General features: G+C 45.3%; 5 protein-coding genes and 2 pseudogenes across 17 annotated transcripts in view; 4 read left to right on the forward strand and 3 right to left on the reverse strand.

Annotated features, from left to right (window-relative positions):
* Positions 1-661: 661 nt before the first annotated feature.
* Positions 662-155485, forward strand: LOC103015020 (chromatin remodeling regulator CECR2). Of its 2 annotated transcripts, XM_057557241.1 has the most exons (18): positions 662-792; positions 89859-89953; positions 103213-103396; positions 104458-104597; positions 105227-105331; positions 107931-107980; positions 108808-108977; positions 123217-123370; positions 135799-135928; positions 136377-136414; positions 136501-136592; positions 136810-136936; positions 137543-137919; positions 138383-138511; positions 138642-139458; positions 148739-150041; positions 151180-151291; positions 151913-155485. In XM_057557241.1, the coding sequence occupies exons 1-18, from the start codon at positions 667-669 to the stop codon at positions 151916-151918; spliced, it is 4155 nt and encodes a 1384-aa protein (XP_057413224.1). In that variant the 5' UTR covers positions 662-666; the 3' UTR covers positions 151919-155485. The 2 variants fall into 2 exon arrangements, with proteins under 2 accessions (XP_057413224.1, XP_057413223.1); XM_057557240.1 differs by lacking the exons at positions 151180-151291; positions 151913-155485 and adding an exon at positions 150922-151151.
* Positions 155486-161491: 6006 nt separating this feature from the next.
* Positions 161492-172299, forward strand: SLC25A18 (solute carrier family 25 member 18). The gene is given in 10 exon segments (XM_057557572.1): positions 161492-161589; positions 163284-163371; positions 163867-163997; positions 164775-165024; positions 165784-165913; positions 168196-168338; positions 170114-170489; positions 171048-171186; positions 171972-172049; positions 172185-172299. Coding segments are annotated over 10 exon segments (1548 nt in total).
* Positions 172300-173156: 857 nt separating this feature from the next.
* Positions 173157-192797, reverse strand: ATP6V1E1 (ATPase H+ transporting V1 subunit E1). The gene is made up of 9 exons (XM_007178636.2): positions 192640-192797; positions 187094-187159; positions 185193-185302; positions 184725-184791; positions 178628-178717; positions 177992-178060; positions 176723-176817; positions 174658-174745; positions 173157-173720 (listed from the first exon to the last, which is right to left on the reverse strand). The coding sequence occupies exons 1-9, from the start codon at positions 192670-192672 to the stop codon at positions 173658-173660; spliced, it is 681 nt and encodes a 226-aa protein (XP_007178698.1). The 5' UTR covers positions 192673-192797; the 3' UTR covers positions 173157-173657.
* A 6658-nt stretch (positions 192798-199455) lies between these two features.
* Positions 199456-268976, forward strand: BCL2L13 (BCL2 like 13). 6 transcript variants are annotated; one of them, XM_057556369.1, is made up of 7 exons: positions 199461-199637; positions 210353-210523; positions 238685-238792; positions 240867-241023; positions 244746-244815; positions 251301-251444; positions 266884-268976. In XM_057556369.1, exons 2-7 carry the CDS (start codon positions 210403-210405, stop codon positions 267628-267630), a joined length of 1347 nt encoding a protein of 448 aa, XP_057412352.1. In that variant the 5' UTR covers positions 199461-199637; positions 210353-210402; the 3' UTR covers positions 267631-268976. The 6 variants fall into 6 exon arrangements, 5 of the variants coding, with proteins under 5 accessions (XP_057412356.1, XP_057412353.1, XP_057412352.1 ...); XM_057556373.1 differs by lacking the exons at positions 251301-251444; positions 266884-268976 and adding an exon at positions 244952-245088 and having other exon boundaries at positions 199456-199637; XR_009009694.1 differs by lacking the exon at positions 244746-244815 and having other exon boundaries at positions 199457-199637; positions 266884-267023.
* LOC130709198 (AP-1 complex subunit sigma-2-like) lies at positions 256984-258760 on the reverse strand (annotated as a pseudogene).
* Positions 268977-272439: 3463 nt separating the features above from the next.
* The window catches only part of BID (BH3 interacting domain death agonist), a 22473-nt gene continuing 8070 nt past the window's right edge, over positions 272440-286842 (reverse strand). For 5 of the 7 annotated variants that reach the window (XR_009009695.1, XR_009009696.1, XR_009009697.1 and 2 more), the window contains 5 exons: positions 282749-282810; positions 279201-279402; positions 276850-276989; positions 275944-276156; positions 272440-275035 (listed from right to left, as the gene is read on the reverse strand). Coding sequence is in view for 4 of the 7 variants with exons in the window: in XM_057556375.1 (XP_057412358.1) it covers positions 275024-275035; positions 275944-276156; positions 276850-276989; positions 279201-279402; positions 282749-282760 (579 nt within the window). In the remaining 3 variants the exon portion in view is untranslated. The remainder of the gene's footprint in view (positions 275036-275943; positions 276157-276849; positions 276990-279200; positions 279403-282748; positions 282811-286842) is intronic. The other 2 variants (XM_057556377.1, XM_057556374.1) reach the window with 1 other exon arrangement.
* LOC103013351 (cytochrome b-c1 complex subunit 10-like) lies at positions 273899-274062 on the forward strand (annotated as a pseudogene).

The following is a 286842-nucleotide window of genomic DNA, read 5'->3' on the forward strand; positions in this document are numbered from 1 at the left end:
CGCCCTAAGGTCCCCGCGTGGATCCCCGAGCGGCCGAGCCGGGGCCGGGACGGGAGCGCGGGAGCCCAGTGCCCCCCGGGCCGGCAGGACGCGCCCGCAGCGCCCCGCGCGCCCCCGGGCGTCGCACGTGCGCCTTCAGGCGTGGTCTCAGCCGGCCGGGCGGGCGGGGGCGAGGGGCAGGCGGCCCGTGGGCTCTGCCCGGGTGCGGGGTCCGCCCCCTTGTCCTCCCACCTTCCCCTTTCCCCCTCGCCCTTCCCCCTTCCCCCTCAACCGCCGCCCCAGCCCCACGTGCGCGCAGCCCCACGAGGCGCCTCCAGCCCGCCAGCTTCCGAGGGGCGCGACCCCCAGCCACGTGGGGGCGGGGCCCGGCGGGGGCGGGGGGCGGTGCTCGCCCGCGGCCCCTCCTCCCGGCCCTCGGGCGCCCCTCCCCCGCCCGTGCGCGGCCCGCGGGCGGCGGGCGGGGGCGGGGGCGGGGTTGTTGTTGTGCCGAAGCCCCGCCCCCGCCCGCCCCCGGCCCATCTGTTCCCCGCGGGCCGCGGCGACATTGTGCGGGCTGGGCGGCCGGGCCGCCGCGCGATGGGCCCGGGGCAGCCGCCTCGGTAGCTCGGCCGGAGCGGCGCCGGGAGCGGGCGGGCGGCGGGCGCGGAGGCGGCGGCGCGGCCGGAGATGCGCCCCGAGGAGGGCGGCGCGGCCGGGCTGGGCGAGCTGCGCTCGTGGTGGGAAGTGCCGGCCATCGCGCACTTCTGCTCGCTCTTCCGCACGGCGTTCCGCCTGCCGGACTTCGAGATTGAGGTGCGCGGGCCGGGCCGGGGTCGGGGGTCGGAACCCGGGTGGGCTTCGGGGCGGCGGGGGCGCGCGGGGACCTCTGAGGGGCTGAGTCTGAGGGGCTGAGTGGGGGACTGAGGGCGGGGAGCGCCCCAGGGCGGCCCGGGAGGGCGGGGGTCGGGGTCCGGGCTGAGGGGACCGGGCGGCGGGGAAAGTTGGGCCGTTACTCCCGGCGGCGTCCCTGCGAGCGCGGCGCGGGGCCGGGCGGCCGGGGGAGCGGACGGCGGGCTTTGTGGGGCCGGGCAGCGGGCGGGCGCCCCTGGCCGGCGCCCCGACCCCTCCCCCGGCCGCCTGGGGTCGAGCGCGCGCGGCCGGCCGGTGCCGCGGCCCCGGACAAAGGTGCGGCACCGGCGCGGCCGGGCGGGCGAGCGGGGCGGTGGGTCCGCCGCTCGAGGGAGGCGCGCCCGGCGGCGGAGGGTGCGCGCGGGCGGGCGGCAACAATGCGGCGGCCTCCGGGTGCGGGGGGCCCGGCGCCGCACGCCGTTTTCAAAGTTGGGACGTGACTCGGACGAGCACGGCTTTTTCTAAAAACGTGAGCGGGACGATGGCTCCCGCCGACTGAGGAGGAGAAACGACAGATTAGGGAATGCCGAGCGTCAGGACTTGTGCCCCAGCCGTCCCGAGGACCCCGTGTTTCCTTTTAGTTGGTGAAAATCCTCAGCACTTTAATTCTGCTGCTCAAAATGGTGGCTGCGGTGGGAGGTGTTGTGGTGACAATGCCGTGGTGGTGCCGCTAAACTTGCCCCTGCCCCATTTTCTCCCTGAAACGTAATAGGACTGAGGTGCTGCTGAATTACGGGTTTAGAGTTTAAGAACCCAGTCTAAAAATACTGTGGAAAAATTTCATCTTGCAAAAATCCATGTATTCCGATTTTGCTGACGGAAAAATAGAAGTAATCTTGCCCGAAGTTGTTACAGAAGTCGAGTAATCTATAAATAACGTTTTATGTTCTAAGTAATGAACCTGTGGTTTCTAAGTATTAGCAGCTTGAATTCCTAAAGGCAGTGTAACCTGATCTGAGAGGTCCAATCTGTGTGTATAACAGAAATGAAAAATCGTTGTTACAGGTGAATAATCAGGGCCACTTGAGATGCTTGTGTTCTCTTCGGAGCCCAGTATTTCTTGGAAGTGACACTTTTTTGGTGGTGGTTGTAGTTAAAATGTGTGCTATTTGAAGTGTATACAACACGAATGAATATTTGGAATCCAACGTGTACGTATTTTGGTAATTATCCGTATCTGTTTATAATTTGGAGATGTTGTTCCCTAGATGGATACCTAAGGATAGTGACTTTTACCTCTGCAGTCCTTGTGTAATCCTTTTCACATGTGTTTTGATGAATGCAAAGTTTAATAACAAAGTTTTCAGTAATTGTCAGAAATTAAAAATTTTAAAGTAATTTTTAGGCTTCTAGCAAATTTGACTCCGTTGAGTGCAGAACTCACTGAGAACATGATCAATTTTGATTCTCTAAGTATAAGTAAATAAATTTATTTTTATTTTGCTTAAGTGATTTTTTTTTTAATCTAATAGTCTGTCCTGCAAGTTTGAAAAACAATCCCTTGGTTAGAGTTTATGATGCACTGGAAGAGCCTTTTTAAAAACAAACAAACAAGAAACAATACTACTCAGTTGGACAGCTGCAAAGGCCCTATAAAATCTTAATTTACTGCAACTTTAAAAGATAGAAATGATGAATAATACCAAGTGGTAGAAGCTGGGTATCAGCTTTTTTAGGAAACCACTTTTCAGCTGTGGGAAAGAACTCATCTTACCCTTGACCACCAAGCTAAACCCATGGATTTATAGAAAATTTAGGAAGCAGAATCTTCAAGGACTTGGCTTCTATTTATCTAAAGCAAGGCAATCTCTTAGATAGCTGAAGGGCTGGGAGCATTCATGCTGCAATTCTGCAAGAGGTCAAGACCTCCCACTTAGAGAACTGGTCCCCAAAGCATGGATATTTTTATTTTTGCATGTAAGAAAACCTTTTTACTCTGTTAATTAGCCTTGAATGTACAGGATTTCTTTAGAAGAGTCAATATACCAGATTCTTGTTTTTTGGGATATGTTTAGGGACTTGTATGTTGCTGCCCCCCAAATACGGGTCCTGTAATCACCAGACCAAAAATCTGCGAATGTGTAGATACGCTTTAAGTTCAAAATTTCTGATTTTAAAAACAATGCATAATCATTATATAAGACTTGAGAATCATTATAGGTAAGAGAATTAAATCACCCTTAATCCTGCCACTCAGAGATAAAAGCTGTTAACTGTTAACATTGTATCCCACCACTCAGGGATAAAAGCTGTTAGCTGTTAACGTATTTAGAAATTCCCAAACATGCTCACACATGTATTTGTGCCCTGGATTAAATGGTGTTTTAATTTTTCAGATGAGGAGATTGAGGTGTAGCTGGACAACAGTAGATGAAGGATACTGAATTCAGTAGTTGGTATTATGAAAAGTCTCTAACTAGCTGCTTAACCGGATGGATTACCAAAGAAGCTCATGGCATACCTTCTTTGCCTCAGAGGATTATCAAATTCAGAACCACTTCATTTATATCAAGTGTTCTAGAATTGTTTTAACATTCTAGTGGGTTAGGCTGGTTACGTTTTGTCCTGATTCGAGAATGAAGAATGGTGAATTGATCTCCCGAAAGATTTAGTACTGGGACTTCCCTGGTGGTGTAGTGGTTAAGAATCCGCCTGCCAATGCAGGGGACATGGGTTCGAGCCCTGGGCCGGGGAGATCCCACATGCCGCGGAGCGACTAAGCCCGTGCGCCACAACTACTGAGCCTGCGTTCCTGAGCCTGTGAGCCACAACTACTGAGCCTGCGTGCCGCAACTACTGAAGGCCACGTGCCTAGAGCCCGTGCTCCACGGCAAGAGAAGCCACTGCAATGAGAAGCCTGCACACCGCAACAAAGAGTAGCCCCCGCTCGCCACAACCAGAGAAAGCCCACGCGCAGCAACGAAGACCCAATGCAGCCAAAAATAAATAAATAAGTAAATTTGTGAGGGGGGAAAAAAAAGATTTAGTACTAATTTTTTTTCCGCTAGCTAAGTGATCTTTATACAGTGAATAGCGTGTCTTACTTAACCAGAGTAAGGTAAGGGACGATAAACCATCTTCAGTAATCTGGTCTGGAGTTAATCAGGGTGGGTGTAGGGTTGCAGGGGGAAATCCCATCATAAACATTTTGGGCATATTTTCTCTAGAGAAGAAACCATGGGGCCTCCAGGTGGTTATTTGAAAATGGTCATGTAGAATTGTCTGGTTCATATAGTAGCGGCATGATGAAAATAATCTGATGGTCCTGTCTACTTTTTTTTCTTGAGCTTCCTGCTTTGAGTACAGAATCCTTTGCCTTCCTGGTTGTGGTTGTATGTGGGTTAAGTCCCTCACCTCATCAGCATGATGATCTGGGGGCAGTGTCTTTAATTCAGATTCCTGTTGGTGTTTCCTTGGATCCAGCCTCTTGAATCAAGAGCTCTAGGCATGAATTATTAAACATGAAAGTAAGTGATAAAACTTGCTGAGAGTAACTTATTAGTACATGAGGCCTATCAGTGGTCTCTGAGCCTGGGGCCTAAGGATGGGTTATAGGAGATTTTGTGTTGGTGTACATATGTGTACTTTGTCACTTTCATCAAACTTTGAAAGAGATCCCAACCATACAAAGGCTAAAAGGCCTTAAACTAGATGAAAGATTTAAGTTGGCCTTGAATAGGGGAACCAGAAGGCTAGTTTCACAACACAAGATGCCCTGGACCAGGAGTTAGGAAACTTGAATTCTTATTACTAGCTTTGCCCCTACCTACCTCTGTGACCTTCTGCAGGTCAAATAGCCTAATAATGAAAAAGGACACTTGTATAGTACTTTGTACATTTTCCAAATGTTATTTTATTCATAGCCATCCTTAACCATCACTGGGAGGTGGGAATTATCCTAATTTTGCAGATGAGGAAATTGGAAGGTTAGAGAGGCTAAGTTTCTTGCACAGGCTCTCACCTGGATCTCAGGTTCTTTGGTACCAAGTTCTTTGCTACTGCTGCTACATCGCACTGCTTCTACTTTAATTTTCACCATCTATAAAATGAAGGGCTAGACATAGAAGTAATGGCCAAGATTCCACAGTGCAAATGTACAGTTCTTTGGTTCTTAATAACGTGGGGTACAGAAGATCCTTTTTAAAACTTCTGCTGGGGCTTCCCTGCTGGCGCAGTGGTTAAGAATCCACCTGCCAATGCAGGGGACACGGGTTCGAGCCCTGGTCCGGGAAGATCCCACATGCTGCGGAGCAACTAAGCCCGTGTGTCACAGCTACTGAGCCTGTGCTCTAGAGTCCCCGAGCCACAACTATTGAAGCCCGCGTGCCTAGAGCCCCTGCTCGGCAACAAGATAAGCCACCGCAATGAGAAGCCTGCACACCGCAATGAAGAGTAGCCCCAGCTCTCTGCAACTAGAGGAAGCCCGCGCACAGGAAGGAAGACCCAACACAGCCAAAAATAAATAAATAAAATAATTAAGAGAAAAACCAAAACTTCTGCTGAATACAGAGGGTCAAGTTCATGATTTCATTTGTTTCTTTCAGCAAATAATTATTGAGCATCCATTATGTGCTAGATGCAGTGTATTAGGTGCTGGAGGTACAGATGTGAACATAACAAAAAAATACCTGCCCTCTTCAGTGGAAGGAGACAGATAATAATAAACAAATTGGCATAGAGAGAGCCAAGTTGAGGGGGTAGGTTGTTGGAATTTAAAATAGGGTGATTAGGTGTGGGTGGCCTCATTGAGAAGGATGGCATTTGAGCAGGACTGAAGGAAATAGGGGATTTAAGATTATTTAAAAACTAGTAGTTTGTGGGACTTCCCTGGCGGTCCAGTGGTTAAGACTCCACGCTTCCACTGCAGGGGTGCAGGTTCGATCCCTGGTCAGGGAACTAAGATCCCGCATGCCGCTTGGCGCTGCCAAAAAAGAAGAAGAAAAATTAGTAGTTTGTCAGAGTAACCTATTGAATGGAAAATACCAGATGATAAATGTCTTCTAAGGCTCAGGGTGTGCTCCTTCTCTGAGGAGGGAAGGCCAAGAACAGGATGGGAATTCCAGAGGGGCAGATCTTGAAACCCACAAAAGGGGACTCTTCCGTGAGAGTGTCACTCAACCCAAAGTGAACACTGGATCCTTTTCTGCTTAGACCAGTGTCTTGAAGAGGAAGTCCTCTAATTCATCTTCACTTACCTGCACGTGAAGCTTCAAAACTTCAAACTGGGAGCTTCTCCAGTTGTAGAAAGGGTAATAACCTCTCATCTCTGAAGGACAGCCCATGTTAGCACCTGGCTTGCTCTACCACGGAAGTTCAGTTTGGTCTTGCTTAATTTTCTGGAACACAGAGGGGAAGCCTAAAATACGACCTGGCAGCATGGCAGCATTTGGTACAACTGCCTATCTGCCCTTTGATCAGGAGAGGCCGACTGCTGGATTCTCGTGGTGTGTTGGGCTGGGGGTAAGAATGAGGAGCTCTGGCAGAGTGCTGGAAAACCGCCAGTGTGCATGGTGGTTTAGGTAAAAGGTGGGTGTGGACAGAGCCCAGGGGGACAGAGGGCACAGCTTCTGACTAGATGGTCTTAGATCTAGTTGATGGGATTGAAAATACTTTCAAAAGGGATCAAGCAGAGAGAGCCAAAAACCTGGACTGTGGGCCACCTCTGTCATTAACTGAAGCTGTGATCTTAGGCAAATCACTTGGTTTCAGATGCCCCAATCTATAAAAAGGCAATTGTGGACTAGGTGATTCCTAGGTTTTTCCTCTGTCCAACGTGCTATGATTCCCTTTGGAGGTTTCTCAGCATGCAGGGCACAGGTAACTGATCCAGAAAGCCACCGACCTTCCTGGTTAGGACCAAAGTTATGAGCTGTGTTGGGGTCCGTGTCTTACAAATTAATTTTGTACCAAAGCTGCGAATCCATACTTGATGTGTTTGTGGATTATATGAATTTGTTTCTCTGTGGAGATCTTGTCTGCATATACGTTACTTTGAGGGTAGCTTAATTGATGTTTTCACTGTCTTCGAGGTCCTCAAACTAAGATTTTGTATTTCGAGATTATGAGGAACTCTGGAGGATGAAGGTCTTGAATTGTGTTCTTTTCTGTTCGCTTCCGTTTGTTCACTTAAATTGAACAGCATTCACACTTAGAACTTTGAATGGAGACTGGTTGAAGGTTCTGGCCTGGGGCTCGCCTCTCATTTGACAGTGAAAGTTTCCAGATACCTGTTCTCCCCTTCCCCGTATTTTCCTGTTTCATTGGACTCTTTCTTGCATCCTTTCATCATGTCTTCTCTGTAGGAGCCTCTGACAAATACTAGTTTATACCGGAAAACTCGGGAAGGTTTTTTCTCGTAGTTCTTAGATCGAGACAGGAGTAGTTGGATGGTGGTACCAAGCTCAGGATTCTCCCAACCTCGCACTATGACATTCGGGGCCGGACTACAGCCGCGTGAGTGGCGGGGCCGCGTGCAGCCAAGGACGTGGCGCCTCCCAGAGTCCGCCCTCCTCGGTCACACGAAGAACCCCGGGCCCTGAGGCGGGCGGGGGCCCCTCCCCACAGGGAGTCCGAGCCTGTGTGCGACCCTGTGATGTTTTTGTGTGTAGGGTTGAAGGGAGTTAGTTGTGCTTGGTGTGCCGTCATCAGCAACTGCACGTCAGAAATCTGGGAAACAGATGCTTTGTTAATTCTTGGAGTCGTTTAGGGGAAGAGGATAGGTTGGGGGGGGAGGTGCTGCGGAGAGGGCGCTGCGACTCCTGAGGGACGAAGGGGGGACCTCCCTCGGGCCTCCCGGGACCGGAGACGGCAGGGGGAGGGGGGCTAGCGTGTGTGCGTGCGCGCGCCCCCGCCTGCCGGGACGCAGCCCCTCAGGCTGTAAGAGGTGTGTAACTGTTCCGCGGGGCGCGCGCCTTCCCGTGGGGTCTCCGCTCGTGCGGCACCGCGCGCGCGCGCGTCGTGGGTGCATACGCGGCTTCGTTTTGGTCGGGAGCGAAGGTTGCGTGGTGGCGGCCCGAGCCGTGTGCGGGACACGCTGCGGGCTCGCGGGCGCCCAGGAGTCCCCGCGGCCGGCGGTGTGGGGTCTGGCCCCTCCGCCCCCTCGCCCGGCAGTGACTCGGTGACGCAGCTTATCCACACTCCCGTGGAAAACGGGGTGCGGCTTATGTAGAAACATACGAAAGGTTTCGTGCCCTGATCTCGCGTGGACTGGAAGACGGGCGTTTGGCTGGTCCAGGCACATGGTCGTGTTCTGGTACGTCTCACACTGTCATGGTCACTTCAACTTTGGCCCCCGGCCCAGCCGCTACGGCTTTCCGCGGGTGGCTTGGCTGCATGAGTGCGGCCCCTGGACTGAACGTGTGGATGGTGTCACCACAGACTGTGCCTCCTTCTGTGCCCCCCTGACCCCCCACGTAAGTGAAAACAGAGGCAGTGATGGAGCCGCGGTTACTCTAAACTCTTCACGTTTTTAATGCTGAACCTTCAAATCAACTCCCGTTAATAATTGCCGAGAATGGAGTGAGTTCTTACAGCTGAGAGTGCTGTGATTGGTCGGCTGGAGGGGAGAGTGTTTTCTCCAGGCCAGGTGCTTTTCATGAACACCCCTCCCTGAGTCGTCATTGTTTCAGCAACAGTGCGCTGAGGACAGTGATTTGCTTGACAGAAAATGTGTTAAATTAGCAGACCTATTTCTTTAGCAGATCTTTTCTCACCCCCATTCCCATTGTGTTTCTTCTGTTTCCCTGGAAGGTTGTGTTTGCAGAGTCTTTTAGGTGTGGGAGACAATTTTTATAATCGGTGTCCTGGAGTTCTTTGCTTAGGGGACACGGTTATATAGGGGAAAGGTGACTTAGAGCAATTTCACTTGTGCCATAATTAAGGGATTTAATTTTTTTTTCACTCTTAGGCTGGTATTGATTTGGGTTAGTATCCCACACATTGTTAGAACATTCCCCTCCCAACCCCCAACATCCAGTAAGGGAGGCTGGGTGCCTGCTTTAACAACATAATGGAAAATGTGTCTCTCAGAAACAATGTCGAGGATACCTGTGTCCTTATACCACTAGAGTTTCATCACTTTTGGTGATGGAGCCCTCTTCATTATCTATAACTCTACTTGGATTTCTGTACTATGGAAGTCTTCAAAGTGATAGTGGAATTACAAACAAAAGGAGAATCTAAAATCCCAGTCTCCTTTCTGTCATTGTGATCTTTATTAACATTAACGGCCCCAGAATAATTGCAGAGGTATGGGACCAGGTGGCTCTTCTGCTGCTGCCCTGGGGAATTAGAGTATGTTGTGAGGGAGGAAAGGGTGAATGGCTGGGCGGCAGCGATGGCTGCAGGAGCTCAGAGGCCACAGGGCTCATGAGTGACGCGCTTCTTGCGGAAGGCAGGGCTGGGAGGGGGGTCACAGTGAGTAAGCGCGGTGCGATCAGAGTTCTCTCATTTGGAGGGCTAGTGAAAAATGAGGTTGAGAGACAGGAGGTGGGACGCTGCAGCAAGCCTGGAATGCCAGGTCCACTCGTGTTAATCTTTTTTATTCAGGCAGTGAAGTTTTAGACAAGAATGACAACAAAGTTTTAGACTTAAGAATATCTTGGGTACTAAATGTTTTAGATTAAGTCTGGTATTGGTAACTGGGCCTAACTCTAGGAGTGGAGTGGTTGTGAAATGCTGCAGGTGGCGGTAACAGGAAAGGACCTTCGTCACTGGCTTTGAATAGTGGGACTAGGTGACTGACAGTGTTGGGTGCATAAAGAGGGTGGTATCTGGTAAGGATGTTTTTGGCTGCAAGTAATGGAATGCCGTACTCACAGTGACTTAAAAAACACTGTGGACTGTCCTATAACACGTGGTCTGGAGGATCCTGGCAGGTATGCTGCTCAGTGACAGTGTCCTTAAGCGCTCAGGCAGTGGTCTGCGAGGGGTTACAGGATGGTTTGCATAGCTCCAAGGTCTGCATTGCTGAGTGATGCAGGGAAGTACAGGAAAATTACAATTGAAAATCAATTGTGGGCTTCCCTGGTGGCGCAGTGGTTGAGAGTCTGCCTGCTAATGCAGGGGACACGGGTTCGAGCCCTGGTCTGGGAAGATCCCACATGCCACGGAGCAGCTGGGCCCGTGAGCCACAATTGCTGAGCCTGCGCGTCTGGAGCCTGTGCCCCGCGACGGGAGGGGCCGCGATAGAGAAAGGCCCGCGCACCGCGATGAAGAGCGGTCCCCGCACCGCGATGAAGAGTGGCCCCCGCTTGCCGCAACTGGAGAAAGCCCTCGCACGAACCGAAGACCCAACACAGCCAAAAATAAATAAATAAATAAATAAATAAATAAGAAAAATCCTTTAAAAAAAAAAAAAAAAAAGAAAATCAATTGTACGTTGAGTTGGCAATTTGAAGAGGCTGGAGATGACTTCAGAGAAGGCTGTTGGGAAGAGGAAGAGGGAAAGGCTAAAACTACATTCTCCTGGAATGAGAGAGGAAAAGAGCTCTATAGGAGGCTTAAGAGAATGGTGGAAAAGAATGAACTTTTTTAAAAAAATTTATTTTATTTTATTTATTTTGGCTGTGTTGGGTCTTCGTTGTCGCACGCGGGCTTTTCTCTGGTTGCGGTGAGCGGTGGCTACTCTTCATTGTGGTGTGCAAGCTTCTCATTGCGGTGGCTTCTGTTGTTGCAGAGCATGGGCTCTAGGCGCGCGGGCTTCAGTAGTTGTGGCTCACGGGCACAGTAGTTGTGGCTCACGGGCACAGTGGTTGTGGCTCGCGGGCTCAAGAGCGCAGGCTCAGTAGTTGTGCCGCACGGGCTTAGTTGGTCCGTGGCCTGTGTGATCTTCCCAGAACAGGGCTCGAACCCGTGTCTCCTGCGTTGGCAGGCAGATTCTTAACCACTGCGCCACCAGGGAAGCCCAAGAATGAAATTTTTAGAAAAACGTTTTCACAAGTAATATGTAATATTATAAAAAGAAACCCCAGTTCCTCCTATGTTAATGTTTTAGCACTGTACTGAAGAGGTCAATTGTAGGACAACCTATCTCCTGCTTTTTAAAGAAGAGTCAGCTTGTTTCCAAATTCTCCCCCCGTCTTATATTAGCAGTCCTCTTCACTCTTCTATCCCCTTCTGATTGTTGGGAGTGGGGTGGTAGTGACCCCACCCCTAGGATTGCCAGTTGCTCCTTGTTTTAGCTTCCTATATAGGAAAATGAAAATGAAAATCTGGGCCCAAAAGTGTACCCCTTTTATCATTAGAATTTTAGATTTACTTTTGCCTATCTATTGATTGTTTTGGAATTCTTCAGTTTTTAGTTTCTCTCTGTTAAGTATTTAATGATTTGTAAGACTACTACTTAATGGGACTCTGATTCTCCCGTAATGGGAATTTATGTACAAATAAGATAGTCAGGTATCAATGTGATACGTTGTTTCTAATCACAGTTCCCCACGCCTGGGGAAGTGACAGCTCAACAGAAAGGAGTAGTTCTTCTGTTTATTTGTTTGTCTTATCTGCCACCTAGCTCTACAAAAATTTTTGGAGGTTATCTGGCTGCTCTACCTGCCCTTTGCCCCTTTTCCCTCCTCCCGGCTGAAGTAAGTCTATATCCTGGCTGGTAATCTGACACATCTTGCAAGAAAAGATGAACTGGATCAATCAAATTCCCATTCTTGGGATTGTAACCTAGGAAATACGAGGGTTATCAAGTTAGTGTGGAAAAGCAGTTAAAAGGTCACAGTGAGAAGCCACGATGCAAACCAAATTCTTGCATGTGAAGGAGCAGAAACTCGAGAGAGACCCAGCATTAGGGGAATTAATAGGAAGGCTCCAGCCCCAGCTCATTGGTGTCCATCCTGCAGGAACCCCCAAGCATCTGAGGGACTCTGTACTCCTTGCCCCCTCACTTTTCTCCATGTGCACGTATTAAATATTTTATAAACGTAGGCTCATACTTTTACATAGACTTCTGAATCCTGTTTTATTCAGTTAACAATATTACATGACACAGAATGCCCTTTCATAGCACACGTTATGACTTTAATAGCTGTGGAGCACTCATGCTCTGATTTATTTAACCAATCCTCAGTGGAGCATTGAGGTTATTTTTAGTTGTTTACTGTCGTAACAGCCATGAACAGAAAGAGTTTTTTCTGCCCAAGATAGGATTAGTGTTTTTGTTCATTAGACTTCTCCTATTACCCTCTATATTTGAAGTCTTAAGTCTTGAATTTTCTTCATAGTCAATTTTTATCTTGCATTTCATAACAAAAGCTAACATGAATTTGGTGCCCACTGTGGGTACTCCAGGCACTGCTTGGTGTTTCTCATGCATCCACCTATCCTTTTTTAAAACTGAGATACAATTGACACATCTAAGTGGACAACATTACTTTCAGGTGAACAGTATAATGATTCCATATTTGCATATGTTAAGAACTGATCACCACAGCAAGTCTAGTTAACATCCCACACTGCACATAGCTACAAATTTCTTTTCTTGTGATGAGAACTTTTTAAGATCTACCCTCAGCAACTTTTGCATGTACAGTACAATGTTATTAACCATAGTCACCATGCTGTACATTACATCCCCAGGACTTACTTATTTTATAAATGGAGGTTTGTGCCTGTTTACCCCCTTTACCCATTACACCCACCCCTGCTTCTGGGAACCACCAGGCTGTTCCCTGACAGTAAGTTGCAGACATGATACCCCTTACTCCTAAACATTTCTGTGTTTTTATGCCTTAAAAACACAGACATTTTCTTACATAACCATAGTGCAATTATCAAAATCAGGGAATTAATACTGAATAAAATTTCTAGATAATAGTATATCATATTGTCAACTGACACAAAAATATTAATGTATAATTTATATATTTTTATGATTTTAAATACAGTATTATTTTAGAAATTATTTTGCTGGCTAGGGTTTTCAATCTAGGATCATGTATTGCATTTAACTATTGGGTCTCTTTCAGCTCCGTTAGCCTAGAGTGGTTTTTCAGTTTTTGTCTTTCATAACCTTGACCTTTTGGAATTGGGACTGTCCCTCAATTTGGGTTTGTTGTATGCACTCTCATGATGAGATTCAGGTCCTGTGTTTTGGCAGGTGTACTAAAGAAGTGGTGTGTCCTTAGGGCATCATATCAGGAGTCACGTGATGTCACTTGGTCCCATGGTGATGGTTATTATTAACTTTCATTGCTTGGTTTGAGGTGGTGTCTGCCAGCTCTCTCCTCGGTGAAGTTACTGTTTTTCCCTTATAATTAATACATACCTGGTGGGGAGAGGCTATGTAAACATCCTGTTTCTCATCAAAATTTCACCCATTTTAATCCTTGCATGGTTCTTTGCCTGAGTCAATCAGTACATCGTAGTTGCCAAATAGTTATTTTCAAATTACATCATTCTTTTTACATTTATAAGTTGGCATTCATAGTTTTCATTCACAGATTTTAAGTGTTTGATTCAAAACTGTTTCTGGAATCTGATAAGAGTATAATTTTATAAATTTCTTGGAAATTTCATCTAAGTGGATAAGCATTTGATATAGTAATTTTCACAAAGTGAAATAATTTTTTAAAGCTTCAGATCTTATTTTTTCTTTATTCTTTGAGAAGTTTCAAACGTACAGTGAAGTTTGAAGACAAATATAGGTGAGCCCTGCATACCTTTACTTTAGATTCACCGGTTGGTAACATTTTACCACATTAGCTTTATGTTTTCTTTTCTTTTTAATTTTGATTTATTTACTTATTTTTAATTAATTAATTTATTTTTGGCTGTGTTGGGGCTTCGTTGCTGCGCGCGGGCTTTTTCTAGTTGTGGCGAGCCAGGGCTACTCTTCGTTGCAGCGCGCGGGCTTCTCATTGCGGTGGCTTCTCTTGTTGCGGAGCACGGGCTCTAGGCGCGCGGGCTTCAGTAGTTGTGGCCCATGGGCTCTAGAGCGCAGGCTCAATAGTTGTGGCGCACGGGCTTAGTTGCTCCACAGCATGTGGGATCTTCCCGGACCAGGGCTCGAACCCGTGTCCCCTGCATTGGCAGGCAGATTCTTAACCACTGCGCCACCAGGGAAGTCCCTTCTTTTTTGTTGAACCATTAGACAGTAAGTTGTCAATGTGATGTTACTTCCCTCCCCCACAAAATACTTTGCCATGTGCTTCATAAAAATAGGGATTCTCTCCCACTTGACCACATCAGCATGTTCACATTTAAGAAGATAAACAATAATTCTGTAATAATATCCATATCCAGACATCCTCACTTGTCCCCACAGTGACTTTTAGAGATGTTGTCCCTCACCTCTATCCCAGATCACACATTTGTTTGGTTGTTAGGGGGATAGTTTATTTTTTAAAAATTATTTATTTATTCATTCATTCATTCATTCATTCAGTTTTGGCTGCATTGGGTCTTGGTTGCTGTGCGCGGTTTTTCTCTAGTTGGGGCGAGCGGGCTTCTCATTGCAGTGGCTTCTCTTGTTGCTGAGCACGGGCTCTAGGCGCATGGGCTTCAGTAGTTGTGGCACGCAGCCTCAGTAGTTGTGGCTCACGGGCTCTAGAGCGCAGGCTCAGTAGCTGTGGCCCATGGGCTTAGTTGCTCTGTGGCATGTGGGATCTTCCCAGACCAGGGTTCGAACCCATGTCCCCTGCATTGGCAGGCGGATTCTTAACCACTGCACCACCAGGGAAGTCCCAGAGGGATAGTTTTTAAGTAGGTTGAAGCCAACCCATTTATCCTAGTAATGAAAAATTGGTAAAATGATTTAAATTTCAAGCTGCAAGTATATTAGGTGAAATAATAAGGAAAAAAGAGAGTTCACTGGAATAATACTGGCTCCTGTCCAGGCTGTGCTTAAGGTGTGGGCAAGCTACCTCACTGAGCCTCAGCTTCTTCGTTGGCAAGTTTCTGGCTTATTCCATAGGGTTATGCTGAGATTCAAATGAGCTGAGGCATAGGAGGGCCTGGCGCACACAGATTTCTACACCTGGTAACTATTATTAAGTTTTTTTTCTCCTTTTAGGTGTTTTTTGTTTTTTTTTTTTTGCGAGACATGTGGGATCTTCTCCTACCAGGGCTCAAACTGTGCCCCCCTGCAGTGGAAGCGTGGAGTCTTAACCACTGGATCACTAGGAAGTCCTCATTTTAAATTTTGAATTATGATAATGTTTTAACAATCATTTGGAAGAAAGGAATTAAATAATAAAGATATGTTTGTGAGATTACTCATTTACTTATTTTGAAGTCAAAAGGCAATAAAATTGTAGAAAGAAAATCAGTCACATGCTTACATGGATTAAAGTGATTGCTGAGTACAGGTTTTTAATAGTTTTATAGAGACATAATTCATATTCCATACAATTCACCCACTTAAAGAGTATAATTTTGGTTTTAGTGTATTCATAGATGGGTACAGCCATTACCACAGTCAATTTTAGAACATTTTCAGTACCTCAAAAAGAACCCATACTCTTTGCTGTTACCACCTCTATTTCCCATCTCCCTCCCCAGCCACGGGCAACCACTAATTTACTTTGTTTCTATAGATACCCTCTTCTGAGTTTTCATAATGAATGGGATCATACAGTATGTGGTCTTCTGTGACTGGCTTTTTTCACTCAGCATCATTTTTTCAAGGCTCATCCATGTTGTAGATCAGTACTTCATTCCTTTTCATAGCTGAATAATAACATCCCATTGTATGGATATATTGTACTATATTTACCTGTTGGTGGATATTTAGGTTGTTTCCACCTTTGGCTTTATGAACAGTGCTGCTATGAACATTGGTGTACTTTTTTGTGTGTGGACACGTTTTCAGTTCTCTTGGGTATATACCCAGGAGTGGAGTTGCTGGGTCATATGGTAACTGTGTTTGATCATTTGAGAAACTGCCTGTTTACCAAAGAGGCTGTACCATTTTCTGTTCCTACCAGCAGTATATGAGGGTTCCAGTTTCTCCACATTCTTGTTATCTGACTCCTTGAGTCTAGCCATCGGGTTAGTGTGAAGTAGTATCTCGATGTGGTCTTGATGTGCATTTCCCTGATGACTAATGATGTTGAGAGTCTTTTCATTTGCTTATTGGCCATTTATGTATCTTTCTTGGAGAAATATATATTCAGATTCTTTGCCCTTCTTAAAATTGGGCTGTCTGCATATTATGGAGTTATTAGAGTTCTTTATATATCCTACATATAAGTTCCTTATCAGATACATGATTTGCAAATATTTTCTCCCATTCTATGGGTCGTCTTTACTTTCTTGATGGTGTCCTTTGAAGAACAAAGTTTGTTTTTTTTTTCCCCCCATAATTTTTTCAATTTTTCTTTTTGGTGCACCACGTGGCTTGCAGGATCTTGGTTCCCCAACCAGGGGTTGAACCCAGGCCATAGCAGTGAAAGAGCCGAGTCCTAACCACTGGACCGCCAGGGAATTCCCTGAAGAACAAAAGCTTTAAATTGATCTATTTTTTCTTTTGTTGCTCATGCTTTTGGTGTCATATCTAAGAATCCTTTGCTAAATCCAAGATCATGAAGATTATACCCCATGTTTCCTTCTGAGAGTTTTATAATATGTAGTATAGTTTTATAGTATTTTGGTCTTTGATCCACTTTGCATTAATTTTTGCTTATGACGTGAGGTAAGGGTTGAACTTCATTCTGTCTCAGGTGGCTGTCCAGCTGCCCCAGCACCATTTGTTGAAAAGACTGTTCTTTCCCCATCAAAGTGTCTTGGCACCCTTGTCAAACATCAGTTGACCATGGATATATATATAGGTTTATTTCTAGACCCTGAATTCTGTTTCACTGATCTATATGTCTGTCCTTGTGTGAGTACTAACACTGTCTTGATTAATGATGCTTTGTAGTGAGTGCTGAAATTCAGGAGTGTGGGTCCTCCTCTGTTCTTTTTCAGGATTGTTATGGCTACACCAGGTCCCTTTAGAATCGGTTTGTCAATTTCTGCGAAGATAGCAGCTGGGATTCTGATACGGATTTGGTTGAATCTGTTGATCAGTGTAGGGGGTATTGCCATTTTAACAATAAGTCTTCTAATCCATGAACATGGGGTGTTTTCCCATTTTTAATTTCTTTGAACAATGTTTTATAATTTTCTGAGTGTAACTTTTTGTGCTTCTTTTTTTAAATGTATTCTGAAATATTTTTGATGCTATTTGTGAGTGGAATTGTTTTCCTTTTCAGATTGTTCATTAACATTTTGTTTTAAAATCAATTTTATTAACTGTAATTTAAATACAGTAAAGTTGCACCTTTTTAAAATGTGTTGAGTTTTGACCAATGCATGCACCCTAGTAACAACCACTACTCCAATCAAGATATAGAACATTTGGGGAGGGGGGGCTTCCCTGGTGGCGCAGTGGTTAAGAATCTTCCTGCCAATGCAGGGGACACGGGTTCAAGCCCTGGTCCGGGAAGATCCCACATGCCGCGGAGCAACTAAGCCTGTACGTCACAACTACTGAGCCTGCGCTCTAGAGCCCTCGAGCCACAACTACTGAGCCCGTGTGCCTGGAGCCTGTGCTCTGCAGCAAGAGAAGCCACCACAATGAGAAGCCCGTGCACCGCAACAAAGAGTAGCCCCAGCTCGCAGCAACTAGAGAAAGCCCGCATGCAGCAACGAAGACCCAACGCAGCCAAAAATAAATAAATCTATTAAAAAAAAAAAACCTTTTGGGGGAGTTCTCTGGTGGTCCAGTGGTTAGGACTCTGTGCTTTCACTGCCGAGGGCGTGCATTCGGGTTCCATCCCTGGTCAGGGAATAAGATCCCACAAGCTGTGCAGCGCGGCCAAAAAAAAAAAAAGGAACATTTCTGTCCCCGCCAAATTTTCTTTGTGTCCCTTGGCAGTTGACTCCCACTTTGGTCTCAGACAATCACTGATCTGCTTTCTGTGACTATAGATTAGTTGGCCATTTCTAGAATTTCACATAAATAATCTTACGGTCTGTGTTCCTTTGTATCTGGCTTCTTTCAGTCAACATGGTTTTAAGATGCATCCATATAGTTGTGTGTCTCAGTGGTTAATTTTTTAACTGCTAAATAGGATTCCATTGTATGGCTGTACTGCAGTTTTTCCAATTTCCTGTTCTCCTATTGATGGACATTTGGGTTGTTTCCAGGTTTGGCAACTATGAATATAAGTGCCGAGTATATTCACATATACATATATCACAAGTCTTTGTGTGGATATTTGTTCTCAATTCTCTTGAGTAAATACCTAGCTGTGAATTGCTGGGTCGTATGTAAGTGTATATTTAACTTTATAAGAACCTGCCAAATTGTTTTCCAAACAAATTTCCTTTTAAACTATTTTAATTGATGTATAATTTATATATATGAACACCCCCATGTTTGGTGTACATTTCTGTGGCTTTTTACAGTTGTATAACAACTACCCCAATCAAGGTATAGCACAGCGTCATCCCGCAAGAAATTTTCCTTATGCCACTGGTAATTGACCATGTTCTCTAGCCCTAGGCAGTCATTTACGCTGTCGTATAAGTGGAATCGTACAGTATGTAGCCCTTTGAGTTTGGTGTCTTTTACTTGGCAGAGTGCTTTTGAGGCTAGTCCCTGTTGTGGCATGTGTCAGCGCTTCGTTCCTTTCATTGCCCAATAATATTCCAGTGTTGGGGCAAACCAGTTTGTTTATCCATTCACCAGTAGAAGAACGTTTGAGCTGTTTCTAGTTCAGGCGATCACACATAAAGTTGCCTAAGCATTCACACACAGCTGTTAGCCTGAATACCTAGGAGTAGGATTGTTGAGTCCTGGTAAATGGGCGGTTCACTTTGGAGAACAGTTGGGCAGTTTCTGGTGTTCCCCCCAGCAGTGTGTGAGCCTCTCAGTTCCTCTGCATCCAGTGTTGGTTACCGTCAGTGTTGTTTTGAAAGCTGTTCTAATAGGTGTGTACTGCTATCTCATTGTGTTTTGAATTTACATTTATCTCCTAACTAATTGTACTTAGTGTTTTTCCATGAGCTTATTTGCCATCCATATACTTTGGAGAAGTATCTTTTAAAATCTTTTGCCCGTTTGAAAAATTGGGTTGTTTTCTTAATATTGAGTTTTGAGAGTTCTTCATTTATTTGCAATAGAAGTTCTTTATAAGATACACACTGGGAAAATATTTTCTCCTATTCTAGGGCTTGTCTTTTTTAACAGTGTGTCTCGCTCTCTCTCTTTTTTTTTTTTTTTTTGGCCGCACCTTGTGGCTTGTGGGATCTCAGTTCCCTGACCAGGGATTAAACCTGGGCCACAGCTGTGAAGGCCCGGAATCCTAACCACTAGGCCACCAGGGAATCTCTCAACAGTGTCTCTTGAATGGCAGAACATTTTAACTTTGAGAAGTCCAACTTATCCAGTTTTTCTTTTTTGGGTCATGCTTTTGGCATCATATTTAAGAAATCGTAGCCTAACCTAAGATCACCAAGAATTTCTTCTGTGTTTTCTTCTAGAGGTTTTATAGTTGATTTTCACATGTTTTGTTGATAGTGTATGAGAAGTATTTTTATTGCTCTTCATTTAATTTCTAAGAAGTAAGTGATATTTTTCTATTTGCATGGAACTGTTTTGTCTGGGACAGTCTAGAGGACTAATCCTTAGAAGTAAAGTTCTGATTTCTTTTTCCAGCTTAATTCTGGAGCATAGAGAATCATTCTGTGTTGGAAAAGACAAATCTTCCTTCTAGGTTGTTGAAAGGGGATTTTCCTCAGAAGTTGGCTGCAGAGGTGCTGCAGAAGCATTGGCACTGTGTGTGTTAGCTTTTCCTCTGAAGGAAGGAATTTGATGATGACAATAAAGAGATTATTGAAATAGTTGGTACAAGATAATTTACAAAGCAGAAACAATCAGTTTGCTTATTTTACAGTCGATTCCTCAAGTACTTAATGATTAATGGGATAAAAAGTTGTGAATGTGCACTCATATGCAGATTAGTACAAGTAAAACTGGAGAAATCGGAAAAAGATCAGTGGATGGTATTGATGTCACTACCCTACCCTGGTGGTAATGCTATAGTTGTGGAGAATGTTAGTGCTGGAGGAAAGTGAGCAAAGTGCACAAGTTTCTCTGTATTATTTCTTAGAACTGCATATGAATCTGTTAATTATGAAAATGTCAGTTAAGAAAGTAAGACTGGGTTCAAGGTCTCAGAGCCAGAAGGTACTTTGGTGGTCATGCCTCAAGTGAGTGATGCACACCCAAAAATGTGGACTAAGTAGCTCGCCCAAGGTTACTTGGCTAGTTAATGGCAGCACTGGCTAGTTAATGGCAGCACTAGTTCTTCTGAATGACTGTCCACGTGAGCAGTTACACAGAACCAGGACATGAAAGAGAAGCAGGAACTAGAAGCAGAGGTCTTGCAGCCTTGGAGAGTTCGAGGTTTGGAGCCTGTACTTCATTGTGTGGCTGTGCTTTTTTTTGTTTGTTTTTTTAATATTATTTATTTGGCTGTGCTGGGTGTTCGTTGTGGCGTGCAGGATCTAGTTCCCTGACCAGGGATCGAACCCAGGCTCCCTGCATTGGGAGCAAGGAGTCTTAGCCACTGGACCACCAGGGAAGTCCCTGGCTGTGGTGTTTTCAGTGTGTAGATTAAACACTTCATCTGAAGCTGTTAAGATTAGAATGTTCTTGAATTACATCAAAAAGTCTGTTCAGTGGAGAAGAGGAATCAGTAAGTCCATTATTTTGATGTTGTGTAGACAGATCACTTGATTATGTGAATTTATTTTTTAATTTTTAATTTTGAAAGATTTCAGACCTACAGAAAATTTGAAAGAATGGTACAGTTAACACCCAAATAGTGTTCATTTAGATTCAACAGTTAACATTTTCCACATTTGTTTCTCTTTTCTCTTTCCCTCTCTCTCTCTATGTGTATATACACACTGTATATAAACACAAAATATTCACTTTTTTGTCATGCATACGTCATGACATTTCAGTCTTAAATACTTAAGCATACGTTGCCTAAGAATAGTATAAAAATAAGAATGTTCTATACAACCACAATACTATTAATAGTTCTAAGGAAAATTAAAAACTGTTTCATAATATTACTTAATAATATTGCATAACATTATCTAATCTAATATTCAGACCCTTACCCTGCCCCCATCACAAAAATATCCTTCATCGTTGGTTTGGTTTTGGTCAAGGTTTCATGCTTTGCACCTGGATATGATTTAATTTCTTTTCATCTAGAGTAGTCCCTTGACTTTTTGCTTTTCGTACCCATTGAAGAGTCTCGGTCAGTTGTCTTATAGAATATTCTGTGTTTTGGATTTTTCTGTTAACTCAAGATTAGATTCAAGTTAAACATTTTTGTTGAGACTACTTCATATGTGTTGTGGGGTACATACTGTTTCACATCAGAAGCTGCATAGTTTCAAGTTGTTTACTGTTAGTGATACTTATTTTGATCACTTGGGTAAGGAAATTTATCTTTTTGATTGAGAAGAAGAGAAACCTACTAACATCACTTAATCAAGTTACCCTTGAGAGGATAGCTCTGTACCCTGACAGGTACCAGAAAGTGAGGCAAAAGATGTAGTCACTGCCCACAAAATTGAAGAGCTAGTTGGAGATATTATAGAGATAGATGTTCAAACAGACTGTTGTAGTACAATAAGATGTTTGTTAAAATGGAAGTGTGCGCAATGTAGCAGAAGCTAGTAGCTTAAAAAAAAAAAACAAACTAATAGCTGAGCCTGTCGAGGGGAATTGGGAAGGTTTCACAGCTTCCCCAGAGCCTGGAAGGCTGGCTGCAGAGTCAGCAGGGGGGTAGGTAGAGAGAGAGGGTCATTTGGCAGGGGTGACAGCCTGTGTGGGAGCATGAAGAGAGACAGTGCGCCGGAGAGGGAAGGGAATGTGGGTATTGTAGGACCATCTTTGCAAGGTGGATGGGGGTGCAGGAGGTGAGGCTAGGTTAGTGCTGAGGCGATGGTTAGATAGGAAGATTATTTGGTTTTATCCTGAAGGTTGGGGTTTTCAAACTTTTAAAGCCGTGAATCACTTCGTTAAAAGGAAATCTTATGCAGGAACTCAATATATAAAACATAAAAATGGAGCACTGTTTGAAAATTGCCGTAGGTGATGAACTATTATAGTTTGAGCAGGGGAGAATGATGTGATTTAGTGTTTAGAGCAGGTCTGGCATGTACAATCTGTGTGCAGTAAATATTTGTTGGTTAAATGGAGAGTAAAAAGTTCAGTTCTCTCTCAGTATAGAATGAGCAGATCGGAACCAGAAAGACAAATTACCAGGCTGTGGCAGTGGCCTAGGTGAGAGCTGACGGGACCTGAACTGCAGATCGAATGAGGCTGCGTATGAGGGTTGGAGATGGTTGGACAGTGGCTGAGTATCTAGCACAGTGGTCCCAGTCCCACCCACGGTGCCACGTCATCCCTAGGGAGTGTTCCGGGAATTTGTGGAGGCATTTTTAGTCCCAGAGATCTGAAGGCAGTACTGGCATTTTGTGGATGGGGGCGGCGTGCTAGATGTCATACAGGGCTCAGGACATCCCCACAATGAGGACTTCACCCCCAGCTTAAGAGCTTTCACGTAGGTGAAGAAAAAAATTGGAATCTAAATCCAAACTTCCGTTTTATATGTAAACACAAGATAATTTTTGCAGTGTTTTAACATATCAAAATTTTTAGGAATGCGACCGTTCTTTTTTTTTTTTTTTTTAAGTATTTATTGATTTTGGCTGCGCTGGATCTTCGTTGCGTCATGCGGTATCCTTTTTTTTAGTTGCGGCATATGGACTCTTAGCTACGGCATGCAGGATCTTGTTCCCTGACCAGGGATGAACCCGGGCCCCCTGCATTGGGAGCACGGAGTCTTACCCACTGGACCACCAGGGAAGTCCTGGAATGCGGCTGTTCTGAACCAAGAGAAGCTTATAGTGTTTTGTTTGGAACATTGCTGAGAGTTTTTCACCATTTCGGGACATCCTATATCATATTTTACTCATCATCGGTCATAGTTGAATTGCTTACACTACAGCCGTGTGTCGGTCTGCGTTCTTACCTTTGGGTTCTGTTTTAACAAGTGACTGACTATTGTGTCTTGTAGTGAATCCATGCTTAAGCATTTACATTTTGAAATGTATTTTATGACACATTTCATTTTGTGTCTCTTCTTGACTACAGTTGAGGTAGTATATCAATTATGTTATATATGACCAGTGATGAGTAAGATACAATATAGGATGTTCTGAAATGGTGAAAAACTCTCAGCAATGTTCCAAACAAAACAGTATAACCTTCTCTTGGTTCAGAACAGTCACATTCCTAAAAATGATGGATGTAGGAAGGCTTTATTATCTATGAGTTTTACATCAGGATAATGTGGGGCATGTCAGAACTGTGCTATGAGGAGGGGAGTGCAGGGTCTGACAGGGGAAGCATCTCCTGTCTTCTGTGAGTTCTAGGATTCTGGCTTGGGGACTGCCTGCATGTCGTTACTCTTAATTGAGATGAGGATTGGGTCTGGGGTGAAGGTAGTAAGCGTGGGGCACGCAGAGGTTGGGCTTACATGCGACCTTGAAGGAGAGATGTGTGGTAGAAATTGTGAACGGGGATTTGGAGATCAGGAGGAAAATAACAGTTAACGTTTATGGAGAGTGAGGTGGTTAAGAAACAGGTTGTGGAACCAGCTTGGGTTTGCTTCCTGTTGCCATGCTCTGTACCTGTGTGACATTGCACATTGACATTGACTGCTCTCACACCCAGTTTTCTCATCTTCAAAAATGGGAATAATAGTACCTACTCATTGAATTCATGTGGGAATTAAGTGCCTTAAAACAAGTCAAATACCTGAATAGTGCCAACTTAAAAGTTGTACTCAAATTAGCTATTATTATTCACCAAAAATTCAGTAAGTGCCAAGAATTATAAATTAACATGAATTATGTCATCTGGTCCTTACAAAACAATATTTTTATGAGGAGACTGAGGCTTAGGGAGATTTACTGTAGATTTGGGAGTCATAAATTGTACAGTAAGTAATAAGCCTGAATTGGATAGGATCGAATCAAATGCTGTGAGGCCTTTCTCTTCCATTTGTGATACTCAGACCGGCAGCAGCAGCACCGCTCGGAAGCTTGTCAGACATGCAGCATCTGAGGCCTCACCCTCTGTTTACTGTGTCAGACTCTGAATTTAGATAAAGTTGCCAGGTGGTTCCTGTGCCCCTTAAAGCATGAGAAGCTTTGGGCTCAGAGATGTGAGCTGGTCTAACCCAGCAGGGGTAGAAAACGAGGACGCCTTGTTAGGTGGTGTAGTAGAAGGCTCAGGCGGTGGACCACCAGGTTGGGCCCTGTCCCTCGCTCCAAGTTTTAGCTTTGGGACTTTGGCAGGTCTCTTTCATTCTCTGGACCTCAGTTTTTTCATCTTTAGGTGAGGCAAGTTGTCTTTCAGCTCTAACATTTTATGGTTCTATGTTCTGGGTCTTCTACTGGGAAGATACTTCTGCAGAATGCTTAGGGTTTGGATGGTGCGAGAGGTAAGTGGTGATCTGGGTAGGAGGGTCAGCAGAAGTACACTGAGGCATGAGTATACCATGAATGGAAATGGTGGATTTTACTAAAGTAAATATATTTTAGTATAATTTCATCCTTTCTGAATTTTGTCCAGAAATCTTAAGATTCAAGAGATACGTTCTTTAAGCATGTCTTTAAATTTAATGCTGGCATGCTGATGCTCATGTGGTAATTACTTTTTCGTTATTCAGCTTACTGTAATTCTCAAGTTAACATATTATATTTGGATATATTTTATATTAAGTTCTAAAACAGTATTATTCTTTAAAAAAAAATCTAGAAGTCAGATTTGGCTTCCACATTTGTCTGCGCTTTCTCATTTTCCTTTAAACTTCCTAAGGGCACTGACAGTGTCCACTGCTTCTTTGTACCTACAGGGATGATGTCTAGAATAAACACATTTTAGTGTGCTTAGGTATTAGATAACGTTTTATTTATTTCTAAATGTAGGCGAGCCACTTTTTTTTTTTAAATTTATTTTTGGCTGTGTTGGGTCTTTGTTGCTGTGTGCGGACTTTCTCTAGTTGCAGTGAGCGGGGGCTACTCTTTGTTGTGAAGCACGGGCTCTAGGCATATGAGCTTCAGTAGTTGCAGCACCTGGGCTCAGTAGTTGCAGCACGCGGGCCCTAGAGCGTGTGGGTTTCAGTAGTTGCGGAGTGTGGGCTCAGTATTTGCGGTGTGCAGGCTCTAGAGCGCAGGCTCAGTAGTTGTGGCGCATGGGCTTAGCTGCTCTGCGGCATGTGGGGTGTTCCTGGACCAGGGCTCGAACCTGTGTCCCCTGCATTGGCAGGTGGATTCTTCACCACTGTGCCACCAGGGAAGTGCCAGATGATGTTTTGTTTGTGTTTGATTTACACATTTTTCCTCAAAATGTATTAACTTCTTTGAAGTTGAAAAATCTAGATCTTTTCCCCTTGAATGTAGTTGCAGTGTAATCTTTAGGATTGCCCTCAATTTTTATGCCAAACTCAGGTTGAGTGACTGAGGAAAAGGGGTTTGTATTATAGAAAGCAGAGAAAGGTATGTGGGAAGTGGAGAGCTCAGTGACAGGCAGCCACGGAGATGCGCTGGAGTAGGTGGAAGCGGGTGTTTTTGGTGGATGGGGAGGTGGAAGGTAACTGAATGGTGCTATTCAGTTAAGGTTAAGGTAGCCAGAGACCACCACCTCCCAACGCTTCTTCTTTCCTATCCCCTAGGAGGCCCTTTGGAATGTCCTACTTCTTGCAGGTCACTTCATTTTGAAATCCTTGTTTTAAAGAGGGGCTGCGTTCTGACTCCTGTGCTGGCTGCCATCTGCTTTTCTCCCAGGTTTAGGAGCGTAAGGCAAGCCAGCAAGCCGGGGAACGCTAGAGAGAGGGGAGAGGTTGTTCTGAAGGGGGATGGAGGTTGGTTGTTCTCCAAGTAGCTGGCTGCATATCTGGGTAATTGTAATCTCATCTGTCTTTGTAGAGGTGGTTGGCAGGACCCCAGGAGAGCCTTGTCCTTGCAGGATAGACTTATAGAACAAGTGTGACTATGATTCAGAACCCTCCTCTACTCCAAAGAAAAAATATTCTGGGGGAAGGGAGGGGTAGATGGCGGAAATTGGCAGCTGAAGAGGTTTTTTTTTTTTTTTTTTTAAATTAATTAATTAATTAATTTTTATTTTTGGCTGTGTTGGGTCTTCGTTTCTGTGCGAGGGCTTTCTCTAGTTGCGGCAAGCGGGGGCCACTCCTCATCGCGGTGCGCGGGCCTCTCACCATCGCGGCCTCTCTTGTTGCGGAGCACAGGCTCCAGACGCGCAGGCTCAGTAGTTGTGGCTCACGGGCTTCATTGCTCCGTGGCATGTGGGATCTTCCCAGACCAGGGCTCGAACCCGCGTCCCCTGCATCAGCAGGCAGACTCTCAACCACTGCGCCACCAGGGAAGCCCAGCTGAAGAGGTTTTGATGGTGGATTAGTCTGTTTCTCCATAGCACTGCTTGATATTGGAGGACCAGAAGAATATTTTATCAATTTAATTAATTTTGAAAAACAGCTCTTTTGATGTGTAATTGACGCACAATAAACTGCGTATGTGTAGAGCTTGATAAGTTTGGATGTATGTATAGACTTGTATGTCATCACCAGGTGTCCATGGCCCCCAGGAGTTTCCTGTGCCCCTTTGTGATCCTTACCTCCTCCCGTCCTTCCCCACCCTCCTTTCCCAGGTAGCACCAGATCTGCTTTCTGTCACCTACATTAGTTTGCATTTTCCCAGAATTTGGTAGAAATGCCATCACACAGTATGTACTCTTTGGGAGAGGGGGAGATGTGCTTAGTCAACTCAGCATAATTAGCTTGAGATTCATCCATGTTGTGGCATATGAAGTAGTTCATGTCTTTTTTTTTTTAATTTTATTTATTTATTTATTTATTTATTTATGGCTGTGTTGGGTCTTCGTTTTTGTGCGAGGGCTTTCTCTAGTTGCGGCAAGTGGGGGCCACTCTTCATCGCAGTGTGCGGGCCTCTCACTGTCGCGGCCTCTCTTGTTGCGGAGCACAGGCTCCAGACGCGCAGGCTCAGTAATTGTGGCTCACGGGCCCAGTCGCTCCGCGGCATGTGGGATCTTCCCAGACCAGGGCTCGAACCCGTGTCCCCTGCATTGGCAGGCAGATTCTCAACCACTGCGCCACCAGGGAAGCCCCAGTTCATGTCTTTTTATTACCGAGTACTTTTCCCCTTTATGGGTTTACCGTGATTTGTTATCTAGTTCACCTGTTAACGAACATTTGTGTACCATTCCTTAGACGTAAATTTTCACTTCTCTTGGGTGAATACCTAGAAGTAGAATGGCTGGATAATATGGTAGGTGAACACTTAACTGAAAAAATATATATATATATTTATTTATTTTTAAAGAATTTATTTATTTATTTTATTTTTGGCTGCGTTGGGTCCTTGTTGCTGCACGTGGGCTTTCTAGTTGCGGTGAGCAGGGGCTACTCTTCGTTGCGGTGCACGGGCTTCTCATTGTGGTGGCTTCTCTTGTTGCAGAGCATGGGCTCTAGGCGTGCGGGCTTAGTTCCGAGGCATGTGGGATCTTCCCGCGCCGGGGATCGAACCTGTGTCCCCTGCATTGGCAGGCGGATTCTTACCCACTGCACCACCCGGGAAGTCCCTAGAATCATTTTAGATTTACACAGAAGTTATTGTGACAGTACAGAGAGTTCATGTGTATCAGGGTCAGCAAACTTTTCCTGTAAAGGGCCGGGTAGTAAATATTTTAAGCTTTGTGGACAGGTGGTCTTTCTTGGAACTGCTCAGTTCTGCCAGTGTAAGGCAGAAGTAGCCATAGGCGGATTATGAGTAAATGACTGCGCATGGCTGTGTTCTAGTGAAACCTTTTCCTGGGGGGCGTGCCACGCAGCTTGCGGGATCTTAGGTCCACCACCAGGGATTGGACCAGGGATTGAACTCGGGCCCTGGCAGTGAAAGCGCTGAGTCCTAACCACTGGACCACCAGGGAACTCCCCCAGTAAAACTTTATAAAAGCAGATGGCAGGTTGGATTTGGCCCGTGGGCGTTAGTTTGCTGACTCCTGCTGAATACCCTTTACCCAGCTTTCCTAATATTTAATCTTACACAACCATGGTACACTTGTCAAAACTAAGATATTAACTTTGGTACAGTACTGCTAACTAAACTCAGACGTTATTCGGTTTCTGCAGTTTCCCCCGTGTGTCTTTGTTTCAGGTTTCAATCCTGCATGCCACATTACACTTAGTTATCCTGTCTCCTCAGTCTGTTACTGTCAGCTGGAGACTCCGGATACTCATCTTATTCTGTGAGTTTTGTTGCTCAAATTGTTCTAGCCTTGGCCTTTGGGAGTTCTTTCAGGTTAGCCTGTGTCTTTTAGATATGTCCTCATTTTTTCTGTTTTGAATACTTTTATTTTTGGCCGCACGGCATGCATGATCTTAGTTCCCTGACCAGGTATTGAACCTGAGCTCCCTGCAGTGGAAGTGCCGAGTCTTAACCAATGGACCACCAGGGAAGTCCCTTGAATACTTTCTGACCGAATAGTATTCCATTGCATGGATGTACTCCTCCTTTTTGTTGATCCTTTCGTGAGATGGTAGACATTTGGATTGTTTCCACTGTTTGGCTGGTATGAATAATAGCTTTGTGTATTTGCTCATGGGTGTTTGTGTGGACATGTATTTTCTTTTCTTTTGGGTGGATATCCAGGAGTGGGATTGGAGTTGTGTTTAACTTTTTAATAAACTGCCAAATTTACTTACCAAAGTGACTGCACCAGTTCCAGTTTCTCCCATCATTGTTAGTACTCATTATTGTCTGTACATTATGACATTCTAGTGGATGTGGAGTGGTACTTCTTTGTGGTTTTGATTTGTATCTCCCTAATGCTAATGATGATCAGTACCTTTTCATGTGTTTATTAGTGATTCACATATCTTTGATGAAATTTCCATTAGGATCTTTTGCTCATTTTAAAAATTAGTTTGTCTATTTTCTTTTTTTAAAAAATAAATTATTTATTTATTTTTGGCTGTGTTGGGTCTTTGTTGCTGTGTGTGGGCTTTCTCTAGTTGTGGCGAGCAGGGGCTACTCTTCGTTGCGGTGCGCAGACTTCTCATTGCGGTGGCTTCTCTTGTTGCTGAGCATGGGCTCTAGGTGTGCGGGCTTCAGTAGTTGTGGCATGTGGGCTCAGTAGCTATGGCTTGTGGGCTCTAGAGCTCAGGCTCAGTAGTTGTGGTGCACGGGCTTTGTTGCTCTGCGGCATGTGGGATCTTCCCGGACCAGGGATTGAACCTGTGTCCCCTGCATTGGCAGGCGGATTCTTTACCATTGCTCCACCAGGGAAATCCCAGTTTGTCTATTTTTTTAAAAAATTATTTATTTATTTATTTATGGCTGTTTTGGGTCTTCGTTTCTGCGCGAGGACTTTCTCTAGTTGCGGCAAACGGGGGCCACTCTTCATTGCAGTGTGCGGGCCTCTCACTATTGCGGCCTCTCTTGTTGCAGAGCACAGGCTCCAGTCGCGCAGGCTCAGTCATTGTGGCTCATGGGCCTAGTTGCTCCGCGGCATGTGGGATCTTCCCAGACCAGGGCTCGAACCCGTGTCCCCTGCATTGGCAGGCAGATTCTCAACCACTGTGCCACCAGAGAAGCCCCCAGTTAGTCTATTAAGTGTATGTATTCTGGATACAAGTCCTTTATCAGAAAATGTTATTTTACATATATTTTCTCTCAGTCTGTGGGTTGTCTTTTCTGAAGTTTAAAATTTTGATGAATTCTAATTTATCAATTTATTCTTTCATGGCTGTGCTTTTATTATCATCATATCTAAGACATTTTTTCCTTGCCTGGGGTCACAAAGCTTTTCTCTTATGTTTTCTTTTTTTTTTTGACCGTACCTCACGGCGTTCGGAACCTCCCTGACCAGGGAGTGAACCTGTGCCCCCTGCCGTGGAAGCGTGGAGTCTTAACCACTGGACCGCCAGGGAAGCCCCTCTTACGATTTCTTTAAGAAGTTTTATTGTTTTAGATTTTATATTTAGGCCTATGATCCATTTTGAATTGGTTTTTGCGTATGGTGTGAGGCATTAATCAAATTTGTTGTTTAGTTTTGAGTATGTTCTAGCACCATTTGTTGAAAAGGCTGTCCTTTATTCACTGAATTGCCTTTGTCCTTTTGTCAAGAATCAGTTGCCTGTATATGTGTGGGCTCACTTCTGGACTGTTTATTCTATTTCATTATTGAATTTGTCTGTTTTTAGGCTGATACCACAGTGTCTTGATTACTGTAGTTTTGTAGTAAGTCTTAAGATTAAAAAATGTTAGTAATGTTCACTCTGTTGTTCATTTTCTGTTGTTTTGGCTATTTTATGTCCTTTCCATTTCCATATGAATTAAAAATTTTTTTCATTTATTTATTTGGCTGTGTCGTGTCTTTTGTTGTGGCCTCGGGCTTCTCTCTAGTTGTGGCTCTCAGGCTCCAGAGCGCATGGCCTCAGTAGCTGCGGTGCATGGGCTTAGTTGTCTCGTGGCATGTGGGATCGACCAGGGATCAAACCTGCGTCCCCTGTATTGGAAGGTGGATTCTTAATCACTGGACCACCAGCGAAGTCCCTCCATATGAATTTTAGAATTACTGAGAATTTGATTGGGATTGTGTTGAATATATAGATCATTCTGTGGAAAATTGACCTTTTAATAGTATTTAGTATTCTCTCTCTGTTCAGATTGTTTTAGTTTCTCAGAGGAGAATTTTATATTTTTCAGTTGAGGTCCTACCTTTTGTTAGATTTTTCCTGAAGCATTTTATACTTTTTTTATTCTGTTGTACATTTTTAAAAATTCCAATTGTTCTTTGCTAGTTTACAGAAATGACCTTGAGTTTTTTATATTGAGCTTATATCTAATTGTCCTAACCTCACTTGTTTTAGCAGTTTTTTTGTAGATTCCATTGGATTTTCAACATAGATGATAATGTTATCAGCAAATAAGACAGTTTTGCTTCTTTCCCATCTGGGTACCTCTTATTTTTCTTGCCGTATTGCTCTGTCTAGAACTTCCCATAAAGCATCAGGTAGAAGCAGCCAGAGCAGACATCCTTATCTTGTTCTTCATCTGAGGGAAAGCATTCTGACTTTGACTCTTTTCCTTTTGATTTCTTCCTGAACCTATGCGTTATTTAGAAGTATGTTAATTTAGTTTCAGATACTTGGGAATTTTTCAGAGAGCTTTCTATTATTGATTTTTTTTTAACATCTTTATTGGAGTATAGTTGCTTTACAATATTGGTTAGTTTCTGCTGTATAACGAAGTGAATCAGCTATATGCATACATATATCCCCATATCCCCTCCTTCTTGCGTCTCCCTCCCACCCTCCCTATCCCACCCCTCTAGGTGGTCACAAAGCACCGAGCTGATCTCCCTGTGCTGTGCAGCTGCTTCCCACTAGCTATCTGTTTTACATTTGGTAGTGTATATATGTCAGTGCCACTCTCTCACTTTGTCCCAGCTTACCCTTCCCCCTCCCTGTGTCCTCAAGTCCATTCTGTACATCTGCGTCTTTATTCCTGTCCTGCCCCTAGGTTCATGAGAACCTTTTTTTTTTTTAGATTCCGTATATATGTGTTAGCTTATGGTATTTGTTTTTTTCTTTCTGACTTACTTCACTCTGTATGACAGACTCTAAGTCCATCCACCTCACTACAAATAACTCAATTTCGTTTCTTTTTATGTCTGAGTAATATTCCATTGTATATATGTGCCACGTCTTCTTTATCCATTCATCTGTCGATGGACATTTAGGTTGCTTCCATGTCCTGGCTATTGTAAGTAGTGCTGCAATTAACATTGTGGTACATGACTCTTTTTGAATTGCAGTTTTCTCCAGGTGTATGCCCAGTAGTAGGATTGCTGGGTCATATGATAGTTCTGTTTTTAGTTTTTTAAGGAACCTCAATACTCTTCTCCCTAGTGGCTGTATTAATTTACATTCCCACCAACAGTGCAAGAGGGTTCCCTTTTCTCCACACCCTCTCCAGCATTTATTGTTTGTAGATTTTTTGATGATGGCCATTCTGACTGGTGTGAGGTGATACCTCATTGTAGTTTTGATTTGCATTTCTTTTTTTTTTTTTTTTTAATTTTATTTATTTATTTATGGCTGTGTTGGGTCTTCGTTTCTGTGCGAGGGCTTTCTCCAGTTGTGGCAAGTGGGGGCCACTCTTCATCGCGGTGCGCGGGCCTCTCACTATCGCGGCCTCTCCTGTTGCGGAGCACAGGCTCCAGACGCGCAGGCTCAGCAGCTGTGGCTCACGGGCTTAAGTTGCTCCGCGGCATGTGGGATCTTCCCAGACCGGGGCTCGAACCCGTGTCCCCTGCATTGGCAGGCAGATTCTCAAACACGGCGCCATCAGGGAAGCCCCTCATTTGCATTTCTTGAATGATCAGTGATGTTGAGCATCCTTTCATGTGTTTGTTGGCAATCTGTATATCTTTGGAGAAATGTCTATTTAGGTCTTCTGTCCATTTTTAGATTGGAGTGTTTGGTTTTTTGATATCGAGCTGCATGAGCTGCTTGTATATTTTGGAGATTAATCCTTTGTTGCTTCGTTTGCAAATATTTTCTCCTATTCTGGGGGTTGTCTTTTCGTCTTGCTTATGGTTTCCTTTGGTGTGCAAAAGCTTTTACGTTTCATTAGGTCCCATTTATTTATTTTTGTTTTTATTTCCATTTCTCTAGGAGGTGGGTCAAAAAGGATCTTGCTCTGATTTATGTCATAGAGTGTTCTGCCTGTGTTTTCCTCTAAGAGTTTTATAGTGTCTGGCCTTACATTTAGGTCTTTAATCCATTTTGAGTTTATTTTTGTATATGGTGTTAGGAAGTGGTCTAATTTCATTCTTTAAAATGTAGCTGTCCAGTTTTCCCAGCACCACTTATTGAAGAGGCTGTCTTTTCTCCATTGTATACTCTTGTCTCCTTTATCAAAGATAAGGTGACCATATGTGCGTGGGTTTATCTCTGGGCTTTCTGTCCTGTTCCATTGATCTATAATTCTGTTTTTGTGCCAGTACCATACTGTCTTGATTACTGTAGCTTTGTACTATACTGTGAAGTCTGGGAGCCCGATTCCTCCAGCTCTGTTTTTCTTTCTCAAGATTGCTTTGGCTATTCAGGGGCTTTTGTGTTTCCATACAGATTGTAATTTTTGGTTCTCATTCTGTGAAAAATGGCATTGGTAGTTTGATAGGGATTGCATTGAATATGTAGACTGCTTTGTGTAGTATAGTCATTTTCACAATGTTGATTCTTCCAATCCAAGAATATCTCTCCAACTGTTTGTATCGTCTTTAATTGCTTTCATCATTGTCTTATAGTTTTCTGCATACAGGTCTTTTGGCTCCTTAGGTAGGTTTATTCCTAGGTATTTTATTCTTTTTGTTGCAGTGGTAAATGGGAGTGTTTCCTTAATTTCTTTTTCAGGTTTTTCATCATTAGTGTATAGGAATGCAAGAGATTTCTGTGCATTATTTTTGTGTCCTGCTACTGTACCAGATTCATTGATTAGCTCTAGTAGTTTTTTGTTAGCATCTTTAGGGTTCTCTATGTATAGTATCATGTCATCTGCAAACAGTGACAGTTTTACTTCTTCTTTTCCGATTTGGATTCCTTTTATTTTTCTTCTCTGATTGCTGTGGCTAAAACTTCCAAATCTATTATTGATTTTTAACTTAATTCCATTTTGGTCAGATGAGTTACTTTATATGACTTGCATCCTTTAAAATTTATTGAGACTTGTTTTGTGGCCCAGAATGTGGTCTCTCTTGCTAACTATTCTGTGTGTACTTGAAAAGAATATGTAGTCTGTTATTGTTGTCTGGAGTGTTCTGTGAATGGCAATTCAGGAATTTTGTATCTTTTAACACAAAAAGGGTGAGATAAGAAATGGATTCATTTCTCTTTCCCCAAATTCATAGTGAGAATCCTTGGAAATCCTGCCATCTCTTTCTACTAGCTGAGGAGCAGTCTCCTGATTGGAATGACAGCTCTGAACTGGAGGACATTATTTCATTAGTGCACTAAGCAGCCACAGAGATTACCTGATTGGCTACTGAATAATTAAATGAAATTGCTTGTAATTCTTTGAGCATACACAGAACTAATTAAATTAACCCTTTATTGCCCAGTATGCCTGGGGTATTCTTTAATGAATACAGAAGAGCCTAAAATCCTTGAAAACTCTGAGGTAAAGATGTTTCAGTAAATTTCAAGAGAAGACCTTATTTAAGAGGCATATTAAATAAAAATAAAGATAAAACAAAAAATAATACAGATTCGGAAACTATAGTTCTCTGACAACTTGAATATTCCTTTATTAACTGATTTTGGAGTCTTAATGGAAAAGCTTCTATACCAACACTTCTTTTATATAGCCAGTTTTACTCTTCGAGGAGATTTCACTGTAAAAGCATTTCCCTGGTTATTTCATCATATCCTTGCATCAGCCTGTGAGACACAGTCAGGTTAGTGAAAGAGAAGGCTGCACTGGATTATAAATCACAGGGGGTGAACAAAATATGGACTAGAATCTCAGAATTGGAAGAGTTCTCGGATAAGGTGATAGACATCTGGTGGTTGAGGACATTAAGATGCAGAAAAGTCAGTGGTTGTCCCGTAGCCATTCTCAACAGGGGGTGACGTGCCCCTCCCAGGACTTTGGCAGTGTCTTGAGACCTTTTTGATTGCCACAAGTTGGGACATGGGGGCTACTTAGTATCCAGTGGGTAGAAGCCAGGGAAATTGCCAAATATCCTACAGCCCCCAGAACAGAACAGTCCTCTGGCTCAAAATGTCAATACTGCTGAGCTTAAGAAAGGTCTGCATTCAGTTGATCTTGAGTTTTGATTAGAACCTGGATCTCCAAAACTGCTTCCAGTGACTTACATAGTCTCATCATTAGCTGGTATTATGTTTCATTCTTTTCAACTTCATTTTTAAAAATCGAGGTAAAATTCACATGAACATAAAGTTAACCATTAACCATTTTAAAGTGTACAATTCAGTGACATTTAGTAAGTTCAGTATGTTGTGCAACTGCCATCTCTGTGTAGTTCCAGGACATTTCCATCACCCCAGGAGGAGACCCCACACCCTTTAGAGGACACTCCATCCCCTGCCCCAACTCTGGCAACCACTAGTCGTCTTCTGTCTCTGTAGATTTTATTTTATTTTTTTTAATTTAATTTTTACGGCTCTGTGGAGTCTAAATTCTCTTTATGTGGTGCTTTGGAAAGAACACTGGACAAGAAGTCAGGAGAGTGGACGTGACATCTGGGGTCCCTGTTCTTTTCTTACTGTTAGTGATGGGGGCAAATTGTTCACCCGACTTAAGCCCCCGTTTCCCCTTTATTTATGTTGCTGCCGGCCCAGTAGCCAGAATAGTTTTCTGCTTTAAAAACGAGATCTTTAAAATCTGAAATTCTAGCCCACAGTCTTTTTGCTCAGAATTTTTGTTGGATGTCTGTAACGGAATTTAAATTCTACACTGATTTCTTTCTTACCCAGGGTGCTTCTGAGCCACCTTCCCAGGTGAACTAAATATCCTTGCATTGATGTGCTCAGAATTAGAGACTGAAGTGCTTAGGGAAGTAAATTCATCCCATTACTAAACATAAATGTATTTGGGGTCACCTAATTTAGCACCTAACTTGTATTGCTTTGTAACTAAAAAAAAACTACAAATCCAAACAAAGTACATTCCTATATTCTCATTCCTGCTTAAAACTCTCCGATGGCTACTTCTTGCATTTAGAATAAATCCTGAATTCCTTAGCATTGTATAGTAGGTCCCCCCAGTCTTTCTGCTCTCACAGCCTGGCCGGTGCCATCCTCTCCCTAGCTCTTGTTGTGGCCACAAGAGCCTTTTTGTCTCATAAAGGCTCCCAGCTCCTTAAGGCCTCTGCACCAGCTGTTGCCTCTATCTGGAAGGCACAGGGGAACACGCCTTGTACTAGTTTTCAAATCTCAGCTCAAATGTCATCTTGGTGCAGCCTTCGCTGATTATTCTATCTATGGCTTGTTTTAAAAATTTAAAGTGAGTACTGTAGAGAGAATAATACAGTGAATTCCCATTACGTGTACCGTTGCTCATGGTCACCCAGTTTAAAGTAGCCCTGCCTCTCTTCCTGTCATTCTCTGTCATACTACTCTTTTCAGTTTTCTTTTTCTTTTTCTGTTTACCCCCCAGAAGTTTCTTCGAGCAGGCACCTTCGTCCAGCCTATTGACTCTTGAGCCCCTAGTGCCTGGAACATGTCCCTGTGTCTGTGTACATAGTAGGTGCTCAGTAAATATTTCCTGAATCAATGAATGAAATGAAATAAACTTCCGCATATCAGGGACTGTGTTTAATGCATATTTGTCTTCTTAACTGTGCCTGATATAGAGCTGCTGCACACGCAGTCACCACTCTAGTAACTCTCTTGCAGGACTTCTTTTTATTTTTTTATTTTTTATTTATTTTTTATTTTATTTTTTGCAGGACTTCTTTAATGGAAAGAAGGAGAGTATACTTTGCTTCCATTTGCTTTCAGATCACTCTGCTTGTATAATAAAATTGGAGATTTTTTCCTCTTGCCAGATTCACTTGGTTTTTAATCTCAGTTGTTGTCTGCTCATAGGTAATTTGTAACACATTCTAGAAGCCCACATTTATCTTGCCTTTTCCTGATTGGTTGTTTCTAGAACTGTGGAAGGTAAGATCATCAAGGTTTAACTCCCAGTTTTACAGATGAGGACTTTGCCCAGAGTCATATGGTAAGGTAGTGGGTTCGTTTGGGATTGGAAACGAGACCCAAGGCTAGCAGTTAACAATACTGAATCATTTTCTTATTGTTTCGTATTTATGAGTTCTGTTTTATTAGTTGGACTCTTAATTTCTTTGTAATCAGGGGCCATGTATTGTACTCTTGAGTACCTTCCATAACTTTATTTTTATTGGAGTGTATTTGCCTTACAACATTGTGTTAGTTTCTTCTGTACAACAAAGTGAATCAGCTACACGTATACATATATCCCCTCCCTCTTGAGCCTCGCGACCCCCCACCCCCCCACCCAACACAGCTTTTAACACCAAGCACAGAGTAATGTTTTTGGACTAGGAGAATAATGTAAGGGCATTGCTTTATTTGAGAATTAATTTAATTTAGTATTACATTTCTCCCTGCCTTATGGGAAGAGACACCAGAGGGCAGATCTTGCTTACTTGTGCAATGGGTACGTACACGAATTGGGAATGGGGCAGATGAGACCGGGAGGGTTAACAGAAGGCCGCAGATGGAGGCTTCGCTGTTGGCGTGAGTCCATCGCTTCCTGCTTCCAGTCCAGTGTGGAAGACCATCTGGGCTTCCCCTGAGTACAAGAATGTGATGTAATGGACGTGGGATGTAAAAGCTGCGTTTTGCTGAAAGTAATTGTCAGGTTAGGTAGATTTGGAAATGTTCAATACAGAGACGGGACACATAGAGCTGAAGACTTGGACTAGGTAGTTCCTAATCTATGACATCTCTTTCCACTTATCCAGTAAAATCCAGAACATTGGTTACCTTGGTTCCAATTTTAATTTTTTGTCAAAAGAAAACTTAAGTAAATGTCAGAATTAACAGTACCTTTTCTCACAAAGTTGATTGTAAAAACTTTAGAAGATTGAGATAGGCAAAAAAAAATAAAATGATTATTTATAATTAGTTATTTTGAGCCTTTGTAGGTCTATTTATATACATGCAGACATATACTTTTAAAAAAATTTTTAATAAATTTTATTTATTTATTTACGGCTGCGTTGGGTCTTCATTGCTATGCGCAGGCTTTCTCTAGTTGTCGCGAGCGGGGGCTCCTCTTCTTTGTGGTACACGGGCTTCTCATTGCGGTGGCTTCTCTTCTTGCTGAGCACGGGCTCTAGGTGCGTGGGCTTCAGTAGTTGTGGCGCATGGGCTCAGTAGTTGTGGTGCGCGGGCTCTAGAGCGCAGGCTCAGTCGTTGTGGCACACGGGGCTTAGTTGCTCCGCGGCATGTGGGATCCCACCGGACCAGGGCTCGAACCCGTGTCCCCTGCATTGGCAGGCAGATTCTTAACCACTGCACCACCAGGGAAGTCCCCCCCAACCCCTGACACCACCCCAATGCAGGGGTCTCAGGTTCAATCCCTGGTCCGGTGGGATCCCACATGCCGCGGAGCAACTAAGCCCCGTGTGCCACAATGACTGAGCCTGCGCTCTAGAGCCCGCTCGCCACAACTACTGAAGCCCGTGCGCCTAGAGCCCGTGCTCCGCAACAAGAGAAGCCACCACAATGAGAAGGCCGTGCACCGCAACGAAGAGTAGCCCCCACTCGCCACAACCAGAGAAAGCCCGCGCGTAGCAACGGAGACCCAACGCAGCCAAAAATAAATAAACAATAAATAAACTTATTTAAAAATTCAAAGTAAAAAATAAAATATGTGGTGTCATAACATTATATGATATAGTTTTATTTCTTTTTAAAAGTAATATATAATGAACAGTTTCTGTGTTAATATGCAGATCTGTATTGTTGTTACAATCAGACGTGACTATGCTATCATTTATTTACCCACTTCCTCTGTTGTTGGACATCTGGGTTTTCCCCAATCTTAACTTACAGTGACAGTGCTAAGATGGCATCTTTGTATATGTGTGTACATGACTCTTTCCTTAGGTTAGTGGAATTTCTCTACTCATGGTTATGTACCAATTTTTTTTAAGTGTTTTTGATTGTCATGGCTGATATTCTAGAAGCTTGCCTCATTTCTCCTGCCTGTCGCATGAGTGATGAGCCATAGCTGTGGCTGCAGTTTCGGTGTTCTTATTTATTATAACGAGAAACAATTGGGGAAGGGTAATTTCTGTGTATTCAGTCTGGTTCCCCAAAGTAAGGCAATAGGAATTGTCACCATTGAGTCTTAATGGTGCAACCAAAGCCAGTTAATAAATTCATGCTGTTATTTTCTTAGAGCTACACTTCATTTTCTGTTTCTGGCTTTTCTTTCCATTTTAATTCCCTGCCCTGCTCCTGTACCCTGCAGCTACTTCTGTGTGTGCCTAAAGCAGGCCTGGGTTTTGGCTTAGCTCCCATTCTTAGGGCTGAAGAAGCCTTTGGCTCCCAGTACAGAATTGTGTATCACTTGCTAATTTTCACATTGGGGGAGGGATATGAGGACTGTTTCAAATCCCTATGGTCTTCAGCAGAGGTAACTGATGGAAGATGCTGCCGTGGGGTCAGCTAAAAGTTGGAGAACCTTTTTTTCCAGAGGCTCTGCTGAAGGCAAATGAGGACTTCTGAGGTTTGGAAGATTGTGTCTGGAAGTCCCTCTGTATCCCTCAAAGCTCTTTGAAGTAATTGGAGAAGCTTACAGGTGACTTAAGTCTCCATTAGTGGGGTATTGTGTCTCTGTGGGGATGGGTGGGGCCAGAGCCATCCAGAGCCGCCTCATGGTCTGTTTGTTTGTGCATCTGCACTCTGTCCCTCGAGAGGGGTGTTCTCTTTTGGCTGATAGGCTGCAGTCAGACTTCTGATTGCCCGTTGCAGCAGTTTTCTTCGGGAAACGCCCAACACCCCACTGTAAAGCTGCTCCGAGGTGGCGAGGGTCTGACCTCAGCCCCACTGCCTTGTGTGGGGTGCACAGACCTTCCCTTGACCTTGTTGGGGGCACCTTCTGCAGAGCCTGTAGGTAGCTGTGAGGCTAGTTTTGGATGAAGGGCATCTGTGATGATTGTGGACCCTCGTATAAAGGGGTCAGAATCAGAAAATTATTCTTGTGGGGAGAACAATGAAGGGAAGCCTATAGTTCTGACCTTGGAAGCTGGAGTGTGGAGAAACACAGGAATGAGTTGTGTACTCGCAGGGTCTGACTTCTTGCTTTGTAAGGTTTCTCTTTTCCAGACACTTACTCTTCAAGACCTAGAGTCACACTTGGAGGCCATAGTGTCTGTTTGTGCTTAGACTTTGCTTTTAACTGTTCGTAAGTGGATCCTTAATGCACTGGTCTGTCTTGGCGATGGTTGCCCCATGTGGTCACACTCACTAGTCCGACCGTGGTTTGGCTCGCTCCTCCCCCAGGACTGTCCGGATCCGCGTGTCTGAGCAGCAGGAAAGTGGAATGGTTGGTCTCAGAGGACCATCTCCGTTGCAGGACCTTAGGTCCAGTTTTCCATTTGGCATTTTGGACCTTCCCTCCTCTCCATTCTGTAAGCTAGATGTGCAGTTTAAAACTAGTCCAAGTTTCACATGCATTTGGAGGACGGAGTCTAAAATCACTCTAGGTCTCTAGAAGACAGAGGTTCTCGATGATGACCAAGTTTTGAATTGTATTGCAAGTACTTTGTTGTTGATTATGAATTACCTTAGTTGGCAAAGGATACGCATAAGCGATTAATTTGAGCAGATGTAATCTTTTCGCTCACTCTCTAGGATGGGGGAAAACTTGTTGCGGTGAGGAGTTGAGTGGATCACAGCTAGTAGGGGCCGGAGTCTGTCCATCATTCAGCTTAGCCCTTCTTGGTGATCTGTCCTGTTGGAGCATGCATACGTGTTTAAGGAGTCTGTTTGTAACCAGTGATTAATTCCGGAAGTGGGGTTTTAAAAGTGAGAGTTGCCTATACACGATGTTAAAATACTTTTTATTAAATTGTCTCTTATTTAGATGGTGGAAAAGTGTAAGCTGGTGACTCGGTTCACTTAGAAGCTATTTGTACCTTTCAGGCCTAGCAGTGGGCACCTAAGTGTTTGAATAAATGAATCAGTAGATGAAATGATTTTCTTCTTGCTATTGAACTGTACCTGTTGACAGGCACTTGGCTTTTAGTACAAGTCACGGACTTCAGTATCACTTTTCTTGCCTTCTTAGAAGGTCCAGCATTCTGCCCTGCCTTTTTGGCCCAGTGTTTTCATTCATTATGCTGCTGCTTATTAGGTGAACTGATTTCCTGCTATAGATTTCAAATAAATAATTTTATAACTGATAGAGTAATTCAGATGTAAATTGGGACATGACTGGCACTTTGGGTATAATTCATTGGAGCACAGGCAGTATGACATGGCCCATAGTTTCCTTCATATTTTATATTGTTCCTCTAGAGAGATACCCATAGATGGACAACATTTTCTGGGTGATTCCAGGTTAGTACTTTACAGTGTCCAATTCCAGTAAATCCTAGGTTCTCCAGTTATTTCATGGTGTTGTAAAACTCAAGGCACTCAAGATAAAATTTTAATTTACCTATAGAAATAATTCCCTATAAAAGGATACAAGGTACAAAACTAAGGTACTGTACAGTGTCTGAAATCACCCCCTTTGCTATAAACTAGAAAGAAGGGAAAGTGAAATGTTTGTACATTATAATAGAAGAGAAAGGTCATCTCATCTTCTCACATGTGCTAGTGTACAATAGCATTACCTCTTAGTATCATGTGTGAGCTCTCTGGGGCTGCAGTTGAAAGGAGATAATTTAGTGGCCAAATACATCTGAACTCTTGGAAACAATGTGACCTATAATATAATACATCAAAGTATAGTAAAAATCTGAAAATCTAGCATGTATTCCAGAAAATCCTGATGGTATAGCATCTGTGTACTAACCACTAGGCATACAAGGAGATTTTTATTGTAATATGTTTTGTTGTGGATAGGTAGAGTGCATTTATTAGAACTGTTTGGCTTGCTAGTGACATTAACAAATAGTGATACATCCTAGGTGAATGGGAGAGTATATTTTACCATTCTTGATATAGTTGCCATTTTATGTAATGCAGTTTGGAAGTCAAATGCTATATTCAGTTGTGATTATCTCAAAGTCTTTTGACTTTTTATTTCATATATAATTTATGATGGCTTCAAGCCAGTAGCAGATGTGTAGTGATAGTGGGGTGGGGTAACCTTAGTGATATACCACCAGAAAACAGCACTAATAAAGTGAATTGAATAAGGTAAAAACAGAAATGTGACCATTCAGGATTTCAATATAGGTTATCTACATCGACTGGTATAAATTTTTTTTATTTAAATTTTTTTTATTGAAGTATAGTTGATTTACAGTGTTGTTTTTCTCCTGTACAGTAGAGTGATTCAGTTATACATATGTATACATTCCTTTTTAAATATTCTTTTCCATTGTGATTTATCATAGGATATTTAATATAGTTCTCTGTGCTATACATAGGACCTTGTTGTGTATGGTATTAGTTTTTATACATAAGGGTAACGTTTATTTACTTTAAATAGGAAAAGAAACTTGCACTTTATTCTGATTTGTTAGATTGTTCTCCCTTCAGAGTCCACAGCCCTTTAATACGTAGCACAGTTTCTACACTAATCCACTCAACAAATCCTCTTTTACAAGCCAGCCGTTTCTGCAGTACTGAAGAATTCTATTTATATTTGTGGGTATTTCTTAATGTAAGATTATTTAATCGACTATGTTTTCAATAAAATTGTACCTGCATATGTTGTATTACAGTTCATTTAAGTTACCATACCTCCTACCATTGAAATGCCCACCACACAGAGCAGAAGACGAGAAGGTGTCGACTAGCCTCCCGCAGTCAGAAAATCTGAGTCCAGGCCACAGTGGATTAGCAGTTATTCTGCCTTTTGCTTTTGGCTTGCCTTATTGGTGGAGGGGAAAGACGCCTGGTAGCACATCTTCCCGAGATGATGGTTGTGTTTACAAATGAGTCCGAATTTGGAGTTTAAAAATGTGGACTTCAGCAATTTCATTTTATCTGTATACTGCAAATAATTTGAAGCTTTTAATCTATCCATCAATCATCCATCCATCCATCCATCTATCTGTAGCATCCAACTGAGAACAAACTTTCTTCTTCCATTTAAATTTCATTCACTGGAGATTTGAGGCTTCATTACTGCTTCCTGAGGCCCAGTATACTGATGATTTCTGGGAAGAAACTTTTTAGGATTCTTTTAATATTTCCAGGTCTTTCGCGTTCTGCATTGGGAAGGTTGAGATGGTGAAATTATGAAGCCAGCAGTTAGTGCTGAGGGAGTCGAGTGCCCTGTTTACTGAAATACCTTTGAACTCGGTCCCCTTAATAGTGATGAATTTCATGTAAAATGTTTGGACTTAAGGCAGGTAAGGTATGTGTAGAGTCCAAAGTAAGTTAGAGACACAAAGAAAGGAGTAGTGATTTTTATCTTTATTAAAGTGCTTCAAAGTGATTACTAATACTGAATTTAGAATTCCTTAATTTTGTGAGTGAAGAAGATGGAATATATACCCTTTTAATTGTTTTCTTTTTCTAGACCTTTATTGTTCCTTACTGATTTTTGTGTTGGTTTCCTTGGCTGTCAAATATTGATCAATTCCTTCCCCTCATTAATGCTCTGAATGGTAGAGTGGGTGAGGCAAAAGAGGATGTTAGTTAAGGGCTTGGGCTCTAAACTGTCTGGATTCAGATCTCAGTCATGCTGTGAATGGACCGAGACTGTTTATCTAATTACTTTTCCAGTTTGGACCATTAGATTGTTAAAGTGCTTTGCCTTTTTTTAAAAAAGTAATAAATTACCAATGGATATCAAATGTGCACATTTATGATTATTTCCATATGATAAGTTCCTGAGAGGGCTAGTCTTTTTTAACGTCTCTCCATATAATGTCACATTGAAGTGTTCAGATGTATTCTTTCACAACAGAGGAACTTCTTTTAAGAATTTAAAATTGCTTCATCACACAGCTAGCGGTTTGGTAAGTGTCTTGCCCATGCTGATTCTTGAGGAAGAGACTTAATTTCTTTCTTTTTTTTAAAAAATAAATTTATTTATTTATTTATTGATGGCTGGCTGGCTGGCTGGCTGGCTGTGTTGGGTCTTAGTTGCTGTGCGCAGGCTTTCTCTAGTTGCGGTGAGTGAAGGCTACTCTTCGTTGGGGTGCGCGGGCTTCTCATTGCGGTGGCTTCTCTTGTTGCGGAGCACAGGCTCTAGGTGTGTGGGCTTCAGTAGTTGTGGCACGTGGGTTCAGTAGTTGTGGCGCACAGGCTTAGTTGCTCCACGACATGTGGGATCTTCCCGGACCAGGGCTCGAACCCGTGTCCCTTGCATTGGCAGGCGGATTCTTAACCACTGTGCCACCAGGGTAGCCCCGAGACTTAATTTCTGATGGACTTTCTTACATAAATTCAACAAGTTTCTGTTGTGTGAATTTTAGTAGAGGATAAATTTAAATATTGGCCAGCAGCAGCCTTTGGCTACCATTATGTTTTCTTTGAGGGTCACCTCTTGGAAATTCACTTTCACTTTATAAAATGGGAAATTTTGTGTACTGTACTTGCTTCTTCGAGAAGCAATAATTACTTTTAGTTCTATGGAAGGAAAATTTTTTATAGCAGCTTAATAAGTTGTAGTTAGTGAAGGTATCATTGATGAATTCGCTGGTCAAGTTTTGCAAAAAGTGAGGAAAAAAGTGTTAAGGAATCAAAGTGTTTTGCTACAATCTGTGCTTAGGGTGAAAGGTAAAATTGTGGCTTCCTGGAATTTCCTTGGAAGCAGAGCTTCTGGGTAGCCAAGATTACTATATATTGCAGAGTTTACCACTATTTACAAATTTGTGGCCTAAATTTATTTGAGAAGAAATCTAGATAGAATGTATTTAACTTCCCAATCTTTAAAAAAAATTCACCAACTTTATTTTTAAGTGTACAGTTGAGTTTCAGCAACTATATACACCTGTGTAACCACCACCCCAAACAAAATACCAATGATTTCATTCCCCTAAAAGTTCCTCATCCCCCTTCAAGTGATGTCTCCCCGCCAGAAACACACACACACCCAGTCCCATGCAGTCGCTGGGGTGAGCTCTATCACTACAGATGAGATTTGCCTGTCTTGGAGAGTAAATAGAATCACGTGTATTCTTTCATATCCTCGCCAGCCTAATACAGTGTATGGGACATACTTTTATCTGGTCCCAGGAACTGTGCATCCTTACACCTGCCCTGCACTGCAGCACGGTGATTAATTTCATCTCTCCTGAGCAGTGTATGCCTCTGCCCTAACTTTAGTAGTTCCACACTTAGGTTCGGGGGTGGGGCTCTTGTACTAGCTTTTTAAAGGAACTAGCTTTTTAAAGGATTGTTTCTGGCTCTTCACTTTGTGTCAGACCACTAGCTACTGGGCCACTGCTACATTTTTTGCCATTTTATCTGCACTATATCTTTCATAGGTCAGGCCTATTAAACTGGTCAGACTTCCCAGGAGGGTGTTGTATGATAAATGCACATGATCTGTGCTAACATTTGTTTAGCAAAATGGTGAACGTGAACATGGATTTCTGAACCCGGATTCTGCTGGTGCGGTCCTACCTTTCTGCACCCTGTCCATGACCCTCTCCCCATGGGTCCTTTGGCCATCATTCCATCTGTCACTCTTCTTTTGCCCCCAGTTCTCCAAGAGGTTCTGTGAGCCCATCTATCCTCCATCAGTTCATCACACTCAGTTATTTCTAACCCTCTCCCCTCTCGGCCCCCAGCACACACCCAGTGCTCCTGTCTCTCAGGCTGTGATTGATTTCCTTTCCTCTCCTGCCAGCTCCCTCTCTAGGCTGGGCCGCCCAGCAGATTTTAATGCTGGGGAAAGAGGAGTTCCGCCTTCAGCTCCAGTTGCACTGTGTGCAGCGAGGAGGACGAGAGCAAAGCTTTATTGTCCCTGTGGGTCGTGGCTGCAGTGTCTCTGCTGGTTTTTAAAAGACGACCCTGAAGACAGTTACTCTGCCTGTGTAAGTCATAATAGTTACAGACGATCACTGCCACCGTTTATATTTCATTATTATTTAGCAGAATTATGGTAACATGCATCATTAAATGTATGCCAGATTAACTGTTAGTTTGTTCAGCCAACACAGTAACCTCTGTTTGTGAATGCTGTGTTTCCTAGTTTGTTACTTAGAGAACCCTGGTGAACATGACAGTATTGATGATCTTTGAATATTGATCATAACCCTCATCATTTATATACGTTTTACTAGCTTTCTGAAGGTTGTTATCTGTTTTTGCTGAAGCTGGGGTAAAAGAAACAGAAATGTGAGTGACTGTTTAATGTGTCAATTATACATATACATACATACATATATATATATTCTTTTTCCTCTTCTTTTCCATTATGGATTATTACAGGACATTGAATATGGTTCCCTGTGCTCTACAGTAGGACCTTGTTGTTTATCCATTCTTTGTATAATAGTTTGTATCTGCTAATCCCAAACTTCTAATCCATCCCTCCTCCACCCCTCCCCTCCCACTTGGTAACCACAAGTCTGTTCTCTATATCTGTGAGTCTGTTTCTGTTTTGTAGATAAGTTCATTTGTGTCATATTTTAGATTCCACATATAAGTGATATCATATGGTATTTGTCTTTCTCTTTCTGACTTATTCACTTAGTATGATAATCTCTAGGTCCATCCATGTTGCTGCAAATAATGCCAGGCTCTTAATACACTTTATTTCATAGAGTTCTTAAAACTACTCTGATTTAGGGAGCACTGTTATTTCTTTCATGGATCAGGAAACTGAAGCTTTGATTACTGAGTTGAACTGTTGTCTTCTGGTCTTGAGGATATTTGGTTTTGGCTATTTCAAGTGAAGACAGTGATAGCCACGTTGTAGGGTTGTTGGAAGGATTACACTTAGTATATATGTTAAGCATCAAGCATAGTGCCTGACTGTGAGATTATTATATAGACATGTTTCCTGTTCTCAGTGAATTAATGGTCTGGAGCATCTTCCAAAACCTCCTAGCCTTTGCTCGAATTTGTTCATTTCTAAAGGTAGTCTATTCCATCTTAAGCCACAGCATAAAGTGATTTGTATATAGATTCTGAATAACTGCCATCAGTACTTTGCGTTTATACACTACTGTTCAACCGGAATTCAATAAATTAAAATATGAGCATTAAAAAATCATATTTCCATTTTGAATGGTATCATTGGAGCATTACTTTAAAATGAAGAACAGCCATAACCACAACCACAACCAAAAAACCCAGACTACACTTCCTGGTGTTTTTTCAAAGACTTTTTTTCTTTCCAGTAACAGTTCATTGAGATATTCACAAACCACACAGTTCACCCATTTAAAGTATGCAATTCAACGGTTTTAGTATGTCCACAGAGCTGTGCAACCATTACCACAATCAATTTTAGAACATTTTTCATTACCCCTAAAAGAAATTTCAAACTTTTTGGCAGTTACCCTCTACTCCTCTCTCCCACTCCATCATCTGGAAACTTCTGATCTACTTTCTGTCTCTGGATTTGCCAGTTCTGGACATTTCTGATAAATGGAATAATACAAAATATGGCGTTTTGTGACTGGCTTCTTTTACTTATCATAATGTTTTTAAGGTTCATCCATTTTGTACAGGTATTAGTACTTCATCCGTTTATTGCTAAGGAGTGTTCTCTTTTATGGATACACCACATTTTGTTCATCCATTCATCAGTTGATGGACATTTGAGTTGTTTTCACTTTGGACTGTTATGAATAATGCTGCTGTGAACATTCATAATATAAGTTTTTGTGTGGATATAGGTGTTCATTTCTCTTGAAGAACTGCCAGACTTTTCCAAAATGGCTGCACCATTTTACATTCCCACCAGCAGTGTATGAGGGTTCCATTCTCTCCATACCCTCACCAGCACTTGCTTTTATCTGTCTTTTTTTTTTAAATTAATTTATTTATTTGTTTATTTATGGCTGTGTTGGGTCTTCGTTTCTGTGCGAGGGCTTTCTCCAGTTGTGGCAAGTGGGGGCCACTCTTCATCGCGGTGCGCGGGCCTCTCACTATCGCGGCCTCTCTTGTTGCGGAGCACAGGCTCCAGACGCGCAGGCTCAGTAATTGTGGCTCACGGGCCCAGCTGCTCCGCGGCATGTGGAATCTTCCGGGACCAGGGCTCCAACCCGTGTGCCCTGCGTCGGCAGGCGGATTCTCAACCACTGCGCCACCAGGGAAGCCCTATCTGTCTTTTTGATTATAGCTTTCATAAACTTTTTACATATCGGCTTGGATGACCGTGAGATGCTTTAGCGCGGTCTGTAAATGTGGTGCATTCTGCATGGTGTTTTCCCTGGTACTTCTGTGCTACTCTGACTTTGGGGTGGAGAGCGTAATATATCATTGGAAAACTGGAGGGTTAAGTCTTTTTTTTTTTTTTTTTTTAATATATTTATTTATTTTTTTATTTTTGGCTGTGTTGGGTCTTCGTTGCTGTGCAAGGGCTTTCTCTAGTTGCGGCGAGCGGGGGCTACTCTTGGTTGCCCTGCGCAGGCTTCTCATTGTGGTGGCTTCTCTTGTTGAGGAGCACAGGTTCTAGGCGTGCAGGCTTCAGTAGTTGTGGCTCATGGGCTCTAGAGCAGAGGCTCAATAGTTGTGGTGCACAGGCTTAGTTGCTCCACAGCATGTGGGATCTTCCTGAGCCAGGGCTCGAACCAGTGTTCCCTGCATTGGCAGGCGGATTCTTAACCACTGTGCCACCAGGGAAGTCCCTGGAAGTTTAATTCTTTGAACTGATAGATTGTTATCGCTGGTTAAAGTCAATATGTATGTGAAGACCTAGTATTGCTATTGCTAAAGTCTTTAGGAATACTTTTATGTGTTTGTTTCAATAACAGTTGATGGATTTTATAGGAATGCTGTTAGTATAATGCCCAGGGTTTGGGGAAAGTTGATGTGGAGAACTGATGAAGAAGGTATTTAAAACTTAGTAACACATATCAACACAAATCATGTCTTGATTTGGTCAGAGAAGTTAAAATTAAGTGTTAAACATTAGACTGACATTCTCCCCATCATTTCATCGTTGTTGTTAATATTCACACACTGTTGAGTGCATTCTAAAGGAGATGATGTTTTCCCAAAGGGGGTGAAAATTGGTTCTTTTCCGTGTGGGGTGACCTGAAGAGGAGAGAGACTAGCATCATCCGGGCCTTATGTTAACCTTGGAAAAGAACACGAACTGGGTGGGCCTTGTCCACGTGCAGGCTAGGTCCACTCACTGAAGTTGAAACTACTAGGAGCAGGACCCTCCAGCTTAACCCACTTAAATGGTTATTTTCTCATGGCTGTCGGGTCCCCTTAGACTATACAGTGTCTCTCTAACCATGAATTAGTATATCAGATGTTCTGAAATACATGGTAATAAATTAGATTTGGGGCCATTGAATATGAATTATCAGTAATCCCTTAAGGATGCTGGGCGTTAGCAAAGATAAATCCCCTAATTTCACTTTCTTGGAATACAAGTTGCTGTTACTTTTAATTATGCTTAATTACAGTCAAAGCTGAATTCGATAAACTTTAGATAAAGTTTATATTCACTAACAATATGCATAATTTCACATTGCCTGTTTCTAGTTCATCACAGCATATTGGAGCGACTTGAAAAGACTCGAGTCAATTAAGAATTCTTTACGTGCTGCCTGTTTGTTCCTACCTTTGAGTTGTATTTTAGTCAACTTGCTTGATGGTCTTTCATCAGATGCTTAGGCTATGTCCCTTTTGAATAATTAATGTCCCTTTTGAATTAGTTAATTACTCTTTGGGTAGCTGATTTTGAAAAACCTATATTTGTTCCACTACTAATTCCGACAGCTCTTTTCTCAGATGGAGATCGCTTGTATGCCTGCTTCTCAGTGTTGACTGAGTTTTCCCCACACAGGGCAGTCCTATGGGACCGACACCAGTCCTCGGGCAGGAGGAGATTGTATAAATGGTTGTGCCACACTCTAGAGGAGGGGAAGGAGGAGGATTTTAGTGTTGGACCCCAGATGTGAGCTCCTCCTGGTTTTGTTTTAGGGTAATTAATGTTTCCTTGGATTGAGCTGAGCTTTGGACTCTGTGTTCTGGTTTTCCATTCAGATCGGCAGCCTTTAGGCACGGGCTGGGTGGGGGTGGAGTCTGTATTTTAGGTCGTCCCCAAATGAATGAAGTAACCTGAGAGCAGTGCTGTTTTTAAGCTTGGCCTTGAGGCTGGAAAATGGGCCACGGAAGATGGAAACTTTGCCCCTTGAGGGGTCTCTTGCTGTACTCCGAGGACTTCAGTTCCTGGCCATCTCAAACTGCTTCGGGTTCTCTGGTGTGATAAGGTGGTCTTGCTTCTCTCTGCCACTCTGCCTCTCTTCCGGCTCCCCTTCCCCCTTCCCCCCTTGGCCTTCTAAATGAGGTACGTCCCCCTCTGCTCCCAGACGTCTCCATGTCCCGGTCCCCTGACAGAGCCATCATTTATCAAGTTGTTTCACGCATTGTCGGGAGGGGGGCCCTGGGGACTCGAGTTTGTTTCTCCCTTTGTTGGAGCTCCACAGGATCGGCCAGCTTAGTCTCCAGCCAACTGCTGAGCGTTGCTGGCCTCCAGGAGCAAATGTTAAAGGGGCCGCCTTTCATCTGTGTGCTGCTGCTTCAACCTTTTATTTTAAATTCCAGCTTCTTGGAACTGTAATCACCCTGTACACACACACATACATTTTCTGGATACATATGTCATCATGAGAGGTTTCTTTCATTATGTTCTTTCCCCCCACCCCAGTCATTGAGAACCTGGAAATAGATTTTTCTGCTTTCTTTCTCTTTGTTATTTCTTGTCCATTTTCTGTTCTTCCTTCTTTCACGATCTCACCTTTTTCTGAGTGGTAGGTTATTATGGATAGATTTAGTAAGGGAGTTCCTGCGTTTACCAGATACAGTGTTTTTAGATATGTTTTAAGTATTCCAGGTGTCCTTTTTCCTGCTGTCACACTGTTCACTATCAGCTTTTTATCTAGATAGTATAAGGATAAAAAAGATTTTAAAGTTTGTCAAACTTTAAAGTACAAGGAGAGTAGTATTGCGTGTTACTAGGGGTTTTGCATGTTTTCCAAAGTGTCTAAAGAAGTAGAAGGAAAACTGTGCTTAGACTCAAGGACGTAGTGTGCATGTTAACCTGTCTTCATTGACCATGACACTGAAAGATAGATGTTGTTTACTGTAATTCCATAGTTTAAAAGGACAATGTTTATTTTGTGGGGTAAGGGAAATGAGACTGTAATGTTACAAGGGTTATGGGAATTTTTTTCTGTGATCCTGGAACATTTTCCCCCCAATATTTTACTAAGAAAACTTTCACACGAACACAAAGGTTGAAAGGATTGTACATTATATTTGGGGCTTAAAAACAGTTTTTGTGTTTTTTCTTTTTTTTTACCAAGTTGAGTGAAACACATAGTAGTCTCACAATGCATTGTAAAGTTACGCTTGGAAACAAGATAACCTGGGGAAAAAAGTACCCCAGGTGACACGTGTCACATACGGTTTGAATTCTAACGTGAGCCTGCTGTCTTGCATTTATTGTAGGCAAGCCGAGCCCAAAACCTAAAGCTGTATGTGTTGCTGATCATCAAGTTTAGTGGGGAAAGTGTTCCCCCTTCTCAGCAGATCCTTTGGTTTGAAAATGCTTAGACACCTTGATCAGACTTGTTAACTGAAAAATAATTTATAAGCAGTAAATTGTCTTGAGTGCTATGAGTTGGTGCCTGTATATAAAGAGTCTTTAAAACAATTTAATGATTTTTAACATCAAAGTGACCCCCAAATGTTTTTCACATATGGGATGTCCTTATTATTGGGCTACTTTTCAGCTGTAAAACTGTAGTGGGTTGGTTCTCATTGATTTTCACAGTAAAACTTAATAAAATCATACATTGCTAATAAAAAGGATTTTCCTTTTATAACAGTACTATTCAAATATCACTAATACTTGGCTACATTTCTAATTAAGAATGTGAGAGCAAGGGGACCTTGCATTAATTCTGAAAGTTTAATATGTACTGTTTGCCAGATACTGTTTTACACAGTATGTCAGTGAATAAAACAAATAAAAATTCTCTTGGAGCTTAAATTCTTCTGGAGGTGGACAGGGAAGGAGATGTACCAGGCACCCCATTTTCTTGACATTCCACAGCAAGCACTGGTGACTTTTTTTCTGTAAAGGTCCAGACACTGTCTGTTGCAATTACGTGACCTAGCTATGTAATATTTGGGAGAGGCTGTGTTTTAATAAAACTTTATTTATAGTAACAAGTGGCAGACCATAGTTTGCTGACACCTGTTCTAAGGTGTAAAGGACAAATGTTAGACCATAAAAGTTTTAAAAAATTTATATAACAAAAGATACCATTAAGTCAATGGACAAACAAGAAATTTAAAAGTAAAATATTGGCAAAAGAGATGACAAAGAGTCAATATCCCATTGGAACAATGGGCAAAGAATAAGAAGAAGTAAGTCACAGAAGAACAGATTTAAATGGCCAACAAATATCTGAAAAGATGCTCTTCTGACTGGCAGAAATTAGAAGGTCAGCAATATCTGTTATTGGAAGAGAAAAGGGTACTTTTAAATATTGCTGTTGGAAAATGGGATTCTGCCTTTTTGAGAAATAATCTGACATCTTACTAAAATTAAAACCACACACACTCTCTCTCTCTCTCTCTCCCTCTCTCTCTCCCTCTCTCTCTCTCTCTCTCTCTCTCTCTCTCTCTCTCTCTCTCTCTCTCTCTCTGTCCCAAAGATGTTACTCCTTGGATTTGGGGGTTGGAGAAGTAGTGATAATTCATTGTGGTTTTATTTTATTTTTTTCCAGTTTTTTAAATTGTGGTAAAACACACATAACATAAAAATGTACCATTCTAACCATTTTTAAAGTGTACAGCTCATTGGTATTAAATACATTCATAATGTGCAACCGTCACCACCATCCATCTCTAGAACTCTTTTCATCTTATAAAATTGAAACTCTATACCTGTTAAACAGTAAGTCCCCATTCCCCCTCCCCAGGCCCCTGGCAACCACCATTCTACTTTCTGTCTCTCTGATTTTTACTGCTCTAAGTACCTCACATAAGTGGAATCCTTTTGTGACTGGCTTATTTCACTGAGCATAATGTCCTCAAGGTTCATCCATGTTGTAGACTGTGTCATAATTTCCTCCTCCTTTAAGGCTGAATAATATTCCACTGTATGTATAGACCACTTTTTGTTTTTTGCCCATGCTTTACGGCATGTAGGATCTTAGTTCCCCCACCAGGGCTGGAACCCGTGCCCTCTGCAGTGGAAGCGCAGAGTCTTAACCACTGGACCGCCAGGGAAGTCCCTAAACCACATTTTTTTTTTTTTTTTTGGTGGGGGTGCTGCGTTGGGTCTTCGTTGCTGCGCGCGGGCTTTCTCTAGTTGTGGCGAGCAGGGGCTACTCTTTTGTTGCGGTGCGCAGGCTTCTCATCGCGGTGGCTTCTTGTTGCGGAGCACGGGCTCTAGGTGCGTGGGCTTCAGTAGTTGTGGCACGCGGGCTCAGTAATTGCCGCATGAGGGCCCTAGAGTGCGCAGGCTTCAGTAGTTGTGGCATGTGGGCTCAGTAGTTGTGCATGGGCTCAGTAGTTGTGGCGCGTGGGCTTAGTTGCTCTGCGGCATGTGGGATCTTCCTGGACCAAGGCTTGAACCCGTATCCCCTGCATTGGCAGGCGGATTCTTAACCACTGTGCCACTAGTGAAGTCGCCACATTTTTTTTATCAGTCCATCCATCAATGGAGACGTGATTTGCTTCCACATTTTGGCTTTGGTGAACGAGGCTGTTGTTAACTGGGGTGTTCAAATATCTCTTTGAGACCCTGCTTTCAATTCTTTGGGGTATAGACCCAGATGTGGAAGTACTGGATCATATGGGAATTCTATTTTTAATTTTTTGAGGACCCACCACACTGTTTTCTATGGTGGACATTCCATTTTATATTCTCATCAGTAGTGTACAAAGGGTTCCAATTTCTCTACATCCTTGCCAGCACTTACTTTCTTTTTTTTTTTTCTTCCAGTAGTAGCCATCCTAATGGATGTGAGGTGATATCCCATTGTAGTTTTGATTTGCACTTCCCTGATTAGTGTCATGTGCTTATTGGCCATTTGTGTATCTTCTTCAGAGAAATGTCTGTTCAAGTTCTTTGCCCATCTTTTAATTGTTGGTTTTTAGTTGTTGAGTTTTAGGAATTCTCCATATAGTCGATATTAATCCTTTAGCGGATATATGATTTACAAATATTTTCTCCCATTTTATGAGTTGCATTTTTACTCTGTTGGTATCTTTTTTTTTTTAATTTTTTATTTATTATTTATTTATTATGTTTATTTTTGGCTGTGTCGGGTCTTCGTTTCTGTGCGAGGGCTTTCTCCAGTTGCGGCGAGTGGGGGCCACTCTTCATCGCGGTGCGCGGGCCTCTCACTGTCGCGGCCTCTCTTGTTGCGGAGCAGAGGCTCCAGACGCTCAGGCTCAGCAGTTGTGGCTCACGGGCCCAGTTGCTCCGTGGCATGTGGGATCTTCCCAGACCAGGGCTCGAACCCGTGTCCCCTGCATTGGCAGGCAGATTCTCAACCACTGCGCCACCAGGGAAGCTCCCTGTTGGTATCTTTTGATGTGCAAAATTTTAAAAATTTCAAGAAGTCTTTCTTTTGTTGCCTGTGATATCCAAAAAATCACTGCCAAATCCAATGTCATGAAGATTTTGCTCTGTGTTCTCTTCCAAGAGTTTTATAGATTTAGGTCTTACATTTAGGTTTTTGATCCGTTTTGAGTTAATTTTTGTATATGGTGTTAGGTGAAGGTCTAACTTCTTTTTTTTTCAACGTGGATATCCAGTTTCCCCACCACCAGTTGTTGAAAAGACTGTCCTTTCCCCCATTGAATGGCTTTGGCATCCTTGTCAGAAATCATTTGACCGTATATGCAAACATTTATTTCTGGGCTCTCTATTCCGTTGGCCTGTATGTCCTTCTTTTTGCCAGTACCACACTGTTTTGATTACTGTAGCTGTGCAGTAAGTTTTGTAATGTGGAAGCCTGGGTCCTCCAGTTTTCTTCCTCTTCATGATCGTTTTGGCTGTTTGTTGCCCCTTGAGAGTCCATATGAATTTTATGACGGATTCTTCTATTTCTACAAAAGACGTCTTTGGGGTTTTGATAGGGATTACATTGAATCTATGGTAGTATTGACATCTTAACAATATTAAGTCTTAATTAGTGAACATAGGATGTGTTTCCATTTATTTATGTCGTCTTTAATTTTTTTCACAATGTTTTATAGTTTTTATTGTACACATCTCTCACCTTCTTGGTTAACTCTTAAGGATATCTTTTTTTTTTAATTTTTTATTATTATTATTATTTATTTTATTTTATTTATTTATGGCTGTGTTGGGTCTTCATTTCTGTGCGAGGGCTTTCTCTAGTTGTGGCAAGCGGGGACCACTCTTCATCGCCGTGTGCGGGTCCCTCACTATCGCGGCCTCTCGTTGCGGAGCACAGGTTCCAGACGCACAGGCTCAGCAATTGTGGCTCACGGGCCCAGCTGCTCCGTGGCATGTGGGATCTTCCCAGACCAGGGCTCGAACCCGTGTCCCCTGCATTGGCAGGCAGATTCTCAACCACTGCGCCACCAGGGAAGCCCTTCTTGGTTAACTCTTAAGTATTTTACTTTTTGTTCCTCATGTAAATGGAATTATTTTTGTAATTAAAAAAATTTATTCACGTATATAGAAATGCAGCTGAGTTTTGTGTGTTGAGTTTGTATCATGTTACTTTTCTGAATTCATTTGTTCTAACCATTTTTCAATGTTATCTTTAGGGTTTTCTACATATGGGATCATATCTGTAAACAGAGATAATTTTGCTACTTCTTTCCAATTTGGATGCTGTTTGTTTCTTTTTCTTGTCTAATTGCTCTAGTTAGAATGTCCAGTATGTGTTGAATAGAAATAGTTAAAGTGGGCATCCTTGCCGTGTTCCTGATCTTAGAGCAAACCCTTTCAGTCTTTTAGCACTGCTGGGATTTTAGCCCGTAATGGAAAACAACTGCAAGGCCATATGAACAAGAAAGTTCATTGTGACATGGTTCTAAGCAGCAAAAAATGGAAAACAAAATGAAAGTCCATCAGTAGTAGAGTGGATGAATTCAGTATATTACCTTATATCATGGAATACTAGGTAGACTTTAAAAGAATGAATTGGAGCTATACCCCTGGACTTGGAGGGATTTGTACACGATAATGAGAAAAGCAGTGTGCAGAGAAGTATGGGTAATAATAGTCAATTAAGAAAAAGCCGACCCTCATATGTTTTTGTGTATATCTGCATTCATATTTGCATGAATCATGTATGTGATTTTATGTGCATTGAGAGAAACAAGAAATGATATATATTTAATTGTGAACATGAAATGTTACTGTTGTAGAGGATAAAGAAGGGAGGAAAAAAGATTGCATTTATGAAACATCCAGAATGAATAGTATGATTGCTTTTTGAATTTACATAAATTGTGTGTTTGTGTATGTATATATGTGTACATATAGTCATTTACAACATTTCTTTAAAAGGAAAAACAAACACCATCACTCCGGCTTTGAAACTCTAGTGATTTGTCAAAGGGCTTTCTAGCACCTGAACTTGATGTCCTCAGATACACTTGCCTTTATGTACATCTCTGATTACTTGTCCTATTTGCCCTGTTGACTGAGAAATTGAACTCTTTTTTTTCTCGCCGTTTTTATGACACAAAACTTCAAGGAAAAGACTGAAAATGCCTTAGAGAAATAAAGACTCTGTAGGTCACACATCTAGTAACTGATGGAACCGACATTTGAGTTGAATCCAGGTCCGTCCTGTGTTTCCCACTGTTCACCACTCCATCTGCTTGTTGACTCCTCAGGCCTCTGTTGATTATTGATCTCATACCTGATCCACTACAGAATGTGGCCTTCCTTGGGGACAAATGGAAGGGAATGGTACATAGAAAAGAGTTGTAAGAAAAAATTTTTATTGCATTTGTCCCTCAAAAGATTTATTAGGAATGAATTCCTCCCACCCCCTCATCCCCCCCACCGCCCCTGCCAAGTCTGGGACTGAGAAGCCAAGACTGGCTGTAGCTTCTATTATTCCTTAAACTTTAATTCCCAGGGCTAGATTTAGCCAGGTACGTTTTTATGCACTTCTAGCTAGTCTTCCTTGGCCCGTCTGCTGTGTTTGCATCTTGGATAAGCTGTGGAAAAACAGAGGTGCTCAGCATTACGTGTGTACAGTCATAAGAGGCTCAGCCTGTGTTGTCTGGCACATTTTATTTAGTAAACTAATGTCCAAGAAGTTAGTGCCATGTATCTCTGGATGATGATGTTTCTAATTCTGTAGTTATTCAGAGGATTGTCAGGTCTAATAACACAGGGAGATGGTGTGTGTTGAGGCAGCAGTACCGGCTGTTGTTGGGGTCTGGGGTGCTGTTGGATGAGTTAGACCTTTCTTGCTGGCAGAAGAACCGGGAACATGGTGGAAGGCTGGGGGTGTGCTTAGATGATCATCTTAATACATGAGACACCTAGTTTTATTCTAGTTTATGAAATGACTTTTGTGCTGCAGTATGGTTTTTTAAAACCAGTTACCCCTATTCATATAGAATAATGCATCATTTAAAAAAGAGTTGCCTGGGGTGCTTCACCAAGGGTTTAATAGTTTCCGTGTGTCTTACTCCATGGGACCATTCCCCCCCCCCCCCGCCCCCCCTTTTGGAAAGAGTGTATGTTGTTCTTTTTGAGGATCTTGCCAGAGGATGACTTAGATAGATGCCTCAGTCCTGGACCTATGAATGGATTAGTCTTAACAAATATTTGTTTCTAAGTTGAAGAAGTTTATATGGAAACAAGATTGGAATAGATGGTAAATAATTGTTTGGTTAAAGAGCTTTATGAAAGAAACTTTACAGAGGTGTGCTTGACATATTATGTATAACTCATCTTAAGAATCGTATGGAATATATCAAGTATAAAATAAAAGTTCTAAAAGGAGACCACACCCGGCCATCTGTTGTGACCAAGCATGTTAGTTTGTCTCTCAAAAAGAAAAGAAAAATTTAGGTCTAAACCTGTTTATTTGCAGAAGGGGCGTGGCAGGCATATTGTCGTCAATTTGAGTGAACACCTACATAGAATCAAACTGTTCTCTCTTTAGAATTATACAAATTAGGGAACCTAATTGAATCCAGAAGAAGATATAAGGCAAGAAGGGCAATAAGAAGAGAACTCCAAAATAGAACACATTATACTTGGAGAAGAGTTCTGTGTAAGATTTCAGCGTTTGGTCCCCCTCTAACACTCCTTACTTTGATGTTCACGTGAACTACGATGAGGGGAGTTTGTTGAAGAGCAGATCCCTGGGCCCCGCCTGAGATACTCTGATCCAGTAGGAGCTGTGTCAATTTGCATTTTTAATAAGCGCCCATGTGAGATGGTTCAGGTCCGTAGACCATACGTGGAGATATATTTCTCTAAAACATTGCTTAAATTAACGTCTTTGTGTTTTCTTAAGAGCAGTCTAAAAAGGGTGATGAGTTTGATGATGTGGTCTCAGACTGTAACCCAGAGAGGCAGAAGTGACTTGACAAAGTCATAGAACTTGTTAATCACTGCAGTGCTGGTGCTAAAACCCAACTTTCTTTCTTTTTTTCTTTTTTAAAATAACTTATTTGTTTATTTATTGTTGGCTGCGTTGGGTCTTCGTTGCTGCGCACAGGCTTTCTCTAGCTGCAGCGAGCGGGGGCTACTCTTCGTTGCAGTGCTTGGGCTTCTCATTGTGGTGGCCTGTCTTGTTGCAGAACACGGGCTCTAGGCTCACAGACTCAGTAGTGTGGCTCATGAGCTCAGTAGTTGTGGCGCATGGACTTAGTTGCTCCCCGGCATGTAGGATCTTCCCGGACCAGGGATCAAACCCGTGTCCCCTGCATTGGCAGGCGGATTCTTAACCACTGTGCCACCAGCAAAGTCCTTTTTTTTTTTTTTTTTCTTAAACTTGGAGGGAAAACCCTTTTCTCACTTTAAAGAACCTTTTTTTCCATTCTTTAATTGGACTTCATTTAATTGTTGTCCAGTCTTGCTTAGTGGTACATATTCCTTTGTCTACATCTCTCAGCTTCTCTTCTTGAGCCTGTTTTCTGAAACCAAATCTCTGACCCAAGCATTCTACAGATCCTTATATTTGCAATACATTAGAACAACAAAGCGGGTAGAAAGTTGTATGATTAAGTTAGACTGGCGTGCTTTTAGGTTAGTTTTACATGTTTAATTTTGCCACTTGGTAGTGTTCCACGGGGTGATTTCCCTATTAAAATTCTGCTTGGCTGTAACTTGTTAGTAATTGTAATCGTATTTGAAATGGTTTTATTATCTTTGAAATTAATCTTGGAAGATTCAGAAAGGAAGAAAAGGCAGAGTCCCTTTAAGCAATAAGAATCCTATACAGACTCCCTGAGAGCCCAGGCGGATGGTGGAAAGGCCCCAGCAGGGAAGGAGAAGGTCATGTTCAGTCCCAGGTGTTAACTCATTTCTAATTTTGACTCAGAAGAAGAGAGAAACTGTCATAGGGAAGAGACTCTTCAGCAGCTGCATTTCTCGGCTAAACAGCGTAAAGTCTCAGAAGGGAGACGTGAAGGCCTGCTGGCAGCAGAGCCTCCCCGGCAGTTCTGTTCTCCTTAGAGACTCTGATGGCTCCCCTCTCCTCCCAGTCTCCTTTCTGGTTTAGCCTGCGTTCTGCCAACCCTGGAGGCACTGGGGTGTGTAATCCTTAAGTAGCAGGCCCTGAGTGGGCCGACAGGCTGAGTTCAGGAGCTAAGGTATGAAAGTTGATAGAGGCACAAAGATTCAGGCTAGGAAAACATTTTGAAATGTGGGGCAAAGGAGAACAAAAATGATGCAGCCATACCTTAAAAAAGTAGAATGCACTGACTGAAAGCAAGTTATTTGGATAGTTCATCTGCTTTTCCTTAGATCGCCTCAGAGGTTGGTTAAACCCTCTAGGCTTCAGGGTGCTCTCCTAGGTACTTGCACATGTAAGTACACATACCCACGCTTTGCGGGGACTCATACAGGACCCACGGGGCACCCCATGGAACCGAGTCTCTCTTTTCTCGTCACTCTCTCCTCCAGGCCCTGGCGGTGGTCTCTTTTCAGTCTGCTTCCATAGTTGCTTGCAGACAGTGAAGTTGTCGCTGGCTGATACAGGTAGTATCCTCAGCTGGCGTCTTAAGTGCCAGGTGATACATGAATAAGCAACTCTTTCGGGCTGTCAGGCTGGTGAGAAGTACCTCAAAATAGCTCTGAACTACCACTCTCACTATCATAAGGTTTCCCATAGCAGAAGTTATATAAAATGAGAAATAGTAAAAGTGTCCTCTAAACCCTGCCTAGAACTGAAAGAGTTTAACCAAAAAGAGATGTTTTCCTTTTACATAAAATCAAAGGGTTGGTAAAAATTTCCAGTAAGAGAGCACTTGAATTTACTGTATTAATTATGTCAGATAGAAGCAGTACCTTCCTAGGAAGATGATGCAGACAGTACCAATAGCTCCTTAAAAAGAATATTCAACAAAAAACCGCCAAGCATTCTTACTTAAGATGAAAAAGAATATATCATGATTTCTTATTGAAAAAGTGATTTGATCTTTAATTTCTCAAATAGGTTAAATTTTATTTTTCTCTTCCTAGTTTAATGTTCTTAAATGCTTTTGAATTCTCCATATTAACAATTTGGATTTGCACAGGGAGCTATAATCAATATCCTATGATTAAAGCATAAAGCAAAGAATATTAAAAAATGAATGTATATATGTATAACTGAATCACTTTGCTGTACAGCAGAAATTAACTCAACATTGTAAATCAACTATGCTTCAATTAAAAAAAACTTGGGTCTGTTAGACTATTTGTATACCTAATAGTAAGTTATGTCTTAAATGTCATATGTAAAAATTTTACATTAGTGCCAGAGTCATAGTAGACACATTTCAAGTGTTTAGTAACTATATGTGGCTAGTGGCTGCTGTATTGGGCAGTGCAACTAGAGAACAGGCACAGATCCATCGTCAGAGAAAGCTCTGTCTGAATACTTTGAGAACTTTCTGGGTAACTTTAAACTTTTAGTGTTTTAATTTTAGGGAATGAATTTATACTATCCTTATTTTCCCCAGGGAAAATACAAATATATGTTCAAAGACTAGGAGATGAGTAGGCTGTGCAAAACATCTGTATTTTGATTGAAACTTGCTTTTCACATCAAATCAGCCATAATGATTTATGCATTTGCCTTATGTAATCAGGTCAAAAGACAAGAAAGTGAGATATTTCTGTGATTCTAAAAAGCGTGTTAGAATGACTACTGTTGGCAAATACAGTAACGCTCCCCTCTCCCCAGTCTGGGGGAACACGTTCCAAGACCCCCAGTGGATGCCTGAAATTGCAGGTAGTCCCGAACCCTATATATATATATGTATGTATATATACACACACACACACACACACACACACACACACACACACACACACACACACTTTTTTTTTCCTAGACATACATACCTATGATAAAGTTTTTTATTTTATATTGGGGTATAGTTAACAATGTCATGTTAGTTTCAGGTGTACAGCAGTGATTCAGTTACACATATACATGTATCCGTTCTTTTTCAAATTCTTTTCCCATTTAGGTTATTACAGAGTATAGAGCAGAGTTCCCTGTGCTGTGCAGTAGGTCCTTGTTGGTTATCTGTTTTAAATATTGCAGTGTGTACATGTCAATCCCATTCTATCCCTCCCCCCATCCTTCCTCCCTGATAACCGTAAATTCATTCTCTAAGTCTGTAAGTCTGTTTCTGTTTCGTAAATAAGTTCGTTTGTATCATTTAATAAAATTTAAATAAAATTTAAATTAGGCACAGTAAGAGATTAACAACAACAACAATAAAACAGAAGTTATAACAATATACTGTAATAAAAGTTATGTGACTGAGTCTCTCTCCCTCAAAATGTCTTATTGTACAACTTCAGTGCCTTTTCCATCATAACTGCGCAGTTATCGTTCACTGTGGCTGTAACTTGCAGTTTGAGACGTGACAGCAAAATCAGCATAAATTTCTTTTTCTTTCATCCCAGTTTCACTGATAGAAGATTTCTTCTTACTCTAGATCTTTGCAACCTTGGCATACGATTTTTTTTCTTTCCTTAGTGAGAACTTTCACCTTTTCAATTAAAAGAAGCACTTTATGGCTTCTCTTTAGCAAATCCAAATTGCTGGCATCACTCCCTTTGCACTTTGAGGACAGTATTAAGTGAAATAAAGGTCGCTTGAACACAAGCATTGTGGTAACCACAGTCCATCTGATACGGGAGGCTACTGAGTGACTAATGGGCAGGGATACACTGGACAAAGGGATGATTCATGTCCTGATCGGGACAGAGCGGGGCGGAGTGAGATTTCATCATGCTACTCAGAATGGTGCACAGTTTAAGACTTAAGAATTACTTATTTCTGGAATTTTCCATTTAATATTTTCAGATGTTAATTAACCACAGGTAAGTAAAACCATGGAGAACGGAACTGCAGATAAGGGGAGACTGCTGTAATTAAACTTCTTTGTGTTCTAGTATGAAAAATCAAGTTAGATTATTTATATAGCAAGTCAGTGTAATGTCCAGCTTTGTCCCTTTACAATTCTTACATCGTTAAGTTAGATTTTTGTAAGTGTAGTTAATGTAATTTCCTGTGTATGATGCATTGAAGGAAGGTAGTATAAGGGAAGGTAACTTTGTTGTTATATGATAGTTGGTTTCTCCCTTTACTAGATGTGTGACCTTTGGTTTTTCCCTGATGAATCTCCATTTTTGCATCTGTAAGATATGGTTAATTAGATTACTGCCTCATAGTATTGCTGAGGATTAAATGAAATAGAGTATATAAAGCTCTAAAACACTGCCTTGTACACAGTAGGTTTTTGGTAAGAGACAGCTCACATTGTTAACAGTGTGTGTGTTTATACTTTGGGGACTAAATAGGTCTACTCTTGATTCTCTGCCCCATCCACTGCTGTCCTCCTTTCTCCTGCATGAGTCAGCTGTCTTTTCTAGGGCTGTTGACCCCTAATGCTCAATCAATTGCTGTTCATTTTGAACTCTAGCACTTTGCTTCCTTCTGTCCTGGCTTCCCAGATGCCCCTCTCCTAACACCACTCTCAGTCCTTAGTTTCAGGTTCCTCTTCTTTCACCCACCATTTAAATGTTAGAATTCTCTTTTCTGCCCAGAGTGGTAAAATCTCTAAATAGTAGCAAAAGACCATGGCCTGAATACCGTATAAACTCTATCTCCTGCGCCCTATGCTCCTTAAAGATGCCCTCACCTGTTTGTTCCTCAGGCATGGCAGACTGAACATGTTTAACAGTGAACCCATTTTCCCTAACCCCTAGCCTACTGCTCCACCTGTCTCCTCTGTTTTGGTAACTGGCACCACCATTTCTAGTTAAGAAAGAATTTTCGTAGTTTTCCCTAGTTCTTCCATTTGTCATAGTTCCATACGTTTAACTAGTAATCAGTTCTTCTTAACATTTTTTGATCTGTTCCTTGTTCAGTACTTAAGCGTCTCTTGCCTGGACGATTACAGTGGTCTGATAAGTCCCCTGCCTGCGGTGGCTATTACCCCAATCTAGACCCACACTGCTGTCAGTGGTACCACGTTTCAGTTACTTACATACATAGCTGCATTCCAACAGACAACGTTCTTTGAAAACAAGGATCGTGTCTCAGCCAACACTGCATCTTAAACATCAAACAAGGTAAATGAACATGAATAAACTGATGGTACCCTCACATGCCTGGGCTTGTGTGAGAAACATCATTCTGCATTTAAGGAATAAGACCAGTAGGAAACAGGATTCTTTGAACTCGCTCTCTTAGTGGTCTGAATTTCCTATTGTTGTTTTCTTACATCAATTTGAGTAGTCTTAAGTTTTAAATGTATATGCAAGCAATTTAGATTCTTTGTAGGAAAAGAATGGTGTAAATTTTTTATTTAAAAATCAATTTTATAGTGAGGTGGCTGGACCTAGAGTCTGTCATACGGAGTGAAGTAAGTCAGAAAGAGAAAAACAAATACTGTGTGCTAACACATATATATGGAATCTTAAAAAAAAAAAACAAGGTTCTGAAGAACCTAGGGGCAGGACAGTAATAAAGACGCAGACGTAGAGAATGGACTTGAGTACACGGGGAGGGGGAAGGGTAAGCTGGGACGAAGTGAGAGAATGGCATGGACATATATACACTACCAAATGTAAAATAGATAGCTAGTGGGAAGCAGCCACATAGCACAGGGAGATCAGCTCGGTGCTTTGTGACCACCTAGAGGGGTGGGATAGGGAGGGTGGGAGGGAGACACAAGAGGGAGGAGATATGGGGATATATGTATATGTATAGCTGATTCACTTTGTTATAAAGCAGAAACTAACACACCATTTGTAAAGCAATTATATTCCAATAAAGATGTTAAAAAAAGAATGAAACTATCCAACTTAATTCTAGTAATCAAGTTAATACATAGGAGATTCATTGATTATTGTCTTTTCCTACATTGTATTAATGGTTTTTGTAAAACTCAGCCACATAAAATGCAGAATTGCTTCAAAATTACAGGCTACACGCCTAATTGAATCAACATAAAATATCAATAAAAGACAGACTCTTGGAAACAATAAAAAAATCAATTTTAAATTATTTTATTTTATTTTATTCAACATAATACTGAAAGTCCTAGCCAGATCACTTAGACAAGAAGGAGAAATAAGGGCATCCAAATTGGAAAAGAAGAAGTAAAATTGTTTCTGTACGCAGATGACATGATATTATATATAGAAAACCCTAAAGACTCCACCAAAAAACTGTTGGAGAACTAATGAACAAATTCAGTAAAGTTCCAGGATACAAAATCAGTATACAAAAATCAGGGCTTCCCTGGTGGCGCAGTGGTTGAGAATCTGCCTGCTAATGCAGGGGACACGGGTTCGAGCCCTGGTCTGGGAAGATCCCACATGCCACGGAGCAGCTGGGCCCGTGAGCCACAACTGCTGAGCCTGCGCGTCTGGAGCCTGTGTCCCGCAACGGGAGGGGCCGCGATAGTGAAAGGCCCGCGCACCGCGATGAAGAGCGGTCCCTGCACCGCGATGAAGAGTGGCCCCCACTTGCTGTAACTAGAGAAAGCCCTCGCATGAACTGAAGACCCAACACAGCCAAAAATAAAGAAATAAATAAAGTAGCTATAAAAAAAAAAAATCAAGAAAGGTGGCCTAAGATGATAGTTTAACATTGGATCATGGATTATTAAAAAAAAAAAAAAAAAATCAGTTGTATTTTGGGCTTCCCTGGTGGCGCAGAGGTTAAGAGTCCACCTGCCAACGCAGGGGACTCAGGTGTGAGCCCTGGTCTGGGAAGGTCCCACATGCTGTGGAGCACCTAAGCCCGTGCACCACAACTACTGAGCCTGTGCACCACGACTACTGAAGCCTGCGCACCTAGAGCCCATGCTGTGCAACAAGAGAAGACACTGCAGTGAGAAGCTTGCGCACCGCAACGAAGAGTAGCCCCCCACTCACCACAACGAGAGAAAGCCTGCACGCAGCAATGGAAACCCAACGCAACCAAAAATAAAATAAATAAACTAAATTTTTTAAAAATCTGAAAAAAAAAAGAAATCACTTGTATTTCTACACACTGACAACAAACTGATTAGAAAGAAAAAATTAAGAAAACAGTTTCATTTACAGTAGCAACAAAAAGAATACAGTACTTAGCCATAGATTTAACCAAGGAGGTGAAAGATCTATGCACTGAAAACTATAAGACATTGATGAAAGAAATTGAAGAAACAAATAAATGAAAAGATACTCTGTGCTCATGAATTGAAGAATAAATATTGGTAAAATGTTCATACTATCCAAAGTACTATATAGGTTCAATGCAATCCCTATCAGAATTCCAATGGTATTTTTCACAGAAATAGAATAAACAATTCTAAAAATTTTATGGAACCACAAAAGATCTATGAAAGATTGCCAAAGCAGTCTTGAGAAAGAAGAGGAAAGCTGGAGGCATCACACTTCCTGATTTCAAACTATCTTACAAAGCTACAGGAATCAAAACAGTATGGTATTGACATAAAAACACACAGAACAGTGGAACAGAATAGAGAGTCCAGAAATAAACCCACACATATATGCTCACTTAATTTATGACAAAGGAGCCAAGAATATACAATGGTAAAAGAACAGTCTCTTCAGTAGATGGTGTTGGCATACCAGTACAGCCACATACAAAAGAATGAAACTGGACCACTGTCTTACACCATACACAAAAATCAAATCAAAATGGATTAAAGACTTGACCATAGACTGTAAAACTCCTAGAAGAAAACAAGGGATATGTTTCTTGAAACTGTAAAACTCCTAGAAGAAAACAAGGGGTGTGCTCCTTGACATCAGTCTTGCAAATGCTCTTTTGGATTTGACACCAAGAGCAGAGGCAACGAAAGCAAAAATAAACAAGTGGGACTACATCAAACTAAAAATCCTCTGCTCAGCAAAGGAAACCCATCAACAAAATGAGAAGGCAACCTATGGAATGTGAGAAAATATTTGCACACCACATATCCAATATGGGGTTGATAACCAAAATATATAAGGAACTCGTACAACTCAATAGCAAAACCTGAAACAACCCAATTAAAAAATGGGCAAAGGATCTGAATAGTTTTCCAAAGACATACAAATGACCATTTTCGTGGTACATGAAGGTACTCAACATCACTAATCATCAGGAAAATGCAAATCAAAACCACAATTAGGTGTCATCTCACACCTGTCAGAATGGCTGTTAACAAAAAGACAAATGATAAGTGTTGGTGAGGATGTGGAGAAGAGAGAACCTTGTGCACTGTTGTTGGGAATGTAAACTGATACACTATGGAAAAGAGTTTGGAGGTTCCTCAAGAAATTAAAAATAGAACTCTACCATATGATCTAGAGGAAACGAAATCATTATCTTGAAGAGACATTTGTCCTCCTATGTTTATTGCAGCATTGTTCATAATAGCTAAGGTATGGAAACAACCTAAGTGTCAGTCATTGGATGAATGGATCAAGAAGATGTGGTTCGTATATACATTCAGTTGAATATTATTCAGCCTTTAAAAAGAAGGAAGTCTTGCCGTTTGCAGCAACGTGGATGAAAACAGGGCATTATGCTGAGTGAAATAAGCCAGACACAGAAGGACGAATGTTGTATGATCTCACTTATATGTGGAATCTTAAAAAAATAATAATGATAAAGTAGAACTCCTAGAAACTGAGAGTTGAAAAATGGTTGCTAAAGGTAGGGGAAATGGGGAGAGGTTGGTAAAAGGTTTAAACTTTCAATTGTAAGACGAGTAAGATCTGGGGATGGTGACTATAGTTGATATCACTGTATTGTATAATTGAGATTTTTTAGAGAGTAGAACTTAAATGTTCTGCCCCCATAAGAGGGTACGTAAATATGTGGGGTGACAGGTGTGTTAATGAGTCAATGGCAGGAATTCTTTCACAATGTCTGTGTATCTAATGATCACATTGCACACTTTAAATATCTTACATTTTTGGTCAGTTATACCTCTAAAGCTGAAAATATTAGTTTTTAATGGAAAAAAAGTGATACATTAGCTTAATTTCTTAACATTGAAACAGTACAGGACTTCCCTGGTGGCACAGTGGTTAAGAATCCGCCTGCCAATGCAGGAGACACAGGTTCAAGCCCGGGTCCAGGAAGATCCCACATGCCGTGGAGCAACTAAGCCCGTGTGCCACAACTACTGAGCCCGCACTCTAGAGCCCACGAGCAACAACTACTGAAGCCCGTGAGCCTACAGCCCGTGCTCCACAACAAGAGAAGCCACGGCAATGAGAAGCCCGTGCACCGCAATGAAGTGTAGCCCCCGGTCGCCGCAACCAGAGAAAGCCCACGCGCAGCAACAGAGACCCAACACAGCTGGAGGGAGGGAGGGAGGAAGGGAGGGAGGAAGAGAAAAGAAAAGGGGAAAAGAAAGAAATTTATTTAAAAAAAAAAAAGAGTAGAAAAGCCTGTGCAATGAAAAGATCTCCTCATTAGCTTCTGGTCATATGTATCTTTCCAAAAACAGTTTGTGCATATCTAACTATCCCCTGTGTGTATACATTTCCCTCTCCCTAGTAAGTTACTGCGTTAGTTTGATTTCCCCAACCTCTAATTGAATTTTATCCACTATGAAAAAGGTCATTTTCTACTGAAGTTTTGCCTACACCAAAATCCTCAGAGTCGTCTTAGGCTCCTGCTTCTCCTTTGCCCTCCACACTTTCTACCTACCAGCAGTTCTGTTGGTTTGACTCTGAGCATGGATCTCGAAACTCTCCCCTTCTGTTCGTCCCTTGTCCTGCTACTACTCTAGTCCAACCACCATCATCTCATGTCTGGAGTTCCTTTCTAACCCATCTCTAATCCACATACCACCAGCAGCTAGAGTAATAAACACATTCAGACCCTGTCATTTTCCTGCTTAAGAGCTTCCTGTTCATTGTCAAAGAAGGTAGATTCTTCTTGTCTCAGTTTACAAGGCACACTTCGTCCCATATTGCACTTCAGGTGCTGCTCCGCTCCTGCCTTGCAGAACCCCCTTCAGCTCCTCAGAGCTTTTCAGCTGTGGTTTTATTTGCCTGGAAACCTCTAGCTCGTGCCTTCTGTATGGCTGGCTGTTTCACACCCTTTAGGTCTCAGATTAAACGTTGTCTCAGCTAGACTTCTGTTCCGGTTATCCTCCTGCTACCCAGATTATTTCCAGTAAACACTGTATTAGGGATACAGCAGTGAAGGAAGTGCCTTCCCTTCAGGAGTGTGACATCGTGGCGCTCGGAGCCTGTCTTTGAGTAGCTCTGGAAGAAGGAGAGTTGGTGCAAATGTCTGGAAATGATGGAGGATTTTGGTTTGAGGACACGAGCACCGGGACTCTGAGGCCAAGTGCAGCCTTGGCGTGTAGGGGACTAGTGTGAGCCCAGCGGGCTGGGGGGAGTCAAGGGGGAAGAGTAGGAGGGGAGGCCTGAGATTGTGGGAAGGCAGGTCATCTAGGCCTTCTAAGCCATGACCTGAGTTTGAATTTTATTGATTGTGATGGCAGTCTTGGCATAGGGGGTCTTTTTTAAAGATCTCAGGCCTAAGAGGGAGAGGGGAAAGAAAACTGGGTGGTGAGGGTAGGTAGCAAGAATTGGTTAATGGTAGACATGGCAGGTTTCGTGGTTGGATTGGATGTGGGGTGTGAGAGAGGGGTTGAGGGTGAGAGTAAAGATTTTGTCCTGAGCATCTGAAGGAATGGAGGTAAAGTAACCTTTACTGAGATGGGGAGGAACACTTGTGGGGTGGGTGCTGTCTGTATTCAGGTTTTGGAAATGCTAAGTTTGAGATGTTTATTATACATTGGTTACTGTATAGGAAGTTGAATATAGGGTGTGGAGTTCTAGGCTGGAAAGATAATTTTAGGAGCCTTCAGAGTATAGGGACTTCTGAAAGCCACGAGAAAGGATGAGAGGTCACTTGGGGGTGAGGGTGGGGAGGAGTGAGATAGAAGAAAAGAGATGACTCATCATGTCTTGTAAATTTTTTAAAAACTTAATTGTGATTATCTGTGTTCCCCACTAGCAGTAAGGGTTATGAAAGCAGAGAAGTCTTTCCATACATCATGTCAATTCCCTGTTTATGAAATAGAGTAGACACACAAATGTTTATTGACTGAATAAATGTAGAAATTTTCTTCCCTCCACCTCCATACAATACATTGTAGTACATTGTATGGATATACCATAATTTTGCCCCAACTGGTTCATATTTAGTTCTTTCCATGCCAGTCATAAAAATATGTGTGAGCATATTTATAGAAGTGGTGTGCATTTGAAAATTTAATAAATTTTACCAACTTACCTTTGAAAGAGTTTGTACCATTTATGAGACTGTTTGTTCCTTAAAATTTGGCCAATGCTATTTTACCAACATTGTCATTTAGAGTAGTTAATTGTTGCTTGCCAAATGGACGCATCAACCCTACATTCTTCTTTCTGTGTAAAGGATATGGAGATGACTGACATAAGAATGATAGTTTGATTTTAGAGACATTTTCTTGATATGAATCTAAATTTCGATAACATTTTTGGTCTGTGATGAAATATTCTGCACCTCAGAATTGTACAAGCTGAGCTCCTCCTCCAGGAGTCCTACCCGGAGTTCTCTAACTCAGCCTAATTCCTGTCTGGTGTTTGTGCCGGACGTCAGCCTGTTAGGTTGCCTCCGGAGGGCTCTTCCTTTTTCTTTCACCGTATTTGTCACATGGGTCAGCTGAGACACTGGATGTGGAGAGTGCAGCGCGGTGCCTGCCCCGTAGTGAGAGCTCAGTGTGAGTTAGCTAATGTTGCCGTCAGTTGTGAAACACTATACTTTTCTTTTAATATTTTGCACCAATATGTGAAGGGCTTCGTGTTTGTTTGTTTATTTATTTGGCTGTGTCGGGTCTTAGTTGTGGTACACAGGATCTTCGTTGCAGCATGCGGGATCTTTTGTTGTGTGTGGTGAAGTGCTTCTTAATTGAAAAAAATAGAAAGTTTTATACTTTATACTGTAAGGAAAGGTCAGCTTTTGTTCTATCTTCTTACTGTTAGGTAAGTAAGAATTTCAGCAATATTCATTGCTTCTTTTTAGTTTGAGGAATAAGAATGCTGACCCATCTGGTCAACAAGCAATCCTGTGTAGTTTTTTTAGTTATTTGCTGGGAGGAGGCTACCTCTATCAATTACTGGGAGAGGACTGTTGAAACTGTCAATTATAAGTGACATTTAAAAATCACCCCCCTCCCCCAACTCCTTTTTTTTTTTTTTTTTTTTAAAGAAAGCCATCTGAATAGAGCGAAGCTGTTATTTGACCAGGGAGATAGAAATTTGGATGTTGTTGCTGCTTAGTATTAGTAGCCATCAGTAACTTCAACTGAGAAGAGTATGAAATAGGCAGCCTCCCAGATGTCTCAGTGGTCCTTGTCCCCTCCCACTCCGAATCAGGCTGACCCTCGTGGCCTGTGGAACCCAGCGGGAGGGATGGTGTGTGAGGCTGGGGCAGAACAGCCTCAGCCTTGGTCTCTTGGGTCACGTGTCACGCAGTGCAAGGATGCTCCGGCAGCCCTGTAGAGACCCCTGTAGGAGGGACCGACTGGCTGACGTCAGCATCTGTGTGCTCACTGTGTACATGAGCCCCTGTCCTTAGATGATGGAACCCCTAGCCAGCATCTGGTGACAGCTCACGAAAGCCCCGAGGCCGGACAGCTCCCAAGTTCCTGATTCAGAGTCGTGAGAGAGAACACGTTTGTTGTTATTTTAAGCCACTAAGTTTTGTGGTGATGTGGTTTGCAGCAGCAAGATGACTGGTCCAGAATGATTTGTGATAAGCCGCTTAGCCACATGTCCACACTGCAGGCCAGGGCTTAGCGTGTGGGGTGTCATGACGAACAGTTGAACTGAGACATTGATCCCGCAGCTGAGCAGGGAAAGACAGGTCTGTTAGTTCCTGAGAAGGCTGTACAAGTTTGTGTTAGTATCTTCTAAGTGCGACACAGTGAGAAAAAGCCTAGACCTGTCGTTTACCAACAGCTGCAAAACCTGCACGACTTTAACGTGAAGCCCAGCACTTGAGCATCGCTAGCTTTTACTCCCGGCACCTGACCTCCGGCAACCTTCCTTCACCGGATGTGCACACACGGATTCTTCAGCTTTCTCCGTCCCTACATGCACATCTTCCTGACCCACTTTCATTTTCATGGTTGGTTATAGTTCCTCTCTTGCATAAGACTGATGTGTAACAGCGTGCAACGGGTGTGAACTTTGCATCTTAAAGCCGCACGTGCTCCTTACCTCAATTCCCCTGGGCAGGAGCTGCGCACCGCTCAGCCGCGGCCAGGCCTGGCGGGGACTCCGGTGGCCTCGGAAGGCTCAGCTGCAGAAGTGGGGGGATCTGCTGCCACGATCGCCTGCCGTGTGGATGGGAAGCCACCCCTCAATTCCTTGCCACGGGAGCCCTCCACGCGGCCGCTTGCTTCCTCTGAGCCAGCTCGGGATGCACCGACACTGTGCATCACCTTGGCGTCATCCCGTGACCCTTGCTGTCTTGGGGGGTCAGAAACAAGCCACAGATGCTCGCCTTGGAGGAGGGGAGATGGCGTGGGGCTGGAGGACGAGGAGGCAGGGGTTCTCTGGGAGGAATGCCAGGGCTGGCCACCACCACTGCTGTCCTTCCTCTGACACTTCCAGCCCGTCCTGGTTAAATCCAGCTCTTCCTTCTCCTTAGCTGCAGGGCCTGCACAGAACCGGATGTGATGGCAGATACACAGTGGTGCTGCCTCTTGGTTGCAGCTCTTCAAATTCTTAAACTTCTTCATGACTGACACCATTGTGCACCCTCCACCGTTTTTGGAAGTTCAGCGCGGGAGACCTGGCTATTATGTGGGCTTTCCAAATATGCAGCCTTAGGCACCTCCTTGGCAAGGAGCGGCCCAGCCTCTCAGCTCCTTGAGCAGAGCCCGTGCCTTCGCAAGGTGTCTGTACGAAGGGCCACTAAGTGTGTGCCCTGCAGGTGTTTCTCAGGCACAAGTAACCTAAACAAATGGGAGACAAATTTCCCCCAAACAAAAAAGCATCCACCACTAGGACCCCTTTATGGCCTCCATGTAGCACAGGCGCATGGAAGGCCTGTGGTCTGAGTGCCGCCCGACACCGCACCTTGCGGGCTGCTCCTTAGCGGTGCCTCCGGGGGCTGCGGCCCCACCCCTCCTCTCTGCTGAGCTCTGTTCAGTCCAGACCTCTCTGCACTGAAGAGTGATCCTCCGCTGAGCCACAGATGATGCCCTCACAACACAGTTTTTTATTGGACTCATTTATTCTTTTTATTTATTTATATTTATAAATATTTATTGTTTTATTCTTTTATGCATTTTTATGCTTTTATAATCCAATAGTTTATTTATTTTGTTACTCAAGTCGTTCCAGCTTTGGCCATTGGGAACTGTATCATTTGGCTATGGGGTGGCTTTTTAAAAGTTTTTAATTATTTATTTATTTTTGGCTGTGTTGGGTCTTCGTTGCTGTACACGGACTTTCTCTAGTTGCAGTGAGTGGGGTCTACTCTTTGTTGTGGTGCGCGGGCTTCTCATTGTGGTGGCTTCTCTTGTTGCGGAGCACAGGCTCTGGGTGCGCGGGCTTCAGTAGTTGTGGCTCGTGGGCTCTAGAGCGCGGGCTCAGTAGTGTGGCACATGGGCTTAGTTGCTCCACGGCATGTGGGATCTTCCCGGACCAGGGCTCGAACCCATGTCCCCTGCATTGGCAGGTTGATTCTTAACCACTGCGCCACCAGGGAAGCCCTATGGGGTGGCTTTGTTTTGTTTTGTTTTTGAGTGCTTCCTTACTTTCAGACACTAAAAGGTCCTCCATTTTCTACATTTCCAACCCCTATCCTAGAATCTGCCGTTTCTCCAAGGAGCTCAGGTTCCTTTTATTGGAGAACGGTATTGAAAACTGAGATTTGGATGCTAGGTGTGCACTTTGCTATTGGGTTTTTTTTGCTTCTGGGCCCTCTCAGCTGATAGGGCAAGGAGACATATGTGTGTGTACTAAGGTGTATAAATGTTTCTGTATTAACCGTCGCTATGTAAGACTAATCATGAGTTCATACTGAGGTCTCCCAGGCCACTTGCTTTGTGGTCCATCCTCACTTCTCTGTGAGCTCCCCGTGCAGCTGCAGCAGAGAGAGAAGCCGGCTCCCACATCTGCCATCCAGCAGGTGACTATCCAGTTCCAGTGCCGGGTCCAGCAGTGTCAGGCTTGTTATGACACATATCCCCATGGGAAACAGCTTTACCAACTAGAGTACAGTGCTTCTGGGCAGTGCTTCTTGTAATCTCACAGATTCTACTCATTTCCAAAGTTACTTAGGTCAGCACTTGTTTACTACAGGGACTGACCCTCTTCCTCCAGCCAAGAAGGCGATGTGGTGTCCTTGGTATCCCGTCACCTATGACATCTGTCTGTTTACACTTGTAACTTGGAGTCTCATTTTGGACCTTGAAAGGGGTCCTGATTTAGGGGCTCAGTTTTCTTGGCCCTCTCATTGAAGTGTGAGGCTTGCAGTTGACATGTCTGGAGAGAGATGGTCTTGGATGTTACGGAGTGTCTCTGTCTCTGTCATTTGTCGGCTGCTCTGAGGGTCTCAGTTTGTGTCCTGATAGTTGAGCTACATCCTGTATTTCATATCACATGTTTCTTTTTGGGGGAGAAAATTCTCTCACGTTTGCACCAAATACCGTCTTTTCCTGCCTAGGACATCACCCCTCTGGGTCTCTTCTGGTGTTAGCAGTCTTCCATCTCCACTCAAACCAGCAGGCAGTGGTTGACAGGTTTGGTTTAATTTTCCTTGGCCCTTTGTCGTGTCCTGGAGACCTGTTTGGGGAAAGCTGCCCTCCTCCTGGTTGTGGGTGCGCCCCTCATTCCCAACATCAAGGAAACAAGGTCTTCCCCGCTGGCATGTAACCTAGCTGCCGTGCTGGTGGCCCTTGGTATTTGTCAGCAGAAGCAGAAAATTGCATTTATGCAGAAGTCTTAGTTAATCCTACAGGAGGAACGTGTCTCTCCTTCTCCGGTGGTTCAGAGTTTATTCTTTTCCTTCAGTGCAACTTGTTTTGTTGGACAACTTACTGACATTAGTTTTGACTCCCACCAATGTCAGTAAGTTGTCCAGCAAAACAAGTATTCCCTTGATTCTCTTTTAAATAATCTGTCAGTTGAGATGTTAACTTTTCAAGCCCCTTTTCCTCTTCAAACATTCATAGTTGATGGCGCCACAGGCAGAAAAAGAAACACAGCACAGCCCCTGTCCTCCACCCCCTCCACACTTGCACTGTGGGCTTAGGGCTCTCGTGACTGTCATCATCCAGGTGAGAGCAATTAGCGGAAGTCCTTCGTCGGGCCGAGCTCGCAGGCCACCTCTGAAAAATACAGCTGGTTAGTTCTCCACAAGATGTCTATTTAATGGAGAGAATATTGAAAGGGTCAGTTGAGGTCTTTGGATGGCAAACTCAGGGGTTGGAGTGTGTCTCAGTTTGGTGAGTTGCAGGAGTTTGGGAGGCTTCTGAACAAGCAATGTGACAATAATTGAGTTTGAGCACCTCTCACAGGGCAGTGGAGGAGATGGTCTGTGTTGGAAGTGGGAGATGGGCTCGGAAGTGCGGGGAGAAGTGCCGCAGCCGTGGGGGCTGGGAGGGTGCCCCCGCCCAGGACACCAGGACACCCAACACTGCGCTGACCCCAGAAGGGCTCCTGTAGAGCCTGTGAGCTTAATTTAACCTCAGACCAACCCCTGTGACTGCTGTATTAGTGAATCCTTCCAGATTAAATTTTTGGAGGGAAAAGTTTTCACAGATGTAGGTAATTGTTAAATGACTTCAGACCAAACTTCCGAGCGGTCATAAAATGTTTCAGATGCTTTATATTCATAATATGCTTCTCAATATTCATATTTTAAATTATTATCCCTTATAATAGCTAGAATTTAGGGCTTACTATGTATGATACAGTCTTACTGTGATACAGTGTTAAGTTTAGGATCTTGGCTTATGGATGCTGGCTAACTTTGAAAAAACATTTACTAAATACTCACTGGGCATTTCAGGGAAACAGCCACAAGCAAAAACCAGGAAGCTTCTCAAGGGATTTGCATAGTAACAGTGGAAGAAAGAAAAGAAACAAACATATAATAAATAGGTGATCAGTTAATTAGAAAAATAAAGCACAGTAGGTGGATTGGGGAATGATGGGGAAGCCATGCAGATGCAGGAAGGGGGGCCCTGACAGGAGCGCTGCGGGTCCCTGAGAAGTGGGCAGGAGGCTGGCTCATGCGGGCTGGGGTCAGAGGGCTGAGGGTCAGTAGGACTTGAGCCCGTTGATGTGCACGGACAGGGGTCCAGTTGGGAGGCCCTGAGGGAGTCGATGCTGAGACAGTGGCTGGAGGAGAAGGCATTGAGGACACAGGGCGGTTTCTGAATCCACTTAGGAGGGAGAGTCAGCAGGGCAGGTTGCTGGGTTAGTTGTGAAATGAGCGAAGGGTCAAGGGTGACTGAAAAGCTTTCTGCTGGAGCAGTGGGACAAAGCTGCCATTTGGAGACGGGCGGCCAGAGGGGAAGCAGGTCCGAGGCCGTGGGACCAGGAGTTCAGGCTCCTTGTGCTGGGTTTGCTCTGTCTGCTGGGATTCTGAGGAAGGGAACAGAGTATGAATGGCTGGAGGGGCTCAGCAGGATGGTGGGTGTGGCCTGCAGAGGACAGGGGAGGGTGGAGGTGGAGGGGAAGCTGGCAGAGATGGGAAAGGAAGGGAATTGGCCTGGAGGAGGAAGGGTGTCTGGGTGGTGGAAAGAATGGACTAATTTACATGCTCTTTTCAGCCCGGGCCTTAGATGTGACTCGGGTGCTGGTCAGAATGAGAGTGCATTTGCATCACTGATATTGGCCAGATTGTTTTTAACCACCCCTGAGGTTCAGTCATTTTAGTGCAGTTTCACTGTACATGAGCTGATTCATTTCAGTTCGAGGCAGGTAATTAATCTTTTTTTTTTTTTTTTTTTTTTTTTAGTATTAGTTGTTTTTTGTTTGTTTGTTTTTTTATACTGCAGGTTCTTATTAGTCATCAATTTTATACACATTAGTGTATACATGTCAATCCCAATCGCCCAAGTCAGCACACCACCATCCCCACCCCACCGTGGTTTTCCCTACTTGGTGTCCATATGTTTCTTCTCTACATCAGTATCTCAACTTCTGCCCTGCAAACCAGTTCATCTGTACCATTTTTCTAGGTTCCCCATACATGTGTTAATATACGATATTTGTTTTTCTCTTTCTGACTTACTTCACTCTGTATGACAGTCTCTAGATCCATCCACATCTCAACAAATAACTCAATTTTGTTCCTTTTTATGGCTGAGTAATATTCCATTGTATATATGTACCACAACTTCTTTATCCATTCATCTGTCGATGGGGATTTAGGTTGCTTCCATGACCTGGCTATCGTAAATAGTGCTGCAATGAGCATTGGGGTGCATGTGTCTTTTTGAATTATGGATTTCTCTGGGTATATGCCCAGTAGTGGGATTGCTGGATCATATGGTAATTCTATTTTTATTTTTTTAAGGAACCTCCATACTGTTCTCCATAGTGGCTGTATCAATTTACATTCCCACCAACAGTGCAGGAGGGTTCCCTTTTCTCCACACCCTCTCCAGCATTTGTTGTTTGTAGATTTTCTGATGATGCCCATTCTAACTGGTGTGAGGTGATACCTCATTGTAGTTTTGATTTGCATTTCTCTAGTAATTAGTGATGTTGAGCAGCTTTTCATGTGCTCCTTGGCCGTCTGTATGTCTTCTTTGGAGAAATGTCTATTTAAGTCTTCTGCCCATTTTTGGATTGGGTTGTTTGTTTCTTTAATATTGAGCTGCATGAGCTGTTTATATATTTTGGAGATTAATCCTTTGTCCGTTGATTCGTTTGCAAATATTTTCTCCCATTGTGAGGGTTGTCTTTTCGTCTTGTTTATGGTTTCCTTTGCTGTGCAAAAGCTTTGAGGTTTCATTAGGTCCCATTTGTTTATTTTTGTTTTTATTTCCATTACTCTAGGAGGTGGATCAAAAAAGATCTTGCTGTGATTTATGTCAGAGTGTTCTTCCTACGTTTTCCTCTAAGAGTTTTATAGTGTCCAGTCTTATATTTAGGTCTCTAATCCATTTTGAGTTTATTTTTGTGTATGGTGTTAGGGAGTATTCTAATTTCATTCTTTTACATGTAGCTGTCCAGTTTTCCCAGCACCACTTATTGAAGAGACTGTCTTTTCTCCATTGTATATCTTTGCCTCCTTTGTCATAGATTAGTTGACCATAGGTGCGTGGGTTTATCTCTGGGCTTTTTATCCTGTTCCATTGATCTATGTTTCTGTTTTTGTGCCAGTACCATATTGTCTTGATTACTGTAGCTTTGTAGTATAGTCTTAAGTCAGGGAGTCTGATTCCTCCAGCTCAGTTTTTTTCCCTCAGGACTGCTTTAGCTATTCGGGGTCTTTTGTGTCTCTATACAAATTTTAAGATGATTTGTTCTAGCTCCGTAAAAAATGCCATTGGTAATTAGATAGGGATTGCATTGAATCTGTAGATTGCTTTGGGTAGTATAGTCATTTTCACAGTATTGATTCTTCCAATCCAAGAACATGGTATATCTCTCCATCTGTTGGTATCATCTTTAATTTCTTTCATCAGTGTCTTATAGTTTTCTGCATACAGGTCTTTTGTCTCCCTAGGTAGGTTTATTCCTAGGTATTTTATTCTTTTTGTTGCAATGGTAAATGGGAGTGTTTCCATAATTTCTGTTTCAGATTTTTCATCATTAGTGTATAGGAATGCAAGAGATTTCTGTGCATTAATTTTGTATCCTGCAACTTTACCAAATTCATTGATTAGCTCTAGTAGTTTTCTGGTGGCATCTTTAGGATTCTCTATGTATAGTATCATGTCACCTGCAAACAGTGACAGTTTTACTTCTTCTTTTCCAATTTGTATTCCTTTTATTTCTTTTTCTTCTCTGATTGCTGTGGCTAGGACTTCCAAAACTGTGTTGAATAATAGTGGCGAGAGTGGACATCCTTGTCTTGTTCCTGATCTTAGAGGAAATGCTTTCAGTTTTTCACCATTGAGAATGATGTTTGCTGTGGGTTTGTCGTATATGGCCTTTATTATGTTGAGGTAGGTTCCCTCTATGCCCACTTTCTGGAGAGTTTTTATCATAAATGGGTGTTGAATTTTGTCAAAAGCTTTTCCTGCATCTATTGAGATGATCATATGATTTTTATTCTTCAATTTGTTAATATGGTGTATCACATTGATTGATTTGCGTATATTGAAGAATCCTTGCATCCCTGAGATAAATCCCACTTGATCGTGGTGTATGATCCTTTTAATGTGTTGTTGGATTCTGTTTGCTAGTATTTTGTTGAGGATTTTTGCATCTATATTCATCAGTGATATTGGTCTGTAATTTTCTTTTTTTGTAGTATGTTTGTCTGGTTTTTGTATCAGGGTGATGGTGGCCTCATAGAATGAGTTTGGAAGTGTTCCTTCCTCTGCAGTTTTTTGGAAGAGTTTGAGAAGGATGGGTGTTAGCTCTTCTCTAAATGTTTGATAGAATTCACCTGTGAAGCCATCTGGTCCTGGACTTTTGTTTGTTGGAAGATTTTTAATCACAGTTTCATTTTCATTACTTGTGATTGGTCTGTTCATATTTTCTGTTTCTTCCTGGTTCAGTCTTGGAAGGTTATACCTTTCTAAGAATTTGTCCATTTCTTCCAGTTTGTCCATTTTATTGGCATAGAGTTGCTTGTAGTAGTCTGTTAGGATGCTTTGTATTTCTGCGGTGTCTGTTGTAACTTCTCCTTTTTCATTCTAATTTTATTGATTTGAGTCCTCTCCCTCTTTTTCTTGATGAGTCTGGCTAATGGTTTATCAATTTTGTTTATCTTCTCAAAGAACCAGCTTTTAGTTTTATTGATCTTTGCTGTTGTTTTCTTTGTTTCTATTTCAGTAATTTCTGCTCTGATCTTTATGATTTCTTTCCTTCTGCTAACTTTGGGTTTTGTTTGTTCTTCTTTCTCTAGTTCCTTTAGGTGTAAGGTTAGATTGTTTACTTGAGATTTTTCTTGCTTCTTGAGGTAGGCTTGTATAGCTATAAACTTCCCTCTTAGAACTGCTTTTGCTGCATCCCATAGGTTTTGGATCGTCGTGTTTTCATTGTCATTAGTCTCTAGGTGTTTTTTGATTTCCTCTTTGATTTCTTCAGCGATCTCTTGGTTATTTAGTAACGTATTGTTTAGCCTCCATGTGTTTGTGTTTTTTACGTTTTTTCCCCTGTAATTCATTTCTAATCTCATAGCATTGTGGTCAGAAAAGATGCTTGATATGATTTCAATTTTCTTAAATTTACTGAGGCTTGATTTGTGACCCAAGATGTGATCTATCCTGGAGAATGTTCTGTGCGCACTTGAGAAAAAAATGTAATCTGCTGTTTTTGGATGGAATGTCCTATAAATATCAATTAAATCTACCTGGTCTATTGTGTCTTTTAAAGCTTGTGTTTCCTTATTTATTTTCATTTTAGATCTGTCCATTGGTGTAAGTGAGGTGTTAAAGTCCCCCACTATTACTGTGTTACTGTCGATTTCCTCTTTTATAGCTGTTAGCAGTTGCCTTATGTAATGAGGTGCTCCTATGTTGGGTGCATATGTATTTATAATTGTTATATCTTCTTCTTGGATTGATCCCTTGATCATTATGTAGTGTCCTTCCTTGTCTCTTGTAACATTCTTTATTTTAAAGTCTATTTTATCTGATATGAGTATAGCTACTCCAGCTTTCTTTTGATTTCCATTTGCATGGAATATCTTTTTCCATCCCCTCACTTTCAGTCTGTATGTATCCCTAGGTCTGAAGTGGGTCTCTTGTAGACAGCATATATATGGGTCTTCTTTTTGTATCCATTCAGCAAGCCTGTGTCTTTTGGTTGGAGCATTTAATCCATTCACATTTAAGGTAATTATCGATATGTATGTTCCTATGACCATTTTCTTAATTGTTTTGGGTTTGTTTTTGTAGGTCCTTTTCTTCTCTTGTGTTTCCCACTTAGAGAAGTTCCTTTAGCATTTGTTGTAGAGCTGGTTTGGTGGTGCTGAATTCTCTTAGCTTTTGCTTGTCTGTAAAGCTTTTGATTTCTCCATCGAATCTGAATGAGATCCTTGCCGGGTAGAGTAATCTTGGTTGTAGGTTCTTCCCTTTCATCACTTTAAGTATATCATGCCGCTCCCTTCTGGCTTGTAGAGTTTCTGCTGAGAAATCAGCCGTTAACCTTATGGGAGTTCCTTTGTATGTTATTTATCATTTTTCCCTTGTTGCTTTCAATAATTTTTCTTTGTCTTTAATTTTTGCCACTTTGATTACTATGTGTCTTGGCGTGTTTCTTCTTGGGTTTATCCTATATGGGACTCGCTTCGCTTCCTGGACTTGGGTGGCTATTTCCTTTCCCATGTTAGGGATGTTTTCGACTATAATCTCTTGAAATATTTTCTCGGGTCCTTTCTCTCTCTCTTCTCCTTCTGGGACCCCTGTAATGCGGATGTTGTTGCGTTTAATGTTGTCCCAGAGGTCTCTTAGGCTGTCTTCATTTCTTTTCATTCTTTTTTCTTTAGTCTGTTCCGCAGCAGTGAATTCCACCATTCTGTCTTCCAGGTCACTTATCCGTTCTTCTGCCTCAGTTATTCTACTATTGATTCCTTCTAGTGTAGTTTTCATTTCAGTTATTGTATTGTTCATCTCTGTTTGTTTGTTCTTTAATTCTTCTAGGTCTTTGTTAAACATTTCTTGCATCTTCTCGATCTTTGCCTCCAATCTTTTTCTGAGGTCCTGGATCATCTTCACTATCATTATTCTGAATTCTTTTTCTGGAAGGTTGCCTATCTCCACTTCATTTAGTTGTTTTTCTGGGGTTTTATCTTGTTCCTTCATCTGGTACATAGCCCTCTGCCTTTTCATCTTGTCTATCTTTCTGTGAATGTGGTTTTTGTTCCACAGGCTGCAGGATTGTAGTTCTTCTTGCTTCTGCTGTCTGCCCTCTGGTGGATGAGGCTGTCTAAGAGGCTTGATGGGAGGGACTGGTGATGGGTAGAGCTGACTGTTGCTCTGGTGGGCAGAGCTCAGTAAAACTTTAATCCACTTGACTGTTGATGGGTGGGGCTCGGTTCCCTCCCTGTTGGTTGTTTGGCCTGAGGCGACCCAACACTGGAGCCTACCTGGGCTCTTTGGAGGGGCTCATGACAGACTCTGGGAGGGCTCTCGCCAAGGAGTACTTCCCAGAACTGCTGCCAGTGTCCTTGTCCCCACGGTGAGCCACAGCCACCCCCTGCCTCTACAGGAGACCCTCCAACAGTAGCAGGTAGGTCTGGTTCAGTCTCTCCTGGGGTCACTGCTCCTTCCCCTGGGTCCCGATGTGCACCCTACTTTGTGCCCTCCAAGAGTGGAGTCTCTGTTTCCCCCAGTCCTGTCGAAGTCCTGCAATCAATTCCCACTAGGCTTCAAAGTCTGATTCTCTAGGAATTCCTCCTCCCGTTGCCGGACCCCCAGGTTGGGAAGCCTGACGTGGGGCTCAGAACCTTCACTCCAGTGGGTGGACTTATGTGGTATAAGTGTTCTACAGTCTGTGAGTCACCCACCCAGCAGTTAATGGGATTTGATTTTACTGTGATTGCGCCCTTTCTACCGTCTCATTGCAGCTTCTCCTTTGTCTTTGGATGTGGGGTATCTTTTTTGGTGAGTTCCAGTGTCTTCCTGTCGATGATTGTCCAGCAGCTAGTTGTGATTCTGGTGTTCTCGCAAGAGGGAGTGAGAGCACGTCCTTCTACTCTGCCATCTTGGTTCCTCCTCTATCAGTAATTAATCTTGTTGCTTAAGGACAGCTGATGAAATTTGACTAGTAAGAGAGTTTTAATGGCGTCCACCTCCTTTCTTTTTACACCGGATTGGTACGCTGTGGGAGAAGCGACCTGGCCAGCAGGTCTGCTCTGTGTTCCTGAAGAGGAGAGCCTGCTCTGGGTGCCTCTTCATCACGGCCCCATGTCAGTTAATTTTGTCAGCTGTCAACGTTTGTCTAATGCTCATTACGCATTTGAGGAATAGAAGTCTCATTGGATGTATGAACCAGTGCTGTCCAACATTTGTCTGTTTGTTTTCTATTGTGTTTGGTGTCCTGGCCTGCCCTGGTGCTCCCAGGTGCTCGCACACACACGTGTCACCAGAGAGCAGCAGTAGTCACCAAGCACATGGATTAGTGTGTCTTGGTTTTGTCCTTTTCTTGCCCGTAGTCTTCTTTTACCTTGTATACCTGTATTACGTCTCCATCCTCCAAGTTGTTTGCATTAAAATCTTTAATCAAACCCAAAGTCTCCTACCTAATTCTTTTTAAAAAATAAATAAATAAACAAATAAATTTACTTATTTATTTTTGGCTGTGTTGGGTCTTCGTTGCTATGCGTGGGCTTTTCTGTAGTCGTGGCGAGCGGGGACTACTCTTTGTTGCGGTGCGCGGGCTTCTCACTGTGGTGGCTTCTCTTGTTGAGGAGCACAGGCTCTAGGCGCGCGGGCTTCAGCAGTTGTGGCACGCGGACTCAGTAGTTGTGGCTCGTGGGCTCTAGAGCGCAGGCTCAGTGTTGTGTTAATTACTGCTGTACAGCAAAGTGACTCACTTATACATATATATACACATTCTTTTTCATATTCTTTTCCATTATGGTTTATCATAGGATATTGAATTTAGTTCCCTGTGCTATACAGTAGGACCTTGTTGTTTGTTTATTTAAAATTGGATTGGTACCTGCCATTCAAAACACACCACCTTCCTAACACCCAGGCCCACGTTACTGGTCAGGGAGCTGAGAATCAGAAGAGGGGGTGGTTTTTCCCCAGCCTGATGAAAGGTCCTGCCCCACCAGGGATGGGGCTGGGTCAACACAGCCCAGTTCTTTACCTGGGGACATCTTTAGAAGCATGCAGATTGGTTAGAACATTCTTTATCTTTTCCCAGTGAGAATTCGGAACTATTTTCTCAGTTATAACCACATCCTGGTCATTCCTAGCTTGTCCTGTCTTCCCAGATTTCTCCCCGTTGTTCGATGGCAGGCATTTCTGCAAACCTTCAGTCACACGTTCATCCTTTAGCCTGGTTGCTCCCAGGGGCTCCTGCCTCTGTTTTTCTCTCTGCTCGGTCCGGCCCTTCCTCTGCGGAGGCCCGAGGGCTTTCGGCGCAGGTGCTCGTTAGGTGCTCATTCTTGGAGTCACTGCTGTCCTGCAGCCGCAGCTGGGAATGGGGACTGCTGCTCCTTTTGCCTGCCCCTCCCAGATGTGAGGCTCCCGGAGGGGGCGTCTCTAGACCTCTAGGCACCCTCAGCACTAGACACAGAGCCTGGCGTGGAGTGTGTCTTCAGATGCAGGGGCACCATTCACTTGTGACACCCACTGTCACGAGACCACGGAGGGTGAGCTGATTGGACCGGTCAGGAGGGCCCCACACACCCAAGTCACGCGTGCAGTTTTCTGTGCTGCTCTCAGGAGACCAGGCCGCGGTCACATACCAACAACCAGGATGTTTCCCAGTTTAAACTTTGTCGTCTCTGTCCTTCCCACCCGGCCTCCATTCAGCTTTTTTGTTTATCACTTAGAGATCCCATAATCTTTTGTTGGGGTCGGGAGATGCAGGATTAAAACTCGTTACCTAACATTTCCTATTCTTTGCCCTCTACCTACAGTTAGTTGCAAAATCTCATTGACTCTGCTCCTGAAATGCTGCTGTTTCACCCCATCCTTTCCATTTCACTGACGTCCTCCTGGTTTTGGCCCCTTGGCGTCTTCCCTGGGCTGGGCTTGGGACCTTCTCACCCTGGGTCTCTCTTGTGTCCTGCAAACCGTGCCCAAATTAACCCTCCAGGCTTGATTGTTGCTTCTCTCCCCACATTTCACTGGCTCCACCTAAAATAATTTCCAGCCAGTCCAGTGGTGAGCAGGGAGTAGGGTTGCTTAACCTCAGGCGTCTAGAGCTCTACCGTCTGAAGTTGCTTCGGCATAAATTGTCTGATGAAGTCTCCTGTTTCAGTAAAAAAGTCTTTTGAAACAACAACAAGCAACAACGATGAAAACAAACAAAACAATCACAGTAAACCCGACTCTCTAGGAAGCTGTGCTGCGTCCTTGCGCCGTGGGGCCCGAGGGGCACAGTCTCTGTGATGAAGTCCAGACGCCGACCTGGGTCTGAGGCTTGTAGGGGCCGCAGGGCCCTGCTCATCCAGCACTAGCTTTGTGGACGTGTTGAGAAGCTTCCATCTCTTCAGTGCTCAGGAATTATTTGTGTATCATGGGGGCTTTCTTGTGGGAGAAGATCCATGAAAGTTCTGAGCCTTTTCTAAAATTTCTGGAGCCAGTTTTTGTAATTTATACCTTTTTAGAAAATCATGTTCTTGTAGGTTTACACATTTATTGCTTTGATTAGTATTTTCCAGTTAATCTAATATTCTAGGGTAGCAGTCCTATCCGAGGGGAGCTATGTGGTTTCTTTTCTGTTGTTCCCCAGCATCACAGCCAGGGACAGCCATGTCGTGGGCTGCCGAGAGGAAGGTGTGTCTGCCGCGAAGCCGCGGTGCAGAGCTGCCGGCCACGGGCAGGGCGTTGGGGTAGCACTTCGGGGATCCTCAGCGGTAACCCGCTTGGGCTGATGTATACCTCACGGTTAGAATTGGCCCGGGCAGCCTTGGGGATTAAATTAATTTATATCAAGTTAGAAAGCATCAGCTGCCAGAGTCAGGGAGGTCTTCTGGAGGCTGAGCCCGCTCTCCAGGCGGTGTCTCATGGAGAGCAGCTGGGATGGTCCTCGGAGTGCCTGCTGTGCATCTCCTTTGTGTGAGCGCAGTTCTGGGGCCCACACAGAAGCCCCCGTCTTTGACTGTGACCCCCACTGCATTGCGGTTGGTTCCTGTGCAGGTGAGAAAGATTTGTAACCTTCTGAAATCAAATACAGCACATATGGTTGTTTTCCTTAGGCCTTTTCCCCTCCTTAGGTACACTCAGTGGGATCTTTGTGCCCGGAGGGTGCAGCTCTGTGATCTTCATCCTTCCTTGGAAGTTGAAGGAAAGAAAGTTGTTCTCTCTTTACCACCTTCTTTTGCAAAAGATTAAAGAAGACGTGTACGGGGCTCAGGAGCAGATCAAACAGTAGGAAGTCCCTGCAGTGACATTTGAGAACAGGTGTAAGTGGTGGCCGTGTGTGGAAGGAGTTAGTTGTGTTCCCTGTGCTGCACTTGGCTGTCTCTTCTGGACGTTCTCCCTGTTTGTGGCGAAGAGTTTCCAGGACATAGGCTAAGGGCCCCCCTTCCCTCCCTGGCTCACCCTGGAGTTCTTTTTTCAGCAGCCACCGCCAGGTCCCGAGGGCAGGGCCGTGTGCCGGTGCTGAACAGGCCCGTCCCTAATGAGCTGCGCTGCCAGCTGCACAGAGGGCGAGCCCTGTTCTCCCTCCGGCCCCTCTGAAGAGCGGGAGCCCAGGAGCCCTTCTCGTGTCCCTTCTCGGCTGATTTGCTGATCACCACCACCCCACCCCACCCCACCCCCCGCCCTCGCCCCAGAGCATCTTGGCAAAGTTCAGATTTCTGTGCTCACAGCTCAGTGCCCACAGTGAAAAGGAAAGACAAAAGGGGAGGAGGAAAGTGGGGGTGGGGTGCTTGAAGGGTGTTTATTTCTTGTTGCCTTAGCCTAAGCCTCAGGCTCCCGGCTGAAGGCGTATGTGGTAAAGCTTTGAGTAACTGGATTTGGAGATAGTTTTATTGGCACATGCACACAGGCCATGTATTAAGAGTTTGAATTTCTGTTGTTCAGAAACCTGAATTTTGAAAAGACCGCTTTCTATCTCTTCAGTCTGCTTTTTTCTACACACCACCACTTAAGGAAGATGAGATAATTGCTGTGCTCACATGCTATAGAGTGTTTGCTGTGTGCCAGGCTGGTCTGGCTTTGCCTCATTTAAATCATCACAACAACCCCTGCACAGGGAAACTTTTAATGTGATAAAGTTTTTTTTTCCTATAATAAATTGTGGTAAAAGACACAGAATTTACCATCGTTTTAAGTGCACCATTCAGGAGTGTTAAGTATATTCACATTGTTCTGAATCGGCTCCAAAACATTTTCACCTTGCAAATCTGAAACTCTTATCCATTGAAGTGAAAACATTTTAACCGATAAGCCAGCACTTTTTTTTGTTCAGCAGGATTGAAATTGCTCTCCTGTTTCTCCTCTGCTGTCTCTCTGTAACATCAGGCCCAGGGCCGTGAGTGCCGAGGCTGCGCCCGGTGCCCTGATCACCATGTGGCAGCTGCGGGGAAGGACAGCTGGCTGTCCAGAGGCAGTGCCTTCTTCCTCGGACTGTCCACCAGTTGTGTGGGTGAAGCCCTGCTGAGCCAGAGGCAAGAGTGCACCTCACAAGTTACCAGGGGCCTGTGTCTATTGTGGTTTGTTTTCTAGGTAGCTTCTAATTTATGAAGCATAATATCATAGAAATTCGTGTGAAAAGCAATTGTATATTTTGTGAGTTACTGTTTGTGAGTCACCGTATCCCATGGGTGAAATGGGAGGCAGGGGGTGGGATTGCATTCATAATATCAGAGCTCCTCTCAGTACTCATTTGAGAGACATTTCAAGCCTGTCCGGTTCCCCTTGGAAGAGCTGATTCAGCATCCCTGGTGCACAGCCTCGTATGTAACCGCCTTCCCAGTGGCTACCTAGATTATGGTTGTGCCAGAAAGGCAAGGCCAGGTTCACTGGGGACAGGTTTTCACCAGTGCCATTTAGACTCTCCGCCAGAGTTGGATAGAACAGATCATTTAATGATTTTTTCAAATGTAGGTAGGGGTGTTAGTCTTCACTTTCTGCTGATAGTGCTAAGAAAACAATGGTTGAATCACCGATGAAGCCTGGGTTCTGAGGCCAGCAGAAAATACAGTGCAACAGCTTTTTCTTTCCTTTTTTAAACCTCAGATTCACAGATTGTATTAATCATAATTCTTGGTTCATGACATATTCCCATCATTGGTTTGTGGGTGTTTTCCTTCCGGTTCTAGTGTCACTAATTCTGGCTAATCTATTGAACGAGGTGGCCTGGGACTTTGTGCTTCAAGGGTCCAGCCTCTTCTCTCACTGCAGTTTCCTTTGGGGTCTTGCCCAGTGTGACTGGGCTTCAGTAGGAGCCCAAATCTTCCCTTGCTCTGTCCCTCTTGTGCTCCTGTTGGGCTCTGGATGTGCGTGTCTCCCCTCTTGCTGTCTGTCTCGTTCAGCTAAGTCCCTCAGAGTCTCCGCTTGGCTGTTGCTCGAGCTGCAGTGGCCTCATCTCCACCCTCTGCTGCAGCAGCTGGGCGGGTCCCACCCTCTCCACGGAGGGCCCCACCTCGGGTGTTGGGCCCCAGGAGCAGCGCCCTTCCCTGCCACAGCACCGGTTCTGTGCCCAGAGGTGCTGTGTCCTGTCTCCTCCCCCCGCTGACCCCAGCTCCCCATGGCTCAGGAAGTGCTGGGTGCCCCGGAAATGTTTGTTGAATAAATGAATTCTGACCAAATATAGTTCAAATCCTTGTTATGTTTGGTCGGTAGAATGTAGAAAAGAGCTCTGCCCAAAGGAATTAATAAGCTAATAGAAGGATAAGAGCCATTGTAATAAGCATGCCCATCGTTACCAAATTTGTATGTAGGGCAGGCACGAGGTTTTCACGCTTGGGCCTTGTCTTTGAGTTCTGAGTTTCGCTCACCTGGGCTTTCAAGGCGTCTATGCCCCTTCCTTCTCAGGGTAGTTTGTATTTTGTTTGCTTTTATCAGTTGGTGTGCTTAGCAATTTTTTGTCATGTGAAGTTTTCAGAGTGGATGTTTACAAACTTAGAAACTTTTAAACATAGAATAACAAACGGAACGATTAAAATAGCTTTAAAAAGACCTTTACCAATTTTTAAAAAATTACTTATTTATTTATTTATTTATTTATGGCTGTGTTGGGTCTTCGTTTCTGTGCGAGGGCTTTCTCTAGTTGCGGCGAGCGGGGGCCACTCTTCATCGCGGTGCGCGGGCCTTTCACTATCGCGGCCCCTCCTGTTGCGGGGCGCAGGCTCCAGACGCGCAGGCTCAGTAGTTGTGGCTCACAGGCCTAGTCGCTCCGCGGCATGTGGAATCTTCCCAGACCAGGGCTCGAACCCGTGTTCCCTGCATTGGCAGGCAGATTCCCAACCACTGCGCCACCAGGGAAGCCCAAGACCTTTGCCATTTTTACAGCAGAAGTGGACCCCCTCTTGTGTACACTGACCGGTACTTGGTGTGGGCAGAAACTGCGTCTTTGGCACACCTCATGCTTTCCAAACCACTCATAAGACCCTTGCAATTTTGGTTATGAGCCGGCCACACCACAAGCGTAGTGGACCCTTGGGAAATCGCTTGCACGGTGGGTGGACGGCATCCTGGTGGACCAGACGTGGGCCCTCTCTGCGTCCCGGGAGCTGGTGACTGGGGCGTGTTCCATCATCTCAGGGAACACTGGTTCACTGTGGGAGCTTGAGAAGGGAATAGAATCTCCCAAAATTCCACGCTGTCACCTTTTGTCCCTGTAGCTCCTCAACGAACCTTTGTTTAGAGTATGTGCGAAGTCAAGCTAAATCTTTGGCATCTCTGCCTAAACCCCAAGGACAGCACGTGCACCTCCCCTGAGATTAGCCCCTTAGCACGGCATTGCCTCACTTCTCTTCAGGTGATGTAAGCTTGGCCTTGGCGCTGGCAACCTCCTTCCCTCAGGCCTGTGGGGACCACAGAGTGCTTATTTCCTACTAGTGCTGCTTCTCAAGGTAGCATGGTTCTGGAAAGCTGCTGCAGTTGGTTTACCTGTTGAAACTCTTAAATAAATGAATACTTTCTGAGTAATTACATATTTGCTCCTTTACGCTCTTGCGAAATAATAGAAAGCAAAACAGTATATTTATATAAGTTAAGCTCTTTTATGACTGTGCTGGCATTGACTTGTAAAAAGAGGTGTCTGTGTGCAGGTGAAAGGGATGGAGCTTGGTAAGGAGCAGTGGGGGAGTAAACTCTTGGAAAACCAAAAAGGAGGGCAGTTGGCCCGTGACGGTGACGGCAGCGGTGGTGTGGTGGTGACCTGGAAGGGACGAGTTGCTGGCTGTTAGGAAATCTGCATCTGTGTCCGAGCTCTCAATCCCTCTCCCTTCTCTTCCTCCTCAGGAGTTAGAAGCAGCTCTACACAGAGATGACGTGGAGTTTATCAGCGACCTGATCGCCTGCCTACTTCAGGGCTGCTATCAGCGAAGGGATATCACGTGAGTAACCCCAATCTTACTGTTTCTGGCGGAGGGAAGGAATTAACCAGTCCTAGTGATGTTTCGTGTCTCCTGGAATAAACCAGAGCAGATCACCGGCCAAGACATAACAGTGTATGTACACACGGTTCCCAGGTCCCGTGTTTGGCTCCTTCTGCAGCTGAGTTTACATTTTATTGTAATTCTTGACTTTATTTCACTCTCAGAAATCTATATCCCTTACTCTTGGGTCCGCCAGCTACCATATTCAAGTGTGGAATGTGTTCTCTCAATGTAGGGCTTTCTTTCTGATCTTTGTTTTCAGTACTGGTAAAATGATGCCTAACAAATTAAAACTAGATTTTTACTGTATTTCTGCCCCTGGGGTATGTATCTTCCATTCACGTAAACAGTGGCATCATTTCTAACATGGAGCTTCTGGGCCCCCTCACACCATAGTTGCCAAGTACACAGCTGTCTGGTACATTGAGATGTGTAGAAATTTGGAGCAAGATTTCATCTCTGTCAACAAATAAAGGATCTTCCTGATAAGGCCTCATCCCTTGTTTTGATAGAGTTGATAGATGTTCTCTTGCTACTATGTTTCCACACAGAGCTGGACTGTGCGGCCAACTCCCGGGAAGCTGAGACAGGACGGGCTTCCCTGTGCAGGCAGGAGTCTGGGGTGTTATGGTTTACAGTTTTCAGACAGTTAAAAAAAAAGACGGTGTCTGAAATATTTCTGTTCTAGTAGATCCACTCCTAGGTGCCTGTTAGGGCTGGGGGTAGACGTGTGGTAACAAGGTGAGTGAGGGGTTTACGAACTGCTACTGCATCCAGCGCGGAGCTCGGCGTTCGTGTGTGTGTGTGTGTGTGTGTGTGTGTGTGTGCGCGCGCGCGTGCGTGTGTGTGGAGTGATCATCCCCCTTCCTTTCCGTGTTTGTACTTCTGCCTGTTTCATGCTGTAGTCGTCATCTCCTGCATTCTCTGCGAGTGTACTGACTGTCCCCAGGGCGTCCAGGCTGTCGTGCTAAACAAAGAGTAGAAAGAAATCTACCATCTTACCACTTAAACACCATGACAAAAGGTTTAGTATATTTTCTCCCATTTTCTTTTTGAGATGTAACTTGGGAGTGTGTGTGGTTTTTAAGCAGTTGTGGTCATACTGTGTATGTAATTTCACTTTTTCATATCTTTCATTTTTTTCATCACAATGACAATTTTTCTTATAACCACCTTTTCTTTAAATGAGATTGTCAAATACTCCGATTTAGTAGGTGAACATTTGTGCCCAGCTTTTAACTGTTATAAACATGCTATATTACACAGCCTTGGACATAAAAGTTTGCACACCTTAGTGAATCATACTCTTAAATTTCTGCAAGTGTAGTCACTCCGTCAAAAGAAATGCCCACTTAAGATTCAAAAAATAAATTTCCAGGCCGCTCACCCCAGAGGTTGCTCCATTTCACCCATGACCATCAGTGTCCGAGGGGGTCTGTTTGCCTCACCTCGCTCTGGCCAGGGTGCTGGAGGGCAGATGCCCTCGGGACCCTCGGTCCTGGGCCCCACTTCAGAGTGTGTGCAGTTGCCATGGCAAGCGCTGTGACATCCACAGAGCACGTGGCCTGTGTGAGAAGGGGCCATGGACCGAGCCGTCATGGGGTGCTTCCTGAGCCAGTGCCCTTATATTACAGAGCCCAGTAAGAGGGTGAGTGAAGGAAGGACGGACCCCCCCCGAAGTGGCAGGTAGGAAGGTGGGTGTCTGGGGTTTGACGCCCTGGAGCAGAGGCTAGGGGTTGCAGAGCAGAAGGTCCCATGTGGTTCAGAGATGTGATTTATTTGAGCTGCAAAGTCCAAAGTCTTATTAGCCCCTGAGTGTTAAATTTTGGTTCGTCGCCGACATCTAAAATGAGACTTCATGTTTAAACCCAGTTTGTAGCTTTTAGAAAGCATCTAAGACACTAATCAGCTGGAGGGAAAACAGGGCCCCAGCCTGCCTGGTGGCTCTCGACACAGAGGCTGGTTGTCACTCTGCATCTGTTGGGCTTGCTTGGCCCACCTGCTCACCTTCTTTCCCTGCTCGTCTCCGGCGTGCACTGACATTCGAGGAATCCTGTGGCCACGGCACAACAGGAGTAGGAGCCTAGTAGGCCTTGTGGGCTGGGCGACGAGGTCGGGGATGTGATCCTGAGTGCAGGGAGGGCGGGGGGTCAGGAAGGGGCGAGTGAGTAGATCAGGCCTGAGGGCAGAGGCGAGCCCATCATGAAGGCCTGTTCGTGGGTGAAGGTGATGACATGGTGCCTCCTGCCTGACAGGCTGTCTCTCCAGCCTTACTGCGCACAGTCGCGGTTTGTGGACTTGAATTTCCTGCTACATACTTAGGCCGTGTCTTCCATGGGTGTGTTGGTTGATGATCAAGCACAAGAAACGCCCATTTAAAATTTGCGGGGCAGGTGTCCCCCGCCCTCGGCAGCTCTGGATACTGCCTGTCGCACGCCTGCCTTCTCTGTGACGGTGGGGACGGGGACCAGGCTGCGGTTGAAGGTCTGAATAGCTAGAGTCGGCTCATACCATCTGTGGAGTAGAGCTCCCCTTCCCTGTTGGCATGTGGTGTCTGTTTGACATTTTACCAGGTTTTTGACACGTGAGAATCCACTCGGCTGTTTCTGGCTGTACCTGCCAGTCTCTTTTGGCTCTGATACCATTGCTCTTAACTAATCCTGCTTGTTAGTTCTTCCAGAAAATGATATAATCTTGTCATATTCCATAAGGAATCTCCGTATTTTGATTAAAGTCCTTAAGTTGTGGGACTCCCCTGGTGGCCCAGTGGTTAAGAATCCGCCTGCCGATGCAGGGGACACGGGTTCGAGCCCTAGTCCGGGAAGATCCCACATGCCGCAGAGCAGCTAAGCCCGTGCGCCACAGCTACTGAGCCCGTGCTCTAGAGCCCGCGAGCCACAACTACTGAGCCCACGTGCCACAACTACTGAAGCCCGCGCGCCTAGAGCCCGTGCTCCGCAACAAGAGAAGCCACCGCAATGAGAAGCCGGAGCACCGCAACAAAGAGTAGCCCCCGCTCGCCGCAACTAGAGAAAGCCCGCGCGCAGCAATGAAGACCCGACGCAACCGAAAATAAATAAATAAATTTTTAAAAAAAGTTTTAAAGCATCGCCTAAAGTAGTATAGAGCAGAAACCCCACCCCTCCTGAAGATGGGGTGCCAGGTGGGCTGTTCTGGACAGTTTGCTTTTTCACACGCGTGTACCTAGAGGTGCAAACAGCATTTAATATTTCAGAATGTGTCTGTCTCATCAAGCTGTGCTGGCTCGTCAGACACCCGCAGACGCCGTGTCACCCTGTCTTCTGTGTCCTCCCCAGCCCTTCTGCTTCTGGGTACAGTGCAGAGCTGCCCGCCCTCCCCAGTGCTGATGGCAGGCTTCTTAACACTAGTTTCTTCCTTATGACAACACTGTGTCAGTTACTCCTAAATGATTTCTTTTGAAACGAGAGGTTAATTTATTTTAAAGAAACAGAAAAAGTGACCCTAGTTAAATGAATGTCATAAAATTTCAGACGGTGTTGTAACCGGGAGGAGAGAAGAGTTTTTTCCCCTTCCTTTTACAGGCAGCTGCTTCTGTGACTTTTTTGCTGTTGAAGGAAACTGTGAGTCTCAGATGGACAGAAGCAGAATTAGTGGGGGGCCCCTCAACCCACTGTGGAGGGGGGATCCTGGTGCCCTCCGTGCTCGTCCCCCTTTCCTGGGGACAGCGGGTGGCAGTGTTGGTCCTGCTGTTCTGTGCTGGGCCAGGGAGGCAAGTGATGGTTCCACCCTTTTTCATATCATACCTGTGAGGTGTCAGAGCATTGCCGAAAACATAATCTGTAATTTTATTTGTGTTAAAAACAGCTAAGTATACATGAAATAAAAATATTTCTGAATGGACAAGTAAGTTTGGGGTCTGGTTGATCCAAGTTGAACTAATTGGTCTGAAGTGAGGCTCAGGCTTCAGCCCTTTAAAAACTTGTTTTTGTCGATATAATACACACAGAAAAGGGCACATTGCCTAATCATACAGCTCAGTGAATTTGTACAAACTGAATACACCTACGCAGTGATCACTCAGACAAGAAAACATCACAATGAATTTTACTTTTTCCATTGAAAGGAATTGTCTAAAGTGATTGTTATTCTGTCCCTCCAGTGGTATCCACGTACATTTAGAGTGAATTTGTGCTCGGTATTCTCTGAAGTTTTATTTTCATCCCACCCTAAAGAAAGAGGATTTTGGACAGATGAATGCTTGCTGTTCTTGGTTCTAAGGCTTACTTGTTATGTGGAGCTAAGAAAGTTCCTTAATCTCTTTGTGCATTACTTGCCTTATCTGTAAAATGGGAATGATAACCATATCCATTACTAAATTTATTGTGAGATTAAATGAATTCACTTATGACAGCCTTAGAACAGTCTTGAGGTTTTAGTAAATACCAGAAACATCTATGTGTGTGGAGTAGGAAGTGGATATTGACCCAGGCTACTTGCCATGTCTTAAATGTTGCAGTTTGCACATCTCAGAACTGGGGTCAGCAACCTTCTTCTACGAAGGGCCAGAGAATAACCATTTTAGGCTTTGTGTGGGTGACATGGTCTAACCTACTCCCCTCTGCCATCCAGTGCAAAAGTGGCCAGAGTAGTGCTTCGTGACTGATTGTGGCTGTGTTTTATTAGATGTTCATAATGTGGAATTTGAATTTTATATCATTTTCTTGTGTCATAAAATAATATCCTTTTGATTTCTTTTCTCTTCCAACCATTAAAAAAGAATGATTTTCACATTCTTAGCTTACAGGCTAAAGATAGACATTCAGGCGAGCTTTGGCCCACGGGCCATAGTTGGCCCCTGTTTTTAGAAAATTAAATAGGTTCCTATTTCTAATTCCACAAACTCGGTCACCATGCTGCTCAAGATAATACATTTCCATGTCCTCAGAAAGTGCCCTTTGCACTAAATCTAACCTCCCCACACCCCCAAAACCCCACTGCATCCCACGCAGTGACCTGATTTTTATTGATGCAGATTGTTTTGCCTTATTCTAGAATTTCGTGTGTGTGTGGCTGGGATCGTGCAGTGTGGGCTCTGTGTGTCCAGCTTCTTTGAGGAAGCACAGGGTCTGTGTGATGCTCACTGACGCTGCTGTTTGTATCAGTTCTTTGTTCCTTTTAGGGGAGGGGGTCTGCATTGGATTCCAGTGCAAAAATATATCACAGTTTTTTTGTCTACTAGTTGGTAGACTTGTATGTTGCCTCCAGTTTGGGGCTGTTGAGAATAGAGCAGCTCAGAACACTTGCGTGGATGTTTTCGTGGATGTCTTTTCGTTTCTCTCAGGAATTGCTGGGTCGTGCGTGAGAGCACGATTGACGTTGACTTGTTTTCTAAGCAGCGGTGACCTTTATCCTCCTACCAGCAACACCTGAACAGTCCAGTTGCTCCATATTTTTGCCGACATCTGTTAATTTTAATTTTACCCAGTTTTTCATTTTACTGATTCATTGTGGTTTTAATGTGCATTTCCCTGATGACTAGATATATAATGGGCTGTGACTGTTTTCTCCTGATGTGTAGCTTGCCTTTCCATTTGTTTGACACTGTATTGTAAAGAATGGCAAATTTTAATTTTGTTGAAGTCTAATTTATCAGTTTTTTTTAGTATGTTTTTTCCTAAGAAATCGGGACGTACCTTAATGTCAAGAGATTTTCTTTGAGGTTTTCTCTTAGTTTTACAGTTTTAGCGCTTTTTGCAGTTGGCATTATGATGCATTTTGAGTTAGTATTCGTGTATGGTATGAAGTAGAAGGTCAATCAATGTCCATTTTTTCCTTATGAATTTCATATATGTTCAGTCTGTTTCTGGACTCTGCCTTATTCCATTGATCTATATGTCTTATATTTATACAAGTACCAGATTGTCTTGAAATTGGTGAGTTCTCCACCTTTTTATATTTTAGTTTTGCTTTTTAAATGTTTTGACTATTCTGGGTTCTTTGCATACAAATCTAAAAATCAGCTTGTCAACTCCCCCACCCCACAAAAAAGGCCTGCTACAGAAAATGGACATTTTGAGCAATGTTGAGTTTCCCAGTCCTTGACCATGATAGATATCTCTCCACTTGTTTATCTTTTATTTAAAAAAATTTTTTTTATTTATTGATTTGGCTGCACTGGGTCTTAGTTTTGGCGTGCAGGATCTAGTTCCCTGACCAGGGATTAAACCCTGGCCCCTGCATTGGGAGTCTGGAGTCTTAACCACTGGACCACCAGGGAAGTCCCTGTTTATCTTCTTTAATTTCAGGAATATTGTATAGTTTCATTGTAAAGATACTGTACATCTTTCCATTTGTGCCTAAGTATTTTATATTTTCCAGCTGTTTGTTGCCATTATATGTAAAATACAATTGAGTTTTTTTTTTTTTTTTTTTTTTTGAGTTTTTTGTATTGACTGTGTTACTATAGTCTTCCCGAATTCACTTCTTAGTTTATTGGTCTTGTCGCTGACTGAGGAGTTTCTGTAGTCTGTTTCCGTTCCAGCCTCTATCCCGGCTCTCTGTCCCAAGAGCTTCCTTCTCTTGTCTTATTACTGTGCCGGCCACCACTCCTGTGTTGTTCCTGATCTTGGGAGAAAGTATTCAGCCTTTAACCATCAAGTGTGATGAAGTGCTGTCCCTTTTGTCTGTTGCTGAATTCAGTTTGCTGCTGTTTTGTTGAGGATTTCTCCATGTATGTTTATGAAGAATATTGGTCTGTAATTTTATTTTCTTACGAATCTTTGTCAGGTTTTGGCACAAGGGTTGAGAAGTGTTCCCTTCTCTGGTTTCTGAAAGAGTTTGTGTAATTTCTTTTCTTTTTTTAAAAATTTATTTATTTTATTTATATTTATTTTTGGCTACGTTGGGTCTTCGTTGCTGTGTGCGGGCTTTCTCTCTAGTTGCGGCGAGCGGGGGTGCTCTTCGTTGTAGTACGCGGGCTTCTCGTTGCGGTGGCTTCTCTTGTTGTGGAGCATGGGCTCTAGGTGCGCGGGCTTCAGTAGTTGTGGTGCGTGGGCTCTAGAGCACAGGCTCAGTTGTTGTGGCGCACGGGCTTAGTTGCTCCGCGGCATGTGGGATCTTCCCCAACCAGGGATTGAACCCATGTCCCCTGCATTGGCAGGTGGATTCTTAACCACTGCGCCACCAGGGAAGTCCGAGTTTGTGTAACTTCTTTCAAACAGTTCACCACTGAAAGCCTTTGGGTTTGTAGTTCTCTTTGTGTGCAAGTTTTTGACTGAGTATTATTGATTTGATTTCTTTAATAGATTAAGGCTATTTGGGTGTTCTGTTTCTTTTTAAAAAAATTTTATTGAAGTATAATGTGTTAATTTCTGCTGTACAGCAAAGTGATTCAGTTTTACATATATATATTCTTTTTCCTATTCCTACAGGATATTGAATATAGTTCCCTGCGCTATACAGTAGGAACTTGTTGTTTATCCATTCTAAATGTAATAGTTTCCATCTATCAACCCCAAATTCCCAGTCCATCCCTCTCCCCCTGCCCATAGCACCCACTATTCTGACCTCTATATCTGTGATTCTGTTTCTGCTTTGTAGATAGGTTCATTTGTGTCATATTTTAGATTCCACATATAAGTGATATCATACGGTATTTGTCTCTCTTTCTGACTTTGCTTAATATGATAATCTCTTGGTCCATCCATGTTGCTGCAGATGGCATTATTTCACCCTCTTTTTATGGTTGAGTAATATTCCATTGTATATATGTACCACATCTTTTTTATCCATTCATCCATCTGTCAACGGGTGAAGGTTGCTTCTATGTCTTGGCTGTTGTCAGTAGTGCTGCTATAAACATAGGGGTGCATTTATCTTTTCAAATTACAGTTTTGTCTGGATATATACCCAGGAGTGGGATTGCTGGATCATATGGTAGCTCTGTTCTTAGTTTTTTGAGGAACCTCCAAAGTGTTCTCCATAGTGGCTGCACCAATTTACATTCCCACCAACAGTGTAGGAGGGTTCCCTTTTCTCCTGAGTGTTCTATTTCTTAAGTCATTTTTGGTAAGTAATTTAGGCATTTTTCAAGGAGTTTGTCTATTTTATTTAAGTTTTTAAATTTATTTCCATAGTGCTCTTCATAATATTCTCTTATTCTCTTACTATCTGTAGGATCTACAGTGGTTTTTCCACTTTCATTCCTGATGTTGGAATTTGTTCTCTCTCTCTCCCTCTATTCTTTCTACAGGTTTATCAACTTTTCAAATGTTTACTAAGGAACCAGCTTTAACTTTACCTACTGTTTGCCTGTTTTCTTTAAAAAATTTTTTTTCTGTTTTTGATTTCTTATTTTTATTATTTTCTTCTGTTTGCCTTGGCTTTAGCCTACTCTTCTTTTTCTTTCTTCTCAAGTTATAATACTTGTTATGAGCCTTTTTTCTTTTCAATACAGGCATTTTAAAGCTGTAAATTTCCTTCTAGGCAGTGCTCGACTGGGCTGTTTAGTCCTTTTACATTTAGTGCAGTTACTGGTATGGTTGGTTTTCCATTGTTCTCTGGGGGTTTTTAAGTGTCCAATTCATTGGTGTTTAGTATATTCACAAGGTTGTGTAGTCATCACCAGTGTTGAATTCCAGAACATTTTATCACCCCCAAAGACCCCTCACACCCATCAGCTGTCGCTCCTTGCTTCCTCCAGTCACCAGTCCCACTAACTAATGCGCTTCCTGTCTATGTTTTTACTATTCTACATACCTCTTACAGAAGTGGAATGCATACATATAGGTATCCAGCTACTTTCACTTAGCATGTTTTCAGAATTCATCCATGTTGTAGCGTGAATCACGTACTCATTCATTTTACGGCCCAAAAATACTCTGTTGTATAGATATATGTTTTATTTATCTTAGTTCATGGACATTGGTGCTGTTTCAGCTTTTTGGCTGTTATGAATTATGCTGCTGTGTATGAATGTTTGTCTACTTGTTTTTGTTTGGGTGTATGTTTTCATTTCTCTTGGGTATATACCTAAGAGTGGAATGGTTGGGTCATACGGTAATTCTGTGTTTAAGTTTTGAGCAGCTTGCCAAACTTTTGCAAAGTTGCTGCACCATTTTACATTCCAACTAGCAGTATAGGATGGTTCCCATTTCTCTACGAACTTGTTAACAAGTGGTCAGCACTTGTTCTTATCTGTCTTTTTAATTTTAACCATCCTGGTGGGTGTGACCTGGTACCCTGTTGGGGTTTGATTTGCATTTCCCAAATGACTAATGAGTGTCTTTTCATGTGTTTCCTTCTTTTTTCCTCTCTTTGTCCTTCAGTGCTTTCTTTTGGGTTATTTAAAGATTAATACATGTTGATTTCCAGATGACTTTTTTTTAAAAATAAATTTATTTATTTATTTATTTTTGGCTGTGTTGGGCCTTCGTTGCTGCACGCAGATTTTCTCTAGTTGCGGTGAGCGGGCTTCTCATTGCAGTGGCTTCTCTTGTTGCGGAGCACAGGCTCTAGGCACGTGGGCTTCAGTAGTTGCAGCACACGGGCTCAGCAGTTGTGGCATGCAGGCCCTAGAGCATGCAGGCTCAGTAGTTGTGGTGCATGGGCTTAGTTGCTCTGTGGAATGTGGGATCTTCTTCCCGGACTAGGGATTGAACCTGTGTCCCCTGAATTGGCAGGCAGATTCTTAACCACTGCGCCACCAGGGAAGTCCCCCAGATGACTTTTAATACTTTTCTTTGTTACCTAACATAAACATTCATATACACAAATAAAATCTATATTATATACATATTTCCCAGTTAAAAGATATGTTTTGTATCTTAGTCATATTTTCCTTTAATTTGAAATTGTCATGATTTTTTACTTATCCTGGCTATCATGTTGATTTCAGGATATATTTCAGGATATGGCAGGCACTATATAGTCCTATAGAAGAGACATTATTTTAGTTGTTTTGGGCTGAATCTTTTTATGATCTTTAAGAATAAGCACTTCATCAAATTTTCTTATGGAGCCTTTTATTTGTTGCTTCACTTGGAACCAAAATCTTAATCTCAATCTAGTACTCGTGTGTTTGGTTTTTGTTTTTTTTTTTTTTTTAAGCTTTTTGCCCGCACTGTGTGGCATGCAGGATCTTAGTGCCCCGACCAGGGATTGAACCCTCACCCCCTGCACTGGAAGTGCGGAGTCTTAACCACTGGACCGCCAGGGAAGTCCTCAAGTACTTGTGTTAAACGTGGCTTAACTGTGCGCGTGGGTATTTCATTAGCTGCGCCAGTAGCTGTAGCAAATGGGAGGATAAAGTTTGCCTGTTTAGTCTCCACATGGCACCCGCGGCGCCAGGTCTCCCTCGCTCCCTGCATGTGGGCTGCAGATACACTTCCACGTCTCAGAACTGACACAAGAGCCTGCCTTCTCCTTGTGATCTTCTCAGGCAGGTTGTTTCCCGCGTGGTGCACGGTCCTGCCAGCTCCAGCTCCGGCCGAGGTCCTGTCAGCCCGCTCCTCTCAGGCCACGCTGTCCCTGGGAATGTGGGCCTCACAGTGGAAGCTTGCTCTGTCTGAAGGAAAATAAGCAGTTCTCTGCTGGGGTCCTAAGAGATGCTCACTCTGCGACCGTGGAAAGATAGTTCTGTCTTTTTTTCTCTCTCTTGCGCAAACTATTTTAAGAAATAAAGGGATAATTAGCATTTGGAACTTTTTTCAGACAAGAAGGAGCACTGACCTGCTTGTGCTCAGAGCCTCTGGTTGGCTCCACCTTTTTGTTCCCACGTCCTGTTGAAAGGATTAGTGGCAGCTCTCAGGAAGAAGTGCCCTGAGCTGAGCTGAGAGATTTAAAACGTAGGATCAGTTTGTAGCAGCTGTTGCCACGCACTCTTCCTCTGAGCAGCACACAGAATCACGGCGCTTATTTTTCTGAGGGCGGGAGTGCACGACGGTCTTGCCAGATTCTGAAAGAGTTTTGTGTCCTAGAGAAGATGAAGAACCGCTAAGTGCAAAGTATTAACCCTAATTGTTAGCTTACTGAGCCATTTTGTTTCAAATACCCTTGACCACGCTGCCTTCAAAAAATTTTTCCCTCGAATATCTGACCTTTAAAAGAAAGAGATACAGATTTTTATGAGGCTTATCTATATACAAGGCAAAGGAGTGATCTTGAATTGTAAGTCCGTTAGTATCTCTTGGTAAGGTGGTATGGAGATGACTTAAGAAACTTTTAGCAGAAGTGATGTAATTGGAACTGAGTAGGATAATAGGGCTGTTGGAAAGGAATCTCAGACATGCAGCTCTTGGGACAAGTAGGGGCTTTCAGGCAGATTGCGGCTGTTTGTGCTTCCTCGCCTCCTGCCGCGTCCTCGTGGAATGATCTCATGTCACGGAGTCCACGTTTCATTTTACTACAGGAAGAGCACACCTTGTTGTTTAGGGTACTTGGTGTGCAGTAGAAATCCTAGAAAGCATGTGGCAGATAAAGGGGTTTATTACCGAAGGCAGGTTGTCTTCTTCATACTCTTTGAAATGAAAAAGCACCCCGTTTTATTTTCAAATTCTCCTTTGCCACACTCTCTGCCTTTCACCGCCAGCTTGAGCTGCTCTTTGCTCAGCGCCTCCACCTGAAGGGGCAGCACCGGCTTTGTGGGCAGGAGGCAAGGCTCTCGCAGGTGCCTGCAAGCAGGGCTCAGGTCATAGTGCTGAGAGCCCTGTGTTTCCAGGTGTAATGCTGCATTTTGATAAGGTAACCACATTCACACTGTCTGCATTTAAGGTATCAACAGGAAGGAAATAAAGTTTCTTCTCTCTTTGAAAAAGCAAGATGTTTAATTTCTTATTTGCCTAAGGCCCTTTGTTTTTTCTCTATGAGTATTTCTTCTGACTTTTTCTACAACTATAACTACATAGATTATAAGTTAACATGATACATGCCTCTTGTAAAAATTATATTGACACATAATTCCTTTAGAGCTCTTTGTTTAGTGAGAAAAAATATTTTTAAATCAAGCATTAGGTGAAATTATATCCAGATTCTTTAATAGTTGAGATATGGAATAACTAACAATTAAACAGCACTTGTTATATACAAGGCACATTTAGGTACTAATCAAAAATTTAAGTTGTCGTAAATGTTTTCTATAGAAAAAACCCTCAAATTTAGAATATAGTGTTTTGTAACACACCCACAAGTTTACGTGTAACAGCACATGAAAGTATAGTTACACGTCGGAGTAGCCTCTTTTTAAAATAATTAATTAATTAATTAATTAATCTATCTGGCCACACAGCGCGGCTTGTGGGATCTTAGTTCCCCGACCAAGGATTGATCCTGGGCCCTTGGCAGTGAAAGCACGGAGTCCTAACCACTGGACCACCAGGGAGTTCCCTGGAGTAGCCTCCTATGTTCTGGAGAAGGTTTTTTCACCTTTGCATCTTAACCTGAAATATAAATGGATTAGGTCAGGCAGACATTGACGTTCTTTGCTGTTTGCCATCTAAGTTGTGGACCTAATCTTTTTTTGTAATTAATTAATTAATTTATTTTTGGCTGCGTTGGGTCTTTGTTGCTGCGCATGGGCTTTCTCTAGTTGCGGCGAGCAGGGGGCTACTCTTTTTTCTTTAACGTCTTTATTGGAGTATAATTGCTTTACAATGGTGTGTTAGTTTCTGCTTTATAACAAAGTGAATCAGTTATACATATACATATGTTCCCATATCTCTTCCCTCTTGCGTCTCCCTCCCTCCCAGGGGCTACTCTTCGTTGCAGTGCACGGGCTTCTCATTGCGGTGGCTTTTCTTGTTGCGGAGCTCGGGCTCTAGGCACGTGGGCTCAGTAGTTGTGGCACACAGGCTTAGTTGCTCTGTGGCATGTGGGATCTTCCGGGACCAGGGCTCGAACCCGTGGCCACTGCATTGGCAGGCGATTCTTAACCACTGTGCCACCAGGGAAGGTCCCACAACCTTCTTAAATATTGATGATCTTTGGGACTTTACGGTGTCAGGAGATGCTGTAAACTGAGTAGGATAATAGGGAGTTCCCTCGAAAAACCAGGAGATGGTGTAATAACATAGTGCTTCCTCAAGGGATCCCCGGGCCCTTCCTGGCACTTTCCGTTCCTGCTGCTGTTGATGATTTGTCAGCTGTCCAGCCACCCCTCACCTCCAGCCACCCCCCCTCCCCCCACACCACCCTCTCTCTGTGGTATTCATGTGTCTTTGTGTCTGGGGCTGCCTGGTTAGGCCTCAGACCTTCCACAGCTACCTGGAGGACATCATCAGCTACCGCTGGGAGCTGGAAGAAGGGAAGCCTAACCCCCTGAGGGAAGCTAGCTTCCAGGACCTGCCCCTTCGCACCCGTGTGGAAATCCTCCACCGCCTCTGTGACTACCGGCTGGACGCAGACGATGTCTTCGATCTCCTCAAGGTGCGTAGCTGACAGGCACCCCGTCCCTGGAGCAGAGGTTTAGAGAAGCCAGCGTTTGGATGCTGTGCTGGTCTTGGGAATGCAGCACATTGCTGCATTGTAGATTCCACTGTTGCCAGGGAAATCCAAGCCACACACTCAGATGACTGCATGTTATTTTATTTTGGTTTAACTTCTACTTTGGTTTGTTCTTCTTTCCATGTACCGAGTCTCCGCCTGACATGGGAACAATCCTAGGTTCCTGTTTGCTCTGTCATCAGCCATAATTGCAGTTACATTAGTCACTGAGTTTTATTTCCTGAGGTCTGAAATTTGACTTAGAATAACTGAAATATTTATGAAACCTCCCAAGGACTTTAACGCATCCTCACCACACACCGTGTGCACATTGTAGATGTGTGCTGGGTGGGGCTCTCGACACCTCCCCCCTCCCTCTTATCCTGTCTCAGAGGGAGGGCGCGGGCGGGCGGGCTTCTGCTTTGCCCTCACCCGGAGGTCGGTCAGAAACGATGAACTGCGTCGACGGTCGACGGTGCTCGTGGGCTCAGGTGGGCACCATGGTGAAAACCGCAGTGCAGCCCAGCACAGTCTTTGCTGAGGTCTTGGCCTCCACCCCCCCGGGGGTGGCAGCGCAGGTCAGGCTGGGGGAGTGGGGAGCCCTGGGCTGGACTGGCCGGCGGCGACAGAGCGTCATGGGGGACGAGGCTGCCTCAGCACCAGACTCTCCTGTTGGAATTGTCTTTCCTCTTGTTGGTACACACAGAATACATGTCTAAACCAAGTATGTCACATGTTCATCAAAATCCCTTTGGGTTGCTCTTTTTTTGGCGAGGTAGGGGCGATGGTGGCAATGGGATTCGTGTGAAGTACTTCCGTATCCTGCTCTTAGAGCAGACACCTTCACCCCGTCCCGTGTGTCGGGTACCCTGACAGGGAATTACCGAAGATGCTTGAGCATTTTAATATGAGGGATATGTGAGGATAAATTCAGAATCCTCATTTCAGTTGTCTCTTTAGTTCTGTTCATTGTGAGCCCAAACCTCTTTCCTTGTCCTGCCCAGGGCCTGGATGCAGACAGTCTCCGTGTGGAACCGCTGGGTGAGGACAACGCCGGGGCCCTCTACTGGTATTTCTATGGGACACGAATGTACAAGGAGGACCCAGTACAAGGAAAATCCAACGGAGAGCTCTCTCTGAGCAGGTACCTTCCTAAAGGTCAGGGCTGCCATAGCCACTGTTACAAGAGCGTCATTAAAATCAAATACATTGGAATTCCCCAGCACAAGTTATTTTTTCTCATGAAGGAATTAGCTGTAGCAGCATGTCTACAAAGAGATGGCAAAGAGTTATTTCACACAGAAGTGAAAAGGAATTAATCTCTAGCCCGGCTCTCAGCGGCCCCACCCCAGAGGCCGTTCTGCCCGCCGGCTTCTCAGCAGCACAAGTGCTCCCCGGGGCCTTTCCCTCCAGCAGAGTGGGTTCTGGAGAATCCCTTCTCCTACTAGAGCTGATGCCCTCAGTGAGGAAGAGGCCTTGTCCCCAGCATCCCAGAGCGATGCTGCATCTTCCCCAGACGTCCCGGTTGCTGGGCCCTTTGCTGTTAGCAAAGCCTGAGGCCTCACTCAGATGTTCATGTGGGAGATGTTGTTTTCCTTCGTTTCATGTTTTAACAATGGAAAATGGGAGGTCACCCTGCTCTTTCCCTGTAATTGCTGCCTTTGTTCCTTTTTAGTAACCTCATGGGCAGAAACACTAATCACTAGCTTATAAATCATATGTAACGCATCAGTCCTATGACAGAACATTTCTATTTAACGTACTATTTCTTAGGGAAAGTGAAGGACAAAAAAATGTCTCAAGTGTTCCTGGGAAAACAGGAAAAAGAAGAGGAAGACCCCCAAAACGGAAAAAACTGCAGGAGGAAACTCTAGTGAGGTGAGTAAATCTTGTTAGTCTGTGTAGGTCCCTAACCCGAACCCTTTTGCTGGAGGGACTCACCTGCATCCTGCTTTCTGTGCCTCGGGGGGGACATGGGCCCTGCGTCACAGTCCTCGGGGGCCTCCTGCCTGGCCCCTCGCTTTCACTGGACAGTGGGGACTCTGACAGTGGACGACACCGAGAACCGCGCCCGCCTGCAGGAAGTGCCCTGAAAGTCCGATCCCTACACCACGCGTTTCTTCACAGGAGTGTGGAGAGACTTAATACTGTATATGAGTTTAGGAGTTAATTCTTCCCTGGTAAGGAGATTTTAGTAGTAAACATGCTTTGTTCTATGTAGAAACAATTTCCTACAATAAAGAAAAGGTAAGACTTTAAACATTTTTATAGTGTTTATTTCATATTTAATTTTAGCAAAGAAAAAGATTCTCTTACGGTTGGGTAATTGTATTATTACTATTTTTTGTCCGCACTGCACGGCATGTGGGATCTTAGTTCCCCAACCAGGGATCGAACTCGCACCCCGTGCAGTGGAAGTGCAGAGTCTTAACCAGTGGACCATCAGGGCAGTCCCGGGAAATTTTATTTTAATATGTCATTGCCTTTTAGGAATTCCCACCATGTGAATCTCAATATAAGAGTTTCTAGAATCTGACCTGTTCTGTGTAGAAATATTTTTTCCTTTTACTTGAGGATCAGATCTATCATTATTCACTTATGGAAGTTAGGTCATAGTCTTAAAAATTCTAATAACACAGGAGAAGCTGCTTCTTCCTTCGGCGTTTTAGAACTACTTAAGTAACCTAAATGCCTGAAGTGGACCAGATTTCACCGTGCTGCTAATTAACTACTAGGAAGTATTTTTAAGAATCAGATTATGAATAAATCAATCAGAATTTGATTTTTTTGTTACAACAGTCAGTGTTCCACTTAACTTTCCAGAAATTTTGACTACAGATTGCAGCTTTCCTCCCACCAGTATTTGTGAGAAATGTTCTTATAATCATGTTTTATACACAAGGCATCTGTTTCTGGATTTTGTTAGCGATCTACACCTCCTGATACATTCAGAAATCTGTTCTGTACTGTCTCAGTTTCCCTGTGAGTCCCAGTAATTAAAGTGCCTTAGTGGTGGGGCTGTAGTCATTTTAAGAAGCATATGTGTGCTTGTGCTACCCTCTGCTGGTGATTTTATTCTTTAGAGTTCTGTATCCAATACAGTATTTAAGTATTTTTAAATTAAATAAAATTTTGTGAAATCTAAAAAGTAAAACTAGTGAATATAATAAAACAGAAACAGACTCATAGAAACAGAACAAACTAGTGGTGACCAGCGGGGAGAGGGATGGGGGAGGGGCAAGATAGGGGATTAAGAGGTACAAACTACTACGTAAAATAAACTATAGGGATATACTCTGCAACACAGGGAGTATAGCCAATATTTTATAATAACTATAAATGGAGTATAGTCTTTAAAAATTGTGAATCATTGTGTTGTACATCTAAAACTATACCTCCGTTTTTTAAAGAATGATGAAAAGCAAATGTAGACAATAAGATATGTGTAGAAGGGGGAAAAAAAGTAAAGAGAAAGGGCAGCCCCTAAAACCATTTTTTTTTTAAATTTATTTATTTACATTTATTTTTGGCTGTGTTGGGTCTTCGTTTCTGTGCGAGGGCTTTCTCCAGTTGCGACGAGCGGGGGCCACTCTTCATCGCGGTGCGTGGGCCTCTCACTATCGCGACCTCTCCTGTTGCTGAGCACAGGCTCCAGACGCGCAGGCTCAGTAGTTGTGGCTCACGGGCCTAGTTGCTCCGCGGCATGTGGGATCCTCCTGGACCAGGGCTCGAACTCGTGTCCCCTGCATTAGCAGGCAGATTCTCAACCACTGCGCCACCAGGGAAGCCCTGACAAATTATTTTTAAAAAATAATAAATAAAATTTAAAGTGTGGTTCCTCAGTCACACCTGACATACTTCAGCTGAGCAGGCACTCGTGGCCCGTGGCTGCCTCGTTGGACAGCGACAGTACAGGACATTTTCCTTCTCCCGGGAGGCTGTTCGGGGCGGTGCTGGGTTAGGTGGTTGAAAACAGACCAGAAAATCCAGAGACTGTCCTTCATGATTCAGGGAGACTTAACACTGTCAGGCTGATGAGCACATTTGTATTTTATAATTTAATTCCAGCATCCCTGTGAGGTGGGCATTACTAATAGCCCCATTTTACAGGGAAGTTCAGTGACTTTTCTGAGGTCACATGGTAGGTGGTGGCAAGCCTTGAATAGAGGTGGCCTGGCCTCAGAACCTGTGTTCTTCACTCCAGCCTGCTGTGAGGGCCAATTCAATACGCCTCGCCTGCAGTGCCACCCTCAGTGCAGTCCGGGAGGAAGCCCTTTTCTTGGCATTTACCTGTGGACACTGAACTTCTCCTTTCCTGTGTTCCCGTGTATCCGTCTTTCCCCTCTGCGCCAGCACACACACACACACACACACACTCCCTCCTGGTAGTAAGTCAGTTGTGTCTACCTTACAGGGGGGCACAACAGTTTTGGACATGCCTTTGTTTTAATTGGTGCCTCTTTTTCCTGTGTTTCAGTGAAAAGCAGGAAGAAAACTCCTTAGCATCTGAGCCGCAGACAAGAAATGGTAATGGCCTTTGTTGGGGTCAGAAGGGATTGTATGAACTTGATTGACTTGTGTCCTTTTCCAGAGTCAAGTGCAGAGCGTTAAGACTATTACAGTAGTCTCTGACTAGCCTCCTCACCCTTCACACATCGTCTCCCTGTGCCCATCTCTCCCCCTGACAGATAGCTTGAGATCAGGACCAGGTCTTTTCACTTGGGCCCCCTTACCCAGGCCCAGCAGAATAGGCACCCAACGTTGGAGTGAATGAGCAGCTTCTCCGAGAGCTTTCTTTTAATGTATTGGGTTGGCCAAAAAGTTTGTTCGGTTAGTGAATACGTTCAATAAAGTTCTTGGTGAAAATGAAAAATGTGTCTTATTTTTACTTAAAACTGAACGAACTTTTTGGCCAACCCAGTAAAATGCTTTACTACATAAGGAAGTGTACTGGGTTCCTACCTAGACTTCGGTTCTGTAATCCAAATTGTATAAATTTGGGGAGAAATAGCAATTTAGAGTATCTCAGTGCAACAAGCAAGACTGCAAATGCTCAATCAAAACCATTTTTGTAGAAAAGTAAATACATTAAAGCATTTCTAGTATATGAGAATCTATCATGAAGGTTACAATAGTTATATTTGTATTGCCTTTACACATTCTTATCTCTTAGTTGTAAACAGTGATAGTAACAGGAAAATCAGAAGTACACAGCATCAACCTTAAAAGGTAATGGGCCCCCCATTTTTCTGATTACCTGGCTTTGATCATAACCCAGGGTCCAACTGAAAGTGAAGATAGAAAGAAACAGGTCTCATGGGATCTGTTTACTGAGCCACCCCTTTCTCTTCTAGGGTCCCAGGGGCCAGGCCAAGGCTCCTGGTGGCTCCTGTGCCAGACAGAAGAGGAGTGGAGACAGGTCACCGAGAGTTTCCGGGACAGGACCTCCCTGCGAGAGCGGCAGCTCTACAAGCTCCTCAGCGAGGACTTCCTGCCCGAGATCTGCAGCATGATTGCCCAGAAGGTGTGCAGACAGGGTCCCTGTCCTCCGTGTGTGGCGTCAAGCTGCTCTGGTAAAGGGTTCCTTCGTTAGAGGTTTGAGCACCCTCCACTCCACGCTCTCCTGCAGCTGGTCCAGCCTTCATCTTTCTTCATCTGGGGCATTAAAATGGGACCTTGTGCCCCCACTCTCCTTCACTGTGGGCCGTGTGATTTAATCCTCATGCCTCTACCCCGTCCTCACCCCTCTTCACCCTTGGGAGCCAGCTCTCCTTCTTCCCAGCATCCCCTGGGAACCACCCCCTGAGCCCCAGGTGTGTCTCTGCAGAGCACCCTGTGTGTACCTCTCCCTGTACATAGACTGCTGCCTTTTTTTTTTTTTTCTTTCCTTTTTAAAAAAAGATCATCTTCTGGTCTGTCTCCCTCTAACAGCAGGCTCTGAAGGTGCTTTTCTCTGTGGCTCTAGTGCCGGCTCCCCGCGGCTGCCCCCTCTGACTGCAGGGCACTGAATCCTGGCTTCGTCCTGCACCCCGCCTGCCCCCGCCTGTTGCAAGGCTCTCAGAAGCCCCACCTGGGGGGCCTTGTGTCTGTGAGCTCTCCCCTGCCTCTCCCAAGCGAGGGTGTCCTCCCCCAGTGCACTTCCCGACTTCATTTCACTGGGAGCTGTCTGAGCAACTCCGGATCAGGGGCCATGTCTTGCCCATCGTTGTAACCCCACAGGTGACCTCCTGGAACGCCCATTCTGTGGCGGATGCCTGACAACCATCCAGTTTCCATAAATCTGATGCTCCTGATTCTTAATACTTGTTAATAGAAGACAGAAAAATGCGAGCACTGCCCCTGACATCTGAGGAGAAAGTGTTTATAAACTCTTGCTGCAGCACCCTCAGGGAGGGACACAGTGACAGATACATTGCTTGATTTGTCATGACTCCAATGATATTTGTAACCATTGAGCAGGTTGGTGCTTTGGGGTGAACTTTAGAAAGTCATGGAATTGCATTTTCATGGGTGAGCATCTCCCCATCGACGTCCTTAATCCCGTTGACTATAATTACACTTGGATCTTGTCCTCCGTAGCACACTGTGACCATTTTTCCAGGACTTGAAATATGTAATCTAGTTTTCTTAAAGTAGCTATTAAATAGAGATGGTTTTATAACTTTACATAACCTTGTATATGACTTTATTGATATGATTAATGACAGCACCTTAAATCATCTGTAAGGCATGTACCTAACCTGCTTAAACTTTCTTTTATAATTTGTCTTTTTAACTGCAATATTCAACCTCAGACTTTTGAATAGTGTAACTAAGGGAAAAAACTTACAAGCATAAAACAGATGGTTTTGATACAGAAAATTTCAGGAGTTGATTCTTTGCAAGAGAAGAAAAAATTAAGATAAACCTTAAATACAAATTTCAAGAACCATGAAATTAGAAGCTGAAAAAAGAAATAATAGATTTGATATTTTGAAAGCTATACAGTGCTGTAAATTTGCAAGCCTTAGTGAAATGGGGTGTTGATTTCCCCAAAAAACCCCCAGAATCTAAATTATGCAACCAGAAACCTTAGCAGACCAGTAATTAGGGAAGAAGAGTTTTCACAAAAGCATCCCATCAAAAGCTCCAGAATCATTTAGATTTATTCACAGGTAAAATTTTCTAAACCTTTACGAAAAGATAATTTCCAAACAGTTCAAAAATGAAAAAAGAAGTGGCTTGGCTACTGTGTCCAATGAGATATAGTTATCTTAGTGCCCCATTCCTGATGAATTTAAATACGCTCTTCATTCAGTAATATAAATGTCAAGGCTTTAAAAGTGCACTAACAAATAAAGACTGTTTGCTCATCGAAAGAATAATAACTCATAGCCCATCGGGGTTAAGTGGCATGTGTGATACGGGAATACTGTCTTGGAAGTCTTGTGTGTGTGACGTAAGAAAAGAGTAAGAGGGAGAATTTTAGAGCATTTCGTCTAGGGGAATATAATTGCACTTAACGAAGTCTGTTGCTTAGCGCTCACTGCAGTGCTGGCTCCCGACGTCCTGCGTGGGCATCACCTGGGCCGCGCTAGACGCCGGATCCCGCCCTGCTCTCGTCCCAGCCTGGCAGGATGGCTGGAAGTGGTTCTGTTGCTCTGTGATTCATTCCTATGCCTGCTAAAGGTTAGCAGTTACTGGCCACAGCAGCAGAACAGGTGCTGCTGTGAATCTGACTAGACTATGGCTGTGCAGAATTGATGAGAAAGAAGAAGGTACAGAACTGTGAGTACATGTATCTCTTCACATCTCGAGTAAGGATGCCAGACCTCTCTGTTTCTTGAAGGAAAGTTTAGATGTCAATAGTCACCAAGATAAATTGAGGTTTGTTGTCGCCTTAGCCAAGTCCCAGCATAACAGAGCTCTCCTCCAGAATACCCGGTGAACGTAGATATTGCAGGTGGGGGCAGTGGGGTGACTGCACTGCCTTGTCCTGGCACAGAGGCCAGACATCAGGAGCACCCTCGGGGGGGGGGTCTTCATTCGAGAGGCCACCCACAGGAAATGACAACCTGCGAGCTGGGCATCCTGCTGATGTTTTCACAGACCTGTGTGTGTCCATTGTACTCGTTACTGAATTTACACAACTAAATATTATGAAACAAAATAAGGGCATAAAATTTTCTATAAAAAGTTTTTATTAAACAAAAACATTAAAGATGAGTTGCTTCTGAAAGGTTGACTGTCAAATTAGGATAAAATAGTAAAAGATGAAAGGAAAAAAATTCATTACAATCTTATGGTTTCGGTATTTGGATTGCAAGTATTGTTAACATCTCACTTGCGATTATGAAAACAAAACTGGAAGGGCAGATAAAGGTTTAAGAGGGTGATTATTAGGAGGGAATCTCCGGGAACCCCCTCAGTGGGCCTGCATCATATGATCGGTGAATGGCAGTACATTTTTGTACATTAAGTTAAAACACACACACTGTGTAGATTCTTCCTTTGACAGTGACTGTGTGAACCTACCAGTACCCATCCAAGTTATACTGGCCGAAAGGGGTCTGTTCTAGTAATAAATACACCGATGATTTGAATGTGAAATGGAAATCACATGCCAGTAAAACAGAATAGACACCGTTACAGATTACAGTGCAACATGACAGGCGCAGAGCCACAGGGTCTGGGGGGCTGCGCGTCGTGAGCTTTCCTCTAGGACCCCCCGGAGGTGTGGTGCCGCCCTCTTCTAGCTGCCCGTTTGGATGAGCTTCCTGATAGCTCTGAATTTCAATTTTCTTATTAGTAAAATGAAGTGCTGTAACTTCCCAGTTTCTGTGGGAAGGACCATTGTCCAGTACCTGGCCTAGTACTTAGCGATGGATTGACACTTGGTCCCTCCATTGTTTCTGGCGGCTTATAACTGGTGAGGAATTTTGATAGAAAACTAAATCCACGTTTCTTACCAAAATAATTGCAAGTCTACAGAGAGGCAAAGCTGATGGGATAACTCGTGGAGGTATGATAGTCCTGTAAACTTTGAAATAATGAAAGAACCAGAAGGTAAGGCCGCTTTGACCACATGAAAGTTAAACTTTTATGGCAAGATTAAAGTCAAGGGGGTGTAGACTAGTGAAAGCATTTTAGCTAAGGTTACAGACAGTGATAGTCAGGTGTGTTACACACATCAGGTCTTTAACAGATAAATTGATAAGTCACATAGAAGATGGTTGTGAGGACAGGGAAACCGCCGCGCTGTCTGGCCCCAGCGCCTGCCTCACTCGGCAGAGGTGAAGGTGGCCCCCTGGCCCCTTTGCTGTTGGTCCCCTGAGAGAGCCCGTGGCCTGAGGGCTCTTCCCCTGGGCCTGAACTTCCGAAGGAGTCGCTCATAGGCACATTTGAGGAGTTGCTGCAGTAGCTTTTGGGGTAAAGGGGGTCGTGCCCCCTTTGACAGTGGGGTTTCATCTGTACTGAGGCTGGTCATTCTCATAATGGAAAAGCTTTCTAGATTCCCCCATCTCAGCAGATCTCCTGCCGTTGTGTGGTTCATTTGGGTTGCATAAACCACCACTTAGTGGCATTAGCGCCACTGAGCTTTTTCCCTCCTTTGTTGCTTTACCTCGTTGATGCCACAAGTCTCAAGCTTTTCAGTGAAGTAGTGCCGGACACACGTACGTGATGCTGATGTGACGCTGCAGGGCGTACTCACCTCACCTGCACAGCCCTTGCTTCCCATTTCTTAATACGAGGCTATGACGGTGAGGCTCTGGGGCTCAGTCCACAGAAATTCCAGCGCTGACGTTGGCCTCCTTTGAAGTTCCCTGTAACGGCCGCTGCCGAGCCTCTGACATCATCTGGGGCTCTAACACCCCCAGGAAGCTCTTCGGTCCCTCGTGGCTGAGTCTGTCGTCTCTCATCCTCCTACCTATTCCAGCCTCACTGGCCATAGAACTGCCTTTAAAGGAGAGCTGCCCTCCGGCTGCTCAGGATCCGCCTTTGAGAGCCATTCCCGGCAACCAAAGGTGATAAAACATGGCTTTCCCTTGGTAATCTGAAACAAAACTTGTTAAAAATGTTTAAACCGTTCAGGGAGTTTGACACATGGTACCTCTGAGCTTTATTGAGCGTTTTTAAGTGAATAAGCTGCGTGGGGCCTTGTAGAGCTGAGTGTCATTTTTGCTGACTGGCCTGGGGTGCCACGGGCCCTCGTTCAGGTGGAGCCTCACCTGGCCCTTCCAGGCCTCTCTCGACCGGTGGCGGCGGCAGCACCAGCAGCAGCTGAGGCCACCCTCACCCCCCTTGTCCTCGCTCTTCCTCACTTGTAACTGCAGGGGAGGCGTCCACAGAGGACACGGGCAGGATTGCAGCCTGGGCGGGGGTCTGACCCCCTGGCTGTCAAGTCCACTGAGCAGTAGGTGAGTGTGTGAGAGCGAGCAGAGAGAAAAGATTGTCCCGTTTTATTTCGTGTACTCCTTATATCCCAAATTCTTTATTTACCTTGATTTCATTTTTAAAACCTCAAGCCTTTATTCAGTATTCTTTTACGTAAGATGCATTTCTAGAAAGAGAAGGAATTGTAAAAATAAGACATAAGTTGACTGTTTGGCTCCCCTAATCTCCGGGGATGATACTCACATTGTTATTTACTGTTATTCCGAGGAGAATGATGCGTTCCTTAACAGACACACGTGTAGTAGGAACGCAAGAGGCAAAGATGGAAGGAACTGGAGCTGAGAGTTGGAGCAGCAGAACCGTGTCACCTGAGCCCTGCAGGGTGGCTGAGGTTTTGACTGTGGCAGTGCGGGCAGAGGGTCGAGGCAAGCAGAAGTACAGAGGCAGGGTCGTGTGCAGTGCAGTCGGAGAGCATGTGTGCTGGGTCGTGGCTGGTGTGTAAGATGTGTTGTGACTCAGTGGCGGTTGGGCTGGAACAGTCAGACTTGGGAGTTCCCTGGCCGTCCCCTGCTTGTTTGTCCAAGGGAGGCAGTGGTCGGAGGCTATGTCGTTCGATCGTTGTTTCAGGAAGGTACATCTTTGGTCAGACCCCATCAGGAAGAACTGCAAGGTGAGCAAGTAGCTGTAGGGTCCCTGCTCTGGGAGCGTGGGTCTAGAGGGGAGGATGGCCTTTGGGGGGAGCGTTTCACTAGAGGATGATTGGAATGAAGGTCGAGTTGCAAGTGAGTAAAAGAGGAGTTATTGGTCAGAGTGGTATTTGTCCTCTGGAGAAGTCTGGCCATGAAAGAAAACAAAGGAATAGTGACAAAGTGCAGAGGAAGCAGCATTGAGGAGAGCTCTCGGCATTTCAGGTCCCGTTTCCTTAGTTGGATGGAGCAGGCCGGCCACGGGCTCTCGGGCTCTCGGTGCTCCCTGTGTGGTAGGGGCGCTCGCGTTTCCCTGGCGGAGACGCAGACTGGGAGGGGCAGGGCAGGAGTTGAGACAGTGTTTGGTGAAGACATGCTTCGGGGCGAGCAGCCCCCGGGAGCCACCTTTGTTTGGGAACTTCTGTTCTGTGACATGGTTCAGCATCACAGTGGTAAGAAGGGACGAAACTGCTGTTTGTATTTACTGAAATGTAAAAGTGGGCAGAAAAAAAAAAAAAAAGAAAAAAAATAAATAAATAAAAAAAATAAAAAAAAAAAAAGTGGGCAGATGGGGGCGGAATGAGGCCTGAGGGACCTGAATTGCAGGGGGGGATGTTTGATGACAGGGGTTGGACGGGGGAGGGGGGCGCGGGCAGGAGTGAGGGGGCACCCCCTGCCTCCCCTGCTGCCCAGTTCCCAGACTCGCTCCACTTTCTAATGCCTTGTCTCCTTTTAGCATCCATCCCATTGGCTGTTCAAGCAGTTAGTGGTCAGAGCACGTTTCCCCTGGAGGCCGTGTCTGGCTGGCTTGTGACAGTGTGGACCCTCTGTGGCCTCGCAGCCTCGCGATCGTTGATGTGACTGCAGGATTGTGTGTTCAGGGACCTGGCCATTAACCGAGTACATCCTACCTTGATCCCCGAAAGGGGAAAAGCTCATTTATAAATTTCTATATTTCCAGTATATTTGGACTTATCCTCTGTGTCTTTTTTCTTCAGCTCGTAAGTATGTCTGTACCAGGAGGTAAACTGAGGCGGTCCTGTTTTGCCTGATTTGCAGGTCTCCCCAGTCCCTTCTTCCCTCGAGGCCCTGGTTGGAGGTGGCCTCAGTCAGGCTGTCCAGCCATAGTTCTCAACTGGTTTTCTGCCTCATTCCCCTTGACGGGCTCTCGCTGCCTTTGTATCTGGACAGTTACCACCTCCTTGAAAGCCTTCCCATTTTCTGCTCACTGCCCTGGGCTGAGTCCTAAATGCCCTAGTTTACATCTGGTTGCAGAGTAATCTGAATACAGATAGGCAGGTTCTTCACTGCTGCCAGCAAAAGCCTAGCTTCAAACACTCAAGTTTTAGGTTATTTGCAGCGTTGTTTGTTTATTCTGCTCTTTGGTCTTAGATACAAGTAACCATGGTACTGAAGAGACTCTTGATGTCGGTTACAGTGCTGAACCTCCTGGAGAAAGCCTCCGGTGTGGCATGAGTTTTGTGCTTTTGTTTAAACAGCAGAAAATCTTCAGGTCTTTAATGGCTTACAGGCAGGGTTTCTGGTCACCCAGGAGTCCAATCTTAGTGCCTCAGAAAGTCTTTTAATTATGACTCCTGGGGAAATACCAGCGAAGGGACACTGTCTCCCTGACCTCCTGGACTGTTTTTGTCAGGAGACTCTGGACATGCCATTGCCAGGGAGCTCGGGTCCCATGTGTGCTGGGGATGGGTGGGGGGCATGGACGGGGAGTCCTGGGCTCAGCTTCAGCCAGATTCTGTTTGTAATTGTTGAGAGGATTTCAAAGTGCTGTTTCTAATTAGCTTCTCATTGAAACCCTGTCCCGGTCCCACAGGCCTCTTCTCTGCACAGCATTAAACACAGCCCTGCCCCGTCTGCAGCTGACCCCTTCTAAAGAAAAAAAGTTGCAATGCAAAACAGTGTAAGATTTTTTTTTTAACTGCTAGTTTTTTGTTTTGGTTTTTGTTGACTCGACTGTATGTACTTGTTCTTTAAACTACTGAAGTTTAAACTGTTGAACTGCCACAGGTGTCTTCAGGTCATAAGTCCCGTCCACTGCTGAAAAGTAGCACGGAAATTTAAAACAGACTCTTGGTGCACCACGTACAGATTTTTTCCCAAATGTGTGTGATACAATTTATATAAAATGATAATTGTTCAGAATTCACATCAGATGGGAACTGCTGAAATTATAACACGTTACGATGAAGGAGAAAGGGGCATGAGAAATTGTGAGGCAAAGAGGTATCTCACTTAAGCAGAGGTGTTTTTATGCCAGCAGGCAACCCAGGGTGGGGGCAGTCTGGAGAAAGCAGTTGGGGACCAGGCAGGGATTGAAACCCCGGAGAAGGGCCACTGTGGGCAGGGGCGGTCAGGACATCGCAGCACAGATTCTGGACCTTCCTTCTTGCTCCTGGGCGCTCCGAGGGCTTTGAGTTTTGTTGTTGTCGAGTTCTCCAAATGACAGACTTTTCTTTTTCTTTTTTAAGATGTAATTGACTTATAACATTAGTTTTAGGTGTACAACATAATGATCTGATATTTGTACACACTGCAAAATGATCATCAATAGGTCTGGTTAACATCTATCACCTCACACAGTTACAGATTTGTTCTTATGATGAGAACCTTTAAAATCTACTCTCTTATTAGCTTTCTCATACACAATACAGTATTATTAACTATGGTCACCTATTTATTTTATAACTGGAAGTTTGTACCTTTTTATCACCTTTTTTTTTTAAAAATAGATCTTTATTGGAGTATAATTGCTTCACAATACTGTGTTAGTTTCTGTTGTACACCAATGCGAATCAGCCATATGCGTACATATGTCCCCATATCCCCTCCCTCTTGAGCCTCCCTCCCATCCTCCTTATCCCACCCCTCTAGGTCATTGCAAAGCACCGAGCTGATCTCCCTGTGTTATGCTGCTGCTTCCCAGTAGCTAACTGTTTTACATTCGGTAGCGTATATATGTCGATGCTACTCCCACTTTGCCCCAGCTTCCCCCTCCCACCCCATGTCCTCACGTCCATTCTCTATGTCTACCTCTTTGTTCCTGCCCTGCAACTAGGTTCATCAGTACCTTTTTTTTTTGTTTTTTTAGATTCCATATATATGTGTTAGCATACGGTATTTGTTTTCCTCTTTCTGACTTACTTCACTCTGTATGACAGACTCTAGGTCCATTCACCTCACTACAAATAACTCAATTTCATTTCTTTTTATGGCTGAGTAATATTCCATTGTATATATGTGCCACATCTTCTTTATCCATTCATCTGTCGATGGACATTTAGGTTGCTTCCATGTCCTGGCTGTTGTAAATAGAGCTGTAATGAACATTGTGGTACATGACTCTTTTTGAATTATGGTTTTCTTAGGGTATATGTCCAGTAGTGGGATTGCTGGGTCATATGGTAGTTCTATTTTTAGTTTTTTAAGGAACCTCCATACTCTTCTCCATAGTGGTTGTTATCAACTTACATTCCCACCAACAGTGCAGGAGGGTTCCCTTTTCACCACACCCTTTCCAGCATTTACTGTTTCTAGATTTTTTGATAATGGCCATTCTGACCGGTGTGAGGAGATACCTCATTGTAGTTTTGATCTACATTTCTCTAATAATTAGTGATGTTGTGCATCTTATCATGTGCCTTTTGGCCATCTGTCATCCTTAGAGAAATGTCTATTTAGGTCTTCTGCCTATTTTTTAATTGGATTGTTTGTTTTTTTGATAACAGCTCCATGAGCTGTTTGTACATTGTGGAGATTAATCCTTTGTCAGTTGTTTCATTTGCAAATATTTTCTCCCATTCTGAGGGTTGTCTTTTTGTCTTGTTTGTGGTTTCCTTTGCTGTGCAAAAGCTTTTAAGTTTAATTAAGCCCCATTTGTTTATTTTTGTTTTTATTTCCATTACTCTAGGAGGTGGGTCAAAAAAGATCTTGCTGTGGTTTATGTCAAAGAATGTTTTTCCCATGTTTTCCTCTAAGAGTTTTATAGTGTCTGGTCTTACATTTGGGTCTTTAATCCATTTGGTGTGAGTTCAGTTTTTTTAGATTCCACATACAGGTGAGGTCATACAGTATTTGTCTGTCTCTGACTTATTTCACTTAACATTATGCCCTCAAGTCATCCATGTTGTCACAAATGGCAGCATTTCCTTCTTTTTGTGACTGAGTAATATTCCATCGTATATACACCACCTCTTCTTCATCCATGGACACTTAGGTTGTGTCCCTGTCTTGGCTATTGTGAATAATGCTGCAATGAACAAAGAAGTCCATATACATTTTCAAATTAGTGCTTTTACTTTCTTTGGAAAGATACGCAGGAGTGGAATTACTGGGTCATATGATAATTCCATTTTGTATTTCTTGAGGAACCTCCATACTCTTTTCCATAGTGGCTGCACCAATTTTCCCACCAACTGTGCACAAGGGTTCCCTTTTCTCCACACCCTCACCAACACTTAGCATCTCTTGTCATTTTGATGATGGCCATCAGGCCATTCTACCAGGTGTTGCATTTCTCTGATGATTAATGATGTTGAGCATCTTTTCATGTGTCTGTTGGCCACCTGTATGTCCTCCTTGGAAAAATGTCTGTTCAGATCCTCTGCCCATTTTTTAACAGGATTGTTTGTTTGCTATTGTTATAACAGTTTGCTTTTTTAAGATGCTGTAAATTCAAGTTACTCAATTATTACATCTTATGTGCTTAGTATAAATATTAATGTATTTAAAAAAGAACTAACTAGACAACAAATTGTATGATCCCATTTATGTGAAATGTCCAAAATAAGTAAATCCATAGAAAGAATAGCTTGGTGGTCTCCAGGGCCTGGGGAGTGGGGGATGCACAGTGACTGCTTATTGGGTGCGGAGCTTTCTTTCAGGTGGTGAAATGTTCTGTGACTTAACACAGATGGTGGTCGCACACGTTGTGAATATACTGAATGCCCCTTTAAGGTTATGCACCTTAAAGTTGTTCACTTCCTGTGAATTTCACTTCAGTATCTTTACATGTATTTCTGAATGATGCAGAATCTCTGATTTAGCAGCAGTCCTTGACATTTATAATTTTCTAAGTTTTAAAATTCCTGCTTCAATATATAAAAGTTAACTAATAAGAACCTATTGTATAGCACAGGGAACTCTATTTGGTGCTCTGTAATGATCTATATGGGAATGGAGTCTAGAAGAGAGTAGACGTGTGTATGGCTGATTCACTTTGCTGTACAGTAGAAACTAATACAACATTGTAAACCACCTATACGCCAATAAAAAAATTAATTTAAAAAAATTCCTGCTGCACTGTTATCGAAATATCTTAAGCTGTTTAAAATCAATTTTAATACCTCACCATAAAATCTGTAAGTGGTAGTAACCTTTTGGTACTTTAACCTTTGAATTTTAGACTTTTAATAGGGATCACATGGTAGTGGGGGTAAGAAGTTAATAAAAATTGGGTCGTTTTAGAGCATGTAATACTAGGTGATTTCCCCAGCTTATTTGGGAAGGGGCTGTTCTGTGTCCGAAAGAATTTACACGCTCTTACAGAAAACTCACGTAAAAAGTGCAGGAGACTTGGTAACAGTTTCCCTGCTTACAGTTTCATGTGTTTGCTTCAGGCCCTTTCTCTGTGCGTTTATTACAAACCTGGGAGCACACTGACTGTTGTCTTGTGACCTGTGTTTTTCATTTAACATCATGAGCCTTTTCATGTTTCATTAAATATTCCTCAGAAAAAACAATTTTTAATGATTGCGTAGCGATTATGTAATTTTACCTGTTTTTAAACATTTAAGATATTTACAGTTTTTCACTGTTTTAAATAATGTTGACTTTAACGTACTCAGAAATATTTTGCCTCGCTGTCTCACTTTTAAGATAAAGTCACAGCAGTGCAATTACTCTGTTCAGGGTTCCTGATGCGTGTGTCCATCTTGTCCTCCAGAAGATCTGTGTCCCCAGCTCATTGAGGGCGTCCATGTTACCATGTCTTTGCAGACGTGTCACTTTTTTCATCTTTTACAGTTTTGTAAGTGAAAAGGCTGTTTTGCTTTTCCTTATGATCATGGATGTGTTTTATCTACTTCTGTGAATTTTGTATTCATGTTGCATTTTTTTGGTGGGGGCTACTGTTAACTGCTTTGTAAGACATCTTCCCATATTAAGAATAGTACGTCGTTGTATTTGTTGAAAAAATTGTGTAGGTATTCTTAGAATGTACGTAATTATCTATTTTTCCCTTTTCCCCTCCTTCCGTTGTCTTCACGCGTGCAGTGCCACTCTTGTTTGTTGACCAGGTGACTCTTGGGTGACCAGTCCTTGGACTGCGTGTCCTCAGTCCTCCCTAGGATGCTGATCCTCTCTAGTATGTCTTTGTTCTGGCTGAAGGGAGAGCATTTCTCTTGTCGTCCTTTGTTAGGCAGGGGCAGGACACACACATTGCTGTCATCATTGTGTGCAGTAAATAACTAGTGGTTATTCTGTGTGCTTGTTTTTCTCTGCTTTTTCATTGGGTCTGATGTGTAGAAAGCAGTGCACTTTTCTTTGAATGAAATAATTCGTTTGGCGAGGCTTGTGTTCCTCTATCCCCTGCCTTTCTGCCACCCTATCAGTTGACATCTTAGGGGCGTCTGCTTGGAGTCACTGTATAGCTGAAAAGAGTAAAGGCGCGTTGCTCTGGTTTGCTTTGCTTTGTTAACAGTAGCTCCACTATAACTTCTCAACTAGGTAAAGATGTTGCCCAAAAGTTGGAATAATTAGGGACCCGTGGAGCTGGGGGCAGTGCGAGGGAAGGTGCTTCCCCAGCCTTAGGAGGCTTGTCCGTGTGCCATGCCAGCGGCAGCCAGTGTCACAAAGGACATCTAGCTCGTGTACGCTGCCCACGCTGGTTATAGGAGAAAGATTTTAGGGAACTTTGTTTAATTCTGTTTGGGCGGCTGACTACAGTGTCATGTGTGCAGTAATAATGGTTAACATTTTTTTCATTTTCATCTCTCTTCTCTTACTCAGTTCATATTTTTACCTTGTCAAGTAGCCACCTTTTTTAAAGTCAGGCTCAGAATTTGAACAGTAAAACCTTTGACTTTCAGAAGGTTTACTATCTAGGCAAGACTGCTTTCCTAATTATGAGTCAAATGACAATCGAAACAAGTTTTAGGGACCATAAAAAAAATAGTAGAAAATTTCAACGAGAGTGGTTTCAATGTTTAATTATGACTTTGTATAGATGGCAGTCGGCTGTCATCTTTTTTTGTCCCACACATTAAGACCACTTGTGTAATTTCCACAGAATACAGCTATCTAGCACAGAAGATTCTTATTAGGTCTTCTTCCTACTGAAAAGATCTGTTAAGAAAAAGTCATATTCCTGATTTAGTTTTACCTAACGTGGGTGGGATAATCAGCATTATCTTTTCTGTAAGGGTAACTGGCATTTTCCCTTTGTAGACACCTGATTCATTTTTCTGTGTCTGTGCAACTTACAGGTGTTCTCTGTTGCAGGCAACAATTATTACCTCTTCAATAACAATTTTAAAAAAGAAAAAGTTCTACCTTACACATCAGCACAGAAGTCAAGGGAAGAAATTGAAAATAACGATTTCAGTCCTAGTTTGAGTGTTCTGGACTACAGAATGGCTCAGAACTAGCTATATTGGAAATATCCAGAGTAAAACTTTCAGAAATTATGATGGTAATGGTCCTGTTTTCCTTTTCTTTCCTTAAATTTCTTAGGCAATCGCATTCGCACTAACCACCTGAAATCATTATATATTAATGCTGTTTGGATTGAAAAACAAGGGGAAAGCTCACCAGTCTGAGGGACGCAATGCATTTCTGTGCCGTCACCTTCATCTCTTTTCTGTATCTTAAGGCAAAACGGTGGCCCTTCCCACCGAACCCTCCATTTTATTTACTGTTTGATTAGTAAAGAAAAGTACAGGGCTTCCCTGGTGGCGCAGTGGTTGAGAATCTGCCTGCTAATGCAGGGGACACGGGTTCGAGCCCTGGTCTGGGAAGATCCCACATGCCACGGAGCAGCTGGGCCCGTGAGCCACAACTACTGAGCCTGCGCGTCTGGAGCCTGTGCCCCGCAACGGGAGGGGCCGCGATAGTGAAAGGCCCGCGCACCGCGATGAAGAGTGGCCCCCACTTGCCGCAACTAGAGAAAGCCCTCGCACGAACCGAAGACCCAACACAGCCAAAAATAAATAAATAAATAAATAAAGTAGCTATACAATTAAAAAAAAAAAAAGAAAAAAAAAGTAAAGAAAAGTACAGAAGTGAGGAGTTTCGATGGCGTGCACATTACTGAAATTGTGCTAGCTCATCCTTCTCTTAGTTATTTAGGTGAAGGTGCTTTTTAAGATACCACTTTTATCAAAGATTAAATCTAAGAGTGGTGTCTCCTCTCTGCTCCGGTCTGCTCTCCAGATTATCTCCCAAAGACTACAAATTAGGTCAGTCATCGGGCCCAAGCCTTTACCTGTTCTCATCCCCACTGTGTCTTAGTGTGAGTGTGCGTCTACATCCGTTCATTGATTGCACAGATGAGAAGATGAACTTGTAGTTAGGGTGTAAGTCACCCAGCTGTCTAACACTATGTGTTAAATAGAAAACGTGGAATCTTTACTCAGAGACGTGGTCTTGCTTTATTGTGTGTTGACTGAACTTCTTGGCCCCTCGCAGGAGACCCCTGTGCTCAGCAGGATAGAAAAACAGAAACGCAGGGAGGAGGAGGAGGAGCGCCAGATCCTCCTCGCGGTGCAGAAGAAGGAGCAGGAGCAGCTGCTGAAGGAGGAGAGGAAACGGGAGCTGGAGGAAAGGGTCAAGGCCGTGGAAGGTAGGAGGGGCTCTGCCCGGGGCTCTGGCAGGAGGGCTGTCTGGTGGGGGTGGGGGTGTCCTGGGAGCCCTGCCATCTGGCTGGCTCTGGGCCAGCCCCGCAGTGCCCTCGCCCTTGCCGTTCTGGGGTCCTTCCATCCCTGCCTTCACTCTCGGCTCTGCCACGGTCCCGTGTGGAATGGAAAAAAGGTGACTCTCACAGAAATAATCTTACACACAGAGGAGATGTACTTAAGAAAAGCCTCGGTCTGCCCCGGCGTGCGCAGGCGTTTTGGGTTTCTAACCTTTGTACTTAAAGCAGATATGTTAGATGCAGTGGTGTTTATAAGCTGAACTTGATAAATCACCGGATAGCAGAGCATTTTGGCTTTGTTAAATACAGACCAGTATTTTAAGTAAATGTATTGAACTTTTTATTTTTTATTTATTTTTAAAATTTATTTATTTATTTATTTATTTATTTATTTATGGCTACGTTGGGTCTTCGTTGCTGCGCGCGGGCTTTCTCTAGTTGTGGCGAGCAGGGGCTACTCTTCGTTGCGGTGTGCGGGCTTCTCATTGCGGTGGCTTCTCTTGTTGCGGAGCACGGGCTCTGGGTGCGTGGGCTTCAGTAGTTGTGGCACGTGGGCTCAGAAGTTGGGGCGCACGGGCTTAGTTGCTCCAAGGCATGTGGGATCTTCCTGGACCAGGGCTCGAACCCGTGTCCCCTGCATTAGCAGGAGGATTCTTAACCACTGCACCACCAGGGAAGTCCTGCCTTCTGATTCTTAATAGGCTAACCCTATTCTGACCTTGATCGTTTCTTCATTCTACAACGCTTAGTGCATTTAATCTACTAATGTAGCCTGTGCCACATTTGGTGGTATATCATACGTTGAGATTTTGCATAATTTATATCCAGTGCTACATTTAAATTCCTCAAAATAGTAACTATGCTTTTATTTCTTTATATTTTTCAATAGAGTTCTGTAATTTTCAATGGAGTTCTTATTAGGTACCATTGTCATTTGACTGTTTTCTAAGTTGAAGTATGATTGGCATACACCATTCCCTTATTTTCAGGAGTAAACAATTCGACGTTTATGTACGTTGCAAAATGATCACCACAGTAAGTTAAGAATTTGATTTCTTGTAATGAGAGTAGCTTTCACATACACAGTACAGTATTATGGCCTGTGGTCACCACAGTGTACATCACATCCCCGGGACTGACTTGTTTTGTCACTGGTAGTTTGCACCTCTTGACACCATCACCCATTTCGCCCACCCCGGCCCCCCTTCTTTGTGTTCTCTATATCTGCGAGTTTGGTTTCGTTTTGTTTTGTTTTGGAGGTAGATGACGGTAATGGTTGTACAACACTGTGAATGTACCTAATGCTACTGAATCACACTTAAAATGGTTTAAAAGGTACATTTTTATATTTCTCACTAAAATTTTTAAAAAGCAAAAAGAAAAGGAAAAGGCCAAATAAATATACTGCTATTTATTAGGATTGTCTTTGTATAAAAAGGATGTTTCAAGACTGGATTCTGACAAATACTCATGCTAAGTGAAACGAGCCCATGTGGAAGTGGACATTGAGACTTCCTTGTTCTCAGTGCGGTTGATGCAAAACCTAAAAATTCTTCTCGCCTCAATTACGTGGAGATTCTATTTGTTATTCGATATAATACTTTGTTTGATATTGTGTAAATACCCTTTTTAAGAACATTTAAGAAAGAAAATTTAAGAACATTTAAGAAAGAAAACATTTAATAAGAAAATTATCAGAAGCTGCTTTTAGGGGGATTAAAAACAGCAGTAAGTTGGTGAAACAGACTTGTCAGATCGAATTGTGGGTGTGGAGTGGTCCGTCTAGGGAATCTCTGCCCCGGGAAGGATGAGCATGGGTAAACCCATGCTGAAGAGGAACAGACATGAGGAAGCACCACTGTGAGCAGTGGTTGGTAGGTGCAGCAGACAAAATAGAAACATATTTAGCATTACCAGGTATAAAAAAGAGGAAATTGGAAACATCAGGAAGAAATAACCTTGAGGAAAGTACAGGCAGATTCAAAGCAAACAAATATTGAAAGAACTTCTAGAAATGTAAATATGGTAATGGGAATAATAACTGGATAACTGGGCTCTAAAGCTTAGTTAGACCTGAGGAGAGACTCACACTGGAAGAGCTGCATGGGGCTTGTGCAGAACGCATCATGGAGATAAAGAGGATGGACGTGGTGGGAGAAGTCGCCTCTGGTCCATCGTTCAGTGTGCGGTCACAGAGATGCTTCAGTGGAGAATTTCACGTGGGTCTTTGTTTTAATGCAAGTTAGAGAAATACAAAAGCTGAAAGGGTCTGAGGCAGGGGAATAAAGAGAAGGGTTGGGGTCATCAGACCCGCAGGTGAGGAGGGGCTCACAAGCTGGAACTTAGTCTCAGGGCAGGCGCCAGCCCGGTTCTGGGACAGCCAGCTGTGCCTTCCCAGTGATGGACGTCTTCCCAAGGAGGGACAAGCTGGCGGGCTGTTGAAGAGCGCCCAGGGGGGAAGAAATCCATCCCCCCCACTCCCCACCGTCTCCTGTCTCCTCTAGTGCTCCCTGTGGCGGAATATAAAGCCGGCAGAGAGTGGGGAAACTGCTTGATAATTGACTCACGGGTCACAGTCTGGAGCTCCAGGGTGTGTCTGTTCACTGTTGAAAATGGAAGGATCAAGTGATGGGGCAGAGGAAATATTAGATATGAATGGTTGAGAGATGAGATATAAACTGGATAGAATACAGACCCAAGGGACCGAATCATGGAACACATGGCTCATTTCCAGTTGGGAAAAGAGGGTGTTCTGTAACAGAGATAGCAGACTTCTCAGGAGCAGCAGTAGGGTTCAGGGGGAAATGGGATTGGATTTTGTGTTAGTTTCCTAGGGCTTCCATAACAAGTTACCACAACTAGGTGATTTAAAACAGCAGAAAGTAAGTGTCTCACAGCTCTAGAGGCTGGAAGTCTGAAATCTGGGTGTTGGTGAGGCTCTGGGGTCATACCCTCCTGTGCCTCTTCCAGCTTCTGGTGGTTCCTGTGTTCCTTCTTTTCTGGTTTCCTCTGAGAAATTAGAAGGGAACTTCCTTAACCAATATCTATTTTCTTAAATGTAAGCAAACATTCTACTTAATAGGGAAACATCAGAAGAATTCCCTTTTTTTTTTTGAATTTTATTTATTTTATACAGCAGGTTCTTATTAGTTATCTATTTTATACATATTAGTGTATATATGTCAATCCCAATCTCCCAATTCATCCCACCCCCACCCCGCTCCGCTTTCCCCGCTTGGTGTCCATATGTTTGTTCTCTACATCTGTGTCTCTATTTCTGCCCTGCAAACCGGTTCATCTGTACCATTTTTCTAGGTTCCACATATAATACGTTAATATATGATATTTTTCTCTTTCTGACTTATTTCACTCTGTATGACAGTCTCTGGGTCCATCCACATCTCTACAAATAACCCAATTTCATTTTTTATGGGAATTCCCTTTTTAAAATAAATTTATTTATTAATTTATTTTGGTTGCATTGGGTCTTCGTTGCTGCACACGGGCTTTCTTTAGTTGCATTGAGTGGGGGGCTATTCTTCGTTGGGTGCGCGGGCTTCTCATTGCAGTGGGTTCTCTTGTTGCGGAGCACGGGCTCTAGGCGCGCTGGCTTCAGTAGTTGTGGCATGCGGGCCCAGTAGTTGTGGCTCACGGGCTCTAGAGCGCAGGCTCAGTAGTTGTGGCGCGCGGGCTCTAGAACGCAGGCTCAGTAGTTGTGTCGCATGGGCTTAGTTGCTCCGCGGCATGTGGGATCTTCCCGGACCAGGGCTCGAACCCGTGTCCCCTGCATTGGCAGGCGGATTCTTAACCACTACGCCACCAGGGAAGCCCGGGATTCCCTTTTAAAGTCAGGAAGAAAACAAAGATTCCCTCTATATTGCTTCTGCTGTACTGTACTGTTTTATGGGGGTTTCTTCTCTACAGTGGACCATAATGTACACACACACACACACACACACACACACACACACAATTTAGGGGATGTATTTGAAACTCCAAGAAAATATCCAGGAAATTATTGTAACTAATACTAATTAAGCCAGGGAGCTGGATTTGTTGTCATTACAAATATCAATATGAGTAATCTTTAAAAAGAGAGCATGTCCCAAGAGCAGTGAGAATCCCTGACGCTCAGAAGGAGCCCAGACTGACTCCAGTCCTGGGGCAGTAAAAACCAGGGGAGGAGCAGAGTGTCTGGTGCGCCGAGTTTTGCGACTGCTGCCAGGGGGCGCCTCTGGGTCGCCTAGCTCTGGTGCCCAGTGGGGCTCCTGCTCGTGGGTCTCCCAGGACTGGAACCAGCAGAGAAAGAGTTCTTAGCCAGCTCCCCCCCAGGGCACAGCAAAAGACTATAGACCAGAAGCTCGGTCTTTCTGGTGGAGAATTATTAGCTGACCGCCATGGCTGCGGCCTGAGGGGTAGGTTTGTAATTAAGCCTGCATCTAGGGGCCCCCGAATCCTTTCCAGAGATGTCAGAGGGCGGACCCTCCAGAGCCGAAGTTTCTTGGAGGGAGGCTTTACATGCATCTGACACCCATGGTTCACCCCTTGAACGCCTGGCTCTGGTGGCCAGAGGGGCTTGTATTCCTGGGTCCCACGGGACTGTGGCAAGCGGAGGGCCGGTTTGGGACAGGCTGGCACACTCCATGCTGTCATGTGATGGAGGCCACCCTGCTTGTCCTGGAGCTTCAGCCTGAGGGGCAGGCTTAAGTTGGGTGTGCAGAGCTGCTCTCATAGGTTGGAGGCTGTGGGTGCCTGCTGTCTCCCACTTTCCCCGAGTTGGGCCCCCAGAAGAGAGTTTATACACTTGTCTGTGACTGCCACTCAGGGGTCACTGCAGGTCCCTGACTCTGGTGGCCAGTGGGACTCAGGCTTGCAGTTGCTCACAGCCCTGTATGTTTGTGAACTTTAGAGGAAAATGTCCAGTCAGTCTGAATCTGGGTGCTGAGACCCTCGCCTTTGGGACACTGACAGGTCTTGGCACACCCTCAACTACTGGGAGCCACTAAAATACATCAGGCTGCCTGGACAAGCACAGGGGTTTGAGAGACGACCAAGAGCTGGGAAGAGCTGAACAAAAAGGCTCATCTCCTACATGAGGCCCCACCTTCAAGACTGGGAGAGGCAGTTGTTTCCTTTTCTGCACAGAAATTAACACAGAGTCCAGCAAAATGAAGAAACAGAGGAATATGTTCCAAATGAAAGAACAGATGAAAACCTCAGAAAAAAGCCTTAATGAGACAGAAGTAATTTACTTGATAAAGAGTTAAAGTAATGGTCATAAAGATGCTTACCGAACTGGGGAAAAGAATGCATGAACACAGTGAGAACTTCAACAGAGAAGGAAAATATTTAAAAGTGCCAAAGAGAAGTCTCAGAGCTGAAGAATACAATAACCAAAATGAGGGGTTCAGGCGGAGACTCAATGGTTGAAAACCCACACCAAGGCACATTATATAGCTCAGTTGTCCAAAGTTAAAGACAAGGAGAGAAAAACAACTTGTCACACACAAAGGAAACCTCACCCTCTCCCCATAAGAACATGAGCAGATTTTTCAGCAAAACTTTGCAGGCATGATATAGTCAAAGTGCTGAAGGAAAAACTTATAGCCAAGAATTCTCTCCCTGGTAAAGACATCGTTCAGATTAGAGACATTAAGAGCTTTGCATTTAAGCAAAAGTGTAGGAGTTCATCACCACTTGTAAGAAATGTTGAAGGAACTTCGTTAAATTAAAAAGAAAGGGCACTTATTAGTAAAAGGGACACATATGAAAGGATAAATCTCACTGGAAAAGTAAATACATACTAAAGGTGGTGGATTAATTGCCTATAAAGCTAGTAATGAAGGTTAAAAGACAAAAGTAGTAACAGTAACTATGATTATAATAATTAAAGGATAAACAAGATAAAAAGATGTGAAACATGACATCAAAAGTATAAAACATGGGAGTGGGGAGTAAAAATGATGAGCTTAGAATGGGGTTGAATTTAAATTGTTACAACTTAAAGTAGACTCTTGTAGATGTAAGTTATTATATGTAAGCCTCATGGTAACCACAACGCAAAAACCTACAGTAAATACACGATAAAGAGAGATGAGGGGCTTCCCTGGTGGCGCAGTGGTTGAGAATCTGCCTGCTAATGCAGGGGACATGGGTTTGAGCTCTGGTCTGGGAGGATCCCACATGCCGCGGAGCAACTAGGCCCGCGAGCCACAACTACGGAGCCTGCGCGTCTGGAGCCTGTGCTTGGCAACAAGAGAGGCCACGATAGTGAGAGGCCCGCGCACCGCGATGAAGAGTGACCCCTGCTTGCCACAACTAGAGAAAGCCCTCGCACAGAAACGAAGACCCAACATAGCCAAAAATAAATAAAGATACCTCTCCATTTATTAAAAAAAAAAAAAAAAAGAGAAATGAATATAAGCATATCACTAAAAAAGTTATCAAACCACAAAGGAAGGGAGCAAGAGAAGAAAGAAACAAACTACAAAAGCAGCCAGAAAGCAGTTAGCAGAATGGCAATAAGTACATACCTACCGATAGTTACTTTAAATGTAAATGGACTAAATTCTCCTATCAAAAGACACAGAGTGGCTGAATGGATAAAGCAAAAACAAGACCCATCTATATGCTGCCTACAAGAAACTCACTTTAGATGTAAGGACACACACAGACTAAAGTGAAGGGATGGAAAAAGATACCCATGCAAATGGAAACCACAAGAAAATCTGGAGTAGCTGTCCATATATAAGACAGAATAAACTTCAAAATGAAGACTGTAGTAAGAGATAGAGGGGCTTTACATAATGAAAAAGGGGTCAGTCTACAAGAAAATATAACATTTGTCAATATTTATACACCCAACAGAGGAGTATGTAAATACATAAAGCAAATATTAACAGACTTGTAGGGAGAGATAGACAGCAAAACAGTAATAGTGGGGGACTTTAATACCCCACTGACATCAATGGACAGATTATCTAGACAGAAAATCAATAAGGAAACACAAACCTTAAATTATATGTTAGACCAGATAGACATGGACTTAACAGATATTTGCAGAACATTCCATCTCGAAGCAACAGAATACACATTCTTTTCAAGTGCACATGGAACATTTTCCAAGATAGATGAAACGTTAGGCCACCAAAAAATCTTAATACATTTAATAGGATCGAAATAATATTTTCCATTCACACTGGTATGAAACTAGAAATTAATAACACGAAGAAAACTGGAAAATTCACGAACATGGGAAGATTAAACAATGTGCTCCTGAACAACCAATGGGTAAAAGAATATCCAAAAAAGAATCAAAATACCTTGAGACAAAAATGAAAATGTAAGATACCAAAAATTATGGGATGTAGCAAAAGCAGTTCTAAGAAGAAAGTTTTGATAAATGCCTACCTCAAGAAAAAAGTAAAGTCTCAAATACACAAACCAACTTTACACCTCAAGGAACCAGTTAAAGAAGAACATAAAATGCCCACAGTTAGAAGGAAGGAAATAAAGATCATAGCAAAAATAAATGAAACGGAAACTAAAAAGAATTAGAAAAGATCAATGAAACCAACAGGTGATTCTTTGAAAAGATGAACAAAACTGACAGACCTTTAGCTAGACTCACAAGAAAAAAGAGGACTCCAATAAATAAAATCAGAAGTGAACACTAGATACTACAACTGGTGCCAGAGAGATACGAAGGATCATAAGAGACTACTGAGAACAGTTAACATGCCGACAAACGGGGCAACCTAGAAGAAATGGATAAACTCCTCGAAACTTACAACTTACCAGGGCTGAATCATGATGAAATAGAAAACCCTAACAGATGAATTACTAGTAAGGAGATTGCATTAGTCATCAAGAAAACCTTCCCACAAACAAAAGTCTAGGACCAGTCCAGGAATATACAATGCAGAAATGACAGTCTCTTCAATAAATGGTTTTGGAAAAACTGGACCACTGGGGCTTCCCTGGTGGTGCAGTGGTTAAGAATCTGCCTTCCAACACAGGGAACACAGGCTCAATCCCTGGTCAGGGAACTCAAGATCCAACATGCATGCTGCAACTAAGAGTTCATATGCCACAACTGAGGAGCCCACTGGCTGCAACTAAGACCTGGTACAACCAAAAAAAAAATAAAAAACTGGACCACTGCTTCACCCCATACACAAAAATTAACTCAAAATGACATACAGACTTGAATGTAACACCTGAAACCATAAAACTCCTGGAAGAAAACATAGGCAGTAAGCTCCTTGACATATGTCTTGGTGATGGTTTTTTGGATCTTACTACAAAGGCAAAAGCCACAAAAGCAGAAATAAACAAGTGGGCCTACAGCGAATGAAATAACTTCTGCACAGCAAAGGAAACCATACACAAAATAAAAAGACAACCTACTGAATGAGGGAAGATATTTGCAAATCATATACCTAATAAAGTCTTAATACCCAAAACAGGTAAAGAAGTTATACGAGTCAATAGCAAAAAACCCCCAAAAAACCAAAAAAAAAAAAAAAAAACCCACCAAACCCCAAACAATCTGATTAAAAAATGGAGGACCTTGGGACTTCCCTTGTGGCACAGTGGTTACGAATCCACCTGCCAATGCAGGGGACACGAGTTTGATCCCTGGTCCGGGAAAATCCCACATGCCGCGGAGCAAGTAAGCCCGTGCGCCACAACTATTGAGCCTATGCTCTAGAGCCCACGAGCCACAACTACTGAAGCCCATGTGCCTAGAGCCCGTGCTCTGCAACAAGAGAAACCATGGCAATGAGAAGCCCGTGCACCACAACGAAGAGTAGCCCCTGCTCACTGCAACTAGAGAAAGCCCGTGTGCAGCAATGAAGACCCAACACAGCCAATAAATAAACCAACAAATTTATTTTTTAAAAAAAGGAGGACCCGAATAGGCATTTTTCCCAAGAAGACATAGAAAAGATGCTCAATGTCAAATCAAAACCACAATGAGATACCACATCATACCTGTCAGAATGGCTAATATCAAAAAGACAAGAGATAACCAGTGTTGGTGAGGATGTGGATTAGAGCAAAACCTCGTGCACTGTTGGTGGGAATGTAAGTTGGTGCAGCCACTATGGAGATTTCTCAAAAAAAGAAAAATAGAACTACCATATGATCCAGGAATTCCATTTCTGGGTATTTATCTGAAGAAAACAAAAACTAATTATAATAAAAGATACATGTACACCCATGTTCATAGCAAGATGTATAATAGTCAAGATACGGAAGCCACCTAAGTGCCCATCACTAGACGGATAAAGAAGAGTTGGTGCACACACAATGGAGTAATGTTTAGCCATTAAAAAAAAAGCATGAAATCCTGCCATCTGCCACAACATGAGTGGGCCTAGAGGGCATTATGCTAAGTGAAATAAGTCAGAGAAAGACAAGCACAGTATGAGCCCTTTTATATGTGGAATCTCTAAAGAAAAAAGCTCATTAGATAGAACAGATTGTTGGTCACAGGAGGCAGAGTGTTGGTGGGGAAGTGAGAGAACTTGCTTATGTTGGTCTGTCTGTTTAGTTTAAATGAATGGAATAAAAGTTTTAAACAGTAACTGGTAAAAATCGAAGGATGAAGCATTTTGTTTCCTCTTTATGTTTTATTTTGAATATGAAAATAATTGATGAGAAAAGAAGAATTCGGTCAATAAATGTAGCAGAAATACTAGAATTAGAGTAACAAGTAGTGAAACAGTGCATCTAGACAAAGCTTTCCTCAACCAAGCTTCCAGGAGACTGCTGAGTCCTAATGCCCTGCAGTAAGGGTCAGCTAACTCTCTGTAAAGGGCCCTGGAGGCCATGCAGGGCTGTGTTTCCATAAAACTGTGTGTGTGTGTGTGTGTGTGTGTGTGTGTGTGTGTGTGTTGTGTGTGTGTTTAACAAAAGTAGTTTGCTATCTGCCCTACGTGATGTAGTTTTTGCTCGGCCCTAAAGCATCCAATTACATGTGTTGAATTAACTTCTGTCTCGTGTATATTTACACGTAGTACTAGGTATATACCTTGGAATTATTGAGAAAACAATCACACAAATAATTTTCTCTACAGTTTACTTCTATCTTGGAACTGTGTTTGATCTTTAGGTATAGGAACTTTATAATGGAAGGATCAGGTAAACACTAATGGAATTTAACACCACAGAAGAAAAGGTAACCATATATTGTGTCTGCTGAGGTGATGAAAAAGGAAGTACAAGCATCACCTATGTAATAACATTGCCAAGAAACACACCCGTTTGTCTGGTCAAAGGCCCTCAATAGAACTACCACAGGGCACATTAACACTGTGATGAGAATGCCACTTGCTAAATCCGGAACGTGGGAAATTCTGCCAAGACAAAATGACCCAATTTCTCCACCAGATGAATTGGAGAGGACACTGTCACACATTCCACTAAATTTAAGAGACATACCAACCAAATGCACTGCCTGGACCTTTTTGGATTTGATTTGAACAAACCAACTTAAAATTACTGAACAAGTGGGTAAGTTTGACCTTGACTGAGTATTTGATGTTAAATATTAAATAAATCATTTTATGTTCCTGAAATTCGTACAGAAGAGCAGAGGGCCAAGTATAGCCAAGATAATTTTAAAAAAACGATATGTTCGGGACACTCATTCTACCAGATAACAGAATAAAAGCTGCCGTTAATGTGGGAGAGTGTTACTGGCGTGGAGGTGGGTGGTGAGACCTGGCAGTGAACAGCCAGGAACAGACCTGGTTCCTCACGAGGCGCTGCCGGCACCATTGCCGCCTGATGGACTAAAGGCCAAAAGCTTTTTGAAGAAAACATAGGTGAGGGTCTTTAAGATGCTGGGACAGAAAGAATTTAAGTAACAAAAGCACAAACTACAAGGGAAGGAGATAGATATATTTGATGACATTAATTGTTTAAAATTTACAAATGACTAAAGCACCTTAAACAAAGTGAAAAGACAAATCAGGTATGGAAGAAGATAGTTTTAACAAAGACTTCTTATCCACATTATTTAAAAGCACTTCTCCAAATCATTTAGTCATCCAACAACCCACAGGGAAAAAAAGGCAAAGTATATAAGCAGGGTATTCACAGAAGAGGATAATAAACATGAAAATACGTTGTGTCATTCCAATCAGGAAAAGGCAAACAGAAACATCAGAATGCCACGTCATATGTATCAGGTTAGAAAAAATGCTAAAACTTTACCCCTCGATGTGAGAGTGAGGTAGCTCGCATCACTTGTGAAGGAGTAGCTGTGAGCCTTTAAAGGCTCCACAGTGCGCCCGGCAGGTTCCTGCTGCCGTGGACTCTGGAGGGCTCACCCGTGCTCGGGAAGGCGCCTCTCTCGAAAGGGTGGTTCTTACGATGCAAAGAATCAGAGTCCTAATGTTAAAGTTTGATAGTTTGGTATGTGGATATTTGTTAATTTAGTTATACTTTTCTTTAAGCTTGAAATCATTCTCTTTGTTAAAAAACAATTTTGAAAGTCGTTTATAGCAAAGTGCCTCTGATTAATTAAAGCAGATACAGATTCTTTACACTTAAAAGTTTATTTATAAATGAGCACGAAGTAGGAACAGAGGGAGCTTGGTGGGCACACGCTGTCTGCAGGTTTAGGGCTGTGTCGTGCTCCCACCGGGCACCTTCCCGGGCCTCTCTCTCCGTCGTTGGGCCTTGCCTTCTGATGGTGTTCTGCATTCCTTGCCTCTCTTCCGCCCTGCTGGCACGGGGGCCGGGCAGGCCAGCAGTGCAGTGTCAAGTATGTTTCTTGTGGCCGCAGCTGGGAGCCAGAAAACGCCCTCCCTCTTCCAGCTCCTGGCCCGTCCAGCTGGCTTCTTCCCTCGCTCGCAAGAGACCTCCTCCTGCACTGGCGAGGGTGCGCCAGCTGCCATGGGTGGGGTGGCCACAGAGCAAGGACAGCTGGTGCAAGAGCTGCGATGGGCTTGTACCGTCCTGGGTGTGTTTGGATTGAGGTCTGTCCTAAAAAGGGGATGTTGTCTTCTTGCGGGAAAGTTAGGAAGGGCTTCGGGTTGTCAGAGAGGGTGATCTTCAATCAGTGCTCTACTTTTCCCTGTCCCTGTAACTCTGCTTTCCGTCTCTCTTGCTCTTCCCCATCCCCATCCAGGGCCCGCCTTCCTCCCTCACCCCACAACCTGAACTTGGTAGGACTAAGAGGAAATGGGTCCATAAAGCATTGCATCTCTAGCACCATCTGAATTAGCAAAGAGAGGACTCAGAGGGAGCAGAAGTCACGTTTGGTGATCTGCTTCCCTCTCTCAGAACAGACGGCTGCCCCTGCGGAGCCCCTGACGCACCTGTGCTTTGTGTTCGTGCAGATCGCGCCAAGAGGAGGAAGCTCAGGGAAGAGAGGGCCTGGCTGCTGGCTCAGGGGAAGGCCCTCCCGCCCGAGCTGTCCCGCTTGGACCCTCACTCCCCGCCTCGGGAAGAGAAGAGGACGAGAGACCCGTGAGTGTTGAGTGGCCCCAAGCCTGCCTCGTCGTGTCCTTAGAACAGCCCTCTGTGGTGGGTCGTGGCCAGTGCTCGTGAGCTCCTTCCGCTGCTGTCTGACTTGTTGGGTTATTATTCTTTAGATCACAGAAGTACTTAACTAGAGTAGAGTAAAACCTGGGAAAGAGTGTGCTATTAAATCACGAACATTACAGAATCATAAATGAGTTCCAACCATCATTTTGTAGATGAAAAAGATGATAGTCCTCTTTGGCTAAAGTATGCTGACCCTCATCCTCATCGTATTTTCTGGAGCATTCTCAGTGTTACAGACTTACCTTAACAAAGATTTATTGGGACTATTCCAAATCTGGGTGCAAGTGAGCTGTGTGTCAGGTTGGGTCAAGAGCACTGAGGAGAGAAGGTGGTCTCAGTTACTGTTAATTTCTTATTTTCTGATTTACAGCTTTGAGCTGGATGATGATTTCACTGCCATGTACAAAGGTCAGTTCCCACGCTCAGCTCCCGCGTTCTGGTTAAGCGTGTTCCCACGTCGGTGTGTTAACCCAGCTCTCCTCTTTGGCCCTCAGTTCTGGACGTGGTGAAGGCTCACAAGGATTCCTGGCCCTTTTTGGAACCAGTGGATGAATCGTATGCCCCTAACTATTACCAGATTATTAAGGTAGAGGTGGCCTTGTCAGCTGTACGCGACTGTGGTGTGTGCATCTTTAGTGATCTGTGTTGTTGTGTGTAAGTTCATCTGCTACCCCTCAAGGGTCAGGGTTGCTGGGTACATCCCAGGCTCTCGAGCAGCTCCTAATGGTGTGATTCCTCTGCCTTGCAGGAACTGCGGGATGCTGTGTTCTCCAGCAGGTGATAATTAACGTGTCCTGTTGTAGGTCCCCATGGATATTTCAAGCATGGAGAAGAAACTGAATGGAGGTTTATACTGTACCAAGGAGGAGTTTGTGAATGACATGAAGACTATGTTCAGGAATTGTCGAAAATATAATGGGGAAAGTAGTGGTAAGTAGAAGAGGGGATTGCTGTGGATTCACACTTGGTGCACCAGTCTCTTTTAGAAACACACCTTCTAGAGATTCACACCTTTCTTGGGGACCATAAAGAGAACGTGTGTTAACGCTGTGGGATGGGCGTGCGGGCCCTGTCCCGTCCCACACGACCAGAGGGGCAGCGGTGGCCAATGGCCCAGGTCCTCGTCTTCCTCCAGGCCCGCCTGGGTCTGGCTGTCCTCGGCCTCCACTGTCAGCCACCTTTGCATCACAGAGCAGACCTCTGATGACACAGCCCGTGTCACTCCCGGTGCTGAAATTTGAGCTCACAATGCCTTCTTTTTTTTACTAGACAGATTCAGTGATTGGACTTAATGTTTCTGCAGTTTGGCATTAAAGAATTCAGTTTTTACTGGTTTGGGGTACTGGGCTCACTGTCCCAGCCTGTGTGGCTGGAGGCCAGAAACCATGTCCTGGTCTCGTGTCCGTAGCCCTGCAACGTAGGAAGCGCTGCAGCCCAGGCAGTCGCGCAGTTGAGCCCGGGGCTGCCTCGTTGCATGTTTTGTGGGCGGAGGTCTGGGGGCCTGCCCAGCGGGGTTCAGGCCTCTGTCCCCCACAGAGTACACCAAGATGTCGGACAACCTGGAGAGGTGCTTCCACCGCGCGATGCTGAAGCATTTTCCTGGTGAGGATGGGGACACGGACGAAGAGTTCTGGGTCAGAGAGGAGGAGAAGCGGGAGAAGAGGCGTGGTCGGGCTGCACGCAGCCACGTGTGCACCCGCTCCCGGGACTCGGAGGCGCCCGGCCGGAAGCAGCAGCCCGCGGAGAACGGAGGGAAGTCGCTGCCCCCTGGGCGCCGCGCTGCATCCTCTGGGGCCGGTGAGAGCAGCGGCTCCGCGCAGCCCCCTGGCGAGGTGGGCACCCCGAACAGCCGCAGCCTCCCTGGACCCCTGCATTACGGTGGACCCGGCCAGGCACCCCTCTCAAGCCAGCTGGTGAGGAGCAGCTTTGTCCTGTTGTGGTTTCCCCTGGTTCTGGACTCGGGGGCGGGGCGTGAAGCCTTCTCAATCAGATCTTCTTCCAAAATGGTGTTCCTGCTTATGGATGCTCTCTTCTCCCCATCTGCCCTTCCTCTAGCCTTCCTTTATTTTAAATCCTTTTTCGAAATCATTTGAATCACACGTTCTCAACACGGGCATTAACCCCTTTTAAGTCAAAGGCACAGAGGTACGTGCAGTATGTAAGTGAACCCTTCACGAGGGGAGCAGCTGGGGAGAACACTGGTGGAGGCAGCTCTGGGGAGAGACAAGGACGGGAAGCCCCTGCTCTGGGCCCTCCTGTGGCGAGTGTGCGCTTGGAGCAGGTGGCGGCCTTGTCCTCCAGCAGCACGTTCGTGTTCCGGATGTGAAGGGTGTGCCTCTTCTCTTCTTCTTCTTGCCTTTGCTCCGTGCCCTCCAGAGGCCAGCAGGACAGGGAACGTTTTGTCCTCTCCGAGGGTCGGATCCTGCCACCATCCGTGTCTCCTCTGGAGCCCCAGAGCCGCACCCCGGCGGGCCTGGACAGCAGCCCCAGCCTTTAGCAGTGCAGGTAAGCAAACTGCTCAGCATGCATAGGTGATAAGGTGTGTTTCAGAAATACAGTCTCTCCCCAGGTTAAATTGGACTTGTAACTTCCCATTACCCCGTGGTAAGCACATCTTCTCTTTTCTTGTTGCCAGCCTCCAGCTGGAATTAACCACCACCGAGGCCCCCCTGACGAGAAGCCGGGGTGCGGGGGGCTAGTGCCCCTTGGTGACATGGGATCGCGCCCTGGACCCTCGCTGCTCGGGCAGATGAGCGGCCCCAGCCAGGAGGGGACTATGTATCCGCCAGCTCATTTCCAGCCAGGCTTTATCCCTCCCAGGCACGGTGGGGCTCCGGCCCGACCCCCAGCCTTTCCCGAGAGTTCAGAAATCCCTCCCAGCCACATGTACCGATCCTACAAGTACCTGAGTCGTGTACACTCTACAGTCTGGAATGGGAATCACGGTGCTACAAATCCAGGACCCTTGGGGCCAGATGAGAAGCCCCCCATGGGGCCAGGACCCTCTCACCAGCCTCGCACTCTGGGTCACATGATAGACTCCCGAGTGATGAGAACACCCCTCCCCCCAAACCAGTGGCCAGAACAATCAGGCTTCCTACCTCACGGAGTTCCTTCTTCGGGGTACATGCGACCACCCTGTAAACCTGGCGGACATCGGTTCCAGCCCCCTCCAGCACCAACGCAAGGTTCTCTCTTTGGAGCACCGGCCCAGGCCCTGCGGGGAATGCAGGGCGGGGACTCCATGCTGGACAGCCCAGAGATGCTCGCCATGCAGCAGCTCTCCTCGCGGGGGTGCCCGCCAGGCGTGCCTTACCGCCCCCGCCAGCCCGTGCCGCCTCCCGTGACTGGCCCTTTCCCCCCAGTGGGCGTGGCGGCCCCCAAGCCTGCCTCGGGGGACCCTGGGCGGACACAGGACAGCAGGGAAACACTGGAGCCTGAGAACGGACGAGGTAATTCCCAGCCTCACCTTCATCTGCCCTTTGGCTCTCTATGCTGTTAATTAAGGACTCACCTTTTTTTTTTTTTTTTTTAAACATCTTTATTGGAGTATAATTGCTTTACAGTGGTGTGTTAGTTTCTGCTGTATAACAAAGTGAATCAGCTATACATATACATATGTCCCCATATCCCCTCCCTCTTGCGTCTCCCTCCCACCCTCCCTATCCCACCCCTCTAGGTGGACACAAAGCACCGAGCTGATCTCCCTGTGCTGTGCAGCTGCTTCCCACTAGCTAGCTATTTTACATTTGGTAGTATACATAAGTCCATGCCACTCTCTCACTTCGTCCCAGCTTACCCTTCCCCCTCCCCGTGTCCTCAAGTCCATTCTCTACGTCTGCGTCTTTGTTCCTGTCCTGCCCCTAGGTTCTTCAGAACCTTTTTTTTTTTTTTTAAAGATTCCATATATGTGTGTTAGCACACAGTATTTGTTTTTCTCTTTCTGACTTACTTCACTGTGTATGACAGACTCTAGGTCCATCCACCTTACTACAAATAACTCAATTTCGTTTCTTTTTATGGCTGAGTAATATTCCATTGTATATATGTGACACATCTTCTTTATCCATTCATCTGTCAATGGACACTTAGGTTGCTTCCATGTCCTGGCTATTGTAAATAGTGCTGCAATGAACATTGTGGTACATGACTCTTTTTGAATTATGGTTTTCTCAGGGTATATGCCCAGTAGTGGGATTGCTGGGTCTTATGGTAGTTCTATTTTTAGTTTTTTAAGGAACCTCCATACTCTTCTCCATAGTGGCTGTATCACTTTACATTCCCGCCAACAGTACAGGAGGGTTCCCTTTTCTCCACACCTTCTCCAGCATTTATTGTTTGTAGATTTTTTTGATGCTGGCCATTCTGACCAGTGTGAGGTGATACCTCCTTGTAGTTTTGATGTGTATTTCTCAAGTGATTAGTGATGTTGAGCACCTTTCATGTGTTTGTTGGCAATCTGTATATCTTCTTTGGAGAAATGTCTATTTAGGTTTTCTGCCCATTTTTGGGTTGGGTTGTTTGTTTTTTTGATAGTGAGCTGCATGAGCTGCTTGTATATTTTGGAGATTAATCCTTTGTCCGTTGCTTCATTTGTAAATAGTTTCTCCTATTCTGAGGGTTATCTTTTCGTCTTGTTTATGGTTTCCTTTGCTGTGCAAAAGCTTTGAGGTTTCATTAGGTCCCATTTGTTTATTTTTGTTTTTATTTCCATTTCTCTAGGAGGTGGGTCAAAAAGGATCTTGCTCTGATTTATGTCATAGAGTGTTCTGCCTATGTTTTCCTCTAAGAGTTTTATAGTGTCTGGCCTTACATTTAGGCCTTTAATCCATTTTGAGTTTATTCTGTGTGCCGTGTTAGGGAGTAGTCTAATTTCATTCTTTCAAATGTAGCTGTCCAGTTTTCCCAGCACCACTTATTGAAGAGGCTGTCTTTTCTGCATTGTATATTCTTGCCTCCTTTATCAAAGATAAGGTGACCATATGTGTGTGGGTTTATCTCTGGGCTTTCTGTCCTTTTCCATTAACCTATATTTCTGTTTTTGTGCCAGTACCATACTGTCTTGATTACTGTAGCTTTGTAGTATAGTCTGAAGTCAGGAAGCCTGATTCCTCCAGCTCCGTTTTTCTTTCACAAGATTGCTTTGGCTGTTCGGGCTCTTCTGTGCTTCCATACAAATTGTGAAATTTTTTGTTCTAGTTGTGTGAAAAATGCCATTGGTAGTTTGCTAGGGATTGCATTGAATCTGTAGATTGCTTTGGGTAGTATAGTCATTTTCACAATGTTGATTTCTTCCAATCCAAGAACATGGTATATCTCTCTATCTGTTTGTATCATCCATAATTTCTTTCATAAGGTCTTTTGTCTCCTTAGGTAGGTTTATTCCTAGGTATTTTATTCTTTTTGTTGCAGTGATAAATGAAAGTGTTTCCTTAATTTCTCTGTCAGATTTTTCATCATTAGTGTATAGGAATGCAAGAGATTTCTGTGCATTAATTTTGTATCCTGCTACTTTACCAAATTCACTGATTAGCTCTAGTAGTTTTCTGGTAACATCTGTAGGATTCTCTATGTATAGTACCGTGTCATCTGCAGACAGTGACAGTTTTACTTCTTTTCCAATTTGGGTTCCTTTTATTTCTTTTTCTTCTCTGATTGTTGTGGCTAAAACTTCCAAAACTATGTTGAATAATAGTGGTGAGAGTGGACAACCTTGTCTTGTTCCTGATCTTAGAGGAAATGGTTTCAGTTTTTCACCATTGAGAACTATGATGGCTGTGGGTTTGTCATATATGGCCTTTATTATGTTGAGGTAGGTTCCCTCTATGCCTACTTTCTGGAGAGTTTTTATCATAAATGGGTGTTGAATTTTGTCAAAAGCTTTTTCTACATCTTTTCTGATCATATCGTTTTTATCCTTCAATTTGTAAATATGGTGTATCCCACTGATTGATTTGCATATATTGAAGAATCCTTGCATTCCTGGGATAAACCCCACTTGATCATGGTGTATGATCCTTTTAATGTGCTGTTGGATTCTGTTTGCTAGTATTTTGTTGAGGACTTTTGCATCTATGTTCATTAGTGATTCTGGCCTGTAGTTTTCTTTTTTTGTGACATCTTTGTCTGGTTTTGGTATCAGTGTGATGGTGGCCTTGTAAAATGAGTTTGGGAGTGTTCCTCCGTCTGCTATATTTAGGAAGAGTTTGATAAGGATTGGTGTTAGCTCTTCTCTGAATGTTTGATAGAATTCACCTGTGAAGCCATCTGGTCCTGGGCTTTTCTTTGATGGAAGATTTTTAATCACAGTTTCAATTTCAGTGCTTGTGATTCGTCTGTTTATATTTTCTATTTCTTCCTGGTTCAGTCTCGGAAGGTTGTGCTTTTCTAAGAATTTGTCCATTCTTCCAGGTTGTCCATTTTATTGGCATACAGGTGCTTGCAGTAATCTCTCATGATCCTTTGTATTTCTGCAGTGTCAGTTGTTACTTCTCCTTTTTCATTTCTAATTCTACTGATTTGAGTCTTCTCCCTTTTTATCTTGATGAGTCTGGCTAATGGTTTATCAATTTTGTTTATCTTCTCAAAGAACCAGCTTTTTTTTTTTTTTTAAAGAACCAGCTTTTATTTGTATTGATCTTTGCTATCGTTTCCTTCATTTCTTTTTCATTTATTTCTGATCTTATTTTTATGATTTCTTTTCTTCTGCTAACTTTGGGGATTTTTTTGTTCTTTTCTGTCTAATTGCTTTAGGTGTAAGGTTAGGTTGTTTATTTGAGATTTTTCTTGTTTCTTGAGGTAGGCTTGTATAGCTATAAACTTCCCTCTTAGAACTGCTTTTGCTGCATCCCATAGGTTTTGGGTCGTCGTGTTTTCATTGTCATTTGTTTCTGGGTATTTTTTGATTTCTTCTTTGATTTCTTCATTGATTTCTTGGTTATTTAGTAGCATATTGTTTAGCCTCCGTGTGTTTGTGTTTGTATTATTTTACAGTTTTTTTCCTGTAATTGATATGTAGTCTCATAGCATTGTGGTTGGAAAAGATGCTTGATATGATTTCAATTTTCTTAAACTTACTGAGGCTTGATTTGTGACCCAAGATATGATCTATCCTGGAGAATGTTCCATGAGCACTTGAGAAGAAAGTGTATTCTGTTGTTTTTGGATGGAGTGTCCTATAAATAGCAATTAAGTCCATCTTGTTTAATGTGTCATATAAAGCTTGTGTTCGTTATTTGGTGATAGTGGGGTGTTAAAGTCCCCTACTATGATTGTGTTACTGTCAGTTTCCCCTTTTATGGCTGTTAGCATTTGCCTTATGTATTGAGGTGCTCCTATGTTGGGTGCATAAAATTTACAATTGTTATATCTTCTTGGATTGATCCCTTGATTATTATGTAGTGTCCTTCTTTGTCTCTTTTTTTTTTTTAATTTATTATTTATTTATTATTTTTATTTTTGGCTGTGTTGGGTCCTCGCCTCTGCGCGAGGGCTTTCTCCAGTTGCGGCGAGCGGGGGCCACTCCTTATCGCGGTGCGCGGGCCTCTCACTATCGCGGCCTCTCCCGTTGCGGAGCAGAGGCTCCAGACGCTCAGGCTCAGCAGCCGTGGCTCATGGGCCCAGTTGCTCCGCAGCATGTGGGATCCTCCCAGACCAGGGCTCGAACCCGTGTCCCCTGCATTGGCAGGCAGACTCCCAACCACTGCGCCACCAGGGAAGCCCCCTTTGTCTCTTTTAATAGTCTTCATTTTAAAGAGTATTTTGTCTGATGTGAGAATTGCTACTCCAGCTTTCTTTTGATTTCCATTTGCATGGAATATCTTTTTCCATCCCCTCACTTTCAGTCTGTATGTGTCCCTAGGTCTGAAGTGGATCTCTTGTAGACAGCTTATACACGGGTCTTGTTTTTGTATCCATTCAGCCGGTCTGTGTCTTTTGGTTGGGGCATTTAATCCATTTACATTTAAGGTAATTATTAATATGTATGTTCCTATTACCATTTTCTTAATTGTTTTGGGTTTGTTGTTGTAGGTCTTTTCCTTCTCTTGTGTTTCCTGCCTAGAGAAGTTCCTTTAGCATTTGTTGTAAAGCTGGTTTGGTGGTGCTGAATTCTCTTAGCTTTTACTTGTCTGTAAAGGTTTTAATTTCTCCATCGAATCTGAATGAGATCCTTGCTGGGTATAGTAATCTTGGTTGTAGGTTTTTCCCTTTCATCCCTTTAAATGTGTCCTTCCGCTCCCTTCTGGCTCGCAGAGTTTCTGCTGAAAGATCAGCTGTTAACCTTATGGGGATTCCCTTGTATGTTATTTGTTGCTTTTCCCTTACTGCTTTCAGTATTTTTTTCTTTGTATTTAATTTTTGATAGTTTGATTAATATGTGTCTTGGTGTGTTTCTCCATAGATTTATCCCTTATGGGACTCTCTGCGCTTCCTGGACTTGATTGACTATTTCCTTTCCCATATTATGGAAGTTTTCAACTATAATCTCTTCAAATATTTTCTCCGTCCCTTTCTTTTTCTCTTCTTCTGGGACCCCTATAATTCGAATGTTGGTGCGTTTAATGTTGTCCCAGAGGTCTCTGAGACTGTCCTCAATTCTTTTCATTCTTTTTTCTTTATTCTGCTCTTTGGTAGTTATTTCCACTATTTTATCTTCCAGGTCACGTATCCATTCTTCTGCCTCAATTATTCTGCTATTGATTCCTTCTAGAGGATTTTTAATTTCATTTATTGTGTTGTTCATGATTGTTTGCTCTTTAGTTCTTCTAGGTCCTTGTTAAACGTTTCTTGTATTTTCTCCATTCTAGTTCCAAGATTTGGGATCATCTTTACTATCATTACTCTGAATTCTTTTTCAGGTAGACTGCCTATTTCCTCTTCATTTGTTTGGTCTAGTGGGTTTTTACCTTGCTACTTCATCTGCTGCGTATTTCTCTGTCTTCTCATTTTGCTTAACTTACTTGTGTTTGGGGGTCTCCTTTTTGCAGGCTGAAGGTTCGTAGTTCCCGTTGTTTTTGGTGTCTTCTCCCAGTGGGTAAGGTTGGTTCAGTGGGTTGTGTAGGCTTCCTGGTGGAGGGGACTGGTGCTTGTGTTCTGGTGGTTGAGGGTGGATCTTGTTTTCTGGTGGGCAGGACTGCGTTCGGTGGTGTGTTTTTGGGTGTCTGTGACCTTATTATGATTTTAGGCAGCCTCTTTGCTAATGGGTGGGGTTGTGTTCCTCTCTTGCTAGTTGTTTGGCGTAGGGTGTCCAGCACTGGAGCTTGCCGGTCGTTGAGTGGAGCTGGGTCTTAGCGTTGAGATGGAGATCTCTGGGAGAGCTCTCGCCGGTGGATACTACTTGGGGTCGGGAGGTCTGGTGGTCCAGTGTCCTGAACCTGGCTCTCCCACCTCAGAGGCTCAGGCCCGACAGCTGGCTGGAGCACCAAGACCCTGTCAGCCACACGGCTTTTGGGAAGTCTTACGTCTTCTGCCAGCATTCAGTAGTTATTCTGCCCAAGTTGTTCCACATGTAGATGTATTTTTTGATATATTTGTGGAGAGGAAGGTGAGCTCCATGTCTTACTCCTCTGCCATCTTGAAGGTCCTCTCTCTTTACACCTCCTGTTGCTAGAGAGGATCCACATTTCATCTGGAAAGGACATAAATCTGGCAATCTCACTTCACGCCTAGCCCATCCACCTTTTTTCCCTTTGTGCTTATTAGTCTGTTTCACTTGCTCACAGCGGGCCCCATGCAGCGGCCTTGCCCCCGGCGCTTCAGACCAGAGTTCCTCGTGAAATGGCTGAGCCGACGTTTCAGCTCAGGACGTGCGCTGAGGCTCTTCACGGGACACGCAACTCACGATGACTCACCTTTTAACACAGGCTGTTGTACAAAATGGGGCCTGGCCTCCAGCCTCTTTGTCTTCAGTTACGCTGGGTTGAGCCAGTCATGGTCCAGAAGGATTTCTGTGATGATCATCGCCGCACAGGTGCAGTGCTCACTGTACCAGGCACTCTTTTTGAGACTTTTACCCATACTGACCCTCTGAATTCTCAGAGCAAGCCTTTGAGGGAGCTTTTATTATCATCCTCGTTTTTATAGATAGAAATTCCAAGGCACAAAGATGGTTATTTGCCTTCATCTAGTTCTGGGGACAGGGGTGTTTGGGTGGGCCCTGGGACTTGAACCAGACGCACCGAGTCCAGCGTTCATGTCCTCAACCCCTGCATTATCCAGCCCCACTTAAAAATTGCTGTCCTGAAAGTTACCTATGGGAAATACATTTCCAGTGTTTTACTTAAGGTCCAGTTCTCTCCATTCTTCTCTCCTCGGGTGCCTATCTGTGTCTGCTGAGAATGAAGAGTAGTTAGTGAGACCAGCAAATCTTGAAGGGGTTTCTCAAAAATGCCATTTAAGAGAGTAAACCTAAAACTGCAGGAGAAAGGTGACAGGACTCCTTTGTGTGATTAATACTTGTTTCTGGGATAGATGTCTAGCCTGTGTTGCATGTGAGAGAGTGGGGGACACCTGGACTTCTGCAAAATATGATGACGATTCCATGTAAAGTTGGGAGTGGACCTAGAACTCAAACTTCCATTTAGTGTTTCTTTGGAGGAAAGGCCCATTCCGTGAATACCAGCTTTAGCAAAATTTTCCAGTAATGATTTCAGATGTGTCTGGAATTCAGAGCTTTGGAGGAGAAGTCCCAGGACCAAACCTTGGAGCAGTCTGTCTGTTAGTTGCCATGGATTTTTGTTTGTTTTGTTTGCATTGTATTACCTTAATGGAGTATAGTTGATTTGCAGTGTTGTATTAATTTCTGCTGTACAGCAGTGATTCAGTTATACATATAAATACATTCTTTCCCATGATGGTTTATCACAGGATATAGAATATAGTTCTCTGTGCTATACAGTAGGACCTTGTTGTTCATCTGTCCTATATATAATAATTTGCATCTGCTAATCCCAAACTCCCAATCCATCCCTCCGCCACTTCCCCTCCCGCTTGGCAGCCACGTCTGTTCTCTATGTCTGTGACTCTGTTTCGTAGATAAGGTTATTTGTGTCGTATTTTAGGTTCCACATATAAGTGATATCATACGGTTTTTGTCTTTCTCTGACTTCACTTAGTGTGACAATCTCTAGGTCCATCCATGTTGCTGTAAATGGCATTATTTCATTCTTTTTTTATGGCTGAGTAGTATTCCATTGTGTATATGTACCACATCTTCTTTAGCCGTTCATCTGTCGATAGACATTTAGGTTGCTTCCATGTCTTGGCTATTGTAAATAGTGCTGCAGTGAACATTGGGGTGCATGTGTCTTTTCGAATTACGGTTTTCTCCAGATATACGCTCAGGAGTGGGATTGCAGGATCATATGTTAACTCTATTTTTAGTTTTCTAAGGAACCTTCATACCGTTCTCCATAGTGGCTGCATCAATTTACATTCCCACCAACAGTGTAGGAGGGTTCTCTTTTCCCCACATCCTGTCCAACATTTATTATTGGTAGACCTCTTTAATGATGGCCATTCAGACCAGTGTGAGGTGACACCTCATTGTAGTTTGGATTTGCATTTCTCTAATAATTAGTGATGATGAACATTTTTTCATGTGCCTGTTGACCATCTGTATGTCTTCATTGGAGAAATGTCTGTTTTATGTCTTGTGCCCATTTTTTGATTGGTTTGTTTTTATGTTGAGTTGTATGAGCTGTTTGTATATTTAGAAATTGAGCCCTTGTTGGTCGCATAATTTGCAAATATTTTCTCCCAATCCATAGGTTGTCTTTTCGTTTTGTTTATGGTTTCCTTTGCTGTACAAAAGTTTGTAAGTTTCATTAGGTCCCACTTGTTTATTGTTTATTTTTGTGTATGGTGTGAGGTGTTGCCATGTTTTATGTTGACTGAATGATGAAAAGTGCACATTTTCATTATCATTGTATAGCTTGTACCTTTGATCTTTAAAGCCAGCGTTAGTTCATCAGGAGCCTGCGATCCTAGTTGATCTTAAAAGTCATGAATTCTTGATCTTGTCCTTAAGCTCTCACCAGAATCGTATTGTGACCGCCTCTGGGCAACAACTCTGCCCTACCTCAGAGATCATAATAAGAAGACGTGTTTAAGGCTAAACACAATAGCAAGGGAAAGAATTCTGAGTTTGTAATTAAGCATTTGAGTCTAGTAATTTAGTTTGATTGTTTATTAAATTTCTGTAATCCGCTGAAGATGCCTTTTGAGTGTTACACTGTCGGCATCCTGTTTTCAAGATGTCCAGACAAGATGTGTATTTTCATTCATTCAGCAAATACTGATTGAGCCCCGTTTTGTGCGAATGACTGAGTGTGTGGTGGGGAACAGAACCTAGTCCCTACTCCCTTGCGGCGGGTGTCCTGACGGCAAAGGTCGGGTTCCGGCCTTCCTGGTGTTCTCGTGCTGGGTCCCTCTTTCTCACTGTCAGGGCACAGCCTCCCAACCAGGACTGCAATTCCAGCGCCAGCGCACCCTCCGTCCTGTTTCACACACATGTCCTTGGAGTCGGGCACACGGATTGCACCCCCTTGCTAGTGCGGAAGGGATTGCAAGGCCTCTGGCAGACCTTGCGGGAGCTGCAGAGCCTTAGCCCTGGTCTGGGTTGGGGGAATCAGGGTGTCGCCACCGGGGCCCCACATCCACGTTGTCTGACCGCCCGTCGTGTGCTGGGGTTTCAGCTCCCGAAGTGCAACTTTGTCTCCGTTTTTCTTGCAGCAGATCCCTTGCCTGGGCTCGAGGAGAAACCAGCCAGTGTTGGTGCTTTGGAGGGGGCGTTCCTCAAGCAGCTACCTCACCCCGCGCCCCTGCTGCAGGCCGACTGTGCCAGGCGGAGCTCGCCCCACGGAAGGGATGCCGATGGCCCAGAGCTCAGGCACGAGTCCTCGGAGCCTGGAGACAGCTGCCCAGTGAACGCGGGCAGGGGCGCCTGGCTCTCGGGGAGCGGCTTCGCAGGCCCAGCCGCCCAGGGGTGTGCCCTAGCAGACCCGGGGGCGCTGCCTGAAAACGGACTGAGGGTGGAAGCCTCCCCGTGTGGGTCTGAGGGCAAGGGCAGAGCGCCACCGGAGGCCGTGCCGCCCGCCGAGCCCGCGTGCTCCGCCCTGTACGCGCCTGGCCTGGAGTACCCCAGCTCCACCGCACGGTACCATGTCGGCCCAGGCCTGCAGGCTGTGGGCCCCGTGATGGGGGGCAAGCCCTCAGCCCCGCACCCTCAGCCTTTTCCCCCTCGGGCATTTCCGTCCCACGACCCTCATTCTGGAGTCTTCCCCCGGTACCGCCCTCACCAGGGAATGAGGTACCCCTACCAGCCGCCACCTCAGCCTTCCTACCATCACTACCCGCGGACTCCTTATTACTCGTGTCCACAGGGCTTTTCAGACTGGCCGAGACACCTCCCTGCGCCGGGAAGCCCGAGCGGGCCCCCGCCGGCTCAGCCTGCCCCTGCCAGGCCCCTCTTCCTTGATAAGAGCGCTGGGGCCGGGCTGCAGGGCTGCGAGGCGCTGAGCGCTGCCTTAACTTCCCCCGCGCGGGTGGACGCCGTGGTCGCCAAGACAGCTGATGGGCAGAATCCTGGCCCAGAGGAGAAGCAGGATGAGTCTATGGAGAGGCCAGAGAGTCCCAAAGAATTTTTAGATCTGGACAACCACAATGCAGCTACCAAGCGGCAGAGTTCACTGTCAGCCAGCGAGTATCTCTACGGAACGCCCCCTGCACCGCTGAGCTCGGGGGTGGGCTTCGGTTCTTCTGTTTTCCCCCCGCACGGAGTGATGCTGCACGCGGGGCCTCCTTACCAGCCGCAGCGGCCGGCCGGGCATTTCCAGCCCAGGGCTTACTCCTCCCCCACGGCTGCTCACCCACCTCACCGCCCAGTGGTGGCCCAGCCCAATGGCCTGTCCCCCGAGTGCCCCCTCTACCGCTACCCAGAAGAGGGCCTGGGCCACTTCCAGGCTGTGATGATGGAGCAGATGGGCCCTGGAAGTGGGGTGAGGGTGCCTTTCCAGGAGATGCACAGACCATCCGGGTAAGGCTGCACAGAGTGCTGTTTTCTGGGGAAAAAAAGAGTAGATGGTAGTTTTACAAAGAAAGACGGCCTTGGGAATGAAGGTGGTGTGCGTGGTCTGGGCGCAGGAAGAGCGTGTGGGTCATTGGTGCTGGGGACTTGGAAGGTGCTAGCTTTGGAGTCCAGTTTTGTCTGTGGTGGTTTTTTCCCTCGTGAAAGTGAATTGGCATTTAAGTGACCGTTTGGTTAGATTTTGGACACCTGATGGCCAGCGTTTGGGAGCTGTAGGCAGAGGCTCTCACCTGGGTGAAGGGGTCTCAGACCTGGGGTGGGCGGTCACAGGTGGTGTCCCAGGCTCACTCCTTGCCTCTCATTTCTTCCTCTAACACTGAATGAAAAAACTAGGTTTATCCAGAACTAGGGCAAGTCACATTACTGTCCCCATGAGAATTCTAACAGACCCACCCAGGTAATCTGTCATCCAGGAAGTTTTCAAGTCAGAAGTCTCAGAGCCTCATCGTAAAACCAGCATCATCCACCTTAAGAACCCGAGTGCCCCTCCCAGGGCCAGCCTCAGAAGACGTCGCAGCATTTGCTTTATACCTCTCTGAATACCTGTTATGTTTCATGTCTTGTCTTTGTCTTCGTCCTCCTGGGGCACAGCCCCAGGCCATTACCCCGGCAAAGGAAGTAACGTCAGCTAGTCTGATGGAGGCCTTATTTGATTTCTTGAGTTGTCCGCAGAGTGTCCTTATAGCTCTGTTTCTTTTTGATTTTTTTCCCCATTCAGGATCCATGCGAGGTTCATGGATCTACGAGGTTCATGGATCTACGTTTGGTTGCTGTATCTGCGTAGTCTCTTAATTTACAACATTGGCTTTGCTTTCTTTGTTTTTCAAAGACCGGAGGCCAGTTCTGCTGTCAGAGTGCCCCAGACCCTGGATTCTTCTCACTGTTTCCTCATGTTCAGAGTCACATTGAACACCGTTGTCAGGAGTCTCTCACCCGCCACACCTGGCGGCACCTGTGTCAGTGTCCAGTGTTGATCCCCTGGGTAGTCAAGGCAGGGTCTGCGTGAGACTTTCACAATTAAAGGTTTTTTCCTTTGCACTGAGTCTGTCTTCGCTCATTCTTAACCGTTCCTTACTTACGTCTCTAGACTGCAGATGCACCCGGCCCAGTCCCGGCCCTCGTTCCCAAAGACACCGGCACCAGCAGCTCCGCAGGAGGGGCTGCCACCGCATAAGCCCCCAACGCTTCCTCTCGATCAGGTCAGAACGATGAAATATCAGAGCTCTTCCTCTTCTTCCAGGCGGCAGGAAGTAAGGACTTGTGTTTGTTGCTGTCGATGCAGGGACTGTCCCCGGAAGGGGCATTGTGTCCTGCGGGCGGCCGGGGAGGGGGCGGCCCAAGCACTCCAGCTGCCGGGGCCTCGGAAGCAGCCTCCCTCCCGCGCTGGCGAGGCCCCTTTTCCCTGCTCGTGTGGTGCCAGCTGTTTGGGGGTTATTTACGCGCCCTTTTCCCAGACCGGCTGCCAGCATTTCTTGGATACGATCCCTCGTCTGTTTTACCCTCCCCACCTACTTCATCTGGGAGAGGCTGGTCCACGGTGCTGGGCGCCGTGCCCGGAGCTGCCCGTGCCGGCTCTCTCTCCCCTGCCCCGACCCGGCCTCCCTGGAGGCAGGGGTCCTCGGCCGCTACCGGGCTGAGCTGTGAGTCGGGCAGTCCGGGATTCAGAGCCCGCACTCCAGCAGAACTGGCTGACGAAGCCAAGCTAGGCTGTTTCCCTAGATGGAGAGGAATGCGTGTGCATGCAGTTCCTCGGCTTAATTGTTTTCAACAATTAACACATGTTAATTTTGTTTAAATTGTCTTTATTTTGCTTCCCTCAGAGCTAGTCCAAGGAGGAAACAAGCCCCAGGGAAACAGAAAGCTGCATATGACAAGGGTGGAGAACGGGGAGGAGGGGGGGCACGGCCCCGCCCACCTCTCCCATCATTGGCATCACTTCGTGCGTCCCAGAGCCTGGACGCCCCTCCTCACCGACGCACCTGCTCGCGAGGTCGTGGGCGAGAGTGGAGACCAGATGGGCTGGACTCTGGTGGCTTTTCCAGACCCTGAGACTCGTGTTCAGGGAAGATCATCCTGACCTGGGGGGGGCGGTGCTGGTGGGCTGTCATGGCAGCTGCACTCAGGTATACGTTTGGGGAAGGGACTACTCGTGTTGGATGTGTTTGGAGCTGGGTCCAGTTTACAGAGTTTTCATGTTGCCTTTAAGATGATTTCTGTCTTTGGTGGTGAATGTATTGTACATAAAGCCTGCAGGGCGGGTGGTGGGGATGGAGTCTGGCCGGTGGGCCCGCAGCCCTGCTGACCCTCCTCTGTTTACAGCCCTGACCCACTCACATTTGGGAGCTGGGGGAGAGGTCAGGCAAGGCTGCCGTGTTTCCGCTAACGGGCCCTTCCCTGTCAGCCTGAGGGGCAGCTCCCTCGCCTGGTGCCCAGGTCCCGGTCCCAGACAGCAGTGCCCCTCCTGGTTGGCTAGCTGCCCCGCCAGATAGTTGTAAACCAGTATCAGGAGCATTTGCTCGTTAGAAGGTGAGGTGACACGTCCCCATCACAGACCTGCCGGGACTGTGGTCTAGAAGACGTCACAAGCTTCCTGGCACGAATCACAGTTTGTGGCAGTGACTACTCAGGTTTGTATATGTTTAGTATCAATAAAGAAGCTGCACAGTTTTTAATAGGAAAATGTATTCTATAGATTTACAGCTTGAATTTAGGAATATTTCAGTATATATAGTTTTTATTCATTTTATGTGAATCATAGTAAAATAAGTCATGGTGATTTAAAATAGCTATCAAGAACAAGTTCTTGAAATCACTTGTCTGTCTGTGATAGAAAACAGTTTTACAGTATTAAGTTACTTTATTACAGTTTTAGAAGCCAACGACACTGGATTCTCCCTGTTTAGCATTCTTTGATTTTAGCTGAGATGCCACCAAAGTTAGGACTCATACGTTTTAAACTTTCGAATATCCCACAAAGGAAAAAAGAAAAAAAAAAAAACAACTAAGGAAGATGCCCTCAAGTTACAGGTTTCTGTAAAGAATAGTGTATTTTTAAGCATGCCTTTGGGATAGTAGAAAAGCTTCCATAAAACATTGGTTGGTTGATTTGCACTTGTTTCTTATAAATTCAACTGTGTGAGGGGCCAAGAGAACCTTGCCTCCAGTCCTGGTGTCCTTGATGAAGCTGGAATAAACCTGCGCTTTCAGTAGGAAAAGAAACAAGTTGGAAACATCCGTGTTGTCCCCGTGGAACGCAGGCACCAGATCCGAACGCGTGGATGCTGACCTGCGGGGCGCACGAGGCTTGGGCAGGTTGAGCCCTGGGAACGCGGACGCCTCCCAGACACGCTGCACAGAAACACGAATTTTTCCTTACCAGACTAAAATTTGGCGTGCTTTTAAATGGAGTGAGTTTGGGGGCCGTGTTCTCATTGGATCCTGGTTCTTGTTAGAACCCTGTCACTGGCGTGATGCGGTTCAGGGTGGGGAGGTCAGCGTCGCCCTTCGGGAAGGATGGGGTAGGGTTGCGGGCAGGTCCAGGTTGGCCCCCAAGGTGTGAAGGACCGTGCCCAGGACACGCTGCTTCCCCGCGTGTCTGTGCGCCAGCCGGGAGGGGAGACTGCAGCTTTGTACAGCTGGTCTGGGCCCAGAGCCTTCTCCCCGCCGGCCTTGAAGCTGCTTCGGGTGCGAGGCTGTGGGCACCCCTGCCTTGAGCCGAACCAGCCCCGGGGCGGGGCCGGGAGGGACCACGGCGATTCTGCCCTCTCCTTCCGCCTGGGGGCCTCGGAGCCTCGGGTCGCTCTGCTCCCCCTGCCGCAGCCGCTCCCCCACCCCCCGCTGCCCGAGGAGCTGTGGACAGGACAGGAGCCTCCCTTCTGGGTGAGGGGGACGCTGAGGAGGTGCGGAGGGAGTGGAGCTCCCTGTGGTGCCTGTGGTGAGCCTGCTGCGTCCCTTGGCCGGTAGGGCCGTCCCTGGCGGGGCCCCTGCGCTCCTCCCAGCTGGAACGTGGCCTGGGAGGAGGTCCCAGAGGGCCCTTCCCCTGGGACCACTGCCACCTGTCAGGGGCCGGGAGGACTTCACGTCCACCGCTGAGCTTGGTTAGAAACTGTCTCCCCAGGACCCAGGGAAATAAAAGATCCAGAGAGAAAAGTAGAGCCTTTTGGAAGGTTTCTGGCCTGGGGTTTTTTCCCCTCAGGGTCTGTCCATTTAAAATTAGCTCTTGGCTAAAGTTTATTACGGTAAAAACATGAAGACTGCGTAAGGACAGACACGCAGGATCCTGTTCATAACACTTTTCTCATCCCACCTTTTAAAAGTGAAACTGAAGCTGCTGCGTCCTCTCCCTTGCAGGGGGTGGGGGTTGGGGACATACTGGCCTCTTGTCAGCAGGACGCCCTACCTGGGGCCCCGGGTGCCTCTGAACAGGAAAACTTTCATGTTGCTTGAAAGCCTTCGGCCCTCAGCCAGCCTGGCCCGCAGAGCCTGGCAGCGTTCTCGTGACTGGGCGTCCAGGTCTCCGTCGCGTGGGTTATCTGCTGGGTCATCACTTGTCTTAGTTCCTGCCGGGTCCGGGAGTGGGTTGTGTGCTGTCCAGGACAGCCGGCATCACCTGGGCTGAGCTTTTTTCTCACTTTTTAAAGGAAGTTCCAATCTACAGCTACACACTGCTCTCAAGTCCTGGTTTGAAATTTCCTGTGAAACCCTAACCCAGTAGCCCCGAGGCAGGGACCGTCACAGAACGGCGGCATCCAGGGCGTTCAGAGTCCAGCTGAAGGACTGGGGTGCCCACCCCAGAAATCGGGTCGTGTGGGAGTTGGGGCCGTCGGGCCGCGGCTGCTGGGGTGCGGGGTCCCCAGCCAGGGGCTGAGCCCATGACTGGACTCTCCCGGGACGCGGGCCTTCCCTGCCCCGCGTCCTCTCGTGTGAGGCTCGCTGCTCCTCGTCCCCACCGTGCTTCACAGGCCCTTGCCCAGCAGTCCGTCAGCGGGCTGCCTGCCCACTGGTCTCTCCCTCGTTCTGCCCTGGGGGCTGATGTAGAAATGCCTCAAACCAGCTGACTGTCCTGTGGATTTGAAAAGGGTAGGTGGGTTCGGGAGTGAGTTACTGAACGCTGACCCCCTCCCCAGCTGGGGCTCGTGCCCGGCCCCCCTGCTGCAGAAGCCTGGGAGCTTTCCTGGCCAGTACTGGAAAGGGGAATGCTATTTATTTTTATATTGTGTATATTTTGTCTGGTCTGCTGATTCCCTGTTTCACTGAGAGCCACACTTACCTCAATAGTTAGTTCTGTACTGTGTGTTGGATAATTTTTTAAAAGAACTTTTTAAAAAGCTTTTTGATCCTTGGAGGTCTGTAGATTTATTTCCATATGAACTGGTTATTTTGTATAAAGTACATTCTTAAAATAGCAGGGTGATGCGTGTGAGTTGTGTGTGTCCTGTGTCACTTTCATCACTGGGGCAAACTCCCATCAGGACAGAGGTTTGAGTTAGGCCCCAGGGCCGTCACCTAAAAAGGCAGCCCCATCTCAGCCCACATGGTCCCCGCGGGCCACGCACGCACGGGGTGGGGACGGGGTGGGCCCTGCGCCGCTGACGGGGGCTCTGCAGAGAAGCTGAGCAGTAACGAAGCTGGCTGGTGGGTCCAGGCGGCATCTGGGATCGCATACTCTCCCCCGCCAGGCCTGTGGGCCCTGCCTTCTGTGCCCAGCCCGGGGCCACCCTCACCAGCCCAGGCACTTGCACAAACACGCTCCCACCCAAACCCGGCCGGCCTGTAAGTGAAGTGTGCACCCGGGGCGGGCCGGGGGCTTGGAGACTAGGTGGTGCTCTCCTCCCTCCCAATTTAGTTTTCCTTCCCAGTTCCTGGGAGGGTGTTTGTTGTTGGGGGAGGGGGAGGAGAGATGAAGAGGAGCCGCCTATTATCAGTTAGCTGGAGTCTTAGGTCACAAAAATTCCTGGCCTGTTTTATCCTTGTAAGTAATACTTTTCACTAGAAATGCTACCACAAATAGTCCGAGTTTCCAGATCTGTTCCCCCTCAGGTTTATCGCTTTCTGGGCTGTGACCTTCGTGACCTCCAGTTGTTTTTTGTCAGATTATCCCCATTGATGTGTTGGTATATATTTTTGAGACTTCAGTCCTTGTCCTTTTTAAGAACTGTGTTCACAGTGCAGTCAGTCCCCCATACAAAGCAGTTTTCCTATAAAATACTATGTCAATCACATTTTCTAGTTGAGTAGTTGCATTTCCATATGTTTTTTGAAACCCAACAAAATGAACTTTAAAGTGGAAATTGTTAGTAAACCCCGAATTTGATGTGATGCCAGTTGGAGTGTTTGTCTCGCTTGACTCTCAGTCCCCTCAGCCTGGGCGGGGCGGGGGACAGGTGGCCAGGACCCTGGCCTGGCCCCCTTTGCATCCTGATGTGTGGACCTGTGTGTGGTCGTATGAATACGTGTAAAGTTTGATTTCTAACTTTTGGATTCCCAACTGGAACCCCTCCTACTATGACACGAATTCCTCACCAAACAAAGGCCAGAATGTTCTGACAGTTTTAGCCAGAGATTGACTTTTTAGTAGGAATTTAGCTCTTAGCTGAATGCCCTTAGGGTGTTTCCCAGATTTATCTCCTTGGGACCAAAACAAAGTGTCTTCCACTGGTCAACTCTGTTTCAAGACCTGGTCCAGCAGATGGTGTTAATCTGTCCCTGTTTTCAGAATCATTGTTTGACATTTACACTTGTTAAGCCCCACGGGTACCATATCTGATACCCGTGTTTACTTTAGATTGGAACCTGAAAAGAAAGCTGGTGGGGAAGATTTAGGGAAAAGGAAGGAAGCCAGCCATGAGTGATCAATGCGGGTTAGTCTCAAAATTCTGACAGAACTTTACATTTTGACATTTGGAAACATCCAGAGGTCTTGTTAGACAGTAATGGCTTTTGTCTCTAAACCTATTCCTGTCATTGGGAGGAAAGATGTGTCAATTTTGTAAACAAGTGGCACCTCCAGGGTGAGATTAACCCAGGGTCGGGCCCTTGGAGGCGACCTTCGCCCTGAAAAGTTGTGGAGAGGCCTTTGGGAGAAATGCCTCTGGGCTGAGTGTCCAGGCTGCCGAAGCCCACCTGTCCCCTCCCCCAGCTGCGTCCTGGAGATCTGTCTCCTGGCCTCATGGTTTTCCTTTGGGTTTTTAAAAGGGGAACATCTGTGCACCTGGTTTTGTTCCCTTTCTGCTACCGAGGTTCACTCCTTTAGTTTCCTTAGGCAATTCTGGCAAAAATCTTGAGTGAAAGATGGACGGTGAAATACTAGCCAAGGAGGCAGCTGGAAAGTCTCCAGATTTGGCTGTTGTGTTCTGAAGCCCCACCCGCTCTGCGTCCCTGATGTGGGTACCAATTCAGGTGCCTTTGAGAAGTCTTCCGACTTGGAAAAGCACTGCCCGCTCCTAGCTGCTTGGGTCTGAACCTCATTCCGGACAGCAGGTGGCAGGATGGCGGAGCTGTTCTGGCCAGTTAAGGCTGGGTGTTATTTTTTAGAGCCTTGCAGTTGGTTCCTTGGAGCATGTCCACAGCTTTTGCTTTGGGGAGGAATTGAGTCGGCAGGAGGAAGGCAAGGACGTGGCCCAGCCCCAGGAACTAAGATGAAAACAGACTAACTCGCAGTCACCTTCTCAGTAAGTTTTAATAAATCGCTTCTGTGTGCCTGGCGCTCGCGTACTTACTAACAGGACAGAAGGAAAAATACGGCTTTGTCTGCAGACTTCACAGTAAAGGGAGAAAAGCTGGGCAGAAAGGCTGGACGAGAGCAACATACGAGCAGAACGCAGTGCTGAGCTGCCAAGGTGGGTCGGGAGAGACGCGGCGCAGGGTCTCGGGCCAGTTCCGTTCGGTCTCCTCTGAGCCCTGTTCTGGCTTGAGTCCCTCTCTCGCCTTTCACCCCGGCTCTGCTCCCGCCAGGCTGAACCACAGTGCAGAAAACAGACTCTGGGAGTGATCCCCAAGGCGCAGGGGTGGAGCTGGCCTTGGGAGGAGTCCTGTGTGCCCCGTGGCCCAGGGAGGGGCTCCGTGTGGCTCTGGGCTGCAGCGCTGCCCGGGGCTTCGTCAGAAGTGCGGACTCCGGCTTCCCGTCCCAGGCCTGAGGGACCACAGCGAGCTGGGCCTCAGCCAGCGCCTGTGGGCCTGAGGCAGGGTGCAGAGTGCGCGTGGCTTCAGGGCTGATGAGCCCTTCGCTGCCCCTGCGTCCCCGGCCCCGCCCTCCTGACACCTGCCCCTGTTCGCCTGTCTCTGCTTCGAGTCCCCCCCTAGGACTGGTGGATGCTTTGGGGTCTGAACCCAGCAGACCTGCCGTCCAGTAATTTCTGCCATCCATCCGTTTACTGACATCCGTCTCCCGCTGCTGCTGTTGTGATTGATTCAACAAATTTTAGTGACCTTATGTTCGGCTTTGCAATGCCCTAGACCAATGGTTGCCAATCTAGGCCACCCATTAGGGGTTTAAAAACCTGGACTTTAAAAAAATCAGATGCCTGGGCCCTCCCCACAGAGTTTTTCCCTGGTCTGGAGCGCAGCCTTGGCATCGGGGTTTTTCAGAGCTCTCCTGGTGACCTTTGTACCGTCAGCATTGCAAACCACTCTCCAAAACTTGCAGCTTCGGTGTGCACAGGAATCCTATGAGGGCTCATTAAGATCAGACCCTGGACCCTGGGTTGGGGCGTCCCGAGGTCCGTGGGGCAGGACCGTCCTCACTCTACCCACCCCCCCCACCCCCCCCACAAGTCCTCTGACCACACCCATCTCCTCCCCTGGGTCCCCTCCCCATAAACGCCCCAGTTTCCTCTGTTTACCTTCATCCCAACTCATCCCAGCTCTTCACCTGGCATTTTCCTCGCAGCATCTGGCTCCCCCTTCCCTTCCTGGAGGCGGGGACTGAGCTGCTGCCTTGACCACACCCACTTCACAGCTCTCCGCTCCTCCGTGGCCCCTGGCGGTGCATCAGCCCCTCCCGGAATGGCCCAGACCTGTCCCACAGCCCCACCTCACCCCACTCCCACCCCCTCTCCTTTGGACGCCTCCTCCAGACGACCAGACTTTTACCTGTAACCTCAGTTGTCACTGCAGCCGACTGGCACTTCCATCAATTCTGAGACGCTGACACCCTTTCCAAATTCCTGTTGGACTTTGACACCCATGTGTCCTGCTGCTGTTTTGTAATTTTTCGTTTGCCAGTGTTTTAAATTCTTCAATTAGGAAACAATTTGCAATTTTATTTCCAGACTTTATTTCCTACACCTTCTCTATTTTGTTTATAAAACCCTTTCTTAACCATTTTACTGTAATTCACATTAATGTGGACACCTTCCTCCGCTCCCCAGTGCCCCCCATTCATGTTTAAATGTAATTTACTACCTTCATTACTCACCTCTTTGTTTTGCTTCTTATTGTAAAATACACATAAATCTTACCATTTTAAGCATTGGTAAGTGTATGCTTCAGTTGCATTGAGCATACTCACATCATCATGCAACCACTACACCATCCAGCCCCAGAAGTTTTTTATCCCAAACTGAAACTCTGTCCCCATTAAACACTAACCCCCCCGCCCTTGGTAACCACTTTTACTACTCTGTGTCTGTGATTTTGACTGATCCCGTTTCCTCGGATAAGTGGGATCATGCAGTAGCTGTCCTTCTGTGTCTGGCTTATTTCACTGAGCGCAGTGCCCTCCCGGTGCATCCGTGTCACAGCAGGTGTCAGAAGCTCCGTACTTTTCAGTCTAAGTGACACTCCACTGTGTGGATGGACGACATTGTGTTTATCCACCACCCGTCGATGGATGTTTGGGCTGTTCCCCTTTCTGGCTACTGTGAACAATGCTGCAGTGAACGTGGGTGCGCAGTTACATGTCCGAGACTCTGCTTTCAAATCTGGGTGCACACCCAGGGGTGAAATTGCTGGGTCATAAGGTAACTCAGGTTTGAACTTCTTGCGGGGCTGCCATCCTGTTTCCCACGGATGCGGCACCACTTCACGCGCCCACCCACAAGGCGCCAGGCCCAGCCAGCAGCTCCGGCTCTGCCTGTAGCACCCTAGCTGGTGTGCGATGGTGTCTGTTCCGTGGCTACACTTTACACTCACGTCGACAGCCAGGCTTTTCTTTCTGCCCCACCGCCTCACTGCCGCAGTCCTCCTGATCTCTTCCTGCTGGCTCGGGGTTCACACGGGGCATCTGGCCATGCTGCTGCTTCACAGAAATCGTTCACATCCCTTCCCTCCCACTGCAGGTTCTACTTCTGCCTCTTGCTGGATTATCGTAATGTGCTTGGCCTGTGCCCTCTGGACCCAACCTCACACCCTGTGTCAGCATCCACTGCCACCAGGAAAGGGAGGGACGGTATCATTAAGTGGACGTCTCGTATGTGCCAGGTGCTGTGCCCGGTTCTCTACGTCGGAATATGTCTCATAGTTGAGGAAACAAGCACAGAGAAGTTAAGTAACTTGCTTAAGGTCACACAGCCAGTGAGTGGTAAACAGGAGCTCATGCAGCTCAAAAGCAGCCTGACTGCAAAGCCCACTCTGTCCCACTGCCCTGCGTGGTCCTCAGCAAGGCTGTGACGTGGAGACGAAACGCACTGAGTGAGATCACTTGGCTAAAGCGGGGGCTGCTGACTTGGGCAACAAGGTCCCCTGCATCTGCACCCGCAGCCTGACCGCTCGCGAAGCTGGTCTTTAAGACCATCACATTCCTCCCTAAAGCTTTCCAGCCCCTGAGCTGGAAGAATCCTTAGGGCAGCACTGAGTTCCCAGCTCAGCTTTAATGTTCTTGAAACTGCAGGGACCTTGCAAACCAGCCTGCAGCGCCCTCTGCCCGTAAATGGACAGAAGGTATCCGTGCGGAGAGGCCAGCACAATACCGAAATAGGCCTGCAGGCCGGTGCTGTTTGTCCTCCTCCCTGACCTCCAGGCCCCTGGGGAGGTGGGGCCGCCCCCCCACCCCACCCCGAGTAGTAGCCTCGGGGGCTTCATTCAAGCCCGCCTGTTGGAGAAACAGGAGGGGAGATGGCTGGCGGTGAAGGGGCTGCTGTAGGCAAGCGGGGCTCTCGCAAAGCAGTCGTCCCGCAGCGGGCGGGGATCTGACCTCCATCAAGGGAGTAGAGAGGCAGAAGCTCTGGCTGAAGGCGGGTGACTGTCCATGTCGAGCTTAGAGTGAGGAGGAAAGGAGCCGCTTCTGGCAAACAGGAGGCTGCGGCACGGCCTCGTTTCCTTTGGTGCACGGGCACCGTATGCGCGCGGAAGTGCAGTGCCCTGGGGGCTGCAGCGTCAGGGGTCCAATCCTGGAGGCCTCCAGTAGGTGGCCAGGGCCTCGCATGCTTGGGGAGCCAAGGGCGAGGGGAGGGGGGCACAGGATGGGGCTCAGGCCACTCCCCAAGACCGAGCATCTGGATGGGATGCCAGCCGCGGACTCTGGCTGGAGCCCTGGGCTGGGCCTGTACCTGGGCGTCAGGTGGGCCCACAGAGGCCAAGGTTGGAGCGGCTGAAAGGGCCGATGTGGGGAGCAGGGGCCCAAAGGACCTCCGTCCCATCAGGGGGACAGTGAGTGCGGGGCTCAAGGGCGGCAGGGTGTGGGGGTGAGGCTGGGAGCTGGCATCTGGGCAGCATTTCTACCCATGAAGAAGGGTCTGTTTCCCCACAGCCTACTATGGACCAGTAATTTTGTGAAATACAGCAAAAATGGATTACTAGAAAAATAGAATTAAAAAAACAAATAAAAGTGCACATCTTTATTGATAGATTCTAAAACATGAAATTACTCAAGTTGCCATAAAGGTTTCTCAACACTGACCCAGCTTCTGTTCGAGTCCCAGCCCAGCACCTGCGTGGTCCTATTTTTCAGAGGAAGCGTGAAGGCAGAGACTGCTTGGCTTTGGGGACGGGAGGGAGAGGCCACCGGGGGCTGGGGGGTTGGGTGTTGAGTGGCAGGGAATGGCCAGAAGGCGGGGAGGCTGCTGACAGGAGAGCCGGGCCGCTCAGACAGGCGGTGTGCGGAGGGAGGGGTGTCCTGGGGCACTGGGATCCAGCGACACAGGTCCCAGGAGGCTGGGGGGCCTCGCAAGTCAAAGGGGTGAAAGGTTCTCGTGAGGGAGGCGCCCACACCCCGGTGGCCCGGGCCCTGTAGTGCACACTGAGCCCCTGGGTCGGGCCGCACGGTGCCTCGGGCCTGCTTTCTGGAAGAATCGCCCTTGCCCGGGGCCTGGGAGGGGGGGACCTGCTTTTGTTCTCAGCTGAGTACCCCCCTGCACACGGCAAGCACCCAGCAAGCTCTGGCAGAGCGGCAGGCACTTGGGCCTCCGTCGCCCTGGGCTGAGCATCTGTGGAACGTGACTCCAGGACAGCCCTGGCTGCCGGTTCCCTTTCTGCTGACTGTTGACAATCCACTCACCACTGACAAACCTTGCCTTCACGGCTCGAGGGAGCTGCCAGGCCATAGCGCCTGGCATGTGGCTGGGGACGTGGGCCCGCCGTCTGGTGGAGGAGCGCCTGCGGCTCCACTGGGCCTGGGATCGGGGTGCCCTGGTTTCTCCGGCTTCTCCTAGGTACCCCTGTTCCAGTGGCCAGTGAACCACAATTTATAAATGAGTGACTTAGTTCCACAAACAGCAGGGGATACAGCTTCAAGATTCTCAATTATTTGTCTGGATTCCGACAGAAAGGGTTTTCCGTGTGGCCCATTGTTTCCTGCAGTTGGAATTAAACAGGTCCTCTCCACAGCTTAGCAAGTGTCTGGAAGAACAGCCAGGACACTAATCTCCTGGCCTTCGGGCTCCTAAGGCTCCAGTCCTGGTACCGGCCACCTCCTCTCCCCAGCTCCAGGCCCGGGTCTGCGGTTGGCAGATGCTCAGTCCCTTTGCTGATGTCGGGGATGATTAAGGCTCTTGGGCGGGAGCACCGCAAACCAGTGCTAATAACCTCGTGTACTGCCGGGATCCTGAGGGCAGGGATCTGAGCGTCCCGCCCGCCAGTCTCCTCCGGCCCTGTTCCTCCCACAGACCCAGTTTCCCATGTTGCCAGCCCTCAGACCCGGTGCCTGCAGCCTCCCTGTCCTGGCTCCGACCGCGTACCCCCGCTCACCTTCCCCTGTGGCCTGGATCCTCTCTGTCCGCTCTCACCTCTGACCTTCACCATCTGCTCTCCACTCAGCGGCCGGCGGTCCCATCACCTTGAGACTCAGCACTCTCCAGTGGACTCTTCTTTCAGAAGAAAAGCCAAAGGCAAGAGGCCTCAGGAGGTCAGGCCTCGGCCCCGTCACCTCCGTGACTCGGTGTCCCTGCTCACAGGGACGGCACCTGCCCCGCTGGATGCTCTTCCCGGACACCCGCAGCCCTCGCCCTCACGCCCTCTGGGGCCTCAGGTCGCCTTTTCCCCATCCCGGAGTCTCGGTCCGCCTTCCCTGCTGCATCTTTCTGGGCAGAGGCAGGTCACTGGCTGTCCCCCAGGATTTGCTTCAGTTACCGCCTGTCTCCTCCTTCACGTGTGACTCCTGACAACCAGCGTTCTCGCCCAGACCTGGGGCAGCCAGTGCCTGGCGCTCAGTCCATTTTTCCTGAAAGGGTCAATACACACCAAGAGAAATGCTGATCTCTTCTCTTCCCCAAAACAAAATCCCTGGAGACACTTGAGCCGTGTCGGCTGCTCGGGAGCGAAGATGGGCCCTCCAGACGCCGGGACTCCCCTCCCAGCGCCAGCATCCTCACCCCCTTTCTTCTGACCTTTTGATCCCAAGGCCCAAGAGGTCCAGGAAGAGAGCGGACTGAGCACGTGGGCAGCTGGCGTGGGTTCCCAGGTGACCGACCTCCCCCTGCACTGGAGCCGCGGCCCTGGGAACTTCCCGACGATGTCTGACCAGGATTTGAGGTGAACGGCTTCTTTCCCGGTCCCAAGGGAGAGCATCTGTCCCCCGGCGCCCTGGATGCCATGTAACTGGTAATTGTTGGCCCTGCATCTTCTCAGGCTGCAAAACTTAAGTCACAGTCTGTCTGTTGCCACAGTTTCTGGCTTGTTTATCAAGGTCCACTCCTGAGAAAAACATCCTGTTATCTGCTCTCAGGTAATCTACCTCCAAGGCTCTGCCTCTGCCTGAGACAGAGGGACCCTGTGCTAGGTTCCAAGGAGCCTTGTTTTCCATTTTCAGTCTCCCAAACTCCAGGACTAGGGACTTCACGATGTATGTAGTGTGACTTTCTTTCCTTTTGGCCACAATCAGATCATCTCAAGTTCTAACCCTGGTTCTCTTCCTTATCAGAAGCATGTGTTCTTATTGTTGGTTGTGGCTCTCATTTTCCAAACGCATAATAACCTCTTTATCCTCACAAACCTTGGAGTGAGGCCAGCCTCACCTGGGGAGTGGGGGTGAGGGATCAGAGGCAGGTGACTGCTTGAAGCAAACGGCACGGCCAGGATTCACACTCAGTCCTGACCTTAAGCTGGAAATAAAACTGCTTGAAAAAGCGTTTGAAAGCTTTTACACGTGGTTCCAGGGTGGGGACCAGCCAGAGAGCCCGGAGGCAGCCCTGAAGGAGCTGAACCCCCTGGGTGCGGAGCTGGCCTCCCTCCCAGAAGCCCCCACCTGGCCTCCTGGCTCCCTGTGGGGCTGGGGGAGGCCGAGGAGAGGGGCCTCTGAACACCTGTGGGGCAGGGGCCGAGGAGCGGCCTCTCCTGCCTGTTCCCCGCTCCGTCCTGCCCTCCGTCCCCTGATCCCATCCTGGCTGTGCGGCCAGCCTCCCCCGCTGTGCCCACCCCCGACGCCAGGCCTAGTGTCACAGCAACGCTCATCAGTGGAGGCGTGCCCGGGCTCCTGGGGGTGACCCGTGTGTTCCCCATCGACTTGGCCGAGGCTCGGCTACAGAACCAGAGTGGACAGGAAAGCTACAAAGGAACGTATGTGGGGGGCCGGGGGTGCATCGGGGTGCGGGGCCAGCAGGCCTGGGCAGGGCAGGGCGGCTGCCTGCTCACCCTGACCTTGCTGGCCTCCGCCTCCACGGCAGCGGACTGCCAGGGAAGACAGCTCGGGGGGAGGGCTTCCTGGCAGAACCGAGGCGGGCTCCTCAGGGCCCGGGGTGGCACAGACTTGGGGGGCTTGACCTTGCTTCTGCGAGGGGAGCGGGAACACATTTGCATGTGGTGAGGCGCAGGGGCCCCGTCCTGGCACCACTGTGTGTGGCGGTGGAGGCCAGTGAGCCCCACCTTCTCTGCACCCCCCGCCCCACAGCCGGGACAGCCGCAGAGGGAGGGGCTCCTCCCCGGCACCAGCCCCTGCAGGCCCCGCCCCCGCAGTGTCCCCAGCCAGGGCCGCACACTGTGACTGTCGAGCCTTGCGAGATGGACACGAGGCTGGATTGAGGGGCTGACGCGCCAGTGGCTCCGAACGTAAAGGCGAAGCCCTGGGACCCACACGGCTGCCAGCCCTGCCCCGCAGGTCCTCGCAATCAGGCTGAATTTGTGGAACTGGTCACTTGTCGGAGGGCGGGTGGCACGAACCAGACACAGGTGACTTGTGGGAAGTGCACGAAGGAGCCGTCGGGCACACGCAGTCCCAGCGGGGTGGCGGAAAAGAAAGGGCGTTTCTGTGAAATAGGCAGAGGAGCCCCCCGACTCCCAGGGGCCCCACTCATCCCGGAAGCTCACTGGCTGGGGGAGGGAGTCCCTATGCCTGCAGACGCCCCACCCTCGCGGTTTCCTTCCAGGAGCTGTGGTGAACCTGACCGCAGTCACCCCAGAGAAGGCCGTCAAGCTGGCGGCCAGTGACGTCCGGCAGCAGCTCCTGGAGGAGGGGTGCATCGCGCTCTTTTCTGGAAGGTGGCGGGAGCGGGTGGCGACCACGCCTTGGCTCACCTGTCAGCAAGTGTGTAAATGTGCATAGGTGGCTGAGCGCTGGTGTGGTTTGGCAGATGGAAAGTGATTTCTAATCTGGAAAGACAGGCCGTATAGAATCTATATGCTCCGTCATCAACCGGCAGACGAAATTTTTTTTTTTAAATAGATTTATTTATTTATTTATTTATTTTTGGCTGCGTTGGGTCTTCATTGCTGCACGCGGGCTTTCTCTAGTTGCGGCGAGCAGGGGCTGCTCTTTGTTGCGGTGCGCGGGCTACTCTTCGTCGCGGTGCGTGGGCTTCTCATTGCGGTGGCTTCTCAGACGAATTCTTTTTTCAGTTTTATTGAGGGCAACTGATGTTCAGCGCTGGGTACCTTTAAGGTGTTCAGCCTGACGACCTGACATCCATATACTGCAAAATGATGTTAACACCCATCCGTTCACAGAGTTAACAAAAATGTTTTTTTTTTAAGAGTTCTTTTATTTTTAAAATTTATTTATTTATTTATTTGCGCCAGGTCTTAGTTGCGGCACGCCGGCTCCTTAGTTGTAGCTTGCATGTGGGCTCTAGTTCCCTGAGCAGGGATCAAACCCAGGCCCCCTGCATTGGCAGCGCAGAGTCTTAACCACTGGACCACCAGGGAAGTCCTCTTTTGTTTTTTACAAAGATGTGTTTCTTGTGATGAGAACTCCTGGGATCTACTCTCTTAGCAAACCCTCACATACACAGCAGTGTCATTAACTACAGCCACCATACCGTGCATCACGTCCCCAGGACGCACTGACCTGTAACTGCAGCTCTGCACCGTCTCACCCAGTTCACTCAGTCCCCATCTTCTGCCTCTGGGAACCTCAAATCCGATCTCTTCTTCTATGAGTTTGCATTTTTATAGATTCCACGCATGAGTGAGATCATATAGTATTTGTCTCTTTCTGTGTGACTTATCTCACTTAGTGTAATGCCCTCAAGGTCCATCCAAGTTGTCACACATGACAGGAATTCCTTCTTTTTTTTAAATGGCTGAGTAGTATTCCATTGTATATAATAAATAAATAGATATACACCACGTCTTCTTTATTCATTCGTCCATCCATGGACACTTTGGTTGCTGCCACGTCTTGGCTACTGTAACTAATGCTGCTATGAACGCAGGGGTGCATAAGTCTTTTTGAATTACTGTTTTTGTTTTCTTTGGGAAAATACCCAACTTAAACTCCCACCAGCAGTGCACGAGGGCTCCCTTTTCTCCATGTCCTCACCAATTTTTGTTATTTGTTGTCTTTGGTGATGGCCAGTCTAATAGGTGTGAGGTGATACAGCTTAGAGGTTTTGATTTGCATTTCCCTGATGATTAATTACACTGAGCATTTTTTCATGTATCTGTTGGCCATCTGAATATCTTCTTCAGAAAATGTCCATTCAGGTCCTTTGTCCATTTTTAAATTGGATTATTTGGGGTGTTTTTTTGCTATTGAGTTGTATGAGTTCTTTGTATGTTTTGGATATTAGCCCCTTATCAGGTATATGTTTGCAATTATTTCCCCCCTATTCAGTAGGCTGCCTTTTCATTTTGTTGACGGTTTCCGTTGCTGTGCAGAAGCTTTTTAGTTTGTTTATTTTTGCTTTTCTTGCTTGTGCTTTAGGTGACCAGTGTCAAGGAACTTCTCCCGCTGTTGGGAGTTTTATGATCTCAGGTCTTACATGTAAGTCCTTAATCCATTTTGAGTTAGTTTTGTGAGTGGTATAAGATAAAGGTCTAGTTCCATTCTTTTACATGTGAATATCCAGTTTTCCCAGCACCATTCCTTGAAGAGGCTGTCATTTCTCCATCGAGTATTCCTGGCTTCCCTGTCAAACATTAGTTGACCATATATGCAGGGGTTTATTTCTGGGCTCTGGATTCTGTTCCATCTTTCTGTGTCTGTTTTTATGCTGATGAAACAGATCAACTGCAGACACTTTGTAGTTCTCTCTGTGCTTCCCGTTGCCCCGGTGACAGTTCTTGGGGGATCAGGAAGGAAGCAGTCCTGCAATGGGTTGTTTCATGGTCCTGGTCTCAGCCTCCCTGGCAGCCTGTTTCAAATTTAGTCTCTTGTCATTAAGGAGACTGAGCTTGACTACTTACCCAGTTGGGTGAGTGGCAGCCAGCCCATGGGGACTAGATACCTAGGGAGGGTAGACGGGCCAGGGCGGGGCAGCAGGGCTGGCCTGTGGCCGAAGGAGCCTGACTCCGGCCCACGGGGCGCGGTGGAATCTGAAGCTGGAGATGCTCGCCGGGTGTGGAGCTGGGCTGTGCCAGGCGGCGGTCACCTGTCCCCTGGAAATGCTCAAGATTCCGCTGCAGCGTGCTGGGCGCCTGGGTGAGGCCTCTCCCACCTTCGCGCAGGATCGATAAAGGGCTGTCAGAACAGATTTCCCCACGTTCGCACTCATCCGCCAGACTGTGACCCAGTCAGCGCTCCAGGTCAGTAGAAGTCTTTATTTTGTGGATTTCAACACCTCCAGCTGTAGGACAAACAGCAGGGATGAGACTCAGTTCAGGAGGGAGAGAGAATGTTTCCCTATTACCTCTGTCCTGCTGCCTTAACATTTAGGCCCGATTTCCTAAAGATTTTAAGAAACGTCAGTGGCCTGCTCACGCACACTTCAGTGTTGCTATGGAAGCTGGCCTTTCGTGGGAAGGCAGTGAAAGGGAGAAGAGGACCATTCCTATTCTTTTGCTTTTCTCTGGAAAAGTTTGGCCCTTTCCTAAATCCGGGTCTTCTCAAAGACACAGTGGTCAGGTATCAAAGCATCTATCAAGGACAGGGGTGTGTCCCATGGAAGGAGACCAGCGGGGGGCAAAGAGGGTGTCTCCCCAGGGCGAGGCCCAGCCCTCGTGCCACGGGACTGACACAGCACCTGTGAGGCCTTGGGTGTGCATCTCCCCTCCAACCAGCTGGCCACACATGCTGAGCTGGAATTTAGCCAGATTTCCAGGCTGGATCAGACCAGCCTGAAGCAAACAGAACTGCAGAAAGAGTGAAGTCCGGACACTGGAAGCCCCCGCTGTGTTCTGATCTGCAAAGGGTAAGGTTCTGTCACGTTTCGTTTTTCAACCTGGACGAGAAGTCTTAGTATTCCTCCAACACTCAAAAAGAAGTAAAATTCAGGATATGGATGGATGGGTAAATTATGTACATCTAAGGCAGACAATGGGGAAAATCATGTTCACTGATTGACCACCTTAAAGCTACTCGTTTGAGACCTGTGCCTAGATTTCTACCCTATGAAATATGGTAAAAGGGGCAGCAAGGGGCTTCCCTGGTGGCGCAGTGGTTGAGAATCTGCCTGCTAATGCAGGAGACACGGGTTCGAGCCCTGGTCTGGGAAGATCCCACATGCCACGGAGCAGCTGGGCCCGTGAGCCACAGCTGCTGAGCCTGCGCGTCTGGAGCCTGTGCCCCGCAACGGGAGGGGCCGCGATAGTGAAAGGCCCGCGCACCGCGATGAAGAGTGGCCCCCACTTGCCGCAACTAGAGAAAGCCCTCGCACGAACCGAAGACCCAACACAGCCAAAAATAAATAAATAAATAAATAAATAAATAAAATTAAAAAAAAAAAAAAAAAAGGGGGCAGCAAGTACCTTCTTAGTATGCATTGTTGCTCTGCTGGATACCAATCAAAATTGAGGCAAGAAAAAGCTTCCTTTTAGGGCTTAAAATCTAGGCCAAGTGTCTCAAACACTGAGAATTTAAAAAATTAATATTCTCACAACTTCAGTGCATCGAATGCTGTGGTCATTAATGAGACACAGCCACATTCAAAACGCTTGCATCAATAACCAATTTTCAGGGGAAAAACTCGGTTCTGTTTATTAGATGCTTAACTCATCAGATCATGTGCTCTGAATTACTCCACTAAAAAGGGTTGACATCTAAAGAATCTAATTCCATAAAATGGGACATGTTCCCCTAGTCTTGGAATTCTAGAGAAAGGAGGCACCCCTTAAGTCTGAAGGGCAGTTTTTGAACAAAGATAATTTGCTGGTTTACAAATTACGCAGAAGATACACGGGGATTCCTGTGTCCCAAAGTACAAGTCGCGTGAAACTATGCAGATAAGTTTAGAGATGGTTGAGGAATGGAAGAAAGATCAAAACCACAGTTTTAACAGGAGGATAAGGAATTGACGGAGGAGGGGGTCCTACCACAGTTTCCTATAAAGAAAGCTGGGCAGGCAGTGGCCGTGCCCTTGGGAAGCAGCCTAAGCAGCAGGGACATCCTATTAGATAACATAGACCCGAGAGAGAGCTCCCTGGAGCCAAGAACTGATGTCCTCAAGTTAGGACAACCCTTAGCTCTAGGAAGGGCGGGGCCCAAGGGGCTGCCTTCCCTCCCCGTAGCCTGTCGCCAGGGTTCTGCCGCCAGCCCTGCCCTGCGGGGCCCCCTTTACCCCGGCAGGCGCCCGGCCGCAGCCCTCATCGCCAGGGAGCTGCTCCGCACCCAGGGCCTGGTGGGGCTCTACCGGGGGCTGGGAGCCGCCCTTCTCAGGTGAGGCCTCTCCCCAAGCTGGACACAGAAGGGCCCCAAGGAACAGGGAGAGGAACCCAAGGCGAGAGGGACGGCTCCCTAAGGGGCCTCTGTGCTCTTCTAGGATATTCAAACCCAGGACGGCAGAACCAGGCAGGGCTGCAGGGTCGGGCCTGGGAGACTAGTCTAGGCCCTTCTGGGGGGACCAGGCGCACACGACTGTCAGGTGCTCTGGGGCCCAGGAAGGCCTGCCTGCAAAGGCCTGCAGATCGTTCCTCAGTCAGCAAGCGGGGAGAACCCAATTCCTTGGCTGGTCAGGAGCACCCAGGCCGGGAGCCAGTGTTCTCCCATCACAGTGCCCGGCCCAGCCCGCCGCCCCTTCACAGGCCAGTCCCACTGAGTCCGTGTCTGGCTCCTAGGGTGCCGGCAGGCGGGTGGGGAAGCAAGTCCTTTTCTCTCTGCCGTCTCCACCCACATGTCAATGCCACTGTCACCGGGGGGCGATGGTGACCGGGCTCCTACCCACCCCGCTACGAGGCCTGAGCGGCTGGGAGCTCAGCGCGTCCCCCTCCTCCGCGGGGACATCCCCTTCTCCGTCATCTACTTCCCCCTGTTCGCCAAACTGAACCTCCTGGGGGTCAGGGAGCCCACGGGGAAGGCCTCCTTCGCTCACTCCTTCACGTCCGGCTGTGTCGCAGGCCCGGTGACGCCGCTGGAAGCTGAGTACATTGCAGGTGGAGCAGCCTGACTTGCTCTCCAGAGGAGGCGTGTGTGGACTCGTCTGCAGGACGAACATTCTGCGCTTTCAGGATGCAAGAGATGAAACAGCCCCAACGTGAAAACCACGTAGGGTCACGACCCGCGGCCCCTGCAGAAACTCTCATCTCTGACAAACACCCCACCTTCTCGGGGCTTCCTGTCCCCAGGAGGGTTTGGGCACCAGCTATCAGTGACTGCTGGCCTTCCACAATTTGAGGCTAATGGCGGGAGAAGAGGCTTCCCTGTCTCAGCTTCCCTGCCTCTGCCCCACGAGCCGGGCCCTCGTGCAGTGTGTCCCCTGGGGCTCGAGCCCTTCATTTTGTAAAGGAGGCTCAGCGACGGTAAGGTCCCTGTTACAGAGCCCACAAGGGCAGAACGGGCCTCAGGGTTCAGCCGAGTCTGCCAGCTCGCACAGGGAACCCGGCACTTTGTGTCGAGGGAAGGACGCCAAAAGCAAGATGTTCACTCATTGTAACTTTTGCTCAATTTAGTTTTTTAATACATAAATTTATTTATTTATTTTCAGCTGCATTGGGTCTTCATTGCAGTGCATGGGCTTCTCATTGTGGTGGCTTCTCTTGTTGCGGAGCATGGGCTCCAGACGCACAGACTCGGTAGTTGTGGCTCACGGGCCTAGTCACTCCGCGGCATGTGGGATCCTCCCGGCCCAGGGCTCGAACCCGTGTCCCCGGCATTGGCAGGCGGATTCTTAACCACTGCGCCACCAGGGAAGTCCTCAATTTTGTTTTGAAAACTTGAATCCAAACCCTCAAGAAAGGCCGGGGTGAGGACAGCTACAGCGGCCTCACCGACTGTGCCAGGTGAGGGCTGTGTCCCTTTGGAGACCGCGGCTCCCTCAGCACTGGTGTCCGCCCACCCGCTGGCTGGGGTAGGGCGGGGAGGGAGGCCTGGAGCCCTGCCCGTCGGGTCAGCTCTGGGGGCTCCTCTCCCCCCAGGAAACTGTGGGGCCAGGAGGGCCCTGGTCATAGCCCTGCTGTTCGGGGTCACCCAGTAGGTGCTCTGCGGCGCCTACTTCTCAGCGTCGGCAAGCGCCTCAAGGGTTTCGAGTAGGCGTGGCGGCAGCCCCGGCCCTCCTCGCCGCCTGCCCTCTACCTCACGGGCCCCTCCACCTCCCCTGGTGACCGAAGCCCTCACTGCTCTGGGGGTCCAGCCCGGGGACCCTCAGGAGCCCCGACCCCCTGAACAGACAGCACAGGTGGGATCATCTCTGCATTTCACGTCTATCTATCTATCTCACACGCAGCACCTTGAATCAGTTTGAGGCTTTAGTCTCGTTAACTCTGAGTTAAATAACTTAATTTGTCCCAGCACTGATACGGGGAATGGCAGGATTTTATTTTAGCTCAAGGGGACCACGACAGCCCTCCAAGGCGGCACCCGCCTGCCCACGTTCGGCCAGGAGACAGGTGGCGTGGACAGTGCGTCCTCCCAGCTACGTCCCCTCAGGACCGAGCTATACTCGTGACGACCCGTGTTACTCATGAGGGTGGAGAACAGACGCTTTATCTTCAGGTCACGGTGGGTTTTGTCTTGATGCAATGAGCACACAGCAGCCCCTCTCCCCCAAGACTGCAGTTTCTTCTTTCCTGATGCTGCCAAAGCTAACAGAACTGTTCCCTTATTCCAGCTGCCAGGCCCTCCAGGGACAGGTGACCCTGAACACCTGTGTGCGGACAGTCTTAAGGGGCTGGGAGCGCACCTCTAGATGAGGCTTTGGTAGAAAGGAGCAGATGCACCTGAGGGACACAGAGAGGGTTCGTGGTTTCAACTGCTGATGGCTGTCAACCCACAAATGCTCCAGGGGTTTGGAAAATGCTTCCTCTTTCCAGATCCCTCATTGAGAACTTCACCCTCTCAAACCACAGCCTGCAGCGAGCGCCTTGTGTAATAAATCAGTGACATCCACGTACGTGTTACGTTTTAATAAATAATTAAGCATATTCATGGCTTAGATCTTAAATCACATTTACAGACATTTCTAGGCCCAAACAGGTAACACTGAAGCTGCTGCTGCTGGAAGAAATGAGGCCCCACATGCACTTGAAGCCCAGAGAGCGGAGACCTGACCCCAGAGCCCACCACCCCGACCCCCGAGGCTGGACCCCAGGAGAGCAGGAGGCCTGGGGACACTCATGCACCCACCACCAGACCCCTCGCCTCCGTGCTGCAGAACAGCGGGAAGCTGTGTTACTTGGAGACAAGCTAGAGGAAGGTTTCTCGATCGTACTAAGTAAGACTCGCGCCCGTCGGTCCCCACCAGCCGGGGCGTTTGCTACAGCAGGGCTTCCACCGACAGACGCAGGACAGGACAGGAGGACAGCAAAGAGGAAGCTACGCGGGCCGTCTTGTCTCCTCAACCATCAGAAACGTCCACATCACGCAGTGGGCGGACGCCACCTCCCTCAGGCTTAGTCCAAAAACTTCCTGTTGGCATTTGCCCCAAACAAGGCTCCCCGCACTTCGGGCATCATCTGTGAAGAAAGAAGCTCCTGCGTGAGGCGGTGCCGTCCCCCGCGCCTCAGCCCCGCCACGAAGCCATGAAGCCCAGTACTTGGCCAAGCACCGCCAGAGTCCGACCGAGAGACTCAGCGATCGCAAACGTGGGCTTAAGGCCACTGCTTAAGGGGAAAGAGAAAAAACGACGGGCACCATGACCGTCTAAGGCTTCCGTCCCGCTCTGATACGGGGAGAAGAGGTGACATCCTGGGGCACCTACGCTCGTTCTTTCAACAGTTGCTGAGCGCGCGCCGGGCGCCGGGTGGAAAGCTGACTGCAGGTCTGTGCTGAGGCGCGCGGCAGCAACTGGAAAAGCCCGAGGACTCGACCTCAGGACGCAGCCACCAGCCGCGTGCGGCCAGTGCAGCTGAGGCGGCGAACCGTGCACCTAACCTAGTTTTAGTTCATTTAGCCACATGTGGCTGGTGGGTAGCACAGCTCTGAGGTTTAAGTTACCAGAAGACGATGGTCAAGGTCGGGGCAGCACACCACACCCCTGGAAGAGGCCCCGCACTCGGGACAACTCAAATTTCCTGCAAACCCGGAAACAGCTGAAGAGCCTGGCGCCCTGTGGCAATTCCTTTAAGAGCAGTTGCTTGACTTTCCATTATTCCTGCTGGGGTTTGGGGTTCTGGGGCTTTGGGTCAGCATCTCCACATGCAGTAAAACAGATACATTAAAATCCTAGACACACAAAGCCCTCGTTCTGACCCCAAGGCCACCCTCACGTAAACGATATCCTCTCAGCAAATGGCACTAAATGCCTGAATCCCCGTTCCTTTTAAGAAAATGTCAAAAAACATAGAAAGAATCACAGATTCCAAATACCACCCAATTGACATGTTCTCTGCAGCACCTCCTCCTCCTGTAACGACAGGCCAACTAACTGATGAGAAGTGGCCCCACACTCACCTGCTGGGCTATGAGGTCCAGCCGGCTTTCAAGGGTATTGGAAACCTTGATTTTGCGATCCCTGTTGTAGATCTCAACCCCGCCGGCTCTACAGAGAACACCGGAAATAACCACGTTTACAGATTTGAGGGAAACAGACACACGTACAATTACCTTCTTGTCTTGGAGAATAGCTGTCTTGGTGTGTGGATGGTCTCAACGCTCTTAGGGGCAATAAACATGCAATAAGTTTGAAGCTAATTCAGAAGCTTCTGGAGATTTACGGTAAAGAGGCTGATAATAACTGTCGTTACCAAGTGACCACGTGCCAATCTGATTTTACGCTGTTCTAACAACCAGCCCTCCCCAGCTGCACAGAAAGGAGGAAGACTGCGTCCCAGTTTGCAAATCAATACATACAGTCCTCATCTGAGTGCTTCTTAGAGGCCCAACGCTGCAGGTGCCGGGGTGCTGACAGGCAATCCTCCCCAGTGCCTGTGTCTCAGATAAAAGGCTCCATCCCAGCAGGTGCCAAACCCAGTCCTCAGTGGTTTAAGGCCGATAGGTCACATCCTACTACAAGGAGCCTGAAATTCTTTTGCTGCATTACAATTCTATTTTTTACAGAATATTTCTTGAAATAAGCAGGCTCTGAGACAAAGGCTGGAAAAAATTTTTGCCAATTTTCTCTAGAAAATTTCAAAGGGCTCTGACGGGAATATTATTTTCTGACTCCATCCTCCTCCCCCCTTTCCTCTTTGTTTCTCTGAACAGGCCGTGTCCCCACGCGGGCAGCAGGGGAAGGGGTGTGTCTGCTGTGCGCCAGGCGCTCCTGAATGCCAAGTCCAGGGCCTTCTGTGACTCCTATTCCCCAGGGACCTGGCGTCTGGGTCTCCTCACCATTTATACACCAGGAAACAGGCTTAAGAGGTGGATAAAAGGACCGATTTACTGAATAAAACTCCACTTTAAATCTGCACAGTCCTTCACCTGCAATTCTGAATCTCAAAGGCTCTGAAAACAGAACCATCTAATTCGAGTGACTCCGGAGCCTGAACTGGGCTCCAGTCACCTGTCAGCAAACGGCTGGTGTCCCTTCATAACTACCCCTCGGGTGTGAGCGCTCCTGCTTCCATTCAGAAACATCCGTGTGTTTAGTTCTGGGGGAGATGCTGTAACACGCAGGGCATGTACGGGATTGCTTCTCTAAGCGCCCAAACTCAAAGCACCAGGCACAGTGGTCCTGACTGGAACTGCTGAGTCCTGCATGGTCTCCACACTCCGCTCAGTGAGGCGGGTGCTGTTAGCCCAAGTCAGAGAGGAGGAAGACTAAGTAACTAGTCCAACCCTACCTGGCCGACACCTGGCAGAGTGGAGAAGCAGACCTCGATCTGACAGTAATGCTCAATAATGCTTAAGCTCCCACAGGCCCTCAGCTGGAAAGCACCGTCACACACACACCCTATCTCTGATCCTCACTTTATGAAGCAAGCAAGACTGATCCCTTTTACAGATGATGGGATTTGGGCTCGAGGTCCTGCAGCGAGCAACAGGCCAATCGGGACTCAGAACTAGGTCTTGCAATCCTAAATTCATGTGTCCCAAGGCCTCCGCAATGCTGGCCCATGGGGTGGACCAGCGGGCAGGCACACAGGGAAAATACCCTGGGCTCTCCCCGGCCAGGAGCTCCTACCCCACCCCCCACCCCCCGCAACCACGCCGAGTCTCCCCGCGCTCAGCAGAAGCACCACGGGTGCTCGCATTCCACACCAAGGGGTCTGCCAGCCAGACACGGCTACTTCCTTGTCAGAGGGAGTGATCACCTTTCTCAGCACCTAGGACACACGTGGACCCAGCTTCAAGTTCTGGGTACAGAATCCGTGCTGCTTCTCGGCAAGATGAGCCGTAAGAAGCTGGTTAACAAGGGGGAGACCAACAGGCACCAACGCGAGGCAGCACGAGGCACGCGTGGGGTGGCCACACCGCCATCCTGCCAAGGGCGCCCAGAGGACACGCGCAAGGCCGGGTGGACGGCCGTTTGCGCAGCCAGAGCAGCTCGGGTGTTAAAAGCAGAAACGTTCCTTACATTTCCTCAGGCAGGTAGGCCTCCTGATCAATCTGGACATCAACGTCTCTTTTGGTGGCGATTTTGTACACGGGGATTGCTTTTTGCACCGCAGCCTGGAAAAACAAAAAACAGAGGTTTTATCAGAAACTATGGAGCAGGTATCCAAAAAACCAACAATCTGTACAAACAGATATTCCTACTTATTTTTCAAGTAAAAGAACAGACGTGTTGCTGGTGGGAATGTAAAACGGTACAGCTGCTGTGGCAGATGGTACTGTAGTCCCTCAAAAATTAAACACAGAATCACCACAGGATCCAGCAAGTCTACCTCTGGGTATTTATCCAAGAGAAGTAAAAGCACAGACCCAATAGATATTTGTACACCCATGTTCACAGCAGCATTGCTCACAATACTCAAAAGGTAGAAACAACCCGGGTGTCTGTTAACACATAAATGAATAAATAAAATGTGGTCTACAGATATAATTCAGCCTGAAAGACAGAAATCCTGACACGCGCTACAACATGAATGAACGCTGAAGACATTACTGCCAAGTGAAATAAGCCTGTCACAAAAGCACAGATACTGTCTGAGCCCCAATGTATGTGTCAGTCTGTTCAACTAGTAATCGTGCCAGAAAAAGACTAAAGTTCCTTCAAGAAAGCGTTCTCATGTGTCTCCTGGAGCCTACAGTGCTGTCCGAAGATGGGACTTTCCACGCCACGCTCAGTGCAGTGCAGCGTGAGAAACCCTCTTCCATCTGTCCTACACCTCCACTTCCCCCAGGCTCACTGCTTTTAAAAACTGCGGTAAAATGCACATGAAATTTACCATCGTGATCAGTTTTAAGTGTACAGTTCGTGGCTTTAAGTACGTTCATTGTTGTGCAACTGTCCCCACCATCCCTCTCCAGAACATTCCACCTTCTCAAGCTGAAACTCTGTCCCCATTAAACACCGTCTCCACGTGCCCCTCCCCCCGCCTCTGTCTCTTTTATTTAGATGGTATTGTCTATCCTCTGCTCCAATCTAGTAGGTATTGTTTTTATTGAATTTTCAGAAGATTATGATATTACAAGGTCTCCAGAAAGGGAGGAGGGTACTAACTCAGATGGCAACTTGATTTGTTTAAGAAAATAAATAAGAGGCTCAGGTACACTTAAGTTAGTATCTACAACATGTTAAGACTCTTCTAATCCCCATGGTTGAGCTGTCATTTATTACAGCATGCATTTCGTCCCCAACATTTTGATCTTTAAAAAGAAAAAGGATTTCTTCAAGCTCTACCTTCACCAGAGGGAAATCCTGTTTCCTGCAACGAACGATCATTCGGGGCTCCAACAACTGGTACAAACCCTATTAAAGCACAATCAGATACAATTAGTAAAAACTGCAAACTATAAAATAAAACAACAGCAAATAAGATGTCTTCATAACTCTTTCATCTAGTTTGGGAAAGCAGTCCTCTTGTTTAAGTTCCCCCAAAGATGGCCTACATAGTATGAGAACATGGCAAGATCTTCGTATCACAAACAAGATAAATATACCCAATGCTCTGGTGATGGGAACGAAATTCATACGGGAGTCTTACATCAACTAGGTTGAAGACAAATATTGTATTTAACAGCTGAACAGCAAACAATTAAAATTTGTACAGCCTGTGGTCTGAACCTCAATATCTAAAGCAAGCATTTTAGTGGTAAAATCAAATTAGGAAAGTTTACAGCTGGAGGTTACAAAGGACAAGTTAAGACAACATCAGTCTCATCCACCAGCCAGACACCACCGTCCTCCCACACATCTCCCGACCAGACAAGGAAAAGAGCTAAAATGAGAACACAGGAGAAACAGCTGGCTTCTATCCCATCTTGCTGACTCTGCAGGGACGTGGCTCTCAGTGGTGCATCTGACCTACAAACTTACCTGGAGGACCAGTCCATCCAGCAGCACTTGGTACCTGGTCGTATCTTTTACCACTTTGCTGAGCCTCTGTTTGGCTTCATTTAGTAGGTCCTACAAAGAGTGAAAAAAGAAAAAGTTATCTACACACCTGGGTAGTCAGCTTGGAACCCACGTGGGGCTGGCCCAGCTTGTGTACAATCACTTCTCACTTTCTGGCTGTGTTGTCACTCCACACACGTTCTCTGAGGTGTGCAATAAAGCAGATGCTGCCCGAAGGACACTGATACAGGCAGCAAGAGCACTGCCACGGCTCCCAGGGAACTCACACTCGGGCAGAAGAGCCCAGATGGTCAGTCATGACTGACCGACACAGAAAGAGCTACATCACACAGACGTGAAAAGCAAACTATTAAGGCAGGTGGGCAAGATGGTTCCATTTTTTATTAGAAAAAGCAGTCTCTGCACAGAGAACAAAGTGTCATCAATGTTTACCTGCGGGAGGCTGGACTGTCAATGATTTCAATTTTCTTTATGTTAGTTTGTATTTTCTAATGGTCTATAATAAACGCTGGCTTCTATAACTAAAACAGACGTTGAAAGGGACCCCGGAGACAAGTCTCACGTGGTTGAGAAGAGCACGCTGGCAGCTACTCACTAAGTGGTAAGCACGTACAGGCTTCCTGGTAAAAGAGGACCGAGGCCCTTGAAAAGGCAGAGATGGCGTCTCTCAGTCCCACTGCTGGCCACCCAACACCGCTGAGAACATTTCGTCCTAGTAAACCTTCCACATACGTGTCTCCGTTACTGAATGTGATCTCTGGAACGATTTGGGGGGTTTAAAGAAGAGGGAGAACATACATGCTCACGCAGACGCCAATCAGAATTTGAGGAGTGGGGGTGGAGAGAAGGAAGTGGCCCTGTGTTTGGATCTGAGAGTCGCCCTTGGGGCCACACCCAGCCCGGAACCACTGCCGAGCAGCTGAAGCCCTTAGAATCTAGGACGCTTGCGGCACAAAGATTTGAAGCGTTTGTGATACAAGACATCTGGCTGAAAGGAACCTCAGCCCCTCCTCACAGGAGACCCCTCAAGCACAGCTCTCTTTGTGCTGGAGTTGACTGTCCACACTGGTCAAGCAGGTAGGGGTGAACAGGAAGAGTACGGGACAGGTTTACTCTAAAAGAATGAGCATCAAGTCAAGCTGTAAAGAGTGATGCCAGCCACTTGTAAAAACAACCCACTATGAAGAATCTGGAAATGGACAAATGAGGAGTCTTAACACCACCCAGAACTCCAATCAAGGGAGTAGGAACTTGGAATAAACTCTACTCCAGCTAAGAAAGCTGAAACCTAATCGACATAAACTGTAGTGTCCCTCGTCTGAATCATTCCTGTCCACTTAAAAGACATGCTCTCTGCTTCTAAACTCAACTTTCTGGCTGTAGTCTGACTCCCCGTGGAGAGGGGTGGAGGTTACTGCCGTTCGCGTGTCAGCCTACAGATCAGTATTTTGAGAGTTTGGAAGGGCACTATCTGTCCACCTGAACCTAACTGCCTCTAGGATCCTGAAAATATTAGATTCTGCTCCTGGAAAGCAAGAAACTAAAACCCGATTATGACGACAACATCGAAATCACGTCTCCTTGCTTGTGCCTGGTGTGAAGAGTCGGGGGCCTCCTGCAGAGACATTTCTGTTCTGTCTCTTTAACCGCAGCACCAGAAATCTCTACTTCAGGACCAACAAATCACAATCTCTAAAGGTCGGTCTGTTCTTTATCTCCCTTAAACGACAACATCAACACCTTACACAGTGTGAAGTTTAGGAAGTGACAGTAAAGAGCTGTTACTTACCCCAGGCCTGTCCTGTGTGAGGCACTGCACGGTCACTTTTCCTATGTAGACCAACTTAATTCTAAAGAAGCTTCACGCATATGCTTTCCCCATTTTATAAGAAAAGGAAGGTTCAAAAGGGTTAAAAAATTCGCCCACCGGGACTTCCCTGGTGGTCCAGTGATAAAGAATCAGCCTTCCAATGCAGGGGACGCGGGTTCGATCCCTGGTCTGGGAACTAAGATCCCACATGCTGCAGGGCAACTAAGCCCACGCCCTCTAGAGCCCATGCGCCACAACTAGAGAGCCCGCATGCTGCAACTAGAGAGCCCACGTGCTGCACTACTGAGCCCGTGTGCTGCAACAAAGATCCGATGCAGCCAAATAAATAAATGAAGAAATATTAGGATAAAAAAAATTCGCCCACCGAACAGCAGATAGTGGTGAAATAGAAACACACCTCACAGGGATTCCAAAGCATGGGCTCTTACACCTGGAAAGCCTCATGGCAGGCAGGGAAAAGGGTAAACAGCAGAGAAAAGTAGCTAAAGGACTACGCAACCATGCACTTTAGGTAGCAGAATAGCTTGCCTGTTTGCTTTCCATTTTTATCCTGGTTCTGTATTTTCTCCTTCCTTCCATCTTTTGTCAACATCCTTTTCTAGCCAACTGCTTGACAAATGCCCTTCCTTTCACAGTTTCTTATTCTATGGATAAAGCTGAAAAAATAAACGTTTTAAAAGAGCCAAATCCACAGAAACATGCACGTGTAGCCCTGTTCCCCATCATCTCACAGCCGGTTTCCTCACCCTCCGTGCCGCTTCATTACTGGGGTTCACTAAACTGCAAACTACCTGACGGCAAGATGTTAGGCTGCAAAGGACTAAGGAAACAAGCGCTTTAGAACAACTGAAATTACAGAAATGTTTATTTTAACAAAATTCTCATTATACATTAGCAAAACTAAAGCTCAGGCTGTGCTCTGAAACCAAGTTGCACACTACAGAATAACTGGCTTTGCCATCTACCAAAACATGGACAGTTCAACAAAACGAGAAAAAATAAAAGAAAAACAAGAAAACCCCGACAGTTCACATGCCCGCTGCCTTCAGCCCCTCACCGGATGCTCGCTTGTCCAGCTTTCACCACCAGGCTTTGTCTCTACCAACCCAACGGCGCTGCTCTGGTACGAGTTAGAAGTGAAACCTCGATCCTCAACTCCAAAGACCACTGCGCTCTTCCCCCTCGGACTCGCTGAAGCATGAGACACTGTATTTGATTACCATTTTGTTCTTCAAGTTTTCTGTCCCCTTGGCTTCTCCTTCTTCTCCTCCAACACGACTGCTTTCCCCCCATGTTCCTTAGCAGTCTCTTATTTTCCTGCAGTAAGCTGGAGGCTTCTCGGTTTGCTCCCCTGGCCCTGTAGTTCTCCATCCACGACCTGGCGACCTCACCCATGCCACGCAGCTCCACGTGGGACCTGTGTGCTGTCTAAGTGGAAGCCCCAGCCTCCCCTAAGTTCGCCTGGACTCCGAAGGCGATTCAAACGCCAAGATTCATCACCATTCCCCACCTGCTCCTCCCCCTGTATTTCTAACCCTCACCACCTATCCAAGTGCCCAGCGACCTGGTGAGAAAGCTTAGGTCTTTCTTGACGCCTCACAACCTGCAGTCACCAAGTCCTACGGACCACACCTTTCAGCATCTGTGGATGCCGTCTCTTCATGTCCTCTGCTGCCACGTGGTCTAGGCTTCTCTATGTCTTGACCTTCAGGTCAAAGTTAAGCCATAACCTCATTTCCTCTCCCCACGTCACCAGTTCTCTTTCTCCAACACAAATCTAAGCCTAAAGCAGTATTTCTCAGTGTGGTTCTCAGACCCCCTGCAACAAGATTACTCTGGGCTGTTTATTCCTGATGAGAACATAGAAAATCTCTGGAAATGGGGCCGGGAGTCTGAATTTTAACAAGGCCCTCCAGGTGATCTCTATGCCTATTAGAGTTAAGAGAGTTGGTCAAAGGATTTGTCCCACACTCTTCAGCAGGCATTCAAGGCTCTTCCAGCTGAACCCTAGTCTCTCTCTCCAGCCTCGGCTCCTACACTCCCCACTCTACTGGACAATTCCATTTCCTGCCCGTGTTGTCAATTCCAGGCCTCTGTTTTTGGTTCAGGCTGCTCTCTCCCTTCCGTCTCCGAGGTAATGACTAATTCTTCACAGTCACACTCAAGAGGCTGCAGTATAGATACAGTCTCTGGTCTAGACCCAGTTAGACAGCAGACTCCTACAGGACTGAGCACACAGTGCAGGACCAACACAGGCAAACCCTGCAGTCCAAACAGCTGACTGCCAAAGGGACCCAGCTAACTATGAAATGAAAATAGAAGAGTGAAAACTAAAAGATCAAGTTAGCATTGAAAGCAGAAAGACATTCAGTTGTGACAATTTTAGAAGCAGATAAACTCTGGCTACTCTGGGGTCTATTAAGTTTGGTCTATTAAGTGTTAAGGGAGTTATGTTAGTGAGTCACCTCTGGGTATCCTCACACTCGACATCCTGGCAGACATTTCTATCTGGAGGCTTCCTGGCCCCTCAAAGAATGTCCAATGTGATCTGGTGGTTCTTCTTAAAGAGCCCGCCCTCCTGACTTCCCACCATGTTAACGGAGCTGCCACCCTCCTAGGCAGCCGGGCCTGAAACGCAGGGTTTGGCATCAGCCTTAGAAGAGGAGGTGGGGGGCTTCCCTGGTGGCGCAGTGGTTGAGAATCCACCTGTCGATGCAGGGGACACGGGTTCAAGCCCTGGTCTGGGAAGATCCCACATGCCACGGAGCAACTAAGCCCATGCGCCGCAACTACTGAGCCTGAGCTCTAGAGCCCGCGAGCCACAACTGCTGAGCCTGCATGCCACAACTACTGAAGCCCATGCGCCTAGAGCCTGTGCTCTGCAACAAGAGAAGCCATTGCAATGAGAAGCCTGCGCACCACAACAAAGAGTAGCCCCCCACTGCCGCAACTAGAGAAAGCCCGCGCACAGCAATGAAGACCCAACGCTGCCAAAAATAATTAATTTTTTTTAAAAAAGAAGAGGAGGCGGAGGAGTCAATCAGTAGCCAACGTCCGGGGCTTCCTCCTATGAAACGTGTCACCACTGACACCCCACTCAGTCCTTGCTGCCACCATGCCAGACTCACCTAACAAGAACCGATATCTTACAATATTAGTTTGTTTCTCTAGTCATCTAAGAAGATGGTATGTCTTCTGCTTAGTCAAGTATTATATTTTCAGTTTTATAGCTTTTCCATATAGGTCCTATTCACCAACATTTATTCCTAATTGCTTACTGTTGGCATGTAGTAAAACTATCAATTTCTGTATATTCTCTTTGTAGCCAGTCACCTTTTTGAACTAATTACTAGTTCTTAGTTTTTCAGATGTTGTATTTTTTTAGTATACAATCGTATCTTCAAAAAAATAACTGTTTCTTCCTTCCCAATATTTATATAACTTGTCTCTCCATTTTGTAAGAAATCTAGGGCCTCCACAATAACAATGAGTAACAGCGGAAACAGAGGCCTCCGCTTGGTTTCTACATTTTTTTTTTTTTTGGCCACACCACACAGCTTGCAGGATCTCAGTTCCCCGACCAGGGATCGAACCTGTGCCCCCTACAGTGGAAGAGCAGAGTCCTAACCACTGGACCGCCAGGGAAGTCCCTTGTTTCTGAATTAATTCAAATTCCTTCAGGCTGTCTCATCTAAGTGGTATGTTTCTGCCCTCTCCTTCGGGTGACAGTACTCCCCAAATGGTTTTCTGTCTAACCTCTTCTCTGCTAAATTTAGTCTACGTAAAAAAAAAAAATTTAGTCTACGTACTCATATCATGAACCCTATTTATGATATTCCTCATAAAATAAAATGAAACCTTCAACAGCTTTCTACTGAAAGCAAGCACAGCTCTTCACTTGCACTCATGGCCCCATAGTAACTCCATCCTACTTTTCTAGCCTTATTAGTCCCCATCGCCCTCAGATACTGTATGGTCCCCCCATCACATGCTATATACCCAGGAGCTACATGCTCTGTTAGAGCAGCAGGTCCTTGAAGACTGGACACACATCTTATTCATTTCCGTATTTATTACAATACCTAGTGTAATGATTTGCTGACCAAATGTTTTCTCTCTAAAAATCATTCATCAGCTCCTTAATCTAACGTTAACTAGTGAATTCTCTATAACAGACAAATGAATAAACATTTTATAATTCTGTAACTAAAGGGGCTAATTACTCACGGTGATAAGGTCATCTCTCGCTCTGAGGACTTTGAGCCTCGCTTGATTCATCAAATTAGACATCTGACTGCAAAAGGCACGGAGAAGTAGTATCATTACAGCATAAAAAACAACCACCGTAGAGAAAGAAAGGTACAACCTCCTACATACGTGCAAACACTTCTCTTTGTACAGATCCCAAAGAGAACTCCCTGAAATACATGTAGCGGTTTTTACCCACTTATTTTCAAAGATAAGGAAATATTTATTGAATGCTTATGAAGTGGCAAGACTTTCTTATCAGTTATTTCAACTATATCTTTCAATAATCCTGTGAGCCTTCCATTTTCCCAAATGAGGAAAGAGAAGTTAAGCAACTTGACCAAGGTTAGTTAATCAGTGAGTGGTCCAGTTAAGACCAGAACCCGTAACTGCCTGACTCCAAAGCACCTGCTTTACCCTCTCGTCCCAGTGATTTTCAAAGCTCACATTTTCTTCTGCTGCTCAATCTGCTTTTCTTTCTTCTCGTAGTATTCCATAATCTTCAGTCTTTGGGTCTGCACAAGACGACCTTTCTCAATGTTGAACTCTTCTTCTGCCTACCAAGGAATTTATTATTATTAATTCATTATACAGATTTCGACAGTTTTATTTTAAGCAGCTGATGACCAGGGTAGTTGCTTATATTCCACCTTATTCCATATCTAGTATCCACCAACAAAGTTTCAATGAATATAATCAGAAGATTCTGTGTATGAAAAAAATTATGTATTTTAAATTTGATCCATGTGTTTAATAGAGGGCTAATGAAAAGGACACAGAATTTGGAGTTAGAAGATCTGAGTTACTGTCTAAAAAATTTGGTCAAGAAATCTCAGTCTAAGTGTCCTCCCTTATAAAATAAAAAAATAAAAATAGTATTCTTTCCTTTGTAGGTCAAAACCTAACAGTCCTTTTAAAATTATAAACTACATAAATTTGAGTTATTAGCTTTATTAGTGTTAATTATTGAGCAGTCACTTTTTACAAAGGGTATCTTAGTATATCAGCCATCTGTGATTTTCAGGCAGTAAGAAATTATGACTTTGGAAGCTAGCTAAAGTTATTGATTCAGATGTTTAATGCTTGGCACAGATACTGGAACTTTCATGTTCTAAAATAAATGCCTAACAGATTATTTCTATACCTATCACAGGAAATAAGTACAGATGATGGTATTACACGAGATAAGACTACTTTAAATAGAAATGCATTTACCAACTGAAATAGAAGTTCTGTATTTGTCCCAGAGAGAAATAAGGAAACTAGCCATACGAGAAACTGCAGTGCTCCTATGGCCATCAAAACAATATTAAACAAGCAACGAGGATATATTGTACAGCAGAGAGAAATACAGCCATTACTTTGTAATAACTTTAAATGGAGTATAATCTATAAAAATATTGAATCACTATGCTGTACACCTGAAATTAATATTGTTAACCAACTATACTTCAATAAAAAAATATATATATATATTAAACAATACCCTCTCAACTGTTTTATTTCAGTGACAGGCAAAATAAGTCTTTTCTTCCTTAGATGATAAATTACTCAAATAGTTCAAACATTCAGTTTTGGCCCTAGGATACCAGGCACACACAATTTTAAGGCTTTACTGGTAAGTAACAAATGTAACCACTGTAGAATAAAGTAAAAGGACAATGAAAATCAAGTATTAGATGATATATTCTGACCTACTATGATTATACCTAGAGAAAAGAACAATTTTATATACTGTACAGAAACACTGTGCAACTCAAAATATCTGTAAAATTTCTAGATGCTGACCGCTGCCTTCATGATGAACAGGGGCTTTCATTTTATGCCTTCACATACACCAAAGGCATTTTATGCCTTTCACATACGCCAAACTGTGTATTTACCTTTTTTGCAGCAAGCACAAATAAAAAAGCAACACAACAATGAAAAAATACTACATCCTCCCCTGACCAGCTATCAGTTAGCCACAGTTGCTCAATGTCTGAGTTTGGATTCCATGAGAAAATTAATCCATCCCTTACTTTTCTACTCCCTACCATAAAATTTCAGGACACTTATTGACAATCAGAATTTTGGGACTTCCCTGGCGGTCCAGTGGTTAGGATTCCATGCTTCCACTGCAGGGGGACAGGCTCGATCCCTGGCCGGGGAACTAAGATCCTGCGTGCCACGCGGCACAGGCAAAAAAATTAAAGAATGTTTAAAAAGGAAAATTTATTTTTAACGTTAAAGAGATTCTTACTGGTCCTATGCAATGCTCTGTTAAACAATTTTACTAAGTACTAATTAGCAAAGCAAGACAGTACAAAACTTTGATAACTTCTTAAACCTAGGAAGTGGAATCTCACCTTTGCATCTATTTCTTCTGCTTTCTCATTGGCTTCTTGTTCAATAAAAGCCATCATGTGCTTAATCTACAAGGAGAAGGAAAAGGTTACTTTATTTTTGAATATGACAAGAAAAAATATCTATCTTTTCTGATTCTTTCAACAATCATTTATGGAATGCCTTTCTGTTCTCAGGTAACTTACAATCTGGAATTTACTCCAGCAAATGGACCAGATGCAATATTCAACAACACAGGTAAACAGGCCACTATCCTACTCTCAAGGAACTCAGAGTCTATGGGGAGGAAGGACTGAATACACGTCCTCCTCTACTTCCGGCCTCCTTCAGCCAGACCGTCCTTTCCCCTTCTCCATTTCTAATGGAGTGTACCAGAGGGCCTCCTACTCTCGAGGCACTCCAACCTGAGTCCCCACCCCCCAACCCAGTGAAATCACTCTCGTAAGATGACAGCGATCTCCTCGCCCTTATCTTACTGCATCTGCAGTGTCTCTTGATACAATAACCACCACCCTTCTTGAGCACGCGCTTCCCTTCGCTCCCACCACGTCCTTGCTCTCCTCCTCAGCCTGCTCTGGGGCCATACGCTTCCTCCTCCGCCTCCTAGACAGCTCCTCCAGGAGATCCTACTCGCAGCAACTGAAATTCCACACGCTCAGTAAGGAACACTGATCGCTCTCCTCCCACCTCCCACTTGACCTCTGCCTCGAGGACCGGCACCAACATCCAAGTCGTCTCCTCCCGTATCTCAGGCCCCACATCCAGTCACCATGTCCTAAGAGTTCTCTCTTCTAACACCTCTTTAATTTGTCCGTCTCTCTCCATCTTCACAGCCACAATCTCATCTTTGCTATCGTCATCTCTTGGCGGAATTACTGCAACAGCTTCCATATTTTCTCCGGGCTCTCAGTCTTGTTCCCTTGCTAACCAACTCTACCTGGCAACCAGGAAGATCCTTTACAAATGCCCCTCTCGTCACGTACCACACCCCCCCTTAGGATAAAGTGCAGAGATTTTAGAAGGTCTGTGATGTGGTCACTGCTCACCTCTCCAGCATCACGTGAAATGTAACCTCCACCACTGGCCACTCCTCAGACTCCTAGTTCCTGTCATCCTACATTTTTTAAAATTAATTAATTTATTTTTGGCTGCGTTGGGTCTTCGTTGCTGTGTGCGGGCTTTCTCTAGTTGCAGCGAGCGGGGGCTACTCTTCATTGCAGTGTGCGGACTTCTCATTGCGGTGGCTCCTCTTGCTGCGGAGCACGGGCTCTAGGCGCGCGGGCTTCAGTAGTTGCGGCGCACGGGCTTACTTGCTCCGCGGCATGTGGGATTTTCCCAGACCAGGGCTCGAACCTGTGTCCCCTGCACTGGCAGGTGGATTCTTAACCACTGTGCCACCAGGGAAGTCCCCATGCTACACTCATTTCAGGTTTTCACTTCCTTGAGCTCGCCATTCTTTCTACTTCTGAGATTTCAAACATGCTGTTCCTTCCACTTGGAACACTCCCCCACCCCCAGCCCAGCTATCTTCTTGAGCCTCAGCTCGCTTAACTGTCACCTCCTTTGGAAAATCTCCTGAACCTCTCACTTATCTGTACCCAGGACACTCTGCACTTCTCCGCCTAAACACACAGTCCTAATTGTCTGCTTGCCTGTGCCTCTCCTCAACTAAACTATAAGGCTAGGAACTTGCTAAAGGGTTTTAGATCTCTGGCTACAATTGAAGAATGAAGTCCCCAAAGTCTTCTGAATGGGGCTTGGGGTGACTGATCTAATTTATACTCATAAACAGAGTACTGTCTCTAGTGGCAGATGTAAAATATACCCAAATGAATATACAAGCAACACAGCTAATCAAACTCACTGGTAGTTTCATTTCATAGGGGCTCTACCTGAAAGGAATAATGAATTAAAAAGAAAAAAAGCAGCTTGAAAAAATTTAATGTAGAGCCTCTAGGTTATTAACTCATTTCACTTACTAATTGTCCCGCATAAAAGTAAACACCACCGTAAACCCAGGACACGGGGTTAAGGGTTTACTTCCCCCACAGTAGGTGCTCAGTAAACATTTGTAAATGAGTGAGAATCTGTTGGGAGTTTCAAGCCCTCTGAGGTACCCCAACTACTTTTTAGAGTCTGTACAAAAGTGAGTTAAGATTTGTTTCACAAGAATGTGAATATACTTAACACTACTGAATCATTCACTTAAAAATGGTTAAAAAGGCCCTGAGAAAACCATAATTCAAAAAGACACATGTACCCCAATGTTCACTGTAGCACTATTCACAATAGCCAGGATGTGGAAACAACCTAAATGCCCATTGACAGATGAATGGATAAAGAAGATGTGGTACATATATACAATGGAATAAAAAGGAACAAGATTGGGTCATTCGTAGAGACATGGATGGACCTAGAGTCTGTCACACAGAGTGAAGTAAGTCAGAAAGAGAAAAACAAATATCGCATATTAACGCGTATGTGTGGAATCTAGAAAAACGGTACAGATGAACCTATTTGCAGGGCAGGAATAGAAACGGAGACAGAGAATGGACATGTGGACACAGTGGGGGAAGGGGGGGTGGGATGAACTGGGAGATTAGGTTTGACATAAATACACCACCACGTGTAAAAGAGATAGCTAGTGGGAACCTGCTGTATAGCACAGGGAGCTCAGCTTGGTGCTCTGTGGGGACCTAGATGGGGGGTGGGTGGAAGGGAGGTCCAAGAGGGAGGGGATATGTGTATACCTATAGCTGATTCACTTCGTTGTGCAGCAGAAACTAACGCAACGTTGTAAGGCAACTATACTCCAAAAAAAAAAAAAAAAAGGTTAAAAAGGTAAACTTCACGTAATGTGTTTTACACAATTAAAAAAAGTGAGTTAAGAATACAACCTAGGGACTTCCCTGGTGGTGCAGTGGTTAAGAATCTGCCTGCCAATGCAGGGAACATGGCTTCGAGGCCATGATCCCACGTGCCGCGGAGCAACTAAGCCCGTGCACCACAACTACTGAGCCTGCGCTCTACAGCCCGTGAGCCACAACTACTGAGCCCGCACACCACAACTACTGAAGCCTGTGTGCCTAGAGCCCGTGCTCCACAACAAGAGAAGCCACGGCAATGAGAAGCCCGTGCACCGCAACAAGGAGTAGCCCCCGCTCGCTGCAACTAGAGAAAAGCCCGCGTGCAGCAACAAAGACCCAACGCAGCCAAAAACTAAATAAATTTTTTTAAAAAAGGGAAAATAAAGAGCAGGTGCTTTAAAAAAAAAAAAAAAAGAATACAACCTCATGGCATCAAAGTCTTGAGGAAAACACACAGTATGGTTTTAGAAGGGAAGACTTATTTTTTGTCAAAATTCTTAGGACCTCCCTACCAGTGAGGAGCCAAAATAATTATGACAATCAGAGCCCGTTTTATAGGTAATACAATACTTATAAAATCTCAAGCCTTGAAAAATTGGGGTACCGAACCCAAATCTACATTGTTAAGAAAAACCACGGTGAACTTGCTAAATGGATCAACCTCCACACACCTGTGCCTGTGTGTGTGTTTCTGTTTGTGGTGAGGAATGGAATCGTCACAAGTTCAGATCAAACTCACACTGCACTGTCTGGAACTTTGAAAGTAGTTTAAAGACAGTAATCAGCTCAGGTGCTTATAAATGCTACAAGACACTGGCCTCTAGAGGTGAACCCTGACTCAAACCTGCATTATCTGCCTCCATCTCTCGTGCTGGACCCTCTGCTGCCAGATCTGACGAGATCTGCACAGCCTAGAGCAAAACACACTCATTTTAACCCAGGTCAGAGAAGCCCGTTTACAGTCAACAAGAACACATTCTGCCTTTAGGAGTTCCAACAAGAGAAAGTCAACCCCTTCAGGACATTTAACTCCACCCTTAAGGCAGAAAAATCTGCCCTTAAAATATACTTTTCTTCTTCCTGCTAAAGCTACTGGGTTCTACACTTCTGGAGTCAAGATTCTTTTGAAAATTTGATGAAATAAATGACCATACTCCTCAGACAAAAAAAAAGCAACATACACAAATACTTTAATACAGTGGGGAAGAAATCAGGAAACCCAGGATTTCTTTTCACCCTGAAGTATTAGTATTTTATTTCCAGCACTCAAGTTCATCCTTGAGTTAAGAAGATTTAGTAGATTCTAGGGGGCTCTTTTTAAATACATTTACCTACTTGTGATGGAAAAACCAATAGGAACGAGCAGTCCATTTCTGATGTAAGTTCATAATATATCTCCTATAGGAGACTGTTTGGCTTAGCACTCTTGGCAGCTCCAGTGCAATCTCACAGAGCATCCTAGGGTTTCAATGACCCACACCTAATGGTGCCTGAAAAACATCTATGCTTCCCCCTTGTCTCAGAATCCATGAAAGTCTGCAGATTCTCCCAGCTCTAAAAGCAGTGATGTTTACCGAAATCAGCACTTTGCTTTACTGAAGCAGACATCTGACAACAAAGAGAGTAACAAGATTTGACTTAACCCAAAGTGCATGAGGACTAAAGACAGTTTCACCATTCGGCTTTGCAATGTAGTTTCCAGAAATCAACTGTGATGAAAAGCAGGAAATAACTATATTAAAATTTTACTAACTCCTAAAGAGCAGGAAGTTGAAGGAAACCCAGATTTCTAGGCGCCTACTCGGTGCTCGATACTCAGGCCTGGTCACTGCCGGGAATACGGGGAACACAGGCACCGCCCTGATGGGGACGGCGTGTAGTGTGGAGGAGTACAGACGATACATTTCCTCGTTCTTACTATTTTACAGAAAGAAAACGTGGTTCTGGCCTAGTTTCACTACTTTACCTTTGCCATGTATTCTTCCTGGGGAAGCCCTAGTTTTCAATACATCACAACAAGGCGGAAAACGAAGGAAAAGAGGAGGACGAGAGCTGGTACTAGGGGTGTGACCACTGGACTATGTGGATGGCACTGCGTCCTTTTTCCTACAGTAAAACTCAGACGCAGCGCTGATTAATGTTCAAAACCCGCGCCGTTCTGTAAGCATGCGGTAAGATTTCCTACAGTGCCCCACAGACGCTATTTTTGTTACCCTCCGTGATCAGCCTAAGATCCCCCGAAAGGAAGAACCACCACGCTTCTGAGAGCATATCACCTAATGAATAAAGTGCAGAAGCGTTTTAAAGGCACTGGAAACATCCAAGGAAAAACCACCGTACTGCTCATCTAAGAAGGCTCACAAGGCAGTGAGTGAGCGTTAGTCAGGGTTTTCCGAGAACTTCAGCTAGAAAGAGACGAGTTCTCTAAACTGCGGCCTGAGTGCCCTTCCCCGAAGTCCGGGCCTGGGTGGTCAACGCCCGCCGCCCGCGAACTCCAAAGCGCCGAGCAACGCCGCGACCCCGGGCCGGCCGCTCCCCCGCAAGCCCGACGCGGCCCCGACCCGCACAGCCCCGAGGCGGGGTCCCGGGGACGGGGAGGTCTGGCCAACGAGGCCGCTGCGGAGCTTCCCCAGGCCCGGGGCGGCACCCGCCCGCCTCTCGGGGCCCAGCCCAGCGCTCACCTGCTTCTGCACGTCGGCATCGCTGAGGGCCATGGTGCAAGCGACGGGAGGCAGCGGGTTACCGGCCGGAGCTCAGTACCGACGCGGGCAGCAGGCGAGAAGGAGACTAAAGCCAGATGCGCTTCCGGCCTCTTCTGTTTTGTGAGCGCGGCTTCCGGTTCCTGCGCAGGTCGCCGGGCAGCCCAGCCAGTGGGGAGAGAGCGGCCCGGAAGTCCCGCCCCGCCTCGCCCCGCCCCGCCTCGCTTCCTGTTGCTCACTCGTGACTTCTCGTGACTTCTCGTGACCTCTCCCGGTCTGTTCCCCAGCAGCCCGCTCCGAGGCGGGAGGGAAGGTCTGCTGTCCTGCCTGTGACGTTGACTGAGCCTTGTAGCCCTTGCGTTTTTAAAAAAAGTTTATTTCTGCCAAGCAGAATTTGTTTTACTTTCCCGGCCCTAATGGAAGCAAATGCGTCAATATTTTACTTATTAACAGGTTTTATTTTTAGAGCAGCTTTACATTTACGGAGAATTGAGCTCAGGTTCCCATATTGTTAGCCTCCTCTCTTTCTGGGGTACATTTGTTATATTTCATTAACTGAGGCTAATGTGTTGACAAAAGCCCACAGTTTAACCAATTTCCTTAGTATTCTTCTGTTGCGGAAATTCGGCTTCTGTACACCAGTGCCGGATTGTATCTTGGAGACGGAGTTTTGGGTGAAGTAGAAGACAATAGTTTTATTGCTTTGCCAGGCACAGGGGGCCACGACAGGCTAATGCCCTCAAAACTGTGTCCCCCACCTGGAGGGGGTGGTGAGGAGTCTTACAGTGTTCCAGGAACAGGGCATGATTAGCTCGTGGAGCTTCTTCTGATTGGTTGGTGGTGAGGTAATCGGGAATCAGCATCATCAACCTAGTTCCAACCGGTCTGAGGCCTGTGTGCTGTGGGCAGCGAGCAGCTAACCTCTCCCACCTGGTGGGGGCTTCCGTGTCTGCAGAACACCTGGAAGGACCCGGCTCAGAACATTAACTGTACAGCCCTTGCGGGAGAGCTAAAGGTCCTTGACTGTGTAATGGCTAAAGTCTTATTATTTTGGCTTGCTTGACTGTTTGCCTTTCTGCATTTTCCCACTTGTCTGATTAAACGTATTCCTTGACTGAAGTTTTTCTGCAGACAAAGGGCAGGCAGAAGACATGGGTGAGGGTTATTCTGGGAAGGCCTCACAGGGTCCTGCTCGGTTACACCCCAATACCCTTTTCCTGTTACAGGACCCCATCCCGGATACCACCTTTCATTTAGTTGACCTGCCTCGTAAGTTCTTCTTGGGGGTGACAGTTGCTCAAACTTCCCTCTTTGTTGACCTTGACAGTTTGAGGGATACTGTTAGGTATATTATAGGTACACCTCTGGGGATCTTCACATAATTGGTCAGGGGTTGTGGGTTTTGGGGAGGAAGAGCACAGAGGGAAAGTGCCATTTTCATCACATCACATCAAGGGTTCATGCTGTCAGCCTGATTTTTGACTGTTGGTGTTGACCTTGATCACTTGGCTGAAGCAGTGCTTGTGAGGTTTCTCCACTGTAAAGTTACTCTTTTTTTTTTCCCCTTTCCATACTTCACTCTTTGGAAAGATGTACTATGTGCAGCCCACACTTAAGGAGTGAGGAGTTACGCTCCACGTTCTTTAGCGTGGACTACCTACATAATTGATTTGGAATTCTGAATGAGCATGTGCATTTTTTAACATCATTACCAGGATCCATTTACAGGAAATTATTCAGAAAATTAAGGGAGAAATTCTTCGAGCCCACATTTTATAAAGGCAAAATACTTTGAAAACTTATTTTTAGGATAGATTCCTAATAATAGAATTATGGGCCAAAGGGTACACACATTTTTATTACTAGCTTTTTATTTTGAAGAAATTTCAAATATAAATTGTAAGAATAGTGCGATAAATTCCCATCAACTAGATTCACCAACTATTAATATTTTGCTATATTTGCTTTATCACTTTTCATATGTATATATATATATATATATATATAAAATTTCACGAGTCAATAAATAGTTCAGTGTGTGTTTCATAAGACTAAGGGTGTACGTCAGTCAAATTCAGGAAATTTAATAAGTCCATATTCAAATTTTGCCATATGTTCCATTAGTATTCCTTGTAGCAATATTTTTTTTTCTGATCCAGGATCCAATCCAACATCACCTATTGTATTAATTACCTTGTCTTTTTAGTCTCCTTTAATACGGAATAGTTCCTCAGACTTTGTCTTTCCTGATACTGACGTTTCTGAAGAGTACTAGTCATTTGAATTGGCCACTTGCAGAAAGTCCCTCAGCTGGGCTTTGTCTGATAGTTTCCTCATAATTACATTCAGGTGCTGCATTGCCGGAGACGTACATGTGTGATGCTGTGTCCTCGGGGCATCGCGCGTCCTTTGAATGGGAATGGCACACCCATTTTTAAAGCTCTTAATACAAATGCCAAACTACTGTCCAGCTGTGCTAGTGGACACTTCTTTGCAGCGTATGACAAGTTGGTACACGTATTTGAGAAAAGTGGTGGTGTTGGATAAGGGGAGGGTTCAGCCACAAAACAGTAAAACTAACAGGGCGACGGAAATCCATGCATTTGATCTCAATGTGATCGGTAGTCTAATCAACTGAACCAGATGGTAGGCTTGTTTCTCTCATCTAACTAGTTTTTGCACTAATAGTTTCATTCCTCATCATCCCAGAAGACAGGCATATGCATGCCTCTAGCAAGCTAGGTCAGGATGAGGTGGTATTCACTCATTTGGATTACAATCCTTCCTCCCGTTTATTTATTTATTTATTTATTTATGGCTGCACCGTGCAGCATGCAGAACTTCCCCGACCAGGGATCAAACCCATGCCCCCTGCAGTGGAAGTGTGGATTCTTAACCACTGGACGGCCAGGGAAGTCCTCCTCCTGTTTATTTTTACAATGTTCTGCAAATGCCTGGGGCTGAAGACTGGGAGCTTCAACCTAATACATGTCTAATCACTTAAGAAAACAATGTCTGGAAGAGATGTGATACTATCCAGATCAATGTGCTTTTGGTTTTTGGAAAACAGTGTACTGATTTTTATGATTTATCATTATTTTCAGACATTAAAAAATACAGAAAAGTACAAAGAATTCAAATGTCTATGTACCATGTACCACCACCCAGAGTTGACAATTAACATTTGTCACATTTGCCTTAGGACTTCATTTTTTAAATAAAATAGTGTTACAGGTATACTTAACATCACCTTTTGTTCTGCTTTCCTCTCCCCCATGTCAGTGCTCTTACAACTACTTTCTGCAGTATTTTGCTGATTCACTGAGGAACAGGCCAGGTGCTATCTGGTAAGAACGTGGTAAGCTTCAGAGAGTGAAGCACAAGTGAAAAAGTTATTATGAGTACATGCAAAGATTAACTAGTTGGTAGTTTTCCAAATCCAATTTCCTCCTATACTAGCTTGGGTCTTGTGAAGAAGTTTTACTAAAACAGCTTTTCAGACAAATTCCAAAAATCCCACTCCCAGATAAATTTATTGACTATGGCTTCACCAAAACTGCCGACCTAAATTCCTTTCAGGTTAGTCACTTAAGAGATGGTTTGCGTGCTCCTTGATTTACCTGCTCCCGAGCTGAGGCCTCAGTCTGTGGTTTATCTGGAAACTGAGTCACTAGAATAGATAAGGTAAGGCTTCAGTTTGTCTGCTGGGGAGTGCGCGCACACACACACACACACACACACACACATACACACAGAAACTGGAGGTAGATGAAAATCATGTCTTTGAATGTTGAGGAATTTTTAAAAGAAAAGACAGGGGCTTCCCTGGTGGCGCAGTGGTTGAGAGTCTGTCTGCCAATGCAGGGGACACGGGTTCGAGCCCTGGTCTGGGAAGATCCCACATGCCGCGGAGCAACTAGGCCCATGAGCCACAATTACTGAGCCTGCGCGTCTGGAGCCCGTGCTCTGCAACGGGAGAGGCCGCGACAGTGAGAGGCCCGCGCACCGCGGTGAAGAGTGGCCCCCGCTCGCCGCAACTGGAGAAAGCCCTTGCACAGAAACTAAGACCCAACGCAGCCAAAAATAAATTAAAAAAAAAAAAAAAAAAGACAAATGGTGGCAGAAAGCAGTGAAAGTCTAACTTACGTGCTTGCACTTACAGCCTTTTCCAACCAATTTTCCGCACAGCAGAAAGTAATTTAAAACCTAGCTGGCCTCTAATCACTCCCTAATTTATAACCTCTGGTGACTCCTCTGTGCTCTGGAGGAGCTGGCCATGCCCATTGACCTCATCACTCCTCCTCCCTTTCTCACCAGCTCCAAGCTTTACTGGTTTGTTCTCAAGCTTTTTGCCTGAGGTCTTTTCCTGCACTTGCCCCTTGGGTTGTTCTTCAGTCTTTAGGTCTCAACTTAAAATATCCCCTCCTTGGAGAGGTTTCCATCAACACCCTGTCACCTTAATTTTCTACTCCTGTCCCTTGTTTGCTTACCTCAGGACATGCCACAATTTTAAACTATTTTGTTTTTTTCCTTTCATTTCTATGTTCTTATCTGGTTTTCCAACGAAAATGTCAGCTTCACAACAGGGACCATGTCATGGTTTTTGCCAGCATCCAGCATACTGCCTGGTACATACATAGTAGGCATTCAATAAATAACTGATGAATGAGAATGAATGAGTTGAATCTAGAGTTTAGGTTTTATTATCACATCAGGCTGCAGTCTAGGTCTCTGTGTCACTCATAAGATCCGTCAGAAAAAAAAAACAAAAAACCCAAAACCCCAAAAACCCATGAACTGCTTGTGATTAATTTTTGTAAAAGCATTATATATTTTACACCATTTGCTAAAGAGAGTATCTCTTTCCTCATTGAATTGTCTCTGTTGAAAATCAGTGGACCATTCTGAACTTTCTATTCTGTTCCATTGGCCCATATGCTATCCTTGTGGTATATATTCAAAAAATTTTAAAAAGGGGAAAAAGCAAACCCTAAAACTGAAAGCAATCTGAAAGAAATTTACCTAACCATATATCAAATTGGCAACCTAACTACACAGAATTATTCCATGTGACTTTTGTTGTTGTTGTTGAAATTTACATACAATGAACTGCATAGACCTACAAAGTACAATTAGGTGAGTTAGGACCCCTGTGTGATCACCACACTATAGAGACTAATTCCATCACCCTAGAGAGAAAGCTCTTTTCTAGTCAATCCCACACTCCCAGTCGACAGTGCTGATTTCTATACCCATTGATTAATTTTGCCTGTTCCTGAAATTCATATAAATGGAACCACACAGTAGGTACATTTTTATGTCTGGCTTCTTTGACTCAACGCTTTTGAAATTAACCCATATGGTCACATGTAACAACGGTCAGCTTTTCTTTTATTGCTGACTAATTTCTGTTGTATAATTCAAAAAGTCAACTTTTTAAAAATTAAGGCTAGGAGACTTAAAAGATTTAACAACCAAATGCAATGCACGACCCTGGTTTAAATCAAAAACTATATAGAATCTAAAAAAAAAAAAAAAAGTTCTGATGAACCCAGGGGCAGGACGAGAACAAAGACGCAGACGCAGAGAATGGACTTGACACGGAGAGGGGGAAGGGTAAGCTGGGACGATGTGAGAGAGTAACACTCACATATACACACTACCAAATGTAAAACAGCTAGAGGGAAGCAGCCGCATAGCACAGGGAGATCAGCTCAGTGCTTTGTGACCACCTAGAGGCATGGGATAGAGAGGGTGGGAGGGAGACACAAGAAGGACGGCATATGGGGATATATGTATACGTATAGCTGATTCACTTTGCTATACAGCAGAAACTAACACACCATTGTGAAGCAATTATACTCCAGTAAAGATATTAAAAGAAACTATAAAAGCCATTACTTGGAGAATCGGGGGAATTTAATATGGCCTGGTTAATAGATACTATTAGGGAATTATTGATAGTTTTCTTAGCTCACTAAGTCTCTTCTTGGCAAATCTGTCCGATTTCACTATGAACAGCACCGCCCGAGTTCTCAGTCACTCGGGCCCAAAGCCTCGGAGCTCCAACCTTCTTTCGGATTCCGCCACCCACCCTCATTATCAGTTCAGGTTTTTATCACTTCTTTTTTCACGGCTGTATTGAGATATTCACCTTTTTGAAGTGTATAACGGAGTATAATTAAATGGCTTCAAGTGAGTGTATTCACAAAGCTGCGCAACCACCAGCACAATCACCCGGAGAACATCTTCGTCACCCCAGAAAGAACCCTTGACCCCACTAGCAGGCAGTGCCCATCGGCCTTTTGTCCTCAGGCAGCCTTCGGCTCCTCCGCCCGGCCGTATCAGGCGCCCGGACACAGTGGCTCCCCCAGGGCGCGGTGGAGACGCCACACCGCCTCCCAGTGGCCGCTGCAGATGCGCTCTTTCCTCGCGGCGCTACGGCGCCCCCGCCCCCCCGCCCGCTCCGTACCCTCAAGGCCCAGCCCCCCACCCAGCGCTGCGGCGCCGCAGCTCCCGGGACTCCACGCTCGGTCAGCCGGCTCGCCTGCAGCTCCTCCGGCGGGTGTCGCCAGCCTCCGCACCCACGACTGTGGTCCCGCCCGAGTCCGCCTCCTTCCCAGCGGTCCAAGGCCGCCGCCGCCCGGAACCATAGAGCTGCTCCCCAAGAGGAGAGCAGGCCGGGAGAGGGCGGCTCTTCCGGGTCACGTCTGCACAAAGAGGCCTCCGGGACTCCGTGGTCCCGGCTTCCTCTCGGGTAGGCGGATCCGCCCCTGGCGGCGCGCCTGGCGCCCCGCCCCGACGCCGGCGCTGACGGAAGCACGCCGGGTGACCTCACCCGCCAACATGGCGGCGGCGGTAGATTAGGACCGCGGGTCGGAGCTGCCGCCGCCACTGCCACCGCCACCGCCACCGTGGGATCCTGTGCGGAGCAGCCGCTGCCGCGTTTTCACCTCTGCGGGGGCACGGGCCTGGGCCAGGTGAGGGGAGCGGGGTCGCGGGCAGGCCGCGCCGGGCCTTCTCCCAGCTTCGCCCGAGGCGTCCCGAGGCCGACGCGGGAGAGAGGGGGGAGTGAGAGGCTGAGGGCGCGAGGCCGTTCCGCTGCTCCTCAGACGTGTCCGGGCGCGGGGTCAGCGGGCGTGGGCCTCGGGCGAGGGGTACGTGCGCGGGGCTCGCGGCCTGGGTGCCCGCCAGCCGGCCGGGCCGCGGCTTCTCCTCAAGGTTCCCGGTGCCCCTCCCGGCGGCTCCGACGCCGCTGTCATTGCTGTTGCTATTTCACGTGTTCGTTTTTGCCACCCTTAGAGGCGGCATGGTTCGCGCTAGGTCGTTTCTTCCTTTAGTCTTTCTCCCACCATCCCAGGGAGACCCCGAGAGTCTCTCCTTCGTGCCCGGACTTTCCGAGCTGGGGCTTCCCCGCTGGGAGCCGGGGCCTCGGGCCCGCGGTCTTGGGCCCTGGCCGCCGCCCTGCGGAGTCGGCCCGATGCCCGCACGAGCGCGCGGTTACCCGTGCAGCCAGCGCCCCGTTTCTGTACAAGTTCTTAACGAAACTGACGGTCTCCCCCCTCCCCTGTTTTTTTACGACGTGGAGCAAAACAAGCAAGTCCTCCAGCGAAACTGTCAGTGCGATTTCCCCGGGAGGTTTGGTCTAAACCAGAATGCTGGTCTCTGCCCTGACTTGTGTGACCTTGGATGAGTTGCCACACCCTTCTAGTACCTTCTTTTCTTCAGTCTGCCAGAAAATTAAACAAGTGTTCGTGTAGGTAGTGAACTGCTTATACCTCACGTACACCGTGGGATAAATACATGTACACTGTAAATTGAAAATATTTAAACCACTATGGAATATTCTTCTTTTGATAATAGGCCGTTAGGGACTTTGAAAATTCTTTTACTCTGATTGGTCAGGTACCATTCTCAGTATTTTTTTTTTTTTTCAAAGGATGGATCTTCTTATGGAGGACCGTACCCCAGTAATTGAGTTCAGTTGAGGGATACAGACGGTTGAGTCCAAGCCGTTTTGTAGAGAAAAGGTGCTCGTTAGCCCGTCAGTTAGTGAATATTTACTACATATCTTGCTCAGCTTTTAGGACAAGTGATTTGCAACAATAAGTATTGTTTTAAGAACATGTTTCTCTTATGAAACATTTTATATGATACTTTTTTCATTTTTAATTACCCAGAGGCAAAGTATGTTCCTCTTCTCTTTATTTATTTATTTATTTATTTATTTTTCTTTTTGGATGTGCTGGGTCTTCGGTTCGTGCGAGGGCTTTCTCCAGTTGCGGCAAGTGGGGGCCACTCTTCATCGCGGTGCGGGGACCGCTCTTCATCGCGGTGCGCGGGCCTTTCACTATCGCGGCCCCTCCCGTTGCGGGGCACAGGCTCCAGACGCGCAGGCTCAGTAATTTTGGCTCACGGGCCCAGCCGCTCCGCGGCATGTGGGATCCTCCGAGACCAGGGCTCGAACCCGTGTCTCCTGCATTAGCAGGCAGATTCTCAACCACTGCGCCATCAGGGAAGCCCCTATGAAACATTTTAGACATACAAAACAAAAGTTTTAACCAATCACAGTACCACCATCCTGCTTTTTAATCATTGTTTTTTCAAACTTGATTTTGATGCATATCTTATTCCAAATAAGTGGTCACCAAGGGTTCTTTTTTTTTTTTTGGCCGCTCTGCGCAGCATGCAGGTTCTTTGTTCCCGGACCAGGAGTGGAACACGCGCCCCCTGCCATGGAAGCACAGTCTTAACCACTGGACCGCCAGGGAATTCCCAAGAGTTCTTTTTTTTTTAATTTTAAATATTTATTTATTTGTCTATTTAAGGTGTGCCGAGTCTTAGTTGCGGCACGTGGACTTCTTAGTTGCAGCATGCATGCGGGATCTAGTTCCCAGACCAGGGATGGAACCCGGCGCCCTGCAATGGGAGCGCAGAGTCTTAACCGCTGCGATGCCAGGGAAGTCCCCCAGGAGTTTTTTGTTTTTTTGTTTTTTTAATTAATTAATTTATTTATTTATGGCTGTGTTGGGTCTTCGTTGCTGCATGCGGGCTTTCTCTAGTTGCGGCGAGCGGGGGCTACTCTTCGTTGCGGTGCACGGGCTTCTCATTGTGGTGGCTTCTCTTGCGGAGCACAGGCTCTAGGCACGCGGGCTCAGTAGTTGTGGCGCACGGGCTTAGTTGCTCCGCGGCATGTGGGATCTTCCTGGACCAGGGCTCGAACCCGTGTCCCCTGCACTGGCAGGCAGATTCCCAACCACTGCGCCACCAGGGAAGCCCAAGAGTTCTTAATTAATATATGTTAACAGGGTTGAAGAAAGGGGGCTATTTTCAGAGTTGTTGATTTTTTTTAGGAGCGTTTTATTGAGATGCCGTTAAGTTGTTCACATGTGTAGTCACAGAGTGTGCAACTATCACTGCAGTTTTCATCATTCCCAAAAGAAGCCTCGTACTCATTAGCAGTCATTCTTTATTCCCACACTCCCCTACCTAGGCGGCCACTGTTTTACTTCTCTGTAGATCCGCCAGTTCTGGATATTTCATATGAACAGAATTATACAATATGTGGTCTTTTGTGACTGGCTTTTACTTCCATGTTGTAGCAGGTATTGGCATTTCATTCCTTTTTATGGCCACATAATATCACATTGTATGAATAGACCACATTTTTAAAATTCATCAGTTGACAGGCAGTTATTTCCACTGTTTGGCTGTTATATGTAATGCTGCTGTGACCATTCATGTGAACGTTTTTGCGTAGACAATGTGTTTTCATTTCTCTGGCACATACGTAGGAGTGGAGCAGAGAAATTGACTTTCATGTCTCCCTTTTATGCACGTTATCTACACATACATGGGAAGCCTGATTACTTGCTGTGAAAGTCAGACTATGTGTTTGTGGGGAGAGTGAGAGTGAGGCATTCCTCTTTAAGTACATTATGTTGGAGTGCCAACTGCTGAGTGGAAACATTTTTGGACGGCCCTTAACACAGGATTGAACTAGCGTCTTCAGTTAGGCACGTTGCAGTTGGAAAGGGATAGTGTACACTAAAATATTTAGTGTCTGCTGAGTTTTCAAATGCTTAGTTGCATTTCTCAGTTGGACCCAGTGAAATTTTTGCAGTTTCACAATTTTAATTAGGATTATGTAACTTTTCTTTTGCAGAAAGTCCTAGAATTGTATGAGACCTAATAAAGTACAGATTGAAGAAATAAAGTCGTTGGACTTCATGCTACTTTGTGGAGCTTAAAAATTCTTTGCTAAAACCACCAGTGGGTCTGGAGACTGGGATCTGGGAATCAAAAACTTTGTCAGTGCTTAAAACTCCAGAGTTTTCATTTGTGACTGAATTATCTGTGGATTTTCACTTTTCTCTTTGTAAACTGGGATTGTATATCTACTAAACTCCACATTACTGCAGTATTTAACAATCTTATTACAATTTTATTTTAGTGGGAGGAGATAGTCTAAAAACAAAGCTTCCTGAAATAATTTAATTACATCATGTTAGATTGTAATATTTTTCTGCTGTGGTTCTATGGGGTTAAGAAATAGAACATAGGTATGATATTCTAAGTTAGTACTTCTGAGGTGGGTGCTAGAAATTTGTTTTTTTTTTTTTTTGTTTTTTTAAAATATTTATTTATTTATTTATGGCTGTGTTGGGTCTTCGTTTCTGTGCGAGGGCTCTCCCCAGCCGCGGCAAGTGGGGACCACTCCTCATCGCAGTGCGCGGGCCTCTCACCACCGCGGCCTCTCTCGTTGCGGAGCACAGGCTCCAGACGCGCAGGCTCAGTAATTGTGGCTCACGGGCCCAGTCGCTCCGCGGCATGTGGGATCTTCCCAGACCAGGGCTCGAACCCGTGTCCCCTGCATTGGCAGGCAGACTCTCAACCACTGCGCCACCAGGGAAGCCCCTAGAAATTTGTTTTTAATAGCCGCCAAGATGATTATGATCAGACAAGGTTGGGAAACAACTACAAATAACTCATGCTGCTGCAGATTTGCTTTTCATAAGAATTTAAAGTAGAATTTAATAGTTGCTGTATACCTTCTGGTTACCGTTCATAAAATGTGCCTAATTCCCACAGTACTATCTATATTAACATCCTGGGATTTGCACTGGTACTCATAATAGAAATCTGGTTTTAAAAAAAGCAGACCATTTATTGTAAGATTGTGGATATTACATTTGTTACTGAAGGATCATGGATGTTTTGGAGATGCCACCAAATGTATGTATAAACACAGGATTAAGTTACCCTAAGCTTCCTCAGGCCGTGCATCTGGCTGACAGCTACCTGTAACTTGAGAGAAGAGCAAATTAAAGGTGTAAGGCAGAGAAAGAAACAGCTGGGTAACACAGCTGTATTTGGTAGGTTGTTAGAATTGTGTAAAAAGCAGGAGTTTTTATATTGAAGGTCACTCTTGTATTTAATCACTTCTTGATACCAAGAACAGTTATACATAATTTGAATTCTAAAGGGTTCTAGATAAAATTTAAAGAGTAAAAGTAGCTATGTCTTTTTCATCATTTAAAAGGAAGCTTGAGCTGTCTTAGGCATGAAATGTCCTCTGGTTGGTGAGTAACTAGTGGGGTGGACCTGAGCATGGTCCCCTGCTTCCAGGAAAGCTCTGGGTGGTGGTCTCAGATTGTATTTACTTTTTCTTTAACCTGTCTTTTTCCTTTTTGCCCCCCCGTCCCATTCTCAAAATTGACAAATTTGCTTCTTTCGGTATTGTGGGTGTCTGATATTTGGGAAATTGCCTTGTTTTTCTACCATTTTTTCCTGTTATCATTAGTGTTAGTATTTCCACCTCTGTGTTCCTCTCACCCAGCACGTTGCCTGGCTTGCAGGAGATGTGCATTGAATGAATACAATTAAGGCCTAAGAGTTCGGAACGGAAGAGGATGTTCTCAACTAAGTGGTTGCACTGTTAACTAGCTGTTATGATTTTGGGCAAATAAATTGTCTATTCTTGTTTCTCCATCAAAGTTGAGACTGTTATCTTTTCTTTCTGGTGTGGAGGATTACTGTGACAACACGTGGAAGAGTGCTTCAGAAATAGAGGTCTCGTGCAGAGGTGATTTATTTATGATATCTTATAGAAATGCAAGAGCTCTTTGTGCAATATGCAGATTAGTCGCCACAGAGCATGCAGAGGGAGTGATGCCCTCTCTCCCCAGAATACCCTGCAGCAGTGCTGCAGAGTTCACACTTGGCATATTTTCAGTGCCTTTGAGAAATTGTAATTTAATACAAATGCACAAGACCTATAATAGCATTTCTTTCTGTTTATTTTTAATTGAAGTATAGTTGATGTACAGTGTTGTATGTTACTGTTGTACAACATAGTGATTCACAGTTTTTAAAGGTTATAGTTCATTTATAGCTATTATAAAATACTGGCTATATTCCCTGTGTTGTAGACACATAGTAGTGTTTCTGAGGTCTGCCTGCCCCATCACCTAAACACAGGCCTGAACGAGCTGCTTCGCTGCTGTAAACTGGCAGCTCAGGCGAAGTTAGGGGAGTTGGAAGGATGTTTTGTCTTGCGGGTCTGGTTTGTTTATGACTGGAACGGCAGAGATAAACTTGAAGCCTAAAGACCACACACTAAACTTAAATGATGGAAGTGTGTATGGTCAGCTTCTCCGTTAGTGTGAGTCATTGAGAATGGTTGAGTGTCATGGAAGCAGTCACCAACTGTGTGGACGTATGGACAGTAATGTGTACTAGAGCTGAGGACTTTATAGTGGAGAATTATGAAGTCCATGATTAAAATGGCATTTCCCTGGTGGCACAGTGGTTAACAATCCGCCTGCCAGTGCAGGGGACACGGGTTCGAGCCCTGGTCCGGGAAGATCTCACATGCCGCGGAGCAACTAAGCCCACGTGCCACAACTATTGAAGCCCGTGCTCCGCAACAAGAGAAGCCACCGCAATGAGAAGCCCGTGCACCGCAATGAAGGGTAGCCCCCGCTCGCTGCAACTAGAGAAAGCCAGTGTGCAGCAATGAAGACCTAACACGGCCAAAAAAAAAAAAAAAGATGGTATTTATGGTTAGTCAATAGGGATTTGTAAGAAAATTTGAAGAGCACTATGTTAAAAAATCCAGTTTGGAAACTTGGTGAACTATGCTTTGTCTGTAGCATCTGGGTTGGTGTGTAACTGAAACTGTCTTAAGAGACATGGATTTTTTTTGATAAATACAAGAAATTTAAAAAATTTTTTATTTTATTGAAATATAGTTGATTTACAATGTTATGTTAATTTCTTTTTCTTTTTTTTTTTGGCTTCGAGGCTTGTGGGATCTTAATTCCCCAACCCAGTGATTGAACCTGGGCCACGGCAGTGAAAGTGCCGAGTCCTAACCACTGGACCACCAAGGAATTCCCAATGTTCTGTTAATTTCTGCTGTACAGCAAAGTGATTGTTATACATATATATATATATATATATATATATATATATATATATATACACACACATACATTCTTTTTCGTATTTTTTTCCATTATGGTTTAACATGGGAAATTGTTTATAGTTCCCTGTGCTATACAGTAGGACCTTGTTGTTTATCCATCCTTGATATTATAGTTTGCATCTCCCAACCCCCAAGCTCCCAATCCATCCCTCCTCCCCCACCCCCCTCACCCTTGGCAACCACAAGTCTGTTTTCTATGTTTGTGAGTCTGTTTCTGTTTGTAGATGGGTTCATTTGTGTCCTGTTTTTGATTCCACATGTAAGTGATATCATATGGTATTTGTCTTTCTCTTTCTGACTTACTTCGCTTAGTATGATAATCTCTAGGTCCATCCATATTGCTGCAAATGGCATTATTTATTACCACCACATCTTCTTTATCCATTCATCTATCAGTGGACATTTAGGTTGTTTCCATGTCTTGGCTACTGTAAATAGTACTGCAGTCAACATTGGGGTGCATGGATAAATACAAGAAACTTGATTATAACAAATTCTAGAACATCAATTTTTTAAAATATAAAGCATTATTCAGAAGATGAGTGCTTCTTTTTTCCTGTTACCAAAAAATTCTGAGACTTTTTTTATGTTAAATTTTGTTACTGATTTGCTCTGTTCTCTCTTTTGGAACTTAATAATTTATTCCTTGCTCTCTATTTATATCTCATTGGCTCCTCCACTGAATGTAAACGTGCTTAAGTCTCTTTCATTGTATATAAAACAAAACAAAATTAATGAACTCTCCGACCATTTGTCTCTCTCCCCAGCCTCCATTTTTGTCTTCCCTTCAAACCATGAAAGAATAGACTAAAACCCATTTTCTCTACTGATTCACTTTCCGTTCACTCTTTTTTTTCTTTTCTGCTCATTTCTTCTTTTTTATTTTTAATTAATTAATTTATTTATATTTTATTTTTGGCTGCGTTGGGTCTTCATTGCTGCACGCGGGCTTTGTCTAGTTGCAGCGAGCGAGGGCCACTCTTTGTTTCCGTGCGTGGGCTTCTCATTGCAGTGGCTTCTCTTGTTGTGGAGCACAGGCTCTAGGCAGGCGGGCTCAGTAGTTGTGGCATGTGGGCTCAGTAGTTGTGGCTTGCGGGCTCTAGAGCGCAGGCTCAGTAGTTGTGGCGCACAGGCTTAGTTGCTCCATGACATGTGGGATCTTCCCGGACCAGGGCTTGAACCCGTGTTCCCTGCATTGGCAGGTGGATTCTTAACCACTGCGCCACCAGGGAAGTCCTCCATTCGCTCATCACGTCCCTGGCCTCTGCCGTTGCCCTGCCAGTCAGATCAACCCATCCTGTCGGGGCCATCATCCTGACGTTGCATTTTTTTTGGTGTGTTGTTTGTACTGCCTTCTTCCCGAAGCGCCTCCCCTGACTCTGAGCACACCCTCCTGTCCCCTTTATGCCTTTCTGACTGTCCACTGCAGACCTTAGTGGGCTCCTCTGCCAGCTTCTCATCTTTTTGGTCACCCCTGAAATGGTAGTTTTGCCTTGAATTCTAATTGGGTTTCTTTTTCAGATTAAACCAGTGTTTCTCAACATGTTTTTTAAAAACGCTTTTTCCCTTTGATAAATAAAAATCTCTGGCTCCTCTTCTGGTGGTGCTTGGGGTTGGGGCGGTGGGTATGTGATTCTTCCCTCCCATCCTCTCACTGAGAGTCAGTGATACAAAGAAGATTGAAGGTTTACTCAGATTTATTTTCTATACCTTATAATCTGAAAACAGTAGGTAATGTTTGCTTTTCCAAGTATGAATATGCTTTTTCAAACCAAGCCACCCCTTCTCCCACCTCCTGGAAGCTTTGGCGCGTCCTTCCCCTTGGAAGTCGCTGCTCTCCATCCACTCTCCTTAGGTGATGCTGTAGACCCGCCTCTGTGCAGACCACAGCTTTCTGTCTCCAGTGCAGACCTCGTTCTGAGTTGAAGACCTGTATGTCTAACGTTTTGTTCATTTCCACCTGGATGGCTGTGGGCATTTTACAACTCAGTATGCCCCCAAGTGAACTTGTTATCCTTCTCCCCCAAACCAGCTCTTCCTGTATTATCTGATTTGAGAAGTAGGAGCAGCACCACTTTCCGTACAGCTGCCTGGCAACTGTCATGGAGTTGTTAACACATCTTTGAACTCTTCATATTTTCCCTATCCCGTCCCCTTCTCCTTTCCTGCGTTCCTCCTCTAGGTCATGCCTTCATACATCTCTTGTTTAGATTTTTCCAATAGTACCCTAACTTGTGTTCTTTTCTCCAGTCTCCGTTCTGTCTTCCACACTGCCTCCAGGATGATTTTTCTAGAATATAATCTGTTCATGTGCTTCTCTTGCTTAAAACCCTTCAGTGATTCCTATTGGTGTTCTACAGAGTTCCTAGCGTTTTTTTGCATCATGATCTAATCTGAGAGGCTACCGAAAGAAATTGAGTGTTTTTTTCCCCTCCAGAAAAAATGCTTATGCACACAGAATTTGCATACAGTTCTGGGAGTTCGTTAATAGACATGGTTAAAATAATTTTCCAGCTTACAGAATAAAACCCGAGCTTCCAAGCATCCTGTAGCATACGAGGCAGGCCAAATGCTGACTACTGCTGAGCCCCATCCTCCTTGTATCATAGGACTTTGCCATGTCAAATGCTTAATTTTTGTGTTGTTCCCTGCTGTTCCAAAACACTTCTGTGCCTTTTCCTAGTCTACTTGACATCTAAAGTTCACCTCGTCCCATTCCCCAGCTGGTTCAGTTAGTGACTACTCACGTTCCAAGATCTGCTCCGTTTCTTTCCTGATTTCCACTTCTTTTTTCTTTCTCCCGAGAGACTTACCTGTTCCTTGTTTTGGGTTGCCCCTCCCACTCATGGATACTGACTCCTATCATAGAATTTTATTGTTCTTATTTGTTTCTATGCTTTTGTTTTCCTCTACTTGATAGAAAACTCCTGAGGGCAGGCAATTGATCTTAAGCCTTTGTGCCCAATGCACAGATATTTCTTAAGATCTTAAAACAGTCTGTATCGTTGTTTTAAGTAGAAAACAATTCTTTGGAAACTTCTTAATAAGACATTTTGGTTTGAAACAACTATTAAGGTACATAGTAGGGGTCAAAAGTTACAAACTTCTGATTGTGAAATAAATAAGTCCTGAGGATGTAATGTACAGCCTGGTTACTGTAGTATGTAATTCTGCCTTGCATATTTGAAAGTTTCTAAGAGAGTATGTCTTTTAAAAAGGGGGGTACCTGGTATGTAAAACAGCTGTTAAGTCCACATGGAGAAGTGAATTGTACTTGCATTGATTAGGGTACAAGTTAAAGTAACTATTGAAGAGATTCAGAATACCGTGGCTTGAATAGGAGTCAGAGGCAAGTTGTCAAGGCGGGCAGGGCAGCTCTGCTCCATGGGGTCATTCAGGGACCCAGGTCCCTTCTGTCTTGTGCTGTCCCCAGCAGTGGTGTCCTTGTTTGCATGTCAGAGTGAGGTGTCTGCCATATGCACATTTCAAACCCAGAGAGGAGGAAAGAGGAAGTCTTCAAGGAGAGACCCCCCCACACACACATTGCATATGCAACTTCACTTATTCCTCAGGCTCAGACTAATCTTGTAGCACACTAAGCTGTAAAGGAAACAGGGAAATGTTGTTTGCAGCTGTGTGGACATGGACGTAGCTGAAATTTAGTAGGCTTTATTAGTAAAAGAAATAAGAGAACATATACTGGCTGGGGGGGGGAGGGTAAAGAGAGGGCAGAGCTAGTGTTTTTGCCACATAGGTGAAAATAGAGTAACTAGGGAGAGGTAGAAAGGGAAATTTGCTTTTTTTTTTTTAAGGGAACTTTATTATTTTTATTTCTTATTTTTGGCTGCGTTGGGTCTTCGTTGCTATGCATGGGCTTTCTCTAGTTGTGGTGAGCGGGGGCTACTCTTCGTCGTGGTGCGCGGGCTTCTCATTGTGGTAACTTCTCTTGTTGCAGACCATGGGCTCTAGGCGTGCGGGCTTCAGGAGTTGTGGCACGTGGGCTCAGTAGTTGTGGCTTGCGAGCTCTAGAGCACAGGCTCAGTAGTTGTGGCGCATGGGCTCAGTTGCTCCGCGGCATGTAGGATCTTCCCGGACCAGGGCTCAAACCCATGTCCCCTGCATTGGCAGGCGGATGCTTAACCACTGTGTCTCCAGGGAAGCCCCTGTAATAAACTTTAAACTGAAAAAATACTTTTATGTTTTTAGGTTTTACACATCTGTAAGTAGACCTTTCCGGAGCTCTGCCAGCCGACTCCATGGCGTCCTCTACTACTGTGCCTCTAGGATTTCACTATGAAACAAAGTATGTTGTCCTCAGCTACTTGGGACTACTCTCTCTGGAGAAGCTGCAGGAGCAACATCTTTCCTCACCCCAAGGTATTACCTTTGGCTTGTGGTGGTTGTATTAAGTAGTAATAATTACTTCATGTGTGCAAAGTTATACGTATCTAAGTAACTTATAGCTCTGGTTATAAGATTGAATAATACTAATAGGCTCTTAAAGAATAAGAGCCACTCCATCCCTTCCCATCCCCTCATCCATTCCCAGAAGCATGACTTTTAACGTTTTTTAAGAGCTCGATATTTTATTTTATTTATTTATTTTTTGGCCATACCATGTGGCTTGCGGGATCTTAGTTCCCTGACCAGGGATCGAACCCATGGCCCCTGCAGTGGAAGCATGGAGTCCTAACCACTGGACCGCCAGGGAATTCCCAAGAGCTCCATATTTTAAATGATTGCCATTAATACAGGGAAAAATGTACTGAGTACATGTAAATAAACAGAAACCCATCTGCCTTTAGAGATTTCATACTTAACAAGCCATAGATTAGAATTATATAATTATTTTTAAAGTTTATAACACATCAAGTTCCTCAAGTTACCTTTTTTCAAGGATATTAGGGTTTCTTTTTTTTTTTTTTTTTTTTTTTTTTTTTTTTTTTTTTTTTTTTTTTATAAATGATGGAAGTTTATAAGGAAATGGTTTTTTTTTTTTTTTTTTAATTAATTTATTTATTTATTTTTGGCTGTGCTGGGTCTTCGGTTCGTGCGAGGGCTTTCTCTAGTTGCGGCAAGTGGGGGCCACTCTTCATCGCGGTGCGGGGACCGCTCTTCATCGCGGTGCGCGGGCCTTTCACTATCGCGGCCCCTCCCGTTGCGGGGCACAGGCTCCAGACGCGCAGGCTCAGCAGCTGTGGCTCACGGGCCCAGCTGCTCCGCGGCATGTGGGATCTTCCCAGACCAGGGCTCGAACCCGTGTCTCCTGCATTGGCAGGCAGACTCTCAACCACTGCGCCACCAGGGAAGCCCTAGGGTTTCTTTTTTAATTGAAGTATAGTTGATTTACAATCTTGTGTTAGTTTCAGGTGTACAGCAAAGTGATTCAGTTATATATATACATATATATTTTTTTTCGGATTCTTTTATAGGTTATCACAAAATATGGAGTAGAGTTTCCTGTGCTATACAGTAGGTCCTTGTTGTTTATTTTATATATAGTAATAGGGATATTAGATGTAAACAGTCTATCAGACTTAGAGAGTTTTTAGCACAGTTCTTTGTATTGCGAAGTTGTATATATCCTTCTTTAAATAATTTGCCAAACGAAGCTTAAAACAGTTACTAGGGGCTGAATTAATCTTCATTAAGATGCAACATCATCATCTTAAATATTCTTATGCATAGATTTTTACTGCAGCCATGGAGGTAGTTCTTATTTATCTGCTGCTGTTTTAGCTCAAGAAAGGGTAGTGTTGGTACTAGGACGACGCGGAATTAGCGTCTCCTCACAACTAGGGCACCTACCAGGCACCAGTGGGGGACCACGGACACCTAAGGGGACAGGAGGAACCCCCAGCGACTGGGGAGGACGTGGGCGTAGGGGGAGTGAAGGGGAAGGAGAAGTGGAGGCCGGATGGGACAGGAGCCCCTGAGGGGCGGCTGGGGGAGAGGAAGGGATCCCATGCCTGAAGGGGGAAATTGGGGAACCATTGGGAGGGCAGAGGATCAAAAGGGGACGTGGCCAGGTTTCCCCTGTCCACTTGGACCCCCGGGAGCCTGCTGAGATCCCTGGCCTGATCCTCTGCCCACTGAGGCCCCCTCCAGCCACGCAGGTCCTGAGGGAGTGGGAGGGAGGTAAGGGGGAGCAAAAGTAAAGGCCGGACCTCTGGGACCGGCACCCCTGGGGGCGGCTGGGGGAGGGGAGGAGTTCCTACACCCAGCGGGACCCACCCACGGTTAGGGGTCCAGCGGCGACCAGAGAGACCCTGGGGGAGACGGTGGGGGAGGGGCACAAAGGAACAGACGGGAACGGGGCCAGCGCTTTCCCTGTCCACCTAGGCACCGGGGAGCCTGTTGGGCTCCCGGCCTAATCCTCTGCCCTCGGAGCCTCCCTCCTGCCGTGCAGAGCCCAAGCCCCGCCCCTGCACCCCCAGCCAGGGCCCCACCTCTACACTCGGAGACCGCCTCCGAGACCCCCTCCAATGTGCTGGGCCGAAGCCCCACCCACACATGCTCACTCAGGGCCCTACTTCCAGACTCCAGAACCCCACACTCCAGAGGCCCTCCTTTCCACATGCTGCCGCTCTCCTTCCGGGCAGGTCCTAAGCAGAAGCGCTGCCCCACACTTAAGGTTGCCCTGCCTAAGTCCCGCCCCACCCTAAACCCCAGCCCTGCCTAAGTTCCACGCCCCACATAAACTCCCTCCCCAAGGCCAAGGCAGTTTTTTTTTCCTGCTGTGGTTTTATTTTACCTTATTGCAGTTGTTTCAATTATAGTTTTATTTTTCCTAATACATTTTTTATCTTACTAATTTTATTTTGTTTTTTATTTTTTGATATTGTACTGCTCCTTTTTGTCTTTCTTCCGTTTTTTTTCTTTTTTTTTTTTTTTGTGCCGTGCAGCTTGTAGGATCTTGGTTCCCAGGCCAGATATCAGGCCCAAGCTCCTGTGGTGGGAGCTCTGAGTCCAAACCGCTGGACTAACAGAGAACCTCAGACCCCAGGGAATATCAGTCGGAGTGAGGCCTCCTGGAGGTCCTCATCTCAGCACCAAGACCCAGCTCTATCCAACTGCCTGCAAACTCCAGTGCTGGATGTCTCAGGCCAAACAACCAGTAAGACAGGAATACAGCACCAATCGTCAAAAACAAAAATGAAATGACAAAAAAATATGTTACAGACGAAGGAGCAAGGTTAAAAACCTACAACACCAAATAAATGAAGACGAACTAGGCAACCTACCTGAAAAATAATTCAGAGTAATGATAGTAAAGATGATCCAAAATCTCAGAAACAGAATGCAGAAAATACAAGAAAAATTTAACAAGGATGTAGAAGAACTAAAGAGCAAACAAACAGTGATGAACAACACAATTACTGAAATTAAAAATACTGTAGAAGGAATCAATAACAGAATAACTGAGGCAGAAGAACAGATAAGTGAGCTGGAAGATAAAATGGTGGAAATACCTGCCAGGGAGCAGAGTAAAGAAAAAAGAGTGAAAACAATTGAGGACATTCTCAGAGATCTCTGGGACAACATTAGACGCACCAACATTCGAATTATAGGGGTCCCAGAAGAAGAAGAGAAAAAGAAAGGGTCTGAGAAAATATTTGAAGAGATTATAGTTGAAAACTTCCCTAACGTGGGAAAGGACATAGTCAAGTCCAGGAAGCACAGAGAGTACCATACAGGATAAATCCAAAGAGAAACACACGGAGACACATATTAATCAAGTTATCAAAAATTAAATACAAAGAAAAAGTATTAAAAGCAGCAAAGGAAAAGCAACAAGTAACATACAAGGGAATCCCCATAAGGTTAACAGCTGATCTTTCAGCAGAAACTCTGCAAGCCAGAAGGGAGCGGCGGGACATATTTAAAGTGATGAAAGGGAAAAGACCTACAACCAAGATTACTCTACCCAGGAAGGATCTCATTCAGATTCAATGGAGAAATTAAAACCTTTACAGATAAGCAAAAGTTAAGAGAATTCAGCACCACCAAACCAGCTTTACAACAAATGTGAAAGGAACTTCTCTAGGCAGGAAAAACAAGAGAAGGAAAAGACCTATAAAAACAAACCCAGGGGCTTCCCTGGTGGTGCAGTGGTTGAGAATCTGCCTGCCAATGCAGGGGACACGGGTTCGAGCCCTGGTCTGGGAAGATCCCACATGCCGCGGAGCAACTGAGCCTGTGAGCCACAATTACTGAGCCTGCGCGTCTGGTGCCTGTGCTCCGCAACAAGAGAGGCCACGATAGTGAGAGGCCCATGCACCGCGATGAAGAGTGGCCTCCGCTTGCCACGGCTAGAGAAAGCCCTCGCACAGAAACGAAGACCCAACACAGCCATAAATAAAATAAATAAATAGATTTTTACACTCTTTTTTTTTAAATTTTTTTTTAAAATTAATTTTTATTTATTTATTTATTTATGGCTGTGTTGGGTCTTCGTTTCTGTGCGAGGGCTTTCTCTAGTTGTGGCAAGCGGGGGCCACTCTTCATCGCGGTGCGTGGTCCTCTCACTATCGCGGCCTCTCTTGTTGCGGAGCACAGGCTCCAGACGCGCAGGCTCAGTAATTATGGCTCACGGGCCCAGCCGCTCTGCGGCATGTGGGATCTTCCCAGACCAGGGCTCAAACCCGTGTCCCCTGCATTAGCAGGCAGATTCTCAACCACTGCACCACCAGGGAAGCCCAATAAATAGATTTTTTTAAAAAACCCAAAACAATTAAGAAAATGGTAATAGGAACATACATATTGATAATTACTTTAAATGTAAATGGATTAAATGCTCCAACCAAAAGACATAGACTGGCTGAATGGATATAAAAACAAGACCAGTATATAAGCTGTCTACAAGAGACCCACTTCAGACCTAGGGACACATACAGACTGAAAGTGACGGGATGGAAAAAAAAAGATACTCCATGCAAATGGAAATCAAAAGAAAGGTGGAGTAGTAATTCTCATGTCAGACAAAATAGACTTTAAAATAAAGACTATTACAAGAGACAAAGAAGGACACTACAGATGATCAAGGGATCAATCCAAGAAGAAGATTTAACAATTGTAAATATTTTTGCACCCAATACAGGAGCACCTCAATACATAAGGCAAATGCTAACAGCCATAAAGGGGGAAATAGACAGTAACATGATAATAGTAGGGGACTTTAACACCCCACTTTCACCAATGGACAGATCATCCAAAATGAAAATAAATAAGGAGACACAAACTTTAAATGACACATTAAACAAGATGGACTTAATTGATATTTATAGGACATTCCATCCAAAAACAACAGCATACACTTTCTTCTCAAGTGCTCATGGAACATTCTCCAGGATAGACCATATCTTGGGTCACAGATCAAGCCTTGGTAAGTTTAAGAAAGCTGAAATCATATCAAGATCTTTTCCGACCACAACGCTATGAGAGTAGATATCGGTTACAGGAAAAAAACTGTAAAAAATACAAACACACAGAGGCTAAACAATACACTACTAAATAACCAAGAGATCACTGAAGAAATCAAAGAGGAAATCAGAAAAATACCTAGAAACAAATGACAATGAAAACACAACTACCCAAAACCTATGGGATGCAGCGAAAGCAGTTCTAAGAGGGAAGTTTATAGCAATACAATCCTTTCTCAAGAAGCAAGAAAAATCTCAAATAAACAACCTAACCTTACACCTAAAGCAATTAGAGAAAGAACAACAACAACAACAAAAACAAAGTTAGCAGAAGGAAAGAAATCATAAAAATCAGATCATAAATAAATGAAAAAGAAATGAAGGAAACAATAGCAAAGAGCAATAAAACTAAAAGCTCGTTCTTTGAGAGGATAAACAAAATTGATAAACCATTAGCCAGACTCATCAAGATAAAAAGGGAGAAGACTCAATTCAACAGAATTAGAAATGAAAAAGGAGAAGTAACAACTGACATGGCAGAAATACAAAGGATCATGAGAGATTACTACAAGCAACTATATGCCAATAAAATGGGCAACTTGGAAGAAGTGGACAAATTTTTAGAAAAGCACAACCTTCCAAGACTGAACCAGGAAGAAATAGAAAATATAAACAGACGAATCACAAGCACTGAAATTGAAACTGTGATTTAAAATCTTCCATCGAAGAAAAGCCCAGGACCAGATGGCTTCACAGGTGAATTCTATCAGACATTCAGAGAAGAGCTAACACCTATCCTTCTGAAACTCTTCCTAAATATAGCAGATGGAGGAACACTCCCAAACTCATTTTACGAGGCCACCATCACACTGATACCAAAACCAGACAAAGATGTCACAAAAAAAGAAAACTACAGGCCAGAGTCTCTGATGAATATAGATGCAAAAATCCTCAACAGAATACTAGCAAACAGAATCCAACAGCACATTAAAAGGATCATACACCATGATCAAGTGGGGTTTATCCCAGGAATGCAAGGATTCTTCAATATATGCAAATCAATCAGTGGGATACACCATATTAAAAAATTGAAGGATAAAAACCATATGATCAGAAAAAGATGCAGAAAAAGCTTTTGACAAAATTCAACACCCATTTATGATAAAAAACTCCAGAAAGTAGGCATAGAGGGAACCTACCTCAACATAATAAAGGGCATATATGACACACCCACAGCCAACATCGTTCTCAATGGTGAAAAACTGAAACCATTTCCTCTAAGATCAGGAACAAGACAAGGTTGCTAAGGTTGCCCACTCTCAACACTATTATTTAACATAGTTTTGGAAGTTTTAGCCACAGAAATCAGAAAAGAAAAAGAAAAAGGAATCCAAATCGGAAAAGAACAAGTAAAACGGTCACTGTCTGCAGATGATATGATACTGTACATAGAGAATCCTAAAGATGCTACCAGAAAACTACTAGAGCTAATCAATGAATAAAGTAGCAGGGTACAAAATTAATGAACAGAAATCTCTCGCATCCCTATACACTAATGATGAAAAATCTGAAAGAGAAATTAAGGAAACACTCCCATTTACCACTGCAACAAAAATAATAAAATACCTAGGAATAAACCTACCTAAGGGGACAAAAGACTTGTATGCAGAAAACCATAAGGTACTGTTGAAAGAAATTAAAGATGATACAAACAGATGGAGAGATATACCATGTTCTTGGATTGGAAGAATCAGCATTGTGAAAATGACTATACTACCCAAAGCAGTCTGCGGATTCAGTGCAATCCCTATCAAGCTACCAATGGCATTTTTCACAGAACTAGAACAAAAAATTGCCCAATTTGGAAACAGAAAAGACTCTGAATAGCCAAAGCAATCTTGAAAAAGAAAAACGGAGCTGGAGGAATCAGGCTCCCAGACTTCAGACTATAGTACAAAGCTACAGTAATCAAGACAGTATGGTGCTGGCACAGAAACAGAAATATAGATCAATAGAACAGGATAGAAAGCCCAGGGATAAACCCATGCACATATGGTCACCTTATCTTTGATAAAGGAGGCAAGGATATACAATGGAGAAAAGACAGCCTCTTCAGTAAGTGGTGCTTGGAAAACTGGGCAGATGCATGTAAAACAATGAAATTAGAACATTCCCTAACACGATACACAAAAATAAACTCAAAATGGATTAAAGACCTAAGTGTAAGACCAGACACTCTAAAACTCTTAGAGGAAAACATAGGCAGAACACTCTATGACATAAATCACAGCAAGATCCTTTTTGACCCATCTCCTAGAGAAAGGGAAATAAAAACAAAAATAAACAAAGCGGACCTAATGAAACTTAAAAGCTTTTGCGCAGCAAAGGAAACCATAAACAAGACAAAAAGACAACCCTCAGAATGGGAGAAAATTTTTGCAAACGAAGCAACAGACAAAGGATTAATCTCCAAAATATACAAGGAGCTCATGCAGCTAGATATCAAAAAACCAAACAATCCAATCCAAAACTGGGCAGAAGACCTAAATAGACATTTCTCCAAAGAAGATATACAGATTGCCAACAAACACATGAAAGGATGCTCAACATCACTAATCATTCGAGAAATGCAAATCAAAACTACAGTGAGGTATCACCTCACACCAGTCAGAATGACCATCATCAAAAAATCTACAAACAATAAATGCTGGAGAGGGTGTGGAGAAAAGGGAACCCTCTTGCACTGTTGGTGGGAATGTAAATTGATACAGCCACTAGGGAGAACAGTATGGAGGTTCCTTAAAAAACTAAAAACAGAACTATCATATGACCCAGCAATCCCACTACTGGGCATACACCTGGAGAAAACCATAATTCAAAAAGAGTCATGTACCACAATGTTCATTGCAGCACTATTTACAATAGCCAGCACATGGAAGCAACCTAAGTGTCCATCGACAGATGAATGGATAAAGGTGTGGCACATATATACAATGGAATATTCCTCAGCCATAAAACGAAACAAAATTGAGTTATTTGTAGTGGGGCGGATGGACCTAGAGTCTGTCATACAGAGTGAAGTAAGTCAGAAAGAGAAAAACAAATACCATATGCTAACACATATGTATGGAATCTAAAAAAAAAAAAACATGGGTTCTGATGAACCTAGGGGCAGGACAAATAAAGACATAGACGTAGAGAATGGACTTGAGGACATGGGGAGGGGGAAGGGTAAGCTGTGACAAAGTGAGAGAGTGGCATAGGCATATATACACTACCAAATGTAAAATAGATAGCTAGTGGGAAGCAGCTGCATAGTACAGGGAGATCAGCTCAGTGCTTTGTGACCACCTAGAGGGGTGGGATAGGGAGGGTGGGAGGGAGACGCAGGAGGGAGGAGATATGGGGATATATGTATATGTATGTATAGCTGATTCGCTTTGTTATAAAGCAGAAACTAACACACCATTGTAAAGCAATTATACTCCAATAAAGATGAAAAATAAATAATAAAATTTTTAAAATAAATACAATTTGTAAAAAAGGGTAGTGTTGAGATTGAGAAGTGATGGGCTCCAGTACCCTTCTAGCAGGAGGGATGACCCAAGATGCCCTAAGAAAATTCATTGAATTGCTGACATGTAACTAGTGGGTGTGTTCTGTTTTTAAACTTCAAATCATATTTTAAGTACCCCGAGATAGGTTGCTGTTTAAACAGAATTACTTCAAAATGGCTTTAAAAACTCATAAAAGAAAATGTGATACCAAATATTGATTATTTCACCAAACTCACACAGCAGCTATTTTACTTTCTGTTGTCCTCTGATATTAATCAGTATGCACATAGTTTTCAAATAGTTGTAATCAGTTATTTGCGATTTTTTTCACTGTTTTATCTTAAAACATGTTTGCGTGTTTGTGTATTTTATCTCCATTGTTGCATGTCTAAGTGTTTCTATCACCTTAAACATCAATAGCATTGCTGTGTACAGTTTTTGGTTTACCATAGAGCACCACCCCCTGTTTTTAAATTTTTTAAAATATTTATTTATTTGGCTGCACTGGGTCTTAGTTGTGGCACACGTGATCTTCGTTGTGCGTGTGGGATCTTTTAGTTGCGGCTTGTGGGATCTTTTAGTTGCGGCTTGTGGGATCTAATTCCCTGGTCAGGGATCGAACCCGGACCCCTGCATTGGGAGCTCGGAGTCTTATCCACCGGGCCACCCAGGTCACTAACACTGGTAGTAGGACTTTAATTGAAAAAGTCAAGGCAAGAGGGTATCCTAAATAAAGAGGTTATCATAAGAAATTCTAACTTAAAATGTTAATAAACGTGCATGGCAATTTTGGCGTACAGCCAAGGCTTTTTTGTTTTTGAATATGGGTCTCTTGATTGGAAGTCCGTGTCATCTTTCTACCATAAACCGTATCTCCATATCTATTGCCTATAGTTTTAAATTTATGCTTATTTAAAGTGGAGCAAGAAATAAAGACACTTGTAAAGCAATTTCTTTGAAGGGTCATTCTAGATTTTTATGATTTCCCCCCTAATCTTTTACAGTTGTTTCTCTCACACCCAATTTGATGTGGTATTTTTAAAGCCACTTCTCAAAACATTTAATTTAGCTTTCATAGAAATATCACGCCTCTTTGCATGTCATCTTTCAATGATATCTGTGATTTTAAATAAATTACAGAATTTCAGTGACCAGTATAATGTTTTTTTTTTGGCCGTGCTGTGCAGCTTGTGAGATCTTAGTTCCCTGATCAGGGATCGAACCCGTGCCCCCCACAGTGGAAGCACAGAGTCCTAAGCACTGGACCGCTAGGGAAGTCCCAGTATTCCCAGTATAACTTTCCTAAACAGGCTGGGAGAACGATAACTGATTCTTGGTAGGCACACGCCCTGTACACATGTGCTCAGCCAGCAGTGGGTCTTGTAACTCAGCACATCACTTGTGGAGGGTAGTTAAGAGAGCTTCTATGTGTTGCTTTTTACTTTTCCCCAGTTATTTACTTTTCTAAATTGTCTAGAGTCAAACTGCTGAATCAGAGTAATATTTTTATGAGGAGCTTGCCATTTAAAATAAATATGTGTTCTATAGGTTGTCATACCATGTAGCACATCTTTTTTAAGTTTTTACACATTGTCTTTTTTGGTTTTTTTTGGCTGTGCCAGGTCTTAGTTGCGGCATGCAGGCTCTTTAGTTACAGCATGCGGGCTCTTCAGTTGCGGCATGCCGGCTTCTTAGTTGCACATGCATGTGGGATCTAGTTCCCCGACTAGGGTTTGAACCTGGGTCCCCCGCACTGGGAGCACGTAGTCTTACCCACTGGACCACCAGGGAAGTCCCTAAACATTGTCTTAAGAACTAACTATAACTTCTGAAAATGCTGGATTCTGTTGTTTTAAGACTCAGGTGTTTAGACTCAGTGAGCATCTATCATAATAGACTTTCTGGAGTCCAGCTGAGTAGCTGTGTTGATAGTGTTTACTCCATAAATGGTTAGGTCCCCTGAGGCAGGGATTATGTCTTCAGTATTTCAGCTTGGGAGGAGGATTCTGGGAATTAATTTTATGAAACATATGTGGTTTTTATATTTCAACCTCCTAATTCCATAGGTGCCCAAAGTAGACATCAGGACTCAGTGGATTAGAGCAAGACAGTTGAATACTCTAGCCCAGCAAACAGCAGGAGTGTTACCGTGGCGGCAGTGGTTCCCCTGCCCTCAAGGACCGTAGGGCAATGCCATGAACCCACGTGGTGGCTTTTCAAGCAGGAGTCGTGCTGCAGCTGAGGAGCCCGGTCCCGAGGGCTCAGCGCCTTCTGCAGCAGACAGTAAGCACGTCAAGTTCCCTTTCCCGAGGAGCGAGCAGTCATGTGGTCGTTGGATCTGCCTGGTTGTCTTCACTGCTAGCTGTGGAGAGGGCTCGGTCAGAGGACAGTTAGGCCTGCGGTTTGTCATGCTCAGCAAGGACGTACAGGGATGCTTGGGGCTCGTGGCAGGCTGCTGCTCCCAGCCATCTGCCCCTCAGGTTACGTGCAGTGAAATCCATTCATTTGTTTCATTAACACCTGATTGAGGTTGTTATCAGCAGAATCCAAATGAGCATAATGGGGATAATAATTCTGCAGTGTCGATCTCAGCCATCCACCTCGGGACCCCAGGTTCAGCCAAGCGAGTAAGTCCCAGAGGGACTAGTAGGACTTTTCTCAGATAATCACTTGTTTTTCTTCCTTAGCTTGTGTGGCTTGTTCCACGTAACCAGTAGTAATAATCCAACTCAGCAGGAGGTATTGGTAGCCACACGTACTCCTCCCTGTTCATCCAGGATGTAGGCCAAGACCAGTCTCTTGTACTCCACACAAGGGCATTTAGACTAACCTGCTGACCTCCTAGGGCTGCCGTCTTGCGGGCTGTGGTAGCTGAAGATAAGGATAGGTTCCGGGTTGTTACCTGTGTGACATGAACTCCCACACCAGGGAACAGTGGACCCAGGAGTCAGTGTGTCCCGGGTAGGACGGCCTTCTCAGTCCAAGGGGCTGCCATTGACTCTTAGGGACATTGTCCAGGGCAGGGTTGGCAAACAGCAGGCCTTGTGATTTTAGCTTTAGTTCATTAAGAAACATTTTCAAGTCTGCAGTGAAAGCTAGTTTCCAAAGCTATTCATCATTTGATAATAGTGGTTGAGGGCGGTTCTTCTTCCTCAGAAAAACTTTGGTGTCACTTTTGAGCTCAAAAAATTGCAATGAAATGCTACCACTCTTTAGACATTGAACTGCTATGTGACAGGGTATGTCAGGATATCCAGCTTAGACTTCTGACAAAAATTCATGAAGCTAATGATTAAGTCCATGACAGCGAGTGAAGTTCACTGTTGAAACTCCTGGTTCATTATACAGGATAGATTTAAGTATTTTCCAGAGTACTACTGAGGAATACAGTGAACAAGCATAGGGTGTAAATACCTTACGTCTTCAGTTCTTGTGAATTCGTCTTTTTCTGCTCCTCACAGTTTTGCCACTCTCAGTCACGCAGCTTGGCGGATTCCGCTTCGGGGTGTGGTGAATCCGCATTGCCATGGTTTCTTTGCAGGCGTCCCTGTGTGTGGTTGCTCTCTGCAGGCTGTGGCGGCTCTTGAGTCGGTTCCGGCGCGGCGCTGCCCCTAGAACGGGTAACCGCTGAGTCTCAGGCGTGTGTCGGGGCCGAGGAAGGCCCCTGAGAGTCGTTGCCTTGTATTTCAGTTAATTGTTGATGTTGTTCTCAGTGTCCTCCACTCACGGAGCAGCTGTTCTCTTCAGAAGACTAATAGTATTCAACTTTTGTTTTTTCTGGGCACATTTCTTCAGCTGCTGCAGTCGAACACAATTTCCTTGCTTGGCTAACAGTGGAGCCCCTTAGGAACTTCGGTTGTGGCCTCGTTTTCATTGCTTATTTCACAAGGAAATTCGTGATGAGATGTTCCGTTGAAAATGTTCTGGCTTTTCTGATGGACTCTGTCCTGTGAGTTGGGAGTCCGGTGATGAGCGCTTTCAGCCTGGCGACAGTGGCGCGCGTCGTGCTCCTTCCGCACAGCCAGGCCACCCGGGACCGTGCCGCCTCGTGTGGTGACAGGATGATCTGTGCTCCCCTGTGTCTGAGGAGTGCGACGTCCCGAGTCCAGCTCTGTTCTTGTGTTGGCATGTGCTCGTGCACAGGTGCAGTGAGGCTGGGGGTGCGGCAGTGCCCTCGTGTCCCTGCCGTGCGGGCTCTGTGGGCGGCTCGTCTCCACTGTCACTGGAGCAGCGTGGGGAACGCACGGCTGGGTGAGCGTGGCTCAGTTACGCTTTATTTACAGGCACGGAGTTTCCTGTGATTTTTTTATGTCACGAAGTACTAATCTTGCCCTTTTTTCAGGCATGTAAAGACGTAAAAACCATTTTTAGCTTGTGGGCTGTGTAAAAATATGCAGGGGGCAGGTTTGGCTGATGGGCCCTAATTTGCTAACCCCCCAATGACAGTGCAGAATGAACATTGTTTTTCTCATTATTATTGAGGAGCTCAGTCTATTTATGCACAAAACTAAATGCTGTGGTTTTGTTTTTTTATTTCTGGCTGCGTTGGTTCTTCGTTGCTGCGCACAGGCTTTCTCTGGTTGCGGCGAGCGGGGGCTACTCTTGGTTGTGGTGCACGGGCGTCTCATTGCGGTGGCTTCTCTTGTCGCGGAGCATGGGCTCTAGGCACACGGGAGTCAGTAGTTGTGGCATGTGGGCTCAGTAGTTGTGGCACACGGGCTTAGTTGCTCCGTGGCATGTGGGATCTTCCTGGACCAGGGATCGAACCCGTGTCCCCTGCATTGGCAGGCGGATTCTTAACCACTGCACCACCAGGGAAGTCCCTGTTCTTTTTTTATATTAAGCCCAAATCCGTTTCCTTTAATCATATTTCTTTTTTTACTAAAATAATTCTTTTTAATTATGTAAGTTATATATATGTATTTGAAAGTATTTAGAAAAGTAAAAAAGTGAAAGAAAAAATCCTGTAATCCAGTAACTGAAATTATGAAATATTAACATTTTCCCATTTTTATAGCTACATATAAACTTGAATTTATGATTTACAAAAATGAGATCATGTACATGCCATTTTGTAACATTTAAAAAATTAACAATATACTTGAACATCTGTCCACATCAGTAAATAGATACCTACAGTCTCCTACTGTAGGATATTTAGGATGTTCACCAGTATTTGCTGGTAAAAGGTAATCTGTTAGCCTGCAGATTTTCTTTCCAGTTCTAGCTTCATTTACATTTCTAAAACCTTCCCCTACTAGTTATAGCCTGATAGGTCTAGAAAAACACTATTTAATAGAACTTTATGCAGTGATGAAAATGTTCTGTATCTGCTCTTTTCAGTATTACAGTCACAAGTCACATGTGAATGCTTGAAATATGACTAGTGCAACTGAGGAACTGAATTTTTAATTTTATTTAATTTTTATTTAAACTTAAAAAGCTGCATGTGGCTAGTGGCTGTAATATTACTAGACACACAGGTCTAGAACTCAGTTTTTTATCTTCCTCTCTAAGCTAGCCCCTGTTCTTACAGTGATTTGTTAAGGGTACCACCTGCTATCCAGGCTTGAAACACAGGGGTCATCCTTTAACTCTTATCTCTGCTTCCTTCCCTCTTTGTGAACTGTTATCAACTGTTCCAATTTTGTGATGATGCTCCCATTATCCTTCAGGTCCTGCCTCAAAGTACTGCAAATGTCTCCTGATGTTTCTCCTTCATTTCATGTTTTCTCCATTATGTATTTTGCATGCTACAAGCAGATTGAGCTTCCTCACATTGCCTATTACATGGAGAGCCCACAGTTCCTCCCTTTTCCCTCAGGCTGTTCTACAAAAGAGACTTTCGCTGGTTTTCCTGATCCTATTACCTGTTGTGTCTCATGTCTGTCAGTTGCTTTGGACTGTAAACGAGTTATGCTTATTCCTATCTGTATTTTTCCCCTTGAGCTGAGCTGCTCTAGAATAGTAGGCTTCTCTGGTAGTGGTTCCTGCTGCTTCCCCTGTCTGTTCTTGTCTCCTTCCCGGGCCCCTGGGAAACTGCATTTAGGCAGGGCCATACGACTAGTCCTAGCCAGTGAAATGTGAGTGCAGGGGGTTTGTGGCACTTGTAGGCTGTGGCATTTAAGAGCCAGTATGCCTCCTCCCCATTCTTTTTCCCTTGCCTTGTGGATTTAAGGGGGATGTATGTTCCTAAGGGCATAGTTGTAGTAGGGCAGGACCACCATCAGGCAGGGTTGCTGAGTGACTGTATGACAGTTTCCTTACCTCCAATTTCCCGGGTTAGATATGGAGCACAAGGGAGAGATGGACCTTTGGGTTAAGTTGCTGGCTTTATTTATCACTGCAGCATAGACTACCCTGTCCTAATTAACATATCTCCCATATTTACACATTAGGGTGACCAACTGTCCAGTTTGCCCGGGAGTGGGTAAAACTGGAAAATCCTGGGCAAACTGGGTGAGTTGGTCACCCTAATACATAAAGTACTTTCCCATCTACCCAAATTCCACTTATTTATGATATTTCTTAACTGTAACAGACTTCATGCTCACAGAAAACCAGGCCTTTTCAACCCCTGTGATTATTAAGTTTGTAAGGACCTTAAGCAATTACATAAGCCTGTGTTGATCAACTTTTTCCCCCTTGCTTGAGCATAGAATTTTTTTCTACCTGAACATTGTAGGATCTGAGGAGTTTACCTGCTTTGACGTTTTTGTTTTGTTTTTGAAATTTGGTTGTTATCCTTGTATTGTTTCCTTAAGCCTAAATACAGAGTATTATGTCAATACATAAATACAAATGTGTATGCTAACTTCTTAGAAGGAAAAATTAGGTCCTACTTGCTGTCTTTGCTGCTTTGCTGTCCGATTTGTTATCTAAAATGTGATGTAGAACTCCCTTCTATGCCATGCTGTTATAAATAGGGCCTGCTGTAGCATGCATTGGTGCAATGTGGTTAGGGTTTGGTTTCAAATTCATGAAGCAATAGGTGTGAAAAGAAGAGGCTAAAGGAGGTGACCCTATTCATGACTCAAGACTTCTGTCACGTTAAATGTCTTTCATTTTTTCCTAAGTGAGTCATGTGCTGGGTACATACTTTTCCATAAATAGTTAACTCTGAACTTTTCCAGAAGTTGTCAGCTCTTCCAGACTGTGTTAGTTTGTTGAATATGTTCAAGATTATATATTCTCACTAGTAGAAGTCCTGCTGACTTACATATATGATGCCAGATAATAACTTGTTCTGTTCACCTTTGCATCTTTTAATATAGAGCACCTTGGTGTTGTAGTCATTAATAGGGATTTAGTAAGACATTTCTTAGGTTAGGAAAGAGGGTAAGTTCATGTCTGTTAATTAGTAATGTGACTGTCAAATACATGTCGTGATGCTGGCTTGTTATTCGTTCAGCCGTTAAGCACTAACCCCCTATTCTCCCCTCCTCTCCCTCCCTAGGCAAACACTATTCTACTTCTGTCTCTATGAATCTCATTTGAGTGGAATCGCACAATATTTGTTCTTTTGCGTCTGGCTTATTTTGCTTAGTATAATGTCTTTAAGGTTCATCCATGTTGTAGCCTGTTTCAGAATTTTACTCCTTTTTAATGCTGAATCATATTACATTGTATGCATAAGCACATTTTGTTTATCTGTTCGTCTACTGATGGGTATTGGATTATTTCTACCTGTCGACTATTGTGAACAATGCTGTTATAAACATTTGTGTACAAATAATCTGTTTGAGTCTCTGCTTCCAATTCTTTGGGCATACACCCAGGTGTAGAATTGGTGGGTCATCCTATGTTGGATTCTTTTGAGGACGTGCCACCCTTTTTTTCCCACAGCAGCTGCATCATTTTACATTCCAGTCAGCGGTGCACGGGGGTTCCAATTACTCCACACCCTCACCAGTGCTTGTCGTTTCCTGCTTTTTTGTAACAGTCATCGTAATGGGTGTGAAGTGGTATCTCACTGTGGTAGCTCATTTCTTTTTATTGCTGAATAATATATCATTGTATGGATGTACCATAGTTTTTTTATCCATTCTCCTATTGAAGAACATCTTGGTTACTTTCAAGTTTTGGCAATTATATATAAAGCTGTTATAAACATTCATGTGTAGGTTTTTATGTAGATATAAGTTTTCAACTCATTTGGGTAATATCAAGGAGCATGATTGCTAGATTGTATGGTTAGAGTATGTTTAGCTTTGTAAGAAACTACCAAGCTGTCTTCTAAAGTGGCTGTACCATTCCCACCAGCAGTGTATGAGGGTTCCAGTTTCTCTTCATCTTTGCCAAACTTACTATTGTCCGTGTTTTTTATTATAACTATACTGGTGGTGTGCAGTGGTACCTCATTGTGGTTTTAATTTGCATTTCCCTAGTAGCTAATGATGTTGAACATCTTTTTTTTTTTTAATAAATTTATTTTATTTATTTATTTTTGGCTGCGTTGGTTCTTCATTGCTGTGCGTGGCTTTCTGTAGTTGCAGTGAGTGGGGGCTACTTTCGTTGCACGCGGGCTTCTCATTGTGGTGGCTTCTCTTGTTGTGGAGCATGGGCTCTAGGGTGCATGGGCTTCAGTAGTTGTGGCACGTGGGCTCTAGAGCTCAGGCTCAGTAGTTGTGGCACATGGGATTAGTTGCTCCGCGGCATGTGGGATCTTCCCGGACCAGGGCTCGAACCTCTGTCCCCTGCATTGGCAGGCGGATTCTTAACCACTGTGCCACCAGGGAAGCCCTGCAGTTGGAGTTTTGATAGGGATTACATTGAATCTGTACATCACTTTGGGGAGTATCACCATCTCAAATCAATTTTTCAAGACAGATTCTCATAACCCGATCCCAGTAGTGTTTCACAATTCATTATTTCCAGAGATGTGTACTGTTTAATTTTTTTACATTCTTTCTATCAGGAACAGGAGATGTTTGATCCTGACTACTATGAACCCAGAGTTTGAGTGGGTGCGTGTTGGATTTTCTTTGCATTCTTCTCTTTAAAATCCGTCCTTCCTCAAATCTCTCCCCTAATCTGCAGGATAGCTGGGGATGTGGTAACACTGGAGCCTGAAAACTACTGTTGTGATTGACTATTTTGGAATTTCGTTGTTTCTTTTTTTTTTTTTCTTTTTTAGCTGTGTTGGGTGTTCGTTGCTGTGCGTGAGCTTTCTCTAGTTGTGGCGAGCAGGGGCTACTCTTCGTTGCAGTGCACAGGCTTCTCATTGCAGTGGCTTCTCTTGTTGTGGAGCATGGGCTCTGGGCACACGGGCTTCAGTAGTTGCAGCACGCGGGCTCAGTAGTTGTGGCGTGCGGGCTTAGTTGCTCCATGGCATGTGGGATCTTTCCAGACCAGGGCTCAAACCCGTGTCCCCTGCATTGGCAGGCAGACTCCCAACCACTGCACCACCGGGGAAGTCCAGAATTTGTTTCTTAAAAATCTGGTTTCTTACTTACTGGTCCAGTATGGTATCATTTGGAGTATTTGTTTTTGCTTTTGAATGAATAATTGAACTATGTTGTCTGTACTATTCAGTAGATGTTTGATTATAATCTGATTTGATTATAATTTGGTTATAATCATTTGGGTTGTCAAGAGCAGTATTTGTCAAGTTTAATTGCCTGAACACTTATGAAAACAGAGGTGATGGAGCCCTGCCCCAGGCCTCCTGAGCCAGATGCGTCATGCTGGGTCCTGGGACTCTGGAGCTTTGATTATTACTTCATCGCTATTTAATGCTCTCTCAGTAATTTTAATGGGCCCCACTTTGGGGAACCATAGATTTAGACAGCGTTTGCTCTGGAAGGTCTAGGCCATGCATACAGCTGTTCTAAGCTTGTTGGTCTGATATTCATTTTGAGTGCCTTTCAGGGCTGGAGTATGATGATTGCTGACTCACCTGACCCTTCCTTTGACACGGAGGTGGGTTGGATTTAGTGTACTAAAGTCTGTTTATCTTTGAGATATTTTTCTGGGTTTATAGTGCAGGATTTATGCTGCATTGGTGCTACTGCGTAGCTCTGTGCTTTTGAAAATCAGGGTGGGGTGGGGGTTGGTTGAGTGAAAAAGCAGTGAATCTGTCTGTGTCATTGGTTATTAAAGAAATAGCCTTTTGTATCCTGACAGCAGTAGACTTTTTCTGGTTTAGGTTTTCCACATGGTTTATTATCAAGTACGACAACTTGTCGTGTGTAATTAGCATCACATTAGTCTCATGAGAATAGATACGCCTTTAATCAGCTGCTTTTCTTTGATCGGGCAGGATGAGGCATACTGTAACCAAGACATTCCTGTCATTTACTTTGCGGCCTGGTGGTGGTGTTGGTGGTGCTGTGATGGGTGTGAGGGTGTGTATGTGTCTTAGGTGTGCATATTTTCCTGAAAGGGGCAGATGGCAGATAAAACATTCAAATATTCCTTATTTTTCATTCATTGTACTTCAAAAATTGTAATCATATGTTTTTGAATTCAGTAATAATTTTACTTATCAGAATATCTACTTTCTAATCTTATTTCTGTATAATTTATTTGAGCCTAGGCAAGTCATTTCTGAAAACTCTCATAAGCTTGGAGATGGTGGTTGAGGTCTTATTCTTTCCATTCCTCCTCCTCAGTGTTCTCCATCACAATCCATCACCATAAATAAATGTTCTCGTTACTGTCCTGTGTAGGTAGTTGTTCTGTATTCTTACTCTCTTACATAAAATGACTACTCATTTTCTTTATTTCTTTTAACTTTTGTCATTTGAGGTAGCCTCAAAATATACTGATAACTTTTTTTAATTCCTCTGAATCTATTTATAACTTTTATTTTATTGTCTTTTTTTTTAAGTGTCCTTTCTTCCCAGTAGAGTTGTCGTGTCATACATTGTAATACTTTGAGTCTTCATCGCAGTGACAGTGATAGCTATTGCTGTCAAGTATTCGTGTACTTTTTTAGTCCTTACTTGACCCAAGTCTAGGACAAAGAGACTACCTCAAATAGTTGGTAGTTTGTAATCAGGTCAGATTAATGATAATAAACTATAATATCATTGAATGATATAAGACAGTATATATTTAAGTGTTAAAGTATGTGGCACAGATTAAATGATATACATGTTCAAACATCAGTGATACGTAAGTAGTCAGTGAAGTTACTGTGGAAAAGTAGAGAGACTTAAATTGGTCCTTGCAGGGAATTCTCTGGCAGTCCAGTGGTTAGGACTCGGCACTTTCACTGCCGAGGGCCCGGGTTCAATCCCTGGGCAGGGAACTAAGATCCTGCAAGCCGCCCGGCGAGGCCAAAAAAAATTGGGACTTCCCTGGTGGTGCAGTGGTTGGGAATCCGCCTGCCAATGCAGGGGACATGGGTTTGAGCCCTGGTCCGGGAAGATCCCACGTGCCACAGAGCAACTAATCCCATGTGCCACCACTACTGAGCCTGCGCTCTAGAGCCTGCGAGCCACAACTACCAAGCCCGCACGCCTAGAGCCCGTGCTCCACAACAAAGAGAAGGCCCCACTTGCCGCAACTAGAGAAAGCCCCTGCGCAGTGACAAAGACCCAACCGCAGCCATAAATAAATATATTAATTAATTAATTAATTAATTAATTAAAAAAAATTGGTCCTTGCAGGGTGGACAGAATTAAATAATCAGGAAAAGGAAGAGCAGTCCAGGTTAGGTAAAAATGTCTTTTTTTGTTAGTGAAGAAATTGGCAGTGAGTTCATACTGGGTGGGAAGAGGAATTAATTTTTAAAAATTTCTTACCATATATCATTTAATGTCTCTTATAATTAATACATAATGGGAATAAATAAATAAATTCCAATCAAATCAGAATAGGAAGACTCTACATTTCCATAGTGAGAGCAGTGAATTTGCTTCTGAGGCAAAGCCAAAAATGAGTGAAGGTATACGGTAGGCCCTCCTTACCCATGGGGAATATGGTCCAAGATTCTCAGGGGATGCCTGAAACGGTGCCGGTTAGTACCAAACCCTGTGTGTACTGGTGTTTTCCTATAATAATGGGCGGGTAGTGTATACAGTCTGGATATGCTGGGTGTGTTTCAGGTCTCAGGCGGGATGGAGCAGGACCCCACCAGGTTTCACGACACTAATCAGAATGGTGTGTAATATAAAAGTAATGAATTTTATTTCTAGAATTTACTATTTAGTATTTTCCAACCGTGGCTGATTGCGGGTAACTGAAACCACAAAGGGGACTACTGCATTTAGTTCCCAGGATTTTTTTCCCATAACCAGAAGCTATACTATTTTCCTTAAAGTGGAATGTTATTCTTTTAAGAGAATTGTTTTTTCACTTAGAGCTTTATTACATAGGGCACAAAGAAATGCAGTAGAAAATGTCAATATCAAATACAGTATTACATTTCAAGACACTTTCTTAATATAATTGTGGATAAAAGCTAAGGAAATGGCACCAAAGTGCAGCTCAGTTATAACAAATAGGTAATATTATCTGGGGATTTTTCTGATGATCCAGCTTAATTTGAGGATAAAATCTAGAATGCAGGGAATGGAGGGACTACTTCTCATGTCAGGAAGCCTTATAAAAAGTTTCCTCCAACAGATTGTATTCCCTGGAAAGAGTCTGAAATATTCAGGAGCTCTATATTTCTGATTAAGGACGGGTCAGAAGCAAGCTGGCCGATGTTGAGTCTGAGATGCTTTTGCAGCACTTAAAAGGCTCACCCAAGCTCTTCAGCATGGCGCTCACCCTGCTTCTGCTGTGGGAGTGCATGTGAAGGAGGGTCAGCTAGGTAAGAGAAGGGTTTGTCCTAAAAGCACTGTGTTCGCTGTAGCTCATGGCAGTGACTGATCAAAATTCTTCCATTGTTGACCACGGCAGAGATTATTTGAGCCTGGAAAAAGTTTGAAGGCAAGTCTCTTCGAGGCAGTCACATCTGCTGGAAATTTGGAAAACCAGGGGGGACTGAAGCTTCCTGGTAAAACTTCCCGGGTGAATTTATTGTGAAATGTACCCTTATATTTAAAAAATTAACTTTCATTCTGTATTTTTTTAATATAAATTAATGAAACTCTGTTGGACATGTGTTCAGGAAAAAATATATTTTAGTTTTATTTTTTTAATATTTATTTATTGGTTGCATCGGGTCTTAGTTGCAGCATGCAGGCTCTTTGTTGTGTGCGCGGGCTTCTCTCTAGTTGTGGCACGTGGACTCAGTAGTTGCGGCATGTGGGCTTAGTTGCCCTGCGGCATGTGGGATCTTACTTCCCCCACCAGGGATCGAACCGGTGTCCCCTGCATTGCAAGACGATTGTTAACCACTGGACCACCAGGGAAGTTCCTGTATTTTAGTTTTAGATCAATTGATATTAAGCCATTCTCTCTTGCAGCAATTGAAGAGTGAGAGTAACTGTTGGTGTTATAAGAGATACTTTATGTCACTTGGCATTATCTAAACTGTCAGAAGGTTGTTTCTGCTGGTCCAGACTTAGAGTACTGAAAACAGATTCTGTGTGAGCATCATTGATTAGAAATCTATGATAAGCTGATTCTATTCACAGGGACAAGGTTTGGGGTAAGATCACTGTGCAATGGTAACAACCCATTTTAGAGAGTCAAAAGGATTGGTGGGTGGGAGCCACTATCTTTTGAGCATTTTTGATGTGGTGGAGCTTGACTAATTTATCTCACTGCCCTTGACAGCTTCTCTTTGTGATAGGTATTATTCTCCTGTTTACTTAAGAGGAGAGGTTCAAGAAGATTATTTTCGTTGCCTAAAGTCACGTGTAATGAGCTGGAATGCTTGGCCCCAAAGCTTACCTTCCCCTTTACTGAGACGCCTTCCAGGAAGCCAGAGGGAGAGAGAGAATTTCAGTGAAAGAAATAAGATTGACCCCAAATAATTCCCCAGTCTGTTGACCCCAAATATTCCCCAGTCTGTGTTTGCCTTGTTTTAATAATGTTACGTATATTCTGGAAGTCACTTTACCTAGTGTAATTATATTAATCAGTGATGTTGTAGAGCCGTCTAAACTACAGATTACTTTTAAAAGGAAAACCTGTTCTAATTATAAGCAGTACTTGAGATTTCTTACAAGTCTGGAAGTGAAATAAGCCAGTTCCTGAAAGACAAATGTTGTATGATGCCACTTGTATAAAGTGCTTAGAGTAGTCAGAATTGAGAGAGAAGAAGAATGGCGTTTGCCAAGGGCTGAAGAGAAGAGGTAATGGAGAGTTACTGTGTAGTGGGTCTAGAGCTTCAGTTTTACAAAATGAAAAGAGTTCTGGAGATGGATGGTAGCACAACATTATGAATGTATTTAATACTACTGAACTGTACACTTAAAAACGGTTAAGATGGTAAATTTTGTTAGATGTATTTTACCACAGTAAAAAAAAAAAAAGTTGGAAAAACAAAGCCTATATGTAAAGATAGATTTTTATGCTTTATGAGAATTTACAAAGATTACCTTATTTATAGGATACATTTTGTCTTCAAATTTTGCGTAAGATTGTCTTTTTTTTTTTTAATTTATTTTTGACTGTGTCAGGTCTTAGTTGCAGCATGTGGGATCTTTCTTTGCAGCGCATGGGCTTCTCTCTAATTGTGGCACTTGGGCTTAGTTGCCCGGTGGCATGTGGGATCTTAGTTCCCTGACCAGGGATCAAACCCTTGTCCCCTGCATTGGAAGGCAGATTCTTTTTTTTTTTTTATTTTTGGCTGCGTTGGGTCTTTGTTACTTCGTGTGGGCTTTGTCTAGTTGCAGCGAACGGGGGCTACTCTTCGTTGCGGTGCATGGGCTTATCATTATGGTGGCTTCTCTTGTTGCGGAGCACAGACTCTAGGCACACAGGCTTTAGTAGTTGTGGCACGTGGGCTCAGTAGTTGTGGCGCACGGGCTTAGTGGCTCTGCAGCGTGTAGGAACTTCCCGGACCAGAGCTCAAACCTGTGTCCCCTGCATTGGCAGGTGGATTCTTAACCACTGTGCCACCAGGGAAGTCCCTGTGTCTGTTTTATGTAATTAGAAAACTTATCAACTTTATTAGGTATAATTAAGAAAAATTGCATGTATTTAAGGTGTACTACGTGATGGTTTCATATAAATATACTGTGAAATGGTTACCACAAGCAAGCTAATTAGCATTCATTACCTCACATAGTTACTGTTTTTTTTTTCTTCTCCCTCACCCCTCTCCCCCTGGCAACCACCTGTTTGTTCTCTGTGAGTCTGTTTCTGTTTTCTTAGGTTGGCTCATTTGTTTTGTTTTTTTAGATTCCACGTATAAGTGAGATCATATGGTATTTGTCTTTCTCTGTCTGACTTATTTCACTTAGCATAAAACCCTCCAGGTCCATCCATGTTGTCACAAATGGCAAGATTTCATTCTTTTTTTTATGGCTGAGCAGTATTCCATTGTATTGGGTTGGCCAAAAAGTTCATTCGGGCTTTTCTGTTTCATCTTACAGAAAAACCCGAACGAACTTTTTGGCCAAACCCCCCCCCCCCCGCGCCCCCCCCCCCCCCCCCCACCAAATCTTCTTTATCCATTCATCCGTTGACGGACACTTAGGCTGTTTCCGTATCTTAGCTATTGTAAATAGTTCTGCATGAACATGGGTGCCTGTGTGTGTATGTATGTGCGTGTGTGTGTGTATATATATATATATATATCTTTTTGAATTATTTTCTTCAGAATAATACCCGGAAGTGGAATTCCTGGATTGTATGGTAGTTCTATTTTTAATTTTTTGAGGAACCACCATATTGTTTTCCATATCGGCTGTATCATTTACATTTCCATCAACAGTGCACGACCTCGCCAACATTTGTTATTTATTGTCTTTTTGGTAATAGCCATTCTGACAGGTGTGAGGTGATAATCTCATTGTGGTTTTGATTTGCATTTTTCTGATGATTAGTGATGTTGAGCATCTTTTCATGTGCCTGGTGGCCATCTTCTTTGGAATGTCTGTTGAGGTCATGTGCCCAATTTTAATTGAGTTTTTTTTTTTTTAATGTCTAGCTGTATGTGTTCTTTGTATATTCTGGATAGTATCATTTGCAAATATCTTCTCCCATTCATTAGGCTGTCGTTTTGTGGCTAGTTTTTTTCACGGTGCAAAATCTTTTTAGCTTAACATAATCCCATGTATTTTTGCTTTTGTTTGCCTTGTCTGAGGAGACATATCCAAAAAAATATTGCTAAGATCCATGTCAAAGAGCGTACTGCCTATGTTTTCTTCTAGAAGTTTTATGGTTTCAGGTCTTATAAGTCTTACAAGTCTTTACTCCATTTTGAGTTTTTTGTGTGTGTATATGGTGTGAGAAAGTGTTCCAGTTTGATTCTTTGCATATAGCTGTCCAGTTATCCCAACATTTTTTTAAAAAATATTTATTTATTTATTTTGGCTGCTCTGGGTCTTAGTTGCAGTATGTGGGATCTTTGTTGCAGCATGTGGAATCTTTAGTTGCAGCATGTGGGATATTTTAGTTGCAGCATGTGGACTTCTTAGTTGCGGCATGCATGTGGGATCTAGTTCCCCGACCAGGGATTGAACCCCGGGCCACCTGCATTGGGAGCAAGGAGTCTTACCCACTGGACCACCAGGGAAGTCCCTTCCAACATTTATGGAAGATGCTATCTTTTCCCTATTGCCTCTCTTGTTGTAGATTAATTGCCCATATAAGCGTAGATTTATTTCCAGGCTCTCTGTTTTGTTCCATTGATCTTTGTGTCTGTTTTTGTGCCAGTACCATGTTGTTTTGATTCCTGTAGCTTTGTAGTATAGTTTGCAATCAGGAGTGTGATACCTCCAGATTTGTTCTTCTTTCTCAAGATTGTTTTGGCTATTCACGGTCTTTTGTGTTAGCTGTGGGCTTGTCATATATGGCCTTTATTATGTTGAGGTATATTCTCTCTTTACTCACTTTGTTGAGAGTTTTTTTTATCATAAATGGGTTCAGAGTTTTTATCATAAATATCATAAAAGCTTTTGAATTTCATCAAAAGCTTTTCCTGCATCTGTTGAGATGGTCATATGATTTTTTTTTTTTAATTTATTTATGGCTGTGTTGGGTCTTCGTTTCTGTGCGAGGGCTTTCTCTAGTTGCGGCAAGCGGGGGCCACTCTTCATCGCGGTGCGTGGGCCTCTCACTATCGCAGCCTCTCTTGTTATGGAGCACAGGCTCCAGACGCGCAGGCTCAGTAATTGTGGCTCACGGGCCTAGTTGCTCCGTGGCATGTGGGATCTTCCCAGACCAGGGCTCGAACCCACGTCCCCTGCATTGGCAGGCAGATTCTCAACCACTGCGCCACCAGGGAAGCCCCTGGTCATACGATTTTTATTCTTCAATTTGTTAAGATGGTGTATGACATTGATTGATTTGCAGATATTGACCCATCCTTGCATCCCTGGAATAAATTCCACTTGATCGTGGTGTAATCCTTTTAGTGTACTGTGTATTGTTGGAGTTGGTTTGCTAATAGTTTGTTGAAGATTTTTGCATTTGTGTTCATCAGTGGTACTGGCTTATAATTTTCTTTTTTTGTGATATCTTTGTCTGGTTTTGGTATCACGTTGATGCTGGCCTCATGGAATCAGATTGGAAGCATTCATTCCTCTGCAATTTTTTGGATAGTTTGAGAAGGATTGGTACAATATTAACTCCTCTCCAAATGTTTGGTAGAATTCACCTGTGAAGCTGTCTGGTCCAGGACTTCTGTTTTGAGAGAGGTTTTTAATTACTGATTCAATTTTATTACTGGCAGTGGGTCTATTCATATTTTCTATTTCTTCCTGATTCAGTCTTGGGAGATTGCATGTTTCAAGGAATTTATCTATTTCTTCTAGGTTGTCCATTTTATTGGTGTACGGTTGTTTATAGTAGTCTCTTATGATCCTTTGTATTTCTGTGGTGTGGATTGTACCTTCTCCTCTTTCACTTTTTATTTTACTTGGGTCCTCTCTTTTTTTTCTTCATGAGTCTGGCTAAAGGTTTATCAATTTTGTCTATCTTTTCAAATAACCAGCTCTTAGTTTCATTGATCTTTTCTGAGTTTAGCCTCTATTTCATTTATTTCTGCTCTGATCTTTATGATTTCTTTTCTTCTAATTTTGCGCTTTGTTTGTTCTTCTTTTTGTACTTCTTTTAGGTGTAAGGTTAGGTTGGTTATTTGAGATTTTTCTTGTTTGCTGAGGTAGGCTCGTATTGTTAAAAGCTGCCCTCTTAGAACTGCTTTTGCTGCATCCCATGGATTTGGGATTCTTGTGTTTCTATCTCCGTTTGTCTCCAGGTATTTTTTAATTTCCGTTTTGATTTCTTCAGTGACCCCACTGGTTGTTTAGTAGCATATTGTTTTAGGTAATGTTTTAAAATTTTTATGTATGTAGTTTCAACTAAGATACATACATAGGCAGAAATGTTAAATGAAATGTCATTAAATAAAATATATATTAACCATGACATTGAGAGGATCCTTTCTGTTGCATTTCAACTAGAAATACCTAAGGAATTTTATATTTTCCACAAAAAAACCTTTTGAGGGTCTGAGTTTTATTTTAGTTAGTCTCAGCTCAGAAGGAAAATGTTTTATGTAGCCTGAAGGAAAATTATTTTTGTCAACTTTGAAAGTTGAAATCTAATCAGATAATCTGTGACATATAGAAATGTTTAACCTTTTATTTTTCAAATGAATTTTAAAGACCTACAGATGCTCTGATAAGTTTCTTGACCTAAATTAAATTAGTAAGCTCATCTTTGAATTCAGAATTTTTTGTTTGCAAAGGATGAAAGCATATTAAAGCCTAAAACCTCTGTTTATAAAACTTGTCAGTGATACAAACAACTGTAAAAATACTGGGAATATATAAAATAAATATATTCTGAGTATAGATATATTCTGAATAGGAGGAGTGAGCTATCATAGTTGGATTCAGTGTTTTAGATGAAATGATGACACTCTGCCCCAAATATCTGGGGCAGGAGAAATTAGTAAATTGTTAAGCATCTGGTTTATTTTTCTCCTTTGGAGTCTTCCTCTTTGTTCTCCATTCTGTGCTACAGACCAGGACCTTACTTTTCCTTTTACTGCATGAGAATAGCTTGTGCCCTATACTTTTGGTATATTCATGGTTTTCTTAATTTGGAGGATATAAATCTTTTGATGATAATGGGCCTTCTCTTGAGCTGCAGTTTACATGAAGATGTGAAGGTAAGGGGCCGTGAATGTCATTTTCAGGAGACATTATTACTGATCTAGACAGTCTTGTAGGTTTCCTTTTCTGTTATGTCAAAACTGTTTCTGAGCTGTTTCCTTCCTAGCAGCCCAGCCAGATGATGAGGAGGACACAGCCTGCATTAGCAGTTCTGTACTCACACTGGCCTGAATTCCAGTCACAGCTCCTCCATAGTTGTGGGACAACCTACCCAGGCCTCAGCTTCCTCATCTTTACGTTATCTCCTAGCCCCTAGTCAAGATAATGAGTTTTGATTTTGTATTTTCTGACTTAATGCTTAAAATCCTACCCATATTCTAATGTTTTCTTTCCCCCTCTTTCACTAGTAACCTTTCTTATTGGTTTCAGGGGTTCAACAGGATATAGCTTCACAATCTCTGGATCAAGAAGTTTTATTAAAAGTTAAAACTGAAATTGAAGAAGAGCTAAAATCCCTGGACAAAGAAATTTCTGAAGGTCTCTTTATCCTTATTTTCCTGGTTAATTAGTGGGTTCTGTTTGGTATGGTTTCTTTCTTTTTTTTTTTTTTTTTTACAGTGGAGTGTTCACAACATTACACAGCTTCATGGGTCTAGGATTATAGGGGTGAAACTAGAAAGTACCTCTTTCTTTCCTGGGGGAATCTGTTTATAAGTTTCTAAACTATACCCAACAGATTAGATGGAACCTTTTCTGGTGTTAAGTAATGCACTGAACAGTCATGTTAAGGTACTACTTTCCGTTCAGTGTGATTGATATCTTTATATTAATAACACTAAAGGGAGAAATGTAAGCGTGCTGCTTTCATTTTTCATGTGCTATAGATGGTGGTGGCAGTGATAACATTTTTAACACCGCCAAAAGAAACACTATATACGTTGACAGTAACTTCCCACTTCTAGTCCCACCAGCCCCCTGTCTCCATCCCCAATCCATCTGCTTTCTGTCTCCATGCATTTGCCTTTTATGGGTCTTCATGTAAATGGAATCATACACTGGGTGGTGTTTTGTGACTGGCTCTTTCACTTAGCATAGTATTTTCAAGGGTCATCCACGTGGTAGCACAGATCAGTACTTCATCCCATTGTATGAGGAATAATATCCCACTGTGTAGATACAGCACATTTTGTTTATCCATTCATCAGTTGATGGATATTTAGGTTGTTTCCACTTTTTGGCTATTATGTATAATGATGCTATGCATATTCACGTACAGGTTTTTGTGTAGATGTGTATTGCCCAGTAATTTTTATTTTTTTATTTTTATTTGTTTGGTTTTTTGTTTTCTTTTTTTTCTTTTTTTTTTTTTTTGCCATGCCATGCGGCTTGCTGGATCTTAGTTCCTGACCAGGGATCAAACCCAGGCCCATGGCAGTGAAAGTGCCGAGTTCTAACCACTGGACTGCCAAGGAATTACCTGCCCAGTAATTTTTAACAAGAAAAAATAGAAATCATGTTTATAAATCAGCTCCCTGTTAGTAAAGAAAAAATATGAATAGAAATTTACAAAAATCCAGAAACCTAATGTTAATGTTCTCTTTTATTTTCCTTTACTGACATTTTTAACTGATTAATGTTATAATTCTGTTTTAATTCTTGTCCATTTCTGATAACAGTACTGCATGGCAAAATGGGCAAAAGGCAGAAAAGAAAATGGCAACGAAAGCTTATATGCACTTCCTCATTGAACCTGTATTCCCCAAGACTTGGCATCAGAGTGGGCGTTCTCAGGCTTGCTCAGACCGTGCAGCGTCTGTGAACTTTGTAGCCATGTATATCTTTCTTGAAGAAATACATACTTAACTCTAGTGAAATTTGCAGCCTTCTAGGAGCAAGCTTTGGATTAATGCAATAAATGCTTTATGGAGGTTATTGATAACCCTTGGGAGTAGGTACAAGCCACCTGCTTTCCTGGGAGTCTATGCCCTGCATCCCATTTGTACCCTGGACCAGGGATGATCTGGCCTCTCCTTCCTGCAGTTAGAGCAGGGCTGTGTCTGTGTAACGGATTGAGGAAGCAGAGGAGAAGCTGGTTGTGTGAGTGGGCAGCTTGTATACTTTTAAAATATATTCATGTGCATGATTGTGAGTTGGGAAGTTCACTCTAAAAGGGAATGAAAGTCATGAGGTCCTCTAAGGTGGAATAACTGATTAGAATCTGGTTTAAGAAGAGCCGCATTTGTAAAGGTAAAAACAAATCTTAAGAGAGGGGTGATAGAGCTGGGAGTTGCTCTCATTTATCATTCTTTGACTGAATGGGTCTGCGGTAATATACAAAATGGGTTTGTGTATTTTGCCATGTCAGTTTAGCCTTTTTCTTCTCTTGAAACTAAGATTTTTCATAAAAATCTTTCCTTAAAAAAAAAAAAACACCTCTAAATTTAGGGCCTTTCAAAGGAAACATTAATATCCCATAACGATTATCTGACATTTTTAAGTGGCTTATAACTATTAGCTAGTTCCCAGTGGTTGGCATCTTAACCCCCTGAGCTTTTACAGCACAGCTTCTGACACTGCTCGTTAACTTGGGTTTTCCTTCTGTCATCTTCAGCCTTCGCCAGCACAGGCTTCGACCGCCACACTTCGCCCGTGTTCAGCCCCGCAAACCCCGACAGCTCCGTAGAGGACTGCTTGGCTCACCTCGGGGAGAAGGCGTCGCAGGAGCTGAGGGCGCCTCTGCTCGGGGCCTTGCAGACGCTCCTCAGCCGGTGAGTCCCCACGGCCTCTGCGTGCTTAAGCCTCCGTTTTAGGTGAACAGTGTCACTTCTTTTCTCGCTTACTTGTCTTCACTTTTTCTTTTTTTGCTTTCCCAAATCATCTCTGTTTGCGTTTTGAGCAGTGATTTAACTGTTCCAGCATGAATTTGACCGTTTGTGTTTACTTGTTGGGCTGTCAGGTTTCAACAAATGCTTTCACCGGTTGTAAACACAAGCTGTTTCACTTGTGCTGACCACTTTTTACCAGCACTCCCTCGTGACCAGCGTAAGTGGAATGACTGGGGTTTTATTCATTGTACTGCGGGATTGACATTGTGTCTGTATTTGGGGCGTCCCGGATGTTGGTACACTTTCGGGTTGCACACCTACCTGTGGAACTGCTGCCACATTCCTACTGTGGGAACTTCTTTCCTAGCTGTCGTGCTGGCTATTAAAGCCAAAGGCAAGAAGCTCATCGTGAAAGTATATTAAGTAGAACCAAGTCATTTATTGTAAATCTTAAAAATTTGTTTCCCTTAATTCTTTGATGAGAATCATTAACAGATTGGTATGAATTGAAAAAAATGTTTGGTTTAATGAAGATTGACGACTAAAACAAGGTGAAGACTGTTCCTTCACTCAAGGGGCCAACATTCAGATGCCAAATTACTGTTGTAGTAAAGTAATCCCTTACTTTCACAAAGGCAAAGCTTTTAGGTTACCGTTTGTTAGAAGAAAGCAATTTGGGTTTAAGGATGATTCAGTTTGTTTCCGCATATTTTGGTGACATGAGCAAATGTAAAAATCCCAGCTATACGTAAGAAACAGTGAAATGAAAGTCATATTTGGATTTTCGTAACTTTCTACATAGAAAGTTTAAAAATAAACGTGGACAGAAGGTTCTGGGCGTGGGAAGTAGAACCGAGACAGGAAATTTGGAGGCACAGCAGTGGCTGTCAGAGTGTCGTGAGGAGGTGAGGGGGGTGGTTAGGCCCGCGCCACTCTTCTTAAGCCAGAGCAGCCGTACTTGCGTGTAGTTTGTATATTGAGCTTTCATCTTAGATTTGAAGGAGCCTACTGTGTGGCCAATACAAACATAAAGAACTTGTAAAAGCGGTTGGGACTGGGAGTAAAGTAACTGAGAAGCATAAGGCAAAAAATGGTCTCCAGCTTTGATGCAGACTATTTGCGTCAAGTCATTTCACTCTATCATAGCTTCTCTGTTCATTTCAACTTTACTGGGATATTATGAGCTCTCCGAAGAACAGCATTATAGTTTTATATATGTACAATGTATGTGAAGAACAGTATTATACTATATATGTATTTGGAGTCCTTTTCATGATCTACAGGACAAATTGATCTTTTCACTGCAAAGTAAATTATATTTTAAAAAATACAGTCTTGGATGAATATTTGTTTTGTTTTCCCCAAAAGCTTAACAACTTCAAAAAGTTATTAATATCCTGAAAATAACTGATGATGAACTAGAAGTATAGTACAGGTTGATGGCAGTATCTTTTAAGGTGGAAAATACCACTTATTCCCCCAAACAGTTTTGTTAAAGTAGGGAAACTAATCCTGAACTCTTCATACAGCCAAGCATCAGCAATCTGAAAAGTTTTTCCCCTGGAATTCCCTGGCAGTCCAGTGGTTAGGACTTCGCCATTTCACTGCCAAGGGCACAGGTTCGATCCCTGGTTGGGGGATCTAAGATTCTGTGAGCTGCATAGTGCAACCCAAAAAAAAAGAAAGAAAGAAAGAAAAGTTTTTCCCCTCCTCTTTCTTCTTTGCTGAATTCAAGTAGCTCATTAGATAGGGCTAATTTTTTAACTACTTATTTTTCTACGTTTAAGATTTCCTTTGAGTGTTTTAATCTGCTGGATCTTTTATGTGCATATATGTGTGTACGTATAATGTTTCAAATCATGTTTCATTCTGAAGGATGCTAAAGTACTTCAGCCTGATAGACTCCCCATCAGGACTCGCGTGGCACACAGCGCAGCAGGCAGTTCAGGAAAGGACGTGAAGGGACTGATGCACGCAAGCAGAGCTGCAGGGAGCAATAGGCAGGTTAGACAGTAGCGTGTCTGCTTCAGGCCTGTGTTACAACCACGTAGTGTGTCGCCCGGGTCTTCAAACAGTTCTACGCTTACTTTAATGGCAGTGCGATAGCAGGAAGCTCGCACATAACATCTTATTAAGACGGTCATCCCTTGTATCTTAACTCCTTCAGTGTCACTGTGCTGCTACGTTATATTGACTTACAGAAAAGAACGATACGTTTGTCATCAGAACTGTTTTCTGAAACATCTAGAGCCACACGCTGTCCAACAGATAAAATGCAGGTCACATGTATGTAATTTAAAATTTTCTAGCAGCCACATAAAAAGATTAAGTACAGATTTTAAATATATTTTATTTAATTCAGTGTGTTAAAAATATTATAGTTGGAACATGTATTTATTATAAAAATTATTGGTGAGTTGTCGTAGGTTCTTTCTTTTTAGCAAGTCTCTGCAGTCTGGTGTGTTCCTCAGTAATACTGAGGATTATTGGACCTCATTACCCTGGTCCAGATGCTCGTTAGCTACATGGGGCATCAGTGTGTCGTGGCCCATTTCAAAATCCTGACTTGGAATAGGAGCAGCGGCGTGTGCTTTGGAGCCAGCACTAATTGGGTGTGAATTCCTATTCCTCTGTTGCTGCTTGCAGCCCTGTGGATCTGGGACAGTCTATTAGTTTTTCTGAGCTTCAGTTTCCTAGTATGCAATAGAATATAAAACACAAACGTATAAAAATATAAAACATAGCAATAGGCTACCAGTAAGTGTACCTGTTATCAATCTTAAATATTCATAGGCTGACGAGATCACAGACCAGGGTGGTCAGAGCAGAAAATGCCTTTGGAATGGATTTTAAAATCCTATAAAAGCAAGGCTCCTCACCTTTTTTACATATATGTTAATTCTTTGCCAACAAAAGGTGGGGGTGGGGTGGGTAGGTAAATCTTTACTAAATCTGTTATCCAAGAGCCTTGGTGCCTTCATGTGTAAGTTGCTGTGGAGTGCCTTTGTCGTTGGTGTTAATTTGCACACGGGCCCACGCTGAGAACGCAGCACTCACATCCCCTCAGAAACGCGTGTCTGTGTAACGGGAATAATCAGAAGGAGAGCCTCGCCCCAGGGTTGGGTGTCACGAGACTCTAGGTTAAAAATAGAGCTCATTTATTGACCTTGCTTATTCCAACTTCTTATGTCCCCAGTTTGAAAGGTCTTCCAGTGACAATGTCTCTTTAATTTTTAAATATTTTACATTTTTTGCCTTTAAAAAGTTTAACTTGTTCTTTCAATTTTATTAATGAGATAATTTTTGTCATTTGTTATTATTGATTCTGTATTAATAACCCAAGTGTTTATATTTATCTGCAACGTAGAAGCCTTGTTGGATAAGTTTCAAGGAATTGTAAAAAATTTGTTATTATATATTTTTCTCTTCCTATGTTGTAAACTGCTTTCCCAAGCTGGTAGCATAAATCTCAGCCTGTAGAGAATGCTTAAAGAAAAATGCATACCAAATGTTAAAAGCCATGTCTCATAGAAAACTATATGTTGAAAAATCTGTGTTACTTTAGCAAAAAGTTCAACAGCAAAGTAGTGACTGTATGTTTATTCATCTGGAAATTTAGAATTTTCCTTCTTTGTGACACAGACTTTTAAAAAAAATCTCTACAGGCCATTGACATATCAGGCATATCGGGAATGTACACTGGAGACCACAGTTCATGCCAGCGGCTGGAATAAGGTATAAACCAAGTTATCTTTTCTCTTACAAGATCTTAGTGTGTTAGTGATGAAGTACAGGAGGGATTGTTAGCATCGTATAAGAGAAAACTGTTAGAGCTTGTTGTTCAACGCGTAAATCCGGCTGTGTTGTGCAGTGTTTCTGATTAAGGCTGGCGCAGAACCACATGCCCCGTAGCTGTGCCATCTGCCTCCCCGTCTGCCCTGAATCCCCATGGTCGCTTCATTTCTCTGCCTTAGATGCGACGTTTCTCTCCAGCTGGTCATTTGTTCACAGGTGAGTATGTTTCGGGGGCACAGCTTCTTGTGGTTCTTACAGGGGTAGCCCCAGTTGTGCTGATAGTGTACCATCTGAGCATTACGGCCATCCCTCGGAGATGGCAGAATGAATTTTATTAACTTCCGTTTTGTCGTTTAGTTAGCTAGTTAGGGCAGGTGATTAATCAGGAAAAAAAACAGTTAAAGTACTTGCTTCAGACCCCTTGATTAATCAGGTGATTAATCAGGAAAAAAATAAAGTACTTGCTTCAGACCCCTTGACTAGTAAATTTTGGAACCAGCACTGGAGCTGAGATCTTTGGATTCCAGCTTCAGTGTTCTTCCACTGTACCATGCTGCTGGTCCATTGTCTCAGGCTGTATTATCCACTTATCACCTTGACGACGAGGCCGAGTCTCAGGGGAGGCAGTATGGGGTGGTCCAGCTCACTGAGGAGGAAGTCTGGCCCTTAGTGATGTGGTGCTAGGGATGAGAAAGTCCAGTACAGTTATTTTTATAAATAGCCACCTCTACTCAGAATTGTCACTACTATGAGCCAGACTGTGTGACCTTATGTACCTAATTGATGTATATTATTTTTACTCACCTTAATACAGGCTTTGGAGGCATTATAGCATAATCATTAGCATCATAGGCCTGTAATCGGACTTGTTTCAGTATCAGCTTTGCCACTGACTAGATGCATATCTTTGGACAGGTGAATTAAGCACTTGAAGTCTTAATTTTCACATATGTGAAGTGGAGATGATACTACTAGCTTCAGAAGTTTTATTAGAACTGAGTGACATAATGTGTTGTTCAGTGCTTATTTTAGTGCAGTGTCTGGCCCCATAGTAAGCACTCTGTAAACAGTGGCTATTATGTTAGATTTAACACATGTAACCTTGTTACCAAATAGTCACTATTATGGAGTTTTAGTATGTTACTTAGCTGTAAAAAATTTGTTAAAATATCTGACTGTTCCATTCGCTTTCGTGGAAAAAAACAAACCTCTCATAAATAAAAACGAGCTTTCTTAGTATGTCAAACAACAAATATTTAGATACCTAATATGAGTAGCCTTCTCCCCCTATTTTATGTTCTTTTCCTGTCACCCTTGTCTAGGACTGTCACAATCAACTCTCGTATGTCTCCCTGCCTTCCCCCCCGCCATCCTATGCTTATCCTAAAAAATTGGAGTAAACCCCAGTCTTCACTCTCCCTCTTCACCCATCCTTTTTTCCCATTCCCTGCTTCATTTTAGTCCCTCATCTTGCCAAGGTTGTGGCTTGAATACCTCATGTAAATGAAGCATGCCAATTAGAATATGACTTGCTCTGATGAATCCAGTATAACTCTCCTAAGTCCTTTAGGGCTAAAAAGAACCTGGCTTATTATGATAGGAAACTGAAATGCCTCTTTCCACCCCAGTCAAAATCAGATTGGCTAATTTAAGCAATTAGCCCATATTTTGCACTTTATATTTTGCATGAATGTTTGCAAAATTCTGATATAGCATCATTATATGAATATGGCTATCTGGTAAGTACATAAGACTCAAATGAAAAAAATGTCCACAAAGCATGCCAAGTTTCCAAACTGAATGTCAGTTCATCTGTATAGGGATTTTAAAAGCATCTTGGTATAATGCTTTTTAAATAGATCAAAAGAAGTGGAGGAATAAAGCTGTCACAAAACCCATATTAATAGAATGATTTTTTTTAAGTACATGTATAAATGTAGGCTGTATAGTATGTATATGCCAAGAAAAATAATTGGAATGTATGCCAAAACATTAAATAATCCATAGTAGTTATCTCAGAATTGTAGGTTATTCTTTAGTTTTCTTTTATTTTTCCTCATGGGAATTGGTTTTCCTATGAACTTACCTGCTTATAGAAAAAGAGGAGAATGGCCATCAAAGGGAAAGGCTAGAGTGTTAGGGCACAGTGCTCACATGTAATAAACCGACTTCAGAGACACGGTAGCAAAGAGGAGTGAACTATTTGCCTTGGTTAAGTTTTACTGGCATATTACGTCACTCATCTTTTAAAATCTTTCATTATTAAAATGTCAGGCGTGCACAAAGCGGAGCGAATAATTTAACAAACCCGTGTCCGTCACTCAGCCTCGGCGGCTTTCAGTATGTGTCTGGTCTTGTTTCATCTGTTCCCCACACTCTCCCCCTAGATTACCTTGAAGCACACCTTATAAATGCATTAGTATGTATTTCCAAGGATAATTATATCCCTTTTTTAACAACTGAGAATACCATGATTACACCTCAGATATTAACAGTCATTCTAATATCAGGACATAGTCTATTCAGTATTCAGATTTTCCCAGTTGTTTCACAAAGGTATTTTCCTAAGCTGATTTGTTTGAATCGAGATCCAGACAAGGCTCATGCATTGTATTTGGTTGATATGTCTCTTGTCTTTAAAAAGTTTTTTGAAATATAATTCATATACCATAAAATTTACCCTTCTGAAATACACAGTTTAATGGTTTTTAGTACAATCACAGAGTTGTGCAGCCATCTCCACTGTCTAATTCCAGAACATTTTTATCTTCCCCAAAAGAAACCCCGTACCTTAGAGTGGTCACTCCCCATTTCCTATTCCTTCCAGCCCCTGGCCATATGGCTTGACTCTGTCTCTATGAATTTGCTTGTTCCGGGCATTTCATATACATGTGATCACATAATATGTGACCTAAGTCTCTTAATTTGCAGACTTACTCTTCCTCTTGGGTTTTTTTTTTTTCTTCTCTAATTCCTTACAGATTATTTGTTCTGTTAAATTTTCTACCCTCTGGATTTTATTGACTGCATCACTGAGATGCCAGCTAACATGCACAGCTGACCCTTGAACAATGCGGGGGTTAGGGGCACCGACCCTCCCTCCAGCCGCAAGTCTTCATATAACTTAAAGTTGGCCCCCCTGTCCTCAGTCCCTCCATACATGCAGTTCTGCATCTGCGGATTCACCAAACTGCGGATGGGGTAGTACTGTAGTATTTACTGTTGGGAAAACTCAGTGTATCACTTATAGTTAGCCCTCAGTATCCGTGGTTCCTCCAGTTCAGACCCATGCTGTTCAAGGGCTGACTGTATCCATCTCCTTTCCATTGGTAGGTTGCTCTAGAGGCCTGATCATATTCAGGTTTAATCTTTGTGGCAAGACCGTGTCAGTGGTGGTATTCTCTATTTCCTGTGGCATCACACTGAGTGACACATAATGTCTGGTTGTCTCTTAAATTTTATTTTGAAGCAGATATTTCAGAGGCATTCAAACCTAATCAATGGATTAGGTTTAGATAAAATTTGTGGGGTGTGACATTTACTAGAATTGCTGAGACATAGAAGGGTTAAAGAGTAGATTCATGGACCAAAAATTATCATCACAGTATTTTCCTGGAAGGGATTCTTGGAGCTATAAATTGGTATATGTCATTTCTGCACCAGGCAAGCTCATATGTTCTTTAGTAGAAGGATAACACTGTTAGCTAAGTGCATATAACCTATTGGAGGAAGACACCACGTGGTGTATATGGGGAGACAGAGAGTGGAGATAACCTTTTCTGATGGTCAGAAGAACCTTAGCATCTACTGCAGAAATTATTGAACAAACAAATAACTTACATGAGTTGTGCGATTACTGTTACCCAGTAAGGAAATGACTTACAGAAAAGAATTCAAAATGTAAGATTGCTTGGTTGCTTTTTAGTGCTAGAGATAGAAATAGTGGGACCTTTTAGGAATGGATACTTGGGGATCCAGTTTTATTTTAACATTATTTTAATACTGTGGGAAGTGAAGTACAAAAAATGTCAGGTGGGGGCTTCCCTGGTGGCACAGTGGTTGAGAATCTGCCTGCCAATGCAGGGGACACGGGTTCGAGCCCTGGTCTGGGAAGATCCCACATGCCGCGGAGCAACTAGGCCCGTGAGCCACAATTACTGAGCCTGCGCGTCTGGAGCCTGTGCTCCGCAGCAAGAGAGGCCGCGATAGTGAGAGGCCCACGCACCGTGATGAAGAGTGGCCCCCGCTTGCCGCAACTAGGGAAAGCCCTCGCACAGAAACGAAGACCCAACACAGCCATAAATAAATAAATAAATAAATAAAAGTTTATTTCAAAAGTGTTGTTTAAAAATATATATATATCAGGTGTACACATGATATAAAATGCAGAATTGATGGAGGTCAGTTGTAGAAATACTCATGAAGCTTTGTGTGTGATCATAGCAATTAGAGGGCAAGTGGGTATGAGTACATAAAGACAATTAAATTATAAAGTGTAGTGGGTCCTTGAAGATAGTGTGTCACATAGGTGAAGCACACAGGACATGTATAACCAAGAGTGTTGTCAACCAAATAGAAGATGTTAGTCTTGAAAAAAGAAGTTTCTGCACTCACTGCATTTCAAGAAAGATGTAATTGGGATGGAGAAGATCCAGGAAAGGATAACTTAAATGATACAAGCAGTGGAGGAATTGCTATGTAAAGAACGGACTAAAAAATTAGTAGATTTCAGCGTAAAAAGTATAGTGAATGAGAGGGAATATGGTTAAGGACTAAAGACAGTAGTGAAAGAGGATTACAGATTTATCTCTAGATTATTACATAGTAAAATGGGGGCAACTACATTTGATACATGAAAGAGGTAAATTTGGAACAAATAAGAGTATTATTTTTATATAGCAAGTATGAAATATTTGCAACTCATTTTTTAAGAGGTAATAGAGCTTAAACATGAATAACTTTAAAATATGCATGTTCGTAGATTATTATGGGAAATGAGAATGTTTTGAGGTATGGAACGTCCCAGGCCTTTGGAGTTGGTGTGACGTGAGTCTGCAGGGCTGGTTCAGAAGCTCCTCTCCTGCTCCAGCTGAGACAGAATACTAGGCTGGATGAACAGCCGTGTTCATTTCTGTTTTCAAAAGTGATACAGGTTTCTGATTGTAGAAAAAGCCTAACACACAGTCTTCTTTATAGCCCTATACCCCTCCATTGGTGCTAAGAAGGGGTTTTTACTGCATTTTGGGCTGGAGTTCTTTTAGAATACCAAAAAGTGAAGATGTGTGTTTTTTGCATTTTTCTTTCAGACTTTGATAGACATTCCTTCAGGGCTGCTTTTACTTAAAAAAAAAAACCCAAAGAATATTAGTAAGGATATAAACTCATTGTCTTTTCTGTTTGTCCTCTTCTGCAGAAATGTGTTGTAATCCCTCAGCTATGACCTTGGCGGGTCGGTGACAGGAAACTGGAATTGGTTTCATTTCCTTTCACGGTCCTTCCCAGTTGTGTGGAGACCTCTTGATGTTTTACACAGAAGAGATTGCATGCAGATAGTTAACTGAAAGTACTTAGTTCTTTTCAGTATGCAGGGGGCTTTTTTGGAAGGAAAGGGACTCTAGTTAGTCTCCAAAATAAATTTTTATGATTTTAAAATATTGAGCCATAAGGTTATTAGGAGTGATAATAACACTTCTGGTTTTTGATGACTTGTATAAGATAGCTCATAATTTTGAAAGTTCTTGTTTTCAAATAGAATAAAAGCACATGGTACAAAATGCACAAAGTACAGAAGACATACACTTGAAAATACTTCCCACCCTTGTCACCACTTACCTAGTTTTCCTCTTTTTAGGCTACCACTATCACCAGTTTCTTAGGTATTTTTCAAAAATACTATAGGGTTATACAAACGTGTGTGCAGATGTTTTGTTCTGTTAACAATAATGTTAATAATGTATCATTATTGTACATACTCTCCTTTATCTTTTTTCACTGAAAGTAAATCTTGGTAATTGGGCAGTGGACAATCTTATTCTTTTTTAACAACTACTTGATATTTTACTGAATGACCAAAATTTGGTCTGTTGGGTTGTTTCCGGTCTTTTGCTATTATAAATAATGCTTTAGTGAATTTCCTATACATATGTTGTTACACACGCACACGCACGCACACACACACACACACACACACACACACACACAGGCCCAGTTGTTTTCATATAATATTATTTCTACCACCCTGTGGTATAAAACATACATGTATTATTCTCAAAAATTCTAGTAGGGGTCACTATTTTATTTCCTTTATTATGATAAAAATGGAGTTCCATAATGATGCACTGGAGTGTATTTTCTAGCAGTAGAACATATAAAATGAACTGTAAGAATTTCAGTTTGTTTTTTACTCTCTCATCTTTGCCTTAAAGGTTTTGGTGCCTCTGATTTTGCTACGGCAAATGCTTTTGGAGTTGACAAGACGTGGTCAAGAACCTTTGAGTGCATTGCTGGAGTTTGGTGTGACTTTCCTGGAGGACCATGCCGCCGAGTACATCATTCAGCAAGGTGGCTGGGTATGCGCTTTCAAGTTTTTTTTGTTTTTTTTAATCTTCTTAAAAGAAAAAAAAAAATTAAGCCCCTCATGGTTGTTTTCAAAAGCATAGGTTAAATATCATTAACATTATTGTTCAGTGTTATTTAATATTGTGATTGGATGGTGATCAATGGAAAGACTATTCATGCAGTTTAAGTTAAACTAAGATTTTACTCCTAAATTCACATATGGTTTTTAAAAAAAAATTTTATTTATTTATTTATTAGGTTGCGCTGGGTCTTAGTTGGCGGCAGGTGGGCTCCTTAGTTACGGCACATGGGCTCCTTAGCTGCGGCATGCGGGCTCCTAAGTTGTGGCATGTGAACTCTTAGTTGCAGCATGCATGTGGGTTCTAGTTCCCTGACTAGTGATCGAACCCGGGCCCCCTGCATTGGGAGCGCGGAGTCTTCACCACTGTGCCACCAGGGAAGTCCCCATGTGTGGTATTTTTAAGTGGTTATAATTATGAAACATTTCATACTAGCAAAAAGTATATAAATAACTTCTGTGTACTTAGTATATAAAAGTATATAATAACATATACTGAGAAAAAATATATAATAAGTATATAATAACTTTTATATACTTACACTTTAGAGGTGAGGAATAATAAATGAACACCTATGTATTTACTCTCCCAGTCGAAGAAGAGAACACAGCCAACACTTTTGAGTCTCCTTATATACCCCTCCTAGATATCCACATGTTCCTACCTACTTCACAAGGACAACTTCTATTCTGAATTATAGTTTTAATATGTATATATCCCTAGACAGTATATTATTTTGTATGTTTGGAACTTTATGTAAATAGTGTCATATGTATTCTTCTGTAACTTGCTGTTTTCATTCAGTGTTGTATTCTTAAGATTCACCTAGGTCATTGTTTCTCAACTTTTTTTTCATTATCACCCCCCTAAGGTTCCTCTTTAGACATTTTTATCCTTATCATCTCCCTCCTCCCCATGTGAAATTTTAAAAGCACAGATATAAGTCTGTTTATGAACTGGGGCCTTTTGGAGGGCCACAGGCCTTTGTAATATCTAAGATTGCTCACATCTCCCCAAACCAGTTTTAACCCTTGACTTCATCCCCTTTGAGAACACATGATCCAAGTTGATGTTTTGATGGGCGTTTGGTTTCCATGTGTAAATATGTCACAATTTATCTGTAGTTTATTTATCTACAGGCTTGCCAGTAGACATTTCTCCCTTTTTGCTGTTGGAAAGAGTCTCATCCATATGTGCAGGAGTTTCTCTGGGTATTTACTTGGGAGTAGAATTTCTGGTTCCAAGAGTATAGACATGTTCTAATTTACAAGATGATGCCAAAGCGTTTTCCACAGTGGTTTCCAGCTTGCCCTCTGTCAGCAGCTTATAAGAGTTTTTCTTTATAAATATGAGAATTTTTGTTGTTGTACCTTCTCCCCAACACTTAATATTGTCAGACTTATTAATTTTAAAAATTATTTATTAAAATAAGATTATTTAGGAATAATTTTATTTTTTTAATTTTTTTTTTAATAGACTACTTTTTTTTTTTAAGTATTTATTTATTTATTTATGGCTGTGTTGAGTCTTCGTTTTTGTGCGAGGGCTTTCTCTAGTTGTGGCAAGTGGGGGCCACTCTTAATCGCGGTGCGCGGGCCTCTCACTATTGCAGCCTCTCTTGTTGCGGAGCACAGGCTCCAGACGCGCAGGCTCAGTAATTGTGGCTCACAGGCCCAGCTGCTCTGCGGCACGTGGGATCTTCCCAGACCAGGGCTCAAACCCGTGTCCCCTGCATTGGCAGGCTGATTCTCAATCACTGCGCCACCAGGGAAGCCCAGGAATAATTTTAGATTTACAAGAAAGTTACAAAGATAAAGCATCCCCACATGCCCTTCACCCAGTTTCCCCTAGTGTTAATGTCATGCATAACTATAGCTCCTTTGTCAATTTGCATTTTCCACATTGACTTCATATCCAGCAGATTTGTCCAACTATCTTATTAGCCTGATTATCTCTGGGCTCCTTTGGGTTTTCTACATAGAAAATCACACCATGTGTGAATAATGTCAATTTTTTTTCCTTGATGAGTCTATCTTTTTAAAAGAATGTATGGCACTAGTCAGCACCATATTAACAGAAATGGTATTAGAATCCATCCTTGTCTTTCCTGATGTTAACATGAGTTAAATTTCCTTTCATCGTTCCACCATTTAGTTGTATCAGTCCCAATGAGTGAGGTTGGCCTGTACTTTTTCTTGTTTGGTTTCAGTTTTAAGGGTGTGCTAGCTTCATAAAAGAATTTAGAGTTGGGAAGAATGGTTCCTCCTTTTCTGTACTCTGCAACAGTTTGTATGAGACTCAGATCATCTGTGCCTTGCTTCCTATAACATTCCTTCAAAACCACCTGGTATTTTCTTTGAGGGAAGGTTTCTGTTTTTTCTTGTCAACTTTTGATAATCTTTCTAGAATATTATCCCTAAATTTTCAGATTTGTTTGCATAGAGCTATCCATATTTCCTTTGTTTGGAGGAAGGTACAGTGGATTTTAATTTTTTTAATTCTCTTACACTACTTACTTTTTTAAAAAGTTTTCTTTTGGAGAATTTTGTATATAAAAATAGACACGAGAGTGTAATGAACCCCCATCACTTAGTCCTAGCAATCATTAATTTACTGCCAGTTATGCTTTATTCACATCCTAATCACTTCCCCTTTTAATACAGTAGTATTTTGAAGCAAAATCCAGACATCCTATAATTTTATCTGTGAAGATTTCACTATGGATCTCTGAAAAGTAAAGGTTCTTTTTTTATTTTAAATCACAATACCATTGTCACATCACAAAAAAATTAAAAATAATTTCTTCATATCATCAAATATCCTGTTAGCATTCAAATTTCCAAATGTTTCAAAAATATCCTGTCTTTAAGTCTATGCAATGTGTGGGTCTGTAGTTCCTTTTTTATTTTATTTTATTTTATTTTTATCTTTGGCTGTGTTGGGTCTTCGTTGTCACGTGTGGGCTTTCTCTAGTTGTGGCGAGCAGGGGCTACTCTTCGTTGTGGTGCACGTACTTCTTACTGTGGTAGCTTCTCTTGTTGTGGAGCATGGGCTCTAGGCATGCAGGTTTCAATAGTTGTGGCTTGCGGGTTCAGTAGTTGTGGCTCACAGGCTCTAGAGCGCAGGCTCAGTAGTTGTGGTGCACGGGCTTAGTTGCTCTGCGGCATGTGGGAGCTTCCTGGACCAGGGCTTGAACCCGTGTCCCCTGCGTTGGCAGGTGGATGCTTAACCACTGCACCACCAGGGAAGTCCCGAGGCTTATTAATTTTATTTATTTTCTCAAAGAACCAGTTTTTGGTTTTGTTGATTTTCTCTATTGATTTCCTATTTTCAATTTCATTGATTTCTGCTCTCTTTTTATTATTATCTTTTCTTCTGCTTACTTTGGATTTAATTTACTCTGCTTTTTCTAGTTTCCTAAGGTGGAGGCTTAGATGATTGATTTTCGATCTTTCTTCTTTTCTAATATATGCATTTAATGCTGTAACTTTCCACTTAAGCACGGCTTTCACTGTCTCACACAAATTTTAATAATTTTTTTTTAATTTACTTCTAAAGATTTTTTAAATTTCTCTTGAGATTTATTCTTCGACCCATGTGTTATTTAGAAATATATTGTTTAATCTCCAAGTACTTGAGGATTTTCTAGCTATCTTTCTGTTATTGATTTCTAGTTGTATCCCATTGTGGTTTGAGAGCAGACATAGTATGATTCTGTTCTTTTAAATTTGTTAAGGTATGTTTCACGTCCCAGAATTTGGTCTAGATGAATATTCCATATGAGCTTGGGAAGAAGGTGTATCCTGCTGTGGTTGGATGGAAGTAGTCTATAGATGTCCGTTGTATCCCGCTGATTGCCCGCCTGCTGGATCTGTCCATTTCTTTTTTTTAAAAAACTTTGGGTTTATTTATTTATTTATTTATTTATTTATTTATTTATTTATTTATGGCTGTGTTGGGTCTTCGTTTCTGTGCGAGGGCTTTCTCCAGTTGCGGCAAGTGGGGGCCACTCTTCATCGCGGTGCGCGGGCCTCTCACTATCGCAGCCTCTCTTGTTGCGGAGCACGGGCTCCAGACGCACAGGCTCAGCAATTGTGGCTCACGGGCCCAGCCACTCCGGGGCATGTGGGATCCTCCCAGACCAGGGCTCAAACCCGTGTCCCCTGCATTGGCAGGCAGATTCTCAACCACTGCGCCACCAGGGAAGCCCCTGGATCTGTCCATTTCTGATGGAGGGTGCTGAAGTCTCCAGTTGTCTTGGTGGATTCATCTGTTCCTCTTGCAGCTCTTTGGTTAGGTGTGTACATATCAAAGACTATTACATCTTCTTGGGGGTTTAACCCATCTATCATTATGTAACACCCCTCTTCATCCCTGATAAGTTTCCTTGCTCTGAAATCTGGTCTGTGTGAAATTAATGTAGCTACTCCCTGTCCCTCCCTTCCTTTCTTCCTTTCCTTCTTTCCTTTAACATGCAGGATTTGTATTTTAGACATGCAGGGAAAGCTATCTGAGAATCTACTAATTTAAAGCAAGCAGCTGTATACAGATAACAAAAGAAACAACATCTTGTTACAGCTCGGCACACAGCATCCAAAGCAAATAGGCATGAGACAGTGAATGTTTATGTAGCATTAAAACCAGGTGAATAACATGCTGCAGGGCTGGGAGAGGGAGAGAGGGGAATGGAAATGTGAAGACCAGTGTTTCCAGTGCTGTCAGTGTATAATGCTAAATTTCTCATTTGATGACCCATCCGGGTGCTTCAGATGTGATGTACAGTGAGAATGGTAAGGAGGGAGACAACCGATCTGCATACCTGCCTAACATATTTTCACAGGTCTTCTTTCAGTGGTAAACCAGTTTGAGCATGTCTTGAATTTGTTATTTAATGATAGCTTTCTTATCTCAGGCTTTAAACTCTCTAGATATAAACAGTGAAGTATTTGGTACTTTCCCCTTTATAATAAAATATGTTCCATGTTTCATTAAATATTTATTTATTTATTTATTTATTTACAATCTTGTGGCATGTGGGATCTTAGTTGTGGCACGCATACTTCTTAGTTATGGCATGCATACAGGATCTAGTTCCCCAACCAGGGATCGAGCCTGGGCCGCCTGCATTGGGAGCACAGAGTCTTACCCACTGGACCACCAGGGAAGTCCCCCATGTTTCATTAAAAGTATACACAACAATGATCAAATTAAAGGTTTAAATACTCAGAAATATAAAACCATAGTTAACAAAGCATTAAGTATCTAAACGAAGACTTAACTAGATTATAAAACAATAAATAGTAAAATATTAGTATTTAAACAATATTAGAATTTTAACTATATAAATAAACCTCATTAATACTTTGAGAGGGTGGCTTACTGTTGAGCAATAGATATTGGGGAAAAGCCTTTTCTGACATAGCTTTCTGATAGTTCAAGGGATTGTTCGGTATAGTTGTATAGCATAAATGTGATTCAGTAAATGTGGCATTACAAATTTCTTAAAAGCTGTGAGTGTTTTACCTTAAATATTATATAATAGTACAGACTTTACTTTTTATATTATTTCCAAATACACTTTTATGTGATACATTAGAACACATTAGCTCATATAGACTGTAGTATAATCAACTAAATATAGTTTTGTAGGGTTTTTTTTTCCCAACACTTTGAAGACCAAACCACACTATATTATGGCACTGAGTATTCGACCTAACATTTCAGCTATATTTTCTTTGGTAAACATTTTAACGATTGCTAGGTTTTCCTCTTATAATATCAATCACAGATAGTTTATAAATGATACGTGTGTTTTTAATATGCAATACTACTCAAAACAGTCATAGGTCATATTTTTTCAAGAAGAAATTAAACCAGTTGTGAGCAGGAAAAAGCTATATCAAGATCATATATAGAACGAAAATAAAACAGAAAAGAGGAATAAGAACAGGGAAAAAAATTACAATTGTAAAGGTGTTGGTTCTGAAATGTTGTTTGTTTTTTTAAAAAAATTTTTATTTATTTATTTGGCTGCATTGGGTCTTTGTTGCTGTGTGCGTGCTTTCTCTAGTTGTGGCGAGCAGGGGCTACTCTTCATTGCAGTGCGTGGGCTACTCACTGCGGTGGCTTCTCTTGTTGCGGAGCACGGCCTCTAGGCACACGGGCTTCAGTAGTTGTGGCACACGGGCTCTAGAGCGCAGGCTCAGTAGTTGTGGTGCATGGGCTCTAGAGCGCAGGCTCAGTAGTTGTGACTCACGGGCTTAGCTGCTCCACAGCTTGTGGGGTCTTCCCGGAGCAGGGCTCGTACCCGTGTCCCCTGCATTGGCAGGCAGATTCTCAACCACTGCGCCACCAGGGAAGTCCCTGAAATGTTCTATTATTATTATACAAGATAATCAGTCACCAAGCTGAGGATACTTTCTTTCATCAGCATATCAGCTTTGTTTCCTCTGTGAATTCCGCACACAGGATGAGTGGTCACGTGGTCCACGGGGACACTGAAGCACTCATGGCGTGGCTCCTGTACCAGACCAGCCTGCTCACTTGCTTTAGGGACACTTTTCTTGAATGTTTCCCCTCCCAAAAGAAACCCATCCAACATACAGTAAGCCTTCTCAGAATTAAGGATGATACCAAGCTCACGTGCACAGCCAAGGGCCTTGTCAGGTTGTTCCAGGTAGCAGTGGGTTGTTTCCAGGGTCCTTAGTGCCTGTCCTGACCCTCAGTAGCACAGCAGAAACACAGATGAGCACATCTTCTGTGAACATTCCTCTGATCTTGCCACTCATGAAAGCTGCACCTTTTAGGTTTTGGTACTTAAATGGTTTGAACAGTTCTCTTGTCATCTTTTCTTTCTCTTTGTCTGATAGTGGGATGTATCGTTTCTGCAGTTGAAACTCCCCCATGACGAAAAAGCAATGTAAACTGGCTCGCGGCCGCGGGCAACAACCAGAGAGGGCCTGGCTGGCGGCTGCTCCCACTTGCCTCTGATGAGTGTCTGCGTGGTCAGTTTACTCTTAACATGTCTGTGTCTTTACGTGAAGCGAGTTTCTTAGACACAGCAGACAGTCGGATCTTTGTTTTTCATCTAGTCTGACAATGTCTTTCTTGTAGTTGGTGTGTTTAGACTATTGATGTTCAAAGTAATTATTATTATTATTTTTTAATTGTATTTGTTTTTAAATTATTTATTTTATTTATTTTTATTTTTGGCTACACATGGGCTTTCTCTGGTTGTGGCGAGCGGGGTCTACTCTTCGCTGCAGTGCATGGGCCTCTCACTGCGGTGGCTTCTCTTTGTTGCAGAGCACGGGCTCTAGGTGCGCGGGCCCCAGCAGTCGTGGCAAACGGGCTCAGTAGTTGTGGCCCGTGGTCTCTAGAGCGCAGGCTCAGCAGCTGTGGTGCCCAGGCTTAGCTGCTCCACAGCATGTGGGATCCTCCCAAACCAGGGCTCAAACCCGTGTCCCCTGCATTGGCAGGCGGACTCCCAACCACTGTGCCACCAGGGAAGCCCCAAAGTAGTTATTGATGTAATTATATGAATATCTGTCATATTTGTCATTGTTTTCTACTTGTTGCCCTTATTCTTTGTTCCTGTTTTTGTCCCCCACTCTTTTTCTGCCTTTTGTGGTTTTAATTGAGGATGTTATATGTTTCCATTTTCTCTCCTTTCTTGGCATGTCCATTACATTTCTCCTTTTACCTCTTTAAGTGGTTGCCCTACAGTTTGCAGTATACGTTTACAGCTAATCCAAGTCCACTTTCAGGTAACACTGTACTGCTTCACGAGCACTGTGAGTGAGTGAGTACCTTGTAAGAGCATCCCTTGTATCATTGCTGTCATTCATGTCACTTGTATAAGCACACATAATCGAATACATTGTTGCTATTATTACTTTGATCAGCTGTTATCTGGAAGATCAATTAAGAATAAGAAAAAAGTTTTTATTCTCCCTTCACCTACTTCTTCCTCAGTGGCCTCCCTTTCTCCGTGTAGATCTGCGTTTCTGACTTATATCATTATCCTTCTCTAAAGAACTTCTTTTAACATTTCTTACAAGGCATGTCTACTAGCAATTCCTTCAATTTTTGCTTGTCTGAGAAAATCTTTATTTCTCCTTTGTGTGTGTGTGTGTGTGTGAATAGTTTACTTTATTGAGATATAATTCACAACCACACAGTTCACCCATATGAAGTGTATAATTCAATGGTTTTTTGTATATTCTTGTACAACTTAATACATTTTTTTTTAATGGGTTTATAGCTAGTTTATTTATTTATTTATTTATTTTGGCTGTGTTGGGTCTTCGTTTCGTGCGAGGGCCTTCTCCAGTTGTGGCAAGCGGGGGCCACTCTTCATCGTGGTGCGGGGGGTCACTCTTCATCGCGGTGCACGGGCCTTTCACTATCGCGGCCCCTCCCGTTGCGGAGCACAGGCTCCAGACGCGCAGGCTCAGTAGTTGTGGCTCACGGGTCCAGTTGCTCCGCGGCATGTGGGATCTTCCCAGACCAGGGCTCGAACCCGTGTGCCCTGCATTAGCAGGCAGACTCTCAACCGCTGCGCCACCAGGGAAGCCCATACATTTTTTTTTAAGATCACATGTCTTGCCTTAATTTTAATTTTTCTTTTTTAAATATCTTTATTGGAGTATAATTGCTTTACAATGTTGTGTTAGTTTCTCCTGCACAACAAAGTGAATCAGCTATATGCATACATATATCCCCATATCCCCTCCCTCTTAAGCCTCCCTCCCACCCTCCCTATCCGACCCCTGTAGGTGGTCACAAAGCACCGAGCTGGTCTCCCTGTGCTATGCGGCTGCTTCCCGATAGCTGTTTTACATTTGGTAGTGTATATATGTCCATGCCCCTCTCTCACTTAGTCCCAGCTCACCCTTCCCCGTCAAGTCCGTTCTCTATGTCTGCGTCTTTGTTCCTGCCCTGCCCCTAGGTTTACCAGTACCGTTTGTTTAGATTCCATATATATGTGTTAGCATGCGGTATTTCTCTTTCTGACTTACTTCACCCTGTACGACAGACTCTAGGTCCATCCACCTCGTCACAGATAACTCAGTTTCGTTTCTTTTTATGGCTGAGTAATTAATATTCCATTGTATATATGTGCCACATCTTCTTTATCTGTTCATCTGTCGATGGACACTTAGGTTGCTTCCATGCCCTGGCTGTTGTAAACAGTGCTGCAGTGAACATGGTGGAACATGACTCTTTTTGAATTACGGTTTTCTCAGGGTATATGTCCAGTAGTGGGATTGCTGGGTTGTATGGTATTTCTATTTTTAGTTTTTTAAGGAACCTCCATACTCTTCTCCATAGTGGCTGTATCAATTTACATTCCCACCAACAGTGCAGGAGGGTTCCCTGTTCTCCACACCCTCTCCTTCATTTTTGAAGGATAACTTCTCAGGAACAGAATTCTAGGTCAGTAGGTTTTTTCTCTCAACGCTTTAAATATTTCCCTCCACTCTCTTCTTGCTTGCTTGGTTTCTGATGAGAAGCTAGATGTAATTCTTATCTTTGTTCCTCTCTAGATAAGATTTTTTCCTCTGACTTGTCACAGAATTTTTTTCTTTATCTCTGATTTTCTGTAATTTGAGAATGACATGCTTAGGTGTAGTTCTTGGGACACTTATTGTACTTGGTGTTCTCTGAGCTTCCTGAATCTGTGGTTTGCTGTCTGACGTTAATTTGGGGACATTCTTAGTCATTATCGTTACAGATATTTTTCTCCTGTTCCTTTCTCTCTTCTCCTTCCGTGTTCCAGGTGTGTGTGTTATACCTTGTGTAGTTGTCCCACAGTCCTTGGATGTCCTGTTGTTTTCTTTCCCCCATCTTTGTTGTCTTTGCCTTTCAGTTTGGGATGTTTCTCTCGAGACATCCTCAAGCTAAGAGGTTCTTTCCTTAGCAGTGTGGAATCTAATAATAAGCCCATCAAAGGCATTCTTCATGGGAATTCCCTGGTGGTCCAGTGGTTAGGACCAGCACCTTCACTGCCAGGGCCTGGGTTCAGTCCCTGGTTGGGGAATTAAGGTCCTGCAAGCTGCTTGGCATGGCCAAAAAAAAAGCGGGGGGCATTCTTCCTTTCTGTTTCAGTGTTGTTGTTTTTAAATCTCTAGCATTTTTTTCTTTTTGGTTCTTAGGATTTCCATCTCTACTGACATTGCCCATCTGTTCTTGTGTGCTGTCTACTTTATCCATGAGAGCCCGTAGCAAATTAATCATAGTTGTGTTAAATTCCTGATCGATAGTTCCAGCATCCCTACCATGTCTGGTTCTGATACTTGCTCCATCTTTTCAAATGTGTGCGTGTTTTTCGTCTCCCTTTGGTTTGCCTTGTCATTTTTTCTGGATAGCCAGACATGATGTCCTGGGTAAAAGGTAAATAGGCCTCAGTGGCGTGGTGGCGAGGTGTGTGGCGGGCGCGTTGGAGTCCGGTGACGAGGCTCTGTGGGTGAGCCTGTGCCCCCCGTGAACTTGGCCAGAGTTTCTGTGTCTCTCTCCTCCCTTACAGGGGGCAGGGCTGGAAGGTTGGAGTGGGCTGCCGGCGGGAACTTCCCTTCCTCTCGGGCAGTTAGGCTGTGGTTAACTGGTTCCCCCTGAGGGCACAGCTTGTCGGGAAGATCAGGACTCATTTTACCGCTTGCCCAGGAGCAGGGAGCAGGGGGGTAGAGGTGAATCTCCGAATTGCAGGGCCTCCCTGGGACTGGTCCCCGGGTGACCCCCAGCCCCGCCCATCCGTCTCCAGCCTCGGGGCAGCAGTTTGCCCTGTGGCATCACCTCTCTTCTCTTACAGTCTTTGAGATTTCTGGTCATCCAGCTTTTTAACCCACTTCAGGGCGGAGTGGAGACGTCCAAGTCCTTCCACGGGGAACCTGCAAGTCCCTCGGAAGGTTTTGCTTCTCAGTCTTGTGCACACTGAGCCCCCAGCGCTCCTCAGTTACAGTGTCGGTTTTCTACCCAATAACCCTTAACTGATTGCGGATGTTGTGCCCCCTCCGCTAGGTGCTGCTACCAGAAGTTGAGTAAAATAGGCCCTCCTTGGGCTCAGGGCAGGGCGGGGTGGCATGTTCTGTGCTGTGAGGTAGCTGTGTTACGGGGGTTGGAGGACAGGAGGAGGCCGGGGTCGCTGGGGCGCAGTCAGGAGCACATGTCCGCTGGCGGCCAGCTTTCCAGAGAGAGAAGCGGAGAGTGACTGTCTGCTGCTGTTGGTACTGGGACTGCAGGGTAGCGGGGGTGTGTGTGCACGCACGCTTGTTTGCTTGCCTTCTACCTTATTTTTTCCCCGGCCAGAGAGCAGGAGTTGAGATTGGAGTCACAATTTGTTTGTGGCCCCAGCTCTCCCAAATATTAGCCCTGAGTTTTGGGGGGAATTCACTTAACTTCGCTGAGCCTCAGTTTCATCAATTACAGTATGGAAGAGCAGCTTCTGTAGCTCACAAAAGTGATGGTGTGAAAGTGTTCTGTGAAAACATTACATTTTTACGATATCAGCTTTTCAGATGTGTCCCTAAGAGTGTGTGTTTTTCCTCTTCTCGAGTCTGATTGAAGTTTCCTTCTAGTTTTGATGTTGACTGTCTTTGCCAGGCAGCAGTCAGGCACAGCCGGGTGTGAGCCGGGACAGCCGACCCCGCCGCTGCCAGGCCTGCGAGCCCGCAAGCGGCCACCGCGGGGTGGGCTTCTCCTGGGTTTTCTCCTGCGGCATGTGCTAACCTAAATACTTACTGTGAAACATTTAGATTACATAAAAGATTACTGGGGGAAATGTCATCTGTAATAATATTAAATAGTTTGAATAAAATTAATTTTTGTCTATTTTTTCCGACTTGAAGCTTCTCATTTCTGTTTTAAGAACTGCAAACCTCAAGAAGTTTATGTTTGTTTGTTTGTTTTAATCAAGGACGTTTGAAGACTGTCTCTTGGGAACTTTTAGGTCAGAACTGGTTAGAACAGAGTGTGGGAGGTGACACATAGTTTGTGATCTAAAATCAGTTAAGTGGGTTTTGCAACTGAAGTAGTTTCAGTGTAGTAAGGGTTTGGTTTAGTGTTTCATGAGATCTGTTTTATGTGTGAGTGTGCGTGTGTACTGCACTGTGTTTAAAATGTATTCTTTGTGATCTTGGTCATCACATTAGGTGGAAAGTTACTTCCCTGAGTCTCTCTCACAGTATTTTCTTTGGGGTTTTTTGTTGTTTTTGTTTTATTTTTATTTTTTTGGCCGCGCCGCATATGGCTTGTGGGTCTTCGTTCCCCGACCAGGGATCGAACCTGGGCCCTTGGTGGTGAAAGTGTGGAGTCTTAACCGCTGGACCACCAGGGAATTCCCTCTCTTTTCTTATTTTAGGTTAATAGCGATCTAAGAGGCATTTGGTCGTTAGTACCCTGTTTGACTGAATGTAGAGAAGCAAGGTATCTGTGTTTGTCTTTTCCGGTGAATACTTGAGAGAGAGATCGTAGTGATAAGGGTTGGCTGGTACACGCCAGGGGACGTGGGTCTCTGAGTTACCAGGGAGTGAGTGGGGTCTTGGGAGTCGGCCCCGGCGTCCTCAGCTGGAGCAGCTGTGACCCTGCGTGTGAAACACTGCTTGAAGTGGCAGAATAATTTGTAACTGGTGTGAACCAAAACAAAACTCGAAGCAAATGTGGTTAATACAGACGTGGTGAAGCACTGCTGCACACTTTGAAATGGTTCTTTGAGTGACCTCCAAGCTGTTTTTACTTCGTTCCTACCACTAAAACCAAGGTTACGCTTACATTTTATCTTACGTTTATTCTACAAGAGTCCCTTTACCTCTGTATTTCAGTTTCTTCTCTACTTCCCTTTTTCTTTGAAGGGTTTCATGAACATATCTTTGTGTATTTGCTTGACGAAAACACCAAGAGTAACCTTTTCCATTTGCTTCTTGCTGTAAACTCAGGAAAAGCACCAGTGTGGAAGTCCGGGGTTGGGGGGGAGCCTTGGGCTCGAGCGTTAGGGGAGCACAGTTGACAAAAGCGTGGGCCCTGCAGGTAAGCGGCCTGGTTAGATCCAGTCCCAGATTTGGACTTCAGGCCAATTACTTACCCATCTCAGTTGCTTTAGTTTCCTTATCTGTGAAAGTGAAATGAATTAATTTCAGTAAAGTCTTCAAAAGGACACTGACGTCCAGTTCTCACAGCAGCTGAGGGACCTTGGGCAAGTTACCTGATCTCTCTGGGCTTCATCTGTTTAAACAAAACATAGTTTTCTGATTCTTTGTACATATTTATTTACTTATTGGCCGCGCCGTGCGGCTTGCAGGATCTAGTTCCCCAACCAAGGATTGGCAGTGAGAGTGTGGAGTCCCAACCACCAGACCACCATGGAGTTCCCCCTTCATGCATATTTAAACTCTAGTTGGTCCCAATTCGTTTTATATTTTTGAGCCCTTGAAGTTACTCCTTTCTGTTTTTTGTATCAGTGGGACTAAAGAGATAGCTGTTTCCAGCAATATACATATTTTGTGCTAAAAATTATTTAAATTGTTGGAATGGATCTAAGGCTAGTTGTAGATGTTAGTCCCCTAATGTGCTAAGTTTTAGGTAAAGTATTACCCAGAACAGTGCTTTATCTTTTATTGAAAGCCTAGTCTTCATTAATGACAGTAATTGTCAAGGGAGAGGCCTCTATTTTTATATTTTTGCTTCAGATGACCAGGAATGAAAGTCTCAATGGTCATCTATTCTTTCTTTAAAACTTCTTACATAAAAGCACAAAATTTTTGGTGAATCATCATTAAAATAATCACGTCCCAAATACAGAAATAAGTTGTAAGGTAGAGAGTCCATGACAGCAAGGAAAAAGGCAACTAAGTCTGACTGGCTTTTGGGCCATATCGTCCCCCAGAGTCGTCGCTTGACAACCGTGTTGATCCAGCATCTTGGTTGGATGAAGAAGTCCTCCAGATACGGGACAAAGAATGTTCCTGACTCTCAGCTTTGAGCTGTTAAAAATAAAGAGAGCAGTAGTTTTACGCTAAATTGTTTTAGTTTGTTAACTTTTCCCTCAGTTCTTCACGATGCAACTTGTGAAATTTCCACTTCACTTGTTTTGGCTTCGAGCCCTAAATAAAAAGTAGCAAAGGTCTCCTTTCTGAGGATTAAAATTTTTACCTGTTTTGTTATGGTTCCTTTGTTTTGCTTTTGCTTTTTAAATCAGTTCTTGCTGTTAAGAGGTTCTGTTTTTAGCCCTTGGAGGGAGTTCCTATTGGTGAGCGCGTGAGTCTCTCTGACCCTCAGGCCCTCCCTTTGAGGAGCAGCGCCGTCAAGGGGCTGCACATGTGATTCTAAGGATAGGGAACACAAGGGATTATATTCCTTATCTCCAAATAACTCGAGTGTGACCGGAAAGTTTCTGGTCTTGATTACAGAACAGAACTATTCTGCTTCATATAAATGGCGGCCGTAATCACAAAATGAAGTGGGAATTAGTTTGCTTGCATTTGCTCTGCAGACTCCGTAGCATCTGCGGGTGTCGTCCAGGCTCTGGGTGACTTCCCGTCTGTCTCCGCCACGAACCTCCTGGTCCCCGTGCATCCCCTGCCTTAGGGCTGCCAGTGTCGCGGTGAAATGTGTGCCTCCTGTGTGGGTCTTCACGTCTAGATGGTGAATTTGTCAAGAACGAAAATTGAGTCGTGTTCTTCCTAGTGACCGGAGCTGACACAGCCCCCGCAGGGAGCCTGGAGCCCCCGTGGCCGTGCTGCTGCTGTGTGGCTGCCGCCGCCAGGAGGGCGGGAGGCCTGTGTCCCCCGCACCCTCCCCGTCGTCGGGGCGGCTTCATCCATGACCGAGTGGCCGATGACCGTTCCCTTGCCGTTGAGTCAGGGCCATGGCGTCTGCTGCCGGCACCTCCCTGGTCACGGCAGGCTGCTTCCCGTCCCCGGCTGACGTTTCTGGGCCTCTGCTGGGCCGTGGCTCTTCCCCGCTCTTCACACGTCCCTCCGGCAGGCTCCCACACCTCCCCAGCTGCCAGCAAAACGCGTCCTTCCCCGTCTGGGCTGCTGACGGCACCAGCCCGGCCGAGTGATAGATCCCTAGGGCACAAGCTGCCTGCCTTTTTCTCCGCTCTGTTGCGTTATTTATTGCATTAAATGTGTATAAATTGAATAGAATATAAATCAGCTTTTTGCTTTTTGAAGAAACTGGTCAGAGGACCGCCTTGTTAAAAATTCTTCCTCTGTGTTGGTCTACAAGCAAACACGTTCATTCCAAAAACTGTAGGTTTAAACAATGCATTTATCCCTGGAAGTTCAGTTTAGGAAAGGGGCTGCCTCCAGATTTACATTTATTTTAGATCTGTTTCCCCTTCTTTGCACTGACCTCCCTCCTCATCTCCTAGGGCGCTGTCTTTACCCTGGAGCCGGAGGACGAGGAGCGCCCCGCCGGCGCCGCGGAGGACAGCAACGACATCTACATCCTGCCCAGTGGCGCCTCCACGCTCGCCAGCCCCCCAGAGTCTCCGACAACCGCGACGGCGTCCTGGCAGGCCGAGGGCTTCCCCGTGTCGCTGTCCAGCAGCCAGAGCTGGCGCACCGAGAGCCCACCGGTGTCCCTGGGTCCCGAGTCGTGGCAGCAGGTCACGGTGGACCCCGAAGAAGTCAAGAGCTTGGACAGCAACGGGGCTGGAGAGAAGAGTGAGAACAACTCCTCCAACTCCGACATCGTGCACGTGGAGAAGGAGGAGATTCCCGAGGGCGCGGAGGCGGCGGCCGCAGCGGCCCCTGCCCTGATGGCGGCCGGGGAGCCTGGCCCCGAGGGGTCAGCCGGCCAGACAGCCAGTCCCACGACATCTCTGTTCGTGGAACTTGCTGAAGAAGAGGCGGGAGCGGCCGCGTCCGAAGCTGCTGAACTGGAGCAGGAGGGGGTCCTGCCGCTGGAGCCCCCGGTGGAGCCCCCAGCAGCCCCGCCGGGCGGAGAGCAGGCGGCCCACGGGCGGCGGGGGCTGGGGGCAGGGCCCTCCCCGGGCAGCCCCGAGAAAGCTGGCCCCCCGCCCGCGGGCAAGTCCCTCCTGCTCTTCGGAGGGGCAGCCGCCGTTGCCATCCTGGCGGTGGCAGTTGGGCTGGCACTGGCTCTGAGAAGGAAGTAGATTTTTTGGAGAGAGAAGACAAAAAGGTGTAAGGTTTTAGTTGTGTCGACCGGACTGGAGCTGCCAGGAGCTGGCTGGACATCCCTTGGACACTCCGGGGTCAGGAGGACTTGGGTCCGCAGGGCAGGGGGCCGACCCACGTGTTAGGGCTTGAGCTGGAGGCTGCGCACGCTGGTCTGCCAGGTTCAGGGTCTTGTGTGTGAAGTGCCCCCTGCCTGGCGTCCGCGGCCCCTGGGTAGCTCCCGGGTGTAGGGTGCGCAGCCTCCGCCCACCAGCCCCGTAGCGCCTTCCCCAGTGGTGACAGCCCCACCCCACGTGTCTCCCCGTGTTGCCAAACGTCCCCCAGGGATAACGTTGTCCTGTGAGAGCCACAGTCTCAGAGCGAGAGGGTCCCCGTGGGGGGACCTGGGGGGGAGACCCCCAGGCAGGAGGGCTTGGCTGTGGGCCCCTGGGCTGCTGGCGCGCTCCTGCCTGGAGGCTCTCGGCTCCTCTGGTCTTCCCGCCCTCAGTCCCACAGCCCAGGTGCTCTGCCGGGTCTCAGCCGCCTCTCAGGTACTGCCCTGCCCGCCTCGCCCCACGGTGCCCCGAGGCCCCGTGGAGAGGGCTCGCCCGATGCTTCCCACAGTTCCCCTTGTAAAGATGCTGCCTTTAGTCTTTAAACGCACGAGACGGAAGAGACCCGGGGCCCCTGCCCGTGACCGCGGGGCAAGTTTGCGTGTTGGGAAGCTGGAGGGTGGCTTAGCTGGCCTATCGAGGCTGCTTCCAGCCCTTTTGTCTGTGGGCACCCTTGAGCCGACGGGGCCTCGCCGGCTGGCAGCGTCCCTCTTGCTGGGCATCGCTGTCCGTGACCTGGACTAGCGTGATTCCCAGGTTCTGGCCTCAGCCTCCTTCCCAGTCAGGCCGCTCCTCGGCGGTCTCTTGCCGGGTGATGAGGGTTTCCACACGTGGGCTTACAGGCCAGGGAATCATAACTCTCCATCAGTACACAGTCTCCTAAATATCACTGAAGTAAAAAGCAGGAAAGAGAGGCTGCCCTTGGGGTTCTAGCCTGGCTCTCAGAGTTCCGTAACGGAGGCTTACACTGAGCTCGTCACGGCCCAAATGCCGGAGTGACAAACCGTAGTGATCACGGTCAGCACGTGCCCGTGGAGACTCAGCGTAGCCTCATCTGCTGACCGCGTCCCTCACGGGGGGACCGCGTCTCTTCATGCCTGAGGTCAGTGTCACTGACGGGACACACGTGCTTGAGACAGGTCATCTCAGATTTATCCTAGTAAATGTAACAGATTACTTTTTAAATCCTGAAATTTGTAATAAAATTACTTTACCTATCCTGATCACCAAAACTTGATGTTTTAAATGTGCTTTATTTTTTAAAATTTATTTTTTTAAATTAAATATTCTTCCTAAAGCGATACTGTTTAGAAGTTGGTCAGAAAGGTCTGGAATGTGTGTGTGTGTGTCTGTGCAGCTTTACCAGGCAGTGTATCTTGCGTTCTGAGTTTTAGTGTCGTCTTGGGGAGGGATGTTGGTCAGGGTCTTGGTGTCCTTCATTGAGGAGCCAGAGGTGAGGGAAGTGGGGTTTTCCTCTGTGTGTTCCGACTGCGGCACTGGTGCTTCGTAGGGGAAGCACGTACTGCTGAGTTGTCTTCGTTCTCTTCCCTTTTATGATAGAATATTCTCTTTCCAGTGTTTACATTTAAACTCTGGATCCTCAAGCCCACTGGCTGAACGCACTGAAGCACTAACAGGAGCCGGTTCAATTCTGAGCGGCTGGCGGGAGGTCGGCGCTGCGGAGGATGAGGTCTGCGTGCTCCACGGCGGAGGGGTAAGGCGGGGCCACGCTTTGCTCGGCAGGGACCCAGACAGTGTGGCCTTCCAGCACGGGGCTCCCGAGGGATAGGACCTCAGCGTCCCCTCTGGTCGTGGACAGGAGGGAGCGCCTAGTAAGGACTGCGGTGGTAGCGGCTCCCATGTTTTGCTGTGACGTTAAAAACTTTATCAGCTGCGCACCCCCTTTTTGTGGGGCTGGAACATCTGAGTCTAAGGTAGAGGGAGGAGGATCATGGGACGCAGGTGTGGAACTCAGACTCTCGCCCTTTTGTCACCCTCGTTTGAACTGTTGTGTTGGTAGGTCCTGCAGAACTCTTAACTGCTGTATTGAATGTAATGATTTCTGATCACTTGGCAAAAGCCACTGAAGGTTTCTTGAGAAAAATACCAGGATTAAAGAATGCGAGTTGATGTTCTCTGTAGTAAAGTAGTGACAACTCCGGGGCCTCAGAAACCAGTCAGTCCCAGTGTGCCTTACGGGCCTCCACACTGCCCCCAGAAAGCTTCCTGGATGGAAGGCCATCTGCTGACCATCTGGTTCACAAAGGCTGATCCCTCCGCTCGCCTGTGTCTCTCTATCTGGGTGTGTCCTGGGGGGACAGGAACCAGAGACGCGGTTTGTGAGCCGCAGCCCCTGTTCATTTCCCGTAGAAATTCATTTCCTCAGTCTCTTGCTAATATAAAAGCCGTGCCTGTTCCTTGCCTTTTCCCTGAAGGCTTGACGTGGGGACAAATGTCATGCCCATAGAATTTTTAAATTATTTTAAGAGATGTTTTATAGAAATGAAAGGTATTGTAGTTAAGATTTTTTTCCCCTCTTCTCTTAATTTCTTTCGTCTGTTTACACAAACTTTCCTTACCAAGAATTTGACGTGGTCATTTCATCAAGAGGGGCTGTCTGGTCACTTCGTAGAAACAGCTTCTAGCCTCTGGACCAGTTCCATGCAGGCAGTATCTCATGTCAAGTCTCAGCAACACACATGATGCCAGAAGAATGTGTCCTCTTCCACAGAGGACCAGGATCTGCCCTTGGTGGAGCCCCTTGTTCTCCACTCCCTGCAAGGGTCAGCTGTGAGCTGGGCTTGAGTTCAGGGAGCGTCTTTTTTCCTTTCCCGAAACAAGGGTGGTCATTATCATCTCAGCAGAGGGGCTGAGCGGTCACAGCACGCCAGGGGCTGTCGGAGGGCCTCCCTCGTCACGCTTCCCCTTCGCACCCCCTCGGGGTCACTACTGTCCCAAAGGCGCCTGGCATCTGTGCAGCAGGTGACAGACAGAGTTTCTGACTCAGGTCTAGGGCTTCTCTGGCGTCTCCCATCCTTGTAACCTGCAGAGGTACAGGCAGGTACCCTGTCCCGCGTGGGGCGGCCTGTGCCCCGGGGAGGCCGCGGTTGGGCAGGTGCTGAGCCAGCTCTGTGGGACCACACGCAGGAGCCAAGGTTTCGTCAGTCTATCCCAGCTGCTCACCGCACCAGGGGCCTCTCCCAACATGGACCTGGTGCCTGGCGGTTCCAGACCCGCCCCGCTGGACTAGTGTCTCCTTGGCTTCCTCGGGTGGTGTGGGGACAGGTGCCCGTCTGTGCCCTCCGGGGTGCAGGGGGCGCCCACTCGGACACAGGCACGCCCTGGAAACTGACGCTGGGAGCGACCTAATCAGGAAGTCAGTTGCTGAAGTGTTGATCCACATCTCCCCTTTCTTTGCACAAGACAATTATTCCACTGTCCCTGAATCCAAACAAGCCCGTGTCTACACCACAAGTGCTGCTGTAGCCCAGGGGGCTGTTCCCCAGGCGTCCGCAGGGCCGCCAAGCCCGCCGCCCCTCCTGGCCACACTGCACCCTCCCGCGATCTATTTAGAGCAAGTGTTGGCCTCCTTCCCCAGGGACAGCCAGAAGGTGGGCCCCTCCCCGTTAAGTCTGGACGACAATTTCTGGCGAGAGAACTGTACTAAGCGGCTGGGTCCTTGGTCAGCACCGAAGGAAAAGACAATTTATTATTTTCCTAGACCTGTGTTTTTCTTGCTGTCACAGTTGTTCATTTCCTTCTTCAGGTTAAAAGTGCCTCTTTCTACCTGACTTGTTCCTTGGCTGAGGTCTGTGTATTATGGATTCTGATGCTATCGTCCCTCCGAAGTCCTGTGGTGAAACGGTCACCGTGGTAACACCCTCTTCCTGCGTGAGGTCCCTCTACTCTCCTGCACAGCTGGTTTGTGGGTTATTCCGGCTCCGCTTCCCTTCATCATTGGCCTTCTGTGCTCGCTGGGGGAAAGCAGCAAAGCGCAACTCTGTGAATGGTGCTCTGTTGCAGGCAGCGTTGGGAGCAGACACCGGAGGGTGTAATAAAATGAGCCTTGAAGACACTGATGACTCATCTTTCTGTTCACACAGTAACTCCCTGCCTCGACTCGGGAGGGCTGCTTCCAGACCATCAGCCTTGTCCTCTTAAGTACGTACCTATGTGGTTTGACTGCAGGTTCTGAAAACACGCTAGCAACACCCGAAGGCCCACTCGCACAGCTGGTGAACTTGCTGGAGAATAAAAGCGGCTCCAGGGCTGGAACCCCGAGAAGCAGCCCAGCAGTCAGTGCTGGCTCCTGAGGAGCCGGTCTGAGTACACCAGATGGGCCTCTGGACTTTCAGTGATGCCGAGCATCTTTTGTTCTCTTAACCATCACTTAATTCAAATAATTAAAAAGCAGGATGAAACGTTCTCTTAATTAAAAATCTCAATTCTGTCCACGAGGGTTGTGATGTAAAATGCACCAATTTCCAGGATGTACCTGAGTCCTGGTGGCCAGGATGTGCTCAAGGCTGGAATCTCTGTATGACGCTGGCTTGGGGAGAAGAGCGGGTTATCTTGCTTTATGACCAAGAAAGTATATCTGACTTGGTCTGGAAAAATTGACACCAAAACATGTATAAACTGCATTAAAACGGTGGCTTACTGTATTAATGTAAGCAAAACAGTGGCAGGTAAAGATGCTGTGACAAATTATTTATTTACGTACTCACTGCACCACGCGGCACACAAGATCTTAGTTCCCCAACCAGGGATCAAACCCGTGTCCCCTGCAGTGGAAGCGCAGACTCTTAACCACTGGACCACCAGGGAAGCCCCTGAAAAATTTAAAGTATTGTTAAGAGATAGTCTGGGATTATTTGGTGCTTTAGAGCTCCTTTCTCTTCCATTAGTTTATAGAGTTGACTACTTGAGTTTAAATTGCTCCTGGGCCTGGAAGAAAGTATCTCCCTGCTGAGACACATTGTACTGACTGATCCCTGTGTCTGTGTTCATGTGTGATTCACCGTGTTTCCACGGTGACATGAACCCTTTAAATCTGGAAGATTGTTTCCAGAGGCGCAGCCACGCCTACTTGCTTTTAGGACTTGCAGCATTCTTCAGGTGTCAGCCTGAGACCCAGCCCTGGGGTGCTGTGTTGGATGCTGAACCATGGAGTCATTTTTCTTTTCTCGTAAGTTTAAACTCAGGGAACAGGGAAGTGGTTTTGGTAACAACGTATTTATCAGTACTTAATTACTAGTGTTCATGTCCTTCCCCAGAGCATCATGGTCACAGTAACAAGGGCGTTTCTGTTACTGGTGATGTGAGATCTGGACCCTACCCACCATCGCACTTGGACGCAGACCAATCCTAGGAAACGCTTAGCACTGGGAACAGACCGGGCTTTGTTGCTTCTACAGTAAGTGCTCCAGTTTACTCTGGTGCTAAGTGATTGCGTTTTGTTATTCTTTTTTTTTTTTTCAAATTTTATTGGGCTATAGTTTTTTGTTTTGTTTAAATTTATTTATTTTTGGCTGCATCGGGGTCTTAGTTCCCCCGCGGCGTGTGGGATCTTAGTTCCCCAACCAGGGATCGAACCTGCATCCCCTGCACTGGAAGGCAGATTCTTAACCACTCGACCACCAGGGAAGTCCCTGTTATTACTTGTATACTGACTGTGTGTCTAGAAAAGGGAGCCACCACAAATGCTGAATTCTTAAGTCTAACTGTTCTTTCATCTTGTATGCCTAGAAAACTGTTCTCTCCATAAGCAGCTTCATAGGTGCAGATGAGCTGGGGGCATGGCTGGAAGATGAAAGTGTAAGATTCTTCACAGACATTCCCCACAGGACGGATGCAGTAGCTTAAAATTTTTATCAAAACCTTGACTTCTTGGAAAGAGAAAAGGGTGCATTTAGTTACATGATTTTGGAAACTGGTTGACATAGGCCTTGAAATCACCTCCACGTCTTTTAACTGCCTGTGGTTCCTGACTCAAGTAAAAGGAAATCACGGTGAAAAAGTCAGACACATTTTGAGGTCTGATTTTCCTGTTGTCTGAGTCCAGAACCTCTTGTGCTGCTTGGCTTTTAAACAGGAAGACTGAGTGCGCCCGAGCCAGCGGGGCTGGGGTCACCCCGAGCCGGGACGAGCCACGATGCTGAGCAGGTTCACGGGCCCTCGCTGCCGCCAGCTGGCCGGAAACCGGTCACCCACAGTGGGCCTGCGGGGCGCCATGGGAGCCGTGGGGCTGGCACGGGCCACTGACTGATTCTGGACCAGGTGCTCTACATCAACGGCAAGTTCAAGAAGGACGATTAATGAAACCCATCCCCTTGGACCCCTCCGGTATCTGGTGGCGCTGCCTTCTTCCAGCTGCATCTGGAATGGCCCAGGCTCTTGGGATGGACCTTGAGGAAATACACGGTGAGAGAGAGAGATTTCCTGTGTTGGTGGAAATAGCTTTGGTGTGTGAACACACACGGCATTAAACCTATGAAACCTTAAAAAAAAAAAAAAAAAAGACCACTTCCTTACTATGAAGGTGTCCCTGTTTTGAGGGGAATTTTTCACTTGTAAGAGGTCCATGCATTCCCTCTCCAATCCCTGGTCCCCTCACACTCGGCACTGCCTGTGGTAACACCACCACCACCAAGGGTGCACTTTTTTTTTTTTTCCTTCCTGCGCTGCACGGTATGTAGGATCTTAGTTCTCTGACCAGGGATCAAACCTGCGCCCCCTGCGGTGGAAGCACGGAGTCTTAACCACTGGACCGCCAGGAAAGTCCCAAGTGGGTTTTTTTAAAAAACAAAAAAACATGAAGTGTGTTTTTTTTCTTCTGCCTTTTATTTGTCAATCTGCTTTTATTTTGTTGTTCTTTTTTTCTTTTTTGACTGCAGCTTGTATCCCGGATCTTAGTTCCCCGACCAGGGATCAGACCCGGTCCCTGCAGTGGAAGCACAGAGGAGTCCTAACCACTGGACCACCAGGGAACTCACGATCTGCTTTTAGATCTGATTTTCAGGCGGGGACCTTTCCAGCAGACATAAGGTAAAGGCACAGTGTGTGGATAGATGTAGATGATGTGAAACATTCACATGTGTACATGAAGAAATTCCTAAATGGTCCCTGCCTTTAAAATGGTGAGAGATACACAGCTGTCATCTCGTGCCTGTCTTCTCTGAGCATGTTTAAGTGGCAGAGGCTCCATCTGTGTGGAGACAGCTACACTGCTGTCGCCATCTCAAGTTGTAACCAGTCGTGCTTTTGCTGAGTCGTCCCTTCAGTCCATCTCCTGGAGCAAGAAAGGACAACAGCCGGGATTAGCCAGCCTCCCTCCTGAGCCAGGACCCTAGACCTGAGCCTCTAGGGCCACAGTCAGCAGCAAGTGCAGCTGGGGCTTTGCAGACAAACACAGCTTTCACCAAGTCACTTATGGTGCCAAGAGGCATCTCAGTGGGTGCGAGGACTGGACCGAGGTTCTGTTTCAGCCCCACGGTGTCCGGAAGCTGTTAACAGAGGCTTATCTCCTTCCAACAACAGCTCAGCTTGGTTTCACAAGTTGGGGTTGTGTTCTCCCTCCGGTTTTTATTTTTAAAAGCCCGTGTAACTGAAGGCCACGCAGAGAGAATGCTTTTAAGGCTCATCAACTACATGTTAAGAGGGTCAGACGCCTGACTCCCGACACATAAAACCCCAAAATTTACAGATAAGATACATCCACTTTCCCTTCCAGGTGGTCTGTGAAACTGAAGCACCAGACTTTCTAATATCCTGGGTGGAGGACAGATGTGTGCAGTTTTTACCCCCTTTTGACCGCTCACCCTCCTTGGTAAGCATGTGTTTTAATTTAAATTATACTCATTTTTGTGACAAGGTGAGGCCAACAGCAGCCTGGGGAAGCCCAGCGTGGGCCCCTCCAGCTCTCTCTCCTGCCCCCAGCAGCTCTCACGAGCCTGTGAAGGGTGCATAGTCGGCCTCCGCTGCCCGGTGACAGCAGCTCCTCTCAGAAACAGCCGGACTCCCAGACGCAGGACCAAGCCTTTCCTCCTGAGCAGGAAGGGCCGTGACCACCTTCCCTGGGGTCTGTCCCCAGCAGGCAGCCCTGCAGTGAGGGTCCCAGAGCTCAGAGGGGGCCGGGCTGGGGAGAGGCGGGCACCAAGGGCGGTTAAGAGCCCAGGAGCTGCCACCACTGGCTCTTACGTTTTGGACTAAGTTCCTCACGTAGGCGAGAAGGTTCTGGTTGATGAAGGTCACTGTGGTGTGAAAGACATCTTGGAGCAAAGCTGGCGAGTGGTCGGCCACCTTTTTGGCCACGAGCATGGTCAGCAGGAGCAGGGTCTTCTCGTGGTCCACGTCCGCAGGGTAGAGCTGCATGAGTTGTTCCAGCGCGGCCGCCAGGCACCGCCTCCTGTCCTGCACGGGTGGAAGCAGCGGCGCGGTTACCAGGCCTCCCGCGGGGAGGGGGAAGTGCTGTAAACAGCTGAGGAGGCCAGAGGAGAGGAGGCGGCAAAGCTGGGGGCAGGCGAGGCACCCCCCCGCCCCCCCCCCGCAGCGGGTCCTCATCTGCTCAAAGGCACCTGAGATCAAGGTCAGTCACTGCCCAGGGGTGCGGCCCCGGTACATGGGGGCAGGGAGGGGGATGGAGACCTCCTGCCGGGAGAGGCCTCGTGGACCGCCGGACCGGAAAAGGACCTTCCACGCGCCAACACGTGGCAGCAAGAACGGCACCAGCAGCCTGTGTCTGATCCACGCCAGCCAGCGAAGCTCAGAGGGAGGCTCCCTGACAGACGGGCCTTCCCGGAGGCGGGAGGCTCGACCCGCCGGGCCCAGCCCGAGGGCGTTTCTAGGTCGCGGGGGCCCCGCAGCCTCAGCTGTCAGAGTGGAACACGTTGTTTCAGGAAGAGTCACATCCATCTTGTTAATCTTTGGGGGGCTCTGTCCCCAAACTCTTGAGTCTGACTTCAGGTTCAGGTTTTCAGTGACTTTTTTCCGAGAGACAGTTCGCCAGGCTGACTCTCTCCAGCAGTCACGAGCTGAGCCACCTCCCTGGACGCTGGTCTGTCTGCCAGAAGGCAGAGGACAAGCCCCGTGGGTTTTCTCACTCACCTCCTCCGACAGGCTCCTGTTCCTGAACTGCGCGGCCAGGCCAGCCACCAGCCCCGGGCGGATGCTGCACTCCATCCTGTCCCCAATCTGGGCGAGCTGCCTGGCGATGTCCCGGACCACTTCCTCCTGAGTCTCAGAGTCTAACGTGCGGACGAGGGGGGTTCAGATGACGCCCCGCTCACACCCCGCTCCCGCTCCACCCGCTCCAGGAAAGGGGTGGGTCCTGCATCCACAGCCCAGTGAGGACGGTGTGAACACGGGACCAGGCGCAGGGGCCGGGCGGGAGAAGGACCTGTGATGCCGGGGTAGCCACGACTGGGGCTCGAAGCCCAGCGTCCAACGGCTGTCGGCTGAGGAAGCGGTCAGGACAGAGGCTCCGCGGCCTCTCGCCCTGGACTCTGCCTCCTCTCCCCCCCCCCCCACCCCTCCCCAGATGCCACGCTCTTCCTTCCCGGACACCATCTGAGCCCCTCCCCAGAACAGAAGCTTCCAGGGGCTCGGGGGTTCCCAGCTGTGGGCTGACTCCCGGGTACGCAGCTGGGGACATGGGGCGCTGAGTGACCAGCCCCCTCGCTGCTTCTCCCCGCAGCACAGAAAGTGTACTCGCCCACCTCCAGCCCCCCTCTGCCCGTCACGCGTGTGGAAGGCGTGTGGCAGCCACCCCTGCATCGAGAGAGTTGTTGGCATCGTTTTTCCAACAGCATTTGCTCACTCTGTGTCTCTGTGTCACATTTTGGTAATTCTCGCAATATTTCAAACTTTTTCATTATTATATATTTGTACGGTGACCAGTGACGTCACTGCTTCAACGCGCTGCAGGCTCAGAGGATGGTTAGCATGTAGCAATGAAGAAGTACTTTTAATTAAGGCACGAATGCTGTTAAGACAGCGCTATTGCACACCAAGCACACTTCCGTGTAGTGTACACGCAACGTCTACACGTGCTGGGAAACCAGAGGGTCCAAGTGCCGCGCCTTCTGGTCTGGACCCCAACCAGCAACCTCGCCCACCTGCCCACACACTCGTCCCTCGGGGTCTGGGTGGGCGCCGGCCCAGGACCCCCGCGGGCACCAAACTCCAGGGGCCGGCGTAACCTCACGCGATCACCTCCACCTAATACAACGCCAGCGCACAGCAAATTCAAGTTTTGCTCTGGGGAACTTTCTGGAACTTTTTTCCCCAAGTATTTCCAACCTGTGGTTGGTGGAATCTGCCGGCAGTGCCTGCACAGCCCTGCGCCCGTGGAGTTCCACGGGCCCGGCTGCAGGCCTGACCTCACTGAGATGTGTCTGTGTGACCCCAACACGAGCCCTCCTCGCCCCGAAACCTCCCACTACCCACCCACCTCTGCTTGGGGACAGGTCACACTCGCCTGCCGAGACCTCCTCCACCTGGGTCGACAGCCCGGCCACGCTCGACCCCGTGGTCCCCTTCGCGGCCCGGCCCGTGCACTTGTCCTGACCCGCCTCCTGCACAGCCCCCCATGGCCCCGCTCTCCCACCTCCTCCCGTCCAGCTGAGCGAACAAATCCACTGACAAGTGGCAGCCAGGCCTCTATTCTGCCCGTTGCTTCCACACCCCCTCAGGCTCCTGACCACGCACCGCATCCTACCCGAGCGCCCACCCTGCCCTGTGCGTCCAGAGAGGCTCCACAGTGTGAGGGGGGCTTGGTGCAGACGGGGGCCACCAGGGCAGCAGGCCTGACAGCAGAGCTACTCCTGCCCCTTCCCAAAGGGGGCCTAAGACAACCCTGGCTGGTGGGGACCCCCTGCCGCGTCGCCAGCCACCTGAATTAAGACAGCTGGGGGCCCAGAGGCTGGATCAGCCGCGAGAGGGCAGTGACCCCCCACCCCCCAACACCAGGCGGCAGACTCCAGCCCAGGCCTCCCGGGAGCGTCGGGAACACCCGGGAGCCTCCCCCCGAAGCACAGGCTGGTTCAGGAACCCGACAGAATTCCTCAGGGAGCTCCAGGGTGTGCTGTGCCCAGCCCACCTCCAGAGGGGCTCCCAGCTGTCAGCTCCCAGCGGCCTCCGTGGAGGCAGCACTGGTGGCAAAAGCTGAGGCCGGGAGGACAGGACACACACCTAGAATCTGCCGCACACGGAGGACGGCCCGGTCCAAGAAAAGAGCCCCAGGTCCCCGCTGCCCTGGTGACCGTGCAGATCATCATGGCCATGACATGCACAGGAGTAAAGCGTGGGCGCTGCACAGATGCAAAGAATCCTCAGGAACCCAAGTGGGTTTCAACTGACTGGACTCGGCGAGGCCTGCTCCGCTGTGCACGGGGTGGACCTGAGCCCGAAGGCCCCACAGTCCGGATCTGGGCCGTGGAGGCTGGCCCGGCGCCTACCTGTCTCTGCCGCCCCCTCACGGAAGTGGCTGCACCAGTTGCCATCCGTCTGCAGCTCATCGTCGTGGGCCGCGCGCACGGGCAGCTCGTGGCCCAGCACCTCCAGCTCTTGGTGGCAGCGGGAGCGCGGGCAGCTCTGGAGGAAGGCGAACACCAGCAGGCTTGTGGTGCGCTCGTCCTGGGGGCTGGCGCCGTTGCTGACCTGAGAGGAGAGTCCTGTGGGAACGTGGCCCCGGGCCAGGCAGCCGGGCCCGGGAGGGCCTCCCTGGCCCGGGGCCTGGACACCCTCCCAGTGGGCAGGGGCCAGTCCGCAGGGCCACGTACAGATGCCGAAAAGCTCCAATTCTGCAGAAGGTGGCCCACCTGCCGGCGGCCAGCTGGTGCGCCCTGGGGAGGGAGGTCAGGCACGTATGTGTCTAGGTGCCATCCTGGCTCTGCACGCCTGCGCCGGGCCCCGCGTATCTTTTACCAACCAGAGCCCACGCTCACTGGGAGTGCATCCAGCAGTTAGAAGCTCATCCTCTGCCATCATGTCCTTTGTGGGCCCAGGAGGGTGTTGTGCAAAAGCAGATTTTCAATACAGCCCGGGCAGTAGTGACCACAGGCAACACCTGCCTCTGGGCAGGCCTGGCTGACCTCAGGTAGATAAGCCCCTGGCCAAGCCCACGAGCAGCACGGCGGGAGCCAGGAGGGCCGCTGCACGTGGCAACAAGAAGGCAAGTGCAGAGTAGGGCCGGGGTGCTCAGGTCACCCCCAGACCTGGGATGAGAGGGCATCGTGAGAGGCTAGGATGCCGAGACCGCCCAGATCAACACACGCAAAACACACGGCCTGGGCTGGGAGAAGTCACGGGGAGAAAATGAAGGTGCAGGTAAAATTTACTTCCAAGTCCATAATGTTTTTCATTAGAAAATACTAGAAAAATATTCTGATTAGGAAAATCAGAAAACTTTGAGAGGACAGTTTTTAGAGGACAAATTGTTTTAAACAAAATGCATAAAATAAGGTGCTTATGTATTGCTATTCAGCCTTTACTTCTCCAGAATTACTCCTAAAAGGGGGAAAATGTATGTAAAGCTCTACTCTACTAAATCTTTACAGTGAGGCCAGTGGCACAAGGCAGCTGAGAAACTCAAGAACGTGCTTCGTCTCTACCTCAGGAGACGTCCCGGTCAGGAGAGAAGAGGGGCTGAGGCAGGGCTGCAGTTGAACCGTGTCCCCCAGAGACAGGCCCAGGTGCTGACCGCCAGGACCTGAGAGCAGGACCTTATCTGGAAATGGGGTCTTTGCAGATGTCACGTTAAGGCCAGGTCCTCCTGGATTGGGGCCCTAATCCCAAGACCCATGTCTTTACAAGAGAAAGGGGCTGACTTACAGACACACACAGGGATGCCAGTGCAGATGGAGACCGGAGCTGGAGAGGCCAGAGCGGGCTCCTCAGAGCCTCCGGAGGAACCAGCCCTGTAACACCCTGATACCAGACTCGTGGCCTCCAGACACTTCAGGAAAACACCCAGCCGTGGGCTTTCCCTGCTGCAGCCCCAGGGAACTGAACCAGGCCGCCTTTTTCGAGAGGTTAGTAAACAGGGTCCAGAGTCTGGGTGTGTGGCAGCAGTTGGCAACAGCTACGCCAGGTCAGGTATCAAACCCAGGTGCAGTGACCTCCGCCTTTCCCCCCGAAACACAAAGAACAGAAGTGGCCGGGCGAGAAGGAGAGCATCCCGTGTTAGAGGGCTCAGGCCCCGGAGCCAAGCGTTCAGTGCCATCCGGCTGGGAAGCGTGTGGACAGACTCCGTTCTGAGCATGTCAAGAACAGGCTGGCCTGGACTCCCAAACAGGCAGCCGGCCCAGAAGACCAACAGCATTTCACACCAAGAACAAGCAAGGCTGGTGACAAGCCAAGGAGGGACGAGTGATACAAGCTGAAACGGATGTCTCAGAAGGTGGAAGATTGGATAGTTGTTTATCCTTTTAGGTCACAGGGGAAAGTACGTTAAGAGAAATGATCAAGACTTAGGAAATCTTGCCGGACATAATACAGATTTCATCTATAGGAGGCAAAAATAACTCGTGCTATAAAATCAGTTCCAGTGCAGAGAAAACGATGGAGAGCTGTCCAATGTGTGTGATAAACTAGACTAATCCTGGTGTCCAAACCTGGAGAAGACAGCACCAAACAAACAGTCAAAACAAAACAAAACAAAAAAAACATCAATCTCATTTTCTTTTTCTACCTATCAAAAAAAATCAAAGAATGCTATAGTATAGATGAACAGCACCATGTAAACAGTAAACAAAAACCAAAAACCAAACCGAGCCATCATGCTCAGCGATATAAGCCAGACACAAGAGGACATGCACCGCTCCATCCCTCTCATCTGTGTGGTCCCTGAGGCATCAAATGCACAGAGAGAAGGGGGCAGTGGTGGCACAGTGACGCGAGTGCTCTTAATGCCACTGAGCCGGACACTTAAAAACGGTTAAAATGGGGACTTCCCTGGTGGCGCGGTGGTTAAGAATCCACCTGCCAGTGCAGGGGACACGGGTTCGAGCCCTGGTCTGGGAAGATCCCACATGCCGCGGAGCAGCTAAGCCCGCGCGCCACAGCTACTGAGCCTGCGCTCTAGAGCCCACGAGCTACAACTACTGAGCCTGTGTGCCTAGAGCCCGTGCTCCGCCACAAGAGAAGCCACCAATGAGAAGCCTGTGCACCGCAACGAAGACCCAACACAGCCAATCAATCAATCAATCAGTAAAAGGTTAAAATGGTAAATTTTACTGTAATTAAAAACACCTGGAAACAAAATCAAAGGGGGAAAAAAGTCAGAAAATCTATAGCAGGGTGAAATTTCTGAGGGGGGAAGAGGAAGCTGCTGGATGTCTCACCGTGAACCTGACTGTGGGGCACGCCTGTGTCTCGGTTTTCTCAGCTTGAAGGAAAGAAAGGGGAAAGCAAAGCCCTGGGAGTGTGTCTGCCCTTTCCCACTGAAGTCGTCAGGAGAAGCGGCACCTGGGCAGCTCCCGAAACCTCTTCTGCTCAAGTAGCTGACGTTTCTCCTGAGCTGCTAAGCTGGGAACCACACGGCTCCCAGGCCTGCAGAGGGATGTTTGAGAAGCGCACACCGAGCCCCCAGGCGCTGTCTGCTCAGAGATGCAGAAACCGGGCCAAGCTCGTGAACCACCTAGTAAGTCCTCAGGCCTGCGGCCGCCCCCATGGAACTGGTGGGGACACGAAGGGCCCTGGGCTGGACGCCCGAAGATGCCACACTGCCTGGCAAAGACAGGAAGGAGGTGAAGAAGAGCTTCTGCTGGGCCAGGCGCGACTTTATCTTTTAAACTCGCGCAAAGCACAAGGCACCATTTAGGCCCCATCCTGCTGAGGCGGGGGACCAGCCCACGCAACCTCGGCGACGCTATAGCTCTGAGCCCGTGCTGCACAGGAGCGGGCGGAAGCGGTGAGGGGACGAGAGGGTTATCTGCCCTCTGCTCCCCGGAGCTGGGACCCGAGGCTCCGCCACCCACACCCCCAGGACCACCGCCCGTCTGACCTTCGAGTCCATGGCCCAGGCGGCGTCGTGGGCTCCAGCTCACAGGGGTGCGGGTCGGCAGCCTGGAAGAGGACACACACAGGGTGGGTGCAGGGCCCCGTGGGGACACCCCTCCAGGACCCCCAGGGAAGAACTGGGAGCCCTGCTGCCCTCGCCCACCCACCTCAGCCCAGCCCCCAGCAGCCTGAGCTCACTGGTCAGGCAGACAGGGCCGTCTGCTCCCGAACCCTCTCCAAGTCAATACAGTACTTGGAGCGCCGGGCTCCCTCCACGAGAAACACCTGGACGTTTCCAGGGACCTGCTGTGTCATTACCACGGCCCCATCACCGCGCTCCCCACCGACCCTCCCCAGCTGCAGCCCCAGAGCACCGAGTGGGTGGGAAAACGAGGCGCGCCTGGGCCCAGGGCCACGTGGCTGCAAGGGCTGGTGAGATCAGTCTTGCACAGAAAGATGTGTATAAATTAAGAAAAGAATGTGTATTTGACAGTCACACAAAAGATTCAGGCTTCCAGATGGCATATAAATCCACACTAAATAACCTGGCAGGCATAAACAACTGAGCAGACAAAAGCCCATCGGAGACTGAGCTTAAAAAGATTATGCCCCCAACATGGAAAATATAAAAGAATGAGAGCTGTGTGCATCATAGAGACGTCCAAACAGACCGGAAATATTTCTGCAGAGCAGTCTCAACAGAATAATCCCGCGTTAAAATGTCCGCACCAGTGAATGTGTGTTTACACACAGTATTAGGCTAAACCCAATGAATCGGTCCTTTTGTAGGGCAGTAACAGTCAAATTTGGAACTTCCATACGGTTCCTAAATACACGGGGGGTAAAAAGAGAACCACCAGCTCCTCTCCAGGGAGAAAGGGCAAGGCTTCCCCCCAGGGAGCGCGGGTGGGGGCCTTGGGGGACTGCATCCCCAGGACCCAGGCCACCCACCGGGAGTCGGATGAGCCCACCCTGGGGCCGGGCAGGCTGCAAAGGACGCGGGTGAACGTGGAGGGACAGACAGGAAGCAGCAGGACGCTGGCCCGAGGGCCTCCGCGGGCCTCCAGGGCAGGAGGCAGAGCTGCAGGACAACGTGCCACAGAGCAGGCCCCTGGGGGAAAGGCCGCAGAGGCCAACCCACGTCCAGCCACAGCCTCAGCCTCCACCGCGCCCTCAGGAGCGAGCTTCCGAAAACCGGGGAGGCCGCCATCAAGGGGTGACTCACATAAAATCTGCCTTCCGCCCGGACCTGCCCTCCCCGCTGTCCCCGCGGCCCTGATCCACGTCCACATCGCTGACGCTGTGCTCACTTCCCGCCTCAACACATACTTCCACAAAATGTTTTAATGCCTTTACGTAAGTGGCCCTTGAACAACGCGGGGGTCAGCGGGCACAGAATTTAGTTGTATCCGCGATCTGCATTCTCCAATTCAACCAGCAACAGCCCGTGGGGCATTTACTAGTGAAAAACATCCCCACAGAAGGGGGGCCCATGCAGTTCAAACCCTTGTTGTTCGAAGGTCACCTGTGCATATATGTCTTCATAGCTCTCCCTCTACGTAAGGATATAGAATGAGAGCAGAACACGGATGCTGACCCAGACGGGATGGATCCACAGGAGAAAGTGCCTCTGCAGGACGGCTGGGCCCCGCTGTTTTCCTCAGAAAGACAGTGGGTTTGGAGAAGGTGGATTTCCTTTTTTTTCCTTCTGAAATGAACACTTACTAAAGATTTTATGTAACTGATTATTTAATGGGGGAAATAAAGATGTTAAAACCACTCAAAGAGCACACAAGCACCGACGGCAGAGCACCTGTATTTCTATGGACAAATCACCTGCATCAGCATCCGTTTTCTGCAACTTACAGAGGTGTAAAATAGCTCCAAGACAAGAAAACCAGAAACAGTGAGCTGGCCAGAATATCCAGGTTTTTTGCCCATTTCAGAGTCTTTCACAGATTTCCTGACAGTCTCCGGACTGGTAATGATCTCAAAGATTATTCTTTGACACACACAAACAGGGCGGGTCTCAGAAGAATGCTAATTAACCAGCCAGGCCTCCGAGGTTTCTTTTGCAAATTTAGATTAAACAGCTACTAATGCCACAAGATCAGCTTCTGTCTGGAAATTCTCACCAGGAAGCTCAGGCTGGGCTCTGCTACCCCGAGGGCGGGCAGGAGGCCCGGCCAAGCAAGTTCACAGGCTCCACCTGCGGCCCCTCTAGGCCCCTCTAGATGTGTGCGGAGAAAAGGAAGCCCAGCCAGGGGAACAGGGGCCACGGATCCAGACACTTGCACGTGGCAGAGACTCAAATGCAGGCAGGGGGTGGGGAGCTTTGCAGAGGAGGCCGCGGGGGAAGCAGGGGGCCCGCTGGCCATGGCTCCCCGTGCGATGGCGTCCTCTGTGTCGCCCCGTGTCGGAGGCACGAACAGAAAGGAGGGAAGCTGTCAGGTATCAATCGAGTCCTGAAGTTATTTTTAGCTTCCTGGACTGTCCCAGAGAGCACTCTGACTTGACCAGAGAGCACTCTGACTTGACCTCCCGGGCTGGTGGTCACTGGGGGGACTGGGGGAAGGGGCCGGGCAGGCTGCTCTGCCACCGTCCAGTCGTATATTCAGTCCCGGCCTCTCTTACTCGGGTCCCCACTTATCTCAGATTCCTTGGCCTGCAGGAAGCGACCTTCCCACCATGGAGGACGGGGACCCCAGGGTCAGACTGGCTTTTCTGGGGGGCTCTGTAGCCTTCACTCCCTAAAGGCAGCTCAGTTCTGTGACAAGTGGCCTGTCACAGTCGATCATACAAGCATCATTCAGAAATAGGACGTTCTGAGGAAGGCTCTCAAGTTGTCCAATTATATTACATCCTGGTAAAAAGAACGAAGGACAGTAGGCAGTTTCTCAAAAAACTTATACACAGAATTACCATCTGTTCTAGTAACTCTGCTTCCGCATACGTGCACACCCATCCTGGCTGTGTCACTCACAACAGCACAGGTGGTGACAACGCAACATCCACTGATGGGTGAGTGGATGGACGCAGTGCGTCCATCACGCAGTGAGTCTCGTTCAGCCGCAGAGAAGGAGATTCTGGCACCTGCTGCACAGGGCGGAGCTTGAGGACACTGAGCCGAGGGACATGAGCCAGACGCACAAGGGCAGCTGCTTCCTGAGTCCACTTCTCTGCCGCAAAGTGGACTGTTGGCCCAGGGCGGGGGCCGGGGGCTGGGGGCCGGGGCGGGAAGATGAGAGGGTCCTGGGGAGGACGGGGGTGGTGGCACCTCAGTGCAGGGGACATTCACAGGTGGTTACAGTGGAAAATTTTATGTATATTTTACCACACAAACAAAGAAGGAAATTCTGACACCTGCGACAATGTGGAGGAACCCTGAGGATGTTACACCGAACAAAACAAGCCAGACGCAGAAGGACACACACCGTCTTGCCCCACTTACATGAGAAATCGTGCCTGTTTTCTAGAGAATTATTAATTCCTATTAATGCCACTGAGCTGTACACTTAAAATGATTAAAACGGTAAAATTTTACATATATTTTACCACAATAAAAAAAGTTTGCAAGAAACCGCCCCCCCCCAGAGTCTTCTTTTTGAACCTATGCAAATAGCTGTACCATCACACAAAATGAGGAAACTTAACAAGAATTCTGTCAGGAAGAACTAGATGTCATTGCCGTCTACCAAATTTCTATGGGTTATAGACAGTTGAAGAAAGAGAAAGTTTCGTGTGTCTAGAAAACAGAAATGAAAACGTCAGCAATATTCCGAGCAAACCACCAGTTTCCCACCTTGGTCTGTGGGTCCCAGCAGCTGCGCCCACGCCGTCTGCATCCAGAAGAGCCTGGAAACCCTGACCTGCACCCTGGGTGAAGCTCTGAGTTGTTGAAGCCAGGAGAACACAAAAGCCTGTTTGTGAAGTATCACTAGTTCAAAGTACCTGGTACCAGTCCTTTCCACAAGTCTCTGATTCCATCCTTCTTTGCTGAGGACACACACGAAAAGCCCCAAGTCATCCCCAGAGGGCACAGGCTGCCGGGGGTGATTCACGTGTTTCTCTAACCAACAACATCAGAACGGAAGGGGG

This window comes from Balaenoptera acutorostrata, chromosome 11 (assembly GCF_949987535.1).
Source record: "Balaenoptera acutorostrata chromosome 11, mBalAcu1.1, whole genome shotgun sequence".
Classification (NCBI taxonomy): domain Eukaryota; kingdom Metazoa; phylum Chordata; class Mammalia; order Artiodactyla; family Balaenopteridae; genus Balaenoptera; species Balaenoptera acutorostrata.

Coding starts and splice junctions, on each gene's coding strand:
- LOC103015020 (XM_057557240.1), top strand. CDS start 667: ATGCGCCCCGAGGAGGGCGGCGCGGCCGGGCTGGGCGAGCTGCGCTCG. Junction 137,920..138,382: donor CACCCCTCTCAAGCCAGCTG/GTGAGGAGCAGC, acceptor CGTGCCCTCCAG/AGGCCAGCAGGACAGGGAAC. Junction 150,042..150,921: donor GAGATGCACAGACCATCCGG/GTAAGGCTGCAC, acceptor TGTTTTTCAAAG/ACCGGAGGCCAGTTCTGCTG.
- ATP6V1E1 (XM_007178636.2), bottom strand. CDS start 192,672: ATGGCCCTCAGCGATGCCGACGTGCAGAAGCAG. Junction 184,792..185,192: donor ATTGAGCAGCAGAAGAAAAT/GTGAGCTTTGAA, acceptor TGCCTTTTGCAG/TCAGATGTCTAATTTGATGA. Junction 176,818..177,991: donor AGGATTTCCCTCTGGTGAAG/GTAGAGCTTGAA, acceptor TTGTTTTTCCAG/GCTGCGGTGCAAAAAGCAAT.
- BCL2L13 (XM_057556369.1), top strand. CDS start 210,403: ATGGCGTCCTCTACTACTGTGCCTCTAGGATTTCACTATGAAACAAAG. Junction 244,816..251,300: donor ATGCCAGCGGCTGGAATAAG/GTATAAACCAAG, acceptor TTTGCCTTAAAG/GTTTTGGTGCCTCTGATTTT. Junction 251,445..266,883: donor TCATTCAGCAAGGTGGCTGG/GTATGCGCTTTC, acceptor CTCATCTCCTAG/GGCGCTGTCTTTACCCTGGA.